We start from the raw sequence: 232,617 nt of genomic DNA, 5'->3' as shown, positions 1-232,617 counted from the left end.
AGTAGCTGGTGGGCGGGGCCGCGTGGTTTTCAGAAGAAGCCTGTGATAATAGACAGTATATTTCCCAGTGATCTTCCCACTTGGAGTGTACTTCCAGCTTTCTCTACAACCCTTCAAATCCTGTTCTTCAAAACTGGACTGAAATTTCACCATTTCCTTGCAGACTTGTCTAACCAGCACAGCCTTCGGGCACTGATTTAGCTGGTCATTTAACACTTAGTATACTTATATATTTATGTAACGACTTTTCGAGAGCACATGCCTTATAAGGCTGAGATAATCTCTTATGGTTCACTCTATCCTTAAGAAAAACCAAAAGAATATCTTCCCCAAAGTACGGAATAATTCTTAGGTTGTGTTATTTGTTAGACCTAAGACTAAATTCACAACCATAAGTTAAAACTTGGAGAAAGTTCACACTGGCACAGATTTCATAGTAACAGATAGTTTATAAAATATATTTTAATTGCATATTCTATGTATATATGTGACTTTTTCTTTTTGAGACAGAGTCTTGCTCTGTCACCTGGGTGAGTGCAGTGGTGCAGACATAGCTCACTGTAACCTTGAACTGGGCTCGGGATCCTCCCACCCTAGTCTCCCAAAATGCTAGACTTGTAGGCTCAAGCCCTCCCCCTCCGGGCTGTTTCTGCTTTTGAGAGTACTGAGATCTATTTCTTTCGCATTCCTCTGTGGTATTGCACAAGATGCAAAAGAGTATCTCGCATATCCCCAGCAGCATGTGCCAGAAAAGTAGTTGATGCGTAGTGTAGTGATTAAGAATACAGGCTGTGGTGTCAATATTAGATTCAAACCTCATTTCCACCATCTACCACCTATATCCTTTTAAATTCTCTGAGCCTGAGTTTTACTATAAATGGAAAAACACTGCCTCCTGCAAAGGATTGTTCCAAGGCTTAAGTGGAATAATATTCATAAAGTGTTGAATATAACATCTGGCTTAGTGAATGGGGCCAATAATTGGCACTTGAGGACATTTTTCTTCTCTTAAGAAAATCACGAGACTTTTTGTCAGCAGGAGATCTGTTTTTGTTAGGAATATGTCTCACTTGTGCTAAGTGACTCTCAGAATCATAGATGTCTCTTGACGCCAAAACTTCAGAAAAGGGGATAAAAAGTACTTTGAGACAAGAAAAGAAAGTTGTTTACTATTTGAGGAGAGAGGCTAAGGTGGGACAGAAAACCACTCAAATATTGGGGGAATGATATGCAGTGCTTGATATGCCCCATCCCCAGAACTTGTCAAATTTTCAGCAAAATTACCAAACGTATGGTATTTTGATGGGGCAACATTATAGAGAATATCAAAGAATTGCTGATTTTTATGCCTGGATTAATATGATGCCATATAGAGGCAACAAATAAGACTACAAGGCCTGGAAAACCCAAATGAAGTCAGATGTCACTGATTTTTCATCTAGCGCCTTTGTGCTAAAGTTCAAGACTAAATCTATACTAAATCTCTGCCTCAGAAATGAGCAGGTGAGTATTTATATCATGAATCTAAATTGTTGGATACATGGTCTGGGGAAGTAGAGATTAACCTTGCATAGGCCACTAAAGTTAGTATGAAACTACTGTGACATCAATTAAACTGCCTTTCTAGGACCCACAGCCAGACCTGTTCAAAGTTTTGTTTTGTTTTTTTTTTTGAGACGGAGTTTCGGTCTTGTTACCCAGGCTGGAGTGCAATGGCGCGATCTCAGCTCACCACAACCTCCGCCTCCTGGGTTCAGGCAATTCTCCTCCCTCAGCCTCCTGAGTAGCTGGGATTACAGGCATGCGCCACCATGCCCAGCTAATTTTTTGTATTTTTAGTAGAGACGGGGTTTCACCATGTTGACCAGGATGGTCTCGATCTCTTGACCTTGTGATCCACCCGCCTCGGCCTCCCAAAGTGCTGGGATTACAGGCGTGAGCCACCGCGCCCGGCCAAGTTTTTGAGCTTATAAGAGTGAAGCGGGAGAGTAAGGACTTTGGAAGTTGGTCAAACTAGCATCCAGAGACTTCCTTTTTTTTTTTTAACTGTAAGGAGCAAGGAGGTTCATAGTCTGACTTCTGGGAACTGATCCAAAGTTCCATCCATGTTACATCTTCTAGGGCAGACTTCTTAGAACCCGGCTCCTTCTGTGAGACAGCTATTGTACAAAAATTAAAGCCTCTGGTATAGGCCCCCTGTAACTAAAAATGCAGAGGGCATTCCAGGGAAGTAAGGATCAGAAATTGGAAAGGGGAATTTTGAGTTTTGGTTTTAATATGCCACTTAAGTACTGAGGATAGTAGGACACACTCAGAGAAATAAATAGAAAGCTAACAGGTCCCAGCAGCAGAGGTCATATGTAATATCAAAACTGCCAATGCATCTGTCTCAGGCTGAACATCTAACACTTGAAAAGGGTCTAGGTATCACAAAGAACCATAGGGATTTGTACATATTAAGACTATGATTTTTGCAATTAGTAAAAAGAGGCTTCTGATCAGTTTGGAGAATAAAATTTTATTGGAATAGGTTACATAAGAATTGCACAGAATTTACCATAGCAAAGCATTACTGAGGTTTGAATTTCTTGATATCCCAGGGAGGTCTCCCCTACTGTCAATCTAAATGAAGATAATTTTGAAAAGAGAAATAATACTGCCTACTCTAAGGAAATAAGTCTGTATGAGTTGGAGTTCTGGGCACCAATTCAGACTTAAGCAGCTGGAGTTGACTTAAGTATGACACAGCTACTTGAGGTCAAATTTCCAACAAGATCCCCAGAAGTGGAGAAATGTAGATCCCATCCTTTGGTCAAAAGGGTAAATGGTAAAACTCCCCAAAACAAACTTGAATTCCTCGCTAAAAACTATGCTCTCTAATTTGCTACCTGTAAAGCAGTTTCTATGCATAGAAAAAAATGTGAAGGGAAACAGGCTGGAGATTCAAGAAGTCTTTGAATGGGATGCCACTGATAACTTTCCTTGGCAGAACATGTGAACCAGAGGTAACAAAAGATTACAGCACATTTGCCTCATCTGAGCCACGTCTTTTGTCCTCCCTTCCTTCTAAAGTCAGAAGCAATCATGATTTCTAAACAAAGAAAGGCTTCTGGCAAGTAATTTAAAGTAGGCATGCCTCTCATCTTCTAGATGCTTGCTAAATCACACAGATTCTTGTTTAAGCACAATTCCCGGTAATCCCCATCTCTTGCTCCTATTTGCTTCTCATGAGTAGAAAAATTATATATAGTATAGATAGTCTCAGGTCCCATAAAAGGGCTTTTCATGAGAGTCTACCGTAACAAGGCCCAAAGGGGAATTTTACTTAATCCTGTAGGGCACAGGTTCTCAAACTTGGGTGCACACTGTAATTACCAGAAAAGTTTTTTAAAAAAATACCAAGGCCTGGCTATCCCCAGAGATTCAAATTTTATTTGGCTGGGGTGTGGTCTTGACATAAAGATTTTTAAAAGCTCCCCAGTTGTTGATTTTATGTGCAACCAGATTTAAGCACCACTTATGGCAGGAGTTGTCAAAATGTGGTCCTAGGACAGGCAGCATCAGTATCACCTGGAAACCATTTAGAAATACAGAATCCTCCCCAACTCTCAAACCTGCTGAGTCAGAAATTCTGGGAGTAGGTCTAGGAGTTGGTTTTAAAGAAGTCCACCAAGTGGTTCTGAAGCACATGAAAGATTAAGGGTAACTGCCTGAGAAAAAGAATGAAGGCTGGATGGGCTTTAAATCCCAGGAGGCTCAGGTACCACAGATAAATAGCATGTTTTATTGTCTTCTAACTGCCTTTGAGGAGTGAATTTATGTGATAAATTTGCAAAGTGTTGCAAATATTTTTCTCAGAGGAAGATGTAACAAGAAAATCTTTTACTAGCTGGATTGATAATTAATCTTGAGAGAATCCTTTTAGCTGAGAAAATATCTTGAATAATCCTACTTAAGGTGATTTCTTATGGGTCAGGTATGTTGGCTAGAACTAGGACTTCAGAGAAAGTTAAAACATGTCTAATGAGAAAGTAAGAGAAATGTGTTTCAAAAGCAAGGAGTGAAGTAGAGGAAGACAGTAAGGAAGATGGCAGGAGCTATATAGCCCTGAAAAAGTTTGGCTATTAAATGCTTGAAATACCTAGTGTGGATGAATTCTTGGAAACTCAGAAATTTCACAATTGAGTTATATATAGGTGGTGGATATTGACCTGAAGGACATAATGCCAGGGAAGTCCAGCTGACATCTAGGTTATACTCTTGATTTTTAGATTGAAAGTTGCCTGAAATTAGGGTCTTCAATCAGATTTTGATTTGTTATGGTAACATTTTAGGGAACTCAAGAGATTAAAGCAGATTTACTTACCAGAAATATGAGTCAGTCATTAGGCTAAGGCAATGAAGATGCAAAGACAAATTTAAAAATAAATCCCACAGCCCAAAATCCAGTGGCAAGAAATATGTTACATCTTGGCTACATTGTATAAGGTCTATTCTAGGAAGATAAACAAAATACCATGAACTGAAGCTGAAGAAACAATATTGCTGAGGTTGAGGATAAGAAGTTTCAGTGAAGCCTTCATGGATTCCGAAACATGTGAACATGGACTTTAATGGGAGCAGATTTTTTTTTTTTTTTTTTAGATGGAGTTTCACTCTTGTTGTCCAGGCTGGAGTTCAATGGCACAATCTCAGCTCACAGCAACCTCTGCCTCCCTGGTTCAAGCAATTCTCCTGCCTCAGCCTCCCAAGAAGCTGGGATTGCAGGCGCACAGCACCACACTCAGCTATTTTTGTATTTTTAGTAGAGACGGAGTTTCACTATGTTGGCCAGGCTGGTCTCAAACTCCTGACTTCAGGTGATTCACATGCCACAGCCTCCCGAAGTGCTGGGATTACAGGCATGAGCCACCGCATCTGGCAATAGGAACAGATTTTCAAAGCTGTGCCCAGTTTAGTTGTAGTAGTAAAAGGGGCTAGCACATTGGTGTAAGTGCAGGAAACAAAGCTGAAAAGGCTGATAAATTATCTTCAGGGTAAATGGTAAATTTTTCTTAAGAAAATTGCATGATCAATTTAGTACCTTAGGTATTTAGGAAGAATGAGGCTATGTTAAAAAGGGAGCATCTGGAGGCATAAAATACAGTCACGAGTTTCTAGCAATAATCAAAGGCAAGAGAGAATGAGTATCTGCAAAGACAGAGACACTGGGCACTGAAAAGAATGAACTGATTTCTGTTTCAGGCCCCTTCAAGGGTACAACCTGGTGCTAAAACTTTTGCATGTTATCTGAGGGCAGTGTTTAGGATCTGTGGGTCTGACAGAACACTCAACCATCCCTGTTCTGTTTGTTGAATGTGTAAATGTGTTGAGAGAAGACAATAGAGTGGGAAAAGACAAAAGCAGGAGATAGGAAGCTTCTCCTGCAATCTAGATAAGAGATGATGATAACCTGGCCAAGGTGACAGCAGAGATGAGACGTGGTCAAATTCTGAACATATTTGGAAGGTACTGCGAACAAGGTTTGTTAATAGATTAGATATGAAGTATGAGAGACAGAATTCAAGGATGACTCCGAGATTTTCACCCTGAGCAATGGAAAACTGGAGTTGCCATTAATGAAGATGGGGAAAACTAAAAGGAACAGGTTGAGAAGGAGGAACATTTTAAGCTTCAGAGTAGAGATGGGGTTTCACTCTGTTGAAATCACAATATTTTCATATGAATAGAAAATATTATACTTAAAAGATTTTGGCTTAAGGATTGGTTTAAATAATGCATGATTGATTATTATGAATCCATCTCTATTTTGTGATTTTAAATAACTAATCATATAATGAGGATCTCATCCTCCTCAATCAGAAGAGGACTTAGATATTTTTATTAAGTTGATTTCACCTGAGTCAGATCTATTGTTTGTATTTATATTGCAAGAATAAGAGCTGATTCATAAACAAATGAATCAACAAGTATCAGTTTCATTATAGTGACTTGGAGTACTTGTACCTAGTGCATACTAAAAAAATTAATGAAAGTTGTAGGCACCAGCTTTTGTAAGTGACTTTTTCATATCAAAATCTAGAAATATATAAGTTATAAGTGTTACAGTAATAAAGGCTGTGCTCTTAACCTTGGATTCTTTATCTGAAAGAGGTGTGTTTACATCACCACAGTATACCTTTCATACACTGATCAACCATGAAAGGTGTTTTATAAACACCTTTCTGTTTTTAGTACTATTTAAAAAGTCCAGAGAGGTAAAATTTGACAGTATTTTTTCATTTTTATTTCATTTTCTTCTAGCTAAGTAAGCACAGTTTAAAATACTCATAATAATTTTACAGTTCCACAAACAGTATCATAACATGCATAAACAATGTTCTTGATACTACTTCAAACATTTTTAAGACAGGTTATGAATTAGCCTTATTTTGAATTGGCTAGATGAATTAGTGTTATAGATGGCTAGATATTTAGACTACTGAAAAGGCCAAATGGATATTAATTGTAGTAATTTGATTATTAATCTTTATAAGTAAATGAGAACTTCTAAAAAAATGTGTTTCCAAGGGTTTTTAAAAATTGGTTTATATGAGAGCATATAAACCTATAAAAGTTGAATCAATTGGATAAACACATTTTCAATGAGTTCCGTAAGGCATTTGAGAGTTCCTTACATACTTTACCTGTTATTGTTATAATGTTGTCAATTATATCACTGAAAGTTCCCATAGTAAAACAATCAAAGGTTGCACTTGTTGAAAATTCCGTCCCTGAAGCTGACTATATTCCAACTGATTTAGAATCGAATGACTATATTCTAACTGATTTATAGAAACTTGTAACTGTTAATCTGTGTAAGTGCTCAGTGAACTGTATCACAAAACGGTGATAAAAAACCTCTAAATCCACTTTTGAGAACCTATAACCCCTACTTCCACATCCTTTCTCCACCTTCAGTAAATAAGATGAAATCTGGACATTCACATCCATTGTAAAGTAAATTAACAGTGGAAGCAGAATTTCCTTGAGGAAATACATGTGGGTTTCTCGGCCTAATCAGTCACTGTCTACCCACCTAACAGTCTTAAATATTCAGTTCTACTACCACCCATTCTCAGAAGTGTTTCTCCCTTCACAGCCTCCTCTGTGGCATCATAGCACTTAACACACTAAATTCTAATCATTGACTTTGTTTGACCCCTGTACTAGCAATTGCAGGCTGAATTGTCTGTTTTCATTGCTTTATCTCCTGATCCTGGCAATGTCTGGTACACATTAAATGCTCAACAAATGTTTTCTGAATGAATAAATTAACGAACAAATGAAACAGTATTGATTCCACATGTTGTAACTTTGTAATAAGTAATTTGTTACTTAAAACTATATTTAATACATGCCCCCTCTAAAAAAGAAAACTAGTATCTCAGCCTATTTTCAACACTACATTAATCCTCATGTTCATTTATTCATACTCACATACATGGTACTATCACACATTGGCACAATGTAGAATTAACTTCATTCATATTCACTATTGTGACTGCAGATTAGCACCAAAAAAACAATTTCTAACAAAATACGCCTCATAAAATGATATATCAATAATATTAACATTGTGTTATTAAATTTTCTCAGATGCCCATCTCTACTTTCAAATGCCTTTTTCACGATAAAAGCAAAGTTTAACCGCTTTGTATTCTGACTTCTCTTTGATACAAAAACACGCCATAAAACAACAGTTTCTGCTAGTTTTATTAAGAGAACCACTTTATGTTTCTTCCCCCTTTATGTTATTACAGGCAAATTCCATTACAGTGAATTCTGATAGTCAATTTGATAGTTGTTGTAAATTCACTGAAATTATATATATTATATAGCTTTCAGAATAGATTTATTAAAAAGATTCAAAGCTTCAAGAAGTGAAAACTGGCATCTGAAATTTGAGGAAAAAGTGTCAAATATATAATTTCTTCCCTCTACAGGATCAGAGATTATTGTTTAGTATGGTATTCTTTATTTTGAAAATTTATGTGTAAAACTATAGAACTGTCAAGAAATAGCTACGTTATTTTTCTCCTTCACAGTAATGAAGGTTCCAATAAAGTACTTTCTATAATAGTTTATTCTTCATAAATAAATCACTATTATAATTGACTACTGAGAAATGAAAATATTTAACTTAAAAAAATAAAGCCCTTCTTGATTAACAGAATTTGTCTTAAATAGGATTTTATCTATAGTGTCATATATATAAAATCCTTAAACAAGTAATCATTAAAACAAAGAAGTCAGTAACAAAATACTCTTATAACTGTAACACAGATCTCAGGAAATAGACATTCAGAAAAGATTTAAGGCCACTCAGTAATAGCCTCTCATAAAACCCAACAAACCTTAAAATTGCAATTAGACTTCAAAGGGACCTAAACATTACTTCATGCTGAGCCAAAATTAGAAAAATCTTCTACTGTTGATATTTTCATGTTCTTAGTTTTTCAATCAAATGATCAGCCTGTAATTTAAAAAAAAAAGCTTTAATTCTAGATATCACAGTCTCTATCAAATAATTCTACTAGTATCCCTATTATAATATGCCATATTAGAATAGTTGAGTACTACATTTTCTGTTCCTAAAAATATCTTACAAAAAAAACCTCTTGGTATAATATAATATCTATACACAATTATTCTACATTGTATATAAATAGGCAGATTGTTGCCTACCTTGCAAATTCATTAACAAGTTTCAAGAAGAAAAGGAAATAAATATATCACTAAACTTTTAAAAAGTAAAGTAGAACCCTACATGCATATTTTAAGTGAAAGAAGCCAATCTGAAAAGACTACATACTGTGGTATTCCAGCCATATGACATTCTGGAAAAGGCAAACTATAGAGACAATAAAAATATCCATGGTTGCCAGGAGTTAGAGGGGAAGGAGGAATGAATAGGCAGCACACAGAGGATTTTTAGAGCAGTAAAACTATTAGGTATGATGCTATAATGGTGGATACATGTCCTTATACATTTGTCAATACCAATGAATGTAAAACCAAGAGTCAACACTAAAATAAACTATGGACTGTGGTGATAACAATTTGACAATGGGGTTCATCAGTTGTAACAAATATACCACTGTGGTGTAGGATGTGATAGTGAGGAAACTGTACATGTGGAGGGGGAGGGGGTGCATGGGAACTCTCTGTAGTTTCTACTCAATTTTGCTGTGAACCTAAATCAGCCCTGAATAAAAGGCTATTTTTTAAAAAAAAAACTTTGTAAACTAAAGTCTTTGAGTTACAACATTTCAGTGTTTTTCTCAATCACACTATATAATCTGGATCATTAAATAAGATTTTGAAATAAACTTCAATATCTTTATCCTGATTTTTTTCAAGGTCTCATAAGACATACTAACAAAGTCAGATTTAAGAAGAGTTCAGATTCTTAGGATGAACCACATCAACATATCTTAAAATTTTGTACATTGATGTTTTCCAAGTTAAAAAGTCTTTCATGTAAGAAAATACAGTCAAAACATTACAAAAATGTATTTTTGTTCATCTTTTATTATAAAGGTGTAGCTCTTATGGAAAATTAGAAATAAAAATAAGAAAAAAAATCCTTTTCTATTACACTAACTTTGTAAAAAAATCAAACTAGCTGTCATGCAGAATGTCCCACATTTAAAAATTTCAAATACATACACATGCATGTATATATACATATATATGTATCATATATTTTTTTTAATTTTTAATTTTTTTTTTGAGACAGGGTCTTACTCTGTCACCCAAGCTGGAGTGCGGTGGCATGATCACTCAGTACAGCCTTGGCCTCCTGGGCTGAAGCAATCCTCCCACCTTAGCCTCTGAAGTAGCTATGACTACAGGCATACACCACCATGCCCAGCTAATTTTTTATTTTTATATGATTTAAATAAAATCATCTAGGCAACAAGCTGAAGAAGGGATAATATGTTTGAAATATGAAGTTTCTAGAAATTAGATACTTAAGTGATACCATTCATTAACTAATGGTAAATAAATACTATTTGATGATTATTCTTATATGGCAACTATAGATCACTTCATCATCATCGACACATAAAATAACACCCTGCTAAGTTTCTGGTCAATTGGTCATAGAGGGACCAGAGTCACTTAATAGATAAGGGTTGACTTTCAGACCACAGGTATATAAACAGCAAAATTCTACTCCACTTTTGCTTTAGCAAAGCAGAATGCTGTAATTTTTTTACACTTAAAACTTTGGGCCAGGCACAGTGGTTCATGCCTGAATCCCAGCACTTTGGGATGCCAAGGCAGACATATCACAAGGTCAGGAGATTGAGACCATTCTGGCCAACATGGTGAAACCCCATCTCCACTAAAAATAAAAAAAAATTAGCTGGGCATGGTAGTGCATGCCTGTAGTCCCAGCTACTCAGGAGGCTCAGGCAGGAGAATCGCCTGAACCTGGGAGGCAGAGGTTGCAGTGAGCTGAGATCACACCACTGCACTTCAGCCTGGCGACAGAATGAGACTCCATCTCAAAGAAAAAGTTTGTGTTTTTTTTTGACCACAGATCTGGTAGGTGATGCTACTACTACAACTCTTTTTCAAGGAGTTTAAACTATCAAACAATACAAAAACTTAATTTCTACAATAATGATGGTATAACAATAGAGGTAGCAGGTAACATTTCCTGACTACTTACTATTGCAAGGTACTGTTTTAAGGGCTTTACATATAAGTTATCTCATCAACTCTCTTAACAACCCTAGGTGTAGGCACTGTTACCTATACACAGATAATAAAGACCTTGAGCCTTAAAAAACATAAGTAACTTTCACATGGACCCTCAAGTAAGCAATGCAGCCAGAATTTGAATCCAGATCTGACTCAAAAGTCAGGACTCAGAATACCATGGTTCTCTTATATCATATCTGCTACCTGCAATAAGAAAGACTTAGCCATAGCTTTTTTTCCTACAGACTGATGATCTTGAAAATCCCCCAAATTAAAAACATTATTTGGATATGTGCAAGTAGTATGTTAAAACAGGTCATCAAGCCTATGTATGAGTAAGTGCCTACTGCTGACAAGAGAAAACTACAACGAAAAGGACAAATATTTTAAATATTTTTGTATGCTGCTGATATAACAAGAATACTCACTGTGATGAACCAATAGGAATTGACTCTATAAACCAACTTGGATAAGAAGCCAAGCTGATCCACTGGTGCCAGAACATGAAGGTGCAAGTGGGAAATGGAGCAGAATGGAGGCATATGAAAACCCATCCTAAAACAGAAAAGGAAGTGATGATTGACAAACCAGTTCTACAATAGTTTAAAGCCATTTTTTAGGCAAAAACATGTAAATATTAACGAGATCCAAAATAAGTACCTAAGGTAAACAGACTGTCACAAATCTTTTTCCTATTTCTCTTTATGCACTTCAGAGGATTAACGTACTTCCTCTTCTTTTCATGTTGAAGTTCCTAGTAACATAAGCTCATCATCAAGGAAGGCCTTAACAGCATATTATGCCTCAGTATAATCTTTATGAATTCTGAGTTGGCATAATGCCTTATCACTTCAGTCCTTATCATCTTAAGCTTTCAGTCTCTTAAAATATGCTCTTGCAATGAATTTTTTAAAACATCACTGAACAGTTAAGTAGCAGTGTTTCTTTATTCAATACACAGCCAGTAGATGGCATACGTTTTCCTTTAATAAAGTAGTGAGACATTTCCTACCAAACCAGTATGTCAGTAGTGAGATTAATTATGTCATCATAAAAAAAACTGTCATCATCACCCAGGTTTCTTGTTTAATACTTAAAATCAGTTAGATGATAATTATAATTATGTGCTTTCTAAAAAATACATGAGAATTCCTTTAAATGGTTAAAAAGTTTTTATAATATGATTTAAACTCTTAAAAATAAGCTTACAAAAAGTTGTGCAAGTCCACCTATGCTCAGCAGAGCAAAGCACACCTGTAACAATAATCAAAGCCTAGAAATATTTGCCTGTTCAAGCTATCAGTGAGTGGGAGTGTGGAAGTGAGGCATAAGAGAAGTGCTATACTGCAGCAGTGATCCTCTGGGACTAGCAGTGTGGAGCCAGATATGTAGTACATACTCAAAAATTCCCACCACTACCTAGAAGAGGAGACTAGGTTTTCCTTCTGTGAAAAAGGTATATAATGTAGAATCAAGTAATCTGGAAGCTTGAAGCAACTCAAAGGTTCACTCAATCTTTTCATTTTAAAGATGGGGAAGCCATGATCCAGAAAGTTTAAAATATTTCCCAAGGTCACAAAGTTAGATAGTCACGGAGCTGGGGTTGAGACTCAGAGCTCTTGATTCTTTGTCCAGTGTTCATTCTTCTAATGTCCCAGCATCCTATGACTGGGAAGGAAATGTGTGGCTTCTGGCCAAAGGGTCTCAAACAGCATCTGCTCCTTGTCATTATCATACTTGGTAATGTTTAACAGTTTTCAGAGGATTTTTCACACGAGAAGCTCATTTGCGCCTACCATTAAACAGAGCAGGTATTATCTTGGAGAGGCTAAAATGGCATGTCTAAACTAATACAGACAGTGTAAGAAGAGTACACCACAAATAGCATGGAGAACATCAGAATTCAAGCCTATTCTGAGTTCTAGGTCAAAAGGATTAGAAACAATCCCCATTATACCTGCTTGTGTCACAGAAGCAAAATGATAAATATTTTAAAAAGAAAAACATTACTTAGATAAATTAAAACATTGTAAAAGGCTAGCATGATGGCACATGCCTGTAATCTCAGCACTCTGGGAGGCCGAGGCGGATGGATCACTTGAGTTCCAGAATTTGAGACCAGCCTGGCCAACATAGAAAAACTCTGTCTCTACTATAAATACAAAAACTAGTCAGACATGGTGGCATGCGCCTGTAATCTCAGCTATGTGGGAGGCTGAGGAAGGAGAATCACTTTAACTCGGGAGGGGAAGGATACAGTGAGCTGAGATCACACCACTGCACTCCAGCCTGAAGGGCAGTGCAAGATACTGTCTCAAAAAAAAAAAAAAGTTGATAAATTGAACATCATGTACTTACGCCAGAGTTTAGCAGACAACAAATTCGTTAATTTAATGTTAGAATTATAATAATGTTTTAATAAAAAAACAAAAAAAGAAAAAAGTTATAATAATGTTTTTAAATCATATAAAATTTTACAAGAAAATTCAACTTGCACACAGTGTTATAGGAATGCACATATTGAACAAAGAAAAGTAGACATGCTGTGGTGACTCACACCTGTAATCCCAGAACTTTGTGAGGCTGAGGCAGGAGTATCACTTGAGCCCAGGAGATTGAGACAAGCCTGAGCAACATAGGGAGACCCTGTCTCTACATAAAAAATTTAAAAATTAGCTGGGTGTGGTAGTACTCACTTGTGGTCCCAGCTACTCTGGAGGTTGAGGTAGAAGGATACGGTAGTTTGGGAAATTGAGGCTGCAATGAGCCATGATCACACCACTGCCCTCCAGCCTGGGCAACAGAATGAGATCCTGTCTCAAAAAAATTTTTTTGAAAAGTAGACTTGTAACGATTTTACCTACCCCACTGCTCATATAGACTTGTCTGTCCAAACTATAAGTGGAAATTATTGGAAGATATTGAGACACGAGGAAGTTTCATTAAATTTATACTACCAATGAACTATATTCTCACTTTTAGGAAAACTCTATTTATCACAAACTGTTACCTCTGTTTCCATTTTCCATGAAGAAATAACATTTCAAAAAAAGTCAATAATGTATAATATTGGTTTCTACCTGGAAGTATACACACCTCACATTTGTGAAGTCCGTGAAATTATTCCTTTCAAGAATGGTTTTTCCGACAGTTACCATGTTCTCAACTGTAAAACAGAAAAGACACAACATTACACTAGAGGAGATATTAAGTTTACAAATTGCCATTGATCTTCACTCAATGGCAAATGGGTAAACATTTAAAGACACATTCAGGCCAGGCACAGTGGCTCACCCCTATAATCCCAACACTTTGGGAGGCTGAGGCAGGAGGATCACTTGAGCCTAGGAGTTTGAGACCAGCCTGGGCAAAAAAGTAAGACCTTGTCACTACAAAAAAAAATTTTTTTAAGTAGCCCAGGATGGTGGTGCACACCTATACTCCTAGCTACTTGAGAAGTGGAGGCAGAAGAATTTCTTGAGCCCAGGAGGTTGAAGTGCACTGAGCTGATTGTGCCACTGCACTCAGGCCTAGGTTAACAGAGTGAGACTCTGTCTCAAAAATAAGTAAATAAAATAAAGACATTCATAGCTTTAAGTCACTGAGAAGTCTGCTTATCAACAACTGAAATAAAGTTTCAAATTGAGCCCCAGTGCAACATCACTATTACAAAATTTCACAAATAGGGAGATTTTGGGACAGCTGTTGAAAAGTATTATCAAGTGGCTGTTTAGGACATCTGATCATATGAGGACTAACTCTGACTGTAAGAAGACCAAGTAATTAAACAGAAATTGTTTGATTTAATAAGACAAGAAAATTGAGAATTTGTCTTTGAGCCCAAATTAAGGATATGGTATCCCTTCCAGACAGCCTATCCTTGACTAGGCAAACATTTGTATAACACTCTGGCTTCCAAATTCCATTTGCTTTATCATCTCTCTTCTCTTGGTGTTTTATGGCCTTCAGGTGGGAATAAACCTCCCCATCAGAAAAATTTTGGTAACCTGGGATTTTCAAAGCTCAATGACAAACATTAGGCCTCTGTATTTTCTAAATGGTGTAATCATGTGTTTGAAAGAGAAAGAAGTAAAAAAATCTACAGAGGATAGATGATATATTGAAAATTACAAAATGATTATTAATGTTTACTTCTTTAAGTTAGGCTTGAGCTAGGAGACTGCCAGCCTTCCATGACTAGGCCAGTACCAAAGAGTCCAAAAAAAGCTCCAAACCACTTCAAGCCAGACTATATCTTTTTTTGTAATTTGTTATTTTTCTAATTTAATTCCACTGTCTTTAGAAAACATATTTACAAGATTTCAATCATTTGATATGTATTGAGCCATATTTCATTGCTCAGAATATGGTCAACTTTGGTGAACATATGCTTTTTAAAAAACTGTATGCTGTATTTAAGAAAAGATCTATAAATGTAAACTACAATCATATTCTTCAATAGTGTTATTGAACTCTTCCATATGTTGTTTCCTCAGCTTTATAGATTATATCAAAATTATTAATTTGTAACAAATTTTAGTATGTAAATATTCAAATATAACACAAAAGCAAATAGAAAAATGTAATGTACCAGCTGCTTCAAAATTAGCAGCATTTGATTTGCAACAGTCATAAAAGCTAGTTATAACAACAGCCTCTATTCTCTACCTTGCTGAAGATAAACTGAAAAATTCCTAAAAAGCTAAAGTGTGAAATCTAAGAAATAACTACAAGAATGAAAATAGAAACTTTTAATAAGCAAATGAAATGTTTCAATCAGGTAAATCTAAATTGGATCTAACTGTTATAAGCTCAAATGCTACCCTATAGTTATAAATCATATATGTTCCAAAATGTACTGTTAGAACTTCAAATGACTAAAGTACTTTGCTGTATTCAGAATGAACAGTTTAAAAACAGCCTAATGTTTAGGCTAATTCACTAGCCTAAACATTAATGAACCACACATGATGGTTTTCCATCAAAGTGGTTTTTTACTCATCTTTTAAAAATCTAGCCCAATTGATCTATCGTGTAGGCTACCTTAAAATATTGATCAAACTAATCCCAGACCCTCATGACAAAGGCTTTCCAGATTTCAGAAGTCCCAGCCAGAGCAATCAGGAAAGAGAAAGAAATAAAAGGCATCCAAATAGGAAAAGAAGTCCAACTATCTCTCTTCACCAACAAGATGAGTCTATACCTAGAAAACCCTAAAGACTCCACCAAGAGGCTCCTGGAACTGATAAACCACTTTAGTAAAGTTTCAGGATACAAAATCAATGTAAAAAAAATCAGTAGCATTTCCAAACACAAAAACATTCAAACTGAAAGTCTCAAATCAAGAACAAAATCCCATTTACAATAGCCACAAACACAAAAAAATCTAGGAATACAGCTAGTCAAGGAGATGAAAGAACTCTACAAGGAGAACTACGAAACACTGCTGAAAGAAATCACAGATGATACAAACAAATGGAAAGACATTCTATGCTTATGGATTTGAAGAATCAATATTGTTAAAATGGTCATACTTCCCAAAACAATCTACAGATTCAACACTACCATTTTTCACACAACTAGAGAAAACTATTTTAAAATTCATATGCAACCAAAAAAGAGTCCAAGTAGCCAAGACAATCCTAAGCAAAAAGAACAAAGGTGAAGTCATCACATTATCCAACTTCAAACTATACTATTAAGTGTGTGTAACCTAAACATCATGATAGTGGTACAAAAACAGACACGTAGACCAATAGAACACAATAGAGAACCCAGAAATAAAGCTTCACATCTACAGCCATCTGATATTCAAAGTTGACAAAAATAAGCAATGGGGAAAAGACACCATATTCAATGAACGGTGTTGGGATAGCCAGTTAGCTATATGGAGAAGAATAAAACTAGACCCCTACCTTTTCCCATATACAAACATTAACACAAGGTGGATTAAAGATTTAAATGTCAGACCTCAAACTATAAGAATACTAGAAGAAACTCTAGGAAACACCATTCTGGACATCAGCCTTGGGAAGTAATTTATGACTAAGTCCTCAAGAGCAACTGCAATAAAAACACAAACTGACAAGTGGGACCCAATTAGAGAGCTTTGGTATAATAAAAGAAACTATCAACAGAGAAAACACATAATGTACAGAATAGGAAAAAGTATTTGCAAACTTTGTATCTGACAAAGGTGCAATATCCTGAATCTGTAAATAACTTATTAAACAACCAAAAAACACCATGAAATAATGGGCAAAAGACATAAACAGACACTTCTCAAAAGAAGACGTACAAGAGGACAGCAAATACATGAAAAAATGCTCCACTAATCACAGAAAATGCAAATCAAACCCACAATAAGATACTATCTAAACACCAATCAGAATGGCTATTTTTAAAAAGTAAAAAAAATAACAGATGCTGGTGAGGCTGAGGAGAAAATATAACACTTATATACTGTTGGTGAAAATGTAAATTAGGTCAGCCACTATAAATAAAAAGCAGTTTGGAGATTTCTCAAAAAAATTAAAATAGAACTATCATTTGACCCAGCAATCCCATTACTAGGTATATAATCAAAAGACAATAAATTATTCTACCAAAAGGACACATGCACTTGTATGTGAATCACAGCACTATTCACAATAGCAAAGGCATGGAATCAACCTAGGTGCCCATCAGCAGTAGACTAAAGAAAATGTAGTACATATATACCATGTAATACTACACAGCTATAAAAAAAAGAATGAAGTTATCTCCTTTGCAGCAGCACAGATGCAGCTGGTGGACATTATCATAAATGAATTACACAAGAACGGCAAACCAAATACTCCATGTTCTCACTTATAAGGAGAGTCTAGACACTGGGTTCTCATGGTCAAAAAAATGGCAACAATAGACACTGGGGACTACTAAAAGAGGTAGAGAGAAACGGGGGCAAGAGTTGAAAATCTAACTGTTGGGTACTATGCTCACTGCCTGGGTAACAGATCATTTGTATCCCAAACCTCAGCACCATGCAATATACCCATGTAATAAACCTGTTCATATACCCCCTCATCTAAAATATAAGTTGAAATTATTTTTTAAGGCAGATTTGAAGTGAGGTTATCTCACTTCAAATTTCTATATCTAAGATATAGAAATATCTTAGAAAATGATAAGTGACGAGTCACAGAAGGCATGAGTAGGAAGATAAAGAATCATCCTCAATAGACAAGATTCAGAATCTCCTTTTCAGAAGCTAGATGTTCATCACTAAAAACTCATAATTAAATTTTGGTGCTACTTCATCTTCATAGGAGATTATAAGGCAGGAACCAACATTATCTCACTATAAGGCAATATGAGCTAATTTGTCATAAGTTGTTTATCATTTTTCATAGCACCTTTCATTTCAGAGTCAAGAAAGTCTATCATTTTAAAAAATCATAAAAATAGGCCAGGCCTGGTGGCTCACACCTGTAATCCCAGCAGTTTAAGAGGCCCAGGTGGGCGGATCACCTGAGGTCAGGAGTTTGAGACCAGCCTGGCCAACATGGTGAAACCCTGTTTCTACTAAAAATACAAAAATTAGCCGGGCATGGTGGTGTGTGCCTGTAATCCCAGATACTTGGAAGGCTGAGGCAGGAGAATCACATGAACCCAGGAGGCAGAGGTTGCAGTGAGCCAAGATCGCGCCACTGCATTCCAGCTTGGGTGACAGCGAGATTCCATCTTAAAAAAAAAAAAAAAGGCATGAAAATATATTCTCTTCTAGAGAGTTTAAAGGTTAAATAGCATAATGTCTGGTGTTTGCTTCAAAATGACTGAGAAGGTTAATATATTTTTAAAAATTCTCCATGAGTTACTAAATGTGGAAGCTGTATAATGCATACATGAGTATTATACTATTTATTTTTCTATGAATTAAAAATTCTTTATAGTGAAAATTTCAAAAAGTCATAGTGCTCCTTTTTCACAGTACTTAACTAGACTTTTTCTTTTTAATCTTCACTACCATCACTGATACCAACTGAAGATGATATAAACATGAAGAATACTGCCACCATCTTACCCAGTTCTACTTGATCTTTCCTTAGAGATCTGCAGTTTCCAATATGCTTCTTTGGCACCACAAGATAATGATGAGTTGCTGCTGGTTTGATATCTTTGAAGCAAACTAGGTCCTCATTCTAAAGGAAAAAACATTTGTTAGTGAATTTTTAAAAAGAATTTCTTAATGCTGTTCTGGCATGACTTAAATAGCATTAATCTCAGTCTGACAGAGAAATGATACTTATGTTACAACTAAGCTCCACTGGGCAATTTTATAATTATGCATTATGTTCATAATGCTTCCTTCATGAGATGCTCATTTATTCTAGAGAATAAAAAACACAAAAGGCAATTTCAGGGGAACAATTATGAGTAAAGTTCACTAAAACTTCATTACCAATAATCTTAGAGTTTATTATTTCATTACACATTTCTCCATCCCTACCCTAAGGTTTTTTTCACTCTTGATACATATTTTTAAAGGTTTGGCTACAGAATCACAGCAAGATAAATTCTTTTCTACATTTAATTTTTTCTCAATGCAGCATTTTCCTCAATTATAAAAAGAACATCAGCTAGCATGTACATGTCCGGGGACTGCATTTTTTAAACATTTTAAAAGTAATTGTATCCAAATACTTTTTACTTGCCACTTTACAGTATTAAAAAGACTGAAATGCTGAAACAAATTCCAGTATATTGTACTAATTTATGGGCCCACTATAATATATGTATGGCATTTTCTGGTTTATATTACTCCACATAGTAATCTACAGAAGAAAGGAAAGGAAAGGAAGAAGAGAGTGTTTCAACCTATTAACATCTGAGTTTCAAATTTTCCTAAGAGAAAATCTATATTCTCTAAATAACCCTATTAAATATCTAGTAGTGAATAAATTATTCAGTATCTGATTTTAATTCATTTTTACTTTATATTAAATAAAAATGAATTAAAATCAGTATAAGCAGAACTTTCCTTAGAAAAAAATCCCTGAATGCAATGCTGCTCAACAGTTCTCTATTCCAAGAGCCAAGATTTAATTCAAACAAGTGCCTCACATCCATTCCATTAATACTTGTTATCCTAAGATAACATGACAATTACACATCAATTTGAATCCATTTTTATCATTTTTATTATGATTTTTCTGTCTAGTAGTAAAATTAAAAATTGGTATCTATGGAATGTTTTAGAAAAGGATAAGGTCAAGGACTACAATGTTTTTGATTGTTTAAAATTTTCCTTTTTTTCTTTCTTTGAGACAGGGTCTGTCTCTGTAGCCCAGGCTGGAATGCAGTGGCACATTCACGGCTTACTGCAGCCTCGAACTCCTGAGCTCAGTTGATCCTCCCACCTCAGCCCCCCAAGTAGCTGGGACTATAGATGCACACCACAAGGCCAGGCTATGTATATGCATAGTTTTGTAGAGATGGGGTCTCCCTATGCTGCCCAGGCAGGTCTCAAACTCCTGGACTTAGGCAATCCTTCTGCCTCAGTCTCCCAAAGTGCTGGGATTACCATTATTTCTTTAATTCTTCCAGCTCAGAAACAATTAAAATTGGGGGTCAAATCTAGTACAACAAAATTGCCACAATCATACTTCCCAGACTGATTCATAACACAACAATGTTATATATCTGTATTTCCCCTCAGTTATGATATTAAATTTTTAAAATCCAGATGTAATTCTTTCCGGTATAGAATACAACCTGGTTAGAACTAGTTTGAGATGACATAGTTGAACTCTACCTCAAACGGAATGACACTTCTTTAGATTAATAAAACTAGCAAGTGCCAGTCTAATGGCTGGCAGGAGCTAAAGAGATTCCTAAAAATCTGCTCTCTTATACTAAACTTAGCCATAAGAATGAACCAAAAAGCTTAGTTTTGTCTTCTAACCTCTATATTAAAACGTTTTGTTTACTGTCACATATAGATAATTTATTTTCCCAATCTTAATTAATTTCCCAATCCCAATCCTAATAAAAACTACCAATCAACATGACTCTCATCACCAGAAATAGATAAAATTCCTGTGAAAAATAAAGAAACTTGAAGTTTTAGTTAGCCTACCCCCTGACTGAATTAGATTTTCACTAAGCTTTCTGAAATACTGAAACTAGCTCTGATGTCACTCTCTCTCCCATTCCTACTGTTGATCTAGGCATCTTTTACATGCTTCATCTTAAGAAAAATGATCCTTATTCCATAATACACTGGCAAAAAACATAAAATTATACATATATTCTTTCCAACATAATTCATGATAGCAAAAGACTGAAAAATAAACCAAATCTTCATTATGCATCTGGAAGACTGGTTTAATAAATTATGGCAAATCCACACAATGAAGTATTGTGTGGCTGTAAAAAGGAATGAGGATGATCTTCATCTATGTATGAAATTATTTCTATGATATATTCTAGTTTAAAAAAGAAATAGCAAGGAGCAAGAGAGTGGTTAGGCTATCTTTTGTGTGTAAGAAAGTACAAATATAGACATATGAAAACCTATTTACTCAAAATAGAAGGATACACAAAAAGTTTTTAAGTTTCTTATGGAGAAAGAGATGACAAGAGAATGGATGTCAGATTTCTCCAAATACACCTTGCTTTACAATTTTGACTCTGAAAACATGTAAATATTTGACATGTATATGTCACACTTTACAAGAAAAAAAGAATGGTCCCTAAAAATCAAAAACAAACAAAAATAAATGAACCTAATTATATGTCATGTTGGTAGCATAATCATTCCATTCAAAGAAAAGAATGATTTCAAGTGACTTAAAGATACAGTATTTTGACTATCCATCCCTAACGACATCAACTAAAAGAGCATTTTCCTTCCTGCACTCAATTCAGATCACAGGAAACCTCCTCAAGTATGGGGCATGCCATACTCATCTTTGAACTCCAAGTGAATAACACAAAGTATGCCTGCAAAACTGCTGGATAAATAAATAACAGACGCTTCATAGAAGATAAAGGTACTGATACACCCTCCTCTACCCCTTAAAAATGTATTTGTGTCATTTGGGTTTTCAGGTTTTTTCCAGGAACAAAGATGGGTTTTCCATGATCTTTCAGTTTCTCCTTGCAAAACCCCACCTTAAATTGGAATTGTGGCCATTTTTGAATTAGATCAGTATTTCTTAACCTTTTCTCATTATCACCTCCCTAAGGAGCCTTTATAGATGTTTTCTGATTGCCCCTTCCCATGATGTTTTAATGTCACAGATATACTGTATATATGTTTATGTTCTGTATGGTATATCTATGCTTACATATTAAAAGAATAAAAACTGTTTTTCTCCTGCCATCTCTGCTCCGCTCCAGGCAAGAACCAACTTTTATCCCTTTTGGTAATACGTGGATTAAAGGAAGAGCTAGCCTATCCTGACGTCATTATCACCACTGACTCTAACCATCAATTTAAATACAACGTATAACTGTTTCAGATTTCTTTAAATCTGAAAACCCAAATAGGGCAGATTGGCACTCAACCTCCATTCTAAATATTTCTTTGCTTTCTGTAATGCAGAACTAAAAAAGCTAAAAATCTCAGACAAAATTTAGATTTTGCCAATCAAAAAGCCATGATTTTGCTGCTTCTGTTATCCATGTAGCAAACTTGGCCAGCTCTAAACTAAAAAGACACGTTTTTCTTTTCTTTCTTGTATCTTTCTCTCCCTCCCCCCTTTGAATACCTTATCATTAGCTTCACAAATGTCAAGGAATGGTGGGACATCCGTTTTTATTGGAACAAAGCTGTCAGGATGGACCCAGCAGAGTGTGGCTCTGAAGCAGTGTTTCTCAACCAGAGGTGGAAATATGTAGGTGCTCTTTTGATGATGGATACTACTGGAATTTAGTGCACAGAGATCAGGGATGCTAACCATTCTGCAAAGGGAGAAAGAGTCTGACAAAATAGAGTCCTATACAAAATGCTAATAGCATTCTCACTGGAAACATCACTTAAAAATAGCAGTCACATTGCTTCTTCATCTCTGAATCATATCTAAAGAAGCATCTTTCTGAGGCTAAAGTGCTAATGGCAGCTACCTGACTCCTGCCTTCCTCACTGCATCAGGAAAAGCAGTCCTCCCATAAACCAGTTCTGCAGTGCTGGTCTGGGTGTCATTCCTGAAGGATATTCTACAACCTGCTCCACCAGGACTTCGAATGATTTTTTTTAAGCAAATGATTCTCTACATTAAATCAATTTCTGCTTTCAGTAACTAGAATGTTTTGTTTTTTCCAGCCACTGAACCCTGACTGATATCTAAAGCAAATTTTTAGAATAACATTTGAAAAAACATTTCAGTATCATCTAAGGTGTTAGGCAAAATTTGATTAAAGAAGGGGGACAACGTTCAAGTTAAATTGGCACTGAGTTATTTCCTCAGTATAGTCCCAAGCAAGGTAGGTTCTAGTCCAGTGTTTCTCAACTACGTTTTCATTATTGCTTATCTAATGAGCCTTTTTAAGACTTTTTTCCCCCAATCCCATTTTCAAGAGATTTTAATACCACGGTTATAGACTGTTTATGTATATCTCCGCCTATACATGAAAAGAGTAAGATATTGTCCCCCCACAACCCAGAACGAATTTTCACCCCCTTGGGAGTGTCATCTGCCCCACTGAGAAGGCATGCGTCAGTCTTTGCTTAGTTTTAAATCTGCAGCATACAATTAGACAACACCATATAGAGGTTTATGGAGTGAAGAATCTTCTAATGCTTTTGCTGGAAAGGTTTTCCAGACTAACCCGTTATGATCCTGTTAACGCCTATTACTCAAAATGGAAATTTTTATCTTTTGTACTTGAATTATGCTTTATATAAACCCAACAGTTTCTAAATGTTTACAATTAAAATATATAAAGGAATATGTGAATGTATAATGTAAACCATCAAATTATGTTATGTAACTATTCTTTTTAAAAAGATTAATCTTTACCCTTTAATGAGTGAGCTCTTGTACATCAAGTCATCTTAAATTCAATTTGAAAAAGACACACAACTTTTGGGAGCACTATTATATATCCATATGCATCTTATGTTCTGTATTATATGGATGTGATTTTATATATGTATATATATAAAACACACACACATATATATATGTCTCCATCCACGATTTCTGGCTCGTAACTCCCAACGTCCTTGTTATAATCTTTTGTTTTCATATTGGGGTACTTCAGGCCTCAGAGGCAGGCCTCAGAAAAAGAATCTCTCTCTCTCTCAGTCTCTCTGACTTTCTCTTGTCCTCCCCTCACCTGCCCAAGGAAGGACTGTAATGTCTCCCAACCTTTCTGACTGTGGGTCATGAGACCTTCATTTCTGAAGGGATTCTGCCTTATAACTTGGAGGAAGGAATGCTGCACGGAGAAGCCAAGAATCTGAACAGGCCTTGCTGGGTTTCCACACTCAGTCTACTAATATTAGATCATACCTTTTTTGTCCAGTCACATTAATACAGAGTTGTCAGTCAAGCCTATTCAATGAAGACTCCATAAACAGCCCAAGATAATAGAGTTTAGAGAGCTTCTGGCTAGCTGAACTCGTGGAGGTTCCTGGGAGATATGCCCGCGGAGGACATTGGAAGCTCTGCACCCTTTTCCCCATACTTTGGGCTATGCCTCTCTTCATCAGCATCCTTGGGAATATCCTCTATAATAAACCAGTAAACCTAAGTGTTTCCCTGAGTTCTATAAGCCACTCTAGCAAATTTTTGAATCCAAAGAGGGGTCATAGGATCCTAAACTTCAAGCTGGTCGGTCAGAAGTTCCAGAGGCCTGGACTTGCAACTGGTGGGAAGGGCAGGCCAGTCTTGGGGACTGAGTCTTCAACCTGTGGGATCTGATGCTATCTCCAGGTAGATAGTGAAAGAATTGAAATGGAGGACACGCAGCTGGTGTCCCTGCAAAACTGATTGTTTGCTTGGTGTGTGTGGGAAAACCTCCATACATTTGGTCACAGAAGTCTTCTGTGTTGATTGCTGTTGTTGAATGAGAAAACAAAAAAAAGCACAGTTTGTGTTTTTCCACTGACAATGGGCTATTGTATATATTCATCCTGTTTCCCTAATTTAGATGTTAATTAGTCAAAAGTACTAATCATGTCTTATTTCCGCCATAAAAATATCCACAGGCTCTTCATATTGTTTGCTTTGTTCTTAACCAAGAAAAACTCTCATCTTGGATGTGATAGAAATCTGGACCTCACCCCTTTTGATGACTATTTTTAGACAAAACTTTCTACAGCTACTAGTATCTACTTTCTATTAGTTTCATTATTGGAATTGCAGAATGTGAAATTTAAAAGCAGTTTCTAAGGATCTACCAGATATTGAACTCTGAGTTTAAAAATGAACTTTACCTCTCTTTGGCCTACTTTTATACTTAGTATAATAAAACGAGACTGAAGAGGCAGAACTAGGTCCCTTCTGACTCTGCGGGTCAGTCCAACAGAGGTCCGCAAACAGACAACTGATGTGCGTATTCTTTCTCCCTATCGGGTACTAACTATCTTTACTGCCTTCTCCTCTTCAGCATATATTCCATAGTCTATCACTTCAGCCACTTGCTTGCCATAACGTCTTAACTGTGTCCCACTACACTTCTATAACACCCACATGGCAAGACCCCAACCCTGGGTCCAACTGCCTACCTTACCTCTCAGCTTTAGGCTGCTGCTGGAAAGGGGATAGAAAAATCACACAACTGAGCAGACCGCTATGACCTTAAATTGAATGTCCTCAACCTCACCTGACCCACTGTACAATAATCCTTGTTTCCGTAATTCTCTCTATCAGACTTCAGAGGAGCTACTTCAAATTTTTTACTTGTAAATAGCCACATGACTGCTCCTTCTCCTCCTTCAAGGCTTAACCCAAATGTCACCTGCTTCGTGCAGATTTTCCTGACTAAAAATTTAAAACTACATCCCTTTCCCCTTTATTTTCTGCCATCTAATAAACTATAAATTTTACTCATTTTCCTTATTATCCTTTTCTGCAACTACAATATAAGCTCCAAAAGGGCAAAGAGTTTTGCATGTTTTATTTACTGCTGTATCCCCAGGCCTCCAACAGTGCCTGGCACACAGACTCATTCAAACATCCAGTGAGGAATGAGTTTCCTTTTTCCCAGGAGCAACGTTCTACCTGCTGAGCCATTTTAAACCTCTCACTATAGACATCTTCCCATTGGGATTTGAACACATGAAAGTCTTCACTGTTTTAAAAAGCTTTGTCTTAATCCCTAACTTTTCCTGTAGCCACCATTCCCTTTCCCTTCTCCCCTAGACTGCCAAATTCCTGTAAGAGTTGTCTGTATTTGCTGTCTTCTCTCCTTCCTTCCCCAACATCTTCTCAATCAACTGCTATCTGCCTTCTGCTTCATAGCTTCATGAAATTGCTGTACTCAAGGTCAGTGAACATCACTGTGGGGACACAACCAGTCCTGATCTGACTTGGCCTCTCTGCAAGGACATACAAGGGTCACATAATCCAAATTTGAGGATGAAGGCAGGCTGATATTGCTGCTGACAATTCCTTTCTTCTTGACATACCCCCTTCTCTTAGCTTCCCCATCTTTCAATTTCTGTTCCTTCTCTGTTCCCTTTTCAGGTCCTCTTCCTCTGCCTGTTCCTTATGATGTTAGTGTTCTTTAGAGTTCTGTATAGACCTCCCCTTCATTTTTTACCTCCTGGGTGATCCCAATGCTTCCCTTCTTTTTCAGTTTCCGTCTATAAATTTATAGTTCCTGTAATCTGGGTTAGAGATACAGATCCCTCTACAGAGTGCTAGACCATCCAACCATTTAAAGGACATCTCTGCTTAGATGCCTCAAACTCACCTCAAACTCCATGACTCCATAGCTGAGCTCATCACTGTGCTACTCCCCTGGCCATCTTTTCTCCTCCCACATTCCCAGTCTTAATGAAATGATATCACCTCTACCAGTTTACCCTAGCCAGAAACCTAGAAATCATCTTTGACTTCCCCCTCTTTCTTTTCCTTATTCTCTTATATCTAAATTAGGGTTTCTAAACCTTGGCACTTCTGATATTTTGGGGGCTGCATAAATCTCTGTGTGTGTGTGTGTGTGTGTGTGTGTGTCCCAGTGGGGGCAGTCCTGTGCACCATACCATGTTAATAGCAACTCTGGCTTTTATTCATTAGTAAGATGCCAGAAGCAACATCCCACACAAAGTTGTTACAATCAAAAGTATCTCAAGACATTGTAAAATGTACCCTGGGAAGGCAAAATTGCCCCCAGTTGAGAATCACTGACCTATATCCACTAACAAGTCCTGCCTGTTTTACCTCCTGAATACTGTATCTCTTAAATTGATATGCTTTTCATAATCTCCTCTACCACATTCTCATTTCAGGCCACCATCAGGGTAGATTATGCCATTAGCCTCGTAACAGTTCTCCGAACTCCAGACTGGTCTCTTCCAAATCATTCTCCACAACGGTGCCAGAATGACCTTTCAAAGATCAAACCCCTTCCTTTAACTCCACAACCTCGTCCTTCCAACCCACCATTAAACATAGTGAATCTTCACCTTGCTCTTCAGATAAAGACAAAATTTCTTCATGTGAATTCCATCACATTTAATAATCTGGCCCCTTGTTTACCTCTCCAGCCTCGTCTTTCACTACTCATCCTCTCAAACTCTATGCACCAGTTAGACAATTTCTGTTAGTTTTGTATTGCACAAACTGAACCTCTGGGCAGGGTGGGGGTGTCTCTCTACCTGGGACACTATTCTCTCCAACTCCTCATCTGATCAACTGCTACTTATTTCTTCATGTCTCATTTCCTCTGGGAAGCCTTCCCTAACGCCTCAGATCTGGATTAGATGCCTCTCCCACCAGCTTGCCCTGACCACAGTAGGAGGCATTGTAATTGGCTACCTCCTCTGTATACATTCCGCCCTTTGGACTGTAAAATCTGGACACAGTCTGTCCCTTATCTTGCTCACCAACCTCCCAAACAAGGTGCTTAGAAGGAATTCTATTAATTTTTAACAAATAAAGGAATGATTACTACAAAAGACACAATCTTTGGAGCTAATTCTCTCAAAAAGTTGTTTGTACATGGACAAGTAGAACCAGCAGAATAAAGTGTGTACCAGTTATCCGTTTAAAAATATCTGGGCAAAGTCTACATGCTCTGAAAATGTGCACGCATCCCACCTGACAGTGAAATTCAGAGGTAATTCAGTAATAGTTTGACCTCAGACCCACTCCCTCCAGACTATTTTCCGCCAATCTAACAAACAGCTTTTCACAATTATCATTACCTATTTTCTACTAGTTCTCTCATCAGTAACGGTATTATAGTGTGCAGAATTTCAAATCAGTATCTTGAAGGTGGGCGAGAATCTTTGTAATAAAAGCAGAGGCCACAAGATGCTATTTATACCAAGTACCTGGGTACCTGCAAATACAGGCCAAAGTATTCGGCCCTGTCATTCGCTCTGTGACCCTGGGACAGCAAAAATACCGCTGGAGCAAAGGCCCGTCAGACCCCTGGCAGAGCGTCTGTGCTCAACACCCGGTCCCCGCAGAAAGGCCTGGGGTGGGCGTATCCCTAGCTTCACCGAACTCCATCCACACAGAGCGGCCCTGCCTCGGCCAGCGGAGTAGCGATCGGGATCCTCCGCACCGGGTCCAGCCCGGCGAGGCCTCTCCGCCCGACCTCCGAGGGACCGCCAGGTCCTCACCCACCGCCGGCCGCGCGTCGCCGCTCACCTCGCAGTGCAGGAGTTCGGTGCCCGGGTCCTGCCGCCCTGCGATCCGGCAGAACACGCAGGTGCTGTCGTTGTCCTTGGGCTCCGGTGACTTGGCGGCGGCTTCGCAGGTCCCCACAGAGGAAGCCGTACATTCTGTAGTCTCCGGGGCCTTAAAGTCAGGGGCCAGGCCTGCGCTGCGGTTCACCTGTTCATCCGCCATCGCACCCGCCCTCGCAGCCTAGAGCCTCCGCCTCTCCTCGCAGGCTCCGCGTCCTGCACCTCCTCCCTTTTACCTCGAGGCGTCGCCTCTCGCCTGGCGCTGTGCGGTGAGCCAGGCTGAGGGGAGAGGGAAGGAGACGCGGTGCAAAGCTAAAAAGCCCGAGGCCGGCCTCGAAACCGGTTGCCACTAGAAGGCGCGCGATGGCGCTGCCGAGAGTCGTCCCGCCCCTGCGCCTCGTTGGTAATGACGCACAACGTCCGCCGAGACGCAGAGCGCGCCGCGCGTGGTAATGACATTACGGGGGCGCGGGAGCGTCCGGCCCAATGGAGGATGTTGGGTTTTCCGGACAGGCTTTCTTCAAAGCCCATGGTGCAGCGTATCCAAATATTATATTAAGCGGCCGTTAAAAAAAAAAAAGTTTTTAAAAGTTTGATTTTTTAAATTCGTAAGTTTTTAAAGAATGAACAAAATTCCTAGAGCCTTGTTTTCAACAGACATCATGTTTGCTGCATTTTCAACCATGGTAATTGTAGTCGTTTTCGCTCCAAATGTCTAAAACTGACCTTTACATCTCTGGATTTTTTATTGTATTTAACAGCACAGCTAGATCAAAATAGTGACCTTCTTAAAAATCTCACATTCACCATATACAAGTAAATGTGGAGTCCTATAGTTAATAGTCTGAAATATCCCTGAAATTCAATGCCAGTGCCTCATAATGCCTCACCTAGACCAACGCAATCACCTTCTCACTATTTCTTGATTTTCCTGTCACTCAGAAAAAAACCTTCAGTAACTATGTGCTCAAAGAAAAAGTACCAGTTCCTTAGCTTGGTGTTCCAGGTGGACTCTGACCTCAGCTTTTCATTTTGTGATTCTTCAATCACACTTGCTGAGCATCTAAAGCATGCCATATACTTCTTTAATTGTCAAAACAAGCAAGGTTGGCTCTCTAACCCCCATTTTAGAGATGAAGAAACAAATTCAGACTTGCCCAGTCCCACACAACTAATTAGTAGTGACAGAGTTTAAGATCAAGATTTGTCTAACTCCAAAACCCATCAACCTTTTGACACACAGGACTCCTTTTTTAACACCAAAAAATTTCTTGGACTAGCTCTCCATAGTAATTTTACACTTGGTATTTGCAGATATGGAAAATACATAACAAACCAATTGGGAATTCAGTGATGATTTTTAATGAATTTATATAGTAATAGAAAGTGGTTTATATGTTTTTGAATTGTTGTACCTATTCATTCAAGATATTTTTAATTCCTTTTTGTAATTGGCCACTAGTTTGTGGAACCACTACAGTAGCTTCACTGCCCCTCAGCTGCCCAAGGCAGAGTTCAGAATCAATACATTAGACCTTTGCCAAATTTTAGTATTCACAATTTCCATGCCTTTACTCCACCATTACACCACTCTGCTTTTATTCACACAGTTCCCTCCAAAATAGTCTTGTTTCCATCTCTTCACTTCAAATTTTACCTTCCCAGACACCCCTCCAATGCTACCTCCTTCATGAAATTTTCTTTAGTTAGCCAAACTGAAATAACCACATCCTCTGAAGAATTCATATAACAGGTTCTGTTGTAGAATTTGTCTCTTTGGATCTTCTCTTATAGAATTTGTATGTTCTTTTGTAGAATTTGTCTCTTTGTGTCTTATAGCTATTTGTGTACATATTTATCCTGCTAGAAATTATGTTTCTTGACAACAAGAATGGGTGTGTGCATCTTCCATAATGCCTAGTACAGGGTTGTGCATGTAGATAGACATTTAACCATTTTCTACTGAAGAATGGTTAGTAGCAAGGTCACTGCATGAGAGTGTTCAGGTTTCACAATGTGCAAGGATACCACAGATAAGAGTGTGCTGATTCATTTCATACACATATATTAACTTGCAGAAAAGCACAGACAGAACTGAAGATTCCAGGCTAAGTTCTGGAGCAGTGGAGAAGTGATGTGTATATAAACCCCCATTGTGTACATATGGCCACACACACTTAGGAGACCATTCACCTACATAGTAGGACACACACCTGCATAAGTTGCATCTTCTGGCTGCACTCCTAGTGACACCTGGGATTGCTTTTCTCACTTACCTGGCGCTTTCCAAGGCTTGCTTCTCTTCCTCAACTTTGAACTTGATATCGTTGCCCACCTTGGAAGTGAGGGGAGGAACATGAAGTACTTGAAAATTGTGTAGACAATGTGTTCTTTTTGGAAGCAGGCGGGACTATTGCCAATGGGTATTCTGGATAACCCTCCTAGGGGACAGCCATTCCAGTTCCATAACAATATACTAACTTAAATCTGCTTGTGAAATCAAGTGCTGTTTGCTAATTTCACAGGAGTACCAAAAGGAGTAGCAGGAGCCCTGCTTCAGAGCAGGCTCTGGAGTCAGACTACTCTACAACTTACCATCTGTGAAAACTTGGGCTATGTTATTTTTCTTTCTGTGCTGAGACAAATTGTCTTTCTGTGCTGAGGTTTTCTGTTAATTCATCTATAAAATGGGGATAATAATGATGCCTAATGCATGATGGTGTTGCAAGTAAAATTATCACAGGATCTTTCAGGTAGCACTTTGCCATCTGGAAACCTCTGTGGCCAGCAGCCCCTCTGCTTGAGTTTTGGTCATGCCCACTGGGCTTGTTCCACCCACTCAGACTAGCAGGCTGTGCTCAGCTCACACAACTGGCCCAAATCCCATGTCTGCCAAAGGCAAGCCAGGTGCGAAGCCACAAGCGGTGTGTGAGCAAGTGCAGGGTTCGACCACTGCACACAGCCAGGCATGCTGGCTGCTGCAGTGGGGCAGGCAGCTCCAGGCACCTGCACAGGTGCTGACTCCATATAAGGCTGCGGCTGGACCAGACGTACTGCAAGTGGCTTCTGCTGTAGGCACCAGCATCTGGACGTGGGGATTTCCGGTGGCACCAGAAATCTTGGAGACGCCAGGAACCACAAAGCCCCAAAGAGGGGATTATGGTGTATCACAGCCCTGGCTCAGGGAGCCCCAAGGTCTATGCTCCAGGAAGAGCCACAGCTCTTCTCTCCTCGTCCACTACAGTGCAGCAAGCAGGGGTTCATGTTTCAGGTAGGGTATGTTTCAGTCCATTTGTATAAAAGCTCTTTCCGTCCCATGGCTCCTGGGCTGGCCCCGCCCAGCCACTGCTTCTTGTTGCATGGAGTGGCCACCTGGTGCCAGCAGAGGGCAGGAAGACTATAGTATTACAGCTCTGGCACAGGGACTTTCAAGGTCTGGGCCCCCAGAAGGGTTGCTATGCTTCACTCCCATAGCCAGTACCGTGCCACTGCCCGCAGCTCAGCAAGTCGGCCAGGAAAGTGTTGTAGCTTCTTTAGCTCCCACCCACAGCTCAGTGAGCTGGCCAGGAAAGTGTTCCAGTTCCTTTTACTCCTGCCATTCAGAGGGTCACAAGTTCTTGTACAGCATCCAGGAAGAATGAGGCCACATGGACAACTGGATGGTGAGCAAGGTGGAGAAGAGCTTTATTGGGCAACTGAACAGCTTTCAGCAGAAAGACTTATAGTGGGTATCCCTTACTCCAGGTCATGGATTTCACCCAGAGCTGGCAGTCCAAGCCCTAGCTGGCTTGTCACTGGTTATAAGTTGAGGTTTTACCCGGGACCCACCCCTTCCTGCCTAGAAACCTGTCTGCCTCCTGCCACCATCAGAATGACACATCGAGCTATCACCTTGTTTGAAAGTAATTTAGAATATTTATATAAATATTATTATCAGTAACAAACTCTTAAGAGCCAAATTTGAACATTGCTTTTTCCATCACTCATGGATCTATTTCTCTGCTCCTCTTTGCAAAAAAACTCCTCTAAAAAGGTATCTGTTTGCTTCCCAATCTGTCTTCTTTCTCTCTCACACTGCCTCTTATCAGACTTTTAGTGCCACCACTTGGTCCAAACTACTATTGTCATCAGTGACTATATTACTAAATCTAATGGTCACTTCCAAGTCCTTGTCTTTTCTTTTTAGTAACAGTTGGTCACGCCCTCTCCTTTGACAAACTTTTCCTCTCTTGGTTTCCTGGACATCACACTTTTTTTGTTGTTGTTGTTTTCTGGCTTTCCTCCTATTTCACTGGCTGTTCCTTCTGAGATTCCTGTGCTATGGGCTCTTGCTCTGTCACCAGGCTGGAGCGCAATGGCACAATCTCCACTCACGGCAACCTTTCCTCTCCTGGGATCAAGCAATTCTCTTGCCTCAGCCTCCCAAGTAGCTGGGACTACAGGTGCCCGCCACCACACCCAGCTAATTTTTTGTATTTTAGTAGAGACAGGGGTTTCACCATGTTGGCCCAGATGGTCTTTATCTCCTGACCTTGTGATCCGCCTGCCTCAGCCTCCCAAAGTGCTGGGATTACAGGCGTGAGCCATCTTGCCTGCTGGTTTTCTTCTCTTTAGCTACACTCACTTCCTTGGTTGTCTCATGCAGTCAGTGGCTTTAAAGACCAAATATTTGCCAATAACTCCCAAATTTAAATCTCTAGTACAGATCTCTCCCCTGAACTTCAGACTTGAATATCCAACCATCTATTCAACCACCCCATACACATATTTAGTTAATGTTATAAATGAGCCTGAATGAGCTACTAAGGGGAGAACTCCTCTCTCACCCCACCAAAACTTGCTGCCATCTCAGCTGAGGGAAACCATTCTTCCAACTGCTCAGGACAAAAACTTTGAAATCATTCCTGATGCTTCTCTTTAACTACTAGCCAATCCATAAAGAAATTCTGTAAAGTACATTTAGGCATTGCTGTTATACTACTATCACTTTTGACTGAGCCACCATCTCCTCTCACATGAATCATTTTGTCAACCTCCTAATTAGTCTTGCTACTTCGAACCTTACCCTCCACCCCTCGTTACTGTCTAGTCAGCACAGCAGCTGGGGTGATCCTTTTAAAATGTAAGCCAGATCATATCACTTTCCTGCTCAGCATCCTCCAATAGTTCCCTAGCCCACAAGAGTAAAAGCTAAAGTACTTACCAATGAGGGCCTATAAGTCCCTACCATGTATGCCACCTGCCCACCCTTTACATTCTGACATCAGCTGCCACCAGCATTTCTATCACTAACCCTCCTGCAGCAACACTAGTCTCTTTGTTGTTATTTGTATAGGCCAGGCATGCTCCTGCACTTGAGCTTCTGCAGAGGACTCCCTCTGGCTATCCCTCTGCTTGGAACGCTGTTTCTACCACTAGGCATATGGCTTACTCCTCTCATCTCTTTCAAGTCTGCAAAAGATAAAGCACAGCTGGACATTAGCCAAATTGGTAAAAACAGATTTTATTCAGTAACTACTGACAGAAAGGGATAGAGTTGAGCTCCATTTTTATTTGTGCAGAGGGGATTGGGTGTTTAGAAGAGAGAATGTGGGGAATGAGAGAGTTAAAGAAGAGTCAGAGAAGAGAAAAATTACAAAGGGTTGGTCAGTGTAAATGGGATTGTACCAACTGTGCCTGCTAGCTGGCAATTATCAAAATTAGCTTCTATCCTCCCACAGAGACTTGGGAGACAGGGGCCCTGGATCAGTCCATTTTCATGCTGCTGATAAAGACATACCCGAGACTGGGAAGAAAAAGAGGTTTAATTGGTCTTACAATTCCACATGACTGGGGAGGCCTCAGAATCATGGTGGGAGGCAAAATGCACTTCTTACCTGGCAGCGGTAAGAGAAAATGAGGAGGAAGCAGAAGTGGAAACCCTTGATAAACCCATCAGATCTCGTGAGATTTATTCACTATCACAAGAATAGGACAGGAAAGACCAGCCCTCATGATTCAATTACCTCCCCCTGGGTCCTTCCCACAACACATGGAAATTCTGGGAGATACAATTCAAGTTGAGACTTGGGTGGGGGCACAACCAAACCATATCAGGCCCTATCCCTCCTGATAGTTACAATGCAAAGAAATGGCTGTCAAGTCCTTCAAAAAGACGTTTCTGAGTCACAGGAGATACAGATTCACCATTGTGAGCCCTTTAAAGTAAATGCTCTAAAAAGAAAGGCCAAGGGCCTATCATTAGGAGTCGACTAGGACATACAGTAAATTCTTCCGGCAGCACTGGGCTTGGTAATTCAGGCATTTGTGAGGAGAATGGGGGTGGTGGGGTCATGTTAGGGATGTGGTCTTATGCTGCTAGAAGCTAAGCTGCAGTTTAGTCATCTCTCAGTGTAGAGGTTTGGGCAGAATAATTACATGCCAAAAGTTCTGCAGCTCTCAAGTCTTTGATAAAATGTTTCTGTCTCAATCAGGTGAATCTGACAACTCTGGCAACCTACACCCTCACTCTCACCCCAGGTACTCCCTTCCCCTTTAACTGGCTCTCTTTTTTCCATCTCGTGCATTAACTTCTACATATTTAAGTATTTAATATTACATAGTAATATGTATTACATATATTGAAGTGCTCACATTCGTCTTACTATGCTTATTCATTTTCATTATTGTCTGCTTCATCCCTATCAAATGGAATAGTAACAGGAATTTTTATCTGTAGTGTCTATTGTTCTCATTGACGTATTTTCAGTGTCTGTATGTGGAGTGTGAGATTCAGTATTTTCAGTGTATGTGGACAGAGTAATCAACGACAATTCTAACATTCTTAATCTGAAAACTGGAAGGTTGAAGCTGCTGTTTACCAAGATGGGGAACTCTGTGAGAAGAGCAGTTTGAGAGGTGGGCAGGGAAGATCAGGCATTCAGTTTGGGGTATGTTAATTTGAGATGCTGTAGCATTCTGTTTAGGCAAAGTCTCTTGCAGTAAACAACTTCAGTAAGATCGAGGCCCTCCCTGGCATCCCCATGTATCAAAACCAGTTCACGGCCTGGTACTGGCACATGTCTGTGGTCTAGGCAGTCAGCACCTGGACTCTGGAGGGTTCAATGTTTTACTTTGGCCAGAAAAAGGAGAAGCCGCCAGGTGATTAAGTAGAACAAAAGGATGTCTCAACATGTGAACTACCCAGTGAACTATCTGAGCCCCCAAAAGGGTTTTATGTGGAAACAATTGTCACATATAAAGAAGATTTCATTCCAATTACCAAAAAGATCCTCATTGGAAATCATGGACTAGTGGCCCTGGGGCAGAATCATGACTGGCTGCTCAATTCTGAAAACCAGTACTTGGTTTAACATTTAAATTTGATAGATGCCTTGGTTCTCATTTTGTGTTTGTGAAGACTGTATATATTTAATTTTGCTGTAAAATGTAATCACTAATAATATGCTATAAATATTTTCTTGAAGGTAAAAAAACCAACTTCAAAAATCTTAAGGCTTTAAGGTGAAGAGGTTTATTTCTTGCTCACTCATATTTGTGTCCATGGCAGGTCAACTGGGGCTTTGTGGACATAATCTCATGACCCAGGCTGAAGGAACAGCCTGCATCTGGAATGTTTCTGGAGTCAGGACAGAGGGAAGAAATAACACAATGGAACCACATGATGGCTTTTAAGGCTTCTTCTCAAAAGTGACTTAAGTCACTTGTACTGCATGTCATTGACCAAAGCAAATCCCACGGCCACCCCAGACGTCAGCAGAACAGGGTAAATGTAATGCTGGCACTGGAAAAGGCCATAAATGTTATGAACAATAAATAATACACCCCACTACAGATGCCTATTTGGTACATCTAAGTGACAGTGTCATTAGTAATTGGACGTATGAGCCTGAGGTTCAAGAGAGCAGTCCAAACTAGAGATACACATTTTAGAATTTTCAGCATATAGTACACTATTGACATTCATAAACTTAGAAAAGAGCACCAAGGGGGTAAGTAGAAGTAGAAAAGAGAAAAATTCCAAGGACCAAGCCTGGAGGAGTATTTTAGCATTGTGAAATCAGAGAAATGAGAAATAATCAGACACGAATGAGAAAACGTGTCCTATGACACAGAAGAACAAGGAGAGAATGGTGTCCTGAAGGCAAAGCAAAGAGTATTTCAAATAGGAAGGCATGATCAACTATGCCAAAAGCCACTAATATAATAAGACAAGAAAGAGGAAGATTCAGAATTGAGTGGAGGTCATTGGGAAAGCTGATAAAAGTAGTTTTAGTGTTAGAGCTGGGGAGAAAGCCTGATTCCTGTTGGTTTAGAAGAGAATGATAAAAAAGGAATTTAAGTCAGTAGGCAAATCTCCAAAGAGATTATTTACAGGAAAAAAGAGAAGCTACACAAAAAAATATCAGAGACTATGAGCTACACTGATAAAGGCCGGGAGAGGAGCGATGCTGGAGTGGCTGAGTAGAGTGACTGTTACAAACTCAAAGTGAGTACATATCATTCATGTTAAGTTACTCAGGTGTCTCCATTCCTTGAAACCTCAGGAAACTCAACTAACTTAGCATTCTTTCCCCACCAGGTTTCTAACTCCACCTTTATCACATTTTAAAATTTTTATACACTTGCTTCAGTTTGCAAGCTTTATATCCTGATATGTTGATTCACCTATTAATGCATTGTTAAATTATTCTGTTATTAATTATGTGCCGTTTATGTTTTATACCTGGGACAGATGCTTTCCAGATGTTCCCGTCAGTTCCCAATACTTATTCTGATTAGAATGTAAATTCCCTGTGGGTGGAACATGGCCTTCTTTATAACATCCAGCCTAGTATCTGGCACACAGTAGGCAGTGGAAAATCATTAATTGCAGGAGGGGATAGATGGATTGTACATATTAGAAAATGGACAGTGAAATCTGATTTTCTCAATGGCATCACTAATGGCATAGCTACTGGTATTGTTCTTTCAATTTCACCTTTTCATTTTGTGGATTGTTACTTCTCTCCCTGATGCTAAATCCGTGATACTCTTTTTCTTGCTGCTCCAAGTACCAGTTGATATTAGTATTCTGGGTGGAGCTGTTCCTGGCAGGCTGTCATGAACCTAAGAGGCTGCCTTGGCACAGAGGCCCAACCTAATGATGGCCAATCTTTTCTCAAGAGCATCTCAGGGCATATTCTCTCAGCAGGAAGCTCCTGGCTGGGCCTTATGCTTAGAAGGGGAAAGTAGACACTTCTAGTACAAGAGATAAGCTCATAAACACAGTTGTGACAACTGGCCACCATTTCAGGGGGCAAAACAATTAGATCTCTTCTTTATACCATAAACTTAGATATGCTTCTGATGAGATTAACTATTTAAATGTAACTACTGAAACCAAAGAACTGTTATCGGTTTCTTTAAAATGTAGGCGAATATTTACTTTGCCTTAGGTGCGGCAAAAAAAGGGCCCACGTGCTCAAAATGGATTCCATTAAATAAATTACTGATTGATGTAAAATAATATTTTTATAATATCTATAAATGCCAAAAACTGCATTGAAAGAAAAGTGGAAATTTGGGTGGAAATATTTGCATCATGCATGAGAAATAGGATTAATAAACTAATACGGGAAGTGTTCTTACAAGACAATGAGAAAGAGTTGAGGCTGGCCTGGTGGCTCACGCCTGTAATCCCAGCACTTTGGGAGGTCAAGCCAGGTGGATCACTTGAGGCCAGTAGTTCGAGACCAGCCTATGCAACATGGTAAAATCCCATTCTACTAAAATTACAAAAATTAGCTCGGCATGGGGGTGCACACCTGTAGTCCCAATTACTCAGGTGGCTGAGGCAGGAGAATCGCATGAACCTGGAAGGCAGAGGCTGTAGTGAGCCGAGATCATGCCACCGCACTCGAGCCTGGGCAACAGAATAAGACCCTGTCTCAAAAAAAAAAAAAAAAGAGTTGAAAATTCCAGTAGAAAAATAAGCAGCTTTTATGAAAGTAATTAAAAAAATACAATTTTAAAATGTAAAGAATAATATATTCATTCTTACTAGAAATTGAAGAAATCTACGTTAAATTAACAATAAAATAAGCCTTTCCCCAATTAAACTGGCAAAGATTCCTTTATGTAAAAACATTTGCATTGTGAGAGCACAGGAAAATAAACACTTTTACACAACTGAAATGGTGCACTTTACATTTTTGATGACATAAAGAGTTTCAGGAGGGAGGATAGGATACCATTTATGGGAATTACAGAGCTCTATGAGGGTTAGAGAGCTGGAAATCAGGGGTGCCGTGGGACTCTGATGTTTCCTGGGTAATTCACATGAACAAGGATAAAGGACATAATGGGAAAACTGGAGCTATCAGAAGAGAACTTCAACTGACTCCCTCCAAAAGGATGACTCATATACTTGGCCTTCCTGACTGATACCAAAGATAAACAGTCTGTGCTTATAGCAAAACTAATTCCTTCACTTACACGCAGATCCCATTCCTTCTTACTCACGCAAGAACACCACTCCAGAAATTCCCACTATGTCCTACATCATCTATTTTATTATCTTTACGGGATCATTTTGTCCACTTACAAACATGCTCTAATTTCTTCCACCCTAGAAAAATAAAATGAAACTTTCTTTTGAGCCTACTTTTCCCACCAGGACCTGTCCCAAGTATGTGTTGCTCTTAGCAGGAAATCTTGAAATAAGTACCCATACTAGCTCTCTCCAATTTCTTTCCTCCAGTTCTCTTGTAAACCTTCTCTTCTTTCAAGATTTGTCTCCACAGAAACTGCTTTTGGGTGACCTCCCCATTGCCAAATTCAATGGTCCATTCTCAGTCCTTTTCTTACCTGATTAGCAGCATTTGGTACATGTTAGTAATCCCTGTCTCCTTAATACACCTCTTCATATGTTTCTAGGTCACTGCATTCTCTCGTTTTCCTTTTTCTCTCTGAAGTTCTTGCCTTTCCCTTTGTAACTCCCCTCTTAGCTCTTACTGTTGGAATGCTCCAGGGCTCAGTTCTTGGTGTTTTTCTCTATCTACAATTGCTCCCTTGATTTCATCCAATCTCACTGATTTAAATACCTATATGCCCAGGATTCTTCTAACCCTTCATACTTTTCTTCAAATCACAATCCAGCTGCATGCTTGATAGTTCCATTCAGGTGTCCGATAGATTGAACTACTGATTTTTTTACTACAAATCTCTTTTATTCGCAGACTTCCAATCTTGTCTGACGACAACCTAATCTTTGTAGCTCTAGAGCCTTTGACTCCTCTGCTCAAAATTTCCATTCTTATCAGCAGGTTGATTAAGTAATGTATGCAATGTCATCCTATTAGTCAGAGACAGAACTTGGCTCCTATCAGAGCCAAGCAGTCTGATAGGAGCCTGAAGATGTAAATAGGTTACAAGAGAGTATGTTTATTAAACATAATTAAGGATTTATAAGAAAATGCCTGAAAAAAGATATTCACTCATGATCTCTGAATGGACATATTATGGCTAGATGTTTTTCCTTCTTTTTTATCTCTATATTTTATTTATTCAACAATACTCTTGACAGAAATGAAACATCCTCATCAACTTCTTTTAAGATTCAGGATTCTAGATGAACTTCATTTTCTTTAATAATTCTCTGATTTATAAATAATCTTATTCCGTGTATTTTTTAGTTATTTAATGATATGTCAGAAGATATAGGGCACTTTCATGCAGATTTCGTGGTATTTCTGGCAGAGGTGAACTACTGAGCTGCTATGACCATATGCGTGATACAGTGTCATGTTTCTTTCCATTTTATAGTGAGGATGTGGAAAGTGTGTTTGTGGGTTTGTCCTAATCTGATAAAATATCATCTTGACAACAGGCATCTCATTTTCTGCATACTAAATAGAAATGTCCTGAGTATGAATACAAAGACCATTCCTGTCTTATATTTAGGAAATAGCAATAACTTTTTGCTGTTTCACCACTGTCTAAAGAATATTAGAATTTTCCAAAGGTAAAAGAAAAACAAGCATGAAAACATTTCTCCCTCCTTAAGAAAAACAATGAAAGAAATACTTAAGGCTAAGGTGATTGTCGCCTGGTACTAAATGTTGCATGTCTGTTGGCCTCCATCTCTTGCAACGAGTGAAATGTCTGGGCAAAATAAGGGAAGGAAGAAGTGCTTGTGTGTGGGAAAAGAGAAATGTCCAGTTTTTGACTACTGATCTGCCTTACAGCTCTCTTTGAACTAATACTGGCAGTTGGCCCAAAGTCCTAACTGTAGCTGTTTAAGCTTTGCTAAAGGACATTAAGGGAAGTCTGATCGTTGTTCTTAAGTGGAAGCGGTGTAAATTATGTCTAATGGAGAGACTGACGGTAGCAAAACTTCCCCATTTCTGCTATTTCCTTGATAAATTGCTTTGTTTACTCGTCTACAGAATATAATGCAGACATTTCTGTTTTTTATAATCTTTCTTAAAAGCCATGTCTTTAAACAAAGCGTTGAAAATAACTTCTTTTTTTTCTTAATCAGGAAAAAGGCTACGCTGGACTTGTTGATAAAGAAGTCAGCATAAACAAGATATGATGGGACTAATACCATGATATTTCTAACTTATTTTTGTCTGGCATTTTACAGTTTTCTAAGGCACTTTTATATACACAAATTGATTCTCGTGACAACTCAGAGAAGAGGATATTATTATTCCTATTTTAGAAATGGAGAAAATAGGACACAGGAAGATGAATTTACTTGGTGGATGATAGATGGGTCTGTCTTGCAGGCCTTTTAGAAGCACAGGAGGGGCACTTCTTATCTCCCACAAAGCAGCAGGAAACAGCTACCATGTGAATCAGCGTACCTCCGACATCTTGAAGTTAACGTCAATTTTCTTGTCTAGCTCACACCTATATTTCCTCATCATTACAAGGCCAATGTATCTTACCCACACCACTAATTCTTGTTCTTATTAGTTACTCTCAAAGTAAAAATTTTTCTTTACTCATACCCAAACTTTCCCATGCTTCCTTTCCTCAAGCTTTTTTCCACTGTTAACCTCCTTTGAAGCTCTTTCTACTGTAAAAAACACAATGTAATTGTACTTACTCTAATCTATATCCTCAACCTCGTAGCAGAGCGATACCGTCACCTTCTTTCCTTAACTGAACCTTGGATTTCCCACAAGAATATTATTTCCCTTGAGCTTTGACAAGCAAAACCTGCTGTTCTCTCCTCCCCGCAACACGCTGAGAGATTTGGAAGCAGGGCTGGCATTCTCCTAGCTCCTAACTGCCGGCTCCAGGTGATTCCATTCCTACCCAAGTGACTCCCCATCCTCTGCCCTCCTTGTCTTTTTTTTTTTTTTTTTTGAGATGGAGTTTTGCTCTTGTTGCCCAGGCTGGAGTGCAATGGCACGATGTCAGCTCATTGCAACCTCAACCTCCCTAGTTCAAGCAGTTCTCTTGCCTCAGCTTCCCAAATAGCTGGGGTTATAGGCATGGACCACCACACCTGACTAATTGTGTATTTTCAGTATGGATAGGGTTTCATGAGCTTGCCCAGGGTGATCTTGAACTCCTCATATCAGGTGATCCACCCACCTCGGCCTCCCAAGGTACTAAGATTACAGGCGTGAGCCACCATGCCTGGCCCTCTGCCCTCTTTACAGTCTCATGCTTTCCCCAAACTTTTTTCCACTTTTAACCTCTTTTGAAGCTCTTTCCACTTTGAAACATAATCACCCTCATCTACCCGCTTCTAGATCACTCCCAGATTTACAGAGAGCTTCAGCACCTGGCTCACAAACCCTGCCAAGCTCCTGCCATTATCTCAGACAATTTCACTGTCCATGACTCACTGCTTCTCAAACACCTGGATTTCAATGCCCTTTGCCTCTATTCCTCTTTAACACAACTCAGCTCTGTGGCAAAATCCAAACTTTATAATCACCCAGATTATCTGGAAAACTGACCATCGATGATTGTTCACAGCTCTGCCAGTACACGTCCCAGCAACTTTTACATTCTCTTGACATGGTAGCAATTTCTGTTCTTGATCTTTCTCTCTTTAACTCTTGCTGCCACCCTCCCATCTTTACTTCCTTCTCTACCCACCATATCCTAGAGGCCCACCAACCCCCTAAATCCCTTCTGGGCACCCACCACAGCCTCCCTCTATCTTTTTGCTATATTCCCAACTAACTTGCTATTTCCTGTAGTTACCTTGGTGGTTTAAGGCATAGACTGGGGGAGTCAGACTTCTTCAATTTGAAGCCCATTTCTACCACTTAGTAGTGATTCTACTTTGAATAAATCGTGTTATTTTTTATGGCTTCCACTTTGCTCAGCTGGAAAATAATAATAGTACCTATTTGTGACTATCACAAGATATTATGAAGATTGAGGTAATATATGTAAAGTGCTTAGAAGAGTACATAGCACATAAGTGTTCAATAAATGCTTACTCTTATGACAACTCAACTTCTTGATGCTACCTCCTTATAAAAGTCAAATAAGCAAATAAGTGCAAATATATGTCCAGATGTGCAAAGACAAACTGACAAAAATCTTTTCTCATTCCTCTTCCTAGATATTGCCAGTTTAAGGGAGACTTTTGAGAAAATACCCTTGCCGGTCCTGAGACTCTCAGATACCATCATGTTAACTGTTTCTCTTCCTCATTAGAAGTATATAAGACTAACAGACTGATGAATGCCTATTATTTTTAAGGCAGGAACCTCTTCCAAGAAGACAGAGTTTAAAAACAGGCAGACTGGGTGCGGTGGCTCATGCCTATAATCCCAGTACTTTGTAAGGCTGAGGGGCGTGGATAGACAGAGCTCAAAAGTTAAGACCAGCCTGGGCAACATGGTGAAACCCTGTCTCTACCAAAAAATACAAGAAATTAGCCAGGTGTGATGGTGCATGCCTGCTGTCCCAGCTACTCAGGAGACTAAGAGGTTGGAGGATCACTTGAGCCTGGGATCCGGAGGTGGCAATGAGCCGAGATTGTGCCACTGCACTCCCACCAGGGTGAGAGAGTGAAACCCTGTCTCACCAAAAAAATAAAAATAAACCAAAAACAACAACAAAAACAAACAAACAAAAAAAACCCACCAGGCAGAAGACATGAAAAGAGATCTCACAAAAGAGAAAACAAGAATGGCTAAGAAACACATTTAAAGATGCTCATCCTCATTAGTAATCAGAGAATTGCAAATTAAAGCCAAGGTGAGATAATATTACACACACCTGAGATTGGCAAAAACTAAGTCTAACAGTATCAGGTGTTGGGCACGATACTCTGATGGGCATGTAAATGGTGCAATCATTTTGCAAAACCTTGTGATGTTATCTACTTTTCAAAGCCAAATATTCACATATCCACAAAGCACAAAACTGCAAGCAACCTTATCCACTGACAGGAGAATAGATCAATCGTGGTAGAGAAGTATATTCACATGAGAAATAGCAGACACACACACACACATACACAAGTGAAACATATCTGCAGTAATGAAATGAATCTTAGAAACAATCTTGAAGGGAAGGGAAATGAGTATTTATATAATGTACAGGAAATGTATATAATGTAATGACACTTTACAGATATTAATCCATTTAGTTCTTTATTCAAGGTAGGTACTATTGCTCTCATTTTACAGATAAGGAAATTGAGGCAGAAAGAGCTTAAGTAACTTGTGCTAACAGGTGGAGTTGCCAAGATCTAGCTAACATTTCTTTCATGCTTACACAGTACCAGGCACTATACTGCTTTGCCTAGATTATCTGTTTCATGAAAGATGCTTTTTATAAAGTGTCATTTTTTTGGTCAGATAGACCTTCTTAAATCAACATGACGAGTTAGAACTGGAGAATCAGTTAATTACATGCCTTGGCATTCTTCTCCCAACTCTATCACCAAAATGCAATATGAACTTCATTTAAGTAATCTTCTAAACCATTTTCCAAATATGATTTTTGGAAACCCAGAATGTGACTCAGTGCCTACGCCCTAACACCCTGAGGCCTGGAATTTTCCTTCAGTCTACATTTTTCAGAATGCTAATAATTTAATAAAAAACATGAAAATACAGGAATTCTCCTCGGGGAAAACCATCACCCAGAAATCTACTCCCCAGCATTCTTTTACTTTCACCTTTAAAACCTCAAGGGAAGAACTCCAGCAGCTAGAAAGGGGATCATTCCTTCTCGCATGGCAGTAGTTCATCTCAAAAATAATGCTTGTAAATTTGTAATTCAGCATTGTATGTGGAGCGGGGGAGGAGAGCTGGGAATCCAAACCCTGTGTTTTCGTCCCAGCTCTGCCATTTAGCTGTAGAACACTGGACAAATCCATTAGCTTCCCTGGAGCTCATGTTCTCAGTTCTACACTTCCATTCTGTTAAACCTGACAAGTATTTCTTGAAAGCTTCCTAAGTGCCATCCACCCTGCCAGGCTTTGGGGATATGAAGATAAGACACAATTGGCCATAGAGGAGTTCCTAGCCATTCAGGAGCTTTCTTTCTAGAGTAGAGGATTGTGCATCATGGTAGTTAAGGTGCCTAAACAGAACGTGGGTATCCAGGTGGTGGAAACATTGTGAAGAGTGAACACTGCTAGCATACTATTAGAAGTAAGAGGTCAGCTCTGGGGCCCAATGTAACCAAAGATATCCTCACTATAACCCTCATTAGCTTTGTGATATTAGGCAAGTTACCGAACCCTCTGAAGAATCAATTTCCTCATCTCTAAAACAGAGATAATAATTGTACTGTCTTCATTTTGCAGATCAAATAAAATAATATATGTAAAAAAGGAGGGTGGATAGTCATCCTAAGTAAATGTTACCTGCCCTCCTCCTCCTCCTCCTCTTCATCACTATTATTAGTATATAAGTTGCTCCTTAGCAAGGCATTGTGACAGCGTCTGGAGATCTAGGTAGACATCTGTTCATCAACCTTGCTTAGCCCAAGCTTACTCAGTGGAGGATGTCACTGAGGTGAACATTCAGTTCTTGCCCGCATATCTTTCCTGAAGATGTTCACATGCATTAAAGGAATATTAAGAGGCCAGTGCAAAGTCAAATTGATTTTGAGAAGGTTATTTCTAAATGTTCTGAAGTATGAGTGGGATGCAATTTAGCACAGAAGCAGCAAGAGGACGCATTTTGATAAAGGTGGTGTTAATTCATAATTTTGGGAGATGTTTGAGTGAGAAGTGAAAGTCATGCTGAATAAATTTGACTTGTTAACGAAAAGAGTCAAACTCTGTAAAACATTTTAAGATACTTATTCTGAGCCAAATATCGAGTGACCATGGCCCATGACACAGCCCTCAGGAGGCCCTGAGAACATGTGCCCAAGGTGGCTGTAGTACAGTTGGTTTTATATATTTTAGGAAGACATGAACCATCAATCAAATACATTTAAGAAATACATTGGTTTGGTTCAGAAAGGCGGGACAACTCAAAGCAGGACCTTCTAGGCTACAGAAAAATTTAAACATTTTCTGGTTGAAAATTGGTTGTGTTTGTCTAAAGACCTGTAATCGATAGAAAGGAATGTTCAGATTAAAGATAAAGGATGGTGGAGACCAACTTTTATTGTGCAGTGGAAGCTCTCAGACAGCAGTCTTCAGAGAGAGGTTGTAAATTGTTTCCTGTTGGACCTAAAAGGGTGCCTGGCTCTTAGTTGATTAACTCCTGGATCTGGAAAGAAAGGAAGGAAAACAAAGGGGGAACGGGATGCTCTATAGAATGTGGGTATTTCCCACAAGAGACCACAGGGCAGTTTCAAGTTATGGCAAGAAAATGTATTTTGGGTTTAAATGTTTTCTCCTTGTCTCATAATATGCCAGAGTCAGATTGAAAAGTAAGTCACAATATATAGCATGAGAGAAAACTCATCTGATTATAATTTATAGTTTGTAAGGCATGACTCCCCAGACCCCTTAGGTAAGAATTTGGGTAAGATAAAATATCAGAGCTTAGTCCTCAGACTTGATTTGAAAAAGTAAGCTCCAGAAGTTATAAAGGAAATGATAAATCTGACTAAAAAGAAATTATAATAAACTCATGTGTAAAAAAGTTATATATTTAAAAAATATAAACTAGCAAAATATTTGCAATATATATGACAAAGGGCTAATTTTTTGAATATACAAAGAACACATACAAATCAGCAAGAAGATGAATTACTTAATGAACAAAGGACATAGACTATTCAGGAAAAAAGACATACAAATAGGCAATACATGTGCAAAGATGTTCAACCTCATTTACGATTAAAGAGTGAACATTAAAATAGATACCATTTGGGCAAAGAATAAAAAGAGATTAACATAACCAGTATTGATGAGGGTGTGTCGTAACTGGCATGCTCAAACACAGTTTATGTAAATGAATGTAATTTTGGAGGAGGAATAACTGATATAGCATGTTATAAAATAAAAGACCCTTTCACTCTCACTAATAAAAATTATCCTAAAAATATACAATTCATAAATGCACAAAGTTCTAGATACAAGTGTGTTCCTAAGAATTGTTTGTAATAGCCAAAAAGTCCATTAATGAAGACTGTTTAAACAATGAGAGACTCATCCAGTGAAGGATGAGACGGCTACGTATATTGTTAGAAAATGTTCACATCATATTGTTAAAGAGGAAAACTTAAGAATAGTAGATAGAGTACATTTCTGTTTACATGAAGAAGATATAAATTAGCTTATATATGCATAATAATGCTCTAGAAGGAAACAATTTTTGTGATTGTTAGCACTGAAGATGCAGGAAGGAAAACATTACTTTTACTGAATTCTCTTCTGTACTGTTTGAAAATTTTACCATGAACATATATTACATTTACAATTAAGAAAGGAGGAAACTAAACCTTAGTTAAAAAAATTTGAGCAGCAAATAAGTCATTACAATATTTCTGAAATTAGTTTTAAAAACGAAGTAAGTTATTATCTTAAAAGATGAACTTTCCTTTGCAACTGTTAGTTACATCATTTGGTGATTCCTCCATAAGATAAAGGAATTTCTCCATTATTTTACTTATCTAGTGCTTAGTAAAGCTTACTTTATGTCAGGCACTATTTTAAGTGCATTAATTATTGTATAATCATGGGTGGTTATTATTATTATCTCCACAGTACAGATAAGAAAATTGAAGCACATAGAGGTAAAATAACCAAGGTCACATAGCTAGTAAGGTCTAGAGCTGAGATTCAAACTCTGGACACCTGACTTTGGGGAATCCATACCTTAACCACCATGCTTTGGTGCTTCTTGAAGTCTTTTTGTTTTTTTGGGTTTTTTCTTTTGAGACAGAGTCTTGCTCTGTCACCTAGGCTGGAGTGCGGTGACATGATCTTGGCTCACTGCAACCTCTGCCTCCCAGGTTCAAGCAACTCTCCTGCCTCAGCCTTCTGAGTAGCTGGGATTAGAGGTGCCCATCATCATGCCTGGCTAATTTTTGCATTTTTAGTAGAGACAGGGTTTTGCCATGTTGGCCAGGCTGGTCTTGAACTCCTGACCTTAAGTGATCTGCCTACCTCCACCTCCTAAAGTGCTGGGATTATAGGCGTAAGCCACTGTGCCCAGCCATGCTTCTTGAAGTGTTTAGAAATCTTTAGCATAGTCTACCTGGGTGATATAATTATATAACCTGCAAACGGGCTCATATCATATACCACAAGCTCTTTCTAGGATACTTCCAGATCAAACCTATCCACTTTTCTGACCTTTTGGAAGATCTAATAGAAAAACAAGATGCTACAAGAGAACAAGACTGGGCCTTGTTGGACATGAAGTAATAATAACAGGGCCTTTTAACAACTCTCAAGGTCGACACAAAACCTCAACACAGTGTAACAGCAGATCTTTGTTGAAACATTCTTGTTAATTGCTATCTTTAAACCTAAAAGGGCTGATCTCAGGCAACTGTGGGGTAAAATGTGGCTGATCCATCAGCCAGTAGAAAATAAGGTTAAGCCAAGAAGGACTATCATGGGGATGGAAAGCTGAACCGTTTGGCTGAATTCCTGTATTTTCAAAGTGATGTCAAGGTGAAGATATTTTTTAGCTACAGAGGCACAAGAAGACATGCTTTATCACCTAAGCTTGTTGACAATGAACTTGTTTCTTGTGTTTCTTGTTTAGCATTTTCCTCAGAGTTATGTCAAGCCAGATCAGGGTTACTTTTTCTAACCCTAGAAGTGAAGGGATTGATGAAATGGTGGGGCCTTGTTGATGGTAAATAAGGATAGTAAAGTTATCCACTGGGCTCTCCCCTATAGCTTTTGAATTGCCTTTTATTCTAACAAGTTTCTATTGAAAACTTACTCTGTGTAAGCAGGTTCTCTGAGGGACTAGTAGGCATCCCAGCTGCCAAACTTCGTAAGGAAGGTTGATCACAGAATCTTCATTGGTCACTGAATAGCGCCAAGTGAGGCATTCTGAGAGATCCATTATTCCTGTTGGTTTGGGACTAAATGCACAATTCTGTGTAAGGAATGAGTTGTCTTTATTTTCAGCAGACCATTTTGCACTGTGGAGGGTGCCTGGTAAGGGATATGACATACTACAGCACTGCCATGAGCAGCAGAATGCCCAGCACAGGAACAAAAACACATGATGGAGGCCGTGCCAGGAAAACTTCACGTCAGACAAGGCCTGGGCACTAGGAGAGTTTTTCTTTACCTTTCGTTTTTAAGAGAAGGGGTTTCCCTCTGTCACCGAGACTGGAGTGCAATGGTGTGATTTTGGTTCACTGCAGCCTTGATTTCCCAGCCTTAAGCAATCCTCCTGCCTCTGCCCCCAAGTAGCTGGGACTACAGGCATGCACTGCCACACCTAGTAACGTTTTTTTTTAATTTTTTTTGTAGACGTGGGTTGTCATCATGTTGTCCAGCCTGGATTCGAACTCCTGAGCTAAGGTGTTGGGATTACAGCATCAGCCACCCCACCTGGCCAGTTTTCATTACCTTTGAATAGAGATGGGGGCCAGTAATCCTATGTAGATCCAATTTCTCAGTTTATAAAGACGGTTAGGGATCTCAGCTCTCTGGTCACCTTATAAGCTGACTACCTAAACAATGAGAGATATACTAGATAACCTTAGGTGGCACCAATCTGTGTGACCTGTAATGGCATAAACAAAGTGCTTGGAACTGAAGGTTCGCTTCCGGTGAAGGAGTCATAGTCTGACTTAATTGCTGATGAAAATATGATTTGGCAACAATATCTTGATCTAAAGCTGTGCTGTTCAATGTGGGAGCTACCAGGCATGTGTGGCTATTTAAAAAAACTAAAGTTAAATAAAAAGTTCAGCTCCTCAGTCACCTAAGGCACATTTCCACTGTTCAACATTAGTATGGTAGCTAGTGGGCTATCATTAAGGACAGTGAAAATTCATGAAACATTTCTATCATTGTAGAACCTTCTTTGAACAGTGCTGATCTAAGAGAGAAACAAAAAGTCCTCAAAGATATTCTATCAAGAGACAACATCTTCTTGGCTTGACTGGCCATACCTCATAGGCCATATAGTTTTTATTCTGAACCACTAGAGATTTGAAATAGAAAGGGAGTAAGATCTTAAAAGTTTGGTGTGAATCATGAAGGTTAATTTTTTTCAGTAAAGACACCTTCTCTTAGGGGTAAATTATGGATAAGGGTTGTAGGCAAGGAGGTGAGAGCAGAGCATGTGATACTCTTTCTCAATCGGGGGAAGCACTAACTTCCCCTGACTGAGAAAGAGCATGTGACCTCATTAGGCAGAAGGAAGTGGTCAAAGGCACTTTTGATACACGCACAAGAAATGAGTGTGCTTCTCTTGAGTTTTCTGGAATTTTCTTGGTTGCTGACCTCCTTACCTTGCTGCATTAAATTAAATTAGTAAAAATAGGTTGGGCTTCCTAAGAAAAGCATGAAACTTAACACCCCTTTCTGACTTAAAAGATTCTCAATGCCTTCCTCAAAATGAGAGTAATTCTTTCATTAGTGCTGTTTCATGTATTAGTTCATTTTTACACTGCTATAAAGAACTCCCTGAGACTGGGTTATTTATAAAGAAAGGAGGTTTAATTGACTCACAGCTCCACATGGCTAGGGAGGCACCAGGAAACTTAACAGTCATGGCGGAAGGCAAAGAGGAAGAAAGACACATCTTACATGGCAACAGGGGAGAGGGTGAGGGTGGAACTACCAAACACTTTGAAACAATCGGATCTCATGAAAACTCCCTCATTATCATGAGAACAGCATGGGGGAAACTGCCCCCATGTTCCAATCATATCCCACCAGGTCCCTCCTTCAGCACATGGATATTCCAGTTCTGATGAGATGTTGGTGGGGACACAGAGTCAAACCATATCAATGTATCTCTAAAACTTTAAAAGGCATCAAGGAGAGGGAAATCAAATAAAGGGAAGACATACTTATAATAGTGTAGGATGTACCTGGTGGCTTGTAGCATGAAGATGCATCTAATCACTTTCAATAGAGTCTCAAGAAACATTTGGTTGTCTCCTCCCACCCAAGTTCTTTGATATGGACTTACGAACTGGGGAATTATGAAGCAATGAAGACTGCTAGGGACCTGGTATCAGGATTGCCAAAGAAAATTTATGAGAGAATAAGGTGTCCCTCATGGAAATTACAAAGTAGGTTAAGACAGATGTCAAGAGGAAGAGGTCATCATTTATAGCACAGCTAGAAAGACTGGAAAAGAGACTGGTAGACAGTGCCAAGAATTGTCTCTTGGTAACTCTAACAAGAGCAGTTTTCATGAACTGATGAGAGAATTAGGAGGGTGGCTACAGGGAATGAAGAGGGAGTTTCCAGGGCAGTAGTGAAAACATGAGTTGTAGACCTTGTTTAGTCTTGGATATTTCACCAGCCTCTCACAAAAGTAAAAACTCTGGTACCCAATAAATACCTGACGAATGAATCTTTGGGAGAGAAAAATCACTGAATGCATAAATTCCTTTATTGAAAATATTGGGATAGCACTGCATTACATATAGTCAATATCCATAAATGAAGGGTCACACATTTCTTCTGAATGGACAATACTGTTTTACATAGAGAACACAGCATCTGGATATGCTCTCACAAGTATAGTATCATGGACTAAACTAGGTCAGAGTGAAGTATATGCAAAATGACCATTTTGTTTTTTTCCATTTTATTTATTAATAGCATATGGTTGCAGATGGTATAAATGGTAAACATATCATGAGACATTCCTGATATCTCACACCAACACATTATTTAACAAGCAGGTTAAGGTAAAACTGCCAGTATACTCAGTTCTCAGTAGAACTTGAGTGCAATGTACACTCAGGCTACAGATTTAAAATTTTATAGCATTCATTTAAATGTGCATGGAATATAAGTGGGTATAATAATTGTTGATCTGATAGGAGGCCATTGGACAATCTTTTCTCTTTTACAAATTGTCTAAAACAGGAGAATAATGTAAAGGAAATATTCTAAGATTTTTTTTTAAATGCAGCTATGTAAATAGTACTTGTTATAAATTTTTCCTTTCAAAAATTACTGGGGAAATAATTTATGACAGACCATTTTGAAGCTTTGGCTATTACCTGAAAATTTTTCCCACTAGCAACCAGTCTTTGGCTTTCATAAAAATCAATAATATTGGTTAAGTAAATCTTTACTATTATTATTTTTGAGACAGAGTCTCACCGTCATCCAGGCTGGAGTGCAGTGGCGTGATCTTGGCTCACTGCAACCTCTGCCTCCCAGGTTCAAGCAATTCTCCTGCCTCAGCCTCCTGAGTAGCTGGGATTACACGCACCTGCCACACCCCTAGCTAATACTTTCAGTAGAGACAGGATTTCATCAAGTTGGCCAGGCTGGTCTCAAACTGGTGACCTCAAATGATCTACTCGCCTTGACCTCCCACATCCACCCACCTTGGCCTCCCACAGTGCTGAGATTACATCCGTGAGCCACAGCCCCCAGCCCTTTATTATTATTTAATAGATGTTTTGTCATGTCAAAATAGGCTGATATCTTAAAAATAGGTTTTCCTTTCTATTCCAATTTTAATATGAATGCATTTCTTTGTATTGTTTTTTTCTCAAATAAATGAGTCTAGAAACCAAGACAATTGGTCCAATTTGATGTTTTTTCATTTGATTTTAAAAATGCAGAAATTAATACACTGAGTCACTTTTAAGACAGAGGCCTGCTCGTTAATGTAAAAGCTTGAAAAAGTTATACAAAGAACACTACGAAAATAAAGTTTTTGTTATTAACACAAATGATCTTATAAGAAGCAAAACATTTTCTTTTCAAAAGCCGAATTTGTTCTAAGTCTAGGTTCACAAAGGTTTTCATTTCTATAAATATGAACTTAAGACTGTGAGAAATGGTTTATTTTTCTTCACACAAATATTTTCAAGGTACGTTAACTAAAAATGTACCCTTTTTTTGACTAAATGGAAAGCTGGCCTATAATAGTCAAATTGATGAACATTCATAATGAATTTTTAGAAATTTAGAATTATACACTCATATATATGTATATGTACATATTCCTACACACACATCTATCTCTATATATCCACATACAGATATATAGACATATGCTGCTTAAGACCTATCACCCTAAACAATCAGGGCAAAAAAAATTCAATATAAAACTATATAAATCAAAGATTTGTTCCCAAAACATAGCACAAAATGTATTCATTTAATATTTCAAGATTTGACACATTAAAAGAAAAAAAAAACTGCCAACACATTTCAGACAATATACAGTAATAAATAAAATTTTCTTTAAAAAAAATCTCATATATTCCCTTTAAGTGCTGTGCACTTCCCATTTTTCTAAAGAGACTAACTTTTTCCATGGCAAATAACAGCTGTACATTTTGGTAATGAAAATTATGCTGATAAATACACAAGGCATGTATATATCCACAGTATCTTTTTTTTCACAGTTACCAAAAATAAAAATTGCATTCAACTCATACCTATAAACACTCTGATTCCTCACTGTATGGATTTGAAGGAAGTGTAAGTCCAAAGTCTTTCCACAACCTGGATTTCAAATTTCTTTCTTCCATGTCTGCCCTCCACATGTACCTTCCAGAATCTTTCTGCAATGTGCTCATGCTCTGAGATGATGGCGGAAAGGAAGCATTGGGTGGGATGAGGCAGCCTGGGCTGGGGCATCTTCTTCCAGCCAGCTTTAGGAAGGCTGATCGAATCCAGTATTTTTAATGTTATATTTTAAGGCAGTCTAAATTTCACTCGAATGCCCACACTTCTAGATCCTGAACTATGAAGTCTTCCTTTTTGGAAAGAATATCATTATTGAAAGTGCTGCAAGAGTTGCTTCGTCCATGGTATAAATCAGCATCTAGCCATAAACCAAATCGTCCCCTGAAAAGGTTTAAAAAAAAAAGGTGAAAACACTTCTATCTTACATGGTACACGGCACACCTTCTGTTCTCTTTCACCCCCATCTTCTTTCCTTTATACTATAGACAGGCAAAATTCGAAACTGCTTATAAAGACATGGTACATTTCCTTTATTTCATTTAAATGACTAGTCTTACTAAAAGATAAGTGGTAATAGTGCCTGATTTAGACACATAAATAAATGATTCTATCTTTGATTCTTAAGTGTCATGTGTCAGGCCACTATCCTAATTCATCTAAGCACATGGATTAGTTAAAATCATCTGACACCAAGGTTTTAAATATTGGGTCAAAACAGACCCACTCAGGTGGTAACACGGCAATAAGAAAACAAAAAACCTTACCCTCCACCACCAAGTTCTAAAGAACTTATGTCTCCATTGATAAAATACGAATTTTCTCCACTCCACTTAAAGACCTTGGGGAAGAAACACAAAAAGAAAACAGACATTTTAATCTGGAGAATGAGCAAGGAGGAAACATGAAATAGAATTTGCATGTAAAAGGGAACCACCTCACCCCATTGACTGAGGAAGCTCCTGACTGCCAGACCCGGCCCACACCAGAATGAGATCTCCCAAAGGGTTATGAAGGAGGGAAGACCTTTCAGGCACACGCTACCTCTGACCTGCAACTCCTCTCTGGATTGCAACCTGAGCAGCCCAGAAGGCCAGGGACCTAAGCAGTTTGCCAGCTACAGTCATAAAGGGCTGATCCAGCCTAGAGTCAATTGAGAAGTTATAGGACAGCTGTTGTCCCAATGCCTATCCCCTTCCCCAATTGCGGACACTGTGACATATGGGAGGTTGGTTATTTCTCCTATCTAGGTACCTTGAAATGAGGGCTGAATGTGTAGAGAAAAGTTTCGCCTGTGCCATAATAGTGGTCACTGAACTTGAAAGGATGAGTTGCATATGCTCCAAAAATCTGTCAAAAGAAAACAGAAATGTTACCTACATTCAAACCTCAATCTCCCAAAGCAAGGCTTTCTGAATTATTTTTGATACATCATGTTCTGAGATCTATTTCAGCAAAGACTTACTAAATTGGCACTCAAATTTAAAAAGATCACCAGTAAAAGAATAAACAAACATCCCCAGCTCTAATTGGAACCCAAGTGGCCAGGCTTCCTGGTGCATGCAAAATTCATCTGACAAAGCTTAGAGAACTTGTTTGTTAAAGGCCAACAATTTGTTCCTATTTTAAAAGACTTCCAAAGTTCACTATGGAGACAAATTTCTGTTACTGAATATGCATAACATAATAGAAACATTAGGCAACAACAAGATATATCTTGCACACAGAAATGAATGGTTGGGACAACAAAGTCACATCTTTTATGCATTTTATACATGGAATCATGGCTGGGCATTTCCCCAGAGAAAATAAACTTTCTTTTGTTTTGTAACAATGAATTATTAATATGCTTATTAAATTAAAACTATATCCTTTTAGTTTTTGAGACAGAGTCTCCCTCTGTCACCAGGCTGGAGTGCAGTGGTGCGATCTTGGCTTACTGCAACCTCTGCCTGCTGGGTTCAAGCAATTCTCCTGCCTCAGCCTCCAGAGTAGATGGGACTATAGGCACATGGCACCATGCCTGGCTAATTTTTTTTTTTTTTTGTATTTTTAGTAGAGATGGGGTTTCACCATGCTGGCCAGGCTTGTCTTGAACTCCTGACCTTGTGATCTACCTAGCTTGGCCTCCCAAAGTACTGGGATTACAGGCATGAGCCACCATGCCCAACTAAATTAAAACTATATTTTTAAAATAACTGATTTACTATATTTTAGTTCAAAGTGACTTTTAAGGAACAAAAAGGTGATTTAGATGTGTTTAAGTCAATGGTTCTTCTACTTTTTCTTGTTGGGGGATGGGAGGAGAGCCAAGCCACCAGAGTAGTAGTGTTTTCAGAATGTGTACACCAACTGCCTCAGCATCTCATCCTTCTGTTCAGATCCTGATCAGCACTTGCAGGGGAGAGCATATGTATTTTGAAAATGTCCCTAGGTGATTCAGACATTCTTCCTATTTCAAATCCCACTTGAGGAACATTGCTTTAAATACAGGTTATCTGAAAAAATGTCACAGCATTTTTCAAAAATTATTTTAATTAGATCACAATCTCTGTGTGCTATCTTCTTCACCACTTACACTCAGTTCCTGACCACCTGTAACGCTAAGTATTAGGTAGAAGGCTAGAAACTCTTTCTAACCAGTATTTTTCATGCTTTCTGCTATCCAACCTTTCCTTAGAGCTGCTAAGAACAAAGAAATATAGCACGATAAATCCTTTGCTCTTCTTCTGGTGATCTTCCAGGAAAAGAACTAAAATACAATCGAAATAGACATCTATTTTTAAAAGCATGGTGTTAAAATATGATAAAAATGGCAATAGCCATATGTGGAAGAAAATGAGTCCCTCTCTGATCAGTCAATAAGAAAAGTCCTCTTTACTTTCGCACCATCCATATAATTTTAAATAATTATTTTCTTCCTTAGCTAAAATTTTTCTTTTCTTTTTTTGTCTGAGATGGAGTCTCGCTCTGTTGCCCAACTGGAGTGCAGTGGCACAATCTTGACCCAAGGCAAATTCCACTTCTCAGGTTCAAGCAATTCTCCTGCCTCAGCCTCCTGAGTAGCTGGGATTACAGGCACACGCCACCATGTTCAGCTAATTTTTATATTTTTAGTAGAGATGGGGTTTCACCATGTTAGCAGGCTGGTCTCGAACTCCTGACTTCCTGCCTTGGCCTCTCAAAACGTTGGGATTATGGGCGTGAACCACCATGCCTGGCCTCTTAGCTAAAATTTTCTTAGCAATTCTGTAAATGCACTTAAAGACTAAGGGCTGGGTATTAGGGAATTACTGTTAATTTTGTTAGGTCTATTGCATTGTGATTATGATAAATTTTTTTTTCTTTTTTTCTATTAATGTATTTAAAAATAAATTGCATAAAACAACTTTTCTATAATAGCATTGTTAGCCTATACCATATAAAAATGTAATATATTTAGCAATAGCAGAACAAAGGAATCCAACTGAATAAAGAACAACCTAGAAATGATAAAAGGATGGTCATATAACAAAACATATAAATGTACATTAGCTCTCTTTTCTTCTCTCAACTTCCTTAGCAGATATGAAATTATCGAATATAGTAATCATAACAAATGCTGTATTTGTATATATACAGATGTAACATGCATAACAGTACTGCAAAAAGTTAAAAGATATAATATAGCAATATAGGAGTAATATTTACATACCTCACTAGTAGTTAATAATTAGTCTCTACTAACTTTCTGATGATTGCTCTACTGTTTTCAACAATGTCTGGTGCTATACTCCACAGTCTGATTCAATTAAATATAGGTTCCTTTGCATGGTTAGTTTCTTTGGCCTGACTATGAAGTTTACCCTGACTCCAGAAAGGCTCTCCTTAGCTGTCTCTTTTCTTGGATCTCTCTGGCAAAGTAGATGGTCTACAGTTCAATTTGTTGCCTTCACAGCTACAACCTTCTTGTTTACCACCAAAATTCTCATTGTTTTCTAGAGTGCCCCCATATGTGTCTAAACAAAGTGTGCTCCTTCAGGTAGAGCTTTAGAACTCTATGTCCTGTGGCCTGTCTCCTAGGGAAAAATATCTCTAACCCACTGCTCTGAAGCCAGGACCTAGACAGTGACAGCAGCCTCTGGTCTTGCCTTGCCTCATCTAGCACAAAACTTCCGCCCTGTGAGCTGAAACAAGAGCAGTAGAGACTCCTGTATTCTTGGCCTGCTGTGCCTATGGTAGAGCACAGCTCTGTGAGTGGAGGGTGGGTAGAAGAAGAAAGCCCCCTACCTCTAGGACACACTTGCCTGGATTTTAGTCTAAGAAACACAGATCTTGGGTGGGAGATAAGAAACACAGCAAGAGAGGGATACCATAACCCTTGATAGGCAGCTGTGGGAACAGAGTGCACCATCTTCTTAGCCACACATGCCCAGAGTGGAACCACTGTCAGTCTCAGTTCAGGGGTTAGGGAAGCAAGAGAGTTGTGCCTCAAGTGCCACAGAATCCCACTGTAATGACTGGAGGTTAATTAGATTTTCTTGAATAATATTCCTTCACTTACTGTATGCCCTTAAAATAATACCCAGAGACTTTAAGTGATTGTTGTTTTTATCATTTCTACCAGCCATGGTTCTTTCACTGGGGACTGATTCTGTGGAATTCCTCACTGCTGCCACTCTACATATATAATATTTTTATAACAGAATTTCATAGAATTCATTTTCAGACACACTTACAGGTGTTGTTCTATCATGTTCTCAAACACAGTAAAGCCACACTTTCCCCTTCGGGGTAGACGGGGTGCAGAAAGCAAAGCTGTGACTGGTTATCCTCAAATGAACCAAGTGCCTCCATGATTCAACAAGACTCCACCCAATGACAAGACCGTAACCTTCAGCTGTAGGCTTCCCTCACAATCTCACAGGAAGGTTGGTAAAACTGTGCTTCATCAATACCTGCTCTGTGTAAACCATCACATTCCTCAACAAGTGTGATATTTTGGTAAATAAACAGGAAAACTAATCTATACTTAGGTGAGAGTCTTTATGTGTGGTCTAAGATAATATAGCCACACTTCTTCTAAAACATAACATCCAATTCTCAAACATTTCACTAAATTCCTGAGTCCATTTTAAACCAACTGTTATCATTATTTTAATTTTTTATCTTGACTCTACCCACTTTTCAGCTTGGATCATTATTAAGCAAAATATCATCAATCAGGAAATAACAAGAGTACAATGGTAGCTAAATTTCTTCCCACACTCTTCAACAAGAACAATGTACACCCCCTTGTTCTTCGCCAGAGTAAGGAGCTACACAGCTTTCTCAGAAAGGCCTCTGTAGAGCCTCAAATCCAGTCCTCTATCACTTTTGCATGAATAAAAGTATATAGCGCAAAAGAGCACCTAAGTTATAAATGTACATATATATAAATATGAAATTGGAACTTATTTTAAATTGTTGGAGTTCTTTTAAGAAGAGTATAAATTGATTATTTTTTTTATTTAAAGGAATAGTTGATTCTTGGGGTGTTTTGAAATTAAGTTGGAATTATAAGTTGCTTAAGCATATTTATGTTGTGAGAAACCTTAATAAGAAGTTTATCATGCCCTTTTTCAAGCAGATTTATGAGCAGATTTCTGTCACATAAGTTGTCTTCTGCCTGAGCATTCTAATATTTAAATGCCTCAGGGGAGCGCTCCACTGGATAAGCATTCTATTTCCCGCATGGCATAATGTCTTTGCACTAAAGGCTCAAAGTCTGAGAACCTTTTCTGGATTTGTTTGAAATTGTTTCACCAATAAAGATCATAAATAAATGTTTCTTTCAAGAAAAAAAAAAAATATATTACAATAAAGTCACAAAGATCACTGTTAAGAAAGAGAATGTCTTTGGTGCCCCCTATTTGTTCCCTAATTTTTCCCAAGACAAATCATGACAGCAAAGTTCTGTTTCCCCTAAAATGATCCCATGTATACGGCTCATTACAATGTGACACATCTCAGTATAAAAATTTTGTGCTTCACAGTAAGCTACCCAATGGTAGCAGGTACTATTAGATATTTGCTGAATGGATGAATTAATAAATGAATGAATGAATGTCAGGTAAAATCTGCTTCAATGCCAGAAAATCTGCTTAATGCCACATCTTACAATCTTAAAGGAATTTCTTAATAAAACACAGATCAAACTGAAATCAGCAATGAGCAGATGTGAATGATGCCTTCCTTTTGTGATGTGAGAGACTGACTGGAAAGTGACTGAAAAAAACTTGGAGAGATTTCACTCATATTCCGAGCTGACTTGCAGCAGAGATAACAGTGCAGGGTAGACAGGGGTAATAACTAGTTTTCACTAGTACCTCCAAGAAAGACCAATGGTAATACGGGCAAAAGTGCAATTGGGAATGGTACAGTGCATTCTCTGTGGTTTCTTAGCAGTTGGGCTCCTCAGACACAACACATCATGGCCTTGACTAGCTCTCCATTACATCCAAAATGCAGGCAAGGTTTGTGGGCACTACTTTGGCTACCTGGGAAAGGTCCTGGTATGGCACTGGAACTTATTTCTGCAACTATCTCCAAATCCAGATCTCACTCTACCCCAACTTTCCAGCTTTTAGGCTGTAGGATATCATTATACTTTTCTACTGCATGGTGATTGAAAAAAGCTCCTTAGAATGTGACTGTATTTGGAAGTATAATCCATTTTCATTTTGGAGTTGATTCTGAAATATGCAGGGGTGAAGTGCCATAATGATTGGAATTTACTTCAGAATACTTCAGCAGAGAAAAAACAGAGAAGGCAAAAATCCTGTTAACTGTGGAATCTGGGTGATGAGAGTATATGCTACTAGACTCTTTACTGTTGGGGATTTTCAGAAATTATCATTAAAAAATCTTATTTATGAGAGGAACAGGCCTCACCTGATTATCCATATCTTTGATGACCAATAGGACAGGACTGTCTAGTGACGCCGATTTCCGGTAGAGTGTCTTCAAGCTGGTCCCGTGCTCTAATGTGCTATAGGCCAGTCTCCATGGATACCCTTGCACCCTTGCAGGAAGGCGTCGGGCCAGCTACGAAGCCAAAGAGAGAGATGTAAACAGACGGTCCACACACAAATTGCTCATGAACATGTGGCACAAAACAAATGTCTGCTGCTCAAACTTAGTATCATATACTTACATAGTGCCCCTCCTCACTCTGGCAAATATTTGCTATTATAAACCAAGAAAATTATTGCTTGACAGTGTTTACCTTGGCAATGATACTGCCCAGGAGGTGTTTTCCCATTCAGGGACATGACTATGGAGTCCCTATCCCACTATATGTTTGAAGACACAGATCAAGCTGGATAAACGGGTATAAACTAGACACATGCCCTTCCTTTCCACTTCAACCTGGCTGTTACCAAACAGTTCATATTTTCCCAATTTTTCTTTCTAAACACTCAGAGGCTCAGAACTGCTACTGACAACTGCAGCTTTGCACAGAAGTGAGAGTGAAAAAACAGGGATGTTTAGTGTTAGAAGTCAGGTGTTGTCTGTTCTTATTGCACCTATATATTTCACCTGCATCAACATTTAGTTTAAACTTGGCCATATATAGCCGATAATGTACACCTCTTCAAGAATATTACCAGAGGCCATGAAATGCTGAGTCTTCAAAGTGCTTAAAATTAGTTCCAGTGTCTGTGTGAATCCCACATCTCTATAACTACGTGGTCAAGCTTCTTGGTTTTCCTGGGTCCTTAGTGGTTCCTCAGTAAACTAGGGAGCTGAACTTAATGATTCTTAAAGGTCTCAAAATTCTGGTCTCTAAGCTAACCGATGAGGAAAATGCCAGAGATTCCTTACTTACAGTTAAAACATAAGTGTATTACAATACTTCATAAATTCCAAGTAAACATTCGGAAACTATAAAGTACACAAAGAATATTATAGAAAAAGGAAAAACTGTCCTAAAAGCAGGTATAGTTCATAAAGCAAGCAGAGTGAATGTGTTATATTGCTTTTACTGAGCCCTATACACCAACGCTATTGGAACTCCCCAACAATTACAAGGATAAATTTGGATCCTTTTTAAGTGCATTAGGACTATGGCAGGGCGCTTCAATTTTTTACTTTTTAAGAATTAGGAATGGCTTTTCCTTCAGGTTTGAGAGAAGGATGTTAGTGTCTGACCAACTCCTTGTACTACCAAGGCAGCAGGGAATGCGACTTTTCAGAGGCAGAGCAGGGGGTACTGGCCTCAGTGGGCTGCTGGCAGTCCTTCTTCCTCACAAACTTCATCCTTCAGCCCAAGGGAGAAGGACAAATGCTTTCAGGGATGGGAATTTTTTAATTTTTGAGACAGAGTCTCCTCTGTTACCCAGGCTGGAGTACAGTGCAATCTCAGCTCACTGCAACCTCTGCCTCCTGGGCTTGAGCAATTCTCCTGTCTCAGCCTCCCGAGCCTGGCTAATTTTTGTATTTATAGTAGGGACGGGGTTTTGCCATGTGGACTAGTCTGGTCTCAAACTCCTGACCTCAAATGATCTGCCCGCCCCGGCCTCCCAAAGTGCAGGGAATACAGGCTTAAGCCACCATGCCTGGCCAAGGGAAATGTTTCCTAAAGCCTAGGAACCCCCACCCTTAGTGGCTAGGGTGAGCCAACCTGCTCAATGTGCATGTTCTCCAGCAGCGCGCTGGGGGGCCGCAGGACAGGCAGCACCTCCTCGTCCTCGTCTTCATAGTAGCTGCACGTGCTCTTCCTGCGCTTTGCCTCCTCAACGGTGATGATCTAAAATGAGAAAACAAGCCAAGAAAAATAACTTATTCGCTTTTCTTCTAACTGCTAACAAAAAAACCACTCCAGGGACACCACTGCCGGAAAGCAGCAGGAGATCAATTGAACAGGACTTTGGGGAAATGGCTAATTTTTCGATTTCAGGACAAATGCACAATTTAATACAGTACAGTCGGCTGGGCAACGTGGCTCACACCTGTAATCCCAGCACTTTGGGAGGCTGAGGCGGGCGGATCACGAGGTCAGGAGTTCGAGACCAGCCTGACCAATATGGTGAAACCCCGTCTCTAGTAAAAATACAAAAATTAGCCAGGCGTGGTGGCATGCACCTGTAATCCCAGCTACTCAGGAGGCTGAGGCAGAGAATCGCTAAACCTAGGAGGCAGAGGTTGCAGTGAGCTGAGATCGTGCCACTGCACTCCAACCTGGGAGATGGAATGAGACTCCATCTCAAAAAAAAAAAAAAGACAGTACAGTCGAGGCAGTTAATATATGTAAGTTAAAGTCATGAGTCACAAGGCAAGATGTGGTAGCTCATGCCTGTAAGCCCAGCACTTTGGGAGGGCCAAGGCAGGAACATGGCTTGAGCCCAGGAGTTCGAGACCAGCCTGGGCAACGTGACAGTACCCCCATCTCTATATAAAAATAAAATAAATAAAGTCATGAGTTTTCCAGTTTTACTCTTGCTGCTGATTGCTTGGTCACTGAAAATAGTACATAACTCCAAAAGTAGAGCTTTCTACCTTTGAAATACCCTAAATAATTCTCCTTTAGCCTTTAGATTTAGCATCTGAATTGTTAAAGGACTAAGCAGAGATCATTCAATGAATAAGTCTTCTATAAAGAGGGAGTTTGCAATGGTAAGTATAGTTTTTAATCAGGTTCCTGACGTTTTCTCTTAAGGTTGTGCACATAGAAACCACTTCCATTAGAAATAATGAATGGTAACAGCTACCAGGAGCAAGAGCACAAAGAAGTGTGAAGCTTTAGTCTAAATTACAATTAGGTTACAATTATTTATGCTCCATTCAGAGATGATAAAAATATTCTCCCCTTCTAAACTGAGAAACATCATATTGTACAAAACATTTATTATTTAACTATAGCTATGCTTATGAACTATAACAGTTCATTTTACCCTAAAGTCAATTTTTGGCCCTTCTTAAATTCTGGATTCATCACTGGATTATTTTCAAATTGAAGGATGTATATTACGTTTGTTGGCCTTTTGTCTAAGATCAAGTGAAGGATTATATTAGACAACTAGTTCACCAAAATGTTGGGGCACCAATATTAATGATTTTGTATTATAGAGAAAAAACATTAAGTTAAATCCAGTGCAGGTTGTTAGCTACTCAATTTCCAAAACGCACAATGACAGATACAAAGTACCTGCGGGTGTCTGAGCCAGAGTTACAAGTAAGAAAATGAAGCTTACTAATTTTACCATCTTTTGGGCGGGTGTTTCTGTAGTGAAAACACTATCAAGAATCACAAACCAAGCATTTTAAGTGTATGAAAAAAACACCCTGTTTTTGGCAAACTCTGTATTTATCACAGGTATAAAAGGAGGCTGTGGAATGACAAAAATGAAATATGGATTTCTAGCTCCAAAGAGAAGAGGTAACCACACCATAACCATCTCCGAAATGAACAAAATACCTGCTGTAGAAATGGCAGTACAATCCTTTCTAATTAAATAACTTTCTAAACACTCAGCGGCAGATCACTGAGAATTCACCAGCACCTTGTTAGCCCTCCGGACACACTCCAACATACCTTCACAAAAGGCTCTTGGTCACGTCTGGCACAATAGAAAATCTGGATGTCCAAGGGTAATCTTTGGCCTCTCATTGTGAGCAGTGAGAAGTGCGACTCTCTCTCTAATTAGGAACAAGTTTTCTCTCTACTCTGCTTCCACACCACAGTTACTTGCAGCCACGCTGAGCTACAACTGTTTTCTCAATATCAGTTTCCTGCATGATTAAGTTTCTGTTTCCCTTAGGAGAAAGTTCAACATTTCTACAGGAACACACCCAAATTAGGATTTAAAGCAAACACACTTCCTGCCAGGCATCGCTGTGAGACTGTAAAATGACACGTTCACCTTTGAAACGGTAGTTTCCCAACACTGATAAAACTCCATTGTTATTTTTTCTTTTACTTCTTATACTTTTCTTCCTAATCTCCTCCAGTGAACCTAGCTTTTCTAGTCCTGCCTTTTCAGACTTCCCCCCACCCCCAGCACCCTCTTTAAGGCTAAAGCTCCATTTAAAATGGTGTGCATGTTCCCTGGTTTCAGCTTGAATCTCAAAGGAAGGATGAAAAGGAGCTTTCACTGGAGGTAGGTTTCATTACAGTTAGAACAAACGGCATTTCACTTCAATACCATGTTGTGCTTATTGGTGGGAGGGACTTAAAAGAATGGGATAAAACCTAGTTTACATGAGGCTGTGAGAGATGTCATCTTACATGTAGTTTTATAAGGGTTGGCAAAGTAATACTTATATTTTTACATTTTAGAATGAGTCTTAATGACTAATAGGCATGGTGAGTCCTCCTCTACACTTCACATCAGATGTCAGGAGGTTAGAAAGAAATACAGATCACCACTGGACCAATTTTCACTGATCTTTTGGTGACTCTTCCAGACTTGAAGTGGCCTTTCAGTCTTGGGCACAGCTGTGGGGATCAGGGTGCTGTTGTATGGCTCACACTGCGCGTCAGTTATAAAGAAGACTCTGGCAGGTACTTACAGACCAGTCTCAGGCCAGCAGAACTGATTCTCAATGCAACAGCCTGGGCACAACCTGGGGCAGAATGCCAGAAAGACAACACTCTCCTCTGGGTCCCTGGCACTTCAGGACAGCAGATATTTATTGAGTACTTCCTATATGATGGTGGGCGCCAGGTGCTTTGCCAGGCACAGGGACATAAGGCAGCTCAGAGTCTCCAGCAAGTGAGGAGACAGTAGAGAGACAATTCTAAATAAATGGAGGCCATTCCATGTGATTGCAAAAGGAGAATAAAATCTCAGGACCCCAAACTCACCACAACAAAGGGGAAAGTTAAGCTTGGAAACTGAGCAACGCACACAAAAACCATCTTTACTTTTGTTTCTAAACAGGTGTCTCCCCAGGTGGTCTCCCTCACCTGGACAACGTAAACTGACAGCTTATTTTCACAAATCTGAACAAGAGGAGACTAGAAATTGTCCTACTGCCCACCCCCAGACCAATGCATACTGGACTTCTTCCTCTACTGTTTATATTATGTAAAGTGCAGATTTACTGAGTATAAAACATACATAATTGAGGGTTCCTGTACTCTCTCCTTTGCACATGCAACATGTGGATTCAGTGCACACTAATCAAAGCCTCACAAGAATGTAACTACATTTCTCATTTTTTCTACCTTTGTTTTTTTCTTTTCTCCTTCTCCTCCAGCCCACTTTTCCCCCTTTAAATACTGAAGCCCTCAAAACCCTTTTCAGAAAAAGTGCAGGCCACAGATCCTACTGTGGTGTGTGTCTCTTTTTCCTTCCCCAACAAGATGCATTCTCAACCTTAGCAAAATAAACCTCTGTATTAAGTGAGATCTGTCTCAGACATCCTTTTTAGTTTATAGGATACAGATGCAGCAGAGGCTCAAAGGAGGTGGGGGTAACCTGAGGGGTTGTGAGATAGCTTATTCACAGAGGAGATGGTGCTTCAGTTTGAGAGCAAGGATGGGGTGTGAGAAGATGTTCCAGGGACAGTTTCATTACAGTTGATATGGCATGAATACAGAGATGGATTCTGGCTTCACATTGGCTGAAGGAGAGAGGGCAAGGAAAGCAGAGATGAGGAAGGTAGATGAGACAGGAAAAGGAGCAAGAGTAGAGAAAATGAAGAACATTGATACCATGAAGGAGCTTAGAACTTACCCTACAGGTCAGTGTTTCCAAAACATGACTGTTCCTCAAAATTATCTGGGAGCTTTGAAAAAATACAGATTCCAAGATTCCTCCTCCAGACCTACTGAATTAATTCTCCAGTAATATAAGGATCTAAGATCTAGTTTTTAAAAATCTCCAGGTAGTTATTCTAATGACTAAACAGGTGGGTAAGAATCAGCAGAGTCAATTAGAAGAACACTGAAGGTTTTAAGCACAGAGTATCCAAGCTTGCTTATATATTTAAATGACAAGTTAGCCCCATAGTTTATATGTAAGATCTTTCAATATGATGAAGGAAACATCAGAAATTATTAAATAGTGCTGGGAAAAAAAATGACTATTAAAAATATCTATCATACATCAAAAAATCAACTACAGATTGAGTACAGAGTTTAATGTTGCATGGCCACTTATACATAAAAGCACTAGAATAAAAAACAAACAAGCAAAATTAACAAAAAGCAAAATATAAAAAACTGTCAAAAACATAAAAGACAAATAATTAATATCTTTAATCTTAAAAAGCTCAAAGAATGTGATGAAACTCTCAAGACTTCTTTAGAAAAAACTGGTAAAATAAGCACGCATCATAAAGAACACACACAAGTGGTGAATATACATTTATTTGTGCTCTATACTCAATAGTAATCAATAAAATAAAAATTAACTTTCAAGATACAATTTCTCAGCTTCCAAATTAGCAAACAGTTTTAGAAAGAAGCAATAGCAACAGTATTTTCTATTGGCAGAAGAACAATGAGCAGGATATTCTGCACATTGCTGGCAAGTTAACTGGGCATTATATAAAAAATTAGGAGCCTTAAAAAGTTACTACCACGCAGTTTCACTTCCAGAAAACTAAGGAAATAATAAGGGCTGCAGATCATCTCATCCTTGTGAAAAGCCTGAACCAATGCAATAATTAGGTTGCCTAAAGTGGGGAACTGTAAAATAAATTATAATAGAGATTAAAAATACTATGCAACAATTAAAAATGAGGCTCTTCACACAAAAGATGAAATACCTAGAATACATTTAACCAATGAGGTGAAAGACCTCGACAAGAACTATGAAACACTGCTGAAATAAATCACAGATGACACAAATGAAAAAACCTTTTATGCTCATGGATTGGAAGAATCAATATTGTTAAAATGGGCATACTGCCCAAAACAATGACAGCTTCAGTGCTATTCCTATCAAACTACCAACATCATTTTTTGCAGAACTAGAGAATACTAACTATTCTAAAATTCATATGAAACCAAGAAAGACCCCAATAGCCAAAGCAATCCTAAGCAAAAAGAACAAAGCCAGCGGGATCACATTACTGAACTTCAGACTACCCTATATGGCTATAGTAATCAAAACAGCATGGTACTGGTACAAAAACAGACATATAACCAATGGAACAGAATAGAGAACTCAGAAATAAAGCCACAGACCTACAGCCATCTGTTCTTCAATAAAGTCAACAAAAATAAGCAATGAGGAAAGGACTCCCTATTCAATAAATGGTGCTGGGGAAGCTGGCTAGCCATAGGCAGAAGAATAAAACTGGACCCATATCTTTTACCATATATACACCCAAGACGGATTAAAGATTTAAATGTAAGACCTCACACTATAAGAATCCTAGAAGAAACCCTAGGAAAAACCATCTGGACATCAACCTTGGGAAAGAATTTACGACTAAGTCCTCTAGAGCAACAGGACAAAAACACCAACTGCCAAGTGGGACTTAATTAAACTAAAAAGCTTCTGCACAAGCAAAACAAACTATCAACAGCGTAAACAGACGCACTACAGAATTGAAGAAAAGATTTGCAAACTATACATCTGACAAAGGTCTGATATCCAGAAACTTTAAGAAACTTAATTCAACAAGCAAAAAAAAAACCCCAAATAAACCCATTGAATAACAGGCAAATGTCATGAACAGACACTTCTCAAAAGAAGACATGCATGACGCCAACAAATACATTAAAAATTGCTCTACATCTCTAATCCTCAGAGAAATGCAAATCAAAACCACATGAGATATCATCTCTCATCAATCAGAATGGTTATTATTAAAAATTCAAAAAGCAACAGATGCCAGTGAGGCTGAGGAGAAAACATAACACTTACACGCTGTTGGTGGGAATATAAATTAGTTCAGCCACTGTGGAAAGCAGTTTGGAGATTTCTCAAAAAAAATTAAAGTAGAACTACCATTCAACCCAGCAATCTCATTATTGGGTAAATAACCAAAAGAAAACAAATTGTTCTACCAAAAAGACACACATACATTTATGTTCACTACAGTGTTATTCACAATAGCAAAGACATGGAATCAACCTAGGTGCCCATCAATGGTGGACTGAATAATGAAAACATGGTACATATACACCATGGAATACTATGTAGCTATAAAAAAGAAATCATCTTCTTTGAAGCAACATGGATATAGGTGCGGGCCACTATCCTACGCAGATTAATATAGGACCAAACATTGCATGTTCTCACTTGTGGTATCTCAACATTAAGTACACCTGGACATAAAGATGGCAATAGACACTGGTGACTACTATGGGGGTGAAAGGAGGGAGAATAGGGTTGAAAAACGATTGGGTACTATGCCCAGTACCTAGGTAGTGGAATTGTTTGTACCCCAAACCTTAGAATTACACAATATACCCATGCAACAAACTAGCACATACACTGGATCTAAAATAAAAGTTGAAAGAATATTAAAGAAATAAAAACACAGCTAAATAAGACAGAAATAAGGCTCTTAAAAGCCTTTAATAATATGATACAATTCTTCCAATATGTCATGTGAGAAAAGCCAGATACAAAACAATATTTACATCATAATCCAATTTTGCAAAAATGAAATAAGACTCACTCTTCACCACCACATAGAAAATGCTCTTAAAAATAGAAAAAAAAAAAGTTGTGCAGAAGTTTAAAGTGGTGTGAGATATTATTTAAATATTTTTTGCCAGGCATGGTGGCTCACACCTGTAATCCCAGCACTTTGGGAGGCCAAGGTGGGTGGATCATTTGAAGTCAGGAGTTCAAGACAAGCACAGCCAACACAGTGAAAACCTCGTCTCTACTAAAAATACAAAAAAATGAGCCAGGTGTGGTGGTGGGTGCCTGTAATCCCAGCTACTTGGGAGGCTGAGGCATGAGAATCACTTGAACCCAGGAGGTGGAGGTGCAGTGAGCTGAGATCATGCCACTGCACTCCAGCCTGGGTGACAGAGTGAGACCCTGCCTCAAAAAAAAAAAAAGTTTTCTCCATTGTACTTTTCTGTCATTTCAAAATTTCCTGTAATACATAAGTATTACTTTTATAAAGTCAGGAAATGAGGTTTATTTATGAATTTTGCACATGGGAGGATGGACTGGTGGGTGGGCTGAGTCTGGAGGTGCCCTTGGGAGTCTGAAGGAAGGGTGCAGGCAGCCTGATGAGGGCAGTGGTGGTGGAGGGAAGCAGAGGTCCCTGCTTCCCTTAAGATCAGAATCAACAAGATTCTGCCTCAAGATAACTGACTAGCTATGATGATGAAAGAGAAGAATCTAGAATGCTATTTAGGTTTTTGGCAAGGGCACCAGTAATTAACATGGGGATATGTGAGAAGAAGCAAGTTTTGGGGAAAGATGAATTATTTTGGACACACTGAGGATTAGAGATCTGTTAGCTTCCAAGATAGTACAAGATTCTCCTTCCCCATCCACCAAGGGGAACAACACTGTGACACTGGCTTGGCTTCAGGTAATGCTAATGAGCTGAACTTGCTCCTGCACAGGAGGAAATATAGCCAGCAATTTTCTCCTCATTGCACTTTTGGACTCTGTCTTCCACGTGGAGAGAAAGCAGGAATAAGTTGGCCTGAACCATCTCATCACCTCTCTCCAACTATCTTTTCTTTCCATGTGTCATGAGCATTGGCAAAGGCACTAGGAGCTTGGGGCAGGCCAACCCATTGCTTCCTTCTTCTCCATCCCTTCCTCTCTTCTTCCACTACAGGTGTGGAGACTGTCTTGCAGGACTTGCCCTCTCTTTCATTCCTCTTTGAGGCTGGGCCCAAGAGGGCCTGGGGCAGACTGCTCAACCCATCTCCCCAGCTAGAGATGTTGAACTAGAACTCTCTTGCTCTGCATACCTCTTTAGTGACTTTTCCCCTAGTGTTGGTACGTGTAGCCTCTTCTCCTCCTGGAAGACTTGAGACTCATGTCTAAGATGAGAGGAAATAGGCAGAATAGGCCTTAAGAAAACTGCTTTAGCTCTAGATATTCAGGCTGTCCTAGCCAGGTAAATACTGTATCTTCCCTTCAGTCTAAACCTTCTCTCCAGAACTCTGCATTGGGGTGAAAGACTATAGCCTCAGTTTGAAGATGCACCCTTTCTGGTTTTGTTTCCTTTGTGCTTATATTTCATGCAGGCCTTCTAGCCAAGGATAACTAGGAGAAGACAGGACTTGATATTCTTGAGTCCCTTGGCCAGAACACCAGTATCACCCATCTTTGCCTCACGGAGACTTCTAGCAGGGCCTGTGGAACATCTATACCCTCTAGAGTAGTAGCTCGGGAGAAAAAGGCATGTGGAGAGGCAGGTGCGGGATCAGCACTATGGGCCACAAGAGCAGATGAGCTCATCTAAAGAAAATGTAACAAATGAGAAGAGAGCTGAGAACAAGCTTCTAGGGAATATATAAAAAAAAAAAAAGAAGAAGAAGAAGTCATTTCAGAAAGACTGCCCAGAGACAAGGGGAAAAACAGATTGCCTCCCCTAACGAATTATATTAAAAAACCAAGGGCAGGCATGGTGGCTCATACCTATAAACTCAGCACTTTGGGAGGCTGAGGCAGGAGGACTGCTTGAGCCCAGGAGCTCAAGACCAGCCTAGCCTACATAGGGAGACCTAATCTCTACAACAAATAAATAAATTATTTGGGCATAGTGGTGTGCACCTGTAGTCTCAGCCACTCAGGAGGCCGAGCTGGGAGGATCACTTGAGCCCAGGAGGTTGAGGCTGCAGTAAGCTGTGATGGTGCCATTGCACTCCAGCCTGGGCAACAGGGAAACACCCTGTTAAAAGAAAAGATAGAGTAGGAGAAGGGAGGGGAGAGGGGAGGGGAGGGGAGGAGGGAAGAGAGGAGGGGAGGGGAGAAAAGTAAAAGAAAAGAAAAAAAAAAAGAAAGAAAAGAAAAGCAAGCAAGCAGGCCAAAGGAGGCGAAGCCTAATAGATAGGTTTAAGTATCCTCAAACAATGGTCTCAAACAAGCAACTTATGCACTATAGGGAGACAAACATGTAAACAAGTATACTGCTGAGCAACATCCTAAATAGCTATGACCAATGGGCTATGGGAGGACATAAGTAAGTTTGCCTGAAAGCATCACAGAATTGAAAAATGAGCTGAACGCTGAAGGATAATAAGAATTCACCATGGAAAGGTCTGTGTGTGCACAGGCACACATTTGGGCCAGGAGGAAGTGAATGAGAAAAGGAAGAGTGAGCGCAAATGCACAGTGAAAGGTCCTGAATTCCTAAAGGGATCAGACCCAAGGGGCAGGCCTCATCATTCTTGGTCATTCCAATCTGACAAGTTTCCAGCCTTGGAAGAATCAACTGTACCCCTGATAAATCTAATACCAGGCTGGGAGTGCTGCTGGAGAGAAATAACCTCACTTCACTCTCTGATGCTGCTAAAATGCATGAATCAGGCAGTCATCCGGCTATGGTTTCTCACTTAGCTTTTCTCCTTGTCTCCACAGTTGCTATTTCGTATCTTCTCCATATTCCTCTAATACCTACTGTCCTTTCCTTCTGCTTCAGAGAGAAGCAGAAACCATCAGATGAGAAATGCTGTGATTTGCCACCACAGAATCTACATTTTCCTTGTATGTATCCTATTCTTCTTTTCTTCTATCCAATCACCTAAGACCAATCCTGCCCCAACCCCCACGTTCTCTATGGATTTTCAGGGACATATTCTCCTGATTATTCCCATCTTCATTTTCTATCTTCCAGACCTTCTATCTATCATCCTGTCTGATCTCCTTTAAAATGTTAAAGTCCCTCTCACAAGAGGGAAAACCCTCAACCTCACTTTTTCCAGTTTAGTTACTGTATTACCTGATGTTTTCCTCCAAAACCAAATTTGAGTTGGTTGTTCACATTTACTAGCTCCACTTACCTACCCCCTATGCATTCTCTAAACCACTGAAATCTGAATTTTGACCCAGTCACTGTACTAAACCTGCTTTTGTGAAAGTCACCAGCTATCTCCTTGCTTTTAAATCCAAAAGGCCTGAATTCTTACCTTTTGGTTCCTCTGCAGCATTAGTCATTTCTGACCAATAACTCTCTTCCTGAAGCATTCCCTTCTGTTGGCTTCTAAGACATGACTTTCCTTTACTTTTCTCCCCATTCCCTGGCTGCTACTCCTTGGGCTCTACTTTCTTTGGCCCTTTATTGCTGGTATCCTTTAAGGGTCTCTTCTGAGCCATGTTTTCTTCCCACTGTACATACTTTTCTGGGATGACCTGTCCTCATCTACACCCATAACTTCAATTCTGTTCATGCTTTCCAAAAGTATATCTTCAGATATTTTTCCTAAGTTCACTGAATTGCCTCTTGGACATTCCACAGGTACCTCAAACTCAGACTGAAAGCAGAACACAGGGGCCTTTCCCCTTGCTATGCTCCTTATCTCAGGAGGGGCCAGGTACCACTATCACTCCAGTTCCCACTCCAAACAACAAGAAATCAATCTCAACGTCTTCCTTATGCTTCACATCTAATTATTCACGAAGTCCTGTGTATTTCGCCTTTTCTCTACCTTACTAAAGCACTCAATTTCTGTCCTCACTACCACTCTTTCAGCAACCATTGCATCTCAATGTTCATTACTTCAAGAGCCTCCTACTATGTCTTCAAGCCTCAAGTGTTGTCCAACTCTCATCTACTGAACATTTTGCAGCCAAACTGAGCTCTCTAAAATGCATGCCTGTGTGTATCCTCCATGTTCAGAACGGCCTTCCTATTGCCCTTAGGAAAGTGGCTAACCTCACACACATGGGTCATTAGGTCCTTTGTGTTCTGCCCAGTGTACCTCTCCAACTTCAGCTCTTGCCACTCCCTCCTTATACTCTGTGCCCCCGGCACACTGAATTTTTGTCAGTTCAGCAAATGCCTCATGCTCTCTTTTCCTGGGTTATTCCTCTGCATAGACTTTTCTACCTGACCAGACTTGTCCCATGTTCTACTCCCAACCCAAGTATGCATACTCTTACTTATGTTCTCAGCTCAGATCATTCCTTCTGGGAATCTTCCCTGATTTCCCTGGCTTGGTTCCTGTGACTGACTACATGATCCTACTGGACTTGGCACCTCGCCAATAACGGCAATTATCTCATTATACTGTAATCACTTATCTACACTACTTGATGTGAAAGTCTACTTGTATTATCCAGTATGCCTCTAGCAAGAAAGGGCTTAATAAGTACTCAGAAGAAAATGACCAAGAGTGTTTCAGGCCCAGTTAAAGAGCCTGAATTTTATCTAGCAGGGAAAGAAGACCCAGCAGCAGTTTTTAAACGGGGGGTGGGGGGTGGTGGCGGGCTGTAAACATCATCAGGTCAGGGACTATCACTGTGTTTACCACTGCATTCCAAGCACGGAGCATGGCATCTGGCACTTGGTAGACATTCAAATATTCATTGAATGAATAGATAAATGAATAAAGTCTCACGAGAACGATGGCTTTAGCTAAGATTGAAAGGATAGACTGAAATGAGAAGGACTAAAGTGGTGGCATGAGTTAGTGAGATGTGGCAAACATAAAAGCAAATAAAGCAGGATCCATGAGGAAGGAATTATAGAAGCTGAATTTATGAGACATTTCTAAGAATGAATTGAAAAAAACTTCAGGCTAGTCATATAGAACTCTTCCTATAGTTATATGAAAGAACTCTTTTCATAGGAAAGAAAAGAGTTGATGATGCAAACCTTTCTAGTTTGGGTGATATGGGACTGATACAACCACTAAGCAAAATGAAGAATGTATACGGGGCAAAACAGAGTCCTGAGGAAAGGTGTGTTGAGTTGGAGATGATCCTGGACTCTCAGGTGGATATGCCTTGTTGGCAACTGGGTTAACCACATAGGAGGTGAAGGGGGTTGGGAAAGCAGATAAAGACCTAACAATGGCCAACACTCAGGTGGTCACTGAGAACAGAAGTCCTCTAAGGGAGATGGAGGAGAACAAGAATAGAAATCTCAGAGAGAAAACATTTAAGGGGTACAGAAAGGGAAAGGAGTAGAAAGAAATGGTCAGAAGTGAGGTGAAGCTGGAGCATGGTGCTGTGCAACCTGGGTGGGAAACAGTTTTCAGAGCTTGGGTAAGGTTGTCTGTGTCAAATGCAGAGGAAATTTACATAGAATGAAGATGGCAATGAGAGGTCTATGGTGAGGTAGATGGTGATTTCAATGGTGACTGGAGAACCAGCTGAGTTGCAAGGTTGAGAATGACTAAAGAGCAGCTGGGAAATTGGAGACTATGAATATAAACCAGTTTTTTTCAAAAAGTTTGATGGTGATAGAAAGGAGGGGGATATGGAAGAACCTGGAAAAAGAGTAAAGATGGAGAGATGTTTTCTTCCTCTAAAAAAATAAACCTTTATCATAACCTGGTGAAAAAGGAGGTAGTAAGAAGGAGACAGCAATGACATTAAAAAAAAAAACCAAAAAACCAGTTATACTGGGTAAAACAAGAAGTGAGGCACAAGATAAACTCTTATCCTGAGCAAAAATGAGGGGTGCAGTAACAGCAAAAGGAAGAAATGGAGAAGAAGAAAGATGGGGAAATCTTTTCCAATGGCTTCTTCGTTGTAAAATGAAAGAAAAGCCAACCTCCGGGATTCATGGAAGGTGAAGTGAGCTACAACAGTTTAAGCATTTCCTTACCTGTAACACTAGAGGTAAGGAAATGGAGGGCACTAGAGGTATGTAATAGCATTTCTAGTCATGGATAAGGACACAGATGAATTCAGAACCATGTATTTGTAATGGCACCATTCTCCTTCGTGGAGAGGTTCTTTCCAGCAGTGCTTGGCCGCCTAGGAGCAAAACACTGTGAGGGTGGGTTCATTCAGGATTGCAGGCAGCCTAGATGGGTGCAGTGGATGGGAGAGGAGTGGAGGAACTCAGGAGTCCTGGTAAGGGTGTGCTTGAATTAATTTACCACCTGTCTAAGCTTGGAAAGAAGAAATGCTAAGTGGGGTTCAAGGGAGCAGCAGAACAGGAAAGAGGGGTAGACCTATTTTTCCTGATCTCATCTATCAACTTCTCAATACTGCAAGCTTATTAAGTGTTGACAGCTTATGTTATCCAGCATCCTGTTTCCAGGGCCCTCCCCTAAAGTACTTGATACATGCTTGTCTGAGTAGATGAAGAAAACTGGGGTCTGGCAAATTACAGCTTTTGTATTCGTCAGTTTTCACACTGCTATAAAGATGCTACCTGAAACAGGGTAATTTATAAACAAAAGAGGTTTAATCGACTCACAGCTTTCCATGGCTGGGGAGGCCTTGGGAAATTTACAATCATGGCAGAAGGCAACGGAGAACTAAGTACCTTCTTCACCAGGTGACAGGAGAGTGAGCGCAGGGGAAACTGCCACTTTTAAAACCATCAGATCTCATGAGAACTCCCTCACTATCATAAAAACAGCATGGAGGAACTGCCCCTATGATCCAATCACCTCTACCCTCCCTTGAAACGTGGGGATTGGGGCCACGGAGCCAAACTATATCAGCTTGTCAGCCAAAGCCAGTCCACTACCTGTTTTTGTATGATACTTGAGGTAAGAAAGATCTTATAGTTTTTAAGTGATTCCGTAAAAATTAATAACAATATTTTGTGACACATAACAACTATGTGAAATGAAACAAAGTCATGTTCATTCATTTACATACTATGCTTGCTTCTGGTCTATAAGGGCAGCTATGAGTACTTGCAACAGGAATTGTATGGCCTACAAAGCCAAATATATTTATTATCTTGCCTGTTATAAAAAATAAATGTGCTGAGCTCTGAACTAAGGCATGGAGCTATAGGTGAGAATATAAGCGAATCCGTCTAGTGTGGTCAGAATGAACTGCGTGCCTGTGTGCATGGTGGTGGTGGTGTTATCTTCCAAAGGAGTAACGAAGTTATTTTCCTCTGTGATTTCATAGGTGCACAGGGACTCTAGTTTCTTACGAGCCTGTTACTTGGAATCAAGGTGAGACTGCTTACTGCACCTTAGGAACTATGAGAGTTGGACCCTGCCCAAGTACTCACCTCCCAGCTCTTGGTTGTTGGCTCACTGAAGAAGTTGTCGATCATGTTCAGTTCTTCCTTCTCCACCACCACAAAGCCTTGCTCTTTGGCATCTTTCCCATAGACATCAGGAGACCACTGAACAAAGAATGTGTACAAATGATCCACCCTGAAAAACACGTTTGTGACAAATGTTAACACCAAGTCCGCTCTTGGCAGGTGCTAGTGTGGACTTCAGTACATCAATCATTTTTTCCCTGCTTCGGGAGTCTATTTTACTAATTGGAAAATTTCCTGCTATCAAGATTATCTCTATGAGTAGCCTTCCATACGTAAAATTAAGAGCCAATAAATAAAGTAAAAGTCCACAGGCACTGCAAAACTGATAAAACTGTCTTTCCATCTGAGGGAAAGATCAAGAGATGGAACATAAAACTGAAAAACTAATGAAATACTTATACCAAATATTTTTTCCTCATTGAGTCTTCATTTATTGGATACTGTGTTCAGTGAGGACAAAATGTTGACCTCAAGCTTTAGCGAGGAACAAAGATAAACAATACTACAATGGGTCTTTATGGAGATCAAAGTACTACTGCACTGTAATTGTAATGAAACATCTTTAGTGTCAGGAATAATACTAGCTACTATTTTAATATTAGAAAGAAACCTAATTTTATTGACACAGGAATGTTCTTTGCTTACAGCTTCTCTGCTCTCTTATACATATTTACTGATGAAGGTTCCAAAGCATCTCTCCAGGCTTAATCAACAGAAATATGGCTAGTTACTGGGAAGAGAATGAGAGCTATGAAAATTGCAGCTTCTGAAATATGCTCGAAGATTCATAGTGTAGCCATCACAACAGGAGAAAAGGCGATGAGTATAATCAAATGATTCTTTTCTTTTTTTTCCTTTTTTGAGACAGAGTCTTATTCTATCATCCAGGCTGGAGTGCAAAGACAATATCAGTTCACTGCCACCTCTGCCTCCCAGGTTCAAGCAATTCTCTGCCTCAGCCTCCCGAGTAGCTGGGATTATAGGCGCCTGTCACCACATCTGGCTAATTTTTTTAACGTTAGTAGAGACAGGGTTTCACCATGTTGTCCAGGTTGGTCTTGAACTCTTGACCTCGTGATCCAACCGCCTCAGCCTCCCAAAGTGCTGGGATTACAGGCGTGAGTCACTGTGCCCGGCTTAATTAAATGATTCTTAAATTATCTTCTAATCACTAAATGGTATTTCAAATTTGAGGCTACTGTTTGGGACAATGTTAACTTATAATTTTAAAAACTTACAATTACATAAAATTGTAATAATATTAATAGGACTAAAACAAAAACAGAAATACCACAAAAATTCTGATATCCCAACAGATCAAACCATTTTTAAGGTTTCCTTAAACCTTAAAATTCCTGTCTGTTCTTGTCCACATGTGTACAGAGTTTATACAGATTTCTGTTCATTGCAATCAGAGCCAAAACATAATTGTTGTATTTAACATTATATAAGATACTTTTACCATGTTGCTAGTCCCTGTAGTCATGTTTAACAGTTACATTTCATGAAATTAATAAACCACAATTAGCTTGTATTCCTATGTTGTCAGGATATATAGTTTGTTTGTATTTCTTTGATTGTATAAATGATATTACAGTAAATATCCATACAGTGTATGCCTTTCACCATGGTTTGAATAATCTCCTCAAGATTAGTTCCCAGAAAAGGGATTGCTGGGCCAAAGGGCATGCTTTTATCGCTTGTAATTCATCCTGCCAAACAGCTCTTGAAAGGCTGACTAGTTTGCTCTGACATCAGCATTGCAGTTTGTGTCTTAAGTTTCATAACAACCTTGCTTATCCTTTTTTGTTAAAAGGAGTTATATAAAGTTTTACCTGACTCTGTTTGCATTTCTTTGAGTGGTAGGGGTTTAAATATTTTCAATATTTTCTTCCTCGTTGAAGCTTTTCTTTTGTGAACTGGCTTTTTGTGATTTGCAGTATCAGTGTTTTTCTTTTTTTTTTTTTTTTCAATTTGTAGGAGTCTTTATGTGAGGTGAGCATTAACAACTATTCACTGAGTTTCCAAGCTGGTGTTTCCCTTTTTACGTTAATCATGTCTTTTCCCCCATAGTACAGACTTACCAATTTTCTTATACTTTAAAGGTGTATTTCTTTATAGAGTTCTCCTTCAAAACATGGACTGTTGTCACCTAAAACAAGGTGTGTATATGACATGTTACCATTTCTATTAAAAAAGTAATATAGATATTACGATTGTACATGGGTATGATGGTTATGTTTCAACTTGGTGTGGCCATCCATTAAATCCAGCTTTTGGTCAAACACCAGCTTGATGTTGCTATTTAGGTATTTTAAGATGTGATGAACATTTATATCAGTAGACTCTGAATAACCAGATTACCCTCCAAAAATGTGTGTGGGCCTCATCCAATAAGGCAAAGGCCTTAAGAGAAGATAACAGAGGTCTCTTAAGGAAGAAGGATTCTACCTTCAGACTTTCTTCAGACTTGAGACTGCAATACCTTCCCGCTCTCCAGTCTGATAGCCTGTCTGAAAATCTCAGACTTGCCAGCCCTTAACCATCCCATGAGCCAATTCTTCGAAATAGAGCTGTATGTATAATACACACATTTTGGTTCTGTTTCTCTGGAGAACCTTGACTAATTTTATACAATGGACTACTCTGAAAGGCTATAAAAGACACAGATCAAAGTGATTACTTCTAGGGAATGGAATGGGGTGAAAGACATTTTATATTGTATATATATGTTTCTTTAAATTATTTTAATATTTGGAATAGGTAGTACATTTATATGATTCAAACATCAAAATTATATTTTAAAAGGCATATAAGAAGTTTCCTTCTTACTCGCATCCCTGTCTACCCCAAGCCCCTAGGTGATCACTTTACTCACTTCTTATATTTGTATTATTATTTATGTAGATATAAATGAACATAAATTTTTAAATCTTATTATTCTCTATCTTGCTTTTTCAATTCACAATATATCTTAGAGTTTTCCAAACTAGTATCACTAGTATATAGACAGCTCCCTCATTCTTTATTTTACAGCTATACAGTACTTTACTAATTGGATTCACCATAGTTTATGTAACTATTCTCTGGATTGTTTCCAAAAGTATACCATAATGAACAATGCTATGATGAATGAAATTTGAATGTGAGTCATTTTATACGTGCACAGGGAAAGCCACAGGAAATAGTCTCAAAAGTGGGATTGCATTGTGAAAGAACTCATTTGTCATTTTCACATATAACCTCACATTCTTCTGTATAAGGATTATATTATTTTTGTCCTCCCATCAGCTACCTCTCTCTCTTGAACCTCTGAATTGTTTTTGCCGTGTAGAATGAACTTGCCTATTAAAAATTAACTTAGAGAATGTGAAATATATCACCACTCCAGAGAGGTTTGATAAATATACAATTATAAATCTCTTAGTTTTTTCTATACTTGAAAATCCAGTCCATGTTAAATATATTTTGAAGCAGAGTTGAGAATCAACTATGCTTCACTACAATTTTTGGAAAAGGAAACATATATTAGGTGCATAGCCAAACTGGATAAAATGTATGGGCATAAGTTGGTTCCTAATAAGTTTCTGTCCAGCTAACTTGAGAGAAAAAGGCATGTAGTCCCTAATATCTGAGAACCAGCCTGGTACTGTCAGCCAGGCCTTGGTGTTGCTAAGGGCCGGCTTAGCATTCACAGCTATGCCTGATGTTTTCTTATTTACCATAATTTTCCAGAACATCAACACTAAATAGGCCATCCTATGACCATGCCAAATCACACAAAAACAAAACAACTCTGTAATTAGAGCTGAACACAAACAAAAACACAAACATTGTCCTGCCACAAAAATAACCAAATGTCCCCCTAATTTGGGTAATGAGAGTGACTGTGCTTCCTTCCCAACACAGCATTAGTTTTTCTAGTCTTCCTTCCTTCTAGATAGGATTTAATAAAATACCCAATCTTAAAATTACCCCTGCTTCCTGACAGCATCCCATTTAGAGCAAGGCCCTGCTTCCTTGAGTCCTCCCGCAAAACTAACACAAACCTAAAACCTATACCTCCTTTCTAGTGTCCTCTTACTGAGGTGACCCACGGTTCCCTATGGTGTGTGTTCTCCCTTACTGCAACAAATTAACCCGATTTACTCAATTACAGGTGTGTTCCTGTTGGTCTTCGTCTAGAGGGCATTGCTTCCTTTGACAACACTTCCTGTGCACCCACTATATGCTGAATGACCCTGCCTTCATGAAGCTTACCTTCTGAAATGTTAGAGCTGGACACTGGATGGCATTTAATTCAGCTAACTTTCCTTAGATATCAGAGAATGAGGGCTCTGAATGAAAACGTCAGAATCATAGCTGGGACTAGATCTCCTGAGGTGACAATCGGCATTCTATCACACTAAGTCCTCCTCTCATTCCACAGTGGTTTCTGAACCATTTTCCAGTTAATTTTCTAGTTATAACATAAGACACATTTTTATAAATTTTTGGACCCACTTTCCATTAGGCATGGCTCACTTTTCCTCTAACATTTTACTCTCCTTTGGGGAAGTCTTTGTATAAGCACAGACATGGAGTGAAGGAGGAAACGTTCCAAGAAATAGAGTTCATGCAATCAAATATTCTTGTACAAGACTGCAAGGGAATGAGAAATCGCTCACAGATTTAGAGTTAAGCTTTTGTTTCTTCTAAGACATTGCAAGAAATTGTAAAGTGTGGAAAGTGCAGGTCAGTTAAGATTACAGGGAGAGAAACTCTCTTAGCAATTGCCCATCATTTCCCTTTCTGGTGACAAAAACATCAGGTTGCTCAGGGACATGCTTTGTATTGTCCTGTTTAATTATGCAGATGTAAGTAGGACCTACTATTCTTAAGAGAGGTATGATTGAGTATACCTGTTTGATGAAGACCACTCATTCCTACAACCCATTGGGAATGTGGATGGAGTAGTAGTCCAGAGAGAAGGAAGATTTATATAAAGTCTGCAGGATTTCCTGAGGAGGAATCAAATGTCTAATACCACCTCTTCTGAAGTTCAATATTATTAGAGCTTCTCTGATGAACTGGGTGGTCCTAATGTAGGTGAGTCCACAGAAAAAAGACAAAATCCCTTTCTCCATTCCACTGCTACTGAAGGGAAACTCTCCAAGGGTTTGGAGAAGTCTTGCCATAACCACTTTGGGAGCAGACAAATTGAGGCATGGTGTGCTACTGATTCTGAAACTTGGATCAAGCCCCCTGCCACTGCCAGCATGTTATGGAAGGAAATGGCTGCATGTGCATATGTGTGAGTTTCTTAGGTTTAACAAGAAGATGTGAGATGGAGTGTAGTGGGGTGTCAATTTTGGCATAAAGCATTCTTAACCTGCTGGTGCCATTTTCTCTAGAAGAAATACCTCAGCCTAGGGCAGGAATCTGGGGTAACCAGGTAAGGGGACATATCCCAAGCCTATTCTTTTAGAACTGCTGGGTTTTCGTGAGTAGAAAATCTAGGCTCTGGGTTTGCTTCTTCCCAGACTGGACTATTTTGCAGCAGCCATGGCCAGCCAGCCTTTTAAACTGAGTAAGCACTGGGCTTCTTGGGACTTACCATTAGAGGAAGATCTCTAGAGAAAGGGAAAAAGCACTCTCAAAATAGCACACAACAGAGGCTTAAAGTTGTAAACACTTAACATTAAGCAGAAAAGCAACCTTATGTTTTAACTAATATTGGTAAAATACACCATCTACCCTAAAAAGGAAAGCTGTGATTTCCTGCCTCAAGGACCTTACATTGCATAACTCTCCAAGGCATGTATTACTATGCCAAATTTAAAGTTAAAGAAATTGAGCGTTGGAAAGACTAAATAATGTGTCCAAACACCCCATCCCCAGAAACGTTCCAGTAATTCTAAGCTGTTCCCCAAGCACTGCTTTTTTTTTTTTTTTTTTTTTTTTTGGTAAATAAATTCTAAGTCCAAGGACGCAGGAATATTTCTGGATCTGTCCACTGTCAGAGATCTCATGTCATAGTATGAGCCAATTACATCCTTAGCTTTGGGTTTTGTTAATAAATCTAAAGGTGTATTAATGAGATGTCCCGAGTGGCCCTTGAGGCACATGCAGCCCAGTCCATGTTATTCCTGCTCCTGCACCTTCTACTGATGAGGGCCTCACAGCACCACCGGGGCCAGCCCATCACTGCTGTGCTCTGTGTTTGGGGAGCGAGAAGGGGAAACCGACCCAAATGTCTCCCCAATTGCTCAGGTGGTAGGCTCTGTCTCTGCAGTCAATAGAGTCACCCCAACCTTGGGCAGCCTCAGGGGAGGTGAGATGGGAGACCTCAAAGGTATATCTGCAATGGTGCACTCTGCTGGGAACTGCTTGGTTTTCTTTCCTCTGAGTTGTCTGGGGCACTGGCAGACTCCAATTTCCTTCAACAGTAGCCTCCGTATAATAACCCCTCGTTCTCTCACATAGACAGGGCCGTCATGCCATGCCTCTGGGGAAAAGGAGGAGGAATGAAGAAGGGACATGGCCTGTCCCATAGGAGAACATTAAGATGCATGTAGAAGCAATCTGCTTACTTAAGTTCTGAGTCCTCTGGAGGCCATGTACAAGGAGTCAATGTTCCTCTTCCCAGCTCTCCTGCTCAATTCTCTGTTTTTGTTTATGTTATTTTTACAGTTTACTTCGGGAGAGGATATGACTTCATCTTTTTTCCTTCTAGATTAGAGTTGCCTTGTTTATTTAACCTAATTATTGGAATTTTTTTTTGTTCACTGGGTTTTCCTGGTGGGTCAGTTCCCAGAACTCAACTCTGCCCTGTGGAAACAGACCTCAAGTTCTAAAATTCCCCTTCTGATCCCTCTGCCTTCCATCTCACCCACGTCTTTCTTCTGGCTATACCAGCTCTGCTCCCACCCTGACCTTTCCTCCTCCTCTCTCCCCAGCCTTCAGCCTCTCCTGGGTTCATATACTTTAGGATCTCTCTTTCAGGCTCACCCTCACCAATGCCCCCTAGAGGCAGGCCTACAGCAGTGATCCTTCTGTACCAACCCTTCCAAACTCTTTCCCACAGAAACAAACACAATCTTCTTTCCAGCTCTTCTCCTGGAATGATGAATGTAGCTAGGTTTGCTTGTTTGGGCTTAATGGGTCCACTACAAAAGCAGCTAACCTTGGCTACATACTCACCTGTAGCTGTTTTTCTTTCCTACTTTACACAGTACCTATTTAACCTCTATTTTCTCAAGCTCACCCTACTCTCCGACCTGCCCCCTCTCGGAATGGAAGATTCTCTACTGTACTGTTCTTAAAATGTGTTCCCTCTGCCATCCCTCTTAGCACTCATTTTCTTCAAAAGGAGTAACTGCTTTTTGACTTGTTTTAACCCTTCTCTGTACTTTTGATGGTCACAATCCATGGTTAATTTCCTCAATTATTTCCACCCCCAACCACCTTGCAACCTTTCCATCCCCCTATCTCCTTCATCTGGATCCATAAATCCCATGCCTGTAATCCCAGCACTTTGCAAAGCTGAGGTGGGAGGACTGCTTGAGGCCAGGAGTTTGAGACAAGCCTGACTGATCAAGCAGTCTTGATCCCATCTCTACTAAAAATACAAAAGTTAGCCAGGCATAGTGGTGCACACCTGTAATCTCAGCTATTTGGAGGCTGAGGTACAAGAATTTCTTGAACCTGGGAGGTGGAGCTGTAGTCTGCCAAGATCACACCAGTGCACTCCAGCCTGGGTGACAGAACGAGACTCTGTCTCCAAAAAATAAAAATACATAAGTAATTTTTAAAAAGTATCTGGATGTTATTTCTTTGCAAAGTCCTTCCCACACCTCACTTTCCCTTTAGAGTGTATTGATGACATCTGGGCTGGCAGATTTCCCAATTCCTTTTCATTCCTAAACTCTTCTGTTTTTGTATATATATGCCCTTTGTTAAATCGAACCTGGCTCAGTTATTTCCTGGAAGGTGGCAGAGTTTTAAAATCCTATTCCTGGGGCCAGGTGTGGTGGCTCAAGCCTGTAATCCCAGCACTTTGGGAGGCCGAGGTGGGTGAATCACAAGGTCAAGAGATCGAGACCATCCTGGTCAACATGATGAAACCCGTCTCTACTAAAAATACAAAACAAAACAAAACAAAATTAGCTGGGCATGGTGGCACGTGCCTGTAGTCCCAGCTACTCAGGAGGCTGAGGCGGGAGAATTGCTTGAACCCAGGAGGCAGAGGTTGCGGTGAGCTGAGATCGCGCCATTGCACTCCAGCCTGGGTAACAAGTGAAACATCATCTCAAAAAAAAAAAAAAAAAGTCCTATTCCTTCCCTCTCCACTTCAGCAAAGCTGATCTTCTCAAAGATCACCCACTGTAAACATCAGCAGTATCTCAGTACCCGATTTAACCTTGGCAGGTCTGTCAGTGGCTTTTTGGAAGCTCTCTGTAACTCACCCTGTGGTTTGGATGAACCACTGAGCTTCTCTGGGCTTCGGCGACTTCAAGATACTACGCAGGGCTGATGGATGAGCCAACACAACTACCAATAATTACAGTCACCTTGGCTGCTACCTGCTGCTGACACAGTGGCTGTGTGGTAACACCCATAAACAGAGAACTGGGTCAAGTACTGGGTCCCAAGAAACCACAAATATTTAAGGAGGAAGTAGAGTGGTAAAATCCAGCTCATAAAATGCAAACCTGAGCACTTCACCAAACTGCCTATAATGTTTTTCCTATGTCTCCCCATAGGTTTTGGGATAAATTTGAACTCTTTGGGGCTGGTTGTGACCTTTGCTTTGTACCACTCTCCAAAATGCAGCCAGCGTCCATTCTGGCTCTTTGCTCACACTACTGCTTTCTTTTTTTTCTTTTTATTAAGATTCACGGCAAAGGTAAGCCCAGTGGAAAAGTGTCTAAGGCTGGGGTTGGGGAAGGCTTCCCAGGGGCCATGGTTAAACTGCGTGTTGAGGGAGGCAGAAGAGTCCATTACAGGAGAAAGGAGAAATGGCACTGTACTGCAGAGAACCCATGCAAAGGTATGGCACTGAAGAACAGGGGGAGGCTGCGGTGAGATCAGAGCAGACATGGCAGAGAAAAAGAAGGACATTGCCATCAGGTTACCGGTGACTTCTAACAAAGGATTCAGTAACGGGGACAGAGATGCAGAACATCCAGGCCCTGCCTCAGGGTGCTCAGGTGGTGGAGAGTAAACAAAAAAACTCCTAGCACAGTGCCAACAAAAAGGCTGAGGGACATCGAAGCTGGGATGTTGGTGCTGAGCAGGGACTCAAGAAACAGGAAAGGAATTCCTGACAGGAGGAATAAAAGAACAAGACCTATCCTTTGCTTAATGGAAAGGTAGGAGATGAGAAGAAAGAAGACAGTGTATGTGGGTCACTAGGTCACAGGAAGTCCCAGGCATAAGATAAAATACTTGGACCTCAGCCTATGGCCACTGTTTCCTGAAGTGTGGAGGGGCAGTCCCAGTGACTTCAGAGGGTATGCAGAAGAACATACTTTAACACTTATATTTGGACTTAAAGGATAGTAAAAATTAGAACAACTAGCATATTATTTTTCTAATTTCACAGATATTGCTACTCAGGAGAAGAGTAAGTAAAAAAAGAAAATTGTGATTTAAGTCCTTTAAAGACAACCATTAAGTAAACAGTAGTGTAGTGTTAGGTAGATCTAGGGTTGTTTGTGAGGAAGGGGATGTGTGTGAATAGCTGAAGCTGCCATAGGCAGCCACAGGCACAAGGAGGCAACATGTTCATAGCTTTAGCAGGAAGAGACATGGGCACATCTATGCTTGAGGACTGCTGTGGAGCCAAGTAGGGAAGACCAGGAAGAGACAGAATCAACTAGAAATAAAGGCTTCGTTCCTATGGTTACAGTGGTGATCCAGGCAGGAGATGGTCAAGACCAGACCCCAGGTGTGGCAGAGGGGATGGGAAGAAACCTGCCATACATGCTCTGCCAGGCACAAAATCAACACATCTAAAAGCTGGCACTTAGGCTTTGTTTAGGTTTTCTGTTTAATTACAAATTTGGCCTTAATCAGATTTCTTCATATACCTCAAAGGTCTTTATCTTCAATACAAGGCTCCTTTAGGGATTTATCCCAAAGGAGACACAATATTCAAATTACAAATCTCTGTTTGGTAGATAGAATTGCCATCTCTAAAGAAGAAATTCAAAGGAGGTAAATGATAGTTTCTTGGAAGGCAGCAACTAACTAAGGCAACAAAGCACTGCAGATTGAAGGAGAGGTAATAGCAGCAGCAGCAGCAGCAACTAATTTTCATTTAATATATGGGCATGCTCATTTATCCTCATTATGATCATTCCTATTTAACGCATGAAGAAACAGATGCTTATACAGATTAAGTCACCAAGGTCACACAGCATTTTAGGGGTCGACTTGGGATGAACATGAGGTCAGTTCATGGTCTTAAACAATATGCTTTACTATTTACTTTCCTAAAGGAAACAGTAAAGCATCACTACTATCCTGGTTTTGCTGGTTCATAAAAGCCTGTCACTGATGAAGCTGCAGGGCTTGAGGATTGAAAACCTGATGAAAACTTGAAGAGTTGATGCTTGAGACAAACCATATTTCTATCATTTATGCCTTAGTGTATGGACTTCAGGTATAATTATGATCTAGTTTATCAAACAAGATTCACTACTAGTTATGGTGGGATTTAATTTATGGTTGCTTCCCTTCCATCCCCACTTAAAAAAAAAATCATAGCTGTGAGTTAAAGTTTAAAAAGCCCACATTTCTAAGTAAACGACTTGAGCTCCCAAGTTGGTTTCACATGTTACTAGCTGGAGATTTTGAGAAAGTTCCTTAACCTCTTTGAGCTTCTAAAATGAAGATAAGAACACCTAGCTCATCCTATCAGCATCTGGAGTATTAAATATGCAAGGAAGTTCATTCTACTTTCGGACAGGTCTTTTAGAAAATCTCTTCTACATAAGGAACTAAAATCTTGCTGATATGGACAGGAGGCAGAGAAATACTAGTAAAAAAGGGTGGGGTCTCTGCAAGGGTTCCACTCTCAAGCCTGAACCTGTGTCCCTAAATGAGAACTTCATATCCCCGTTTTCCTGCTAGAATGCTGCCTTTTGGCCCACCATGCGCCCTACCCTGCACCCATAGAAAACCCAAGCTCTACCGGCAGAGGAGCAGGGTGGTCCAGCAGAGGAGAGGTAAGAAGAAGTGCCTGAATGCTGAGAGAAGAAGAGGCAGCTGGACATCGGAGACTACAGTAAGAGAGGAGTTTGGCCAGGAACAGTCAGAAGGAGTTCAACCATGTGATGCTGAACTCCAGGAGAAGATTATCTTCCCACTCCATCCCCTTTCCAGGTCCCCATCCCACTGAAAGCCACTTCTACTGCTCAGTGAAATCTCCGCATTCATCATCTTTCAAGTCCATGTGACCCAATTCTTCCTGGACACTGGACACGGGCTGTCACCCTGACCCTCTACTAAGCTGGTTTAACACTTAGCCATCCATGGATGGCAAACACTAAAAAAGCACTGTTTATAAACCATGCCCTCTGGGGCTCCAGTGGTCATGGGCAACCCCTAGACACTGCGATGGGCTGGTAGAGGGTTCATTCCCATTGGTGCCCAAAGGTACTTGCCCCAGCTCCTGTATCTGCTCACCTGTACGTTCCTCCTCCTGCAAGGGGTTTAAGTGCAGCAGCTAAGTAAAGGAGCCATCTCTATTGCAAGTCCCCAATCCTGTTGCAAGTCCCCTGTGGGGTTCAAGGGAACTCTCTCACCTCATTGCCATTTACATTGTTGTAAACCAACAAATGCGATCAAAATAACCTAGAGCAGTTAAGGCATTACTACCCTATCAAAAGCTGCTTGACTGGTAGGAAAAGAAACTGGAGGTACACACAGCAAAATATAATCCCTAAACTCACCTGACTTAAAATTGATAAGCAGGAACCATTAAACAATGTAATAGCTATTACATTAAAAACATATCTCAGAGGATATTATGGCACAGAGAATGGGAAATACTGAAAGAGGATATGTAAAGAAAGGAAAAAAGAAAGAATGTGCCCGAGGAAGTACTGAAATGCATGTTCATGCAGTTTCATTGGTCACTTGTACTGTCCATTATAAATTCTTAAAAGGCACATCTGTCTAAAATCTCTGGGGGTTCCATTCTGAAAACTGCCACAGAAGCCCAGTAGGGCAAAGTATTTTTCACCACAGAGGTTGCTGCTGAAAAACCACTGTCTTTTAAAATCCAGTCCTAATGGCCTGGCTGGAAATCCTCATGTGAAAAAGGTAATTTTCTTTACACTGTAGGGTCTCTTCCAGTTTCATATTCTAAAACTCCAAATTAAACCAATGGTTAGCAATAACCAGGTATAACGTCCATTTTCAAAGGGTCTTAATGTGTCTATATAAAAAAACACTATTTATAAACCAACTAACTACTTTTCTTTGGATCTAATGTACAATAATGTGACTATAATTAACAATATATTGTAGACTGGTCCTTTTATTGCTAGTACGTCTTCTTACCATACATACCAAAAAAGAAGAAAATGGTAACTGTGTGGTAATGAGGATTTTTAATTAGCTTCATTGTGATATATATTTCACGATGTACACATACATGAAATCATCAGGTTGAACATCTTAAAAATACACAATTTTAAGTTGTCAACTCTACCTCAAAAAAGCTAAACAGAAAAATACTCTTTGTTCTTGTTCACCAAAAATAGGAACCTACTTTTGAGAAAGCTCAAAATAACAGCTGTAGTTATAAAAAGGATCACTCAAAAATGAATACAAAGTTAAAGTTTATATTAATTTCAATGCCAGAGGCTTCAGGCTGGCAGTCCATTGGATGGATTCAGAAGTAAATATATTTTCCTTGCTCTGCTCATTATCTTTAAAATTAAACAGTGAACAATACTTAACAATTGGGGAGATTTAACACATTTAATCAACATTTTGGCTTCCTTTTTGAAAAAGATGAGAAGATGTAGCAACACCCCAGGCCCATGTTCCCGTTCCCACCTAGCGACAGAGGTCCACAGCAGCTACTGGTAGAGAAGGAGCTCTATAATTAACCCAGGCCTCAAGCTTCCTGCACCCCCTTCCACAGCCCCTGCAGGCATTTAGGTTGGAATCATCACTGTTTCTGCATACTTACTCCCAAACACTGTGTGCAGCACCCATTGGCAAGGATTAATTGTCTGCAGTGAAAATGGGCCCCCAGCTATTCTCCAAAGCTACTGTCTCAAAGCTTGCTGCCACCAGAAAGCACCACGAAGAGCTCACTTAACAAAGAATGTTATTTTTTCATGAGTTTAGGTCTGACTGTAGAGTGAATGATTAACCCAAGGTATTTGCCAAAGCTGGTTACTGAAGTTCCTGGGGGGTAGTTGCCTAAAAGGGTGTTTTTGGAGGGTAATGAATTTCTAGAATTTTCAGTTGATGAAAAAAGGTAAAATAACCAGGAAGGAAGAGTGAGCAGTGTCACTTTGAAACATAAAATAACCAATAATTATATAACATATTTGTTCAGGAGTTTTCCAAAATTCATATTAAACAGGAAGACAATTTGGAGATCTGGTTTGGGTTTTTATTTTACTGGTGACTTTCAACCTAGAGTCACCATAAAATTACAGTGTAACATATTGGTAAGTGGTACTTGCAAATCACAGGGTTTGTATTCTGAAATATACCTGGTATGGCTGAGTAAGACCTCAGTTTTTCCAGTAAGTACAGTACGAAAAAATGTTCAAGACTATGTTCTTCTTGGCACCAGGAGTCATTAAGGATTCCAGGTCAGCTATGATCCCAGTAGAAACAAGGTGACTTTTGATCAGAAAATTCCACACTAACTATGGTTAAAGATTTCATGCTAGAAAAGTAGGTCAGTCCTTTAATTCATCCCTTACTTCTAAAAAAAAAAAAAAAAGTGCTGTTAAAAGTATTTTGCTCAGTCTTCATGAAAGTCCTTAGGACTTGGACATCTTTCCACTGTAAAACAAGTTTAATAAGATAATCAATTTTGTGTTTTTTTTGACTGTTTCTCATTATAAAAGCAATGCGGCCAGGCGTGGTGGCTCAAGCCTGTAATCCCAGCACTTTGGAAGGCCGAGATGGGTGGATCACGAGGTTGAGAGAGCGAGACCATCCTGGTCAACATGGTGAAACCCCGTCTCTACTAAAAATACAAAAAATTAGCTGGGCATTGTGGCGCGTGCCTGTAATCCCAGCTACTTGGGAGGCTGAGGCAGGAGAATTGCCTGAACCCAGGAGGCGGAGGTTGCAGTGAGCCAAGATCGCGCCATTGCACTCCAGCCTGGGTAACAAGAGCGAAACTCCGTCTCAAAAAAAAAAAAAAAAGCAATGCATGCTCACTAAATGCATGTGAATAGAATATTTAATGGCAGAAAAATATCACTTATAAGGAAAAGCAATTTACATATATATGTATCATCTATATAATAGTATTACATTAATCCATGCATTCAAAGAAAGGTTAAAAGGCTACATACATAAAATGAATTGTAATTGTAGTTACTTCTCTGTACCAAAACTATGAGATTTAAATTTTCTTCTTTTTGCTTTTCTGTATTTTCTATACACTATATAGTCTATATAGCTTTAATTATAAGGAATAACAAATACATTTTAATTTATTATATTATAAGCTCATTCATGCACCCATCCAACTAACGTTTAGAAATATATATTACAGGCTGGGCACAATGGCTTATACCTATAGTCCTAGCACTTTAAGAGGCCAAGGCAAGAGGATGGCTTGAAGCAAGTTTGAGACTAGCCTGGGCAACATAGTAAGACTCAGCCTCTACAAAAAATTTAAAAATTAGCCAGTCATGGTGGTGAGCACCTGTAGCCCCAGCTACTAGGGAGTCTAAAGGGACAGGATAGTTTGAGCCCAGGAGTTCGAGGCTACAGTGAGCTGTGATTGCACCACTGCACTCTAGCCTGGGCAACATGAGGCCCTGTCTCTTAAAAAAAAAAAATTACATACTAGATCCTATGCTGTTTGCAGGACACAATGTCATAACACTTGGTCCCTGCCCTCAGGAAACTTGAAGTCCAGTAGAAAAAAAACCAAAGGAAATCCACAGGTAAGAAGAGCATATGCAGTAAGTGCTATGACACAGCGGGGAGTTTAGCAGAGAGGCATCTAAACCAAAGGAGACATTTGAGCCATTATGTGCACTTAGGTGATGTGGGGATGAATGAAGAAGTCAGGCATCCCAAGCAAGCCATCCAGTATGACAAATTTACATTTCTTATGGTTGAAACACGGTCAGTCATCCACAGAAGGTCTGATAGAAGCAAGAGATCCATGCTAAAAAGACAGAATAAGCTAGGTACGATGACTGACCAATGTGAGAAGGTGCTGAAAAGCAAGACTATCCCCATATTCTCACTTCAAGGAACTGAATGTTTACTACCATTTATCATGATGAAGAAAACAAGAAGCACAGGCTGTGGAGACAGTCAGAGGAATAAAAATGGAAATAAGAAACCGAGTTTAGGGCTTGGTCAGCCTTAAGTTCGTTTGATCCACAGATGATCCAAATATTGAAGATTAATAGGTATATATGTGTTTGGGATGTGGTAGAAAGTTCTAGATTAAAGATAGCTAGAAATGATTGGCATATAGAGAGAATTAGATTACTGGGTATAGGTAGTTGTATATATCATAAAAAAGGTCATTAAAAAGAGTAACATATAGAGAGGAAGTAGAAGAAGAAGAAACTGGGAAGAGGTGGTAGAGAGAACGACAAGATGGCAAAGAAATGGGAGACAGTCAATGGTGTTAAATGCCGTGAACATTAAGGTAAAATAAAAACAACAGAATGCCCTTCTGTGTATCTCCATATGAAGGATGCCTAAGGGATTCTAGGGTTCTAACCCAAATCCAAAGAGATGCCATATTCAGGGAAGGACCTGGGTAATCATACGTTTATAGGCTCCTAAATGTTTGTATTATATAGCTAAGCATGGCATCCACTGAGCTAAGCCACAAATTATTTAACTCCGTCCACCTTCACATCTGTGAAACAGAATACATTCCTCTACGGGCTTTAGTCTCCAATGTTTCTAAATTTAGAAACTAAGACTCCTACATGGGGAAAGGTGCAAGGCTCCAATTCCTCCCCCTAGTGCCTATGTGTTGTTTACCAGTCAAGGTAGGTTGGGAAAGGACCATACTTGCCAGTCCAGGGAGAAATGATCATGGTATTGTGTATTGTTTGGGGAAACAAAGGATCTGCACAGGTAGAGAAGGCAGGGAAATCACCTGAGTTCAAGAATATAGTATTTAAAGGTGTCAGGCTAGACTTATTTGATGAAGTCAATGAAGTGACCACTGTTAGTAAATCTTTACATCTAAGCAGAGCAAGAAAAAGCTGGACAGGTACACCAGTTTATTAAGGGTTTGTTTTTTTTTTAATAAAGCAGGGATTTAGGCATTAGTCCTGAAGGCTTAAGATATATTTGTGGGAATGAAACAAGATCAGAATAGTTTTCTTTAGAAGACTATCACAGACATAAGGTACAAAATAGGTTTTAAGAAGAGAAACTAAAGAACAGGAAATTGTTATTTTGAACTATCACATTCAAAGAGTAGTATGAAGTCAAGAAGGGCATCAATTTGGTGACCCACATGCTCTCTTAATGCTCTTTGATTCAGATATGAGCAATTGATAGTTGAGGTAGTGGGTTAATTTCTTTTATACTCCTCTTTGAGTTTTTAAGAGTAGAACTCCTCCTTGGGATGTTGAAGACATCGTGGGATGATCTTCGCAAAAATATGGGCTCAACCAGAATAATCTGATGCTTTTAGAATGTTGCAATTTGGGCACCTGAATGACATCAGGATCCAATGGAGCTTAGCACCCACACTTTTAAAATGAGTATGATTTCAGATGGATGGCACATCATGAAAAGCTCAGTACTCATGACTTTCAGGCTTTGCTCTAAATATTCCAGAACCAAGAGTCAACAGTTTAGAGAAACAGAAAGAAGATACAAAGACAATTTAAAAATCCTGACTATGATGTGTCATTAACTAGTCATTCCTGTAATCCCAGCTACTCAAGAGGCTGAGGCAGGAGAATTACCTTAACCCAGGAGGCGGAGGTTGCGGTGAGCCAGGATCACGCCATTGCACTCCAGCCTGGGTACAAGAGCGAAACTCCATCTCGGGAAAAAAAAAAAAGAAAGAAAGAAAAGGTACCACTTCTTAAAAAGGGGGCTTGAGCTCTTGGTTCTGCTCTTTGGTCCAGGCAACCATGGTGGAGTGATGAACGATGCTACAGGAAATACTACTATTAGTCTCAGATTGGACTATAAGACATAGACACACAACATAGATTATACCTTTTAAACTCACAGATACCTGCATGAGCTCTTATATGTTATTCATTTTTATTGTGAAAGCACAAAAACCCCAAGTATCACAATTAGATAGTGAAACTTTGAATTATGCTTTACATTATGTAATAAATTATGCTTTCTAAAAAAATCAATTTAACTTATACATGACGAGTTTATCCTAAATACATGTGCAAACATAAAACATACTACTGTGTAACAAATTAGTTTGCTGATTCTAATTAGCTACTTAGAGAAACAGTGCTTTAGAATACTTTTTAACAAATAAATGTATTACGCGTTTTTATATTAAGGTAAAAATAGTTTTTTTCGGGGGGGAGACAGGGTCTCACTCTGTCATCAAGGCTGGAGTGCAGAAGCATGATTTTGGCTCACTGCAGACTCTTATATTTTGCTCAAGTGATCCTCCCACCTCAGCCTCTTGAGTAGCTGGGACCACAGGTGTGCACCACCATCCGGCTAATTTTTGTATTTTTTTGTAGAGATATGATTTCACCATGTTGCCCAGGCTGGTCTTGAACTCCTGAGGTCAAGCAATCTGTCCACCTCAGCCTCCCAAAGTGTTGTGATTACAGGCGTGAGCCACTATGCGCAGTCATATAATCTTTTTATTAAAAGAATTAGACAGAATAAAAACTCTCAGGCTTCAATTGGCTTTACCTTATATCAAACAAATGTTATATTTATTTATTTATTTGTTTGTTTGTTTGTTTATTTTTTGAGACGGAGTTTCGCTCTTGTTACCCAGGCTGGAGTGCAATGGCGTGATCTCGGCTCACGGCAACCTCCGCCTCCTGGGTTCAGGCAATTCTCCTGCCTCAGCCTCCTGAGTAGCTGGGATTACAGGCACGCGCCACCATGCCCAGCTAATTTTTTGTATTTTTTTAGTAAAGACGGGGTTTCACCATGTCGACCAGGATGGTCTTGATCTCTTGACCTCGTGATCCATCCGCCTCGGCCTCGCAAAGTGCTGGGATTACAGGCATGAGCCACCCCGCCCGGCACAAATGTTATATAAAAAGTACTCACTCGCCTTTAAAATAAAACATTTTATACCTACATTTGTTTCTTTATTTATCTACCAAGTTAGACATAAAGAATCACAACACTTGGTGTTCCAAGCATCTGGGGAAAAGGATACTCTTATGCTGGTGGGTGTATATATGGCCACACACTTTCATGTGCAACATGTATTTAAAGCCTTAAACATATTCTTTGATTTCATAAAACTCCCTGAAAGATTTTATACAGACGCTTAATGTAACACTGCTTATAATGGCCAAAAATTCAAAAGAACCTAATATCCAAAGTAAGTACATGATTAAATCAATCAGAAAACATAATGGTGGTACTAACTTTATGGTTTATATATATAAAATAACACAGCATATGACATGGTTGAGATCTGTGGCCCTGCCATATTTCAGGTTGAAATGTAATCCCTCAAGAACAGAAAATCAAACACTGCATGTTCTCACTCATAGGCGGGTGCTGAACAATGAGAACACATGGACACAGGGAGGGGAGTGTCACACACTGGGGTCAGTTGTGGGGGGGTAGGGGAGGGATAGCAGGGGGTGGGGAGAGTCGGGAGGGATAACGTGGGGAGAAATGCCAGGTATAGATGATGGAGGGGTGGAAGCAGCAAACCACCTTGCCATGTATGTACCTATGCAACAACGCTGCATGATCTGCACATGTACCCCAGAACCTAAAATACAATAAAATATATATATAGTAAAAAAAATATATCTATATAGATATATAGATATATGTGTATATATAGCAAAATATGTATGTATATAGTTCAAAAAAAAAAAAGATACGTAATTCCTAATGTTGGAGGTGAGGGTTGGTAGGAGGTGTTTGGGTCACGGGGGCAGGTCCCTCATCACTTGGTACTGTCCTCGCTGTAGTGAGTTCTCCCAAGATCTGGTTGTTTAAAAGTGTGTATCAACGCCCCCCTCCCCCACTCTCTCATTTCCACTCCTGCCATGTAAGAGGCCTGCACGGTCTTTATCTTCTGCCTTGGTTTTGTAAGCTTCCTGAGGCTTTAACAGAAGCAGATGGCCAGCACTATGCTTCCTGTGCAGCCTGCAGAACTGTGAACCAGTTCAACCTTTTTTCATAATAAATTAACCAGTGTCGAGTATTTCTTTATAGTAACCCAAGAATGGCTTAATACAGCATATGATGTGGAAAATGTACACAGCATATTGAGTGGAAAAAAGGCCGATTACAAAATAGATTCTTTCCCCATCTCCTTTTGACTTTTCTGTATGTTCCAGTGTCACTAAAGTTATATCAGCATAATTTTTTTTTTTTTTGAGACGGAGTTTCGCTCTTGTGACCCAGGCTGGAGTGCAATGGTGCAATCTCGGCTCACCACAACCTCCGCCTCCTGGGTTCAGGCAATTCTCCTGCCTCAGCCTCCCAAGTAGCTGGGATTACAGGCACGCGCCACCAGGCCCAGCTAATTTTTTGTATCTTTAGTAGAGACGGGGTCTCACCATGTTGACGAAGATGGTCTTGATCTCTTGACCTCATGATCCACCCGCCTCGGCCTCCCAAAGTGCCAGTATAATTTTTTAAAGTTAAACAAAAATAAAAATGTAAACCCCATGAGCTTTCCCTCACCTTTTCACCCTTCCTCTCTCTTATTAGTTTACTTAGTATATAAATCACACTAACCAATTTAAAGAGTTTGGATTAAACATTTATGCATGGCTTGACAAACTCTACATAATTCCTGCTATTTAATACCATTTCCATCTTATTTATTTTAAAAGCTGGATAAGATAGAATTATTTATTATAAAACATTTCAGAGATTAAAAGGCCATAAATAATTGGAAAAAAGGGAAGAGTTTTACATTAGACAAGAATTATTGGTTCTTTCTAATCAAGGGCAATCTGTTAGCATTAAGAAAGAGAATGGGGAAAGACAGTTGCGGTTTTCAAAATATAAAACAGTATCCAAACTCATGGAATATTAAGTCTCTACAAAGTGTTAAGAACAATTTTCAGTCACTTTTCATAGATAGGGTCCCAGTCTTATTTACCTAGAACTAGGTTAAAAAAGTGCCTACCAGGAAATAATGCACTCAATAATTATTTTTTTCAAATGTGATATAATTACTTATTACTTATGGTGATCTATATTTTTAAATTTTTAAATATTTTATCCCATTTCCCACTTAGGAAAAGAAAAGTACAGCTCACTGCCAGTGCAGTATTCTTGGTGCAAATGGGAAATGGGTGAATACCGTCTAAATAAGTGTGTCTGGTTCAATTCAGCTCCTTCGCTGCCAAACCAGGAGTCAAGGACTGCTTCAGTTTTTCTGCCATCTCCTTGTCTCTGATGATGAATGTGTAAGTTACCTTCTGCAACAAACTGTAAACTTCATATTGTTCTTATTGATCTATTTTTTAAATTAAGAAATTACAGTACAAGGGGATAAAGTTTCTCATTCAAGAGCTGACACTTCTGGGGGTTCCCATTCACATCTGCCTGGTTCTGGGACTCATTATTTCAGCCCAAGACTCCACACCTCTTCCAGGAGAGGGGACAGTAGTCATATCTCTAAATTATTTAGCTATGGTGGCTTACAATCCCACTTTCAGAATGCTACATAGGCCCGGGCCTAGTACTTGACCAGTGGTTCTCCATGTGAAGAAATTTTGTCCTCCATTTTGGCAAGGTCTGAGATACTGTTAGCAGATAGCAGGAAGAGGCCATGGAGGTTGTTAAACATACCTACAATTCACACCCCTCCACCACACAACAAACTATGTAGTCCAAAATGTCAACAGTGTCAAGGTTGAGAAATTTTGTACTAGATGATTACAATTTGGTGGAACATTGTCCTCATGTTTAAACTAGCACCAAGAGTGAAAGCAGGAAGAGCCAGAATCTCCCAGGCTTGCTTTCTCCCCTCCCCTCCCCTCCCCTTTCTTCTCTTCTCTTCTCCTCTTCTTCTCTCTCCCCTCTCTTCTCTTCTCTTCTCCTCTTCTTCTCTCTCCCCTCTCTTCTCTTCTCTTATCCTCTTCTTCCCCCCCACTGCCTCTCTCCCTCTTTCTTTCTTTCTGATGGAGTATTGCTGTCACCCAGGCTGGAGTGCAGTGCTGTGATCTCAGCTCACTGCAACCTCTACCTCCCAGGTTCAGGTGCTTCTCCTGCCTCAGCCTCCCAAGTAGCTGGGACTACAGATGCCCACCACCACATCGGGTTAATTTTTCTATTTTTAGCAGAGATGGGGTTTTACCATATTGGCCAGGCTGGTCTTGAACTCCTAACCTTGTGATCCACCCGCCTCAGCCTCCCAAAGTGCTGGGATTACAGGCCTGAGCCACTGTGCCCAGCCATCTCCCAGGTTTATACGAGGAGTTGTGGAAACTGTAAATCTCCCCAGCACACCACTGTTATCTTCAGCTGTCTCAAGAGAAGTACCTGATTTTGCAAGCTGCAATGGAGACAGGGGGTACATAAGGTTGACAAGTATTTAATTCCCAGTGAACCTGAGTATGTTTCAAGTCGTAGTCTACAGGTGTGCAAGAAGAAACTGCTGGCTTTCCTGGATTCATGGAGATCTTAGATCTTCTACCAGCTTCTACCAAGGTAAATAAAACTATTACGTATTTAGGCAATTTTTAATTACCTCACATCTTTACTTTCTAGTATCTAAAATTTAATAAGAATTGCTACAGAAAAAACACCCACCCAAAACAAAGGAGATTAACAGAGACTATGAAAGGTTTCCATCATTGCTGTCCTTACCACCCTCTGCCCCTACCTGCCTCACCCTCTCCATGGTCTTACTTGGTAGATTATTCATTCAATGATGTTGTTGGGAAAGTCACAGGGTACATTCTAAACCAAGAAGGAGCGATTTGGTCATTAACTTTTTAGTAGTAATAACAATAAAGGAAAAGGTAATCATTTTTAAAAAGTATTAGGAACAACAGAGAGAAATAGTGAAACATACATTTGTGAAGTTCACCATCAAAATTTAATTTTCCTGTGACAAGGAGCTTCAAAGTAGTGGATAAGTCAAAGAGACCTGCCTAAACAGAACAAGTCGTCACATCTGTAAGGTCTATGAAAAGGACACTGTAATCCACTCCTAGGGTGGCTTCACTCTGCAACTGAAACTCCAATGGATGCATGGATCCATTAAACAGAAAGGCAAGTAGAAACATTCAGTTTGCTGTAGCGAGGGAATCCAGAAATTATAACTGAAGTGACAAAAGCTATGCATGGCACTTCTTAGCTCCCACTTCAGGACTTCTGTTGAGATTTAAGTCCTGAAGATTTCCATGAATTAGAAACAAAAATAAACACTTCATATTATGGAGGTCTGGATGAGAATTAACCATGGGACTGATTCATCTTCCCCCAACTTAAACTAAAATGTGGGTTCCCCCAACTTAAACTAAAATGTAGACATGAAAATATATGAAGCAGTAATTGCCACAAAAAATGTCCTAACATCTACACAAAAAATCTATTGTCATTAACACAGTATAATACAATGCCTCCAAGAAAATCTTTGGTTGAGTCATAATTAGTTCAAGAAAGAAAACTAAGTATTTCAGGCTATTTGCTACCCAGAGATAAACAAGTAATGGACACTATACAATACAATATAATAGAATCCCACAAGTGACCTACTTTTAAAAGCTCACAAAAACCACTTGAAGTGGTATAAAAAAGTCAAAGAGAGGAACTGTTTTAGCATTAAAGTTTTTTCCTGGGTTTAAAACCAACAGTAAAATAATTACATGTGTGGGATTGCTTAAATTATTCTACAAGAGTCCTTGGTGTGGATAGTCCCATTAAAGATAACACGATTGAAAAAAACACAAATTTCTTATATTATAAACAATACATTTTCCCAGAGAAAAAGTGATATATATGATAGGTAATTTTTTCTGATAGATGATGCAACTCTACACAACCCACAATGTGACTGAAAATTTCTGCGCTTTGTTTTCCTCTCCTAGAAATACAAGAACGGGCCTAAATCTCTTAGGTATTATTCAGCTGTGAAATTCTAATTCTAGGACTTCAATTTTAACAAAGCTTCAGAAATCTACACTGCTTCTATTGAATATTTAAAAATAATAACAAAAGACACACATTTTCTCCCCATTCTCCTCGACATCCCTGAAGTTTCCAGGAGATACTGTGGGGGCTGCAGGCACAGGTGAAGGAATATATTACATTAATGCAAAACAAGTTATGTTTAATGTCTGTGTTAACATGGGTTTGTGTCTAAGACAGGGAAAAGCTATTAGCAAATTCATTAACAAAAAGCCTATTATTTTTCACATTAACATATAATTTATTAAAATAAGACAACTCTTCTGATGAGAATTATCATTCTAGGTAATAATCAGCCAGAAGGTGCACCCATGCTTAGAATTTAATTTTGTTTACTGAGAATTCATGCTAGAAAGCTTGCTGAGTGTATTTGTCCTTGGCAGGTGTGTTTAACCAAAAGGTCTACCTAGATGAAGATGCATGGTTCTGTAACTATTGAAAATGAACTTCAAGGACTTTATAAAGACATTTTTATTCTACCACATATATAAAAGAAAAGCATTTAATTGTTTCCTAAAAAGAATATTCCCTAATTATTTTTATTATGAAGACATCCTCAGTGATACTGCTGAAGAATTTCTATGCCACTATCCCTCCTATGCTAGACCACCACATAACCAATAAGATATCTTCTTTGATGATTTAAAAATATAATTTTTTTCTAGGGGTATACAGCCCCTTGAACCTATCCAGAGTATCACATTTCTTATGCTGCTGAGCTACAGATATTTCCTCCATAAGGCCAACAAATCTTTCATTCCCTAGAATTGTAAGCACTTGAAAAATTATAATCCTGCCTCTTTATTGCACTTAAGAGGCGTTTGGATCTGCTCCACAGTATTCCTTTATCCTCAATGGAAGGGCACTTCTAATTACTGGTATTTGAGAATATCAAATTCTTCTTTCATTTAAAAATCAACTGGGTAGAAAGTTATGAAAGCAGTTCAGGACACAGTATCTATGATAACTCCATATTTGTTATATTAAAACCACCCTTTAGCAGAAAGCCACTTTAAATAACATCCTTTGGGAGGCCAAGGCAGGCGGATCACCTGAGGTTGCGAGTTCGAGACCAGCCTGACCAACATGGAGAAACTCCGCCTCTACGAAAAACAACGGGCATGGTGGTGCATGCCAGTAACCCCTGCTAACTTGGGAGGCTGAGGCACGAGAATCACTTGAACCTGGGAAGTGGAGGTTGCGGTGAGCAGAGATCACACCATTGCACTCCAGCCTAGGCAACAAGAGTGAAACTCTATCTCAGATAAATAAATTAATTCCTTCTAGAATTCTAAAATCTACAATGCAAAGAAAGCTCTTATTCGAGAAGAAAATTAAGTATTTTAAGATAAAGAATCTCAAAATGCAATCCAAATCTAGCAAACCCACAGACTTTCTATCGTAGCCCATACTCACCTCTCCCGGGGAACAGCAAACCAGTACTCTGGCTGCTTCCTTCGTTTGCCGTACTGCTGGACCATGGCTGCAGTGTGAGTGGCAAAGGATTTTCTCATTGGTTTTCCCACTTTGATGCACAGGAACATGGGTGGGGTCTTGCTTTTTTCTTCTTTTGAAGGAAGTATATCTGAATCACACATGAAACAACTCTTCCTCAATACTGACAATATTGGTAATAGCAGAACTTTTCAACTTAAAATGAATAGTGATCCTCTCTTGGTCAAAACATTGCAGAAACATACTAAAACTACATAATATCAGGACTAATACATTTTTCAAGTCTTCTTTAGCACAAAAAGGCAAAGCCTTGGCTGTTTCAGGCTGAATTACATCCCATGAGTTGCTACATACTGAAAATACGTATAAAAACCAACAGAATAGCAAATAATGGAGAATTGGGAGAATTCACAGGAATACATGTTAATGAATGCTACAGAGAACCAGTTATAATGCAATTCAGTTTAGAATTGAGATCTCTTCAAAAACAGTTTAAGCTCCTCTAGATTTAGAAAATAATGGTAAAAAAGAAAAATAACTTGAAAGATTAAAGGTATACTACTTTTGAAGTAAGTATCTAGAGATCTGTCATAGTTCAAGTTCCAAAATAGATATCACACCTTATAAATGTTCTTGCCAATTATTATTTTTAGCAGCAAAGATAAACTCTGTTGAGAAAACATTGTTTTCAAATAACTGTACCAATTTGGGTATTACATGTGCAAATTTTAGAAACACAATCATGCAACAGAATATAAAGGCATTAATGAAAAACAGCTTACCTTCAATGGGCACCTGAATTCTCTTTAACAGCCACAACTGAACTTCAGATTTATTATCCATTTGTGCACCTTGACAGCTGTTGTCCAGAGTAGATTTCAATGAGGAGTCTAGAGCCTCTTTAATCACATTTTCTTCTGTAGAAGAGTTTAGTTTTACCAGGAGGGGCTCTCTCTCTTTCACCCAGGTCTTATCTGGCTCTTTATTGCCCTCAGTTAGGAGATCACCTGTCTGAGAAAGAGAACTACTAAGGGTAATGTCTATTCCCCCTGGTTCAAAACTTTTTCCATCACTTAATTCTGTTTTCTGCAAATTTTCAGATACCTGTGACCCTTCTTTGCTTTTATTTAGGTAATATTCAATGAGTTTAACTTTATCTAGATCTTCATGTATGTTCAGTGTGTTTTCTACTTGGCTTTCTGGTGAACCAGACTGCTTGTCCACTTCTGGCATTATATCTTGCTTTTCACAGGTTTCTAAATCTAGTGCTCTTTTCAGTTCAACATCATTCTCTGTTCCCAAAAAGTGTAGGGCTGACTGCACCTGCATTTCCATGGCAGAATTATTAATTTGTAACTCAGCCTTCTTTCGTTCTTCTGGGTCAAGAGAAAGGCACTCCTTCAAGGTGTCTTTTTTGTCCATTCCACCATCAGTCTGAGAAGAAAGTTCTTCCAAGTCAACAAAGTCCTCATCTTCCCCTAGAAAGGAGTTTTCTTTGGCTGTAAGTTCAAATGCAGCAGAAGTGTCCGAAGGCTCCTTGCTGAGCATAGTCACTGTGGGAGAGCTACTGGATGTCTCCCTAGAGGATTCTAGTTTCTTTAATTTCTCTGACACAGAGCCACCTGAGGGCTTTGTAGGTGTAGGTTCTGTGGACTTCTCCAAAGGTCCTGTTGGTTTGGGATCCAAAGTCATGCTTCTTTCTCCATTCTGCTGTCGTTTTTCCTTATTGATAGATTTGAACTTACTGAATGGGTTGATATCCTTTTCTGATGCCAGGTCTTCCCATTCTCCAGGCCTGTACAGAGGACAAAGATCCTGAGGTAGGTCACTGTTGGGGGAGAAATGATGGGTGCACATGGAATGTTAAAAATAAAACCAAAAACAAAATGGAGGAAAGGCAAAAAACAAAACAGAAACCCAACCAAAAATCAACACATAAATATGCCACAACTTAAATCTATGCTTAAATGATTTCAGAATAAAAAAAATAAAATCAAGAAATTGATTTCAAAATGAAACATAAGCCAACTAAAGGAAATGGTGAAAGAATGAACCATGAGAGATGGATGTCCTACTGGAAGCACATGATGGATTTGGAAGTTACACATGAACATGAAGATGCCACTCATAAGAATTCTAAATATGAAATAATGTTTCTGACTTTCATGAAGGAAAGGATGAAGGGGAGGAAATATTTTAGTACCAATGTCTAAAATTCCTTAAACATGCAACTTTTCCTTTTTATAAAATAGTATAGAAAAGAACTACATTAATTATGAAAGTCTCATTGACTTAGTAGCTACACAATTGCTTCATATAAATTTACTGACCTTGAACTCTGATTCTGGGTTTTATGGCTTTGGATCTGATGCTTCTAATCACTGATCACCCTCTACCCCCAAAGGAGATGCAAGAGGATGCTTCCACTATTATTGTGGGTATATGGCAGTTGCTCCATTTTATAATTTAAAAATTTATAGAAAAGTAAATCTTACCAAAAAAGCTCTTATGTATAATACCTACATTTCTTAAGTAAACATTTCTTTAATTTTATAATAATATTGCTTTACTTTACAGCAATTGTGCAGCTCATTTATCAGCTAAAACATATTGTCCTGGGATGCAATCAATTCGTTTTCCTTAATAACAGATGCTTTACTACCCAGATTGAAATGACACACAAATATTGATTAAACATGTTCTCCCAAGTGTAAAATACATGATCAAGGAATATACTTTAAAAAATATGACTAGAGCGGAGCACATGCCTATGTAACAAACCTCTATATCCTTTAAATGTACCCCTGAACTTTAAATAAAAGTTGGAAATAAATAAAAATAGTAATAATTTAAAATATGTGTAAGAAAAAGATATGCTCAGAAATACCTTGAGTAAGTAAACCCATCCACTTACTATTGGTAGTACCATTACTGGGTTGAAATGCAGAAATATAAAAAACCCTTTTAAAGAATAACATTTCAATTTCAGAAATAACAATATTTTCTAAAAAGGTCAGATCATCTTCAGATAAACCTTTTCTGCTATTTTGGTTTTGAAATAAATGGTTATGACAATAAAGCAACAAAGTGCCAGGCAGTTCTGAAGATCCAAAGGACTGTCTCCCCAAAGTGATTTTATAAATCATCTGCATGAAAGGTTCATGCTTTTTCCAACAGAAAAAAAAAAGCCTACATAATTGTTTGGCTCCAACAAATGCTTTAAAAAGCCTTCATAATTTATAATTCATTTCAATTTAATAAGCATTCATTGAGCCCCTAAGTGCTATACTCTGAAATACAACTGTGACAGAATCTCTGTTCTGCAGAACTTGCATACACAAAATGTTCTACCCAACACTAGCATCCCAGGAGATGTTAAAAATGCTTTCATCCTAGAAATGTAGCATAATCTCCCTATTGGAATTCAAAACTTAATTTGGCATATTAAAGGCTGCATCAAGTCCTGCAACAAAGAAACCCAACTTTCCACATACTTGATTAATAAGCAAAACTTTCTTCCCTAAACATCCAAGCCCCTTATCCACCTAGCTCGACCCCCACACAAATACCTTCAACTGCACTCTAATTAGCTTTCTAGATTACTTTGTCTACCCCTTTCTTCTTTGAATCCAAACTGCCAATTCTCTATTTGAGATTAATTTCAACATCTGCTTTTTTTGCAGTGCAGCTGCCAAGCACTTTGGAGCAAAGTACATAATGATGCCAACTAGCTTTTTGTTAATCAATGTTTTCTAGACTTAACCAGGTACCTAATGATGATTAATAATACTTTCAGTTGTTCCCTTCCTCCTTGCTGTGACAGCTGGAGCTATAAAATGTCCTACATTTTATAGCTCTCTCTTTCTCTCTCTCTCTAACACATCCCCCATGAAGGTGAGGATGTAGGGGTTTTACCCCATCCACTTTTAAAAACTATTGCACATTGCCACTGGATAATTTGCACTTATTGTTTTATCATTAAACTTTTGGTAATAAAGACGTTTTAAGAAATTTTTAACTTTTAAACAATTTGTGAAATTCTGAAGACAATACAAAGTTCATTTCACACTGATTCTCACACATTCTTGTTCATTAGACTAGACATCCTTTATATACCTGCATCCAAGGCAGGAATGAATGTGCAACCCTGAAATAATTTCAACAAATTAGGAGCCAATTCTTAACTCTGCTCTTTTCCTGTAATCATGGCATTATACCTTGTAATCTAGATCATTAAACATAATCTCACATTGAGATTAATTTTTATATCATTAAAGAGAATACATAATATCCTAGGCTGAAGATGTGCAATGGTATTACTTCATTAGGAGCCATATTTCAGCAAGGAATGCCCCTATTTGTTTTGGCCACCCATTCAGATATTTCTGACAGCAAAAGTTGGAAACTATTTTAGTGACCATGCTCTGGTGGTATCTTCAGTGGCTTGGGATTGGAGAAGGGCTGAGTGGACCAGATTCTATTGGCTGTAGGAGTCCAGGGGAATCTCCTGGCATAAACCCCCAGGGATTTTGTGTCTGGGTTAGTTCCCTAGTAACCTTCCTTTTTTTTTTTTCATATGATCCCCAAGGGCTAGTTTCCCTTTGTACTGTTAGGACCTACTGCTTTGCCTGTACCTTTCCATCACTGAAGGTTTTTAAAGATTTTTACTGCTGGTTTTTATAGAGAAACAGACACACTAGGGCAAAAAGACAGTAAAAATCAGATTATCTGTATAAGTAAATTGATTCTCTGAGCTCTTTCTTAACTCTGTTTTTCCTGGGGAACTTCCCTTTCTTTTTTATAATAAATCCAGCATGATAAGGCAAAAGTTATCAGGATTGAAGTTATATTCATCTATATCTGAGAGAAAAAGCAAACTGGTCTTACTCCCTCTTCACAGCATGAGAAGGTGGCTACCACTACACTGTTCACCCAAACCTCTCTCCAAGCAGGACTGAGGGAGGACATGAGGCAGGGAGACCGCCTTTCTTAGAAGTTAAACAAAGACAAACACAACTCTCCTTAATTAAATCCAGAAGAAAACATTATTCTCTTATTGGTAATTGGATAAACTTTTTTGAGAGAAATGCCATTTCTTCACAATTTCATTAAGAACATGCACTGCTTTTTAGAAAAATAAGCCAAACAAATACTATTTTTACATGCTGGCTTCTTTGTTTTTCTCCTTTAATCTTTACATGTTCAACTTTTCCCATCATTGACTTTATTCTTTTCATTTCTTCTCATTTTTCTCATTGTCTTAAGTGCACAAATCTTCCACCTTCAAAATTCCTTCTACACAATCCCTCAATCATGCAAATGCTCTCATTTTTAAGGTACATTTAATTCTCTCAACACCCCTTTCATCGTGGTAAACAAAAAAATGTCTTACGATGGCAAGGCATCTTTGATCTTCATGTGAGAAATGTCGTTGTAGAGAGCAATGGAAACAACCTCTTCCATGGGGCATATGAGGCCATACTCCTCACACCCATTTTCAATAACCAGAGGATCGGACTTATGAGGGTCAAACATGATGTTGTTAGGAGTGACAATCATGACACCGCCAACCACACCCTGCAGGAGAAAGCAACAGGACAGAATCACTTCAGGCAGAAATGCTTTCAGCAACTACCACAGAAGCTTTAACTCATACGTCCATTCCATGGACTTTGTGAACTACGGTATCCTATGTGACAATTACATCCCCTCCATGAGGACCAGAAAAACAGGCTGAAGAAATGCAATGCTAGTGGTGAGGCAGAGAGAGAGAGGTGGTGTGGCTCACTAAGGCAACCGACTGAGCCTGGTTCTAGCACAGCTGCTGCAACAGCACAGCTCTGGAGTGATCCCAGTTCTCACGTGCATGTCTCAGACTTCCTAGATTTTCTAGTTTCTCTGTCTGCAAAATGGGATGGGCAGTCTGAGTACCTTCCAGATTGAGAATACAGGGCTTTAGGATTCACTCTACAAGTCTTCACCCTATGTCTAACAAGTGCACAGTTCTGTGCTAAGGGAATAGCTGTTTCAGAGTCATAGTACCAAAGAATAGTCCCAATATTTTTCTTTAAAATATTTAGAAAGCCCACATCCAAAAAAAAGTGAACATAAATAGGAATATGAAACTTTTGTAGCCAGAGTGAATACAGCTGACCTACAGAGATTAAAAGCAAAAAGTTGTAGCTTGGTGAAGACTTTAAAGTCTGAAACTTGCTCAAATTATAAAACAGACCTTAATGGCCACAGGGATATTATCTATGATGAACAGCAGGATACAGATAACTTCCTTTAGACAAATAATTTATTTTGGTACTTTTAATGAGTCTAGTGATTATCTTAGTAAAAAGTCTGTAGATCCAGCAATACCATCACTGGAAATATATCCAAAGAAAATGAAATCATGTTTCAAAGAGATACCTGCACTTGCATGTTTATTTGCCGCACTATTCACAATAGCCAAGATATGAAAACAACCTAAGCATCCATCAATAGATGAACAAAGAAAATGTGCTATATATACACACATTATTCAGCCATAAGAGAATGAAATCCTGTCATTTGTGACAACATGGATGAACCTGGAGAACATTATGTTAAACGACATAAGCCAAACACACAAAGGTAAATACTGCATGATCTCACTCATATATGAAATCTGAAAAACCTGATCTCATATAAGTAGAGAGTAGAATGCTAATGACCAAGAGGTGTGGGTGAGCCGGGTGCAGTGGCTCACACCTGTAATCCCAGCACTTTGGGAGGCAAGACAGGTAGATCACCTGAGGTCAGGAGTCCGAGACTAGTCTGGCCAAAATGATGAAACCCTGTCTCAACTAAAACTATAAAATTAGCTTGGTGTGGTGGCACATGCCTGTAGTCCCCAGCTACTCAGGAGGCTGAGAGAGGAGAATAACTTGAACCCGGGAGGCATAGGCTGCAGTGAGCAGAGATCTTGCCATTGCATTCCAGCCTGGGTGACAAGAGTGAAACTCCATCTCAAAAAAAAAAAAAAAAAAAAAATAGGCGTGGGTGGTTACGGGAAAGAGAAGAATGAGGAGATAGATATTGGTCAAAGGACATTTACTTATAGTTAGATAGGAGGAATAATAAAATATCCAGAATAGGCAAATATAGAAAGACTCAAAGTAGGTAAGAGATTGCCTCATGGAGATGCGGGTGGCAGGTAAGGGGAAAGGATAGGGTGGGGAGTGTGAGATGGGAAATAACTACTAATAGTTATGGAGTTTCTTTTTTGGGTAATAAAGATGTTTTAAACTGGATTGTGGTGTTGGTTGCACAACTATGTAATCACTGGATTTTATACTCTAATTGAGTGAACTGTATGTTACATGAATCACATCTCAATAAAGCTGTTTTTCAAAAAAGTTATTTATGTCAAGCATTATTTATTCTTATTTGCAAAAGTTGTAAGTGCACATCAATAACACATTTTTCCTATTATCTAAAACTAATATGAAGTCTGCTATGACCATTGGAATTCACTGGTTATCAAGAGAGTCCCTTCTCCAGAGGCTCACTAAAAGCTGAATTTGTTCTTTGTGGAAACAAAAAAACAAAAAGACACACAAAACAACCAACAACTAAAACACTAAAAACAGGATACAGCAGATGTTAATACTAATGTCATCAACAGCAAACACAGGTTGAGAGGTTACTATTTGCCAGAGTAGGTGCTAAATTCTTTATGTAAATTATCACTTTTCCTTACCATACTCTATTAGTTAAAATTTTTTATTGTTCCTATTGTATGCATGAGAAAAATGGAAGCTTAAGACATGTAAATACTTTGCCCCCGGTCTCAGAGTTACTGGGTGGTAGAGGTGGAGTTTAAATTCAGTGAGTCTGACTCTAGCGTATGCTGTTATCTGTATACTACACTGTCTCCCTAACAATTCATAGGCCCAAACTAAAAGATAAAACAATAAATCCAAGGTCACAAAGAATCACATTTCCACTCAGTGATCACATTTCCCTCAATAAGTAAAATGCAGGCATCCAAAAGAGAAAAACTAATGAATTATTGCCAAATCTAAAATAGATACTTTGGGTAAGATATTTTAATGTAACCTCTGTTCCAGTGATGTATAACCTTGTTTAGTTTCTCATAGATTTCAAGGAAAGGAAACAAATTACATTGCCATATACCTTTCCATCGGTGAAGTATCGACAATTCATTTTTAAAAATTTCACCACACCTGGCTCATCTTCTTCAGAAGTAGATGATAACACTCTTTCAATGGGTTTTAAGGCCTTTCGTGCTAAGTCAGCATCCTTGTAAAAGCAAAAAATTTCAAAATCAAATAAAAGCACTTTTCAAACAAATTATGTGTATAAATCAAGCCACATAAATTCCCTATGAGTATACTATTTTTATTTAAATAGAACATTAATAAGGTAAACGTCCTTTGTCTTTCAAAAATATCAGAAATGTAATAACAGATATCTAAATCGAACTAAGTTTTTTAAAGCAAAGACAAATGTATGAACCCATAAAACTGGCTCATGAAATGTCTTTAGAAACTAACCTAAATGGGCCAGGCATGGTGGCCGACACCTATAATCCCAGCACTTTGGGAGGCTGAGGTGGGAGGCTGAGGATCACCTGAGGTCAGAAGTTTGAGACCAGCCTGACTAACATAGTGAAACCCCATCGCTACTAAAAATACAAAAATTAGCCATACGTAGTGGCAGGCGCTTGTAATCCCAGCTACTTGGGAGGCTGAGGCAGGGAAATTGCTTGAACCTGGGAGGCAGAAGTTGCAGTGAGCCAAGATTGTGCCATTGCACTCCAGCCTGGGTGACAGAGCGAGACTCTGTCTCAACAGAAAAAGGAAGGGAGGGATGGAGGGAGGGAGGAAGGAAGGAAGGAAACCTAAAAGGAAAAATTCTTATTACACTCATGATTCAATTTCTTTTATTTTTTTTTAAATAAAGGAAGAATACAAATAAACTATTCATGTCATTTGGAATTTAACTTAATACTTTTACAAAAGGCATGCATTTTTACCTTTTTTTTTGAGACAGGATTTCACTCTGTCACCTAGGCTAGAGTGCAGTGGTATAATCATGGTTCACCACAGCCTCAACTTCCCAGGCTCATGATCCTCCTATCTCAGCCTCCTGAGTAGCCAGGACTATAAGTGTGAGCCACCATGTCTGGCTAATTTTTAAAATATTTTCTGTCACTATATTGCCCAGGCTAGTCTCAAACTCTCAGGCTCAGGCAGTCCTCCTGCCTCAGCGTCTCAGAGTGCTGGGACTACAGGCGTGAGCCACTGTGCTTGACCATTTTTGCATCTGAAACTCTAAATGTGAATAAATTTCCCTTGGAGAGGATGCATTCTCCAATTACCTAATCTCAACCATCTAGGGAGAATTTCAGATGCAATGTTGTGAAAATAACATGCTGAATTCTACAACTCACAAAACATCTCTTTAATAAAAATGAACTTCACTGCATAATATACATACAGGCAGTTTATCATATTCTGCATCTGATGATGAAGGAGAAACAGTAGCACCAGGACTGGATGATGACAGCCTTAAGGTACTGGAAGGAGAGTTGGCATCTGGCACAAAAAGGACCTAAGAATGGGAGAGAAGAGATGGGTGAGTACCAGGAACCAAGCAAACCACTAGTGAGTGTTTAGAGAAGTTTTCTCTGTACAGTACCTTGTTCAGTGCATGATTACAACCTAGGTTGCTTTCAAGGAACTCATAAGCAACTTATGGTGTTTTAGACTAATCCATGAAATGATACTCAGCATATGAATATGTATAGTACAAAGGGTACAAACATGCCTGTAGACATTGAAAGAACTCAAAAAGAAAGGGAAAGCAAGGCTTGGAGCTGTGGCTCATGCCTGCAATCCCAACACTTTGGAAGGCCGAGGCAGGCAGATAACCTGAGGTCAAGAGTGAGACCAGTCTGGCCAACGTGGTGAAACCTCGTCTACTAAAAATACAAAAAAAATTAGCTGGGTGTGGTGGTACGCGCCTGTAGTCCCAGCTACTCAGGGAGGCTGAGGCAGGAGAATCACTTGAACCTAGGAGGCAGAGGCTGCATTGAGCCAAGATTGTGGCACTGCACTGCAGTCTGGGCAGCAGAGGGAGACTCCATCTCAAAGCAAAGAGAGAAAGAAGGAAGTTAGGAAGGGAGGGAGGAAGGGAGGGAAAAGAAAAGGAGAGGGAAGGGGAGGGGAGGGGAAGAAATAAAAGAGAAAGAGAAGAAGAAAAAGAAAAAGAAAGGGAGAGCAAGGTGGGTGAGTAAGTATTCTGGGAAGGCCAAGAGAAGCAAGTGGGTCCAAGTGAAGCCTTGAAGAAGTAGAGATTGGATAGGAGAGAGGGGAGAGCCCTCCATGGTAGGAGACTAATAGTATAAGGGAAATGAGGAGAGAGAAGCATGGCTTTTAAACTTAATATCTGTGCCAGGTAGAAATGGAACAAACCCAGCTTGCTAACTCCAAGCAGGCTCTGGGTTATAAAATAGTATGGTCCTTATATGCTAAACTATATAAGTTAATACCAATACGATGACCCCAATATTTTCTTTTCCATCAGTGTCTGGGTTACGTAAAACTAAAAATACCCCCCAGAATTATACAGAATAGCAACCTTCTCCAAAATATTCTGGTTCTCAAAACATTATTACAATCCTGTCATTCAACACTCTTTTAATGAGACATGCTACGTTGTGGCATGTATCAAATATAATCTTTTGTTTGTTTTTGAGATGGAGTTTCACTCTTATTGCCCAGGCTGGAGTGCAGTGGCGCAATCTCAGCTCACTGCAACCTCCACCTCCCACATTCAAGAGATCCTCCTGCCTCAGCCTCCCAAGTAGCTGGGATTACAAGTGCCCACCACCAAATCTGGCTAATTTTGGCATTTTTAATAGAAATGATATTTCATCATGTTGGTCAGGTGGTCTTGAACTCCTGACCTCAAGCGATCCGCATGTCTCCGCCTCCAAAGTGCTGGGATTAACGGCATGAGCCACTGTGCCCAGCCAAATATAATCTTGAAATGACAACTTTTAATGTTATAAAACAATTCAGAGCTAATCATAACAACTGATCACTGATCAATATTGTTATTCAGTGTCTCCTATCTTTGCAGTCATATTTCTGTTTTAAGTTATTTAAACCTCACTTCAATCCACAAAATATTTGAGACAACAATAAAAAACATATTAAAATAAGAGTCAAGGGGATGTAAGATGAAGACTGATTACTACTAAAAATATGTGCTCCAAAACTACTAACCACTCGTTAAGGAGTGTGCCATAAATCTGACTCTGAGTTTCCATACAATTAATGCAAAGAGACAATATCATTAGTTAGCAGAATTCAATTTTACAAGATAAAAATGAGCCAGTTTCTCAGAAGTACAAGTACTCTCCTATGGAATCTCATACAAATGAAGATCCTAGACTGAACTATTTGTCCTCTATGATGCAGTAACAATAAACACAATAACCAGTTTTGGAGGATTGTTCTAACATCTTCTATATGGCTCAATGGCAAATGCCGAAGTTTAGAGTTCTGTGAAAAGCAATTTACAAAGGACTAAAATTTGGTGGTCTTGGTATACAGCTCTTATTTATCTTATACAGCTAAACTACAGTAATGAATGGATGGCATTTTTTCCCAAACAATTATCCACGAATATTAATTTTTTTTTGCATATGAACTCTTAAAAGTATTAGGTAACATAGATTTTGGTTCCATTGTTTGAACATTCCAAATGTCGAATCTAAGGAGTAATTCCTGTGCTTAAACAGTTGACTGCACTGTAGTGGGAGGTTAGCAGCAGCCAGAAAATGTGCGACCTCAACATGGAAATGAGACTGGATCACAGGCAGGGTGAAAGTTTCCTGCTGCCTTCAGAAAATAATTTCGTGTTTGCTCCAACACATAGGCGAATGAGGATTTGAGGTCTTAAAAGGTCTTAGCCATACAGCAATGCTGTTATGTTAGTCTAGAAAAAAGATTTTAAGCACGTGTAGCCAAGGTATCTTGTGAATATGAAAAGATCATAAAGTTGAGCTGGATACAGTGGCTCACACCCGTAATCCCAGCTACTTGGGAGGCTGAGGTGGGAGGATTCCTTGAGCCAGGGGGATTGAAGCTGCAGTGAGCCATGATGGTGTCATTGCACTCCAGCCTGGGCAACAGAGTGAGACCCTGTCTCAAAAAATAAACAAACAAAAATAAGGGAGAGAAAATATTGAACCAAAGCACATTATCACTTATGATAATCCCCTGACAAACAACAGTGAGGCACTGAAAATGGCAATAAAAGATAAATGCAGATTTTCTAGAGCTATATCCAATAAGAGTATAATTACCTGGCCTGGAACAATAGTATGTGTGAAAAGTTTATTCAGTTCCACCAATTTATTGGGAGTGATGTTAAATTTCAGTGCTATGGAGTTTAGGGTGTCCTGGCTTCCAGCCTAGAATAATCAAACAAATAAGGGTCAATAAAGCAAAAAAATTAATTTTGATATATACTATTAATTTATCTGCAATATGAATAAATGATTACTAGTTTCATCAAGACAGACTAGAAGAAAGAGTTGATACACTGTCAATTCTTAATAAAGTCATTTTAATGCAAAGTCTTAAGTGCAATTTATTTCTGGGCGTCCTCATTTTCAAAATTCACTGTCAACTAATAGATTTCTAATTTTACTTTGATGCAACTTAGGTGTATGAAGTAAAGGTCCATGAACTATAATAAAGACTAAAACAAGAAAAGAAATACAATATACACACAGTCCCTACACTCAGGGGAAATGGGGCTAGTTTCTCTCTTGTGATATTCTGTCTAGTTGCGTGACATTTTCCTTTACTATAAACCGCTGATTTGTATCATAAAGGTGGCAAAATGTTTCCTCCTGGGCTCAGCGCACTGCTTGATACATGGAGGGTACACACAAAGTCGATGAATGAATACTGTGAAAGCAAGAAAATCAAAAAGAAATTCAGATCTGCTACCAATAACTGTTCACGATCATTAAAACCACAATTTTTTATGGTCAAATTAGTGTTATTCTCTAAATCCATAAAACTTGGAACATATGACCCAGGTGTACACTTTTCTTTCCTTCTATAGTAGAGGAACAGAAATAGAGGACAGTGAGAAGATGAGAAACTTCATAGAAAAATAGCTCTTCCCAGAAAAAAAGTTAGCTCCCTGATGTCATGTCAACATCTCAGGACAAACTCCTTGACCAGAGTTGCCAGATAGACTTGCTAGTAGGAGGTCACTCTGATGAAAGTCACTGAGAAGTTCCCATCGATAACTCTGGGTCAAGACTGGTGTAAGTTCTTTGTAAACAGAACTGGCTCCACCAGATGAGCCTTGAATTATGTGACAAGGTGAAGAGGCTGGAGGAAGATGTTGACTGGTGAAAGAGTAGAGATGTAGAAGGAGAATTAAACCTATAGCTGCTTTCAGTATCAAAGGTCCACCTACTAGATGAACTGTCTCAGACTAATCAAAGGTTACGGTTACAGATTACACTGAAACAGCCTCAAAGCCTTTCTAGAAAAAGTATATATTAAATGTAGTATGTAAAATTTTTTAAATCACTAAAGTAAACAACATATGCCACTACTTCTACCCTAGGCAAAACCAACTCTATTAAAAACAAAGTTAAAAATATTTTTAATACTGTATTATATATTTATATAATACTTTTATGAATAAACATGTAAAACATACTCTGTATGGGGGTTCAGAGAGGGAGAAAAACTTTAACAATCAGTAGTTATTAAAGATAAGACATATATATAGAATTAGGGCACAGACCCTAAGAGGAATGTTGGTATTATTAAATGACTGAAACTAAACCAGAATGCTTGATCATCCACAGTTCAGGAGTAATAAAAGCAATCTGGTAAGTGCTAGCAGGTTCCCTAAACACAAAATTGAGTTACCTTTTATTTCCAATGACAAGCACAAAGATCAGTTGCCAAACAGCACTAATCTCCATAACATAAAACAAAGAGGTAGGCCTACCTGCATTACTGATTTGATCACTTGTTTGTATTTAATTAATCTGGAGGTTGACTTTTCTTTTTTTATTGTCACTTCACTGTTCAGTATATACTGTAGGAAGTAACTCCTGGCAAAACCACCTCTCAATTCTTTGGAGGGGCATGTGAATAAAGTTGCTAGACAAATACATACAGATCATAAGGATTATGGCTTTATAAGTAACATTATTATTAATAATAAATGAGTCCAACACTTTTCAAGTGCCTATTTTGAGGTAAGGCACTATTCTAGGAGTTATGAGAATCAATACTATATTTCAGAAAATGGTAATATAAAATACAATCATCATAAATACTTTCTGAAAATGACTGTGCTTATAAACTTTAGAAAGATGCCTAGAAGTGTTCACAGAGTACTGATCATGAAAGCCTGTGCCAGAGACCTTCAATGTGACTCTGCAGAGGCTTGCATAAGATTTACCATTCCAAAAGAAACACCAGCAAAGAATTAGATCCTTCTACCTGTTTAATATAGGGTCTGGCCTTGCTTACAAATAATAACTACAAAATAAGCACACATTAGGAAAATACACCAAGCAACAGCAATAGCACTTAATTTCTTCTTAGAAGTCAAAGAGAACACTCCTCAAGAGCGCTAATTAATAGTGAATTAAAATAGATCTACAGCTGAGTGCATACTTTGTGTCAAACCTAAGATACATAAGATACAACTCCTGGCCTGCAGGAGCTCATGATGCAGTGACAGAGATAAGCACATGGCACACAGTGCAGAGATGTAGTAATGAACACACACCTAGCATTGTTCACCTATTGCTCAACAATATGGGGACCTATACCCTGCCGGTCACCAGGAATACAATGGTGAACAAAGAGAGGTCTAGTCTTTCTTCACGAATGTATAAATTAAAGCGTGAGATAGAGATTAAAATAACAACACACTAATGAATCAATAATGTTAAATTATGTAAAGCAACATGATTCTATGAGAATATTAAAAAAGGGATCTGGCCTGGACTAGCTGGATAATCTCAGAATGTTGTAATGAACATGGAGAGTAAGGGGATGGAAATGTTCAGAATAAAGTTCTAGCCTGCATAAATGTAGGAATGATGGAGTCATTGTTTCTTGAAAGAGGACCAAACATGGAGGAGTAAGTGGATATGCTGAGTAGGCAAATGAGTACATAGCTTTGGAACTTAGAAAGGGTGTCTAGGTTGGTGACCTAAAAGTGGTAGTCACTGTTAGATCAAAGATAATTCAAGTTATCAGTTTGTTTGGGGGTTCTAACAGGGCAACACAGATGTTAGAATACCCTTGACCAAAAAACAGTCCTCCTCTATTGGGGAAGCCCATCCTCTTCATCCAGGCTCCAAAGAGATGCACATGGAGTGGTGAGGGAAGAAGGCCTCGTCAGCCAGATCAGCCTAAGCAATGCTGGTGATCAACAGGGTGACGGATGTTGATCACCCTCACATTCTCAAATCACTGGTTTATTTCAGATTCACTGGGGAGAAAATATGGAGGAAAAAGAAATGTCCTAAAACTGGTCATAAGAAGCTTCATTATTTAATGAGTACACAAGAGAAATGCCGCCAAGGAGCAGGATGTGTCAGGAAAAAGCATTATCTAAATCTAGTGCTATTAACAAACATTTATACCACCTTGGTTATACTTACAGTGTATTCCATGGTCCCTTTTGGCTTCTGAACCACCATCTTCTTCTCTTTTTTATCATGTGTTTTGTTTTGACTGTCATCTGAAGATGTAAATGAATAATTTCATTTCCAGGGATTGAAGACAAGGTAAAACTACCACATATAAAAACTCACTTTCAAGTCAACTAACAAAAGACAGTAATCAGAAAATGGACTAAGGGTACAAATAGATCACACTCATAGAAGCACACTATTCATAAATGAAGACCTGAATAAATGATTAATATTAACTATAAATAAACAATATAAATAAAAACAATCAGGTAAGATGTATCATTACTAATGGTTTAAATGATAATGTATAATGATTATGAAGTTAGAGTAAAACCAGTTGAGTCACCATATAAATGATGCCTAATGTAAATGAGTATAGTGCTTTTAGAAAGTAATTTGGCAATACGTAACAATAGCCATTAAAAGGTTCATTCTCTGACTCAGTAATTCTTCTCTTAGGAATTTATCCTAATGACAAATCTGAAAGAAGAAAAAGGCTATATATCAGCATATGGTCACCGCAATACTATTTAACACAATGAAAACAAAAAGAACAATGAACAATATGTCCAACAACATATTAAGTTGGACCATGGATTTTGATGTTTTTTTTTTTGACAGTCTCGCTCTGTCATCCAAGCTGGAGTGCAGTAGTGTGATCCTGGTGTGCTTCAACCTCTGTCTCCCAGGTTCAAGCAGTTCTTCTGCCTCAGCCTCCAGAGTAGCTGGGATTACAAGCATGTGCCATCATGGCCTGCTAATTTTTGTATTATTAGTAGAGATGGGGTTTCACCATGGTGGCCAGGCTGATCTCTAACTCCTGACCTCAGGTGATCCGCCCACCTTGGCCTCCCGAAGTGCTGGGATTACAGGCGTCAGCTACTGCACCTGGTCAGATTTTGTTGTTTTTATAGGTCAAAAATTGTTAGAGTTAAATACATCTCCATATATTAATTGAGATATCAAAAACCCCAGAACTATACTGCAATAGATAAAAATGTGACAAAAAGAATATAAAATTGAATTAATAATGAAAAGATGCTCCAACCTGCATGTGATCAGAAAAATGCAAATGAAAACAATGTATCATTTTATACAGATTAGTCGGGTAAAATCAGAAAGCTGTATAATTCCAATCTTGATAGAAATGTGAACCACTACAAGAAATGTAAACTTTTCAGTCATTCCAGAGAATTAAGTATATATAGCTCATATGACATAACAATTTAACTCACAGATAAGCATCCTCTTCCAAGAGGTATATACATTATGTATACCATAAGGGACCTGCTGGAGGATGTTTATCACAGTATTACCTATGGCAGTGAAGAGCAGGGGGGTAAGTAAAGCATGGTAGAGAAGCTCTGGGATTTCAGGCAGCAATTAGAAATAACGAGTCAGAAACAGACACCACAAGTGTAAACAGGTTTACATCAAGAAAAACTGAATGGGATGTTAGTGTCCATCTGTTTTAAACATACATCACAGATGGACACTAAAGAAAAACACACAAATAATTTTCAAAGGTACATAAAAATAAAAACTTATACACATTGAAGACAATAGCATGGTGTAAAGTAGGGGAAGAAATGGGAGCGGAGAATTAAAAAAATGGGAATGAATGATAAATGACAAGAAGCCCAGCTTGGACCAAATGGTAAACCATGAACTGAGAAGGTGATTAACTCAGCCCTCTACACCTGAGGTCACAGACATACACACACACACACACACACACACACACAGAGAGAGAGAGAGAGAGAGAAATGTATCAACGATATCATTTCATCTATATCACAAACTTGGGGGTCCTAGATGAAAACTAAGGGGTGACATAGAAACATGAACATAGTTAATTCAAACAAGATTTATCTGACTTTGAAATATTTCCCTTCTATTATTTAAAAATTAAAATCAAGAAAAATAAACTTAAATAGACATTTCCATTACAGTCCTGTTCTGTCATCTATATCTTCAAATCAGGACCATTCATGGAACCATCAAAGAGGTCCTGAAAATTCCTCTAGACTGAAAAATGACCTCCCTACCTACAGGCGGCCACATCTAAATTACTTCAGGAAGATGGGACTACTTTAGGAGATTCAAAAACCCAATCACCATATTTTACAAATCATATGGCAGGACAAATGTAAAAACTGGTTTTCGTGGTTCTTGGCAGGTAAGCAATAAAACATTAACAGCACTTGGCTTTCTTTCCTTCTAAAGAATCTGAAACATTTTAATTGTTTGCTTTTGCTTTGTTTCCATGGAAGATGAATACCCCGGGCGAATTCTTCTCATGGTTCCTTTTGGCATTTGGTTAAGTGTTGTTCATTCCTTTTAATATCTCAGCTCCATTTTCTTTGTTGCAAACTTCTGCCCCTTTGCTGTCATCATAAACAGCTGTCACTTTAGGTCTTTGTGCTTTCAGAGTAGTCTCTTTATATCATTTCGTAGGTAGCTTCCTATTTCTAGAGCCAACAATATGTTTCCTTCTTCCCACACCTGGCAGCTTCCGGCCAAGGCCCTTCCATGAGCTGTAGACAGTTATCTCTGGTCCCAATGGGGAGTGTGACTGAAAGCCACCAACTGGTGAGAGTTTACATATTGCCTAGCTACAAAGAAAAATGCATGTTGTCTGAGTCTTTCAGAATAAACTGAAATGTACAGCTGAACTAGTGTGAAAATTAAATTACCTTCTATTGCCACAGGTAGGTAGGCTAGAAAAATGTCAAGTCTGTAATATTACTAAAGGAGAAAAAAATTTCCTTCAGAGTGTAAGATTTTGAAACCATGGAGATAAAGACAATGACACACCCATCCTTAAATGTCTTGTGCCTTTTTTTTTTTTTTGAGACATGGACTTGTTCTATCACCCAGGGTGGGGTGCTGTGGCACTAACATGGCTCACTGCAACCTCCACCTCCCCGACTCAAGCAATTCTTCTACCTCAGCCTTCGAGTAGCTGGGATTACAGGTGCACACCACCAGGCCAGGTTAATTTTTGCATTTTTTTTTTTTGTAGAGATGGGGCTTCACCATTTTGCTCAGGCTGTTCTCAAATTCCTGGGATCAAGCGATTCGCTCACCTTGGCCTCCAAAAGTGGTGGGGTTGATTATAGGGTGAGCCACTGCATCTGGCCCTGTTTTGTGTCTTAATATAATACCTGGTATATATAGTTGAATCAACCTTCCAGAATAGATTAATAAGCCTGATGAGTTTGATTGTGAGGCAATACTTTTCACTGATGTAGCATCACACCAGGCAAATCATACGCACCTGCCAAAGCCACAAGGCAAATACTATGTTTTACAGTTGGTTCAACAGAGAAGCAAAGAGGATCTAATTTAATTGTCTTTATATCATTATAGCTCAAGGTCAGGTTTCATATTGCTTCCGAAATAACTATTTTGCAGTGAGTTGAAAAGATAGTCAACTATGTGTCTCAGTAAGTGAAGTTCTGTGTGTCTTGCCAAGACAGGTTCTTCAGCACATAGTCCACAAAGCTCTGGAGGGGCTTCTGGCCCTGCAAAGCTCTGGAGGGGCTTCTGGCCCTGGTGAGATCTAGGACAAGACATGAGCTGCCCTGGGAAAGGGCCACTCCAGTGTGCTTTATGATGGTGCTCCAACCCTGGTGTTTCAGGTAAGGATTCATGCCCATCCCAAATGGTGCAACTATCTACCAATGACACTGATCTTTCCAGCTTCAGGCCTCCTCACATACCTTTCTACCTATCCAAATTCTGACCCTCCCTCTGTGTACAAGAACCTGAGGCAAATGGCATAAAAGTATCTACTGCCAAGGGTAAAGTTGGCCAAGTGTCCCTTAGAATCCATTTAGAGCAAAGCAACTGAACCTCATACCTGCCCACCTCTGAAACAAAGTCTTCAGAGCAGGTTTTTGCCAGTCCAATAAGGAGTAACTATAATGAAACTGACAAAAACCCTAGAGAAATAAAACACAGGCCCTTCAGCCTAGTCCATCTCTTTCTGCATAAATCCTGGAGGTAGGAGCTAGAATGGGGAGGAAGAATGGGGTACCTGTGTTGACCTCAACCCAAGTGGAGCTTGGTGCCTTGCCCTAAGTCTTGCCACCTCCCTTATACCATAAAAGGGCATGGAGTGTCCAGAACTCAAGGCTCTGGGCTCCTCCATCTGATGCGATCCCCAATACAAATTTACAGAAAGAAGACTCTGCTCTCTCCATGCACTGGGGCAAAAAGAAGATGCTACCTAGTAGTATGCCTGAGGTCTGGGGGGGCATGATGGCCAGATGTCACATCTTGTATCCCTCGTAGTGGTGATACTGAAGTCTTGGATGAGGCTAAGACATCAAGAGAATAAATTTAACAGGAGGCCTGAAGTTTTTTAACAGAAGCTAAGGAAGGCTTAGATATAAGGAGTGAAAAAAATATGGCTGATATAAAAGGGAGAAAAGCAATTAGAGGGATGGGAAAAATGAATGCAATGTCACAGAGGCCATGGAAAAAAGGGAGGTGGTGTTAACACTGTCAAATGCTGCACAGAGGCCCAGAGATGGAAACCTGGAAATGGATGACTGAAATTCACAGAGAGGTTTTAGAAGTAAAGGGAGCTCAAGACAGATTATGTCACATCATCAGTAGAGTAGGGGTAAGGTCATCTGAAAAAATGTAGTGGAGTGAAGACAAGACTGAGGGAGTAGGAGCAATGAGATTTGGAAGAGTTACTATGGCAAAAATGAGATTTCAAAAATGTGAACATGAAGAAGCAATATTACACTCTGGGGTAGGGTCTCAATACCAGGATAACAGGTCGTGTAAGAAGTAAGCAAATAAATGGCCGCCTGTGTGATTATGAGGCACAGAGCACGGTAGCTGGAGCTGGATGAGCAGCAGCTAAGAGGTAGTGAGATGCTGGAAGAGTTAGGGGAATAGAATGATGAATTAGTTTCCTAATGCTGCTATAATAAATTACTACACATTTGTGGCTCAAAATAAAGCATAAACACAGATTCATTATTTTACAGTTCCATAGGTTATTAGTCTGGCATGGGTCTCATTACTTTCCTCTGGAAGCATTAGGGGAGGACTGGTTCCCTTGCCTTTTCTTACTCTTGGAAGTGGGCTACTTTGGGACCTGGAAGCAGGGCCTCGGCTCAAGGCCCTGCTTTTATCCACAGAGCCAGTAATGCTGCATGAGTAGTCTCATGCTCTCTCTCCTGCCTCCCTCTTCCACTTTAAAGGTCCCTTTGATTTCACTGGGCAAGTTGATAGCCCTGGGAGGTCTCCTTAAGGTCAGCTCATTAACAATCTCAGTTCCATCTACAGCCTTGATTCACCTTTGCCATGTAAACTAACAGGTTTGGGGAAATAGGACATGGGCATCTTTAGGGGGTCAGTCTACCTGCCACAAATGGAGGACAGATCTGTGGGGAAAGACAAAAAAAAATTGAGATTCAAATAAGGTATTTCTGAGTGTTGAAGTAGTTAGTGATGTGAAATGTGGACACTGAGTATGCTGGTCGGGGGAAGATTGCAGAAGGTGTCAAGAGATGCAGAACTGGCTAGATATGCTGGTTCTGAGAAAAACCAGCGAGAACAAGTCAATACATAATGTCCTTCAAACCTGAGCAGCTGGCTCCTATTACAGGCCACTGGGGACTGGGTAAAGTGGTAAAGTCGGGACAGTAGACATGATTCATTATTGTGCTTAAAAACAGAAACTGTAGAGACATCTGTAAATTCCCTGGATCTTGATTCCATAATTTCTACATAGATAAAGGAAGGGAAGCAAAGATAGCAGTAGCCTTTTTTTCTTTTATTAACAAGAATCTGAACAAGCACAAACAGAGCTTTGGAAAATTAGCAGGTTTTTAAATTATATCAGTTCCACTTCTGCACTGGGCCTACGCTTACTATGTGGCCCTTCTTTCTTTACTCACCCGTTAACAACCAGCTCTCCCCTCCATCTATTTCTATCATAAGAGCATCTGAATGGGGTTCAAGAGGCTGACAGCAAAGGACCATCAGTGACTGCTAAAGAGGGAGGATAGTTTCTATAACATCCAAATGAGGGAAATTCAAAGAGGCAAAAATTGTGTCTCTCTAGATTTTTGAAAGAAAGGGGTACCCTGATTTATGAACAAGAGACCCTGTTTCCAATGACAGGCATGTCCCTATAATGGAAACTGATATATTTAGCTATGATTGCTGAAGCAGTTTGATGATACTCATTATAAAATCAAGTCATGTACCATCTCATTTATGTCATCAACTACCTTCCTGATCACAATTTGGTTTAGGGGTCAAAATGAGCTGGGTTTAACTAGCAACCCTGACACATCATCATAGCTGTGTGATGTGAAGCAAGTTAGCTGAAATCCGTGTGTATCAGTTTCTTTACCTATAAAATGAAATGTTGAGAAAATTAAGCTGATTGATGCAGTGATCATCTCAGAGTCTGGCAAAGAGTACATGCTTAACAAATGCTATTGTTATTGATAATAATTTAGTCAACACAAGTAAATAGCAATTTGAATAGAGCAGTATGTTAAAACAGTTATAAACTATGAGCAAAAAGGTTTCATCCAGAAACACAAGAGTGATAGAATATTAATATAATAGAGCTTTATAAATTGTTTAAAGGGGCCAGGTGGGGTGGCTCACGCCTGTAATCCCAGCACTTTGGGAGGCAGAAGCAGGCAGATCACCTAAGGTCAGGAGTTTGAGGCCAGCCTGGCCAACAGGGTGAAACCCTGTCTCTACTAAAAATTAAAATTAAAATTAAAAAAATTAGCCAGGTATGGTGGCACATGCCTGTAGTTCCAGCTACTCAGGAATCACTTGAAGCCAGGAGGTGGAGGCTGCAGTGAGCTGAGATTGAGCCACTGCACTCCAGCCTGGGTGACACAGTAAGACTCCATCTCAAAAAAAAAAAAAAAAAAAAATTGTTTAAAGAAGAAAAAAATCTGATCATTTTGATACATGCTAAAAAAGCACTTGATGAATTAAACAGCCATTATTCTATTTTTAAAAAGAACAACAAAAAATTCCAATTGTTATAAAACTTAGAGTGAACTTCTTTAATGATGAATTTTTAGTTATTCTGATATTCACTAGAAATATGCTTCTGAAAAAGCAATGCAACGCTAGAGAAAAGGAATTTCTTCATAGGAATGAAAACTGAATGACTTCATGATGTCATTCCAGGTCTACAGAAGTGGGCTTATTACCTAGATGCAGCACTGGTGATGCCCCACCCCCAGCTTTCTAGAAGAAAAATTTCAGGTGAGCAGAGGGAAAGATACCCACAGGCACTGCATGAGCTCCACCCCCTTTCTTTTGTTCCAGTTGTGCTAGGAAAGGCAAGTACCTAAGAGCAATTCTAGCAAAGCTTTTAAGGTTTCTGGGCATGGTATCCACCAATTCAGTGGTATCCACTAAATTACAACATAGAGGCGAACCTAATGTGCGGCTAAACCACAAGTATTTCAGGTCATAAAGAAAAAAGCCTTGTAGTGGAGGTAAAAGCAGTAACATTACAAACATAATGGAAATTCCAGGATAAAGAGGGAATCCCTGCCATTCATCAGAGGCTACCTTGAACAGCACCACAAGGCAATCTCTATGCTTGAATGTGCTACAGGTACCCACAAGCTCAATATCTCTTGAAAAATTAAGCACTGTTCTAACCTCTCCTAAAGTACACCTGTGTAAACTGAGATGAGCTCTCATATCAGAAACCAAAAGCAAAGTAATTTTTTTTAAAAAGTAAAACATTATCAATATCAATTTATGGTTTATACCCAACTTTGTTCTGAAATCTCTAGTCAAAGCAACAGATGAAAAATTTAAAATATTTAAAAGAAATGAAAATTTGGTCATTAGCAGATAACATAATTGACTACCTAAAGAACCAATATTATCCTGAAAATGTCAAAAATTCATAAAGTTGTTCACTAAGGTGGCCAGATATAATAATTTTTATACTTGTAACAGAAATGTAATTGGAAAAGTCCCAGGTACAATGGTATCAAACTATAAAACATATAGAAATAAATATAACAAGACAATGATAAGATATATAAAAAAATTAAAATGCTTAACTGAAGTATATAAATGAATATAATACTCCTAAGCAGGAAATCTCATCTGTAAATAAATATTTCACTTTTTAAAAATTAATGTTAAAATGCAATTTAAATAAAAAATAATTTTTTATGGCAACGGAACTTTTTCCAAATTGATAACCATGTTTATCTACAAGCAAATACACATAAGACTATTCAAAATTACTTTTCAAAGAGAAGTGAGGGTAAGAACACTCTACTGATGTTGAAACACATGATTATAAAGCCACAGCAATTAAAACACTGCAATGACATCACCAAAAAACAGAAATTTCATGAAAATAAAAGCACCATTATAAATGAGAAGAGGCTGGTTTTCCCCATAAATATCATGTAACTTCACATTGGAGGGAAGGTTGTGGCATCAGATAGACTGTGAATGAGAGTCCTGGACATGTGCTCACTACTAATCTTGAAGATGTAACTTAAAGACAGTCTCCCAGTGCACAAAATGGGGATGCTACTGGATTCCCAAAGAATTACCATATGAATTTGATAAGGTGATTCAGAAAAAGCACTTTGCCATGTACATAGTAAGGGCTCAAGGAACTTTAAAAATTATAATGAAAAAAAAAAAAGTCTGGGCATGGTGGCTCACGCCTGTAATCCATTTCTTTGGAGGCCAAGGCAGGCAGATCACCTAAGGTCGGGAGTTCAAGACCAGCCTGACCAACATGGTGAAACCCCGTCATTAAAAATAATAATTTAAAAATTATAATTAAATGAAGCTAGTGAATAATGGCCAAGATTTGGAGAAAAATTTTGACTACTCCTGAATCAATACAGACAGATTCAAGACTGAATATCAAAAAATAAAGTTATATGTCTTTGAAAAAAGTATAGCACTTGTATTTGTCTAAAGAAATATCCTCTTGGCCAGTGCAGTGGCTCACACCTGTGATCCCAGAACACTGGAAGGCTGAGGTGGGAGGATTGCTTAAGGACAAGAGTTCAAGACCTGAGTAAGATGGGGGGACTGTGTCAAAAGAAAAGAAAGGAAAAGAAAAGAAAAAAGAAAAATAATTAGCCAGGTATGGAGGTATATGCCTATAGTCCCAGCTACTTGGGAGGCTGGGGTAGGAACATTGCTTGAATCCAGGAGTTTGAGGCTAAAGTGAACTATGATTGCACCACTGCACTCCAGCCTGAACAACAGAGTGAGACCCTGTCTCTAAAAAACAAAATAAACAGTTTTTAAAAGAAATAATATCTTCTCTATCGGTGATACATACTTCTCAAATTACTGACCTGACTCTATAAAAAGCACAATTAAAACATTCAATATTGCTACTGAATAAGCACTTTAAGAGAAACTTCTGGAAAACCTAAAGCATAAGCTGTTACAATTAAATTTTAAAAAAGATGTGTCAGGGAAGAAGGAACCCTATACTCAACAGGAACTCTGTTTTAACTTCTGGTACAAAGAAAAATGTCAATTAAATGTTAATTTCCTTCCTTCAAGCAAGTCACAAGCAACATAGTCCTGACTAAAATGAGTCATACTGTGGTAAAATCTAGAATGCAAGTGCTTAAAGCACAGGGAAGTTATCAATTTTATAAAATGTTTTACTCTAGAATCTACTACCACACTTAGCATGGAAAAGGGCCTCCTTGTGTGTGGAAAAAACTCAAGCTTTGGTGCTAAAGAGGGCAGGGCATGAATCCTGGCTCCATGCTAGCCAACAGTAGACCCCTGGCCAATTACTCAGCTTCTCAGTTTTTATATTTGTAAAGTGGGCTACATTTTTTGTAGTAGATCATCATGAGTCTAAAATTGAATACTGAAATAAAGGATCTAACACAAAGGGGATATCATGGAAAAAAAATTTTTTTTTTTTTTTTGAGACGGAGTTTCGCTCTTGTTACCCAGGCTGGAGTGCAATGGCACCATCTCGGCTCACCGCAACCTCCGCCTCCTAGGTTCAGGCAATTCTCCTGCCTCAGCCTCCTGAGTAGTTGGGATTACAGGCACCCACCACCATGCCCAGCTAATTTTTTGTATTTTTAGTAGAAATGGGGTTTCACCATGTTGACCAGGATGGTCTCAATCTCTTGACCTCGTGATCCACCCGCCTCGGCCTCCCAAAGTGTTAGGATTACAGGTGTGAGCCACCGCGCCCGGCCTCATGGAAAATATTTCTTTCTGCCCTTCCTCATGTCTGATGTTGCTTCTCCTCTCCTTCTTACCCCCTTTCCCACCTCCAAAATATTTTTGAAAATAGCTTTTTCATTCATAAATGGATCAAGGACCTAACTGTGCACATTAACACTTCAGAAGAAAACAGAGAAAATATGAAAGCCAATTTCACATGAGTCAAAACTATATACAGCCATTGTCTTAGTACATTCAGGCTGCTGTCACAAACTGCCATAACTGCTGGTTTATAAATGACAGGAATTTATTTCCCAGAGTTATATAAGTCCGAGATCAAGGCACTGGCAATCTCAGTATATTTTCCCTCATTCTGGTTCGCAGACAGCACATTCTCAACCAGGCAGCTTTCTAAAATCTCTTTTCTAAGAACACTAATCCCAATCATGAGGTCCCACCCACATGGCCTCATTACTTCCCAAAGGTCCCACTCCTGATAGTATCACCTTGGGGAATAGGATTTCAACATATAAATTTGGGGGTGGGTGAGGGAGACACAAATATTCAGACCATAGCAGTCATTTAAAAACACAAATAAAATAAAATAAATAAAGGTCATCCATTTTCCCTCCCATCAGAGAGGCCAATATTTACATTCTGGTGAATATACTTCTAGAAACTCTCCATACCTTTTTATATGTAGGAAGGCAAATTATTTTTTTAAACAAAAATGGAATCATAATCAGTAACTATTGTCAACCCACTTTTTTACTCTAGTGTTTTGTGAAAATTTCCCATATCATTAACTATTTTTCTATTTCATTTTAAAATGGCACATAGCGTTCCATTTTATATTATTTGTGTGTGGTTTTTTATTTTTTCATTTTCCTGGCATTTCGAACAATGCAATGATAGTTACTGCAGTTAAATCTTCTAATATGCCCATGACTGTTTGCTTAGGATGAATTTCTGAAAACAGAATTGTTGGCCAGGTGCAGTGGCTCATGCCTGTAATCCCAGCACTTTGGGAGGCCAAGGCGGGCATATCACAAGGTCAAGATATCGAGACCATCCTGGTCAACATGGTGAAACCCCATCTCTACTAAAAAAATTACAAAAATTAGCTGGACGTGGTGGCACATGCCGTAGTCCCAGCTACTTGGGAGGCTGAGACAGGAAAATCACTTGAACCTGGGAGGCGGAGGTTGCAGAGAGCTGAGACTGCACCACTGTACTCCATCCTGGGCAACAAGAGCAAAACTCTGTCTCAAAAAAACAAAAAACCAGAATTGCTGAGACAAAGAGTATGCAAAAAGATTCTTGATAAAAATGGCCAACTGTCCTCAAACAAACAAACAAACAAACAAAAAATCCTGACCATAAGCATCAATGTATTTGCTAAGATTTGAATATTGTTATGTCCCCCTAAAATTCACAAGTTGAAATCCTCACCCACAAGTATGTAGTAGAGAAAAAGGGGCCACTGAGAGGTGATGAGGTCATCTTGACCGTACCCTCATGAATGGGACTGCTCTTATAAGAGAGGCCAAAGACCCCTCACCCTTCTACCATGGGAGCTCGGAGTGAGAAGATGGTGGTCTATGAGGATATGGGCTCTCAACAGACTACAAATTTGCCAGTGCCCTGATCTTGGACTTTCCAGCCTCCAGAACTGTGAGAAATACATTTCTGTTATTTATAAGCCACCCAGTATATGGTATTTTGTGGATCAAGCAGCCCAAACAAAGTCAGAATTAGAGTATTTTTACTCTTTTATCCTTTCTAGTTTACTTCTAATATGATTTTTCAAAGCTTAAAACCACTGACTGTACTTAGTTTATCTGCTGTCTTCCCCGAGCCCAAACCATATTTGGGGCTTTCTCTTATGGTGAGATTTTTCATAATGCAAATGATTATAATGAGACAGACTAAATAGGGTATGAGACTTGCATTATACAGACCACTATGATTATAATGGAACTAAACTCTGAGTTTGATCAAGCTCATATGCAGTACAACAGGCTTGTTAAGACATGGTTGCTGTGTACAGAGATTGTACCTTTTTGTTCAAACAATGACAAGAATGGGTTATAAAATACTGTTAATGAGAGTGTTGGGACTATGAGAGGTCAGGACAGGAGTGTCCCTTGAAACAAAGCTAGTGCAATCACAGGTGTACTCAGGGGTGCTTGTTTTATAGCTACTTAATTGTGGATATTTATACTCCCTAACTACTGGAATTTCTAAGGAAATATAACTCTGATTTCTAGATTCTAAATTCCCTTTCCCTTTAGGAACAATTTTCTTTAAGACACGGTTTATCATATTTTTAATATTTTGAGTTAAGTAGGCTTTTATTTATTTTTTTTTTTGAGACAGAGTCTCATCTCACTCTGTCCCCCAGGCTGGAGTGCAGTGCTGCGATGTTGGCTCACTGCTGCCTGGATTCAAGTGGTTTTCTTGCCTCAGCCTCCTGAATAGCTGGGACTACAGGTGTGCACCACACGTCCAGCTAATTTTTTTGTATTTTTAGTACAGACAGGGTTTCACCATGTTGGCCAGGCTGGTCTTGATCAGGTGATCTGTCTTGGCCTCCCAAAGTGCTGGGATTACACTCATGAGCCACCATGCCTAGCTGCAAGTAAAGTAGTTTTTGCAAACAGTGTGAATGGAAAAGTGATAGGGTTAAAAACAGAAGAAAGAAAAAAAGAGCAGCAACAGTCCACTAAAGCCCACAATGGCAAAAATCCCATTCATGCGGGCACTGCCAAAATGACCTAATTTGTTCAAAAATTTGTTTAAGGTAATCTACGACACAAAAGGTATCTTTCCTGAGTCCTTCTGTGTCTGAGAATGTCTTGTCTTTGACCTTGAGAAACAACTTTTACCTCACAAGTCTGAAGAGATTTTAATTCCTCTGGCATTCACCACTATGACGAAGTCTGTTTTTAACTTTTTTCTTTGCTCCTTTGTAGATAATGTTTTAAAAAGATCTTCTCTTTATCATTTATTTAGGACCTGTAAACATTTGCTACAGTTATTCAGAGGACTGAGTTTTCCCCATAATTCTGCCTAAGGTAAGCTCTTTTGATTCCTCCACTTAGGCATGAGTTTTAGCTCATCAAACCACTTCCTTATGATTCCAGCTTTGATGACTGCTTCTACTCCCATGGTTCTGTCCTCCTCACCAAGAACACCTTGGATCCTGAGGCTCTTCATTCATGCCTCCCATATCTGCCACTTTCTCTTATCACTTTCATTCCTTCAGCCACACTGTATGCATTCTGGGGACACACCTCAGGTTTGTCCTCTCACCACCCAGGTGTGCCACAAAAACACTCATTTGACTTCATTGATAGTCCCAAGAAGCACAGGTCTAACTATTTTCATCCAAATAATTTCCATTTATTTTATACCCAAATCCCTTAAGCCCATTCTGCTGCGCTTGATTAAAAAAAATATTAATTGAATTCTTGGCATCGTTTTTCCACATAGAAGTCCATTTTAATCCTGTATTCTTTGATGTTTTAAGATCTAAAGTACTAGGATGATCATTACTTTTGAACAGAAGAGCAACGCTATCAGACGTTTGTGGCTTGACCTGTTTATGTCTGAAAGTTTATTTATCAAATATAACATAACCTCGGCTTTCTGAACTTGCCCTGTGAAACAAAGACAAATGATGGATATATGATCTTCACACATGTAGTTAAAAAAAATTAAGAAAAAGTAATCTGTGTATGGAAAGTGTTGGGTTCTTTGTGAAATAACTTAGTAGTCTGTTACTTCCATGTTGTCATAGAAAACAAAAACAGATAGCAAAAGTAGAGGATTTCATTTATTATTTTCTTAAGATTATTTTGAGTTCAAGAGGGAAAAGTAAAATTTGAAATGATTAATAAAGACATAGATTTTTTACTGAAAGCTAAATTCAGTCTTTGAACTGCAGAGGTTCTCTTTAAATAAATCTTTGACTATGATAATCACAAAATGAGCTTTGTTCTCTTATTAAGTCTTTTACGTTTGTTATAACGACCTCCCAAGTACAATTTTCTGAAAATTCGACTTCACTATCCAAGATCTTGGTATTCACCTTTTATATTAAATAATCATAATATTTTATTTTATTCCAACTTAGTCTTGTCCCCCTTATTTATAAAATGTGTCCATCTCTCTCCAACCTTATGGCCGCACAGCTATGTTTCAAATGAAGAACTTCCATACACTGAAATGTTACCCATATTTGCAAAATTTTGTTTCCTATCTCCATATTCTTAGAAGCAAAGATGTTCACTATTCTAAGATTAAGAAACAACAAATTCCTTTAAAAAAAATCCAGGCTGGGTGCTGTGGCTCATGCCTGTAATCCCAGCACTTTGGGAGGGTAAGGTGGGTAGATCACTTGAGGCCAGGAGTTCGAGACCAGCCTGGCCAACATGGTAAAACCCAGTCTCTACTAAAAATACAAACATTAGCTGGGTGTGGTGGTGCGTGCCTGTAATCTCATCTACTTGGGAGGCTGAGGCATAAGAATCACTTGAACCTGGGAGGTAGAGATTGCAGTGAGCTGAGACTGTACCACTGTGCTCTAGCCTGGGCGACAGAGCAACACTCTGTCTCAACAAAAAGAAAAAGAAAAAAAAAGTATCGTATGATATAGTTCATGTCAATGTAATATATTTTGATATTGTAATATAGACCAAATATATTTTAATATACACATTCCAAGGTACTTGTGTCAAATTTAATTTAATACCTAATTTTGAAAAATATAAGACTGATTATCACCAAAAAATTCCTTAAGAGTTTACCTAAACAGAACAAATGAAAAAGGATTCCTCTATATATTAGTAAACACAAATGAAAGCACAGAAGGGCTCAGTTCACTCGTTCTAGAAGGTGTTTTTGATGCTCACTGTGTGCCAGGTGCTACGCTAGGTGTTGGATCTAGATTTATCTGATGCCATCTGCCTCAATGTAATCACTCCGCTTCCTTTCTCATATTCCCCTCTCAAAAACAAAACATTTTTAGAATCAGCACCATGTTGTTATAATGAGGCAATTCTAGTGACTCAATCTTTCCAAGCATCCTTTATTAGTATCTTAACTGTTTTGTTTTCCTAAGTGCCAGTAGATAGCAATGAATTATTACCCAAGGATTAAGTGAGGCACAGATAAAACTACTTTAAGTAAAAACATTATTTTGTCAAAATACGCTTCTTTAAATCAGACAGATCATGTTATAGATGTGGACTAGATACCTACAGAAAGTAATTACTTCGTTAATATTGCTTATAGAACTTTATATTTGTCTAATGATTTTGTTTTTTGCAAAGACCTTACTTTTACTTTATTTTCAATTCTATTTTCTGGCTATTAATGTTAAAAATAACTTTACTATGTGTAATATGCAAAAAAAACTTGCCCTGCAATTTCTATAACCAGAGAAAACAACTATCAACATATTGTTATATATCCTCCTAGTCTTTGGCTCTATACATTCATTATTATTTGTTGTCCGTTAACTTTTCATTTTGGATCTCTGTGTATTCACTGGATAACTTTTGTTTTACATATGTGGATTCATCTGGCACCTGTAAGTAACAATTTGTAGGCCTGTCACCTGAAATCTAGGCTTCTCTAAACAAATCTACCTGGCACCTCAAAAACCTCTCCAAACAGAAATTCATTATCTTCCTCCTTTCTTAAGCTTCTTAGTCTGTCAGTGTTTTACTCTGTTCTTTTTCTCCCTCACGCACTACACTGATCATCAAATGTTGCTGTGCCCCTTCAGTGTGCCCCTTCCCCTAAGCCCTAGTCTCAGACGAGCACAGCCTGATTTCTTCATGTTAGATTCATCACAGAGTTAATGAAAAAGTAAATATAGAGCAAACAAAAAGTGGAGAATTTCCTTTTCTCTTGACCTTCACCTCCAATGACTCCTCACTGACTACAAGGTAAATACCAAATCCTTAGCAAGCCAGTGAGATCCTCCCATTTTCAGATCTTCTCTTCCCTCCCAGACCAGAGCCACTGAAAGCAGCAGTGAAATGAGATGCTCTTGACTTGAGGTCTGATGCTCCATCTAGTGGTAGAGAACATCCCTTTGGGATGGGACTGAGGGAAACACGCCAGGTCAGATGCTGGGAGAGCCAGCAAACCTGCCAAGATGAGTTTGTCACCTGTAGTCAAATTTGGAAAGGGTCAAGGAGCCCTGGGATTCCACCTAGAGGTTTTATCTAAGCACTGGGTTCTCCTGAGGAAATGCCTCAAACCTCCAAACCGGTTGCTATCATTGTCATTCTTGAGAGATGGTAAGCTATAACGGTATTTCTTTGTCTTTGATTCTTTGTCTGTCTTTTACACAGTCAGTGTCTCACTCTGTCACTCAGCCTGGAGCGCAACAAAGCTGTGCACCCTCCAATTCCTGGGTTCAAGTGATTCTCTCACCTTAGCATCCCAAATAGCTGGGACTACAGGCATGTGCCACTACACCTGGCTAATTTATTTTTTATAGAGATGGGATCTTGTACATTGCCAGAGTTGGCTTTGATCTCCTAGCCTCAAATGATCCCTCTACCTCAGTCTCCCAAAGTGCTGGGATTACAGGTGTGAATTACTGAGCCTGGTCACATTTCTTTACTTATTGCTACCAAATAAAATCACAGGATGCTTCTGATCCTATGACTACACTAGTACCTATGTCCTTCCAGAATTTTCTTGAAACTCAAACAATTAAAAATAGAGCATTTATCTATGTATTAATTATTCCTTTCAATGCACACTTAAAGAACACCTGTCATGCTGAAGACACTATACAGAAAGACTGTTCTAGGGGCTAAGTCACTCCAGGCTGTACATAGTAGTCAAATACATCCATGATAACAATGCAGAAAGAAGTCTAACCTGGACAGGGACAGGGAGGGCTTCTGGAAGAAATGATGACTGAACTGGTTTTGTTAGTAAAGTAAGAGTCAGGTAAAGAGTGAAGGGCATTGTTTCAGATTCAGCATTACACATGCAACAGAGTATAGCACATAAAAAGGATATCCTAATACAGCAAGAAATCATTTTTAAAAGTTGGGGGGGGTGGGCTGGGCATGGTAGTTCATGCCATAATCCCAGCACTTTGGGAGGCTGAGGTGGGTGGATCATGAGGTCAGGAGATCGAGACTATCCTGACCAACATGGTAAAAACCTGTCTCTACTAAAAACAAAAAAATACAAAATACAAAAATTAGCTGGGCATGGTGTCACACGCCTGTAGTCCCAGCTACTCAAGAGGCTGAGGCAGGGCAATTGCTTGAAACCGGGAGGCAGAGTTTGCAGTGAGCCAAGATCATGCCACTGCACTCCAGCCCGGCAACAGAGAGAGACTCCATTGCTCCTCACCATCCCCCCCAAAAAAGGATATGCTTTGTGGGTGGGCACAGTGACTCACACCTGTAATCCCAGCTACTCAGGAAGCTGAGGCAGGAGAATTGCTTGAACCCCAGAGGTAGAGGTTGCAGTGAGCTGAGACTGTGCCATGGCACTCCAGCCAGGGCAACCAAGCAAGACTTGGTATTTAAAAATACATATATATATACACACACATATACATACACACACGCTTTGGGAGGCAAGGCAAGAGGATTGCTGGAGGGTAGAACTTTGAGGCAGGAGGACTGCTTGAGGGCAGAAGCTTAACACCATTTTTACAGTGTAAACCCATTTCTTTCTAAAATCACACACACACACACACACACACACACACACACACACACACAGAGAGAGAGCTGGGGATGGTCCCATGTGCCTGTAATCCCAGCTACTCAGGAGATTGAAGCAGGAGGATTGCTTGAGCCCAGAAGTTGGAGGTTGCGGTAAGCTATGATCCTATCACTGCACTCCAGCCTAGGTGACAGTGCAAGATCAAATCTCAAAACAAGCAAATTAAAGATATGAAATGCAATTTTCCTTAATCCTCTTCCTCTTTTCGGAAATAAGGGATAATATTTAATATTTTACATTTTAAGAGGGAGTTTATTAATAACACAGAAGTATATTTCTATAGGTTGACAGTTACAGCTTTTATGAAATACTGAATGGCTTTGAGATTAAAAGCATCCATTAAGACACGTAATACATTATACAACCGTCTTAGCCCACGGTAAACCTACAAACCACATGCTTTTGGCTGCCTGTATGGTGGCAACGTCAGCAACGCAGCACTTATTACTACTTCAAGGGTAGTCCATTTTATCTTTGAACACTGTTGGAAGGTTACATTAAACATGTATACAAGGTATGTCTCTCTGTAACTTTGGCATTAACAAGGACCAAGTTGAGGGCACCCCAGAACAAGATTCATTGCTCTGTGACAAGACCAGATTTCATTCACCATATTTACAGCATTTTCTCAGTACCTGCCCTCCACTTTCTCTCCCTTTCCTAGCAATCTCAAGTATGTCACGACCTGTATGCCACCCCATATGTCTTCCAACACTGTTGGAATGTTACATTAAACATGGAGACATAAACACAAGACTTCCTGCAATTTTGGCATTAACTAGGACCAAGTTGAGGGTGCCCCAGAACAAGTGGCATTGCTCTGCTTCAAGACCACATTTCATTCACCCTATCTGCAGCACATTCTCAGAGACTGTCCTCAGTTTTCTCTCCCTTTCCTAGCAATTCAAGTATGCAATAATCTGTATGCCACGCCAAGTTCTGATTCCTGGTACTCTTAATCTATTTCATTTATTTGCATTCTCTTTGAAACAAAATCCATGTGTGTATGTGATTGAACAGTAGGTATGATATGCATGGTTCAAGTCAAGCTAGATATGCCACTTCTGTGAATGTAGTTTCAGATGCAAGGGTTATTCTGAGAAATATATAACACCGTGGACTCACTTCAAGATTCCCTTTAAGACTTTCAAGTGTCTGAAGTCAGGAGTTCAAGACCAACCCAGTCAACATGGTGAAACTCTGTCTTTATTAAAATACAAAAAATTGGCCAGTCACGGTGGTGGGCACCTGTAATCCCAGTTACTCAGGAAGCTAAGGCAGGAGAATCACTTGAACCCGAGAGATGGAGGTTGCAGTGAGCCGAGACTATGCCACTGCATATCAGCCTAGACAACAAAGCGAGGCTCTGTCTCAAAAAAAAAAAACCTCCCAAGTGTTTTTTTTTTAAACTGACAGATACTAGGCCATGTCTCCTTCTCCATTTGCTACTGTCTAGCAAATGCCAAAAAGTACATGCATTTCTATTGGCATTTTTATGAATATGTCTATATATATTAAGAAAAATATTTCTCATCTAGAGAAAGTGACTTCATTAGATAAAAGTTTATGAACACACAATACATGCTGGGCACTGGACTAAATACTGGGAACACAAATTTTAATGAGACATTATTTTAGTGTGATCCTCTTATACAAGATTATGTATATAAAGCAAGGGCTTGGGGCACATAGCAGCTGCTCCGTAAACTGTTATCATTATTATGATCAATCACAAGTGATAGTCTTTTAAACATTCTTACAGATTTTTTAAATGAAAATACTGCAGTAATGCCAGGAGTACTCACCAATGCTATAATATCTCTTTAGTTCTGTACGCCTGATCTCCTTTAACTGATTACTTTTTCTCTTTTTTTTCTCATCAGTAATATATTCTTCTTCCACAGCAATGTTGCACTTGTCTTGATCTAAAACTACTGTATTAGCATCTTCCTTCCCAGTATGAGTCCTTGTAGCTATAGCTGAGGCTGTCTCTGCATTTTGTTTGGCTTGTTTTTTCTTTTTCAATCTAGGAAAGAGGGGGGAAAAAAAGACACTGGAGAGATAATTTGCTGGTAGAAATCATATTAATTTCACACTGCTGGGCTTTGAAAATTAATGAACTGATACAGAAAACACTTTGGTTATAATATGGTTCATTACATTTATTGTTCTTTTTTCTTTTCTGGTCACTTACAAATTCTTACATGGAGAACTGTGGCCTTTCTTCAACTTGATACAGTCAATATGATATCTCACAAAATTATTGAGAAGTGCCCTAGGCCTGAGGAAAAATGAGATTCTTCCATAGTCATGAAATGTTGAATATTTAAAAAAATCACAATAGATGATGCTACTAGAATTCTATTTTGGAAGATTATATTTTAAGAAAATGTTTCTGGTTTCAGTGGTACTTTTGGACTGACGGACAAGCACATTTGTAAAAACAAGTCCTCTGTAATTGGCTCAAATACTGAGTATAAGGTTTTGGTAACGTGTGAACTGGATCACATCTGAGTAATTCTTTTCCTTTAAACACATGGCAATAGTAATGAAGAGCTGCATTTCCTAAGACAGAAAATGCCATAATGACAAGACATGACTTTGATTATGATTACCGATAGCTAGTTGATTATTAGTTTATATATTCGATGTTATAAATTCTTTACTCCTGAGTCACAGATGTGTAAGAGAGAAAGTTTATCATAATTCACTAAAAGCCAATACCTCAAAATATTTTCATTTGACACATCACTCTGTAATTAACTAATGTGTCACTCTGTACTTGATAGTCCTTGAGAATGTTTTTGCCTTAACCAGAATCTAAATGCTTTGAGAACAAGGGCCTTGGCCTCTAATATATGTTATACTCTACTCATATGTAAATATATACTTTAAAATCATGTCCCTATTCCCTGCGCCTAGATAGAAAGTATCTAAGGACAGTTAGATTTCTCTTATGCATTTCTATTTCCTTCACCCTCTTGAGCATGTGCCCAATTTGATGTTGGGCAATGGATACGGGCGTGAAAAATGAACAATTTAATATTACACTGCATTGCTCTGTGTAATAAATCAATATGACAGTTAAGCTATAACACTTAAGAGAACTCTGATCTCAGGCTAGGAATCAAACCTTGGGTCTGAGTTTTCTTATATCTTAAATGGTGATAATTGTACTTCCTTAGGTCTCTAATAGAATCTTTTATTAGGATTAGATGACAAAATATATGTCAACATACAACAAAAACAGAAACAAATAGTAAAATATCCCCTAATACAATCATAAAGATACGACAACTAAGTATGGTAAAAAAAAATGAGACATTCAGCTTTGGAGATAAAAGTCCCACATGCCAACAAGATATTTCAATGAGGCTACTATTTACTGAACACTGAGCAGTCAGGTTCTTAGATATTCATTGGCTAATAAATTAGTATATGGCTTAAGAGACAGAACAGCCGAAGAAAAGCTGTAGTTGAATGTACTTCCCATCTTTTAGTTTAGCTATCTTTTAATGTTTGTTTGAAAGACTAAAACTGGAAGTCCTAGTCAGAGCAATCAGGCAAGAGAAAGAAATTAAGAGCATCTAAAATGGAAAAGAGGAAGTCAAACTATCTCTGTTTGCCAATTACATAATCACATGCCTAGAAAACCCTAAAGACTCCTCCAAAAGACTCCTAGATTTGGTAAATTCAGTAAAGTCTCAGGTTATAAAATCAATGTACACAAATCAGTAGCAATGCCATACAGCAACAATGACCAAGCTGACAAATCAAGAACTCAAGGAAAATAAGAGAAGAAAGGAAGAAAGAAAGGGAAAAAAAGAGAAAGAAAGAAAGAAGGAAGAACTAAAAATATCTCTATAAGGAAAATTACAAAACACTGCTGAAAGGAATCATAGATGACACAAACAAATAAAAATACACTCCATACTCATGGACTAGAAGAATCAATATTGTGAAAATGACCATACTGCCCAAAGCAATCTACAGATTCAATGCAATTCCTATCGAAATACCAACATCATTTTTCATATATTTAGAAAAAACAATTTTAAAATACATGTGGAACCAAAAAAGAGCCCAAATAGCCAAAGCAATCCTAAGCAAAAAGAATAAATCTGAAGGCATCACATTATCTGACTTCAAATTATACAAGGCTATAGTTACCAAAACAGCATGGTATCTGTAACCTGTATAAATGTAGATATATAGACATTGCAAAGGAACAGAATAAAGAACCCAGAAACAAAGCCAAATACAACCAACTTATCTTCAACAAAGCATACAGAAACATAAATTGGGGAAAGGAAACCCTATTCAATAAATGGTGCTAGAAAAACTCAATAGCTACATATAGATCAATGAAACTGCATCCCTTATCTCTCACCATATATAAAAATCAACTCAAGATGAATTAAAGACAACTCTAAGACCTGAAACTATAAAAATTCTAGCAGAAAACTCAGTAAAAACTCTGCTGGGCACTGGCCTAGGCAAAGAATTTATGACTAAGACCCTAAAAGCAAACAAACAAGCAATAAAAACAAAAATAAATAAATGGGATCTAATTAAACTAAAAACTTCTACACAACAACAACAACAAATCATGAGAGTAAACAGACAACCCACAGAATGGGAAAAAATATTTACAAACTATGCATCTGAAAGGACTAATATCCAGAATCTACAAGGTATTCAAACAATCAGCAAGACAAAAGTGAATAATCCCATTTAAATAAGTGGGCAAATGACATGAATAGATATTTCTCAAAATATATATATTCAATGCCCAATAAACATATTCTTTAAAATGCTCTACATCACTAATCATCAGGGAGATGCAAATTAAAACCACAATGAAATACTACCTTCTTCTAGCCAGAATGGCTGCTATTAAAAAGCCAAAAAACAACAATTGTTGGTGTAGATGTGGTGAAATGGGAATACTTATACACTGCTGGTGGGAATGTAAATTAGTACAACTTTGCAGTATGGTGATTTCTCAAAGAAATAAAAGTAGATTGGCCAGGTGTGGTGGCTCATGCCTGTAATCCCAGCACTTTGGGAGGTTGAGGTGGGCAGATCACAAGGTCAAGAGTTCAAGACCAGCCTAACCAACATGGTGAAACCTCGTCTCTACCACAAAATTCAAAAATTAGCTGGATGTGGTGGCTCGCATCTGTAGTCCCAGCTACTTGGGAAGCCGAGGCAAGAGAATTGCTTGAACCTGGAAGAGGGAGATTGCAGTGAGCTGAGATCAAGCCACTGCACTCCAGCCTGGCGACTGGTGACAGAGCAAGACTCTGTCTCAAAAAATAAATAAATAAATAAAAGTAGATCAACCATTTGATCCAGCAATCGCATTACTAAGGAAAGGCAGTCATTATATGGAAATGATACCTGCATGTGTATATTTATTGCAGCACAATTCACAATTGCAAAGATATGGAATAAACCTAAGTGTCCATCAGGCAATGAGTAGACAAAAAAAATGTGGTCAATATACACCATGGACTACTACTCAGCCACAGAAAAGAACAAAATAATGTCTTCTGCAGCAACTTGGATGGAAATGGCGGTCATTATTCTAAGCGAAGTAACTTAGGAATGGAAGAATCAAATATCACATGATCTGGCTTATAAGTGGGAGCTAAGCTATGAAGATGCAAAAACATACATAGTATAATAATGGACCAGGGGAGGGTAGGAGGTGGCTGAGGGATTAAAAAGTACATATTGGGTACAATGTACATTACTCAGTTGACAGGTGCACTAAAATTTCAGACTCCACCACTATACGATTCATCCACATAACCAAAAACCACTTGTACCACCAAAGCAATTTAAATAATAATATAATTAATAATAAATAAATAACCAAAAATCAATCAAACAATTGGAAATTCATAAAAAGGAATTACTTTCATTAAACATATTATTTTCTATCCTCAGATTTTAACCTGTTTTTCTGGTAAGAGTAGGCGGCTCTAGCAAACGTCTGATAATGTCCCTAATAAAACAATTTCTCTTTTGATCAAAATTTCTCCTCTGATCCAAAGCCCTTTGTGAGACTCAAATTATTCTACAGCAATCTAGACACCACACAGAGATTGTCTCTTTACATTGGGAGGTTTATCTATGCAGAGAGCTGATCTCTTTCTCCAAAATGATGGGCTGATTCTGATGTATTGGCTAATCAAAAACATGTTTGAGATGAACCTTGTTGTCCCCTTCCAAAGATGATTCCTTCTAGGGAAAAGAGATGTCAAATATCAATATTAGTTCTATGCAGCCTGAGATACGCTGCTTCTCAATCTTCTGACTTTTTCCACTTTAATTTTATTTAAATGCCCTCATTTCACTGTCCCCACGATAATTAAACTCACTCAGATCTGGGGCATGTGCTTTGATGAATAGCAGCACTGTTTGAGGACATCTCATTAGAGACTTGTTTTCACACATGGAAATAACAAAATGGCATACATTGTTTTATTCTTTTTCTCCCTCTTCTACACAATTACTATCAACACATACAGCCAAACACAGTTACTTCAGAAAACAAGCTACAAAATAGCAATCCCAAAGTTGTTTAACAGTAGAGTACAATTTAATACCTTAGAACTTCTACAATCAGATAACTCTTTTGTTTTGACTAGAATACTCATGAGACATTTGTTTCTCTGGAGGTTATCAATATAACTAGAACATTCTGATCTTGCAACTGGAAATCAGATGTGTTTCTGGAAGCCCTCTGTAAAATCCTTCCTTCCTTCCAATGTAGAGATATATCTAACACTTTTTGCAAAGGGAAATAACTGCACCTGAGGAATGTGGTATAGTTAATGTTCAAGCATTCCTTTTCAGGGCTTTAATCTTTTAGTCCTTCTTTTCCCCATCAATATCTATCTTGGTAAGATAGTCTCACAATAAGGATTTGTTATCGCTAACTTAAGATAAACTGAAAAAAAAAGGTCTTGCAGACAAATGAACTCTCATTATTTCATCTAAGCATTTTTCATGACCTGAAATATACACTTATTTTATACTGTGGGCTAAAAATACACTTAGCAAATCATCTTATATGATGAGTGACTGAAAAATAATGAAACACACTTAAGATTTAATTGCCGTGAGTACAAGTGGGAAAAAAACCAAAACCTTTACTTTGCATTTGTCTTTCTTTAAAATAGATCACAATTACATAAGACAGGTATTTTAAATTATAGTCAGGCCTTGTCAATTCTATCTCCTAATCCTATCTTTCCCACTCCAATTTACCTTCTCTTCATGATCTCTGCTTTGTCAGGTATTCATCATCTCTGTGCCTGGACTAAGTTTTATAATATTATTTATTTTTCTTCTTTTATTATGAAAACAAAACATGTCATAACAAAATTTTCAAAGTGCAGAAAAAGAATAAGACTCAGATGCAATGCTAATGTATGAAGCAATCACTGTTTGGGGAAGATAATGCAAAAGCCCAAAGAACAGACAAATTGCATTGTGGACACCTTCCCCAAGGGCAGAAGAATGAGGCAGTGTGGCTCCACACCATGATTCTCAGTTTCTTATTTATATCTTTCTGTAATGGAATATTAAAGAGCTTTTTAATTCTGGAATCTCTTGGCTTTCTTACATTAAAATGGTGTAGGCACTTATAGAATGCACACACACTTCACTTTTTCCCTACTAGTGTCCCAGCCCAGAGTTAGCTGACTAACTGCAGAAGTGAGTGAGGTGCTCTTGATGAAGAAATCATTTGTAGCAGCTGAATGAAAACTGGTTTTCTTCTGAAGCTTTTTCTTTTACAAAAGGAAATGAGTTCAGGGCACTGGCAGTAATCAAAGGCAGGGCCTTGGGCAAGTTCCTTTCTTGCATGGCACACATTAGGTACTCAATGAATATTTTTTGAATAAATTAATAGATAAATGAGCCTATGTTCCAATTTGGTTGAGATCTGCTCTCCTACAAACCTGCCATTTCACAGCTTTCCCTGATTAGCAGCATGTTCTCCAAAATAAACTCCCATCCTCTCATTTAAGGTACTTGATTTTAAAAGATATATTAGCCGCACATGACTGAAAATGTATCAAACCACAGACTTCTTTAATTAATATAAAATTCAGTTATATATGACTTTGTTCTTAATTTTAAAATTTGGGATCTATGTGTTTTTGAAAACTGCACCATAGACATAAATATCTTATATGGCACTGTTCAATATGGTGGCCACCAGCCAGTCACTGATAGTTACTACATTTAATTAAAATTAAATTTAAATTTATTCAGTTGTTAATAAATACATTTCTAGACTCATATTCTAGTGTTTACTCCGTTGGAAAACACACAATACAGAATACTTCCATTATCACAGAAGGTACTGGATGATATCGACCTAAATCTATAGATAGTCCTATTTGCAAGAGATTAGAGAGAAGGGCAAAGATAGAATATTTAAAACATTAACGAGTATATGCAGAATACATGTGTACAAGGGTACACACACACACACAGAAACACACACACGCACACACACAGAAACACACACACACACACACACACACACACACACACAGAAACACCTGGTAATGAGAGTTTCCAGAAAAAGAAGGTTATTATGTCAGGGTGGTGGGGAATTTGTGAATTTGTACATTTTAAATTTTATACCATGTACAATAATATATACTATGGATATTTTAAATAGTCTTTGAAATCTCCTACTGTAAAAAAGGCTAACACATAAATGTTGTCGAATTTTTTAAAACTAAATTTTACTTTTCGAAAACTCATGACAAGCTTTAAAGAGCTTCCTAAGTTGACTAACGAACCAGGCACCATGCTATGTACTTCACAAATATTAGCCTATTCTCAAAAATCCAATGAGGCAGGCAGTTTTATCTCTATTTTACAGATAAGAAAAGGAAGGCTGAGAAAAACTAGGGCCATTTCCCAAGGTCATAGGGCATAGTTTAGTTGTGGAGCAGGAATTCACAAGCCTAGGTTATAGCCAGTTGCCACAGGGCCTCCCAGAAGCCCCTCTAAATGTGTGCTATGGCATATATGTATATCTCGACTTTAAGATAAAATCCACCGGACTCTGGAAATTCTATAAACTATGTGGGGGACTGAAAATTTAGTGGGCTTCAACAGATTGCGCACTCACAGAAAGATCTGAACACAGATTTGGGTTCTGGGCTTGGCTTTCTCTGTAATCAGCTCTGCAACTTGCTTTGGAAATACGATAAACCTCTTGGGACTTCTAAGTAAACAAAAGCAAAAGGCTAACATGACTTTCAAGGTAATAGTTTGTCCTTGGCGGAGAAGAGTAGAAAATGTGTTACAGTTGTTTTGATTAAAAAAAAAAAAAAAAAAAAAAAACTTTTTTAACATCCAAACTAAACCGTCCCAAGAGTCTTGCACTTCCCTATGTTTTCTCTAAGTCTCACATCTGATCACATTTTCCTTCCACTGCAGAACTGTTAGCCCTGGAAAAGTCCAGAGGTCAAGACAGCCAGAACCCCATTCATTTACAAAGGCTATTAAAAGCAAAAATAAAAACAAACAAAAACCAACCAAAACCAAACCAAGAACAAGAACAAAACACTGCTCTGTAATTTGGGGCAATAGCTCCAGGCAGAAAAGTAGAAAATATTAAAATTGACCAACCGTGAGGGCAGACCCATGAAAGTCTTCTTTAATACAAAATTTCTCCTTAAAATCACTTCTGTGGGGAAATGGAGTACTAACATAAAATATGCAGCTATAGCATTATTTCATTAAAAAAGATGTAAAACAGTATTGTAGCATGACTCCATTTCCATGGAAAAAACAACAAAAAAAGCAGAATTCCTCAAGACCAACTATATACACATAGATATGTATGTATATAGGTTTGGTGGATGTATGAGAAAAAGGTTGGTCAATGAGTGGGGAGAGAAGAAGTAGTTTTACTTACATGTGTATAATGCGGTGCTGTTGAATCTTCTGTATGGCAAGCATATATAAATTTTGTAAAATGAGGCTAACAAACAACAACAAAGTTAAACGTCTGCAGCTATGGCAACATTTTACTAACTCTTGTTTAGTGGTTCATTGTTTTTCCTGAGTGCAGCTATCTCAGTAAATTCCTGGACTGCAATCTCACATCATTTTTTAAAAATCAGATAGAGCTGGTCTGTCTCCCTCAAGGGACCTCCTCTTGGTTCTTGTTCTTGGCTGTTCTGGCTGCAACTTTGGCATTGTACTGTTCTGACCTTCAGAACCTAAGCTGTTTTTTCCTGGTTGTCTAATTCTAACTTTTACCACCCCTGACAATGGAATGAGCTCAGGTCTTTGAGCAGAAACATTTGTATTTGGATCTTCTTGTTCCTTGGATGCATGTCCTTTGGTGAATTACTAAATCTAAGCCTCAGGTTTGTCGTTCTTGACATAAAACTAATAGCCTCCGATGAGTTTTTAATGATGATTAAAGGAAATGGTACACAGAAAGCTTACTTTACTATTAAACACAATCTGTGCCTTGTCTCCAGGAAGAGCTCAATAACCAAAAGTTACAATTTTTGTGCTGCTGTTATTCTTACTTGGGCATTTCTAAGAATCCAGGTAAATGAGAGAACATATTAAGCACAACATATTTAACACAACAAAGAAGGTATGTGACAAATGCCAGCTATTAATATATGTTCATGTCTTTTTTCTCACTCTACATAAATATTAATTGTACTTAACTCTGCTATGAATTTAGTCACCAATACAAAGCCACTTATTATTTCTAGAAGAACATCACTTTTTGAACTCCATTTCATTTTGTCATTTCATAGTTTTCCATTTCCACTGAAACACTTATGATACATTATATGCCAAAATTAAGTGAAATTTAAAGTCAAAGGGAGAAAAACAGTTAACTCACTTGAAGAAAATTTTCTCTTGAAATTATGGCCACATAAAAATAAAAATTTAAGAGTAATCCCTGAAAAAACCTGTGGATATTCCTGATTCTAGTGTCACCCCTGAAGATGTGCATTCTTTTTTTCCCTTTTTTCTAATTGTGATGAGATTCTTTGCATTGCTAAAACTGAAATTAATCAGTTAAAATGAAATACGCCAGTTTCAAAGAACCAATACAGTTAGGAAAAGAGATCCTTTGGCTTTGTGTTCAATAACTAGCAATATATCCTTCAGATGGGTACACATACACACAACGGCATATCCTCAGCCTCAAAGAACAACCACATTCTAATAAAGACACATCAACAGAATGCCATAACAATTCAATTTTTCTTTTCTAGGATTTCCTTGTACTATTAAAACAGTGGTGGGTCAGCAGGTCTTAGAAGACACTTGTAACCAAAGAGCAGGGGCCAGTAATGGACAAAACCAAATTCTCACTCTTTCAGAGGTGCCTTGCACTGGGACATTTCAGAGAAATGTATAAGTACTTCCCAGTACCAGGATCACAGTGACACTGCTGCAAAATGGATGCACACTGTGTAAAATGTCTACATTGTATTTATGAAACAAAACAGGCTTTTGTTGAATGTATACATTGCAATATGTGAGAATTTGGTTCCCTTTTCTAAAAGTCAGAATGCTGAGTAAGAGCCTAAAACCAGTTTAGAGAAATTAATGGTACAAACAACGGTAATAAATATCTCAGCTATAAACTAAGGAAGGGAACCAGAAAAGGGAACTGGCTCCAGGTAATAAGAGAATTGTGTTGTGCTAAGAGTCACCAACAAATACCAACAAGTCCTACAAATACATTTAAATATTAGGAATTTTACTGCTTATCAACCAAGAATAAGCTGACAAACACTGCAACTTGGAAGTTAATCAAATTCAGCAAATAGAAACCTAAAAAAAGGATTTGGAAGTTGTTGATTCTCTTGATTTACAATGATATTATGCACATAGCTTATTTAACATAGTTAAACTGACTGGATGTATTAATTCCCTATGGCTGCTGTAACAAATTACCACAAACTTGGTAACTTGACACACATTTATTTTCTTATAATTCTGGAGGTCAGAAGTCTAAAATCAGACTCACCAGACTGAAATCAATGACCACAAGCCATCCTCCCTGTCAGAGGTTTTCTTGCTTTTTCCAGCTTCTAGAGCTAGAATCCTGATAGCCCCTTCCTCCATTTTTAAAGCCAGCTGCACAGCACACTGCCTTCTCTGCAGTCAAATCTCCCTCTTATGTGGACACTTAGGATTGCATATAGAACCCATCAAGATAATCCAAGCTAATCTCTCTATCTCTAGGTCCTTAATCTGCAATATCTCTTTTGCCATAAAAGGTAACATTCTCAGGTACCAGGGATTAGGAACTGGCTATATTTGGGGGTCATTATTCAGCCTATCACACTGGCTAATTAAGCTTTTATGTTACAAATAATTGTAAACTGAGCATCATATTACATTAGTGTCTCAGTGTCTATGTCTAAATCATTACGATCCCTATTCAACGTATTGTCGATGTTACTTGAAAAAATTCACTGCTGGCAGTGACTAGTAATAAATAAATTTCTAAAGCAAAAGCAAAAGGTTTATTCAGGACTACCCTGAAATCTGCTATGAGAATATTACAGATGTAAATACTGTATTTATGTTGGATGACTTCAAAACAGCCTCTTGGAGGTGGGGTATTAGAAGGAAAATTTTAACAGGTAGGATTTCTAGAGTTAAGTCTCATTTTCGTATCTAATTACTTAGATCTGCACTGAAATCCGTAATCACTGTTTATAATCGCTTACACAAAGCTGTTATAATCCCTTACAAAGCCAAGAAAGTCTTCCAAAATATTTTTTAAAATTTTGCTAGAACTCCTTAGTAAAGAAAACTTACTATCATTTTTTCAGAAATTTTTTTATTCAAAATGAACTGTATTCTACTCAATCAATCTTAACAAAGCTGCACTGGCATATATTTTAGTGACACATATATTTTGCTACAACAGCAATATATTACAACGACATGATTCCAGAAGAACAGAAAATGGTTGTTTTCTTGGATATTTTAGTGAAACACAAAGCATAGTATCTTAAAAAAATCTCAAGCAAGCAAAAACTCAAAAATTCCAGATTCTGGCATCCAATTTATGTGTGTGTGTGTGTGTGTGTGTGTGTATATAATTGCACTTTAGGTTCTGGGATACATGTGCAGAATATGCAGGATTGTTGCATAGGTACCTACATGGCAATATGGTTTACTGCCTCCATATCCTGGTCAACTATATCTGGCATTTCTCCACATTATCCCTCCCTAACCTCCCCACCCCACACTGTCCCTCCCCTAGTCCCCCCAACAGACCCCAGTGTGTGATGCCCCCTCCCTCTGTCCATGTGTTCTCACTGTTCAACATCCACCTATGAGTGAGAACCTGCAGTCTCTGATTTTCTGTTCTTGTGTCAGTTTGCTGAGAATGATGGTTTCCAGATTCATCCATGTCCCTATAAAGGACACAAACTCATCGTTTTTTATGGCTGCATAGTATTCCATGGTATATATGTGTCACGTTTTCCTTGCCCAGTCTATCATCAATGGGCATTTGGGTTGGTTCCAAGTCTTTGCTATTGTAAACAGTGCCATAATGAATATAAGTGTGCATGTGTCTTTAAAACAGAAAGATTTATAATCCTTTGGATATATAGCCAGTAATGGGATTGCTGGGTCAAATGAAATTTCTATTTCTAGGTCCTTGAGGAATCACCACAGTGTTTTCCACAATGATCGAACTAATTTACACTCCCACCTATAGTGTAAAAGTGTTCCTATTTCTCCACATCCTCTCCAGCATCTGTTGTCTCCAGATTTTTTGATGATTGCCATTCTAACTGGTGTGAGATGATATCATAAGGTGGTTTTGATTTGCATTTCTCTAAAGACTGGTAATGATGAGCATTTTTTCATGTTTGTTGGCCTCACATACGTTTTCTTTTGAAAAGTGTCTGTTCATATCCATCACCCACTTTTGAATGGGTTTGTTTGTTTTTTTCTTGTAAACCTGTTTTAGTTCTTCATAAATTCTGGATATTAGCCCTTTGTCAGATGTGTAGATTGTAAAAATTTTTTCCCATTCTGTTGGTTGCCAATTCACTCTAATGATTGCTTCTTTTGCTGTGCAGAAGCTCTGGAGTTCAGTTAGATCCTATTTGTTTATTTAGGCTTTTGTTGCCAATGCTTTTGGTGTTTTAGTCATGAAGTCCTTGCCAATGCCTATGTCCTGAATGGTTTTGCCTAGGTTTTCTTCTAGGGTTTTTATGGTGTTAGGTCTTATGTTTAAGTCTTTAATCCATCTGGAATTAATTTTAATGTAAGGAGTCAGGAAGTGGTCCAGTTTCTGCTTTCTGCACATGGCTAGCCAGTTTTCCCAACACCATTTATTAAACAGGGAATCCTTTCCTCATTGCTTGTTTTTGTCAGATTTGTCAAAGATCAGATGGTTGCAGATGTGTGGCGTTGCCTCCGGGGCCTCCGTTGCATTCCATTGGTTTATATATCTGTTTTGGTACCAGTACCATGCTGTTTTAATTACAGGTAGAGTGATACTTCCAGCTTTGCTCTTTTTGCTTAGAATTATCTTGGCTATGCGGGCTCTCTTTTGGTTCCATGTGAAGTTTAACGTGGTTTTTTTCCAGTTCTTTAAAGAGGGTCATAGGTAGCTTGATGGGGATAGCACTGAATCTACAAATTACTTTGGGCAGTATGACCATTTTCACGATATTGATTCTTCCTTTCCATGAGCATGGAATGTTTTTCCATCTGTTTGTGTCCTCTCTTATTTCCTTGAGCAGTGGTTTGTAGTTCTCTTTGAAGAGGTCCTTTACATCCTTTGTTAATTGTATTCCTAGGTATTTTATTCTTTTTGTAGCAATTGTGAATGGCAGTTCATTCTTGATTTGGCTCTCTTTAAGTCTGTTATTGGTGTATAGGAATGCTTGTGATTTCTGCATATTGATTTTGTATCCTGAGACTTTGATGAAGTTGCTTATCAGTTTAAGGAGATTTTGGGCTCAGATGACGGGGTCTTCTAACTATACAACCATGTCGTCTGCAAAGAGAGACAATTTGACTTCTTCCTTTCCTAACTGAATACCCTTTATTTCTTTTTCTTGCCTGATTTCTGGCTAAACTTCCAATACTATATTGAATAGGAGTGGTTTGAGAGGGCATCCTTGTCTAGTGCCAGATTGCAAAGGGAATGCTTCCAGTTTTTGCCCATTCAGTATGATATTGGCTGTGGGTTTGTCATAAATAGCTTTTATTATTTTGAGATACGTTCCATTGATAACTAGCTTATTGACAGTTTTTAGCATAAAGTGCTGCTGAGTTTTGTCAAAGGCCTTCTCTGCATCAATTGAGATGATCATGTGGTTTTTGTCTTTGGTTCCCTTTATGTGATGGATTATGTTTACAGACTTGCATATATTGAAACAGCCTTGCTTCCCTGGAATGAAGCCTACTTGATGGTGATGGATAAGCTTTTTGATGTGCTCTTGCAATTGGTTTCCCAGTATTTTATTGAAGATGTTTGCATCTATGTTCATCATGGATATTGGCCTGAAGTTTTCTTTTTTTGTTGAGTCTCTGCCAGGTTTTGGTGATGATGTTGGTCACATAAAATGATTTGGGAAGGATTCCCTCTTTTCAGATTGTTTGGAATACTTTCAGAAGGAGTAGTACCAGCTCCTCTTTATATGTCTGGTAGAATTTGGCTGTGAACCCATTAGGACCTGTGCTTTTTTTGGTTGGTAGGCTATTAATTGCTGCCTCAACTTCAGCCCTTGTTATTGGTCTATTCAGGGTTTCAACTTCTTCCTGGTTTAGGCTCCAGGAATTTATCCACTTCTTCCAGGTTTACTGTTTTATGTGCATAGAGTTGTTGTAGTAATCTCTGATGGTAGTTTGTATTTCTGTGGAATTGGTGGTGATATTCCTTTTATCGTTTTTTATTGCATCTATTTGATTCTCCTCTTTTTTATTAGTCTGGTTAGTGGTCTATTTTGTTGATCTTTTCAAAAAACCAGCTCCTGGATTTACTGATTTTTTTGAAGGTTTTCTCATGTCTCTATCTCTTTCAGTTCTGCTCTGATCTTAGTTATTTCTTGTCTTCTACTAGCTTTTGAGCTTTTTGATCTTGTTCCTTAGCTCTTTAAATTTTGATGATAGGGTGTTGATTTTAGATCTTTCCTCGCTTCTCACGTGGGCATTTACTGCTATAAATTTTCCTCTAGACACTGCTTTAAATGTGTCCCAGAGATTCTGGTACATTGTATTTTTGTTCTTGTTGGTTTCGAAAAACATCTTTATTTCTGCCTTCATTTCATTGTTTATCCAGTCAACAACATTCAAGAGCCAGTTGTTCAGTTTCCATGAAGTGGTGCGTTCTGAGTTAGTTTCTTAAACCTGAGTTCTAATTTGATTGCACTGTGACCTGAGATACTCTTCATTATGATTTCCATTCTTTTGCATTTGCTGAGGAGTGATTTACTTCCAATTATGTGGTTAATTTTAGAGTAGGTGTAATGTGGTGCTGAGAAGAATGTATATTCTGTGGATTTGGGGTGGATAGTTCTGTAGATGTCTATTAGGTTTGCTTGGTCCACATCTGAGTTCAAGTCCTGGATATCCTTGTTAGTTTTCTGTCTTGTTGATCTGTCTAATATTGGCAGTGGAGTGTTAAAGTCTCCCACTAGTATTGTGTGGGAGTCTAAGTCTCTTTGTATATCATTAAGAACTTGCTTTATGTATGTGGGTGCTCCTGTCTTGGGTGCATATATATTTAGGATCATTAGCTCTTCTTGTTGCATTGATCCTTTACCATTATGTAATGACCTTCTTTTTCTCTTTTGATGTGTGTTAGTTTAAAGTCTATTTTATCAGAGACTAGGATTACAACTCCTGCTTTTTTTTGCTCTCCATTTGCTTGATAAATCTTCCTCTATCCCTTATTTTGAGCCTATGTGTGTCCTTGCATGTGAGATGGGTTTCCTGGATACAGCACATCGAAGGGTTTGAGATTTTATCCAGTCTGTGTCTTTTGATTGGGGCACGTAGCCCATTTACATTTAAGGTTAATATTTTTATGTGTGAATTTGATCCTGCCATTTTGATGCTGTTTGTTTTGCCCATTAGCTGACACAGTTTCTTCATTGTGTCAATGCTCTTTACCATTTGGTATGTTTTTAGAGTGGCTAGTACTGGTTGTTCCTTTCTATGTTTAGTGCTTCTTAAAAGGAGCTCTTGTAAGGCAGGCCTGGTGGTGATGACATCTCTCAGCAATTGCTTGTTCGTAAAGGATTTTATTTCTTCTTCACTTATGAAGCTTAGTTTGTCTGGATATGAAATTCTAGATTGAAAGTTCTTTTCTTTACAGACCTTGAATATTGGCCCCCACTCTCTTCTGGCTTGTAGGGTTTCTGCAGAGAGATCCGCTGTGAGTCTCATGGACTTTCCTTTGTAGGTAACCCAACCTTTCTCTCTGGCTGCCCTTAGCATTTTTTCCTTCATTTTAACCCTGGTGAATCTGATAATTATGTGCCTTGGGGTTGCTCTTCTTGAGGAGTATCTTTGTGGTGTTCTCTGTATTTCCTGGACTTGAATGTTGGCCTGCCTTGCTAGGTTGGGGAGGTTCTCCTGGATAATATCCTGAAGAGTGTTTTCCAGCTTGGATTCATTCTCTCTGTCACATTCAGGTACACCTATCAAATGTAGATTAGGTTTTTTCACATAATCCCATATTTCCTGGAGGCTTTGTTTATTTCTTTTCACTCTTTTTTCTCTACTCTTGCCTTCTTGTTTTATTTCATTGAGCTGATCTTCAATCTCTGATATCCTTTGGTCGATTTGGCTATTGAAACTTGTGTATGCTTCGTGAAGGTCTCATGTTGTGTTTTTCAGCTACATCAGATCATTTATATTCTTCTCTAAACTGTTTATTCTCGTTAGCATTTCATCAGACCTTTTTTCAAGGTTCTTAGTTTCTCTGCATTGAGTTAGAACGTGTTCTTTTAGCTCAGAGAGGTTTGTTATTACCCACCTTCTGAAGCCTGTTTCTGTCAATTCATCAGACTCATTCTTCATCCAGCTTTGTTCCCTTGCTGGTGAGGAGTTGTGATCCCTTGGAGGAGGAGAGGCGTTCTGGTTTTGGGTGCTTTCATCCTTTTTGCGCTGGTTTCTTCCCATCTTTGTAGTTTTATCTACCTGTGGTCTTTGTAGTTGGTGACTTTCAGATGGGGTCTCTGAGTGGATGTCCTTTTTGTTGACGATGAAGTCATTTCTTTCTGATGTTTAGTTTTCCTTCTAACAGTCAGGCCCATCTGCTGAAGGACTGCTGGAGGTCCACTCCAGACCCTGCTGTCTCAGGATCACCTGCAGCCCTTGAAGAACAGTAAGAGTTGTTGCCAGTTTATTCTTCTGTTATCTTCGTCACAGAAGGATACCCACCAGATGTCAGCCTGAGCTCTCCTTTATGAGGTGTCTCTTTGGATACATGGGGGTCAGGGAGGTGCTTGAGGAGACAGTCTGACTATTATAGGAGCTCAAGTGCTGAGCTGCTCTGTCCTAGGAAGGTGGGGCTTTTTAAGTTCCTGATGTGCTGCTGCCTTTTTTTCAGAGATGCCCTGCCCAGCTAGGAGGTAGTCTAGTCACAGTCTGCCAGCAGACGTGTTGCTGAGCTGCCGTGGGCTCTGCCCAGATGCTATGTGAACTTCCTTGTGGTTTTGTTTATAGAGGTACAGTTAGAACTGCCTTGGTAATGATGGTCTGCCTCAGTAATGGCAGACTGTCTTGGTAGTGGCGGACTGCCTCGGTAATGGTGGATGCCCTTCCCCACCAGAGCTGGACTGTCCCGGGTCCAGTTGTGCTTGCTGTCAAACTCTCAATCCAGAGCGTTTCAGATTGCTGGTCTTTGAGGGGGTGCGACCTGCCAAGCCAGATCACCTGCCTCCCTGTCTCAGCCCCCTTTTTTCAGTTGAATGGGCCACTCTTTCTCTCAAGTGTTCCAGGCGCCAGTTGAAATAGCTGCCCAGATTTTTTGTGTTTTTGTGTGGAGACCTGCTGCGCCGGCTGAAACAGCTGTGCTGCAAACTTGTGGCACTTTTCAGCCTGGGAATTTCCTGGTCTGTGGGCAGTAATAACTCATTTGGAAATGCGGTGATCACTCACCCTCTGCATTGTTCTTGCTGGGAACTGCACTCCAGAGCTGTTCCTATTCAGCCATCTTGGATCAGCTACCTTGGCATCCAGTTTTAACCCATTTTTCCTGTTAACTACTTAAACTGTAGAAACATTGTGGAAAGTGAAGGTCAAAATACAGAATCTTGAAAATAATCAGTTTAGTATATAAAATAAAGCTCTACTGATACCCTGGTAAGGGAAACAGTTTATGACCAGCAGAAATGGCCTGCTAACAGAAAACAATTACAAGTAACATAAAATTGGAATATGTTCTAGCTTAACTTCTCTCTCTCCTCCCAACTTTAAAAAACATACTCTATTAATCTGATATTGCTTTTGAACAATTTTAGACATACATATACTTACACTTTTATGATAATACACTTTCATTGTCATAAACTAGAAGTGACTTCATAAATCATCCTGTTATTATAGGTGCTTTCAGACAGAATAATCCAATATCAGGTATGAAATTTTAAAACTTATTTTGGCAGATGCTCTCAATTTAGTGGGTTTACATCCAACATGTCCATTCAACATCTTAGAGGTATTTTTTCCAATTGCTACATGCTGGTTACTGCTTGGGAAGTGACATTGCTCAAAACCAGAATTCCTGGGGTGGGAGACTGATTAGTACCTACTCTAAATTTTTTTCCTTCTAAAGTTAGTGCAGAACTCTGAGTCCAGATAATGTATTCACATGCAAAGGCAAACCCAAAATAGATTTTGAAGAAAAATCTTGGCCTTGCTTTCATCTTTCTGAGTGCCCATTTCCATGACAATGACCATCCAATCACAAGATGGTCTTGGTCAGGCTCTCCAAAAAACCCCAACAGTGGCCATCTCTCAAGTTACTGGTTTGCTTTTAGCTAGCCACAAGGAACACCTGTGGTATAACAAAAAAATAAATAAATATAATCATGACTCTCTAAACGACGGGGATACTTTCTGAGAAACGTATCATTAGGTGATTTTGTCATTATACAAATATTATAGAATATACTTACTACAAGCCCATATAGAATAGCCTATGACACATCTAGGCTACATGGTATAACCTATTGCTACTAGGCTATAAAACTGTATAGCATGTTACTGTACTGAATACTGCAGGCAGTTGTAACACAATGGTAAGTGTTTGTGTATCTAAACAGGTATAAAAACATAAAAGGTACAAGAAAAATATGGTGTTAAAAAAATGGTGGCCAGGCACGATGGCTCAAGCCTGTAATCCCAGCACTCTGAGAGGCCAAAGCGGAAGAACTGCTTGAGCCCAGGAGTTCAAGACCAACCTAAACAACATTGCAAGATCCTGTCTCTAAAAGTAAAAAAAAAATTAGCCAGGCTTGGTGGCATCCTGAGTAGTTCCAGCTACTCAGGAGGCTGAGGTCGTAGGACCACCTAAGCCTGGGACGTTGAGGCTGCAGTGAGCTATGATTATGCCACTGCACTCCAGCCTGGGCAATAGAGCAAGACCCTGTCTTGAAAAAGAAAAGAAAAAAGGATACACCTGTATAGGGTACTTACCATGTATGGATGTTGCTCTAGAGGAGTCAGAGTGAGTGGTGAGTGAATGTGCTTACTGTGCTCTACTGTAGACTTTATCAATGCTGTATACTTTGGCTGCACTAAAGTTATGTAATCTTTTTCTTTATTCAGTAATAAGTTACCTTAGCTTACTATATAACTTTTTTAGTTTATCAGTTTTTAAATAACTTTTTGATACTTAGTTTAAAACACAAACACATGGTACAGCTGTACAAAAATATTTTCTTTCTTTCTTTTTTTTTTGTTTTTGTTTTTGTTGTTTTTTAAGATGGAGTTTCACCATGTTGGTCAGGCTGGTCTCAAACTCCTGACCTTTTGATCCACCCACCTCAGCTTCCCAAAGTGCTGGTATTACAGGCATGAGCCACTGTGCCCGGCATATTTTCTTTATATGCTTATTCTATAAGCTTTCTTCTGTTTCTAAACTTTTTAACTTTTTTATTTTTTCAACTTTTTATTAAAAGCTAAGACGTAAACACATCAGATCTACACAGGGTCAGGAACATCAACGTCACTGTCTTCCACCTCCACATCCTGTCCCACTGGAAGTTTGCAGAGGCAATAACACGCATAGAACTATCCTCTCCTATGATAATAATGCCTTTTTCTGGAACACCTCCTAAAGGATCTGCCTGAGGCTGTTCTATTTAACGTTTTTCATAACCAGAAAACACTCTAAAATAATAACAACCAATATAGTAAATACATAAACCAGTAACGCTGTCATTTATCAAGTATTATGTACTGTACATGATTGTCTGTGCTATGCTTTTCTGCAACTGACAGCACAGTGGTTTGTTTACACCAGCAGCACCAAGTAATGTGTTGCATGATGACAGTGGCAATGTTACTGGGTGATAGAATTTTTTAGCCCCATCTTAATCTTATGGAACCACCACTGTAAATGAGGCTGGTAACTTATGCAGAACATGACTGTACTTGGTCTTTGTTCCCAGGTTTCTGGCACAGACTTCCTAAACACTTGGAATCTCCTGAGTGATAAGAGTGTCTTTTGTATTCTAATGAGATGACTCAAAGCTGTGGAGGGAGGGAGGTGCCTAGAGAGCTTCTGGATGGGGGACAGTCACCAGAAAGATCCAGCCAGGATTAAAAGGTAGGAACTTTTGGCCCCACCCCACAATCCACTTCTCAAGAAGGGAGGAGACAACAGATCTAGGAAAGATTTAACTGAGAGTCTGACACCTTTATAGGTCTGAAAGAAGCATTTACCACCTATCCTCTCTGAGGGCTGCTGCCTATGAGGTTTCATCCATGTAACAAGACCGCCTTCACAAGGGCCTCCTCCTCTTCTTTCTCTCCCTCCCCATAATCTGTCTTGCCAGTATAATCTGATTTTTGGCCATGCTATAAGCCCCCATTCTTTCTGTAACCTTAAGATGGTACAGAAGCTTCTGCACCCATTGCAGGGTTGAGTAAACACTCCATGGTTCTCCTCGTGCATGTTAAAATATAACTGTATGCTTCTCTCTTATTAATCTGCCTTTTATGAGTTCATTTTTCAGTGAAGCTTCAGACGACGAAGGTGAAGTTTTCCTTAGACCCTAGAGAGTTAAGGACTAGGAAGGGCTGTGTTATCGGAGGGAGTGGCGTGTGTTCTACTCATGAACAGGAAGAAATATGAGAAAGAGTCCCTTTTTAACACCAACCATGAAGTAGTTCTGCATTAGCCATACAACTAATAGCAGCATACAACTTGCTGTCCCATTTTTCATGTCAATTTATATGTTCCCTGGTCTGGACCTTTCATTTTTAAATAGTATATTGTAATTTCTTTAATAAGGGAGATGAAGAGAAAATATATTAGCATATGGATGATCTCAGCCTCCTTCCTCCTGCTCCTCTTAAGGGAATTCTAGGTTTGCTTGTTTCTTTTTCCTGGTTCTGAGCTTATGAACAGAGATGTGAGAAATGAATTACTGGGAGGAGCTAATTTCATTTCACTGGGTAAGCTTCAAAAAGGAGAAAGAGTTTGGAGAAGGAGCCAAGAGACATGTAAAAGGTCAGAGAGATGGAGAAAGGATTTAAAAGTTGTATCAAATATAAGGCATTTATTACCCCCTTGGATATGTTCTGAAAGGTGAAGTAAATATTTGAATTATTTTCAGTTATTTTCTCTGATATGCCTATTTCTTTGAATGTGACTTAATGCCGGAATTGGACTAAAGCGTGGCTGGTTATACACCAGGGACACACATGTACTTTTCCGAAGATGCCCTAAAGGTGGAGAATGTATGAATGAATGAATGAGAAACAAACTTCAGTCCCAGGAAGATGAAGCAGGCTAATTTTAAGTTATCTGTGTCAAATTTCATAAATTGATATAAACCTTGAATCAGACCATGTCACGTAGACTTTTAGGCTAATTTCTCAAGTGAAGTCACTTTACACACATACAAAGACAGAAATCAAGCTTCGCTCAACGTTAATCTAATTTAAAGAATAATGTAAGGTATTTTGTGAGGAGATAACAACTCAAAGACCTAACAATTCCCCACCACTTGAACACTTTGCCCCAAATAGAGAGCTGGAATTTCCTATCATGAACTCTTCTTCATACTTACTATGTCACTTGTCATACATAGGTGCAGCCAACTAAGTAATCACAACCTTCTCCAGTAGCAGACTTTACCAAGAAAGTTTTGCTTTGATTTTATTACATGTTCTTTTTAATTTTTTAATGGTTGTTGATAAAAGTCAAGGTAATTTTTCAAAGATGTGTACTTGTTTATATGGTTTTAAATGTCCTGCTCCCAGGCATTCCTTTTGATTTTAATACAGATTATAAAACTTTCTTGAACATTTGTAATGTTGGAATAATAGTCATACAAATTTCCTGCGGATTTCTACACTCCTGCATTAAGCCATAAGAAAACTCAGCTGGACTTTATTTTGGCTGAGTTAAAGATAGCTTTGAAGGAAACCAAAATAGAATGATAACAATATTTTATCAGATGGGGGAAAATAAATAAGTTTATAACTATTACTGAGACTCTGCAGGAGTGTATCAGCTACAGTTCAAATGAAAGCCAAACAGAGGAAAATTTCATTGCTCTTTGTATGAATTAGACCAAAGAATCTTAATCATCTCCAGCAAAGGGTCCCTTAAAAAGAGGGGCTCAATATTTTAACACATGCATACATTGCAACTTCACAATGGCATGGGCAAAAATGAAAATTCATATTTATCAACCATTATGTCCTTGGCATAACAACTATACATTTTTAAAGCGCTCTTTATCCATAAATTAATTTGTTTATACTCAGATATTGTTTTAGTGGAGTTGTGGTATTAAACACCAAATTCAGTTTTCTGAATTCTGCATGAAGCTGTCATAATATTAAAAATTCTAAAACAATTAAGATTAAAAAATATAATTATCTAAACTAATGAAGAATTTGAACCTTTTCCATTTTGTTTCCAAGATGCATAAATCATAGAATCTCAAGTAGAAATGTTTTTTAAAGGTTATTTTGTCAAATCATCCATTCAGTGATGGAATTAACTACAATATTTACAGCAATTTACAGTGTCTAAAAACTCACTGAGACTCAAAGCATGTCATTCTCCTTTTTAAAAGCTTTAATTGCAATGCCTAGTACAGTGCCTGGTATACTACAGACAACTGCAGTAGATTTCCTTGGCCTCCATACAATCTATTCCTTACTCTGTAATACCAGATCTGGGTAGGGCTGACCCTAGCTCCAGGAAGGACATACTTTATGCGGCCTGTCCAATCAAAGCACTGAGTCTGTGCCTCCCCAGCTGCACAGCTGCAGCCAGTACTCCAAAACCCAGCACTGGCTCTAAGTTGGTCCAATCCATGTTGAGTCTCAGGACTTGTGAAACCTATTAGCAAGCATTTGCTTTGCCTACTATTGCATAAGGGAGATTCTGACTTAGCAGCATTTATCAAGTAAAGCCTGAAAAAAGGAAGCTAAAAGAAAGGAAGGATTTAGATATAGATAAACTGAGTCATGATGACATTATTTGAGTCCCAAATCCAGGCATTCCTGAAGTCAAATCTTTTTTTGGGACAGTTTACTTATGTGAACCAGGAATCTCCATATTCCTTTTTCCTCCTAAGGCAGGTTTGATCTGTTTTCTGTTACTTGACCCTAGAAAGGGGAAAGAGCTTCCTGACTATTATGAAAATTTGCCTAAGTAAGGTAGCTCCATGTAAACAATCCCAACATGTGGACTGATAGAGCTAGGTTTGAATGATACTTGGAAACTTAGCAGTCTTTATCACATGAAATTAACATGGATGGCTGTTGTATCTTAAGATTAGATTGTGTGTCTATCAAGGCTGCATTATTGGAGAACTTAGAAAATTTTAAAGATTCTAGAATAAGTGGTCTATACTTCTTTTAGCCTGAGAAAAGAAAAGAATTTTTATCTGAGAAATATACATCCTTTTAAATTATCAGGCCAGAGAGACACTAAAATGAGACTGCAATCACATCTTACTTCCTGCTGGAGCTATGTATTTATCTCTAGAGCCAGCTTGCTATTGCCACAAGCAGCCACAAATTAACCTAATAATGCCACACCAGACACCATAACCCACACCCCGTAACTTAATGCAGAGCCAATCACTAATCAAGGCTATTTCTGTAAGCCAACAAGAATTCCTAGCACATCACTTTGTATCAGCCCACTTCCTATCTCTTTTTTTGGCCTTTAAATTCAACTTGTAACTGCTGCTAATCAGAGTGTATATTCAGGGCATCCTCAATCTATGCTCCTGAGTGACAATCCTCAAGCTTGGCTCAAATAAACTCTACTTGTATTAATTTTGCCCTCAGCATCTTCCTTTTAGGTCAGCAAGCCTTCAGTGAGTTCTTAAAAGAAACAGACAAGCTTGGGATATGGCTGGTCTGCTGACCTTGGTTAAACAACAACTTCTTAAGACCCCAGTAGCTCACCTCTACCGAGAGGTTAGCTTAGGTTGTTTTTAAGATATTTTTCATCCCTAAATGTCTATAAAAATAACGAAGTAAAAAAATAAATCTAGATCATTTGATGAACAAAAATCTTCAGTAATTTTGTTACGAAACTTTAAAGAATTTTCTTTTATCTATAAGGGATTAACTATATTATGTTCACATGTATTTAGTAAGTATTATTTACATTTTAAAGTCACTTTACTTTTCTCTAGTGATGGTTTCAGACACACAAATAAGTATTGCATGAGAGATTTTTATGGTTAAAACCAAACACTTGGTTTTATTAAAACAACAAAATAGAAATAAATAAGCCGCCCACATGTTTCTTTTAATACTCTCCCACTGTGTATGAAAGTACATCTTATTTTTAAAGATCATTTGTCACGTCTTAATGATCCTACCTACCAAATGTTTTTACAGGCATTATGATTTTAAAAAATAATGAAATCTTTGCAGTTTAACATGGCAATTTTTAAAAGTCTATTATTATTTCTCAGAGGAAACAACACTGTAGAACAACAAAAAGGGAGGAAGAGACAAAGGAAAGAAGGGCCTTACTTAAGCTAGTTGTCACTTTATACTTTCTCTGCAGTTAGAGGTTAGGGGCAAAACTGAGTTTTGAGAGGAGGTCAGGGATATGTGTTAAAGCTGCATCTGCTAAGCAAGTTGACTCCTTTTATTTGGACTGCATGTTTATTTGGGGTTGCCTGTGGAAAGTGCTGATGGCAATGGCATAGGGGAATGGAGAGACAGCCCACAGTGTCCAAAGCACCTCTTGCTGACAGCCTGATTGAAACAAGACAACCGCCCATTTTCTTTTCTTTTTTTTTTTTTTTTGAGACAGAATCTTGCTCTGTAGCCTAGGCTGGAGTACAGTGGCATGTTCTCAGCTCACTGCAACTTCTGCCTTCAGGGTTCAAGTGATTCTCCTGCCTCAGCCTCCTGAGTAGCTGGGATTTCAGGAGCCTGTAATCACACCTGGCTAATTTTTGTATTTTTAGTAGAGATGAAGTTTCACCATGTGGCCATGCTGGTCTCGAACTCCTGACCTCAAGTGATGCACCTACCTCAGCCTCCCAAAGTGCTGGGATTACAGGTGTGAGCCACCTGCCAGGCCAGCCCCATTATTTCCAAGAGTTTTCATTGCCTGCCTACTCAGCTGTTTTATGTGTGATCTTCATCATAAGCCAATTTGTCTGTCCTGGTTTCTACTTTTTTCTTAATTTCTTGCTTTCTCTTTAATGAGGTTAAACTATGCAAATCACTTATAATTTATGACTTCAAATTCACAAATATCTAGGGCCAATAGTTTCATTCTGCAGCAATACAAATTAGAGAATAAGTTTTATTTTGAAGGTATGTTTCATTAAGCACAATTTCTGAAAGTTGAAAAGTAAGTTACATAATATGCAAAAAAAGAAAACTATTCTGAAGTTCCAGAGAGAAACGGAAACCAGTAACAGGATTTTGGTGGGCAGAACACATGGCAGGGGAGAAAGAAGGTCTGGAGACCATGCCATCCTGAGACACAACAGTGTGGTGACATCCCACAGACCTGAAATCCAGACCAGCTGAGGCTGCAGAAAATAACAAGTTGGCTGAGAGATCCCAGTGGTTCTTCCTGTGTCCTGCCAAAGAACATACACTTTGTAGCAGTGCTTCCCCAGGAGGCAAGCTTGGTGCTTAGTTTCACTGTAACTGGCTGTGAATTTTGAACAACCCACCAGCCAAAGCCGATATAAAACTGTGATCTTTGAGCATCCTTGGTATGCCAGACCCATGGAAAATGGGACTAGATAAAAGCAATCACTTGTGGCCTTATGAACTCATTTCCTCTATCCAGGGTCTTCAGTCTCTAAGTAGCATTACCAATGCACCTATGTGTGTCCTCTTGCCTGGCAAATACTAAAATAATTTACTGCTTGTTTTGTTAATCCCTTAAGTAGTTAAAAGAGAGTAAAGTATTTGGGGGCTCCCTAGCAGGGAGATAAAAGCAACCACAATTTGCCCTGGGTAGGGTCAGGTAGGTTTAGCTTACAAAATGACAGAGTGGCAGAGATCCTCCTAAAAATTATTAAAACCATTGCTCAAGAGAAAATTGTCCAGATATGTGAGACATGTGGTCAAGAGACTGATTGTTGTGGAAGAAACATGAAATTATTCCCTACTGCCTTTGAAATTCTTGATAGAAATTTTGTAGATCTAGATCAATGATGTTTCTTATTTTCTAGGTGAAGATTTTAAGTGTAGATCAAAAAGAAGATACAGAAGTATACAGTAGATAACACTGTGAAAGAATTGATGCAAATAGACCCGACACGGTGGCTCATGCCTGTAATCCCAGCACTTTGGGAGGCCAAAGTGAGCAAATCATCTGAGGTTAGGAGTTCAAGACCATCCTGGCTAACATGGTGAAATTACATCTCTATTAAAAATATAAAAATTGGGCCGGGAACGGCTCACACCTGTAATCCCAACACTTTGGGAGGCCAAGGCAGATGAATCACAGGTCAGGAGATAGAGATCATCTTGGCTAGAACAGTGAAACCCCGCATCTAATAAAAATACAAAAAATTAGCTGGCTGTGGTGGTGCACACCTGCAGTCCCCAGCTATTGGGAGGCTGAGGCAGGAGAATCGCTTGAGCCCGGGAGGTGGAGGTTGCAGTGAGCTGAGATTGTGCCATTGCACTCCAGCCTGGACAACAGAGTGAGACTCCATCTCAGAAAAAAAAAAAAGTACAAAAATTGGCTGGGAGTGGTGGTGCACGCCTGTAGTCCCAGCTACTTGGGGAGGCTGAGGCAGGAGAATCACTTGAACCTGGGAGGTGGGGAGGTTACAGTGAGGCGAGATAGTGCCACTGAACTCCAGCCTGGGTGACAGAGTGAGACTCCGTCTCAAAAAAAAAAAAAAAAAAAAAAGAATTGACTCAAACGATAGACTTCTCTCAAAGGTTATAAGGAATCTCTCTCAGTATCCCAGTTATAGTCAAATCCCATGCACTTTCATGGGCCCATGCATCTGCACATTGTCTCCCCTCTGCCTGAAACTCTCTTCCTTCCTCATAGCAAACTTTCATTCACATCTCAAGATAGCCCAAGTCACCTCTTTTATGACATCCAGCATCTTTTTGACAGTCATTTCTTCCACTCTATACCCTCAGCACTTGGCAGTCACCTTGTTTCCGATATTTATCCCATTGCTGCTACTATATAAGCATTCTGTTATTACCTCAGATTGTGCATTCCTACAAATGTTTGCTAGGAGAGAGGAGGATGTGTATGATCTCATGGCCAGACACTATAAGAGAAATGGCTCACAAGGGATAATATGTTCTTCTAGAACAAATTCTGTCAACTCTATCACAAATGAGTCTGCGAAAGAACCAAGGCTAAAAGCATCTCAAGAAACAAATGTGGCCCAATAAACTCAGATTTCTAGTGGGCAGGCATACAGGGGATGGCGAGAAGGCAAATAATATAGCTCAAACAAAAGCAAAAAGCAAATGACACAAGACTGTAGTAACAAGGATAGAAAGTGAAAGCTCAGCATGAGCAGAAGTTTGTAAACGATGCAAAGAAAAAGTAACAAGAAAATGACAGGGATGTTGAGAGGCTGAAGAGGCAAGAAGCAGTAGTCCCACTAGGTGACGTTAAGCTATAAGAGAGAGAAAACAAGTCTAGTCCAATCCTGTTTTCAGCTTTAGCGAAGAGAATAGGGAAAAAATTAAAAAGGAGAACATATCCACGGCTAAGAAGAAAGTGAAATCCAGGATGAAATCTCTAGTCCTGGTAAAGCAATCCTCTGAGTTCCAATATCATTACCAGTTACCTCTGAAGAAATGCTGAGAAAGAGAATTGGAAGTAGGACCCCAAAAACCTGGTTTTCAAAAGAAAAAATTTAGAAATGACACACTGAGTAGCTTGATACCAACTGTCAGAAAAATAAATTGACAGCTTAATAATCATTTGTGATTACCTGAAGATAAATTATCATCTTCTAGGAGCCACTATCGGTACACTAAAATGAGTGACTTTAAATGAACATAATTATATTTTTTGGTTGGGCTAGATCTGGCATACTGATGGGCCAGTCACAGGAGGTAGAATAGAAAGATTTCACTAAGGCCCCTGAAAATGTCCCTACCTTTCTTAAAGTAAGGTAAGCTGGAAACAGCTGGACTAGAGAATTTGGTTAACTTAGAGCAAATTGATTTATAGAACACTGAAATACTTAAAAATAATTACTTCATGTACTGAAATAATGCCATAATCCATAAAAAACTTTCCCATACAACCTTTTAATCAACTACTTGGACAAGAACCTAACACATGGTATTTAAGTTGCATATCTTACGCAATATAGGGAGGGCAGAAAATATGTTCAATGTTGAAAATCAGGCTTCAAAATTCCTGGAAAAATAGAATAATGGGTGGAAAACAAACAAGACAAAATTCCAATTCACATGGAAAAACATTTCCCCCCTCACTATGAGCATAATTGTTGTCAACAAAATAATGATATATGATGCTTTATTAATAAAAGTAAAGGATAACTATAAAGTTATATATGGTATGTACATAGAGTTATATAAGGTATATACATGGTAGCCCACATACAGACACAGAGTCTTGCTTTGTCACCCAAGCTGGAGTGCAGTGGCATGATTAAAGCTCACTGCAGCCTGGATTTCTTGGGCTCAAGCAATCCTCCTACCTCACTGACCCAACCCCTAGGCCGCTGCCAGTAACTGGGACTACAAGCACTCACCACCATGCCTAGCTAATTAAAAGAAAATTTTATAGGGACAAGATCTCACTATATTGTGCGGGCTGGTCTAACACTTCTGGCCTCAAGCAATCCTTCTACCTCGGCCTCCCAAAGTGCTGGGATTACAGGTGTAGGCAACCTTGCCTGGCCTAATATTCTTATATTTGCATTAATCAGGTCATATCAAGATGGCAAAGAATCTAAGAACTCCATCTTAGGTGAAGAGATTTAGAAACTTACAATACTCATCCTGGAAAAGGTTCAGAGAGAACATGATGGTGTCTTCAAACACACACAATGATACCATATGGAAGACAGATTTCATTTACTGTGTATGGATTCTAAGTAACAAGGAATAAACAGAATAAGCTGAAAGGAAATAAAATTTAACCAAAAATTTAAAAACAACTTCCCACTAACAAGAGTTTTTCAAAAAAGATATGAGCAGCTTTGAGAGTCCTTGAGACATTGTTATAGCTTGAGAAGTTCAAGTCCAGGCTGGAAAGGTTCTATCTGTCAAAGGCAGCGGAGATTCCGAACCTAGCATGGTAGCCCACATGACCTCCATATTTCAACCAAAGGATTTTACAATTCTGAAATTAGGCCTGGTGCTTGTATTAAGAAGGTGAGTGGAAGAAGAAAAATAAGATATCAAGTTAACATGAACCTGACACTTAGAAAATGCTGTGTTTTCTTTTGAATCTCTCAATTATTTTTCCTAGGCCCCCAGGGCATTGTCTAATTACTATATTACCCAGTGCTTCTTCTATACTTTTAGAGGATGACCAAAGTTCCTCATATGATATGACTATACAGTTAAAGCCACTGTGAAATAGTAGACTAAAAAAAAGGGTCATGGGGACACTCATTAGAATTCTGAATGCAGGAAAAGAAATTTGCTAGTTGTTATCACATCTACACAGACATAACCACTTCACTACAGGTTGTTTACTTGAAAAAACACAGGAACAACTTTGCTAGTGGCTTCCTTTGCAGGAGAGGATGCTGCAGCACAACCAACTATTCTCAACAAACACACTGTGCATCAAGTTCCTACATAGATGTCACTGCTTACAGCATTAGAATTAGCATCCTTCGTTTAAAACAGATATGAATGATTGGTGCTCACCCATAACAGAATGACTATACTAATACGCTACTATATTAAAATCCAGTAACATAGCTTATATTTTAAAATTCCTATTAATAAGGAAAAAAAACTTAACAGTACCAAGGTGCTCTAACTCCTAACATAGTACATCTGTCTCTTAAAATAGTATGTAAAAGTTCTACTAAAAAAATTGAAACAGGAGTTCAACTACTTTTGGATGTAGATTATAAAGAGGGTATATTATAATAATTTGTTACCAATGGTTATAAAAAATTTTTATAGAAAAACGTCGAAACTTTCACTTTTATTTTTACAGATTTAAATTTTAAATATAAATTCTAAAATTTCTAAATTTAATGTTTTCATCTAAGATGTTATAATTAAAAAATTATCTTAAGGAATAGAATACTCCAATTATTTTTACATTCTATTTAAAGGACACTATGGAAGCAGTAGTTAAGAATAAAGGCTTTGGAATTAGATACAAGTAGGAAGATATCCTGGCTCCATTATTTGCTACCTATGAAACTTGGGGAGTTACTAAAACACTCCAAGCCTGTTTCCTTGCCTATTAAAATGAGAAAACTAATACCACAGTGAGCTTATATTTGTAAAGCTCCTGGCACAGCATGAGCAATCAGCAAAAGGGAGCCCACAGTGCCACCAATCTGCACAGGTAAAACTAAAACATGTTATAGGCCCCAGCCAGCCAGCCTAGGTGAATGTATCCCATTATGGCTCGTCTCCTGCCTCACTGATTGCTAATATCCTCATGGCATTACATAGTGATTAGCCTTCAAGCGATGATACTGAGGGATCCCTCTCTGATGAACCATCCTCATTAGACAACAAGCATGCTCTAACAGCTCCTCTTCCATATTTAAAAACTCACCATTCCTTGACTCCCATATCTTCCTCCTGCCAAGGCCTGAATATTTGGCTTCCCTTCCCAGCCAATTTACCAAAAGAATTGCCTAGAAGCTCGGTGTCCACTCCCTTACTTGCTATTCACATCAAACTGGCTTCTCCCACCACTGTGCTGAAACTGCTTTTATCCAATCAATTATCAGTGACCTCCAAGTGGTCAATCTTAATGGATACTTAGCAGTCCTCGTCTTAATTTACTTCTCAGCTACTTGCAAACTTGTTGATCATTCTCTCTTTGAAACTCCCTCTTCTCTCAGCTGCAGTGATTCTATCTTTTCTGAATTTCATCCTATTTCCCTTTCTGCACTAGACCACCAAATGTTGGAGTTTCCCAATTCTGGTTCCATTCCTTAGTTCTGCTCTTTTTTCACTTTATATTCCCTCCCTATGTGATCTCATCCTTTCCCATGGCTGAGGCCAAAAACTCTGAAATTTCCATGGCAGCCCAGATCCTGTTTTCACTTCAGATTACACATCCAATTGTGTATTTAGTGGTTGTCTTGTAAGCATCTCAAACTTAACATATTAAATTCTTGAGATACCCTCTCAAAACTGTTGTTTTCTAGTTTTCCCGTTTCAGTTAATGGCACCTCCATCTGTCTAGCTGTTCAATCCAAATTCCTAAACATGGCTAAGAGGCCCTGCATGACCTGCCTAGCCTACCACTTCACATTTCCTGTGTATTTCTCCCTAAAAAGCACTGTGTTCAAGGAGCATTAGCCATCTTGCAGATCCAGAAAGCCGCCAAGCTTTTTGTCACCTTAAGGACTTTTCATCTAAAGGTTCTCCCTACCTAGAGAATATTCCTTTCCTTCCCTCTCTCCCTAGCCCTTCTCATAAACACACAGATTACCTGGTGAACTTCTGCTTGTACCCAAGATCATTAAAAGTCATTAACACATGAGTATTAAATGACGTTTAAATGTCATTTTCTCCAAAGGTGCCTGAACATAACTTGTGTCTAAAGTGGAAACTACTCTTTTACTTCTCTTTTATGATGTCCTATTGTTTTTCTTTATACCAAATACAGGCATTTATAATGACATATGGATTTTATGTTCTTCTTTAGTGTCTGCTATGGTTTGAATGTCCCCTCCAAAACTCAAGTTGAAATGTAATTGCCATTGTGACAAGACTAAGAGGTGATTAGGCCAGGTGGGTTCCATCCTCATGAATGAATTAATGTCATTATTGTGGGAGTGTGCTGGTTATCACAAGAGTGGGTTTTTATAAAAGTGAGTTTGGGCATTCATCCAGTCAAGAGTTGCAGGTAGCGGTAGCAATGGACGCTCTGGATCGAGTTGTAAAGCCCAAAATGAAAAGAGCCAAGAGATTCCTTGAGAAGAGAGAACCGAAACTCAATGAAAATATTAAAAATGCCATGCTGATTAAAGGGCGAAATGCAAATGCAACAGTGACACAAGTACTTAAAGAGGTGTATGCACTGAAAAAACCATACTGTGTACTGTATAAAAAGAAAAATATTACAAGACCTTTTGGGGATGTATGAAAAGAAAAATATTACAAGACCTTCTGAGGATCAGACATCACTGGAATTCTTTTCAAAGAAGTCAGACTGTTCTTTATTTATGTTTGGCTCCCATAATAAGAAGCATCCAAATAATCTAGTCATAGGTCGTATGTATGACTACCATGTGCTAGATATGATTGAATTAGGTATTGAGAATTTTGTCTCTCTAAAAGACATTAAGAACAGTAAATGCCCTGAGGGAACAAAACCCATGTGAATATTTGCTGGTGATGATTTTGATGTAACAGAAGATTATAGAAGACTAAAAAGTCTTCTTATTGATTTCTTCAGAGGCCCCACAGTATCAAATATCCACCTGGCTGGATTAGAGTATGTTCTGCACTTTACTGCACTGAATGGGATGTACTTTCGAAGCTATAAGCTGCTGCTGAAGAAATCTGGTTGCTGAACACCATGAACTGAATTAGAAGAAATGGACCCTCATTGGATGTGGTTCTGAGGAGGACACACCTGGCATCGGATGACCTTTATAAATTATCTATGAAATTCCAAAAGCTCTCAAGCCAAAGAAGAAGAAAAATATCTCCCATGATACTTTTGGTACAACTTATGGAAGTATTCATATGCAGAAGCAAGACCTAAGCAAACTACAAACCAGGAAAATAATGGGGTTGAAGAAGCGACCTGCAGAAAGGATAACAGAAGACCAGGAGAAAAAGTAAAAAAGAATTTTAAAAAATTGATGGAACTTAGCCAACCACTGCTATTTCATTGTGTTCTACTTGAGAATTGTCAAGTGCCAATCCATTCAGAGTTTCTTACAAGATCTTATTATATACTTTCATAACATAATTTTACTATTATTATGAACATAATATACTAATATTAAGGGTAAAAAAAAAAAGTGAGTTTGGCCCTCTCTTGCTTACTTACTCTCACCCTTTCTTGCCCTCCCACCTTCCACCATGGGGTGATACAGCATTTCTTGCCCTCCCACCTTCCACCATGGGGTGATACAGCAGGCCCTTGTCAGATGCTGGCATCATGCTCTTGGACTTCCCAAAATCCACAACTGTGAGCCAAATAAATTTCTGTTCATTATAAATTACCCAGTCTTTGACATTCTGTTAAAGCAACACAACGAACCAAGACAATGTATTTGTAAAAAGTATTCTCCATAAGGGCAAGAACCGTGTTTGTTTTGCTCACTAAATCTACACTCTGGGATTAACAGACACAGGCACACAAGATCTCTTTGAGATGCAAGCAATCTGTATGTTTCAGAATATTACATAAATTCTTACATTTAATTACATGAAAGAACTGGGAGAAGTCTTTAATATCTAATTGCATCAGCTAATATAAAAACCAAAATGGTCATTATTCAAAATCACAGAAAGGTTTTCCTATGCATTAAAAACAAACAGAAAGAAGGAGGTAGAGACTACATTTATTGGATTTGTAACCCAACTAATTGTACAATTTTACAGTTTCAATGATTCATTAAAATAATGCCATTTCTTATAAATTGTGCTTAAATATGAATGTGTTTACAATTAATTTTTATATTTTAAAAATTCATATACTCTTTTCAAAGAAAATGTTTGCATATATATGTATGTGTATATACCTGTTTTTACATTTAAAATATATCTATCCCTATAAAATAAAAATATCCAGATTATAGAAGCTTAGAGTTGTGGTTTTAAAAAAATTAAATTTCTTTCATTATCTAGTGAAAGCAGTTGACTTGGCACAGTAAAAGGAACTACCCCCCCATCCCCTCAACTTAAAAGACAAAAAAAATGATGATGGAGCCACTGAAATGGAAACTGCTCAGTCCCCAGTGACTTCACCAGCATCTTCTGCAATTACCTTCTGAAAATAAAATAACCAAATTACCGTTCAGCTTAGAGCTGTGCTAACAAAATTAATCTGAAATATAAAAATTCATCTGCTTTATATTATGTATTCAACTTCTAAAACAAAAGCTCTTCTAGCTCTAAATTGTGAAGTACATGCATTACAGGTATCATAATCAACAGTGATATATTCTCAAATACACAGGAAAAATTAATGGAATCATTCATGACTTAGCTCAAATTATCCATGAAAGCAATTTAAGTCACTCCATATATTCAAAAGTAAAATCAATCAATTTTATGTGTGGTTTGATTTTTTTTTTTAATTGTTGGGTTTTTCTTGAGACAGAGTCTTGCTTTGTTGCTCAGGCTGAAGTGACATGATCATAGCTCACTGTAACCTCCAACACCCGAGCTATCTTTTCAACCTCTGCTCCTGAGTAGCTAGGGTTGCAGGCATGTGCCATCATGTCTGGATTTTTTTTTTTTTTTGTAGAGACAGGGTATCACTATGTTGCTTAGGTTGGTCTCAAACTCCTTGTCTCCAGCTCTCCTCTCACCTAGGCCTCTCAAAATGCTGGAATTACAGGTGTGATCCACTGTGTCTGGCTGATCGATTATGATCCCGGAGTTTTACTCCTGTCACCCAGGCTGGAGTACAATGGCTCGATCTCGACTCCCTGCAACCTCTATTCTCCTGCCTCTGCCTCCTGAGTAGCTGGGATTACAGGCATTCACCACCTTGCCCAGCCAATGTTTTGTATTTTAGTAGAGACAAGGTTTCACCATGTTGGCCAACCTGGTCTTGACCTTTTGACCTCAGGTGATCCACCTGCATTGCCCTCCCAAAGTGCTAGGAATACAGGCGTGAGCCAATTTTGATTCTATTGTGCTTTGTACAACAGATTTGTCCAGAAAATATATGTGCAAATTGTATTTTAAAAAGACATAGAACAATTTAGAAAAATCATTGAGTTTTAAAATTTAGCAAAGAATATTTAAAACATGAATAAATAGCCTCTAATTTGACTGCTTCCTAAGTGTAAATGATCAAAGTTTGGTCATCTAGTCTGTCAAGTATTCTGTAAGTACACTAATAAATACCATATAAAATTTTTATTGTTGTAATTAATAGTCTTGTTCTCTGGTTCTTCTATATTTAAATTTACTTCATATTCTTCTTTCTCTACACCCAAACAATTCTTGTCTCACAACTGTCAAGCTACATTTATTTCAGTCTGTGATATCCCCACCTCAAAGTCATTTTTGACTATCCAAATAAAATCAGTTGCATGGTTCTAGTAGCAGAATTATTGAGAAAAGATCCTTTTCTTGGTCTCCATCACATTCTTAGATACTAGATCTTTTCTTGCTTTGGGAAGAGACCCAGCAGGTCCCCAATCCAGCTAACTCATCTTCTCTTCTTGGGCCTAGAACACGTTACAAGCTTCATGTCGTTGACACATCTGACTTTGCTTTACTTGATGCCAAATTACATTTGCAAACCATGAACCAACCTGTATCTTGCTAGGTCTTCTTAAACCTCACCCACTCTCCTTTTCATTCCTTACCATTTTCATTTATGTGTGAGAAGGAAAACATTAAAACAAGTAGGCAAGGCTGCTGCATGTTCGCTAGTATAATACACCACAAAAATGAGTGCAGAAAAAACCTGAAACCCTAACGCTTTTGTTTATGCAAACTTTATTTGAAATGATAAAGAAAAAAGGAAGTGAAAATGTGTGAACAAGTGCCCCTGGCTCAAGAACCAGGTCTTCACTTTTATAATAGAAGTGTCCAAGCTGGGAGAATTTTACTTGTCAGAGCCTCCAACTCTGAATCTAGAGAGGCAATAACAGATGCACTCTAGCCACAATGAAAAAATATCAAGTCAGGAGATTGCTGACATTTTTTGCTGGTATGTAGGGACTTCCCAAGTTTCACTGGTAGAGCAGAGCTTCTCCAGTTTGTTCCAAAGTTCCTAATACCTTTGAATTGACAATCAGAAAATACCAGTTTAGTTATTAAATATATTTTTAATCATTTTATCATTTAGGCCAGTGATTCCTACTTAGATGGAGAACTAATAGGTTCTAAAAAATTCAATTCAACATAGCTTAATGATGAATAAAGCCATAATGATTAATGGTGTGGGCTGTGAGGTCAGGCATACCTGGGCTGAGACCTGGATCTGCCACTACATAGTTATGTGACCTTGGACAAGTTACATAAGATCTATAGACTTAACATCTTTATCTGCAATCAGGATAACAGGACCTATTCCATAAGATAATTATGAGACTACATCAGAACATCAGTCTCCGTTACATAGTAAATTCAGCAAATGTTAGCTATTAATCATAGTGAATGACTGGCAGGTACAGGGTATGGGGTTAGACCCTGTGAGAAAGAAAAAAATAAAAATCTGACAATAAATGACATCAGACAAGTAAGGCAGAGATGAGACTGTTACCCAAGACAAACTGTGTTAAGGGCCCTAAAGGAAGGCATAAGAAAGCCCCCCAACATCCTGAGAGTTCAGTGGCAAGGGAGGGATCATGTAGTTGTGTGTGTTAAATAAAATAGGAAGAACCTCAAGAAGACAGTGTCACAATTAAAGATGAGTTTGACAGGGTGATATGTACATTGCTATATGTAAGAAGAGTATAGAGAAGAGCAGTTCTTTGCATACAGAAGGCATAGTTCTGAGGGAGTAAAGTGTAAGACATGTGCAGAAAATCAAAACAGGAGATCAAGACAGGAGGAGAGGAAGGAGCCATATTGTGCAGAACCTCAAATGCCAGAAAGAAGATGAAATAGATAAGTGGCATAGCTGAGCTCTTCCCAGGAATACTCATCCAGCAAGATGCATAGGAGGATATGCAATTAGCACTTGACATATGAGGGCAGAGGGGGTGAAGATTGTTTGGAATTTTCAGATGTGAATTTTTGGGGAAAAGAAAGGAAACTTTCTACAAAAATCACCAATAGATGAATTGCAAGTATAAACTATGAAGCTTCAGAGCTGGGAGTACAAAGCATTTTCTGGTTCAGAACTCAATTTTCTCTTGCTGAAGAATCTCTGTACCAGCAACCATAAAAGGTTTCAAATACATGTATGTCTTAGTCATTTTACACTGCTAATAACAATAACATAGACTAGGTGGCTCAAATAATGAACATTTATTTCCTGCAGTTTCAGAGGCTAGGAAGTCCCAGATCTAGATGCTGGAGTGATCCGGTTCCTGGATGGACCAACTTCCTGGTTTACAGATGGCCACCTTCTAGCTGTGTCTTTCCATGGTAGTGAGAGAGTGTGCATCTTTCTTGTGTTTCTTCTAATAAGGGCACTAATCCTATCATGAGGGCTCCAGCCTCATGACCTAATTAGCTCCAAAAAGCCATCTCCAAATACCATCATATTGAGGATTTAGAGTTTCAACACAGAAATTTTGGCAAGGGATTACAACATTCTCTATAGCAACATGACAAAAGTTGTTTGAAGCCAACAGTACCAAGTTTAAGTCCAAATTCAGAAGTCACTGAGCTGAAGTCTTCCTCAGCTGTCAGCAACACCATTAAAAAGCAGGGGAGAGGAGACAGTTTAAATCACTTTTCTTTCCCTGGAATATGTCTTGGAGTATGGAGTACTCGACCTTTCACTGAAGGATATGACTAGAGCAGGTTTACAGACAAGTTTTAGGGGATTTATAAACTACCTGAAATTTACCCAACATTTGTATTTATATATTCATATTTTTTTCTCATTTATTTCTGTAGTCGCCATTTGTGAATTTAGAAATAACAAGCTTTAATAACAAGCTTTGATATTAAAATTCATCAGTGCTTATCTTTAAAAGTATTATTCTAAAGACTTTATATATTTTAATTCATTAAATCCTCTCAATGACCTTCTAAGGTAGGTACTATTACTCCCATTTTGAGGAAAACTAGATCCAAAGCCCCACAGTAGTGAGTAGTTCCATAGAAAAGAAACCTGCAGGAGGTCCAAAAGCAAAAGTCTCCCAAGTTTCACCACAATAGTTTCATCTGGGGTTTTTTTACTGTTGACTTTACTGTTCTTGAACTGGGCTTTGGAATGACCAATCAGTCTGGGATTTCAGGTTAAACAGAAACATGCTTGTGATTGTTCACTGAAATTAGTTTATAGAAACCCATTAAACTGTACTATGGGAAAGTCTATTTACTGAAAAGGCACTTTATGCATAGCTGCCAATCAGTTGCTGTGTGTTAGGTGAATAATTTTCAAATAAATTCATTTTTCAATGATAAAGAAAACCCCTCACTCCCAAAATGCTAACAATCAAAGAATCCTCTAAACAAATGGGTCATTTGTTAATGCTGGCCCATAATAAAAAAAATAAAACTGTGATTCAGTATGTACATATTTATAAACACTTAAAACAAAATTTTCATAAAGTCATATTTATTCTTACTACACACAACACATTCTGATATTTTCTATTCCAGTTGAGCCTAGTCCAGTCTAATCTATTCTGTTCGGTTCCATTTAAAAAAAATGCTGTTGCTCATCCACTAAACTGATTTCATGACACCCTAATGGGTTATAACCCACAGCTTGTAGTAATTTACACAGAATTAAGTAACTTAGCCTATTCCTCGAAAGGGAGCAAAAAGCATGAGTCTTACTATTAATGGCTAAATGTTTATAAACCTTTTTTTTAATCTTTAGAAAACAGTTAATGATTTCCTAAAAACATTAGCAGATAAAACTTGACCATGGATATTTTTCCCAGTAATGAATGTCAAGCAGTTCCTAAATGTTCACTTAAGAGTTGCCTGGTCTGAACTTAATAAAAAAAATAGAAAACATAAGCCTTAACATTATGGCTCATGCAACAGTTTAGTCAGTAATTTGTAATGCTGTCAAATAAGGCACTAGCAGCTTTTTTATAGGAAATGGTTTTGACATATTCTCAACATGTTTAAGATTAATAAAATTGCTGAATATTGAAAAATTTGTAGTGATAACAATTAAAATTCACAAACTATTTATATCCTACCTTAAAGAAACTATTTTGGATATTCTGTCAGTTGATCAACAAATATCGAACAGTTGTTATATGCCAACCACTATCTAATAGGCCCACAGACAGAACAATGAACGATGGTAGAGTCTTCACCTTCCAGATGTCCATTTGTGGGAGATGACTGTAAACCCAATAAACAAGTAAGAGCTGTGGAAATCATGCAAGAAAGCATCCTAGAGCAGTGCTGTGGATCAGTTCATCTTGGATAGACAGTGCTTTGAAATTGAAATCCAATAATGTTTCTGGTAAAGTCAACTGTAATATTCTTCCTCCATGTCCATATACATTTTTTTTTAATTTATCACATTATGATGCTAACAGCATGTTCTGGTTTTTGTTTTGATTTGTTTTGTTGTTTTGAATGTAGTCTCGCTCTGTCACCTAGGCTGGAGGGCAGTGGAACAATCTCAGCTCATAGCAACCTCTTCCTCCAGGGTTCAAGTGATTCTCTTGCCTCAGTCTCCCATATAGCTGGGATTATAGGTGTGTGCTACCATGCCCAGCTAATTTTCATATTTTTAGTAGAAATGGGGTTTCACCATATTGGCCAGACTGGTCTCAAATTCCTGACCTCAAGTGATCTGCTTGCTTCAGCCTCCCAAAGTGCTGGGATTACAGGCATGGGCCATGACGCTTGGCCCTAAATGCATGTTCTAATCCCCCTTTCAGATGAAGCAGACACTAATACTTAGTCCAATGTAAACTGAAGTAACACTAAGAGAAACACTCAGAGATGCAGACAGAGCAGACAAGGATTTGGGGCTTAGGCCCTCCATTTAAAGCTAAGTGATTTGGGGCAAGTTATTTCACCTGCTGAACAACAGATTCATTACCTGCAATTGTATTTGCTTGTAGGATCATCATAGGAATAAAGAGAATGCTTGTGAAAGTACTTCGTAAAGTACCAACCACTGTTATTGTTATTAACTTCTATTAGAATCAGTAGGCATAGAGAAACTGATAGAATAAAATGACCAAATATTAAGAAAGTATAAAGCTAACATTTAGCAAGTACTTAAAACTGTCCTACTTGCTTTTCATGTATCAACACAATTAAAACTGTGCTATGACTGAGTATCTGAATCCAAGAATGGGTAATAAATTTCTCCTCAAATGTCAGACATACTAAAGATGATAAATCTCTAACAGCCCTTGGCCAGCAGGAAAAAGCAATCTACAGTTAACTAAAGAAAGGGCAAGGGTTCATATCACACCACTCCACCCACATGGTATAATCACTCTTGCACTGGCATACCACAAAGAGATGGCTGCTTCCTAGGGTTCAAAGACTGCCTCTGTGGGGCTGAGACACGGAGCACATCCCTCTGTGCTTCACCAGTGCTGCAGATCAACCACCCAGAGCCATCCACGTGATGCCTGACACTGGACTTCAGACTCTGTAACCAAGAGGGCAAAGGAAGGCTTTTTGTACAAATGTTTTTCTGCATTCATTTCTCTCACGGGCACCTACTCTTTTTAGACAAGATGCAATCTCAACGAGTAAAGTGGATCACTGTTGGTCAACAGGTGTTGACCCTGACTTACACAGGCGAAGTATGCAGACTGCATGTTTCCTATTGTCTTGGTAGGTTAATATTCTGATATTAACCATATTATAGATGAATAAGTAGACAAGACATGGATTATGGGATGTCAAGTTATAAACAAATTATTTTTGAAAAGGTCACTTATAAGTTAGATCTTTAGAACCCATGATGTATTTCTCCTAATTAATTTATGCTGGTGAAAATTAATGTTCAGTTGTCAGGACTGCCCATAGAAATCTATGCAACCCACGCTGGGAGTAGCAGCAAGTCAGGTGACCTGTGTTCTACAAGCCCCGTTTTGCCTCTAAAGGGCCACATGGCCTTGGGCAGCACTGCACAGCATAAACTCTGGATGAAGAAGGGCAGACCTGAGTTCAAATCCTGATATGCCTACTTCTAGCTCAGTGAAGTTATTCAACCCCTTTGAGTATAAATTCCCATAGGAGTCAAATTATATTTAGAGATGAATTTTTTAAAATCAGATGTTTGGTGTGAAGATAATCTGGATCAGTTTTCACAAGCCTTTTTCATATCAAGGCATGCACAAAGATCCTAACACTTCTACTCATCCGTGGGGTAAGATGCTGATCATAGCTAAAGATGACCAGCCCAGGTTTCTGACAAACCCAACCCCTGCCTGGCTACTCTGAGGACCAAGGGGGTCGGTATATCTGGAATGCCAACCTGAGATATGACAGTTTATCAAGCCACACAAATGGGGAGGCTCTGATGACCAATTACTATATCTACAAGCACCCTGGGATAGAGCCAACATATCATGGACCCTTTAACCTCATAGGCTTAGGGTCCAACTGCTAAATAAAAAGCTGTTATATTTCTCAAAGCCCTTTGACTATATAATTCCACTTCATTATATTCCAGAACCTCACTGTGCTCATAGCAAAGTATCTTTGGAAAACGATATGATTCCAATTTGGATTGTCATAAGTGTTCCATCTTCCCTGATCTGAACAAGGGCAGCTTGTGGGCTGAAAGCAGGGTGTCAAGATGAGAATTAGGTGAAGATGTAAGTAGACATAGAAGTAAGGTCAGGAATGATTTGTTATTAAAGAAATGTGTGAGTACTTACCGTGCCAGGTACTGGTCATATGTTCCCTCAATATATGACTCTTCACAACCTAGGCTGGAGGGCAGTGGAGCCCTTGGTTTCATTGCTCCAATCAATCAAAAAAAGCCACCTTCATTTCATTTTACTTCAATGAGAAAGCTACAAAGTGTACTAGGCACATAGTAGAAGAGGCTCTACAGTGGGTTCAAATCTCCTCCACCATGCAAAAGAGAATAAGGGGACCAGCTGTTCAGCTCTGACCCTCCTTGCTGGGTCCCATCTGAGCCTCTCTCCAGTTCTGACTGGCTGGGATGTCTCCTTCTTCAAAATCATCTTGTTAGTGGGTTACTTTTAGCCACATTTATCAACTGAAGAAATGTAAGGTAAAAGAAGCTTAGAAAACTTGCCCGAGGTTATATGCTGGAGTGAACTGCAAAACACTAGGTATTCTGCTGCTGGGGCAGAGACTGGAGATGGGAGCTAAGAAATGTTCTACATTTTGCATCCTTTGCCACTAAGAATGATGACAGAGGTGGTGCAGGCTCCTACTGCTGCTCTGAAGGGGCTGGGTTAAAGGAAAGCATAGGTGGGAGCAACAGTTCTGCTTTTCATGACAACCAGGGAATATGGGAGGTGGGAGCCAGCAAGGAACCTAGGTGAACACCCAGTCTGTGTCTGTGTCCATATTACTCGCTGTTTACTCCCAGGTCCTCTCACACTTTATCAGAGGGGAGAAGTAAACCTCCCACAAAAGGCCATTTGGTTCAACTACAGATGTATTTTGGATATCTTCAATTAACCCTTGATCCTGAAAAAAATGCTTTCAAAGAACCTTCGACCAATAGCATACAAAAATCACAAAAGCCAAATAATGCCAAGCAAGTGTGTAAGAGAGCCCTGTGTGGCATTACTAAAGTAATAACTACTCAGGTTGAACATGATGTCTAAGCAGAAAAAAAGAAAAAAAAAATACCTGCATTCTAACTATTAGGGGAAGGAAGAGTCAGCAGAGGTGTAACAAATGACACATGACAGTCACCCCAGAAGATAGTATAAATTGAACACAGTACAAATAGTACAGAAAGTATAATTTGCTTTATAGTAATTCAGTTTTTCGTTTGGTTTTCAAGATCTATCGGGATCAAGAAATTAATACACAAATGATTTCACAAATCAGTCTAGATTTAACAACTGGTACAAAAGTATCCTGAAGCTTCTGAAAACTAGGTGGACCAGGGTCAGAAAATCCTAAAAATTTACCAGTCTTATCCAGAATTACTCTTTCTAGTAGTAGTATTAATCCACCCCTCTATTTAGGGTTACACAGGCATATTTCAAGATAAATTATAAACAAGGAAAGACTAGGTGACCCTCAAATCACTAACTTCAATTCAAAATTATTAAAATAGGGTATTTTAAACTTTGCTTTGATTTTAAACTAAAGAGGAAAACATTAACAAAACAGGTTTGGCAAAGGACTATTTACCAGTCATGCAATGATTATGAAACCACAGGATAAGATAGCACACAAAGAAAACATTGGCTATTTAACTACTCAGGAGGAAAAAGGCAAGGTGGAAGGGGTAAACAGCCTAAAAAGCAGTTTTTAGGGGGTTCAGATACATAATTGTGGCAGCAGGCACAACATCCGGGTAAATTTCCCTTTTGACTTCCTCTGAACACTAGTTGAGATTTATGTAAAGTGGCATAATGTAGTTTAGAGAAAACTGTGATTGCATCAATTTGGCCTCACCCTTGGCCTGACACTTTATCCTTCCCTCTAGAGATCTTGCCTGGACTGCCCTTAAGCATTCTGCTCCAGAAAACTCTGCCCTGTGTTGTCAGAAACTGGCTTTCAAGTAAGTTCTGTAGCTAATTACACTTTACATAATTCCACAGTTAAGCCAGATAATTCCACAGTTAAGCCAGAAGCCATTTGAAAAGATGTATAACTTCGAATGACTCTTTTCTGATCGTAGGTTGCAAGGGGTTCTTTTTTCTTTGGTTTGTCTTTTACTTTTAACAGCTTGACCATTTCTGGCTTTCACTGCATTATAAGAGCTAAACTACAGGTTTGTTGGTCAGCGTTTCTCTCCCTTTCTTTCCCTGCTCTCACTCCGTCTTCTCTCCGCTCTCCTCTCTCCCTCTACCTTTCTCATCTCCTAGTTACGAATTATGTTTTCTTACTGTCTTAACAGCACCAGTGATTTTGTGCTTGTGCCACTGTCCCTATGCTCCCAAGATCATACTTCGGCATTTTGGGATATGTTTTTTGTTTCACTGTCAGAATGCTTTTCAGAAGAGGTCATGATAAGCATGACAATTTTACATTTCTGAGTTGAAAAAACTGCTGCTATTCCAGAACAGTTTTTATTTGTCTTTTCATTTTCAGGGGCTCCCCTGACTCTACATTTCAGGAACACGAAGAGGTTAACATTGAACAGGTTGTTTGTGAATCGGCAATTACCTTTACTACAGGAATTGCTTTGGATTCAGACTGAGAAGACACTATAACTTTTAAAATCACTGTGTAGGGCATGTGAGGAAGAAGAAAGGAAAGAAAGATGAAGAAGAAAGTAAGGAGGAGGACGGAGGAGAGGGGAGAAGAAAGAAAGGGGAAGGAGGAAGAGAAGGAAGAAGAGCAGGAAGAAAGGGAGGAAGAGAGAAGGGGAGAGGGGGAGGAGAAGGATGACTACCATCTTGGCCTAAACTCATACATTATCCAAAAATAAATTCAAAATGGATCACAGACTTAAATATAAAACATAATGCCATAAAATTTTTAGAAAAAAAAAAAAAAAAAAAACAAAAAACAGTAGAGAATCTTCAGAACATAGAACTAGGCAAAGAGACTTTAGAATTCAGACCAAAAGCACAATTCATAAAAGGAGAAATTGATAAATTGAACCACATCTAAATTAAAAACTTTTGCTCTGTAACTCTGTTAATTGGATGAAAAGACAAACTACACACCAGGAGAAAATATTTGCAAACCGCATAACCAACAGAAGACTAGAATGTGTGCGATTCAACAGTAAAAACCTAAACAATTCAATTAGAAAATGGGCAAAAGATAGATAGAAAAGGAGATTCCACCAAAGAAGATATACATATGGCTAGTAATAAGCACAAGAGAATGTTCAACTTCACTAGGCATTAAGGAAATACAAATTAAAACCATAATCAGATATCACTACATACTTATCAGAATAGCTAAAATAAACAATATTGACACCACCAAATGCTGGTGACAATGCAGAGAAACTGGATCACTTCGACTATGCTGATGGAAATGTGAAATTTTACAACCATTTCAGAAGAGTATTACAGTTTCTTATAAAACTGAAAATACACCTACCATTTGACCCAGCAGTTGCACTCTTGGACAGTTATCTCAGGGAAATGAAAACTCATGCTCATACAAAAATTTGTACATAAATGATTCTAGCATCTAGCATCTTTGTTCATAAATAGCTCAAATTGGAAACAACCTAAATGACCTTCAATGGGTAGAGAACTAAAAAGCTGTGATTCATCCATACTACGGAATGCTACGGCGCAATAAAAAGGAACAAACTACTGAAAAACGCAACAGCTTTGGGGGATGTCAAGGGAATTACCCTGAAGGGGAAAAAGCTAAATGCCAAAGGTTACATGCTATATGATTCCATTTATGTAGTATTCTTGAAATGACAAATTATAGTGTTGTCAGAGGAGGCAGGTAAAGGAAGGAGTGAGTAGGAATACAAAAAGGTAGCATGTAGGATCCTTTTAATGGAACTGTTCTGTATCTTGACTGATGGTGAGGACAGAAATCTACATATGTAATATAACTTGCATGGAACTAAATACATACAAACACACATACAATGAATGCTCTGAATAAGGTTGGTGGATTGTATCAGCGTGAATTTCCTAGTTGTGATATTGTACTACAGATTAAGAATACACATAACTATTACTCCTTACAACTAACTACATGTGAATGTAAAATTATCTCAAAATAAAACAGTTTTGTACATCTGATTTATTCTACATATCCTATCTTTCTGGGGTCTCATCCATTTGATGCCTGATTTCTTCCTTCCCTAATCTGGTTACTCTCTAATCCTAAGAGCAGAAAATATTTTACTACAATTGGTAGTTTAACTCCTGCTTCCCCAAAACCCTTATCCATGGTTTGCTATTCCTAACTGGAACATGCCTTTTGGAGATGGCCTTATGTTTAATACTGATTCTTAGGAAATGGACAAAATACTATCCGAGTCTTAGCTGGATCACTGGTAAAATGGAGATAACTTAACCAATGTCATAGATTTATCTTGAAGACAACTAAAATAGTAAGTAAAGCACTCAGTACATAGTAGGCCCTTAAATTGTTTCCTTCCTTTTCCCATGATCAACCTAAAAATCTAGCTCAATTACCAGATAAAAACATCAACAATAAACTTTGGTTTTGGCTCCAAGGCTCATATTTAGAAAACAATAAATGCATCTCTAATGAACACAGCCTGGGGATGGGGATGGAATGAGAATAAATTCAGTCCTTAAGACGCATTTCAATGTAGGAGAAACATAATGATCATTTTACGCCTATGTTCTCTGAGTCTGAAAACATTCTGGCTTATCAAAATGTTTCCTAAATGTTTAGCATGTAATTCATTTTATTTTGATTAGTGAATGACTGCCATACAGACATTTAAATCTGTAAACAGTAACCATTCATCCATTAAATTACTTCTTTTCAGATATCAACAAATATATTTATGTTGAACAAGTTCCAGCCTTAAAAATGACACTGATTCAAAAATATAATTTCACCCATTTCATCTACCTACAAAAATATTTTTTAGTAACAGACTCCCCACAAGGTGAGAAGCTTTAAATGTGTCAGAGATTTTTAGTTATAGCTCAACCAATTAAGCTACAGAACAGTAGGAGCTAAGCACTTAGGATTTAAAATTCAAGGTAGGTTGCTAAACATGGGATTTGGAGCAATTTGCAGGTCAGAGCCTGAGAGCTGGATTCTCTGAGCAATAGTGGCCTGAGAGAAGTGTCAAAGCTAGAAAGAGAAGAACCAAATGTTACTCCTCTAATGTGAATAAAATGGATGAAGTACAGTTTACTTCTGGTTACCTGCTCTATTTAAGAACAAGTACAAAACACAAAATGCCAAGTAATCCTTGAGGACAAACTCCCCTCAAATATTTCTTTAAGGTACTGATAGCAATTTTGTAAAATGAATGCTTACCGAGCAAAATAACTTTGTTTCCGTTCCTTCTTCTCTTCCTTGGTATCCATAATACACAATCGAAAGTGCAAAGTATTTGAAAAAGTCCTTCTTTTTAATCAGGGAGTCATAACCCTGTAAGAGAAAATAACAAAGCAACTGTAAACTTAAAAGTTTACACTGGCCAATGTGAAGAATAAAATGGAGTAGAGCTACATGGACCAAAACAAATGAAAAAATAAACTTTAACCAGGAAACATTGTCACATGAGTCAAATATGAAATGCAAATGCCCATGGGAGAAACTACAGTCAGAAGGGAGATGTTAAACTATAAAGTAAAACCTGATGCAAAACCTAACTGAAGTATTTTCCGCATAATTAACACCTATTTTAAAACATGCCAAATTAAAAACCTTCACTGACTTTGGGAGATTGTAGCTTAGCTATGTAGATGCTAATTATTTGTTTTTTAATTTTGAACTCATAATCACTCTTCCCAAGTAATTAATAATGAATATGTCTCAGATAATTTTGTAAAATGACTCACTTAGGTGTTTTACAAGATCTTATTCTTTTTTAAAAAATAAAAATAACCTCAGCACTCTATTTTATTTTTGGAAACATGCCAGCAAGTACATCCCACTTGAGCAAATGTGGAAATGAAAGTACAAAGACACAGGAAGCTGTTCCTCAGCATGGCTTTAAACCCTTGCCTCTCCTTCTCCTCCACCCCTGCGACCCCCACCCACGCTTGCCAGCAGTGGTTTAAGCCCATAATAAAAGGTTGTCTCCAGAACAAGCTTCCTTAAATACCACTTTCATAGGGCCACTCCCCTGCTCAAAAATTTCCAAAGTCTACTTATTGCCTGATTCACTAGTCTAAATTTCTGCAGAGCACTAACATTCCTAAAATTTGTCCTTTCACCCTGAAGCAAAAGTTGGTTCACCAATCAAATTTAAATCAAAAAAGCAGGCTGGGCCCAGTGGCTCACACCTGTAATCACAGCACTTTGGGAGGCGGAGGCAGGCAGATCACCTGAGACTGGGAGTGTGAGTATGGCCTGGCCAACACGGTGAAACCTCATCTTTACTAAAAATGCCAAAAATTAGCCAGGCATGGTAGTGGCACATCTGTAGTCCCAGCTACTCGGGAGGCTGAGGGACAAGAATCACTTGAACCAATGAGGTCGAGGTTGTAGTGAGTTGAGATGGCACCACTGCACTCTCCAGCCTGCATGACAAAGGGAGACTGTTGTCTCAAAAAAAAAAAAATTAATAAACATAAATAAATAAAGCAAAGCAATGCACAATCAAAATTATTTACTAATTTATTTCAATTCAATACACAATTTAATACACAATACATATTACATGAAAGGGACTGTGGTAAGTACCAGAGGACAAAGATAAAGACATGATATTTGCCCTAACAGTATATATTGTCTTTCAGGAGAGATGCTTTGGATTTTAAGACAATGCGATATGTACTGCTGTAAAAGAGCCCTCAGGAAAGCACTTAATTAGCTCAATTTAGCCATTTTCAAAATATCATGTTGAAAAATATATAACATGTATAATTTCTATTTGCCAATTAAAAAAATTAAATAGCACTTATCCCTATGCAAGGCCCACCCCAGGTACCCTCCGCACACATTAAGGTTGAATGTTAAGAATGGAATTCCTAGGTAAAGGGTATGAGCAAGCAGGTTCAGATTGAACAAAAGCAAGAAGACAAAATAGTTCCATGCTGTTCCAGGGTAAAGTGAGCTGAGGATGAAGACATGGGCAGGATCTGGGTCATGGAAGGCCTTGTGTGCCACTCTAAGGAGCTTGGACTTAATCCTAGCTAGGCTATATGCGGCCCACCCCTTCACTGCACCTTGTCAGGCTTCACCAAGTGCTCATGCTTAACCCAGCAGCAGCACTTGCAGAGCCATTACCAAATCCATCAGAGCTGGTCCATGAGATAAAACCAATTTTCTCATCCCCGATGTATATGAAAGGACACCACCAGAGGGTTTTCCATGAGGGAGTATAGTATAATGAGACCACAGAGGTAGAGGATGGACTTGAGAGGATTTAAGGACAGGGTGAAGTGGATTCACTAAAAAGAAATTACAGTCAAATTAGTTGAGGGAGGAGCCCTCAAAACTAGACAGTAGTAGTTGGCATACAAAGAGGAGGGATGGATACAAGGAACACTTAGGAGGCAGAGGAGTTGAGATTTGGTGACTCATGCATTGTAGACAACAAGGAAAGGAAGGAATGAAGGATGCCCTCCAAGTTTCTGCTTCAGGAGCTGCGTGAGTTATGACACCAAAGATCTGGTATAATATACATGAAGAAGGCAAACTGCAGGTAGGACATGGGAGCAGAAAGAGATAAGAGCTCAGTTGTGGACATGCTGCCTTTGAGATGTCTATAGGATAGTGGAGCTGGATACATTCACCAGACATCTGATTATATCAAAAACACAGAAGGGCAATGAAGGCTAGAGGAAAGGAATTAGAAATTATCAGCATATGGTTGTAGTTAGGAAGAAAAGGAGAAAAAAGCAATATCATGATGAGATCACGTTGGAAGCCTGACAACTATTCACACAGCCCTGTACAGAAACAAGGGAGTATACAGTCTCAGCTCTTACTAGTTTATCTTCATATCCCTGACTTGGGCTTTGCCCTCAAAGAGTTTTTGATCCAATCAGGAAAATATGACTATGTAGATAACGAAACTACAGGGTAGTAACTTGCGGCTGTCCAGTGAATAATGCTAAGAATCCAAAAGATGCAAAGTTCAATTCTGCTTGAGGTGATAAAATAAACCTTTCAAAGTGGTTAAGATTTCAACAGGTAAAGAAGAGGGATAGGGCATTCTAGAAAGAGGGAATGCCAGGGCAAAGGGATGGAAGTGAAAAGGGCTAGGCACACTCAGGCAAAGACAGAGTGGCTACCAGGTACGGGAAGGGAACTAATCTTGATGCCTGCCTACCCAGAGCCATTTATTTCAACATATTATCCCTATGTTATCCTTTAATCCTTACAACCACACTATGAGTTAGAGATCCTTATTTCCACTAAACTGAGGCTGAGAGGTACTAATTAATTTCCTTAATTCAACAGCACTAGCTGTGGTGCAGCTGTGATTTAAATCCAGTCTGGTATACACTATAGTGTCTTTCAAAAACCTTTGGAGCCAGAAAGCATTTAGAGATAAGCTAAAAAAAAAGTAGTCCCGGCCGGGCGCGGTGGCTCAAGCCTGTAATCCCAGCACTTTGGGAGGCCGAGGCGGGTGGATCACAAGGTCAACAGATCGAGACCATCTTGGTCAACATGGTGAAACCCCGTCTCTACTAAAATTACAAAAAATTAGCTGGGCACGGTGGTGCGTGCCTGTAATCCCAGCTGCTCGGGAGGCTGAGGAAGGAGAATTGCCTGAACCCAGGAGGTGGAGATTGCGGTGAGCCGAAATCGCGCCATTGCACTCCAGCCTGGGTAACAAGAGCGAAACTCCGTCTCAAAAAAAAAAAAAAAAAAAAAAAAAAAAGTAGTCCCGAGTCAACAACATCCAATGCTGCAGCACAGAATTTACAAGTTAAGACTCATTTACCTAGCCACTGGGACAGGGAGGTCATTGAGGATCAATGGGACTGTACTAGTGATGTGCTGGGAGTGGAAGCCACACTACCATGAGTTGGAGTAGTCAGTACTCATTCAAGAATTCCAGTGCTAGGAGAAAGAAGAAAAAGGAAAGATGGCAGCTGAGTGCCTAACTCTCATGAGCTCAGTCTCACAGTGTGGTTTGAACCCCCTGGGCTCCTCCCCAACTCCACACTTCTATCCTCACTCTTGCCTCATGCATGAGGCAACCTTGCTAAGCTCCTTCTTCTGACACAGCCTAATTCGTCTTCGAAGTCTTTCCTGACCACTTGTGTGCCCTTCTCTCCCCTAAGGAGCCTACTTCATATGTCACCTATTACTTACTGCACGGCACTTAATCATATACTTTGTGACAACAGCACTTCACTCAGTCTCCTTGCACCAACAATAAACTTTGAGTCAAATATCACCATGTTTCACTTTGACTATACTTCCCTAAATAACTGGCACACAAGTAGGCAGAAAATCCATATAAAAGCTAAGCAAGGAGTTAAATTAATCCAGAACTGGGGATAAGGTCAATTGTATGGCAGACCAATACAAATCCAAAAATTCCTCCCAAATTAAGAATTACTTAGGGATGGAAGATGGAGTCTCATGCCAGCCTCCCTCAGACTCTGGGAAGGATCAGAATCCTAGGCTCTCTGCCCTAGCCTGGGCCAAATGGTTTATTTTAAAGTTCATCTCCTACATGTCACAAAAGTAATGATCTCTATTAAATTTCCCATCATGAATAGAAATGAAGTTACGGCAATCTAATTGGAAAATTTGTATACTGCAAGCTGAGCCAGAAACTAATATTTGGTTCAAGTAGAAAAATATTAATGAAAATATGCACACGAGAAAAAAATTAAATGATCCAAGAGTTGACATCTGGTACTGCTGTGTCTGATTACAACCAGTAAGACTTTTTTATTTTTCAATATCCTATTAGACAAATGAAAAATATGCTAATCTTTGGTTTAAGTTTCTGGAAATTTTTATATTCCTTAAACAAGACAGATGCAGTCCTTACAGGTTTAGACACACCAACAGATTAACCAGAAAGAGCTTAGCAGAGAATGCTATAAAAATGATTTGCACAGAACATCACACTGCAGCCTTCATGCTTCAGTGAAGAACCAGAGCTCCTTAAATCAATCTCTAATGGGAACTACATTTTCCATTATAAGTGGTCATAAGTGGTCATTCATTTAATGTTGACTTTCCCTCGCATCAATATACTCTAGACACATTCAAACGCTGATTTCTAAGAGTCTCCCTCCCACATTTACGGTGTATTGCAGACAAAAAGAATTTCACGAGGGAGCCCAAGATGAATCTTCCATCTAAATATATATATATATATTTTTGCAATCTTAAATCAGGATAGTCAATTAAACTTAAATTCAGTTTATTATTCAAATAAAAATAGCACTATAAAATCCTTACCTCAAAAGAGCTGTGATGAAGACAAAGTATTTTTTGTATTATTAGCAAAGTGTTCCTTATTTGTACACACAGCACCATTTAAAAGAACAGAACCAGCAGAGACCCCTTAACTACATCAAACTGACTCATACAGCTGTGGGTCGCACAGCTGGAGGTCTTCAATGACCTCCCTGTCCCAGTTGCTAGGTAAATGTGTCTTAACTTGCAAATTCTGTGCTGTGGCATTGGATGTTATTGACTCTGGATTATTTTTTCTAGCTCATTTCCAAATGTTTTCTGGCTCCAAAGGTTACTGAAAGACACCGGAGTGTATACCAGACTGGATTTAAATCACAGCCTCACCACAGCTAGTGTTGCTGAATTAAGGAAATTAATTAGTACCTCTCAGCCTCTCAGCTATGGGTCACACAGCTGTGAACCCACACAGCAAAGCATGGCCTTTTGGATTCGCAACCAAAACACTGCCGCTGCTTGCATATTCAAATATAACAAGTCAGGACTAGAAAAAACAGCAGTATATCCATAAGGACCATCAGCTGTTTTCTCAACAACATGTTTCTTAACACACAAATGAAATGATGACAGGAATACACATGGAGGCTTGGTCACACTACATTTGGTCACATAAGGAACAGATCAAAATGGGCCTTTCTATGCAGGCATTTCCTCCTAGAAAATGGTTATATTTATACCAAAATAGGGCAGGTGTTCTGTCTCTCAAAGCCACACTGTCATCTAAACAAAGTAAAATTATTCAAATTTCAATGTTAAACAAGGTCAGAAATTTGAACACTCCCTTTAACAAGAGTGAAACCTGGGAAGGACACAAAACCAGATATAAATATGTGCCACAAACTTACAAGGGTACCCGGGTGCGGTGGCTCACACCTATAATCCCAACACTGTGGGAGGCCAAGGCAGGTGGATGACTTGAGGTCAGGAGTTTGAGACCAGCCTGGCCAAATGGCGAAATTTGGTCTCTACTAAAAACACAAAAAGCAGCCAGGTGTGGTGGCATATGCTTATAGTCCCAGCTACGTAGGTGGCTGAGGCATGAGGAGAGATTGAACCTGAGAGGCGGAGGTTGCAATGAGCCTAAATTATGCCACTACACTCCAGTCTGGGCATCAGAGTGAGATTCTGTCTCAAAAAAGCAAAAAACAACTTAAAAGGGGAGCAATCACGCAACAATACCCCAAATAAAGAAATGCATGTTACAAAAACAAAGCAACAACAAAAAACAAAACTGAATGGCAACAAAGAACTAAAAAGCTATTCCTGAAGCAAGGTGATGATCAAGGATGGGCTCCAGATCTGCCGCTTGGGAAAGGGGATGATGTCCTTGGAGGGCAAAATGAATGGAGAACTCATCAATTCCTATTCTACTATTCTCTGCCTAGGGTGCTCAAATCTGACCTGAGAAAAATTAAACAAATATGAGTTTCAGTGCTTTTTTACCTAAGACGAGTCAAGAGATGCCATCAGATCTCCTACATACTCTAAATGAAGACCCATCTTTAGGCTAGATCATTTTATAAGTTCTCTCTCAGATAAGAACATGCAAATGAGATTTCTAAAAAGTCACTGTCAGGGTGAGGAACTGTAGAAGATGTGGGAAATGCCAGAGGTCTGAAAACAGGCAAATGCATTTTAATTTAGAAAGGGGAATTGTGCAAACTATACACTGAAGCATATCAATGTGTAGATTCCCAGGGAAATTTTAGAAATGATCATTTAAGGCAGTTTGGTAAGAAACTGGAGGAGGGAGCAGTAGACCTGAGATCTAGAATGATCCCAGAAAGCCAACGATTCAGCAGGACAAGTGGATCCCTTTTGGAAACATCTGAGGAGGGAGACCCAGGCATTTGGATTCCCTCCCCCTCTGTCATCCACTGTGCATCTCAATAAAAGAGAGAGCAGCCCAGCTGGCGCCTCCTGAATCTCCTTCCTGAAAACAACTGGCTAGGCCTTAGGGAAACTCTCCAGAAGGCACTGTTTTTACTTAAAACAAGATCAAACCAGAAACCTTTTCACATGTGAGTCCTAAAACTGTAAACTGGAACCCTTTCATATGTGATTCCTGAAACTGTAAACAGAGACCTTTTCACATGTGAGTCCTAAAACTGTAAACTGGAACCCTTTCATATGTGATTCCTGAAACTGTAAACAGAGACCTTTTCACATGTGAGTCCTAAAACTGTAAACCGGAACTCTTTCATATGTAATTCCTGAAACTGTAAACTAAAACCTTTTCACATGTGAGTCCTAAAACTATGAACCTAAGATTCTTCCACGTGTAACATCTAAAGTATAAGCCCATATAAAGGCTGAATCTCCCTTTGTTAGACAAGCTTGGCTGTTAGGCACCTATGCCACCTTGCTCCCAGCTGAAATAAATTCCTTCCTCCATGGCCGCTCCTGCTACAATCTAGCACGGACCAAGCCAAGTACTCTGCTGCAGACACAAAGATGAAGACAGGATTCACCAGCCAGGAAGCTCAGGAAGAACAGGCAACTACAACTCATCAGCTGATAACATGAGATGTGGTGAATACTCTGATACTAGTGGTCACAAAGAACCACAGATCACAGAGTGCTGAGCAACTTAACTCTGCCTCAAAAGGAAGGAGTGTCCCAGCAATGTCACAGGTGATGCCAGTGCTGGGCTGGGAAGGAGGTGCAAGAGGTTCCTAGACAGTGAATGCAGAAGAGGTCAGGTTCATCAGGCAGAATGAGAATGTGCAAGCCACTGGCAGGAACGTGTGGTGTTTGGAGAATCCTGAGTGATCTGGTATGGCTGGAGTGAGACAGAGGACATTCAGGGAATACTGGCTTAGTCAACTCACACTGACCTAATTTCCCCACTGACATAGCTACTCTTCTGGTGGATCAGGAGAATGAGGAAAGCACATGTAACTGCACTTAAGAGGTGTTTGCTAAATTTCTTTTGTTTGCTAGGGATAAGATGGAGAAATGTGGGTTTGGTGTGTAGGTGGATGTTTATATCATTAGATGAATAAAGGAAATCACTGAATCACTGTACCAAGAGGTATATGTTGACTGACCAACCTTAGTTGCTTTGAGAGCTGAAATCTATTCTGAACCTGGAGGGAGAATGTTAATAGCTTAAAACAGTATTTTTCTTATGCCCTGTCCTCATAAGTACATTTCCCACTGACTTGAATAAAAATATAGAGGCATCCCTTATCAGATATTTGGAAGGGTTAAGTACTTAATAATATCCTGGATAACAGCATTAGGATTCAAAAAGCCCTCAGCTATCTATAGAAAGAAGTCAATTATTATGAGGTGGAAATTTACCCCACATGTATCTCAGGTTCTACTGGTGAGATACTAAGAAACGAGAGAGGTAGAGTTTAGTGTTAGCACAAGTGAATATGATTTGTGGTTTTAGATGACAGTAAGATTTATATATGGAACTACAGTTGGATAATTCCACTGTGCATCTTCCTCCGCCCTCCCCTCAAAAAAACCACTAGTGTTATCAACCCAGAATAAAAAGATTATAACAGTCTGTCGCACAGTTTTTAGGGATTAGACTACATCAGGATTATTGCATTTAGCTAGGATCTCACATTATAGGGAAATTAGAACAACCAGGATGGTTAAATGGCATCAAATAGATTTTAAGAATATTAGTCAAAGGAGTTGGTCAGAAGAGAAGACTTGGATTAAAAGACAGCTGTTTTCAAACATCTAAAGGATGTTTATCCAGTAGAGAATCAAGGCATGATAGACAGATCTTCAAGGTGTATACCTAGAATTAGACATTAGATATGGAGGAGAGAGGTCCATGGTCAGTATAAGGAAGAACTGTCTGAGAGACAGATACAAACAGCTGCCTGCAGATGGAATGGCTTTCTTTTTTTTTTTTTTTTTTTTTTTTGAGACGGAGTTTCACTCTTGTTACCCAGACTGGAGTGCAATGGCGCGATCTCCGCTCACTGCAACCTCCACCTCCTGGGTTCAGGCAATTCTCCTGCCTCAGCCTCCTGAGTAGCTGGGATTACAGGGACGCGCCACCGTGCCCAGCTAATTTTCTGTATTTTTAGTAGAGACGGGGTTTCACCATGTTGACCAGGATGGCCTCGATCTCTTGACCTTGTGATGCACCCACCTCGGCCTCCCAAAGTGCTGGGATTACAGGCTTGAGCCACCGCGCCCGGCCTGGAATGGCTTTCTTATCTTCAAGAGTGACAGAGCACATACTAAGCAAGAGTTTCATGCAACTACTATAGAGGCACAGTTCTCAGCCTTACCAAATTCAACACCTCATTTAAACAAATATGTAAGCATTTTATTATACACCCTTCATAATATTGAGATGAAATTCATAGCTCATGTAACCTACTTACACACTTGATTTTATAAAATCATCATGATGTCCCAAAGGAAAGTAATTGATCAAGGGTATTTCAATGTGTAAATTTTCAGACACCAGTTCATTAGAAGACATATTATAGACTCATACTCCTCCTACAGAAGAAGATATGAAATTCCCAAGTATAAGGGTCAATTCTTCATTTTCATGGACTGTCTCACTCATTGCAGGGCATATGGCACCTCTGCTTGCCCCCAACTAAATGCCAGTAGCACCCTTCCCATAACCATGCCAACCAAAATGCCCCAGGAAAGGGCACTAAAACCAATGAGAATTGCTATTAGGAAAATCAAGCCCCACAGGTACACTAGTATTTTAAATTAGTTTTCAAATTAAATGTTTTTAATTGCAAAAATTCCTTTAAAACCGCGATTTTATAAATTTTGCATACCTGAGAAGTTCTCTGTTTTCCGTATGCTCTGTGCTTCATCTGAATAACACTTATCCCATGCTATTAAGGCAGAAGAGTACCTTTTTCTTTTCTTTTCTTTTTTTTTTTTGAGATGGAGTCTCACTCTGTCACCCAGGCTGGAATGCAGTGGCATGGTCTCGGCTCACTGCAACCTCTGTCTCCTGGGTTCAAGTGATTCTCCTGCCTTAGCCTCCCAAGTAGCTGTGATTACAGACACCTGCCACCATGCCCAGCTAATTTTTGTATTTTTAGTAGAGATGGGGTTCCACCATGTGGGCCAGGCTAGTCTCAAACTCCTGATCTCAGGTGATCCGCCCACCTTGGCCTCCCAAAGTGCTGGATTACAGGCGTGAGCCATCCTGCCTGGCCAATGGGTACCTTTAAAGCAAGATAGGCCTGGTTAAAATCCAGACTCCATCACCTACAAGGTAGGCAGCCTTGGGTAAGCTACCTAATTTCTCTAACCTTCAGTTTCTTTATCTGCAAAAGGACTGTTACAGAGACTCAATATGTAAAAAAGGATTCACTAGAGTCTGGTACCCCATAAAACAGAAAATTCTATCCATTGAGATTTCTATACATCCAAATATCCAAGTCTTCATGAAATACCATTTTCAATACCACCTGAAGAACTACATTCAAATCTGCCCCAAATAGTAAACTAACAAGCCAGGCAGATCTAGTGAATATAAACATGACAGGAACCAGTGAAATATTTATTAAACATTAACCATATGCACCAATTTTTTTGTTCAATACTGTTACACACACAGTTTGGTTTAATCTTTATGACTGCACAAGGGAGTTAATCTCAATTCTTTTCAGATGAAGAGTCTGAACTTTAGAATGATTAAAGAATGTATTCGAGGTCAAATAGCCCTAAGAGTTACAGCCAGAATGATCAGCTAGCTCTGTCTGACCCCAAAGAAGGAACCACTAATAATGGCCTGTAGGGGTGTGCTGTTACTACACATAATTTTCACATCGATGCCTGGTTCTTCCCGGATTTAACCACAGTTAAAAAGAACAGGAGTGGGGGCTGGGACACAGTGGCTCACGCCTATAATCCCACCATTTTGGGAGGCCAAGACGGGTGGATCACCTGAGGTGAGGAGTTTGAGACCAGCCTGGCTAATATGATGAAACCCCATGTCTACCAAAAATACAAAAATTAGCCAGGCATGGTGGCACACACCTGTTATCTCAGCTACTCTGGAGGTTGAGGCATGAGAATCGCTTGAACCCGGGAGGCAGAGGATGCAGTAAGCCAAGATCGTGCCACTGTACTCCAGCCCGGGAAACAGAGCAAGGCTCTATCTCTACCAAATATTTTTAATATATTGAATGCATTCTCTCATTAATACTCACAAAACATAAGAGGTCAATTTTGAAGTTTTCTACCTCCACACAAAGATTAGAAGGGCCAAATTTGCATTGTCATACAGAAAGTTACTGGAGGTAATGAAAACAGAACAATCTATCTGTTGATCTCATCTCCTAGTTATAAGAGACATCTTCTTTCTCACATCAATCACTCCTGGGTACCTAAGACATGCTTCTGATTACCTGTCACAACAGGTGGGAAAACTACGATGGCTGCCTCACCCATAGAAGTTCGCTTCAGATCATCTCTAAGACTAATCTAAAGATATTAGGCTCCAAATAGCATCAATAAACAGGAGATATGTGAAGAAAAGTTTGCTTTTAATTACTTCTGGAATTCATTTTAATATTACCAGACAGATTCATTCCTAAAATCACAGAATCTCTGGCCCATTCGATTGTTTTTGCAGACATATTCTAGCTTCGGTCCAAAGGAAATAAGCTGAAAACTCTTCTGAAGTTTCCCTGCTGGTACAGAACTCAATCTCATTCCCCAAATCCTTGCAGAGAATATGTGCCAATGTGAATCACTGTGCCAGTGCCCTGTGCTCACAGCAAATGTTATCACCAATGCATGTGTCCTGGTCTTACACTGTGCCCTAATGCCTTCAATTTCAGGAGGGGGGAAAAATGTGAGCAGTAGTTACCACTACTACTATTACTACTTATTATTATTTGGTGGGGTTATTTGGTGGATCTGAATTAAGAGTTAACTGATAAAACTAACAGAATTTGATAGATGAAAGATGTTAAAAAATAAATGGAATGCCTTTCCAAAAAATATACTGCATATGGGTAGCTGATACTACTTTCCAATAATTAAATTTGAGTGTCTTTTGAGACTTTAACAATGAGAGACAATCTAGCAGTTAAACTGCCATTTCACTAAAGAAAAGGCCATTTACTTCTTTGCTTTCTGTGGATGAGATCTGCAATTGAATGCATTTAAAAAATATACTGGCATACATTCATATCTGTAAAAATGCAAAATAAAAAACTGAATTATCACTCTTTTTAATGTGCTTTCAGCATATCTACATGGAGAGTATGAATGGCAATAAACAACTTATGCTTACTCCTAAATAGTGCCTTGTAATATATTTATGAGCAGTTTTCTTCAGTTCAGTAAGCACTTAGAACCTGTTTTGTGCTTACAACAGTACTATTTATCTAAAGTCTGTGACTATAAAAAGGACCCAGTGTACTCTAAAGAAACTTCAATTTTTGAAAAGGGAGATAAGATTTACACCAAATAATCAGAAAACAGGAGCATGAAAAAGTTATGCCAAGTGAAACAGACGACACAGAGAGGAAGTGCTAATGGGAAGTAAACAGCTGGGTCACACGGGCCAGTCCTGGTAGGGAAAGCGTTAAAAGTGGGACATCTCCCAAAACCACAATTCAGGGTTGTATTTCAATATTGCCGCACAATCAACAATCAAATCTGTAAACCAGAAACGGTTTTTTCCCCATGAAAACATTCTCTATCAAAGCACACTCAAGACAACAGCAATTCCGTCAGATTCTGCCTCAGATGTCTTGAGTAACAGTGGAGAGAGGCACGTAATTCTGTGGTTAGCACAGTATGGAATGTGGGAAACACACAAACGCGGGTTTGGAAACAAGACATAACAAAAAGTGCCCAAGGCTCAGGGAATATGCCCAATGTGAAAGTAAATTAGCATGGAGAAATACAAGGACCTCTTCTTGGAAAAAAAATTATGTGTATAATATTCAACTATAAATTTCTAGCAGATTGGATTAAGAAATCAAGTTTATGGTTTACATTTTTTTTTAAGGTTTATTGAGTTGCTTGCTATAAAACTTGTAGAATTCAAAACAAAAATGGCTTTCTTGGTAGAATGGATTGTTATTTCTAATTACACACTCCTTCCCTTGCTGTAAGATAATTATACATCCACACCCCTTGCTGTGCACTTCTGTGATGCTTTGCACTAGTACACAGAATATACAACCCCATCTGATTGTTCATGTCACTTGTTTTGTCCAATAGACTGTGAGGATGAACAGTCATACTTATATTGACTTGAAGCACTAAGAGACCTGGCAAGTTTCCGCTCCCAGTATGCTAGTTACCCTACCTGTATGCTACAGGTAGCTGCTTTTCCCTCTTCTGCTTGGGTTCCAGGATGAAGACATGTGGAACGGACCCGAACCTGTACCTCAGCTTTGGCATGTGACTTAACCTTTGCCAAGGCCAGCCTGCAGAACCCAACCAGGAGTAGCTAAACCACAGTCAACCTGCAAATCCATGAAAGTGAAATACATATTTGTGGATGTAAGCCACTGTGGTTTGGAGACAATTATGCAACATTATAAAAAAAAAAATACACCCTTGGAACCATCCTGATCCACAAATCACTTCATGGAGTTTTACCAGGAAGATCAAAACCACATAGTACATATTATTATTTATGTGAATAATTCTACCATGGCCTAAGATACCATAGCCCAGAGACAAATTGGGCCTGAGATAACAAAGCCCAAAGACAACTGACACAAACAGCAGAGGAGGCTTCCTTTTCTTCCAGTTGACATTTACCCCACAACCAGTTTGCATGGCTATGGGGTTTTAGCTGAGAAGGCATCATTTGACAAGACATTGTGCATTATCTTAGTATATTTATATATAAGGGTTGATATTACTTACTGTTATAGGTTGAATTATAGCATTGCAAAAAGGTATGTTGAAGTTATAATCCTCAGTACTCCAGAATGTGATCTTATTTGGAAAGAGGGTCACTGCAGATACAGTTAGTTAAAATGAAATCATACTGGAGTGGTGTGGTACCCTAATCCAATATGACTGGATTCCTATATAAGAGGATGGCCATATAGTGACAGAGATACACAGGGAGAATATATAAGAGGATGGCCATATAGTGACAGAGATACACAGGGAGAATGCCATGTTGACACAGGCCACACTTGGAGCTATACAGCTGCAAGCTAAGGAAAACCAAGGTCCTGCAAACCACCACAAGTCAGGAAGAGACAAGGAAGGATATTTCTACAGGTTTCAGGGGGAACATGGCCCTGCTGACACCTTGATTTTGAACATCTAGCTTCCCGAAAGTGAGAATATAAATTTTTAAAGCCACCCAGCTTCTGGTACTTTGTCGTGGCAGTCCTAAGGAACTAATATGCTGATTTAAAATTACCTTTATACACTATCACTGTTCCAGTAGAATACTGCTCCAAAAACTTTATTACTTTCCCAACATAGCCACTCTGCCACATTCTCTGATACTTTAAAGGAAATGCAGGCATGCCATTAAGAAAATTGGTAAACATTATTTACCAACTGTCTCCTGGGCCCAGATGGTACCTGGATGGGCAGAAAGCTCATCAAGTTAACATCTGGGCCCAGGAGACAATTCAAGCAAGCACAGCTTATTTGGATAGGTGCACTAAGAACTGACTTAATTATCAAAGAATTATTTTATCCTACAAGAGGTTTCGAAATATTCTGAGAATGCAGCATCACCGTCTATTATGACACTCCTATCACACCTTCTATAGCAATTTTAGACTGACAAACTCATACTGCTAAGTTTCTCAGTGCACACTTATGCTACCTCGTGTCATTTTATTTCTTTTTTGAGATGGCATTTTGCTCTGTCACCCAAGCAAGTGCAGTGGTGCTATCTCAGCTCACTGCAGCCTCTGCCTCCCAGGTTCAAGCGATTCTCCTACCTCACTGTCTCAACCTCCCAGTAGCTGGGATTACAAGTGCATGCCCCTATACCTGTCTAATTTTTTTATTTATAGTAGAGGGAGGGTTTCAGCATGTTGGCCAGGCTGGCCTTGAACTCTTGACCTCAGGTGATCTACTTGCCTTGGCCTCCCAAAGTGCTGAGAGTACAGGCGTGAGCCACCACAACTCGTCCCTTGTGTCATTTTCTAATTATTGTTCCTTATGCCCAAATTCCTTCCAATCAGACTGTAAACTCTCTAAAGGCAAGGAATGTGGCTTATGCTGTCCATCCATGCAGAGTTATGCACACAAACACACATCACAACTCTTAGTTTAGGCTGGACACGGAATTTATGTTTAATAAATTGATTTTTGACTTGTAATGGCTAAGTGATGGCTACGAAATCGTGACATCTTGCCTTTTATTTAGATTAGTGGTCTTCACTTTTTATTTCACATCAGGAAAAGTATCTGAGCATAAAACTCTAACTGTTTTTACTTACAAAAACATGTCTTCTGTATTAATAATTAAAAAGCATATAACTAAAATAGAAGTCATGAAAAGATAATGTTAACAATTTCTTTCTATACCTTCATGTGGTGCATGAACTTCACTTTAGAAACCACCCATCTAGACTATGAGAGCAGATATGTGACAACATTTCCTGGGATTTGGTCCTTTCCAGGAAATGCAAGATCTATACAATTCTAACACATTTATAAATTAAATAATTTTCTGACAGATTCATAAAATTGTCTAGATCAAATAAGCAATATTTTAAAGTTTATAGGATTGTCTTTGCAACTAGGATTAATTTGTATATTATACTATTAGCCCCCATTATAAATGCATTTGCTAACTGTGGTGCTCTCTGCAATTTAACCCATTTTTAGATGTTAGAAATGAAAATCTATTATCAGGCCTTCAGGCAAATATCTATAAGACTGAGAACCCGAATTATATAACATTCTAATCTTGAAAACAAGGAAAATAGAAGGATGAGCAAAGGGGATGATAAAACAGAAAACTCATAAATTATCTCTAAGAATGTCATCAACACAACATCATCCAATTTTCCTGTGTTCTACGTGCACGTGGATAATGCTGTGCTAGAAAATAAAAGGTCACTGAATAATATGAAACACAACTTCTAAAAGCTTACTTTAAGAACTGGCTAGGCGCAATGGCTCACACCTGTAATCCCAGAACTTTGGGAGGCTGAGGAGGGCAGATCATTTGAGGTCAAGAGTTCAAGACCAGCCTGACCAACATGGCTAAACTCCATCTCTACTAAAAATACAAAAAAAAAAAAAAAAAAAGCTAGGCATGGTGGCACATGCCTGTAGTCCCAACTGCTCTGAAGGTTGAGGCAGGAGAATTGCTTGAACCTGGGAGGCAAAGGTTGCAGTGAGCTGAGACTATGCCACTGCATTCCATCCTGGGTGACAGAGCAAGACTCTGTCTCAAACGTAAAAAGAAAAGAACAACTAAGCAATAACGTAAGCCAATATTTAGTTCATTTGTGGTACAAATGCTTAAGTGCCAAAAGAACTGAAGTCAGCATACAATAGACGGGTTGGAAAGTATTCATGGAATTAAATATAAACCTGGTGCGGAAGACTGATTTTAAAGGAAGAAATGTGGAGGGAAATTCCAGCTAGGAAGGACAGCAAAGGCTGGAGGGCAGGAATTAAGTCTCCTGTACGCGTGGGATTACTGAGGATTCTGACCCCACTGAAGTGCCAAGTTCACGCAGGGGAAGAGTGGGAGAGAAGGCTGAGTGCACGAAATGTAGTGAGGATACAGTGCCATCATCACCTGAGTTGCATTCTTCGGAATAAACTTCCAGGAGAAAGCCACCACTCTTAAGTCATACTTGGTCTACTTATTCTTGAAGAAACAAACTTGGGGCTGATCTATACATAAAGTAAGAGAGCAAATGCAAGAAAATACCAAGCAGATGATGTGTGGGTGAAGATTTTGAGGAAGTGAAATATTAGTAGCTTTAAAAGGAGGAAGAGAAAGTAAAATATGTCAAAATGAATATGCATTTGCTTTAAAAAGTCAAAAATATAAGAATTGTATGATACATTAATTGTAATAATGTTCAGTAACTATAATTGTAATATATTGGATAACAAATAAAACTGAAAAAGGAAAATATAAACCTCCTATGATCCCATTAGGGAGAAAAAAGTAATTTTGTCACTTTCCTTTTCTATGCAAATGCATCTTAAAATGAAATTAGAATTTTTTGTATGTGCTGTTTATGTTTAACTCAGTTATTAGAAACATCATCCATGTCATTAAATATTGTTCAAAATCATTATTTTAATGGCTAAGTATCTTATCATATACATTTACCATTACTTAAAAAAATGACTCTACTGTTGGATTTTTCTCAAATTTTTACAATAACACCCTTGATAACAACTAATACTTATATAGTTGCTTACTCTGTGTCAGGCAGGGTTCCAAGTACTTTACATAAATTAATTTACCTAATTCTCTGTACAATGTAGGAGGTAGATACTATTATTATCTTCATTTGACAGATGAGAAAAATCAAAGTGTGGAGAAATTAGCTTCCTAACTGCACATAGGTGGTAACTGGTGGAACAGGATTCCAAGCCAGATAACTGGTTCTGGCTTTCCTGTTTTAAGCTTTCTACTGTATCAGTAGCCTCTCACAGATCATGGGCTCATCACTGAACTATTGCTTCATGTCTGACTCTTTCCTTAGGATATACTCAGAAGAGAATCACAAATGTAAAGGGAGTCTCCATTTAAGGTACAGCATCCTATTTTTCGTGAGCTACAACAGAACCTCACTCTTGCCAGCATTGTAACTGACTTTTAAAATCTAATAATCTGCATTTCTTTGATGTGATGAAGTCAATATTATTTTCACGTCTTGGCCGTCTTAAGTTCCTGTTTTGTGAATATTCTATTCCTATTCCTCCTTATAAAGGTTTTCAAAGAGTTAAGATATGGAAAATAGAAATTATTTTGGAAGTCTCTGTGATTCAAAATATCAAAGAGTATTGCAACTAGTTGTTTCAGTGGGACCCTACAAACAGGGTCTGGAGGAAATCACTGGAAATGAGGGATGAGGGCTCAGCTGTAGACACCTGCAACCACAGAACTGAGCAGACCCTCCCAACAGACCCATGAATAGCCTGAAATTGAGATTTATCTCATACTGCAGGGGTGACACTTATCCAATGGCTAGAATATTTATCACTGCTACTCAGAGCACTCTTACTTCATGATAGCAGCATGCCTGGGGAAACAAGTCAATAAATTCAATGTTTGCATAGCAAGGCCAGAGTCACAGAAGAAAAATGAAAGATCTTAGGGGATCTCAGACCTATGGATTTATCTCACAAATTATTTCTATTCTACAAGGCATACCTGGTTAGTAATAAGAATAACCCACTGGTCAGAAATTCCACACGAACAGTGCTGAACAAACACTATTAAACTCTTGCTTTCTAAATCCTCTGTTAATCAGTCATCAAAAGCAAATTACCTCATATCAGGCACTTTGCAGTAAAAACCAAGCACTTAAGATATACTCTCTGATTACTTAGGTTGGAAATAAAAATATTTCATTCACATATTTAGGAGTCACAGACCAGTCTCTGCAGATGCCTCATATCATTTATCAGGGTCAATGTTCAATCCTTTCAACATCTTAAGAGTACCCTTTTTGCCTGTCTGATCCCCAAACTTCAGTGACACCCTGTTTGGAGGCTTTCGCCCTTTATGTACCAACTACAGAAGAAAACTAGAGTAGGAGGCATAAAAGACACTCTCCCAGATGAGTGTCATAATAAATACCAGAGCTATTTTTAATGAGTGGTAATAATGTTTGAGAGAGAATTAGTAAAGTAAGCAAGGGCTGCTAAAAAAAATTGGTTTGGACATATACAGTTGCCCTCCATATCCATGGGTTCTATATCCATGGAATCAACCAACCAATCGGATCACTTGAGATCAGGAGATGGAGACCAACCTGGCCAACATGGTGAAATCCTGTCTCTACTAAAAATACAAAAATTAGCTGGGCATGGTGGCGCATGCCTGTAATCCCAGCTACTCAGGAGGCTGATGCAGGAGAATCGCTTGAACCTGGAAGTGGAGGTTGCAGTGCGCCGAGACTGCATCACTGCACTCCAGTCTGGGAGAGAGGGACTCTGTCTCCAAACAAAAAAAAGAAAACGAAAGAAATGAACGGTTGGATGGTTGTGTACTGAACATGTACAGACTTTTTTTTTCCTTGTCATTACTCCCTATACAGGACAGTATAACAACTATCTACTTAGTATTTACATTGCATTTGGGTATTATAAGTCATCTAGAGATGAGTTTAAATATACAGGAGGATGTGCACAAATTATATGCAAATACTATACCATTTGATATCAAGAACCTTAGCATCCTTAGATTTTGGAACCCACCCACTGGAACCAATCCCCTGAAGATACTGAGGGACAACTGATTTATACTGAGGTGGGGGATGGGTCAGGAGAGAAGAAGAATGATTAACAGCTTCAACATTGATGTTTTTGTTTTGTTTTGTTTTACCAATCTTACATGCTATCCAAAATCACAGTTAATTTTTACTGGAACATCAATTTTGCTAGTAACAAAATATAGCTTTAGCTATAATATAGCTAATACAGAAAATTGTTCCTAGTATGGAAAATTATTCCTAGTATGGAAGCCTACTTGGGACACTAAATTACATGTGGTGGGCTCCATGAGTTTATAGAATCTCAACTAAGAAAGGCCCCTAGAGATGACGCCAGACATTAGTGTGGCTTGCACATGAAAATTGAACAGCATGTTCCAAGCAGAGGTAACAGCATGGAGAAGAAAAGTCATACTCTATCCATGTGCAGAAAGTGGCAATTCGTTTTGTATTACTAAAATACAAATTTTTCACTTGGGGGTCCATAAACAAGGGCATGTAGGCTAATGGTGTCTACAGTGCATGAGGACAACTTGAACTTTCCATCAGGTTTTTTAATGGGTCTATAAAATGAGTCAAGGGGACTTAGCTAAGAATGACTGTGGGTGAAACATATGACAAGGAGGGACAGGGACAGGAGATGAATCTCTCAGGGTCCAAGAGACCAGGGTAAGATGTGCAGATTCCTTCCCGTGTATGATGGAAATCTTTTAGAGAGCCTAAAGGGAGAAGTTTGGAAGGACAGCCGGCTAGAATGTGGGGGCTGAAAAGCAGAGCAAGGTAGAATGTAGACAACAGTCCATGGCATCTAAGGAGCCAAACAGAGGCAGTGGGAATGGAATAGAGTGAATCAGAGACAGGTTAGGAGAGAAAATGAGCAGCTTCATGCTCATATTTGCTTATATATGCATAAAATGTCACTAGAACATTCTCAACTAACACCGGTTACCTGTGGATTAGTGAAATGGGTGACTGGGAATGAGAATGAGAAGGAGTCTTTTCACTCTAGAGCCATTCATACCTTTTGAACCATGAGGATACTACCTATTCTAAAAATAAATTTTAAAAAAAGACACGAAGGTTATCGGAATGAGATGCCTCTATGTACAAACCTGCCCAAGTTCCCCTCCAACCCCCGCTTATCTTTTAAGTTGCACTTCTGAATTCAGATCATTTATATGGCAATGGCTACCAAACTGTACCAATGACTGACTCTTGAGAAAGGCCAATCTTTCTGCTTACCGTAGTGATAAATGTATCAAGCTTAACTTACCATGTAGATGTAAATAATGAGTTACCTGGGTAAATTCAACCAACTTAACAATTAGTTGTCAAAATATCAGTATTAAGAATTAACTCAGGGAGCTCTTTTCTTTTAAATTTCATGGTAAATAAATGAGGCTCAGAGAAGACTATGATTTATTAAAACAAGGATAAATCACATGAATCACTAATGTGAAGGTCAGACTGTTGATTCACTTTGGTGAACGTTATGCTAAGTTAGGCTAGATCTTTGGCTAAAAATGACTTTATTCTATTGAAACTCCTGTTCAACTTATATGACATTTAAGGTACTCCAGATATAACTGACTTAAACTGAATAGCTCTATTAACTTCAAATTAGTAATGAGTGAATATAAATCTAAGAATTAAAAAAAGTTTTGTAAAACTATGTAACATTATTTTCCATTTGGCTATCAAAGTTCAAATGTACTAAATTTGCAATTCTTGTTCAAAACATTTAATGTAACCAATTAAACTTGTTCATCAAAAACATACTGTGTCCAGAGATCAGTTGTGCAATGTTTTCATTTATTTGGCTTTATGTTTTATAATCTGCCTTGTTCCACAAAGGATATGCGTCATCTTGAATATAATTCAATTAAATGCAAAAACAATTAGATAAACATCAGAATCAAGAAAAACAACAGAACAGAAGCTCAAAACTAAAGGGAATGAAAGAATATTGATATTAGGTTATAAATTTTTATATGATTATTAAAACTGAGTTGCAAATTGACTATTCATTTACTAGTTGCCAACTTAGAAAGGGAAATATGATCAATTATTTGATTCTCATTTACATGATGAAAAGATAACACACACACACACACACACACACACACACACACACACATACACAGACATACAAATTGTTCAGGGCAAGTAAAGCTTTTCTTTGACATTTAAAGTTAAATGGAATTTCTTGCAAGAGTCTTCAAACAGGAACCATAGAAAGAACCATGATCATAACCACATTCTGAAGGTAACATAACAGCTAGTTTCCTCTGGCTATATTAATAAAATCTTTCAGTGTGAGCATACGTGGGGGGAGGTGTTAAGGATGCAAAATAAGGTACCAAAGTACAGCTTCTGACGATCTGCTAGGCTCCTGGTCTAACAGCTAGTTTTAGAAGGGAATAGGTTGACATCATGGCCTTTGTTCAGCCAAACCCCCATAAACATCATTTTTCTCAATTAAGCTTCTGATCAAATTAAGCAACAGAAAATTCGTATTCTCTGGCATGTGCAGAAACAAATGCATTTTGTATCACTGTTGAGGGGAGACCAGTACACAGCAATTACTCTTCATGTATTCCCTATGTCTGAAATTCAAGGTCATACAAATTTACTTCTATATATTTTTTCCTGCAACCAACAATTTTGATTCTAGCACATGTGAATTGAGTAGATCCTGTTGAATTGAAACAAACAAAAAATTATGGCCTGGGATTTAAAAAACAATTGTAAATGGCATTTAGCAAGAAAGGAATAGAGGATTCTAAAATACAGCCTTTAGGAAGATAGAGGAAATCCAGGTCTTGGATTGAATTCTGGTGGTGCTTGTGGAGGCGGAGTGCTGGGGGATCAGGAGGTAGGACCCAAAAGTGAATCATCCAATCCCAAAGGCACTACGCATTTGGATGCCTGACACACACAAGAGAAAAGTACCTCTTCAATTCTGAGATTAGAGCTTTTATTTGACTGTGATTCCAAGGCCTAAAGTAATAGCAGTTAAATTGAGCAGTTAAGGGCTCAACTCCTACTTGTAAAATAAACAAGTAAGTGTTTACAAGTAACAAGGTAAAGAGAGCTTACTGTAACCAAAAGGGAAGGCTTTTTTGAAAAGCTTAAAGTGCTCAAGGAAGAACCAGGTAAATTTTATTGCTTAATACCCTAGGTTACAAATTTAAGAAGTGTAAAATGTAATTATCTTTATTGCAGGAGGGAATTTTGGCTTTGTTTTAATAAATCACAACAAATTAATTTTTTTCATAAGTTCCCTCCCACTGTTGGTTCCTGCAGTCTTATTACCTTTTATAGGAAAAATGTTATTTCCTTATCAATCAACATAAGTAAATTGGAGAAGCAATAGTAATAAAGTATGGCCTACCATATTGTGTAAAAATAAGTCATTTGGGTAATATGAAGTGAAGATGGTAAAGATGCATTAAAATGACAGAAAGAAAATCTGGGAGCTCTCCCAGATAATATTGTTAAGCAGAGATCGAAAAGAAGTTCACATTGACTCCTGAAATGTATGTGACGGAGAAAAAAATCAAAACAGAAAATATCATAAGGCAAAAATAAAGTAAATAAAGTGTGATGCAGTTAACCTTGATTTTTTTTTTCAAAATATATAACATTTTAAAGCAGAAAGACACTGTATCTTCCAAACCGTCATTTCATAATCCCCTGGCTGTCAAATTTGGAAACTGCTATGTTTACATACTGAGGAAGAAACAGTTTAAATTTTGTACCTATATCATATATTTTGAATCATGTAAGAATCACAGACCCTTCTAAATGTTTTATTTCTACTTTTGTTTGCAATAAAAGACATTATAATTAGATCAAACCAGTAAACCTCAACTCTAAAACGAGTTAATACATCACTTATTAACCAAACCATTCTTTCCTCTGGGATAACTTAGAATTTTCTTTAAAACACGACTTCTACTTTTTACATTGTGTTTGAGACCATAACTGAAGTAGGCATGATTACCAATAAGCCTGGAAATTTTGCAAGCTTAGACATGAAATGAACTTAAGAGTTCGGGAGAATTACCTCATAACCTTAATGACATATTACAGAAAGACAGCATATGGTCCTAAAAATGTCAGAATTCAAATATAAATGTTAAAATAACTGAGTTTGCCTATTTATACAAAGAAACAATTTTTGAAATCTAATTAAATGTCACCATCCACAGAACAAATACATAGTGATTCTAAATTGTGGTTTTTAGATGAAAGGTTGAAACAGTTCATTCATTCAACAAATAACTAATGAGCACTTATTATGCATAAGATGAAGATTACAGGATAAAAAAAAAAGGTGCAAGATTCTGTCCTCTTCGAGATTATACTGAGTCACTTCTCCAAATCTCTATATCTAGAGTGACTATAAAATTGGAGCTCACAGTGATGCATTTTTCAAAACTTTAAACCTTATTGCTGAATATAAAACAAAAAATGACAGCCTGGGACGGGAGAAACTTGCCAAAAGCTCTGATGTATAAACTTTACACCGAGGGGGGGAAAAAAGCAAGCATTCATACCTAACCAGTTTCTAAGAAATACAGAGCATATCATCGAGTTGGAAGTTAGGCTGAGCACAAGGCTGCCTCTGCTGGCTGACCCGGTACATCCTTCTCGCAGAATCTCAACTCCCGACACCTGTATCAAAGTTGCCACTCTTAAAACACATCCCTTCACGTAAGCAGGAGGCTCTTAAATAAGCAGTACAACAATATCCCAGCTTCATCGATCTCCCGAATAATCTGACTTCTAGAAGGACCTTCTCTAAACTGGCTCTAACGTGTTGACGGTAAGGGTTTACACCATCGATTTTATATACCAACCAGCTAGCTCTGAAATACACACAAAAATCCACAGCGACTTCTACATGCCGCTAATATAACCTTTGCCTTTCTACATGTTTTGGCTAGAAAGACGGGAAGAACGCATCTGCTAATCCAGCCGGAAAAACACAGTGACACATTTCCACCTGAGCTGCTAAAAATCCAACGGTCTTCTCCCCAAATAAGCCCTATGCCAACCTGTCCTCCCCACCCCCGCGCCGGCGCGCACCCCCGCAAGCCCCCAGGGGGTGGGCGGGGAAGGGTCAAGCTCTCCTTCGCCCCCGCTCGGCCTCCCAAGCTCACGCAGAGGTTTTCAGGTTCACAGGGGGCTGCGCCCAGCGCCATTAGCACACCTCTGAGCGCTCCACCAAGCCCCGGCGGGAGGCAAGTTTGGCCAGTCCTGGCCCCTGCCCGCGGCCTCTCCCGGGCAGCAGCATCAGCAGCGGGCGGCGGCCAGGGCTGGGCCCCGCCTCACCACCTACCTACAGGGCGGGGGCGCCGGCTCCTGGGGTCCGGGAAATGGGGCTCGGGCGCGTGCATTTCTGGGAGCGGTGGCCTCCGCTGCTGGGCGCCGGGGAGCGCATCGTCTCGGCGGGTGGAAGGAGGGGTCGGGGGAGGACCGTACGCCGAGGAGGAGCCAGGGGAGGAGGCGGGAGCGCCGAGGCGCGCGTTCGCGGGGCCCGGCGTCCCAATCGGGTGGGCGCAGCCGCCGTCGTCGGATGTCTTAGTAGGCCTCTCCCGATGCGCGACGCCTCGCCACCCCTGCAACTGCGCCCACCGTCAGGGCATCGGCCGCCGAGGGGTCCTGGGCCCGGCCGAAGGCGGGGAGCGGCGAGTGGCGCGACGCCGTGCAGACGCCCGCCTCTAGCTCCGCCCGGCCCGCGGCGCGCGCGGCGCCCCTCCGGGGTTGCAGGGGCCAGGGAGCTTGGCGTCCGGGCTCCGAGGTTCGGGCTGCAGTTCCGGCATCCTCCTCGCCCCCCCGCGACCTCCAAGCTGGGAGGCTGGGCACCCCGTCTACCGGCGGCTACTGCAGCCTCGGCTGCCGTGAACCCTGCGGCTCAGCCATGGAGAGCTGCGCGCGCGGCCTCCGCAGGCCTCGGCCTTTTGTGGCGCCTCCCGAGCTCCAGCGCTTTGCTGCCCCGGCGAACCGCCGCCTGCCAGCGGCACCTAGGAGGGTCCTCTTACCTCACCCCTGACCGCATCCCCCCTACAGCTGGCCCGCCTTGGCCCCTACTCTTCGTGGGAAGTAAGGCTTTGAGAGCAGAGAAGGAGTTGGAGAGTCACCCCGAGCTTTAAAGTCCTTTGACTTTCCTTCCAGCTCCGAACCGCTGGCCACAATAAATTCATCCCTCTGTCCCTTCCGGCGTTGCCTTTAGCAGAGGGGCCCACCATCTCCTCCCCCTCCCTTTCCCGTACAGCATCCTGGATGCTGCCAAATTGCAGTCATTACAGCAATAAGAGCATAGCAGTTGGGCCCTCCAGCCGATTCTTGGCAGAGACTCGAGAGAACCTTGGAGGGGAAGGTTTGCATCAGCTGCAGGGCCTGTGCCTGTGAGCTGCCCATCCCCAATTGGGTGCTTTTCCCTCTGCGGTCCCATGATCAGCACTGCAAGATGACTAGGAGGATCTGGCCAAGGAGTTCATTCACTCTTGTACTCAGAAAAACATCTCAAGGAAGAGCCTGCAGCTAATCTGATAACAGTATGTCACAGGCCTTCCACACAGAGACGATAGCGGCCTCCTCTGGGTTGTTGACGCTGCTTAAACTTTAATAACCTCTCTAAAAGGTGGAGCAAAGCGTTAACAGTGGTGATTTTGGCATTTCAGTAGCAGATGGTCATGTTATACTATCTTGCAAATGTGGAATAATTGCCCAATGCACCAAGCATGTATTAATTTAGATGTCAGGATTATATCTTTGGGATTTGAATGTGAAGATATTGGAATTTTTCTGTTTATTTTTGTTTGTTGTTGTTTTCTGTAGCTATTGTGTTATTTGTAAATTATTTAGTAAGGGAAGATTAGGTGCCTAAAATATAAAGAGCTGTTTGTATTGTATCAAAAGGACATGATTTGCCATCTCTAGAGAAGCTGAGCTGCTCTCACAATTCTTTGATGTGTGCTTTTATGATTTTGAAATCTAAGGTTATTAAAAAGGTAAAAGAAAAACGTTCCATGGCAAGGACAAATTGTGACTAAATAGCTAAGATTTTTCGAGATAGTTCTTTTAAGCAAATTGAAGATTGGGTGTGAGGTCCTGTGGGAGCTGCACTGTGCTTGTCCAGGAAGCATACAGAGGCACGTGACTTGGCTGCTTCCTGACAGCTCTGGTTTATCTTCAAAAGATTATTATTAATTATGCTTTCCCAAAATTAAGAATTACTTGATTAGAGGAATGTATATGTACATATTTGTTGTATAAGTAGGGATAAAGTCACTTAGGAGGATAACTTGGCAGTTCCTTACTCTTTAGCAAAATTAAATTTTGAATGTAGTTTCTGAAGGAAATGTCCATTGACTTACAGGTTTCCCACCCTTTACTACCAAGAGGCCCCTTTTGTTTTTCTCTCTATGGACTTTATGCTTTGTCAATAAATTAAGCAGTGATTTTTTTTATTAGACAAAGAGCTATAACTATGTATTTTAAAAGTCGTGACCATCGATTAAAAAATGTCAGTCTTCCAAAGATATTTCAAGGAATTCAAGAATCCCCCTTACTATCTTCATGAACTCCTCTAGGACTGCATGCTGTATCATATGCTTCTTACAACATTTTATTACACTGAAAGTCCTGATATAATAAAGATTTCTGCTCCCGAGCTAAGGGAGTATAAACTCTTCCTAGAGATTCTTCACTCATTCCTTTTCATTAACTGAGCATTACTGATTTGTTTAAGTCTTGTCTTTATAGAGAAATCAGAAGAAATGAAATCCTTACATGTGTTGCCTACTAGTACTGTATGCTTTAGCTACATGTAGCCATTTAAATTTTAAATTATGGCTAGACTGTGCTTTTGGACAGTACAGACTAGAATATTTTCATTATTGCAGAAATTTCTTTTGAACAGTGCTGCCCTACATAGAAGGTCAAATTTTAATTGGGAGATAAGATATAATACATGAAATAATATGGGAACCTCAATAGAAAGTGTACTTCTTAAGAACGTGGTTATCTTTAAGAATTCAGGCTCTGGGTTCAGACTACAGCTCCACCAAGTGCTGACCTTGGGTAAACTGCTTAACCTCAGTTGCTTTATCCGTAAAGGATATGCTTTATCCATAAAGAGTGGTAACAGTACCAACTTTATAGAGCAGAGACAGTAATTAAAGGAGATAATCCCAAGTGGTTCTTAAAGTCTAGAATGTGGCCATCAATCAAAGGTATTACTAGAATAATATACTTTATTATAATAAAGATTTTCTTTTTAAAAATGATATCCCTAACACTTCACTGTTCTTGGCTAGCCGAAGTTAGTTGGTAAATGCAGAGTTAATGAAAAAATGTAATACTACACTGATTTTATGGCTGTGAGGGCCGCTATTAAATATGAAAACTGGCCTTTCTCTGTTGAAGGGTAGAGGCCATTGTGGGATAGCTTGGATTTGTCATTTAACTTTTTCTGGAATATAAACAACTTTTATAAGATGAGACTTTGGGGTAGATAAGAGAAGCAGAGATCCCTTCCTTTCTTAAAGGAAGAAGAGAGGGACCACTTCACTCCCTCTGCCATTTGTTTGCTCCACTGAACCTGTTGGAGGCAGCTGGATTTCTGGGTTCAGGCAACAGAATTTGTCCTAAGTGACTTTCTAGAGGGCTAAGGTAGGTGGGCTTAGAGAAACACTGCCAAACGGTGGCAATCCTGCAAATGTGTTTGCTATTTTTCTTACCTATCTATCTAAAGATAGCTCTTGTAATGAAGAAACATGATTAGTATTTCTGTTTTTGAACACAACACTGGTAACTTCTCATGAAACTAGAATTCCAAAAATATTGGCAAATACTGCTCTAATATTGCCCATATGAAAGGCTCCTGCGTCTCTGGTTGATCTAGAGCCCCACTGTATTTTCTTTACTGTTTTTTGTTTTTGTTTTGGCAGGGTCTCATTCTGTCACCCAGGCTAGAGTGCATCTTGGCTCACTGCAACATCCAACTCCCGGGCTCTGGTCATCTTCCTACCTCAGCCTCCCAGGTAGCTGGGAGTACAGGCATGCACCACCACACCTGGCTAATGTCTGTGTTTTTTGTTTAGAGACAGTTTCGCCATGTTGCCTGGGCTGGTCTCAAACTCCTAGACTCAAGCAGTTCTCCTGCTTCGGGCTCCCAGAGTGCTGGGATTACAGACATGAGCCAGTGCACCTGGCCTATTTTCACACCTGTAATCCCAGCACTTTGGGAGGCTGAGGTAGGTGGATCACTTGAGGTCACGAGTTCGAGACAAGCCTGGCCAACATGGTGAGATGCTGTCTTTGCTAAAAATATAAAAATCAAAAATTAGCTGGGCATGGTGACACACGCCTGTAGTCCCAGCTACTCTGGAGGCTGAGGCAGGAGTGTCACTTGAACCCCAGAGGCAGAGGTTGCAGTGAGCCGAGATTGCACTATTGGACTCCAGCCTGGGAGACAGAGCCAAACTCTGTCTCAAAAACAAACAAAAAAAAAGATAATGATTATTGTGTGTGATATTTTGTCCCAAATTTAGAATTACTTGATTATAGGAATGTTTATGTACATATGTGATGTATAAGTAACAGGATGAAGTCACTTAGAAGGGGAATTTGACAGTTGCTTGCTCTTTAACAAAATTTATAAGTTTTGAGTGTACTTTCAAAACTGGTTAAGTAATGACCTTGGAGCCTCTGAAAATATTGAAATGTCTTTGGAAGGTCTCTCAAAAGCTGTGGGAGAAGAAACACCTCTTCACACGCCTGAGACACAGGAGGCAAATACTGATGATTATGTGTGGAAGTATAGGAGTAGCCATCCTGCAACTAAAGAGGCAAAAGAGTTTATTATTTAATAATGTTGAAGGCAGTGGCTCGTTTTCACAAACTGGGGTCATTTGACTACTGGTTAATTATGACAATATCTTGAGTTGTGAGAAAAATGTAAAAGTGTCCTTTTGTGGATAGGCCTATGTTCACTGCTTCACTTGGCTTGTTATACATCTGAAGAGGAGGTAGAAGTCTCTTGGCCTTTGTGGAGTCTATCAGAGTGTACTGAGAAAGAAATACTGCTGTATATAGACATGGATTGTTGTCCAGCTAGCTGTTATCATGTCATACTTATGGCTGATTATTTAGAATTAGCCCAATACATTTGTCCTTTTCTTTTATTCACAGCTAATTTTAAAATATCTGCTTTTGAACAGTTTCCTGTTGTCTTATTTCTTCTAAAAATAGTCTGTTCAGTAGCTTGTGAATTCATTACATATTTTTTACACTTTCTGAAAAACATATTCAAATAAGCTGCTGCAACATTGGTGCTAAAATGTAATTTAAAATTTCGAAATGAATCCCTAAAAAAGTGACATTACTTGGCAGTGGTGTGTATTATGGGTTAAAAAAAATTTCAGTGAATATGCTAATAGGTTTTTTCTCCCAAGGGAAATAATTACAGATTAACAAACAGTTGCAAAAAATGTACAGGAAAGTCCTGTGTTTCCTCATTTTCTCCCCATGATTAATATATTGCATAATTACATTACAATACCAAACCAGAATATTGACATTGGTATAATCTTGAGAGCTTATTCAGATTTCACCAGTTTTACATACATTCATGCGTGTTTGTGTGTGTGTGTTTGTTTCTGTGCACTGTTACCATGTGGGTAGATTTTTGTATGACCACCACAATGAAATACAGAGCTATCACCATGAGGCTCCTGTGAGCTACTCCTTTAGAAACATACCGAACTTCCTCTTCACCACATCCCTATTCCTGGCAACTTCTAATCTCCCATCTCTGTAATTTCAAGAATGTTATATTAATTGAATCATATTGTATATGACCTTTTAGATTGGCTTTTTTCCACTCAGTATAATCCCTTTGAGATCTAGCCACATTATCACATGTATCTATAGTTACTTACCATTACAGATAATATTCCAAGGCATGGATGAACCACAGTTTGTTTAACCATTCACCCATTGAAGGACATTTCAGTTGCCTCCAGTTTTCGGCTATTATGAATAAAGCTGCTATGAACATTCATTTGCAGGTTTTGTGGGAACATAAGTTTTCATTTTTCTGGGATAAGTGCCCAAGAGTACATTTGCTGAGTCATATGGTACATGCATATTTAGTTTAAGAAACTGCCAAACTATTTTCTAGAGTGGCTATACTATTTTATATTCCATCAGCATGTACACGTGATAAAAGATGAATTTTTAATCTATTAAATAAACTGATTATGATGATACATTTCTCTTATTACCATAGTTGCTTGGTTACTTGAACTCCATCAGACTAAGTTTTAAGGTCATTGTGGTCCTTGGTGTCCAACGTAGTACCCGACATATATTAGATTCAATAAATGTTTATCAAATGAATGAATAGCTTAATAAACAAAAGAAGGACAGCTGACTCAGGTTGAGATCAAATTGGAAAACTGTCAATAAATTATAATGATAGTGAATTTGAATTGGATCCCATGATTTTTCTTCTAGCATTTTCAAATCAGAAATTGGCACTCTAAAAGATGAATCATTTGTGGGCAAGTTAATAAAAACTAAATGTTAAATTATGTTGGTCCAATGTTATTTTTGGAAGTACTTTGATAACAGCAGAAGATTGTGAACAAACGAAATGCTCAATGATATAGAACTGCTTTAGTAAGATATCTACACAGTGGAATACCTACCACTGAGTTGTCAAAAATAATGAGGAAACCCCATGTAAATAATGAACACCCTCCAAAAGATATTAATTAAAAAATAGAGAAAATCATGTTGAATATGCTACTATTTGTGCAAAAAATTAAAAAAAAAGAAACTAAAGAAGAATAGACATATGCATGAAGATGTTAATTCTTCCTGTTATAAAGTACAGGCTGTACCTGGGCCATGTTGTGCTCGAAAGTAAAGAAGTGCTCAAAATGTATAGGAACATGACAAAACAACACAGGAGTCAGCTTGAAGGGACTCCCTCTGGCGGAATTTGGGACACTTTAGGTTTTAAATGAATAATGATAGCAACAGAGTATAATGCATTGAATAAAAACTCAATAAAACAGAAAAAAGAATGTGAGACCAGGCTGATATGTAAAAATTAAATAAAGAATAAAAGAGGGATGAGATAAAGGAAAGTTCTTTTCAGAAGAATGATAAAATATCACCATTTTGCCATCACTAGCAATAATTGATTCAGACAAGGATCATTGGTGGATGCCAAACCCATTGGCTAAATGTTTGCTGAAGAACAAAATGGTTTAGAGTCTCAAAGTATCAATTCCACCGGTGATAATTTGCTTTTTCCAACATTTGCCAATTAGTTACAGTTATAAAAGGTAGCTTTATGATGGAGAAATATAGCAAACACTTTAATCAAATGATTATACTTACTGTATTTGTTTCCTATTGCTGCTGTAAAAGTTGCCACTAAATTAGGGACTTAAAACCACACAAATTTATTATCTTACAGTTCTGTAGTTCAGAAGTACAACACAAGTCTCACTGGGCTAAAATCAAGGTGTTGGTAGAGCTGCTTTCTGTCTGGAAGCCCTAAGGGAGAACAGGAACCGCCTGCATTCCTTGGCTTGTGGTTCCCGTTCCTCCATTTTCAAAGACAGCAATGGCCAGATGAGTCTTTTGCACATGGCATCACTCTGACCTGACTCTTCTGCCCGCTTCTTTCACTCATAAGAACTCTTGTGATGATTTGGGGCCCATCCAGGTAATCTAGGATAATCTCCTCCATCTCAAAATATTACTCACATTTGCAAAGTTCCTTTTGCCATGCAAGGTGACATGTCAACATGTTCTGGGGATTAGGACAGTGATATCTCTGGGACTGTGGGATGAAGGGGGCATTGTTCTGCCTACCACACTTACCCATTGCAGATAACGTAATGCACTGGAATTATGTGCATTCTGATATAATGCACTGAGAAAAACACATCACTTGGGATAGTTGTTCTGCCAAAAGAAATAAATTGGTGAACTTTCTGAAACTACTATCCTCCACTATTCAAAAAGGTCAATGATGTACAGAAAAAGGGTTAGGGAAATGGTTCCAGATTAAAGGAAAAAGACTACAGATACTCGACAACCAAATGCAAGGTATAATCCCAGAGTGTATCATAGATTGAAAGAAAAACTATAAATGAGATTATTAGGACAACTAGAAAATTTGATTATTGACCATGTAATAAATGACAGTGTGGAATTAAATTTCTGGAGATGATAATTATATTGATTGCTTTTAGTAGTTGTATAACAAAGTGTTTTGTGTTTATGATAGAGTATCATGTGCCTGCAGCTAACCTCAAGTTTCTGAAAAAAATAGAGAAAGCAAATACAGAAAATAATAATTGGTGACTCTAGAACAGAACTGTAAGATAGAAATATAATGAAAGCACATGTATAATTTTACATATCCTAGTAGCTAGCCACATTTAAAAAGAAAGCAAAAGTAATTTTAATAATATTTAACCCAATATATCCAATTTTTCTCATTTAAAAATATAATTAAAGTAAAAAGTATTAACGAGATATGTTACATTCCTTTTTTTTTTTTTTTTTTTTTAAATACTAAGGCTTAAGCATGCAGTGTGTATCCAACATTTACGGAACATCTATTCATACTAGCTACATTTTAGTGCCTAGTAGCTACATGTTGCTGGAGCTCTAAATTGGACAGCACAAGTCTAGTTGAAGGGTATCTGTGTGTTCAATGTTCTATAGTTGCACCTTTCTGTTGGTTTGATATGTTTCAAAACCAAAAAGTTGGAGGGAAATGACCTAGATATTTGTTGTATGGGTATAGATTATTTCTGGGAGATACAGAAGAAGCTACTAACCCTGGTTACCTCTGGAAGAAGGAAGGAATGAATAGGAGGCTGTTTTTCACCATACCCTTTTGTATTTTGTGTAAAATACTGTAACCAAACCCATACAAATTTAAGCTAAAATTATTCTTAAAATAATATCTTCTAATCTTTTTATTCAAAACCAAGCACTCTAATGGCTAAGGTCTGTCAACCCCTCAATTAAGAGGTAAGAGCTCCACCTACTGAACTTGATCTAAGATTCCTTGGGATAGGAAAGAAATGTCCCACCTAAAATACAATAAAGTTCAGAAATTTCTTCTGATGATTTTTCTGTCTCATTAGTCTTAATAGCCCCTTTAAATCTTCCTATTCTCATATTATTACATAATTTCAGGTAAAGTTTATGGATGATTTTAACACCATCTCTGAGTTGTTGGAAAAAAGGAAGGCGATTCAAGCACAGGCTCGCCTAATTTTGTGGTAATGGATGATGGCTGCAACTCACAGTGGCGCCGGATGTTGTGAGCAAGTTCATTACAAATTGATGTCTTACTTAAGCCTCCTTCCATCTTGCAGCGGAGCGGAGTCTCTTGGGTTAGATTTCTTCAACTAACGGCTGGCACAACGTTGAGTTATACCCTATTGCCTTCTGCATCTGTTTTATGAGAGTTTCTGAATTGAGGTGGGGCTGTAAGGTGTCTTGACTCCTTTGGTAATTGCATCATTTCCTGGCTGTGTCTAGCATATAAGGCGCAGAAATGAAGCAATTGCCCTGATAATAACAGTTTGCAAAGTATGAGGATAATAAACACAGCGGGTTGGAAGGATTTGCTTGGAGCTCTGGGCAGATGTTCTGATCCTTCACTAGACATGCAACCCCCCGCTCTCTCAGCTTCGTTAGCCTGCGTATACCAAATAAATAAAATAGAACCGCGTTCTATAAGGCTGCGTGGCTCTTCATCAACACATTTGCAGAGCACGCGCTGTGCGTCCCGGACCGCGCTGGGTCGCTCCGGCTCCTCATGGAGAAACGCTCTCTGCCGGTGGCAATCTGTTTAGTGGGACTTAACATCCGCGCAACAGAGAACGAAGAAAGACGGAGAAGGACAGAAGTTAGATTTGGAAAGAGCGGAGAAAATGGTTAATGAAATAATAAAGCAAATTACAAGGCTCTGGACAGTAGGCGTCCAGATAACACTCGTCTTGGTAAAAAGATTTACATGTTACTTAAAAGAACGAGAATTTCAGAATGTCTTTTCCAGCATGGCAGTCGGGAGAGGATTAGATTTGGAGGGTACAGGTTTTTCCTTAAGAGGCCATAGCCGTGCTCGGCGGAAATCGCCGAGAAATTGCTTCAATTTCAGGAAATATTTTCAAGGCCCGGGACTCAGAGCAAGAGCAAAATAGGTGTGACTTAGACACAATACTCTACCCCCTACTGGTTAGAGGAATTAAGTGCAAGTTTCTAACACACAAGAATGTTTAGGAAAGTAGAAACAGCAGGATCCCTGGTGGTCTAGTGGTTAGGATTCGGCGCTCTCACCGCCGCGGCCCGGGTTCGATTCCCGGTCAGGGAAGGTTTGTTTTCTTCACGATTCTTGGCAATCTAGAAATGATGAGTTTTGTGTAGTTTTCATTTGCTAGTTTTTTTTTTTTTTTTGGTAGTTGAGTTTTTTTTAATCATCCGTTTTATGTACTTTTCATTTGTTGATTGGGATATTTTAATCATTAAAAATTGTTTTTAAATTTTATTTAATTTAAAGCTTAACTTATGCCATATCTATTTACGGACAATGTAATTTACAATCAATCAAATAACATAAAGTTCCGTGATTCTAAAATTGTATATTTCTGCTTTTAAAAATAATTTGGATGTGTTTATAAGCAGTCAGTTAAGCCTTTGTCTAACCTTGATTTTGTTTGACTAATAAGAGGAAAATAGTTTTATGAGAAATAATACTCATTTTATATCATGCTTAGAGTAAATTTTTAGTTTTTCTGTACATTCACATTATGTACTTGGTAGATTATTTGCCTGTATTGGAGCCTGTTCCTACTCTCATTTTTATATTTTCTATTTATTTATAAATATTTTAATAAATCTTTTCTGAGACGTATGGTTGGCTAATTATTCGGTTGCTAGTTTACTGTGTTTTAATAACCTATTTAGTTAATTTTTTTAAGTTTCAAATTTTCTCTAAGATATTCACACAAATATGGTAAATGTCTTACATCCAGAGTCTAAACTCCCAGTATATAAATCATATAGGCCCCTCAAAAATGCACCTGCTTTTCATTAGGAATTCCCACATTCAGGGTAAAGTAGAATTCTGGGAGTTCCTCAAAGGAAAATATGGAAATGTTGGAGTCAAAGAAAAGAAAAATGGTGTTATATAGACATTAACTTTTTTCAGTCCTGAAAGTTCTAAACCATTGTAACCTTTACCATTTTTTTGAACTGTTGGATTCTTTTTGCCTTTTTTTAAAAAAACAGATATTTAATCATAGCATAGAAAAAGATTTAAAGCTTGATTGCAACTAAGTTGGATTTGTTTTGCTTTCCTTTTAGCTTTAGTGAGACTGATTGGGAAGAGAATGCTGACTCCTTAATGCTCCAGGAAGTTCTGTGCGATTAGTGCCGTGAGGTTAAGGAAAGATGTGATTCTTGGTGCTTAAGAAGCTTTCACTTCACTGGAGAATTAAGATAAAAATATTATTATTAACAAAAATAATTGACACCATTCGTTGATTATTCGCTATGTATCAGGAACTTCAAATAATCACAATACATGGTAAAAGAAGGGAGAAGGAAGTGACTGCTAGAATCAAAAAAGAACTTTAAAACTGTTTTTCAAGCTGGACTTAAAGGCTAGGAGTATCTGGAATGCCTGAGAAAAGGAGAATGGGCATTTCTTCTAACAGATCCACAGTCTGGTATAGGCAACGAAGATGACTAAGTATGTCAGACTGGCTACAGTAGTGAACCTGTGCTGGGGAACAGTAGAGAGGTAAGGGCAGATAGGTGGCTGTGGCCAGATTCAAGAAATTACAAAGAGAATGCAAGAGGATGCAATGTCTGATGGGATGTAAAGTGTTAAGAGTAGGGAGGAATCAGTTATGAATCCATTATTTGTTCTCTGTGGCTAGTACAGTTGGGTGACGTTAAAAGTAATAGGGAGGTTGAGATGGAGAAACTGATGAAGAAAAGGTAAGTTCAGTTTGAGCCCCACAGAGGCAGCACAGTTAAGTGGTGGGTGGAAATACAGAATGGGAATTTTGGTGATAATTAGGGTTGAAAGTAGAGATTTTTGATAACGCAGCTGATACTGGCACAGTCAGGGTTAACTTAAAAGTTTAAGAAGATTTGGGGTCTCCCCAAAGAAAAAAATCTATAGAAAGAATAGAAGACCAAGGAGAAAACCCAGGAGAGTATATAGTAAAGGAGAATGGGAAAAGGTAGAAAATAGTGAAAAAGTAGAGAGGTGATAAAAGGATATGAGAGCTTCAAGAAGGAAGTAGCAGTGAAGAAAATACTGTAAAGAGATCAAGGAGAAAACAGAGGGGATTAAGCACAGTCAGATGGTAAGACAGTGACTGCTGGGTACAGAACAGACTGGTGGAGCCCATAGCATTGTAAGGAAGTCTGTCCAGGAGGTCATTGCCAGAAACATGATTCAAGGTGCTGAGGGACTAAGGTGAGAAAGAGACAACAAACTTATCTATGACCTAGATGCTGCAGAAGGGCAAATACGGAGAAGAAAAAGAGATCTTACAAAAGCAAAGAAATTCTGTTTTTCCAGAGCCAGAGACTGCGAATTAACCCTGACTGTGCCAGTATCAGCTGCGTTATCTGTATTAAGTGACCCAGCTCTCTAAGCCTCTGTCTGGATCCTAACGTGTACAAGAGAGATACTAACTTGCATGCATCCATGCATAATTCACAGAGTTATTGTCATTCATTCATCAATTTAGCAAAGACTTATGTAATTCTTACTCCATGCCAGTCATCTTTGTATGCACAGATATAGAAAAGTGAACAAGACTGCTTCTATTATAGTTTAATAGAAATCAAAGGAGAAAAATCATTAAGGTTTTGATCATGGCTTATTAATTTGGAAAGGGGTGCTGTCTGAGACTGGGGACAACAGAGGAAGCTATGTTGCATTTAGATTTGGACTGAAGAGAGATCACCCAACTGAAGCTGTTTTGTACATAGGTTGATATTTTTGACTAGTGATGATAGATTTGAAGGAGATCCAGCTCTGCAGTGAGAATTAAAGTTTCAATAGCAGAAATGCTTGCCAACAGATTGGTGCAGCAAAAAAAAAAAAAAAAAAAAAAGAGGGGAGGCAAGGTTTGCAGGCTTGACTTTGGCTGGAGGAGGACACAGGAGAAAAGTCTGATGGATTAGAGTCAGGAAAAGTCAGGTCAATAAAGACAAAAGTAAATACAGTCTGGAGATTGCTGCGTAGTCACGAATAGAATCCAGCATATGCCATTTGTTTGGTTAATTTTAATGGAGTTTTTTTTGAGGTTTAATTAATATCTTCCTTATATTTTACTTACTGTATTGTCATTTTTAGTCAAAGAATGAAATTATTTTAAAGTGATATTGTTATTTAGACACAGCAATAGATTACATTACCTACACACAGCTCAAAGTTGCTGCTTTGTAGAGCCAGAATATTGTGCTCAATTCTGTGCTTATTATTTTCTTTCCTTATTCCTTCCTGTCTCCACTGTTAAGCACAATTATCAGCATGAAAGAGGTTTTTAATACCTACTTTTAGATTGCATTCCAGCTTAAGCAATAGAACAAGACTCCTGTTCTCTCTCCCCCTTTTCTCTTTCTTTCTAAAAAAAAAAAAAAAGCAGCAGCTAAGTTTTGGGATACTTTGCTATGCAAGCATAGATAACTGGGAAAAAAAAGTGAAGGGAAAAGTGCTGAAGGATTAATTGCAGAAATATTCCACATGTGAATAGTTGCTTCAAAGGCAAAGGAAAAAGAATTATTTAACCTGCACAAAAGAAAGCAAAGGTTATTTGCTGTATATAAAAAATGTTTTCCCTGGACTTGTCCAATTATTTTGTTTTAAATTCAAAATTGTCATTCATCTAGAATTGGACTTCTACAATGAATGGTGATTTGGGCTGAGGCACACTGAAATTTGTAAGGTTGCCTGAGAGTAACCAGGAGTGGGGAAGGAGGAAAGGAAGGACTTTTACCAGCATCCAGTACAGTGCTGGACATACGATTAGTATTGAATGAACAAAATAAATTGTCAACTGAAGACTAGTTATCAGATTAAAGACTGGGGGAAAGCCATTCAAATAAATTCAATGGAGCAAATATGTTGGTTCAGCATATGAGATTCATTCATTCATTCCTTCCTCATTCTGCCAGTCATGCGTTCATGTATTCATTCATTTAACCAATGTCCAAAAATATTTGTTGAGGCTCTTTTCTGTATCAGATAGATGCAGGAAAAAGAAGTCCTTCTTCACAGCGGCACCATTCATAATAGACCCAAATTGGAAGTAGACTTCTAGGACTTCACTTGAAAACAATTATATGCAGGCTGAGCCCGCCATAATGCTATTCTTATATGAATGACAGCTCTACATTTCTGCTGAGGGAAGAGCAAGTGAAAATAGTGTTTAACTGAGTTATTGTGAATAATGTCTGACTTTTACTGAATTATTTTAGATACTGAACACTGAATTGGGTCCTTTGTCCACACCAATCAAGTCAGTCTTTACAATAATTATTCTTGTGTTGCATGGCTTAGAAAACATAGATTCAGAAAGTTTATGTAAACCTATCTAAGTCACACAAGTATGTGGGAGAATCAGAATTCCAATCTAGATGTGCTTGGCCTGAATCTCGTATTCTTTAGTACTCCTCCTATTACAACAAATTGTCTGGTGGCACTATAGAGAGTATTCTTTAGAGATATTACTACAAATAGGGTGGTTTATGGGGAGTGTTACATAGAAGCAAAGAAGAACTGTATGACATAGCAGGTTCTTTTTAAAATGTATAATTGAATTCTGTGCATTACCAAGCTTGGTGAAAGTTAATCTAGTAGCTGCTGATTAGGAGTTATCAGATTCTATAGAAAGAAGAGGGAAATTTTCATTAATAAGTTTAATGACAACCACAAATGTACTTGCCCTTATGGATAGGCGTGTTTATATGTAACAGTGGTTTATTCTTTAGCACAATCTTTATCTATTTAAAAACAATCTTTGCCACATCTCCATGTTATTATTTTATTGCTTTAAAAATTGTTCCTTAATTTTTTATCTTCTTACTTTAATGAGTAGGCTATAGAAAAATATTTTTCAATTAGTTAAAAAGAGACAAATTTAAATTTAAACTATGGATCTACTTGATCAATTAGCTTTTCTTCTGCTTATTATAGCCTCTGAATTTCTGTAGTATATATAGTATTTTATATAATTTGCTATTGTTTTGTGTAAGTTGTACTTTTGTAAATTCTCTGAGACTAGAGTTCATAATTTACTTTGTGTTAAAGTGGTAATCATATAACTGGTGGTCAAAAATTTTTTCTGTTTTTTAGTCTTCAACTGATCACTGAAGGCAACAAAATGATAGACAAGTCAAGAGCTCCACAGCAGAGGGCAGGGTCTATGTTGTATTCATTTTTGTATCCTCCAGATCATGATAGTACTTGGTATATAGTAGCAATTCAAATGACTCTTGCATGAATAAATGAAAGAATGATGCAAAAGACTGAAACTGGAACTTCTCAGAAGAAACAAGGGTGACCAACAAATCTTTGAAAACAGAATCAGCCTCTTTCGTGATCAGGGAAATGCAAACTAGAACAAAAGAGATACTGTTTATACCCATCAAAGAGGCAAAATGGAAAAATCTGGCAATATCAACTGTTGCCAAGAATATAGAACAATGGAAAGTCTTATACACTCATGGTAGGACTGTAAATTTTCATAGTAAAATAAATTGGAAAACATTTGATATTATCTAAAGTTGGAGATTCCTATACTTGGCAACTCAATCTCTGGGAAATCCCCACATGTGTGCACCAGATGTGTACAAGAACGTTCACAGCAGCGCCATTCATAATAGACCCAAACTAGAGGCAAGTTGACTGTCTATCAAGATTAGAGTGGCTAAACATACCATGGTGTAGTCATACAATGAAATACTACAGAACAGTATTAAAAAAATGGATTGCATCTCCTCTTATCAATATGATGAATTCCAGGAAAATAATATTTCACTTAATAAGCAAGTCAGATACAGTATAATCCCATATTGTATGAAGTTTTAAAATGATAAAAATATTGTTCATTGATGGACATATAGATTGTAAACTATAAATAAAAGCAAAATAGTGGGGAATGGGGAATGGAGAAGATGAAGAAAAGAAAAAGTACGCAAGGGGCTTTCAAAGTACTAGCAGTGCTAAATGCTAAGCTTGGTGGTTGGTACAAAAGTATCGATTCTCATTTGATTATTTATACCTGTATACACACACACACACACACACTTATATGTATATATGTTATGCTATTCTATTAATTCGACATTGAATTAAAATGAAAAATATAAAGAAATGATAGGTAATGTTTATGCCAACTCTTTCAGATTATGGCATGTAAGCGATATCTAGTTGAGCAAAATTCCACTCCCCTCTATTTCCATAGTTTATAATGGTGCTTTTTTCTGAAGTAGAAAAGCTCTAGGTTGAACTTTCTGAAGTGGTTCTGAAAGGGAGTCAAAAATGGTAAACGTGAAAATAAACCACGAGGTGGCATCCTGGTCTCATGTTTCTCATTCTGATTCTTTAAGTAATCCCACTTTTGAAATGTTGAGGGTTTTTTTCCTTTAGTTTTTTTCTTCTTGTCTCATCAATTGTGTTTTATTTTACTTGTATATACACTGTGCTATCAGATTAAAGACTGGGGAAAGCTATTCAAATAAATTCAATGCAGCACGTAGTCTGGTTCATCATATGACGTTCATTCATTCATTCCTCATTCTGTCATGCATTCACGTATTCATTCATTTAACCAATGTCCAAAAATATTTGTTGAACCTCTTTTTTTTTTTTTTTTTGAGACGGAGTTTCGCTCTTGTTACCCAGGCTGGAGTGCAATGGCGCGATCTCGGCTCACCGCAACCTCCGCCTCCTGGGTTCAGGCAATTCTCCTGCTTCAGCCTCCTGAGTGCTGGAATTACAGGCACACGCCACCGTGCCCAGCTAATTTTTTGTAGTTTTTAGTAAAGACGGGGTTTCACCATGTTGACCAGGATGGTCTTGATCTTTCGACCTCGTGATGCACCCGCCTCGGCCTCCCAAAGTGCTGGGACTACAGGCTTGAGCCACCGCACCCAGCCTGAACCTCTTTTCTGTATCAGATAGATGCAGGGCAAAGAGGTCCTGGAGACTCAATGATGAGCAGAAACACAGTCACTTTCATTTGCTTTGACTGTGGTGGTGAAGATAGACAGTAATCATACAATCATAAAGTTAAATTGTGACTGACAAAGCCTATGAGGAAGAAAGGAGAAATAGGTGATTCATATAGTTCTACAGTGAGGTTTTGAACCAGATGGAGATGTCAGAGGAGTGATCCATTTGTTGAGATCTGAAAGATGGAGATGAGTTACCTAGGTAAAAAGGAAAGAAAGGAATATTCGTGTAGAAGGAACATGTGCAAGGCCTTGTAGCAGGAGGGAGCAAGAATACCAGCGGCAGAAAGAAGCTAGGAAGGCTGGATAGCAAGGCAGAGGTATCAGAGAGAGGTGAAGAAGGCCTAGGAAGTAGGCAGGGGATGGCTCTTGCACGGCTGTGTAGTGAGGTGAAGGATTTTGTCTTCACTCTAAGAGCATTAGGATGAAGTAGCAGCTCAAAACCCGTGCCCAGTCATGGGTGGTTCAGTAGTTTTATGAGTACTGTATGTATATGTGAAAGATTCTGTGCTGAGTCTTAATGGCACAACTCTGTTCACCTTTGTGTGATTAGCTTTGTGATAGTGAGGGACATCACTTGAAAACAGTAATGCAATTTCAATATCAGCCCTGCTCATTAGATTCAAGCTTTTTCTTTTAAAGAAACATGACTCCATTGCATTTATTTTAATCAGACTAAAAACCGTAGCTTTTGAAGACAGGAAACATAGAGTGTGCTATCTTAACGAACAGACTTATTTAGCTCACCCACAACAAAATAAACCCCCCTGGCACCTAAAATAGAAAAGATATACAAGAAAATGTTTGTTTGCCTTATGGTCACTTTGTCTCAGAGAGAATCATGTATCGGAAATTAGGAGACTTGGATCACATCACTGTGGAAAAGATGATCTAACTTGGCTGTGACTCCATTTTTCTCAACTGAAAAATGAATCACGTTCTAGTTTATGTTCTTCTAACTCTGAAATTGTGCAAATCTGTGAATATATTTATAAAAATTAATATGTACATGTTATTAATTTCATATAAACAGAATGGATGTTGAGAGGCTACCTTGGTATGTATTTGAATGAAAGTGTATAAGTGGGAAAGCAGAAATTGTGTATATGACCAAATGGGGCTGGGCGTGGTGGCTTATACCTTTAATCCCTGCACTTTGGGAGGCCGAGGCAGGCAGATCACCTGAGATCAGGAGTTCAAGACCAAACTGGACAACATGGCAAAACCCTGTCTCTACTAAAGATACAAAAAATTAGCTGGGCAAGGATAACCTGTAATCCTTGCTACTTGGGAGGTTAGGGCAGGAGAATTGCTTGAAGCAGGAGGCAGTGGTTGCAGTGAGCTGAGATTGCACCATTCCACTCCCACCTAGGCTACAAAACAAGACTCTGTCTCAATAAAAAAAAAAAAGACAAAATGAGACAATGTGGATTTGAAAACATCTTTAATAAATTAAATTTGAATAAACTGCAATACCATTTCTTGATAATATACTATGTTTACTATCCTAAAATTTTATTTTGTAGCTGGGTATGGTAGCTCATGCCCATAATCCTAGCAGTCTGGGAGGTAGAGATTGTAGGATCACTTGAACCCAGGAGTTCAAGACCAGCCTGGGCAACACAGCAAGACCCCCATCTTAAAAAAAAAAATTAGCCAGGCATTGTGCCCCATACTATAGTCCCAGCTGCTAGGGAGGCTAAGGTGGGTTGATTGCTTGAGCCTGGGAGGTCAGGATTGCAGTGAGCTGTGATGGTGCCACTGCATTCCAGCCTGGGTGACAGAACAAGACCTTGTCTCACAACAAGGCAAAACTATTTTACTAATGATAAAAACAAAGCTTAGTAACTTGTCCAAAGTTCAGTAATTTGCCCAAAGTCACATAGCCATTATACCTCAAGATGCAACCAGGTCTATCTGACTTCAGAACCTGCTCCTTTAGTCTTTATACTTATTATACTTTTTGAAGAGTTGAGGCATTTTTAAATGACTTATAAATATTGAATAGAGATAAATTCGCTAGAATTATAAATATGGATTTCAAATTGCTTATAAGTGGTCACGAATAAGCACCAATAATTCTAAGAAGCTCCCACATCTTAAACAAAATTGCTTATAAACTTGATTTAAGTAATTAAACATGCATTTTCCTAGATACGGCTTTGAAGTTGCTATATTATTAAGCAAACAACTTTCTTGTTAATGTCTTTACTGTGTCAATAGAGAATACGCTTACAGAGTTTTAACTCTTAAATTATACATTTAAACATAACAACTTTCACCACTTCTCTCACTGTGTCATATCCTAAGGACAAACAATTTGTGAACTTTATTTCTTCTTTTGTCCACGCTCCTGATATCCAGAGCAAAGAGGTTGTCTTGTCAGCTGGATCTTGGTGTTTGGGGAAGTAGCTAAATGCATTTATACTGAATTATTGTTCCTGTGTTGTTTTGTCTGTGGCTCCCACTCTTGGGAATCCTTGGGGTTTGAGGATCACATCAAAAAAGTATCTCTGGTATGAGAAATGGTCAGTGTGGCCAGATAATTCATGGGTTGAGTGCTGAGACTCATTCCCATGATCATCTTGGTCAGGAGGCACTTGGTGTTTTAAGCTTGTTCTCTTGATGCAACACATATGCCTTAAATCTGTTTAATGATTCAGCAGTAATGGACTCGTGAATACCTTTCAGATGGGCTCAATGGCCTCTCAAACTTCCTTACAAGTATCAGTAAAAGATATGTATCACTATAGGCAAGGCTTGTCCACTGAGCTTGGCCATACTCTCACATCCCTTAGCAGATGGTCACCAGCTTGCACATGTCTTTTTGGTTTTTGTTTTTGAGATGGGATCTCCCTCTGTCACCCAGGCTGGAGCACAGTGGCACAATCGTAGCTCACTGAAGGCTTGAACCCTGGCTCAAATGATACTCCTGCCTCAGCCTGCCAAGTTCTTGGAACTACAGGCACGAGTATGCCCAGCTTGCACATGGGTTTTCATGATGTTACCACGCCCAACCATTTGTACTATTTTATGCTTATCTTTCCATTGTCAGAAAGATATCAAAACAATAAAATAAATCTAACAGTGGTTGCTTGTGTAGCTTGCGCCTGTGACAGAAATGTGTTATCATGAGAGTAAAATATGGTCTGTGTGCCTCTGTATTTTTCCCTCATGACTGCAAACACCATCATCTTGCTAGAGCCCCAGAGAAGCCAACTTCATGTAGCTGTGCTGGGACAGACTGATTAGGACAGGGAAAGAGGCCAGTCATTGCTGGCTTAGAGGAAACTCTACCCAAACAGAGCTATGCAAAGCTCTGGTCACATTGCTTTGGTGAAAAAGAAGTCTTCAGGTTCTCTGCAATCAAGTAAAAAGGTTAAAAAAGAAGTGCTGAAAGACCCAGGAAGGTAAATCCTATTCAGCTTGATAGCTTATAATCAGGAAAGGAGTGGTTAACTCAACTAAGATATTCACTTGTGTTCAGAGTTATAATTTATCACTACACTTATACAAGTAAAACATTATGAATAATAGCCATTCTTTGCAAAATACTTTTTCTTCCACAATGAGAAAATGTGACTTTGTTTTCATTGCAATGAAAACACAAGACTTACAATGCAAACTTGATACAAGAAACTTTAGAGTTAAACGCCAAGGTTTTTCAATCTCTTTCTACCCCTTAAAAAAAAGCTTATAATACATTCTATTACAGGCATATCACACTTCATATGCATGAATCTCTTCATTTCTACACACTGACAGCATGAGAACAGAGGTCAAGAAAACCAAATATTTAGTTTATAGAAGGCTAAGAACTTAGAGGCATATAAAAACTTCTCTTATTGGCATAAGATTTTTGAAAAATTATACACATATTATCTATCAAAAACGTTCTTTAACTATAGGCCAAAGAGTTAGGTTAATTAAAAGTCCCTTTCTGATTACGAGAATTTTTTAAGTGAATAGGTTATTGGACAGGTCTTCATAAGTCAAATGAAAAATTTTATTTTATGGCATATGAACCTATGGTGTATAAACATTCAGAATAATCCAGCATTCTCCCTAAACAACAACAACAATTTCTTATCTTTTCGATTCAATGAAAGATTGGAAATGATTTTTTTTTTCAGATTCAATTTGCTTAGCACCTTAATACTTCACCATTTTGCCACACCTTTGTCAACCACTTTGAGTGAGATTATAGAATTTTCTTTGGTAGCCTTTAGAGAGTAAGTTTGTGGATGAAAAAAAGACAGGTGTGACTTGATTGAAAGTTGAGTTAAAACTAGAGAACTGACAAAATAATTTCCCCTTTATGTTGCATCATAAAGTGAAGTTATTCCTTTTTTCATCTTTTCATATATTAAAAGAGTGAGATGGAGATGGTTTTATAATAATACTATAGCTAGATTTACTCTCATCCTTAGTCCAAAGTGACCCCAGCAGGCTGAAATCCTGGGGAAGTCTGAATAATTCTGAAACCAAAAAAGTGGTGTCAAAAGCCATAGCCTAGAGATCAGAAGTATGAATTAGTAGATAGGTCTAGGTTAAGTCAAAGCTCTACCTGCTAGGAATGGCCTTGGACAATTAAGCTTTATTACCCAATTCCTAATATGTAAGTAAATAAACTATTATGAGGCTTAAATGAAGAAACAGATTTCAAACACTTAGCATGGGGCTTAGTACAGAGAACAACTTACCAGTATTAGCAGTTTGTGTCATAACTGATTTTCTTTTTCAGATCTGCACCTTACAATGGGTACTGATTCCAACAGTCAGAGCAGATATTCCCTGACCACTTCCTTTCCTTTGAAGTTAGAAGTAAGGGAGCCTTGGGAAAAAGTACCACCTGGTGCCTAGAGAACCATTTCCCATCTGCCTTTGGCCCCTCACCCAAGATTGTCTATGTAAGCTTAGAGGCTTTTCTTCTAAAGATCTCCCATCTAAGTTCAAAGACTTAGCCTTCCAAATAATATGAGCTATAGTCACAGTTTATGATGTCATGTTTGCTGCAATGCTTTGTTGTAGTTACTGAAATATTCACAGCCTCAGTCAGTGCTTAGATCTTAAAAGAATTATAAGGGAAGTCAAACTCCATTCTTCAGTAAAATGCAGCAGAACAACCAGAGGTAGACACATTGGGTAATGAAAAATTTAAACAAATACATCTATCTTTAGATCATTAGGCTTACAAAGCCAATCTAGATTCTTTGATTAGACTAGGACTCTATCCTAATGAGACATTTTAAAAGTAAGCTAAAACAGCCACATTTTAATCTATGTACAACTCCAGCCATGAATTTCTAAAACTGCATTTGAGTACAATACTGTATTATTGTATTGCCTAAAATCCAAGGTGCATTAAAATTTTTTTTTTTACATTCTAGTAATTAGGCAGTTTTATGGTCAATGTATAAAGTTATGTTGTAGTGGTTCTTTTTCTTTAAAAACTGATTTCAACCAATAGTGTATTTTGCAACTAATGGAGACTCATGGAAATATGGAATTCTATTTTTTCCCACCCAAATCTCATTTTGAATGAAATTTTAAAGTCATACTGCTTTCTGATGATGTTACTTAAGATGATTAGTCTGACATTTTGATAACTTAATGATTGGCAAAAAGAACGATTTGAATATATGAGAAAGATAGTCTGAAAAGCTTCATTATATTTGATAATACATATGCACACGTGCATAGGAGAGCCATATCTCTGATTAATATTTTAATTTTCCCCCAACTGCTTGGGGGTAGAGGTGGGAGGATTATCTGAGCCCAGGAGGTTGAGGCTGCAGTGAGCCATGATCGCACCACTGCGCTCTAGCCTGGGTGACAGAGTGAGACTCTGTCCCCCCCACAAAAAAAATAATATTTGGACTTTTTAATGTTTCAACATCACCTTAAAGGTCCCTCATATTCTTGAAAAATGAAATATTATATTTATGATAGTAAAATTTCTGAAGAAAAGCAAAAGCTCCTCCCTGTAGTTCCCAGAATCTCCTTTTGTGACTCTCCGTGCACCTCCTTCTTCTGAGAACCCCTGTGAATAGCTAGGGTGGCAGCCATACCTACCACTATCAGTCTATAGGATTGTATTTTAACACGCTACTACACACCATGCAAAACTCAACATATATAGCGTAATGCTAGGCACATAGCAGTTATTTTTAAAAAATACCTTCTGGCTCAGTGATGTGAAATTTAAAAAACCCTGTTCTAATTAGCCATACACACAGCTTTAAACAGTTGGGAAAACACAAATTTCTAAAAGTGTTCCCTTTATCCTTTTATCCTTTGAGTTAATTTTGACACCAACTTCTACACAAATAAAAGCAACCATTAATAATTCAAACCCTGAAAATATTTTTTTCCTAAAATAATTTTAAAGGGTATAATCCATTTTCTATTTTGGCAGCAAACATGAAAATTACCACACCTAAAGGTGGAATACCTTCACAAAACACGTGGATGGGAGATGGCAACCTCCAATGGTCAAGTTAATGTCAACAGTTAGATGTGATGTCAGAAGTCGATCACATGAAACATTGATCAAAATTAACTTGAAATGACTGAATTACTGACTCTCTTTAGGAAC

At 38.7% G+C, this 232,617-nt stretch overlaps 2 protein-coding genes, 1 long non-coding RNA gene, 1 other non-coding gene and 1 pseudogene across 20 annotated transcripts; 3 read left to right on the top strand and 2 right to left on the bottom strand.

The window, feature by feature from the left end:
- Nucleotides 1-6,263: 6,263 nt before the first annotated feature.
- Nucleotides 6,264-28,957, bottom strand: HINT3 (histidine triad nucleotide binding protein 3). Of its 2 annotated transcripts, none has more exons than XM_078370065.1 (5): nt 28,569-28,957; nt 18,818-18,935; nt 13,836-13,921; nt 11,184-11,310; nt 6,264-8,515 (listed from the first exon to the last, which is right to left on the bottom strand). In XM_078370065.1, the coding sequence occupies exons 1-4, from the start codon at nt 28,767-28,769 to the stop codon at nt 11,209-11,211; spliced, it is 507 nt and encodes a 168-aa protein (XP_078226191.1). In that variant the 5' UTR covers nt 28,770-28,957; the 3' UTR covers nt 6,264-8,515; nt 11,184-11,208. The 2 variants fall into 2 exon arrangements, with proteins under 2 accessions (XP_078226191.1, XP_002746979.1); XM_002746933.5 differs by having other exon boundaries at nt 13,852-13,921.
- A 22,609-nt stretch (nt 28,958-51,566) lies between these two features.
- Nucleotides 51,567-209,920, bottom strand: NCOA7 (nuclear receptor coactivator 7). 16 transcript variants are annotated; one of them, XM_078370057.1, is made up of 17 exons: nt 208,921-209,157; nt 184,243-184,356; nt 137,247-137,467; nt 117,433-117,512; nt 114,079-114,186; nt 111,201-111,314; nt 109,875-110,000; nt 107,101-107,285; nt 102,813-103,503; nt 102,491-102,719; nt 101,670-101,838; nt 76,689-76,836; nt 62,278-62,403; nt 60,546-60,698; nt 54,888-54,983; nt 54,401-54,474; nt 51,567-54,017 (listed from the first exon to the last, which is right to left on the bottom strand). In XM_078370057.1, exons 2-17 carry the CDS (start codon nt 184,290-184,292, stop codon nt 53,882-53,884), a joined length of 2,706 nt encoding a protein of 901 aa, XP_078226183.1. In that variant the 5' UTR covers nt 184,293-184,356; nt 208,921-209,157; the 3' UTR covers nt 51,567-53,881. The 16 variants fall into 16 exon arrangements, with proteins under 16 accessions (XP_078226183.1, XP_017826863.4, XP_035152520.3 ...); XM_017971374.4 differs by having other exon boundaries at nt 102,813-103,536; nt 209,050-209,157; XM_035296629.3 differs by having other exon boundaries at nt 209,050-209,157.
- Nucleotides 157,231-181,610, top strand: LOC144582200 (uncharacterized). The gene is made up of 3 exons (XR_013534533.1): nt 157,231-157,288; nt 180,776-180,850; nt 181,384-181,610. It is a non-coding gene; the product is annotated as an uncharacterized LOC144582200 (long non-coding RNA).
- LOC100396639 (ribosome production factor 2 homolog) lies at nt 169,097-170,184 on the top strand (annotated as a pseudogene).
- Nucleotides 209,921-219,060: 9,140 nt separating the features above from the next.
- On the top strand, nt 219,061-219,132 carry TRNAE-CUC (transfer RNA glutamic acid (anticodon CUC)). The gene has a single exon. It is a non-coding gene; the product is annotated as a tRNA-Glu (tRNA).
- Nucleotides 219,133-232,617: the final 13,485 nt, after the last annotated feature.

Source organism: Callithrix jacchus, chromosome 4, assembly GCF_049354715.1.
Source record: "Callithrix jacchus isolate 240 chromosome 4, calJac240_pri, whole genome shotgun sequence".
Classification (NCBI taxonomy): domain Eukaryota; kingdom Metazoa; phylum Chordata; class Mammalia; order Primates; family Cebidae; genus Callithrix; species Callithrix jacchus.
This window is presented reverse-complemented; position numbering and strand designations above follow the sequence as displayed.

Bases quoted from the DNA above. Each gene is read 5' to 3' on its own strand.
- HINT3 (XM_002746933.5), bottom strand. From the start codon at position 28,769: ATGGCGGATGAACAGGTGAACCGCAGCGCAGGCCTGGCCCCTGACTTT. The intron at 18,936-28,568 runs GTGAGCGGCGAC...TTTTTCCTTTAG, and splicing joins CCGAACTCCTGCACTGCGAG to AATGAGGACCTAGTTTGCTT. The intron at 13,922-18,817 runs GTAAGATGGTGG...TCTGTTTTACAG, and splicing joins GAAAGATCAAGTAGAACTGG to TTGAGAACATGGTAACTGTC.
- NCOA7 (XM_054254413.2), bottom strand. From the start codon at position 184,292: ATGGATACCAAGGAAGAGAAGAAGGAACGGAAACAAAGTTATTTTGCT. The intron at 111,315-114,078 runs GTAATTATACTC...TCCCATTCTTAG, and splicing joins ATACTATTGTTCCAGGCCAG to GTCCTTTTTGTGCCAGATGC. The intron at 54,984-60,545 runs GTGAGGCCTGTT...TTCTTTTGACAG, and splicing joins TCAAAGATATGGATAATCAG to ATTTTTGGAGCATATGCAAC.